We start from the raw sequence: 288,358 nt of genomic DNA, 5'->3' as shown, positions 1-288,358 counted from the left end.
AGAAAGAAGGATAAAATCACATAACTATGGCCAAGATGCAAAAATAAAATTATTTGACAAAATTCAACATCCTTTCATAATAAAAACTCAACAAATAGGAAAAAGAGAAAAAGCCCTTCAACAGAATAAAAGCCATATATGACAAGTCCACAATTAACATCATACTCAATGGTAAAAAGAAGAGAGAGTTTCCTCTAAGATCAGGAATAAGACAAGGACACACATACTAGGCACTTTTACTCAAAATAGTACTAGAAGTCATAGCCAAAGCAATTAGGCAAGATAAAGAAATCTAAATCAGGGACGTCTAGGTGGCTCAGTTGGTTAAGCAGCGGCCTTCAGCTCAGGTCATCATCCCAGCATCCTGGAATCAAGTCCCACATTGGGCTCCTTGCTCGGCAGGGACCCTGCTTCTCCCTCTGCCTCTGCCTGCCACTCTGTCTGCCTGTGCTCGCTCGTTCTCTGACAAATAAATAAACAAAATCTTTAAAAAAAAAAAAAAGGAAATCTAAATTAGAAAGGAATAAGTTAAATAAGTTAAATTATCTTTATGTGCAGATGAATTATTATATATAGAAAAATCTAAAGATACCACCAAAAAGTTGTTAGTAAAGTTGAAGTTGTAAGATACAAAACCAATGCAAAAAACTTAGCTCCATTCACTACACCAACAATTAACTAATGGAAAGATGAATTTTTAAAAATCCCATTTATAACTATCAAAAAAAATACATAGGAATAAAACTAATGAAGGAGGGAAAATATATATACACTGAAAACTATAAAACACTGATGAAAGAAATTGAAGAAGACACAAATAAATAAAGATATTCTGTGTTCATGGACAGGAAGAATTAATATTGTTAAAATGTCCACACTTTCCAAAGCCATCTATAGAGTCAATTCAGTCTTTATCAAAATTCCAATAACATTTTCCCCAGAAACAGTGAAATTGATTTAAAAAAAAGAAAAGAGCCAAAAAGCTGAAACAATACTGATAAGGAACAAAACAGGAGGCATAACACTTCTTGATTTCAAGCTATATTACAAAGCTATCATAACCATAACGTGATGGTAATGACATAAGAAAACAGACATATATATCAATAGAACAGAATAGACAACCCAGAAATAAACCCACACAAATATGATCAATTCATTTTTGACAAAGGAGCCAAGATTATACAATGGGGAATGGATAGTTTCTCCAATAAATGGTGTTAGCAAAACTGGATAGCTACTTGCAAAAAATGAAAACCGGGGGAGGAGTCAAGATGGCGGAGAAGTAGCAGGCTGAGACTACATCACCTAGCCGGAGATCAGCTAGATAGTTTATCTAAAGATTGCAAACACCCACAAATCCATTGGCAGATAGAAGAGAATAATAACAGCAATTCTGGAAACAGAAAAACAACCACTTTCTGAAAGGGAGGACTGGCGGAGACGTGAATCCAAAGCGACGGGAAGATAGACCCCGGGGGGAGGGGATGGATCCCGGCAAGCGGCAGAGCAACGGAGCACACAATCGGGACTTTTAAAAGTCTGTTCCACTGAAGGACATCGCTCCAGTGGCTAAGCCTGGACGAAGCCCACACGGGGTCAGCGTGGCCTCAGGTCCCGCAGGATTACAGAAGGATCGGGGGTGTCTGAGTGTCGCAGAGCTTGCGGGTATTAGAACGGGAAAGCTGGCTACAGAGACAGAGCCGACAGTAAGATCACAGGTCGGTGTTACCTTGAACCAGCCACAGGCTCGGTGAGTTCAGAGCACGGCCGGAATCAGGCAGACAGGAGTAACTGGGCGCTGTTCTCTGAGGGCGCACTGAGGAGTGGGGCCCCGGGCTCTCGGCTCCCCCGGGCCGGAGACCAGGAGGCCGCCATTTGTATACCCGTCCTCCAAGCCCTCAGGGAAAAAAAGCTCCTGAAAGCGAACCCAAGCGGATTACTCAGCCCGGCCTCTGGTAAGGGCAGTGCAATTCCACCTAGGGCAAAGACACTTGAGAATCACTACACCAGGCCCCTCCTCCAGAAGATCAACAAGAAATCTAGCCAAGAACAAGTTCACCTACCAAGGAGTGTGGTTTCAATACCAAGGAGAGCAGCAGAATTCCAGAGGAGAGAGCAAAGCACAGAACTCATGGCTATCTCCCTGTGATTTTTTTTTTAGTCTTGCAGTTAATTTAATTTTTTTCTTTTTCTTTTTCTTTTTTTCTTTTTTCTCACCTTTGGGTAAAATTTTTTTTTCCCGTTTCCTTTTTAACGTTTTTTAAATAGTTTATCTAATATATATATTTTTTGTTTTTTATATTTTTCTTTGCTTATTTTCTTTTTTTAAATTCTTTTCTTTTCTTTTCTTTTCTCTTTTTTTTTTTCTTTCTTCCTTTTTGAACCTCTTTTTATCCCCTTTCTCCCCCCCTCACGATTTGGGATCTCTTCTGATTTGGTTAAAGCATATTTTCCTGGGGTTGTTGCCATCCTTTTAGTATTTTACTTGCTCCTTCATATACACTTATCTGGGCAAAATGACAAGACGGAAAAATTCACCACAAAAAAAAGAACAAGAGGCAGTACTGAAGGCTAGGGACCTAATCAATACAGACATTGGTAATATGTCAGATCTAGAATTCAGAATGACAATTCTCAAGGTTCTAGCCGGGCTCAAAAAAGGCAAGGAAGATATTAGAAAAACCCTCTCGGGAGATATAAAAGCCCCTTCTGGAGAAATAAAAGAACTAAAATCTAACCAAGCTGAAATCAAAAAAGCTATTAATGAGGTGCAATCAAAAATGGAGGCTCTCACTGCTAGGATAAATGAGGCAGAAGAAAGAATTAGTGATATAGAAGACCAAATGACAGAGAATAAAGAAGCTGAGCAAAAGAGGGACAAACAGCTACTGGACCATGAGGGGAGAATTCGAGAGATAAGTGACACCATAACATGAAACAACATTAGAATAACTGGGATTCCAGAAGAAGAAGAAATAGAGAGGAGAGCAGAAGGTATACTGGAGAGAATTATTGGGGAGAATTTCCCCAATAAGGCAAAGGGAACGAGCATCAAAATTCAGGAGGTTCAGAGAACGCCCCTCAAAATCAATAAGAATAGGCCCACACCCCGTCACCTAATAGTAAAATTCACAAGTCTTAGTGACAAAGAGAAAATCCTGAAAGCAGCCTGGGAAAAGAAGTCTGTAACATACAATGTAAAAATATTAGATTGGCAGCATACTTATCCACAGAGACCTGGCAGGCCAGAAAGAGCTGGCATGATATATTCAGAGCACTAAACAAGAAAAACATGCAGCCAAGAATACTATATCCAGCTAGGTTATCATTGAAAATAGAAGGAGACATTAAAAGCTTCCAGGACAAACAAAAACTGAAAGAATTTGCAAACACCAAACCAGCTCTACAGGAAATCTTGAAAGGGGTCCTCTAAGCAAAGAGAGGGCCTACAAGTGGTAGATCAGAAAGGAACAGAGACCATATACAGTAACAGTCACCTTACAGGCAATACAATGGCATCAAATTCATATATCTCAATAGTTACCCTGAATGTTAATGGGCTAAATGCCCCTGTCAAAAGTCACAGGGTATCAGAATGGATAAAAAAACAAAACCCATCTATATGTTGCCTTCAAGAAACTCATTTTATGCCCGAAAACACCTCCAGATTTAAAGTGAGGGGTTGGAAAAGAATTTACCATGATAATGGACATCAGAAGAAAGCAGGAGTGGCAATCCTTATATCAGATCAATTGGATTTTAAGCCAAAGACTATAATGAGAGATGAGGAAGGACACTATATCATACTCAAAGGGTCTGTCCAACAGGAAGATCTAACAAATTTAAATATCTATGCCCCCAACGTGGGAGCAGCCAACTATATAAACCAATTAATAACAAAATCAAAGAAACACATCAACAATAATACAATAATAGTAGGGGACTTTAACACTCCCCTCACTGAAATGGACAGATCATCCAAGCAAAAGATCAGGAGGAAATAAAGGCCTTAAACGACACACTGGACCAGATGGACATCACAGATATATTCAGAACATTTCATCCCAAAGCAACAGAATACACATTCTTCTCTAGTGCTTAAGGAACTTTCTCCAGAATAGATCACATCCTCAGTCCTAAATCAGGACTCAACTGTTATCAAAAGATTTGGATCATTCCCTGCATATTTTCAGACCACAATGCTCTAAAGCTAGAACTCAACCACTAGAGGAACGTGGAAAGAATCATACATGGAGACTAAACAGCATTCTTCTAAAGAATGAATGGGTCAACCAGGAAATTAAAGAAGAATTGAAAAAAATCATGGAAACAAATGATAATGAAAACACAATGATTCAAAATCTGTGGGAAACAACAAAGGCAGTCCTGAGAGGAAAATATATAGCGGTACAAGCCTTTCTCAAGAAAGAAGAAAGGTCTCAGGTACACAACCTAACCCTACACCTAAAGGAGCTGGAGAAAGAACAAGAAAGAAACCCTAAACCCAGCAGGAGAAGAGAAATCATAAAGATCAGAGCAGAAATCAATGAAATAGAAACCAAAAAAACAATAGAACAAATCAACAAAACTAGGAGCTGGTTCTTTGAAAGAATTAATAAAATTGATAAACCCCTGACCAGACTTATCAAAAAGAAAAGAGAAAGGACCCAAATAAATAAAATCATGAATGAAAGAGGAGAGTTCACAACGAATACCAAAGAAATACAAACTATTATAAGAACATACTATGAGCAACTCTACGCCAACAAATGTGACAATCTGGAAGAAATGGATGCATTCCTAGAAACATATAAATTACTACAACTGAAATAGGAAGAAATAGAAAGCCTGAACAGACCCATAACCAGTAAGGAGATTGAAACAGTCATTAAAAATCTCCAAACAAACAAAAGCCCAGGGCCAGACGGCTTCCCGGGGGAATTTACCAAACATTTAAAGAAGAAATATTTCCTATTCTCCTGAAACTGTTCCAAAAATAGAAACGGAAAGAAAACTTCCAAACTCATTTTATGAGGCAGCATCACTTTGATCCTAAAACCAGACAAGTATCCCATCAAAAAAGAGAGCTATAGACCAATATCCTTGATGAACACAGATGCGAAAATTCTCACCAAAATACTAGCCAATAGGATTCAACAGTACATTAAAAGGATTATTCACCACGACCAAGTGGGATTTATTGCAGGGCTGCAAGGTTGGTTCAACATCCACAACTCAATCAATGTGGCACAACATCAAGAAAAGAAAGAACAAGAACCATATTATACTCTCAATAGAAGCTGAAAAAGAATTTGACAAAGTACAGCATCCCTTCCTGATCAAAACTCTTCAAAGTGTAGGGATAGAGGGCACATGCCTCAATATTATCAAAGCCATTTATGAAAAACCCACCGCAAATATCATTCTCAATGGAGAAAAACTGAAAGCTTTTCTGCTAAGGTCAGGAACATGGCAGGGATGTCCATTATCACCACTGCTATTCAACATAGTACTAGAGGTCCTAGCCTCAGCAATCAGACAACAAAAGGAAATTAAAGGCATCCAAATCGGCAAAGAAGAAGTCAAATTATCACTCTTCACAGATGATATGATACTATATGTGGAAAACCCAAAAGACTCCACTCCAAAACTGCTAGAACTTATACAGGAATTCAGTAAAGTGTCAGGATATAAAATCAATGCACAGAAATCAGTTGCATTTCTCTACACCAACAACAAGACAGAAGAAAGAGAAATTAAGGAGTCAATCCCATTTAGAATTGCACCCAAAACCATAAGATACCTAGGAATAAACCTAACCAAAGAGGCTAAGAATCCTTACTCAGAAAACTATAAAGTACTCATGAAAGAAATTGAGTAAGACACAAAGAAATGGAAAAATGTTCCATGCTCCTGGATTGGAAGAATAATTATTGTGAAAATGTCTATGCTACCTAAAGCAATCTACACATTTAATGCAATTCCTATCAAAGTACCATCCATCTTTTTCAAAGAAATGGAACAAATAATTCTAAAATTTATATGGAACCAGAAAAGACCTCGAATAGCCAAAGGGATATTGAAAAAGAAAGCCAACGTTGGTGGCATCACAATTCTGGACTTCAAGCTCTACTACAAAGCTGTTATCATCAAGACAGCATGGTACTGGCACAAAAACAGACACATAGATCAATGGAACAGAATAGAAAGCCCAGAAATAGACCCTCAAGTCTATGGTCAACTCATCTTCGACAAAGCAGGAAAGAATGTCCAATGGAAAAAAGACAGCCTCTTCAATAAATGGTGTTGGGAAAATTGGACAGCCACATGCAGAAAAATGAAATTGGACCATTTCCTTACACCACACACAAAAATAGACTCAAAATGGATGAAGGACCTCAATGTGAGAAAGGAATCCATCAAAATCCTTGAGGAGAACACAGGCAGCAACCTCTTTGACCTCAACTGCAGCAACATCTTCCTAGGAACATTGCTAAAGGCCAGGGAAGCAAGGGCAAAAATGAACTATTGGGATTTTATCAAGAACAAAAGCTTTTGCATAGCAAAGGAAACAGTTAACAAAATCAAAAGACAACTGACTGAATGGGAGAGGATTTGCAAATGACATATCAGATAAAGGGCTAGTATCCAAAATCTATAAAGAGCTTAGCAAACTCAACACCCAAAGAACAAATAATCCAATCAAGAAATGGGCAGAGGACATGAACAGACATTTCTGCAAAGTAGACATCCAGATGGCCACCAGACACATGAAAAAGTGCTCCATGTCACCCAGCATCAGGGAAATACAAATCAAAACCACAATGAGATATCACCTCACACCAGTCAGAATGGCTAAAATTAACAAGTCAGGAAATGACCGGTGCTGGCGAGGATGTGGAGAAAAGGGAACCCTCCTACACTGTTGGTGGGAAGGCAAGCTGGTGCAACCTCTCTGGAAAACAACTTGTAGGTTCCTCAAAATGTTGAAAATAGAACTACCCTATGACCCAGCAATAGCACTACTGGGTATCTACCCTAAAGATACAAATGTAGTGATCCAAAGGGGCACGTGCACCCGAATGTTTATAGCAGCAATGTCCACAATAGCCAAACTATGGAAAGAACCTAGATGTCCATCAATAGATGAATGGATCAAGAAGAAGTGGTATTATACACAATGCAATACTATGCAGCTATCAAAAGAAATGAAATCTTGCCATTTGCGACAACGTGGATGGAACTAGAGAGTATCATGCTTAGCAAAATAAGTCAAGCGGAAAAAGACAACTATCATATGATCTTCCTGATATGAGGAAGTGGTGATGCAATATGGGGGCTTAAGGGGGTAAGGGAAGAATAAATAAATGAAATAAGATGGGATTGAGAGGGAGACAAACCATAAGTGACTCTTAATCTCACAAAACAAACTGAGGGTTGCTGCGGGGAGGGGGTTTGAGAGAAGGGGGTGGGATTATGGACATTGGGAAGGGTATGTGCTTTGGGGAGTGCTGTGAAGTGTGTAAACCTTGTGATTCACAGACCTGTACCCCTGGGGATAAAAATATATGTTTATAAAAAATAAAAAATTTAAAAAAAAAGTATTTTCTTATGTTCTCACTTTAATTTTTTTTCTTATATTTACTTTCTCATTTATATCATGAACACAGCTGAGAACAATCCTTAAACAAGGCTTACGGACATTGGGGAGGGCATGTACTTTGGTGAGTGCTGTGAAGTTTGTAAACCGGGTGATTCACAGACCTGTACCCCTGGGGATAAAAATATATTACATGTTTATTAAAAATAAAAAATTAAAAAAAAAAGAAGGTGGCTTATCTTCCTGCAGATTTGATGCCAGGTATGCCTGGATTTGGAGACACCATACCACCTATTATGAAGAGTAATCTCCAGTTTTATGAAGTGTGACATATAACAAAGAATTGTTTTGTAAACAATGTTGCCTGCTGAAATCTTAAGAATTTTATTGGATAAAGTTTCAAAAACAGCCCTCTTGGTAGGAAGAAAATGATTTGTTCAGGGATAAGCTTTTCCGAGTATGTATATATAGCTTTTTCAATTATTTATCTCTAATTACAAAGTTGCCTCAAAACCTGTTTATTTTTTGAGGTGTCCTGGTGACAGGGTGCTTGCCTGCTCTTCAATGATGGACTCCAACCCCTATCCTACACTTCTGCATAATAAATTCTTTCCTGAAGCCTTCAAAAAAAAAATAAATAAATAAGAACCCGTCAAAAAAGAGAATTACAAACCGATAACCTTGATGAACACAGATGTGAAACATTTCACCAAAATAGTAGCCAATATGATCCAACAGTATATTAAAAGGATTATTCACCATGGCCAAATGGGATTTATTCCAGAGCTGCAAGGCTGGTTCAACATCCACAAATCAATCAATGTGATACAACACATTAATAAAAGAAAGAAATATAATAATCTCAATAGATGCTGAAAAAGTATTTGACAAGTACAGCAACCTTTCTCGATCAAAATTCATCAAAGTGAAGGCATCGAGGGTACATTCCTCAACATCATCAAAGCCATCTATGGAAAACCCATAGAGAAGATCATTCTCACTGGAGAAAAACTGAGAGCTTTTCCACTAAGGTCAGGAACATGGCAGGGATTGTCCATTATCACCACTGCTATTCAACATAGTACTAGAAGTCCTAGCCTCAGCAATCTGACAACAAAAAGAAATTAAAGTCATCCAAATTGGCAAAGAAGTAATCAAACTATCACTCTTTGCAGATGATATGATACTTTATGTTGAAAACCCAAAGACTCCACTCCAAATCTTCTAGAAGTGTCAGGATATAAAATCAATGCACAGGGGTGCCTGACTGGCTCAGTGGGTTAAAGCCTCTGTCTTTGGCTCTGGTCATGATCTTAGGGTCCTGGGATCAAGCCCCTCATCAGGCTCTCTGCTCAGCAGGGAGCCCGCTTCCCCCTCTCTCTCTCCCTGCCTCTCTGCCTGCCTGTGATCTCTGTCAAATAAATAAATAAAATCTTTAAAAATAAAAAAATAAATAAAATAAATGCACAGAAATCAGTTGCATTTCTATACACCAACAACAAGACAGAAGAAAGAGAAATTCAGGATTCAAACCCATTTACAACTGCACCCAAAACCATAAGGATAATCCTAACCGAAGAGGCAAAGAATCTTTACTCACAAAACTATAAAGTACTCATGAAAGAAATTGAGGAATACACAAAGAAATGAGAAAATGTTCCATACTCATGGGTTGAAAGAACAAATATGTGAAAATGTCTATGCTACCTAAAGCGATCTATATGTTTAATGCAATCCTTATCAAAATCCCAACCATTTGTTTCAAAGAAATGGAACAAATAATCCTAAAACTTATATGGAACCAGGAAAGACCTCAAATAGCCAGAGGAATCTTGAAAAAAAAAAAAAAAAAGCCAAAGTTTGTGACATCAAAATTCCAACTGCAAAGCTTTATTACAAGCTTTCATCCTCAAGACAGTATGGTACTGGCACAAAAACAGATACATAGATCAATAGACAGAATAGAGAGCCCAGAAGTAGACCCCCAACTCTATGGTCAACTAATCTTTGACAAAGCAGGAAAGAATGTCCAATGGAAAAAAGACAGCCTCTTCAACAAATGGTGTTGGAAAAATTGGATAGCCACATGTAGAAGAATAAAACTGGACCATTTCTTTATACCACACATTAAAATAGACTCAAAATTGATGAAAGACCCCAATGTGAGACAAGAATCCATCAAAATCCTTGAGGAGAACACAGGCAGCAACCTCTTCGACCTTAGCCACAGCAATTCTTCCTAGAAACATTGCCAAAGGCAAGGGAAGCAAGGACAAAAATGAACTATTGGGACTTTATCAAGATCAAAAGCTTCTGCACAGCAAAGGAAACAGTTAACAAAACCAAAAGACAACTGACAGAATGGGAGAGGATTTGCAAATGACATATCAGATAAAGGGCTAGTATCCAAAATCTATAAAGAGCTTATCAAACTCCAATCAAGAAGTGGTCAGAGGACATAAACAGACATTTCTGCAAAGAAGACATCCAAAAGGCCAACAGACATATGAAAAAATGTTCAACATCACTTGGTATCAGGGAAATACAAATCAAAACCACGATGAGATACCACCTCACACTAGTCAGAATAGCTAAAATTAACAAGTCAGGAAAGGACAGATGCTGGCAAGGATGCAGAGAAAGGGGAACCCTCTTACACTGTTGGTGGGAATGCAAGCTGGTGCAACCACTCTGGAAAACAGCATGGAGGTTCCTCAAAATGTTGAAAATAGAGCTACCCTACGACCCAGCAATTGCATTACTGGGTATTTACCCTAAAGGTACAAATGTAGTGATCCAAAAGGGCACGTGCACCCAAATGAACCTAGATGTCCATCAACAGATGAATGGATAAAGAAGATGTGGTGTGCATATATGTGTGTGTGTGTGTGTGTGTGTGTGTGTGTGTATACACACACAGACATGGAATACTATGCTGCCATCAAAAGAAATGAAATCCTGCCATTTGCAACGACGTGGAACTAGAGGGTATTATGCTAAGTGAAATAAGTCAATCAGAGAAAGACAATTATCATATGATCCCCATGATATGATGAATCTGAGAGGCAGAGTGGGGTGGGGGGTGGATAGGGAGGAAAAAAAATGAAACAAGATGCGATTGGGAGGGAGACAAACCATAAGAGACTCTTAATCTCACAAAACAAACTAAGGGTTGCCAGGTGGAGGGGGGCAGCATGTGAGGGTGGTTGGGTTATGGACATTGGGGAGGCTATGTGCTATGGTGAGTGCTGTGAAGTACGTAAGCCTAATGATTCACAGACCTGTACCCCTGGAACAAATAATACATCATATGTTAATTTTTAAAAAGTTAAATTATATACTGAGGGTTAAATGGATTATATATTTATTAAATAAAAATTCAAAACTCATAGCTTTCTAGTTGCTTTATACATTTTATCAGTCTGGTGGAATAGTTAACTACTACACATCTCTTCCCAAATTCCATGTTCAGTGACAACATATAGGTAGCTTGAAATCAGCCAGTGGGAATATTCACACTATGGAAGCAGGCAAATGTTACAAATTGGGGTGTTTTTGGTTAAAAAGCCTGTTGTTAAACATTTGCTGCACATTACCATTTATGTCATAGACTCACTCTTAGTTCTCTGCTTTATAAGTTAGAAATTAAACCATATGGGACAATATTTTTAAAACTCAAAGACAAAACATTCAGGGTTTTTTTTTAATTTATTTATTAATTTATTTATTTTCAGCATAACATTATTCATTGTTTTTGCACCACACCCAGTGCTCCATGCAATCCATGCTCTCTCTAATACTCACCGCCTGGTTCCCCCAACCTGCCACCCCTCACTGCTTCAAACCCCTCAGATTGTTTTTCAGAGTCCATAGTTCTCTCATGGCTCAGTTTTTATTACCTGAAGACATTCTTATTCTTGAAGAACTGATAGTCAATCTTTTCTCCTGGGACAATGAAAGAAAATAGCACATCTGGCTGAGACTGACTGGTAGTTCAACCAATCAGCCTTTTGAATTCAAAGAGAAAATCACTTTCATACTATTTCTTCTAAGTAATTGCCAAGAAATAAAATCATTTTAGAGTCTGGAATATTTGTAGAGTACAACTGCTATTCTAGACCAGATTTTTCTCTTCCAAGATTCTAGACAAGAAGTAAATACCTATTTTTTTCAGTAAAGAGTCAGATAGTAAGGATTTTAGGCTTTATAAGCCACACAATCTCTATTCTAATTAACTACCCAACTGTATCATTGAAGTGTGAAAGCAGCTATGGACAATACGTAAAGGAATGAACCTAGCTTTATTCCAATAAAACTTGAATTACAAAAACAGGCAGCAGGCCTAATTTTGCCCACAAGCTTTAGTTTGTTGACCACTGCCAAAAACAGTTTCTAGAACACTACAGATACTCAAAAAATATTTATTAAGAGAACTTGTATCAGTCTGCTTAGGCTACCATAACAAAATACCATAAACTCAATGGCTCAAACATCAGAAAATTATTTTCTCACAGTTCAGGAGGCTACAAGTCCAACATCAGTGAAATCTCTCTTTCTGGCTTACAGAGAGCTGCCTTCTCACATAGCTTCTCCTCAGTGAACTCAATCCTTATGATCTCCTTCAAACTTTACCACCTCTTCATAGGTCTTATCTCCAAATATAGTCTCATTGGAGGTTAGAGCTTCAACATACAAAGTTGAGGGAGAGACACAATTCAAAAACAGTATTCCACCTTAACCCTTCAAAATTCATGTCCTTCTTACATGCTACATTCATTCAATCCCAACAGCTCCAAAAGTCTTAACTTATTGCAACATCACCTCTAAAATCCAAAGTCTCATCTATGTATGACCTAAATCATAGGGGTAGGACTCTAACATGTGACCTAAATCACATATGGGTAAAATTCCAGCACAGACATAAGCCGGTGAAACCAGATAAGTTATTCACTTCCAAAATACAATCGTGCAATAAGCAAAGGGTAGATATCCCCATTCCAAAAGAAAAAAAAATTGGGAAGAAGGAAGGGGTGATGGATCCCAGCAAGTCCAAAATCCAGCAAGGCAAACACCATTGGACTTTGAAGGCTTGAGAATAATCCTCTTTGGTTCAAAACTCTACCCTCCTGGCCCACTGGAGTAACAGCATAAAATTCAGGGCTCCCTAGGAAAGGTCCACCCCTTTAGCTCTCTGCAAGGCACTGGGTAGAATATCCTGGTCTGCCAAAACTGAAGAGGAAACAAAAGGGAATCCAGCCCTACCCAATGGGCATAGTAGGAGCGGCAGCCCTGATAATCTCTGAATCACCTTCTAGGTCATTCTTCCCTTTTCTTGAGTGATAAAGTAGCAGAATAGCTCTATCATCCTGTCATGTAGAATCTAAGAGTCCCCTTTTTTTCATTTTGTTCCTTCTCTGCTCCCTTTTAGTTCAAATTGGCAAGGTTTCTGCTTGTATAATCTCATAATCTCTTTTTGAAATGATATTCTAGCTGAGTCCTTTGGACTCAGTTAGAGTTCTCTTCCAAACTCTTTTCAAAGCTTTGTAATAGAGACAAGCTAAGAATTTTCCAAAACTTTGAGTTCTGGTTCCTTTTATCTATTCCTTCTACAATTTATTTCTCTCCTCTCACATTTTACTACATGCAGTCAGAAAAAAAACATACCATAACTTCAATATTTTGCTTTGAAACACCCTCAGGTAAATAACCAATTTCATGGCTCAAAAGTTCTACTTTCCTTGAAATACTAGAACACAATTCAGCCAAGTAGTTTGCCACTTTGCAACAAGAATTGTCTTTCCCCCAGATTTCAATAATCTATTCATTTCTATCTGAGACCTCACCAGAATGGACTTTAATGGCCATATTTCTACTAACATTCTGTTCACAGCAATCTAGACTTTCTCCAGTATGCACCTCAAAACTCCTTGAACCCCTATCCATTACTAAAGCCACTTCCACATATTTAGGTATTTGTTAAGAACTGCACCCCATTTCTTTCTTGCACCAAATTATTTCTTAGTCAACTCAGGATGCCATAAATATATACCATAAGTATATACCAACTGACTTAAACAACAGAAATTATTTTTTCGTAGTCCTGGTGGCTACAAGTCTAAAATCAAGGTTCCAGTTTCTAGTGAGAGTTCTCTTCCTGGCTCGCAGATGGCTGCCTTCTCTATGTGTACTTAGATAGTCTGATTTTGGTGTGCACAGCTAGAGAGAGCGCTAGTGCTTCTTCCTCTTCTTACAAAGGCACCAGCCCTATTGGATTAGAGTTTACCCTTATGACCTCATTGAACCTTTATCACCTCCTTACAGGTGATTCCAAACACAGTCACACTGGGGGTCAGGTCTTTGACCTACGAATTTTACAGGGACACAGTGCAGTCCACAGCAGAACTGAGAATTCAGACACAAGAATTTGCTTTAATTATTGCTTTTTACTCCTAAATTATACTTGTAAAACACTTCATAGTACAAGCCTTTCTCTTTATCATACTTTATACAATGTATACAAAGACTTAGACCATTAAAAAAATATTTAGAACACTATAATAAAAGAAATCTCTTTCTACTCCATTCCCCTTCATGGACTTAGCTTTCTAATACAAGCATGAATAGGATAAAGAAGTGATTTATCTGATGGATTACTTTGTCTGTCCCATGCAACTGCTTCATTATAGTGTCTTAAACTTGTCAAAGAAAAGCCTAATACACTGCAGCAAGCACATTCTTTGCTGACAGTGAGGTAAAGTTTAACTCCACCGGTCTTGCTATTAATAACTGTGGTGTTGTTGCTATTAGATTAAAGTGCAAGAGATCTCTAAATTTCTCTTCATTAGCACAAAACTTGGCTAAGCTGATTTTTTTGTTTTTGCTTTTGTGTTTTTTGTTTGTTTGTTTTGTGGGTCACTGAGAGAGACTTAAAATTCCATTGTTTTATCAAACAGATCATTAGCAATGTTTTTGAATTGGGATTTTCTTTTCTTTTTGAACTATTTCAGTACAGATAGCCAGCTGGAATCTATTGATGGTTTCTGTGTATGTAAGTTAGAGAGGGAAAGAAGGGGGGCTTTGAAAGGAGGATGGAGCATCAGGGTCTCAACTTCCATATGTGTTCCACCAAATATAATTGTTTTATTCTGGAGTAACATTTGCAAATGAATGTAAAATTGCCTATAAGACAGAATGGGTCAAAAAAAGCAATTTCATTGTTTATTTTTATTGGCATCTATAAAAGGTTAAAAATTTTTATGATTTCATCCCAAATTTATTCTCATAACAAGGTTATTTTTTTCACTAGTTTTAAAGATAGACCTTAAGGCAATTAATGTTGCAGTATTCCACCTATCACAAAATTCATACTATGTATCAAGCAGTATCTATATCAACCTACACATCAGATAAAACTAATTATATATAAGAGTTTTGAAATACACACTTTGAAGAAGACAAAAAAATATTGTGACCTCAGTTATTACCTCCCTCAAAAGGAAATTCATCCATGTTGTTTTCCTCTTTGTTTAAAAACCGTTTAAATTATCACCTCATCCCATAGCCATGTAGGATCACACCAAGGCTTGTTGAAAAAGGTCCAAATAAATGACCAATGGTGGTGTATCATAGCAAATCAGTCTCAATCCAAGCCAGTATCTTTATACATTGGGGTCTAGTGTAGCAATTAGGCTATGAAAATAAGAATTTCCAGGCAGCGGCAATACTCTGGGTCAAGTGAATGGTTGGTAGGATTTTGACACCAGGTGATCCCTTTAGTTTCTAACAAGTCTTTAGCCTTCATTTGGTAGTCACGAGGGCTGGGAATTGGGGTTCAGGCTAAGGACTTTCAAGGCAGGGTTTCAGAATCTGAAAATAATTAAATTCCAATAATTAGGACTTGTATTTTATTTGTTAAAAGATTTCCTAACTACCCCAGCTCACAGTAAAGTCACCATTATATTTAAAAATTGGTTCCTTGGGGCACCTGTGTGGCTCAGTTGGTTAAGCATCTGCCTTCAGCTCAGGGTCCTGGAATTGAGCCCCATGTCAGGCTGCCTGCTTAGTGGGGAACCTGCTTCTCCTTCTCCCTCTCCCTCTGCCTGCCATTCTGCCTGCTTGTGTTCTCTCTCTCTACTAAATAATAAATAAAATCCTTAAAAAATCGGCTCCTTAACAATGTTCAACATGTACATAGAGCTTTGCAACTTTCAAAGAACTTGCACGTAAATTTATTCTTCACAGCACACCTGAAACAGGAGTGTAACATATTTTCACAACCACTTTATCAAAGAGGAGACTGAGAATTGTGCAGCAGCAGGGCCAAGACCCATGTGTCTCTCTAGTGCTTTTCTAGTGTGTTGTACCATGATGCCTTTAAGGAAGCAGATGATGTAAAACTCCTCCTTCTTGATCTTTTCCATATGTATATAAAAGAATGTGGATGGAAGCAACCCACTGTCTTGGCTGTACACTGGCCCTTGTCATCACCCAGTTCCTCCTTGAAAACCTTAAACATCAGTATTTTACTCAGAAGAAAATCTTCCATCTTCTGTTGCTTCACTCCCAGTAAATTCACCTGAAATTCACTGAGATCTCAGTCCCTTGAATCTTCTTTTTGTCTTCCCAATTTAATTCTCTTCAAATCTTACACCCTTTATTATTAGCATCCTCAATTTTTTTTCATCTTTTTGTCCTCCTGCCACAACTACTCAAGGCCTCTGTCTTGGATCGATCCACTTCTCTACCTCTAAGCCAAGTTTTAGAGAGGACTGTAGTTGGAAATATGGAAGTTGTTTTTTTTTTTTTTTCCTGCTACTTTCCCATCTTTGTAGCAAGTGTTCTAAACTTCATTATCATCCTAATGCCCTTACCCCACTTCTGCCGTTTATTTTCCTAAATGATGTTTTGTTTTGTTTTGTTTATCTCATCAAGGTCTTCAAATGCAAATTTCTCTTCTCCCAAACTTTATGGCATCATTTGTTCCTCTTTGCTTTCCTCTCTTCCTTTGCCTTGAATCTCATTCCCTAGTATATTCCCTTAGTTAGGCCCCTTTGCAGTCTCCTTCATTTCCACTGCCCTCAATCTAACCCTTAGTAGCAGCTGCTTCCTTAAACTTTAAAAAAAAAAAAAAAAGAGCAATTTTTCTGCCAACTAAAACCAAACTCTGGGTACTTAATCCCCAAAAAACTTCACAAAAAATTTTCTTGAAAAAGCATTCCACACTTTCCATCTCTACTTCATGTCTTTCCAGCCTATGTAGTCCATCTACTTCACATACATTTCTGAACTATCTATATTGTAATAGATCACAGAAGAGTTGCAAAAGTAAAATGTGCCCATCTGAATACTGTCTATTTTTGCTTTACTCTGCCAAGAATCATCTGTAATGTAAAACATGCTATTTTTCAAAGTTTTGTTACATATATGACCATGGGAGGGGGAAGACTTTGAAAAAATATATTACTTCCATATTTAATTTGGTCACTTGTAAATATAGTCTCCATTATTCCAATTACTCATGAAGTTATTATATTTTCAAAGAACAATCAATGAAATAGAACCATATGGATTAATCAGGCATTTTTACTGAAGTTTGCATTCTATTAAAATTTCACAAAAAGAAAATGTCTTTCATATCCAGAGTATCTTTCTCATGGTTAACTTTTTAACAACACAGTCAGCTTTTAATGGGAATATAGAGGAGTTTTTTTATGTGTGTGAATGTGCTTTTCCTTTCAAACCTAAAAAAATTAGCCCTTTACTCAAGCTTTTGATAATCCTTTCACTCAAGTCTCCAGTGCACACTGAATGACTATGAGCAGTTTCAATATTCGGATTTTACTCTTCCATGTCCTAAGTGCCTCTGTCTCTTACTTGCTTGGAGTCTGAGTTCATTTAGACATGGTCTAGCTTCTATCAGGCTGTAGGCCAAAGACCTGAGATAATTGCATGACTGCTTCAGGAATGTTTTTATAGTTCCTCACCCAGTTTAAGGCAGAGAAAAAAGGATGGTATGTCAGAAGGTTCCATGGGGATATTATTGGTGTGTTCAGGCACGGATATATTATGCGGGAATGGGGCATTTACATTTAATTACAGAGCAATTGTTCGAGTGGGGAAAAAATGTTTATTTGAATGTACACAGATTATGCAGTACTGCCCTTAACCTTAAATGCAAAACATGGTTTTCTCTCTCTGTGGTATTTTGGAATTCCACCCTGTTTTGAGGCAAAAAACAATGTTTAACTGCCTTTATACATGCATAGGAAAGGTTCTCAGGCGCCAGTTGTTTTCCCGATAAGGAATCCCTTCAAAGGAAATTGGATCACTTATTCTCATTGTGGTGATAGTGGGGTATCAAAACTAAACCAAACCAGCCATGATGTGGGCTGTTAACACAGGAAGGTGTAGAACTCAAGTGCAGCAAACTCCAAAAAATAAGCTGCTATTCAGATTAACTATGATAACTACATAAGATCTATTTCTAGTTTTCCAACCCACTGGGATAGACAGAGTACGTTTCTATAATGTAAAGATTCTGAGGAGAGGGCAGATATTTTGTAACAATCAAGAATCACAAAAGAGCTCATTTCTCTCTTCCTAAGGGACACACAGTTAAAACTCCATATTATTCTGAGGCTGATTATCCAACTATGGACTCTACTCACCACCGATTTCTCATTGATTATCCCTCTGGTTCCTGGTCTTCGGAACAACACATTGCTCATTAGCAACCCCACCCAAACCTGGGAAGAAGAAATAAAATCTGCTGAAACACAAACCAGTCTATTCTGGTTCTTGTTAGTAGTTCTCATAGAAGAGGATATGGAAACTGTTTATTAAATGAAGGCTTTTGGATTATAAATAGATAATTATCTATGTCTGCAGCTCTCAGTACTAAGGATAATTGAGAGTTGGTCACACTATAAAACACTTAGACCACAACATTCTATTTCTTGCTTAGGTTTATTTCTCCTCTCTTCACTCCTTTACACTATTATACTACTGCCTAAATGTCAGATTTTGTGATCATCAAGTCTGAAAACTTCCTTAAAATCAAGTCTGAAAATATCCTTAAAAATATTTCAAGGTGGTGGTCATCTTCAGCAACTGAAGTAACAACAAAATACTACACATCTGCCCAAATAAATAAAATCCTTGAGCTCTGCGTTTAAAGTACACTCCATGTGTCCCTTACTTTCTTCACCCAAAACACAGTGAGTAATAGAGTCTAAGAGAAAAAAAAAAAATTTAAGCCTGTCAGATCTTTAGATGTTAATTGGCTTTCACCACTCCAAATTTGATGTGGGTGTTTTGAAACTATTAAATTTGGATTATTTTCTTCTTTTTACACATGAGATATATTGGATTTTAATTTTAATTTTAACATGAGGAACTCAAAGTAAATGAAATAAAACTGAAATATTATCGGTGGACTAGGCTGGATTTCAATACACATATATTAGACCATTATGCTTCATCATGATGTTCTCATTATGTAGAATAAAAGAAATCTGAGAAGAATCGAGAATGGTATATAAAGAAAGTTCAATTGAGGAAAAAAAAGAAAAGATGTTTATGTGAACATAAAAGGCATGGATCTAGAAAACTATTGTATTGCTAAGAGGCAATAGTACTGAACTGACATTGTAAGATTAGCATGACTCAGACTTAGAAGCAACCTCTATTGTCATCCTAGATAACACTGAAGGAAAAAGGACATAAGAATTAGACCAAAATAAAGAGCAAAATGATTATTTGTTCATTCATTCAACAATCATCAATTTAAAATCTAAACACTACAGGGCGCCTGGGTGGCTCAGTGGGTTAAAGCCTCTGCCTTCAGCTCAGGTCATGATCCCAGGGTCCTGGAATTGAGCCCCACATCAGGCTCTCTGCTTAGCAGGGAGCCTGCTTCCTCCTGTCTCTCTCCCTCTGCCTGTATCTCTGCCTACTTGTGATCTCTGTCTGTCAAATAAATAAATAAAATCTTTTAAAATAAATAAATAAATAAAACGTTAAAATTGAGTTCACATATTTCCATTTACTATTTTAATGAGTACTAGAAAATATAAAATACATATGTGACTTGTATTATTTTTCTATTGAACACCGCTAATTTAGAGGGGAAGAGGCAAAAGAACATGGATTCATCCTTTAAGAGATACCCAAGTATTACCCAAGTGATGGCAACAATTTTGACTTCGAAACTTAGAGTTACTTGCTATCACATATTTTTGATCCAAAATTCTTCCATTTATGGAAAATGTTATAAAAATGTAAACTTTTTTTGGAATATGCCCTAATTCATAGCATCAGCTATGCTATCCATTGCAGGAGAGAAAAATCTCTTAAGCCCCAGCACCCCTACATGAACATTAAAACTAGATAAACAGAATGAGGAACCTACTCTGATTTAACTCCATGGATTTAGGCAGATGGTCATTAGTAATTGTTTTAACACCTAATTTTTTACATATTATACAGTATAATAATAGCTCATATTGGCAGGAGAGGTTTAAGTTAACTCTTTCTTAAACCATATTCCAAGGGGACAGGTAGCAATGATTCAATCTTTTCTCTCAGATGTGAATTACATAGACTAAAAATACACAGTCAGCTCTTCCATAGGTTTCTAAGAGGTTCTAAATGTGTCTTCCTTGCTTTGACAATCTGAATTAAACAACATAAGATGATGATTATCTTTTCTCTATTAGATTATATCTTCTAAATCAAGTTACAATTTCAAAATAAAACTACAGAAAAGCTGGACCTATCCAAAATATATTGTCAGAGTATCTACACAATATCTAGACTTGGTGAGACTAGGTGAGACCAGAAGTGGCAAACAGCTAATTGTCTGGGCTAAGTTCCACAAAAGACCTGTACAGATATTTTTATAATTTGAAAATAGTTGCCAACATTTAGATATCACAAAATTTTACCCAAAAAAATTGCTTTCTCATTTCTTTAGGAAAACAAAATCAGAAATATTGCAAAAAAACCTCTCCTGCTCATCAGAGTCCCTACTATTTCCTATTGACTCATAATTCATTTTCCTTACTTGTCTGTTCTCTGTGTGCATTTGAGTTTTCAACCCCTGAACTAAGTAGTAAAATTTTGGTAAGTGTAAAGTTTATTTCAGTTATGAGAGGGTACCCAGATTACTCAGGGTTCATGGACACATGGACTCTGACCACCCATGCACACAAATGGAGTGGGGCATTTATATGCCAACTCTTGTCCATAATGAGTTAAGTTTGTCATGGGGATGTATGATTCCTTGCACTTCTTGTCCCATTCCCACTAGCATTACCCAATCACACACCCATGACCAAAGAAAGATTCAGGTACAGAGTTGGAGGTGCTTGCACCAGGAAACCATCTGGATGTATGGAAGTAGTGAGAAAATACAGGCAAGGGCACTACATCCTACCCTATTCTTTGACGTGGGGCAAACCAGTTTCTAAAAATAAAAAAATAAAAATGTGTAACTATTCTATTTTCCTTCTAGCTTGGCTAGAACTTTTGCTCATTTAATTTCCACTCTCCATGAAGTTACCTAGATCTTCACTTCCAAGAGGGAATTCCCTAGTTACCAGGCCCCAGTCAGACCATGACTGCAATTGCGTGAATTCATGGAAGTACCAAAAATAGCACAGTGAACCTTCTATGTTCTAGGCATACTTCTCTCTTCTCCTATTATTCAGTAGCAAACCTAGCTCCTCATGATAATCAGTCATTACTCCTGACAGTATAGTATCTCCCTTCTTTTCTTGAGGGTCTCCCAGCATGAGAAGCCCATAATTATCAGTCAACATTGCAACACTGGAGCTTTAGGTTTATGGAATCTTTACTGTGTCCCTTACTTGAAGCATACCTAATCTTGTACCAGATCCTCTAATTCAGCAAAGGCTAAAGTTACATAAAGTTACATAAAGCACATACTACAAATACTGAGTTCAGCATTCGTTGTTGACAGGTAGTCATTCAACAGCTGCAGCAGCAAGAAGAATCCTGGTGAGAGGAAGTGCAATGCTATTGGACTCTTGCATATCTTTTACGACTGGTCCTATAACTACTCCATTAATGAGTCCAATGCACAAGCAGCAGTGGGGTGACAGAACAGTCTGGCTGACTTTCACTACATACAGTCATTCTACACTGGTGAGCGCTGATGTGAAACACAAAGAGCCACACGTTTTGTGTCCCATCCTATAGTTCCATCTGAATGCCTATAATTTTTGGTATTCATTCTTCCATCTTGCGTCACCTAGGCCTCTTAACAATGAGATAATCAATTGGCCACTGCCCAAGAGTCAGTGCATATCCTTACTTTATGCTGTTTCTCCCTCCTCAAAAAGTTAATGACCAGGAGTACTGCTCTGAGATACACACTCTTGGAAGACTTTCCCTCTTCCCAGTCTTTCAGGACTATCCCTGGAAAGGCTGTCAGGTAACTCTAGTCCACTTTCAGGTGATATTAACATGTCAAATCAATCTAACCATGAAGTAAGCCCAGGGATAGGTATTGGTACAAGAGTAGGTGACATGAAATGTAGGTTACCTGCATGTGTAACCTACTTGTGCCCTCCAGATACCTGTAACCCTGTCCAATCTTGTGATTTTGTGGGTCTTATAATACCCAGTTCATGATGTGTAACTCACAATAATAACTTGGTGTCCCAAATTCAGGCATTTAGTTTCTTTTTTAAAAAGTGGTAATATCTGTTACAGGAATTATAGCTCTTTCAAGAACCCTAGGAGTCCGTACTAGAATTCTCCTATCCAATTTTCCAGATACTCTATGTAACATTTTAATTTATGTAACATTTTATCATTTAAACGTGATACCTCTAGCACTACTGAATCTGCTGTCATATAGTCCAAATTCAAGGCTGCTTATAACACACTGAATTTGCTTCAGAGTCCTCTTTCTCCAAGTACCAATCAAACCTGGTAGTCTACCAAAACAGCCAGGAATTAAATTGAGGCAGTATTTCTTATTATTATGATACACCATGCACTGAGCTTCTTTTTTAGTGTCACAAGTATAATAACTTTTTCAGGAGGTATAAGGTGTAATAACTTGCCTTTAACCTGGAAGGAATGTCCTAGTATGCCCAAGAACAATAAATGCATAAAAATTTAACTGATGTTGAAAGCCCCTGAATGTTTGTAGTATTGATCATCTACCACCTAGCACAAATATGTCATACCAGACCCTTCAGAGTATTTTCTACTTTGGGCTGTCCAAAACCAGGTCAGGGAACCAACAGGAAGATTACCAACTAGTAAGCTGATCTATTCTGATTATGTTCTCAGGGAATGGATAAATAACCACAGATTATTCTTTGGGCCTATTTGGGTAGTCAGATGAACTTGGGCCAAGATTCTATCACCCATCATCCATATGTCCTCATTCTAACAAGGGATTTAATAATCCTTTGGGCCTTTGGATATTAGTGTCAGCTTGGCCCTATTTCCAACAGTCTTTTAAAAATCTGATACTTTCTGTGCAGTGAACTATTTAACCTTGCCTAAAGAGAAATCTAGACTTTGCCTCCATTTTTTGAGAAATAATCTCTAAACCTTTGAAATATCATGCCTGATAAGACGTCTTAGTTTTCTAGGGGCCTTGGATCATAAGAGTCTAACAAAATGATTTACAATGAGTGGGGTCTAGAGTCACGCTGTATTGTCTCAACCTCCAGAGGGCCTGGAGACTGAAAGCAGTCATGTGGGTAGTTACTCATGAAACCCCAACAAAGAGTCTGTACCTCAGGCTCTGCTAAGCTTTGCTGGTTGACGATATTCCATGTGTATTGTTATACAACTTTGCCAAGAAGAGTTAATACTGTCCATAACTGTGGACATAAAGACAGGACACCTGGAACCTCTGTGTTTGGAATGCTCCTGGATTCTGCCCTATGCATGTCTTCCCTTGATTTATTTTTTTTTAATTTTTAATTTTTTATAAACATATAATATATTTTTATCCCCAGGGGTACAAGTCTGTGAATCGCCTGGTTTACACACTTCACAGCGCTCACCACAGCACATACCCTCCCCAATGTCCATAACCCCACCCCCCTCTCCCAACCCCCATCCCCCCAGCAACCCTCAGTTTGTTTTGTGAGATTAAGAGTCACTTATGGTTTGTCTCCCTCCCAATCCCATCTTGTTTCATTTATTCTTCTCCTACCCCCTTAACCCCCCATGTGGCATCACCACCCACTCTGGAAAACAGCATGGAGGTTCCTCAAAATGTTGAAAGTAGAACTACCCTATGACCCAGCAATTGCACTACTGGGTATTTACCCTAAAGATACAAATGTAGTGATCCAAAGGGGCAGTTGCACCCGAATGTTTATAGCAGCAATGTCCACAATAGCCAAACTATGGAAAGAACCTAGATGCCCTTGGTTGATTTTAATCTGTGTGTTTTCTTATAATAAACTAACTCTGTATTGAAACTCTGTATTTATTTCCCTGTAATAAAAACATAACTGTGAGTAAAACCACTTTCATTGACTCTGTGAGTTCTAGCAAATCACTGAAAGCAAAGGTGGTTTGTAGAACCCCTGAAATGGCAGTCAGTGTCAAAAGTAAGGGCCATCTTTGTGGACTGTGTTCTTTCTAAATCTGCATTCCCTTTTCCCTGGTGTACAATTAATCTAGTTAATGGACACATCTCTTTGAGGAAAAATGTGGATATATCTACTTTTTATTCTTACTCTTACTTTACAGGACATTTCATCAATGGGATTTACCACCTTCCTCAACCAAAGGCGCTGGGTCTGAAAACAGGGTCAAGTCTGGAACCTGGGTGAAGAACCCTACTTTTCCCACTGAAGTAGTTAACATTATGCTTGTGCTAACCTGCAGTTTGCTTGTCTGTTTTATTATACAAGTCAAGCAATGCCCTTGTTCACTTTCCATATACTTCACTCTTAGGAATAGTATAGCATATTTGCCATTTCCAGAGATCCCTGAGGGTCAATGTCCCCTAGCTATCATTCTGGCCTGTGGCCAATCCATCATGGTATTTATGTCTACTTCATCTCTGACAGTTAAATGTCAATACCTGGTCTTTGCCATTCTGGAATCATCCTCACTAACATTAGAGCTCAGTTCCTTAGCAGTATGTCTTACCACCAACCCTGGGCTAGAGAGGACAGCTCTACTGAGCTTCATGATGGTGCTGGTGCCCCACCTCACCCTCTACTAACACATCCCTCATCACTTCAATGAAGGAAGTAATCATTTACCCTCACAGAGATCAGTCAGCTATGGGACTCTAGTCTTGCATATTAAATCTATTCTAACATGTTCAGCTCTCTGGGCCTTTGTCCTATCCTTAATTCTCTGTTGAGATATCGGACATCTTCTCCATCTTACTGGCTATAAGTTATCATTGTTTTCAAGCTTCAAGGAACCATTCTAGAAGAGAATTAGAACCAGTTTCAGGTGTCCATGCCAGTATATTAAATCCTAAGTTATATGAGAGTTCTACTGTATCAATAAACTCCCCCCACTCAGCATTATATTCTCTTACTCTAGCTCCTTCAAGATTCATTTCCCAAGTATGTTCTCCTAGTTCCTGCAGATGCATGTAAGTTAGATACAGTAGTTTTGTTTTGTTTTGGGTTTTTTTTTTTTTTTGGGGGGGGGGGTGTTTGTTTGTTTTGGTGTGTTTTTTTTGGTGAATAATCCCATTCATCTCATGGCATTTCAAGTGTAGAGCTATTGCATGAGCCGATGCATCCCCTCTCCACCTACACTTTGTCTCAATCCAGCACGGGTAATACTAATTGTGGTATTATAAATCATCAAGAGTTCTTGCTAGTACTCTGATCCTCAGTAATGGATCCCTTGCCTCAAACTGGCAGGTTAGTGATCTAATTCCAGTTCCGCTTTCTAATACTTCATTTCCATCTAATGCTGGGTTCTTCCAGAAGCTGACCCTGAGGGAAAGGTCTGACTGCATCTAATTTATGTGGGAAACAATCCCTAGAAATAACAATTTGGGGAACGCAAACTAAAATAGCCATATCCGTGTGATGAATATTCTTGAGTCTGAGGTAGCCTGGGCCTGACTGTCTCTGTTAAGCCAATTTTGACTTGAGGACTAGGAGTAGTGCAGTATTATTATCCAATAAAAGCAGATTACACACCTCAGGACACCAGCAAGGTAGGGACACACAAAAATGTTCATCTTAAATAAATCCAACAAGAAAAGAAAAAAACTAAAGGAAAAATCATTTCTCTCCCAATTATCATATAAGTTTTATGTTTTATTATTTGCTAGTTATTTTTAATTTTAAATAACGAGTATAGGAAGCACAAATCTTTCCAGTGCTTTTCAATGCTAAGATCTAAATACACCTAATAGCTACCCTCTGATGGCACATTCTGCCTACTGATTGGAGACAGCCAGTTCCTACTGGGTTCCTGAATAATCTTCTTAACAATTTTAACACCAACTGTGAGTCAGTTCTTCAGCGGGACTTCAATAAGCTCTCCTCTGAACATCAAGTCAGCTCCTCCTAGCCTGCTCCTGAGTGCCAATCCTAGGTTCTGGTCCAATATACATGCCCTCCTCCTTCCTGACACCCCTTCTTCTGGCCTGACTTTATTTCCCCAAAATGGAAATTCTTGTCTCCTACCTTACTGTTGGTGAGGGAAACTCATTACCAGAAAAAGAGAAAGAGAGAGGATATACGTATTTCCCGGAAAAAATGTCAGTCAAAAGAATTGTCACATAACTAATTACTTTTCTTCTACCTGCTCCCAGTTAAGAAATCACTTCTAGAGGAAACCACACTTAAGACTAATAATAATAATTTCAGTTAATAAAGTAATTTATAGCTAACTATATTTCATCATAGGAAAAATAAATAGGTGACATAATTATTAAGCACTTTCTATCTACCAGGCACCATACTGAGAGCTAGAAATACTACTTTTATCCCCATTTTAGTGATGAAAAAACTGAGGCTTAAGAGATTGGATATTGGATCTGTCCAATGGGAATACTTGATCTTAACTACTATGCTGAATTCCACAGATTAAATAAACATTTGTTGAATAAAGTATGGAAGGAACATGATAAAATGAGAAGGAAAAAAAGTTGGAGGCATTCTCTAGAGTGGCTTGCACACATTCCATTCTCCACTTTGGAAAACTCTACTGTAACTTCCAAAAGAACTGCTAAATTATTCCCTTTTGCCATCTTGACTTCAAGTACTACTTGTGTACCTAGGGCTAGAAACAAATGTGCATAAAGAACATGCACACATTTCACACTTGTAAAAATTCCATCTGATTAAGTAAAACTCAGGATCTATGAAATAGACCTGAAGCCATCAATGCCTTGTTCCACCAGTTTCTTTGCTCTCTCAGTTTGGAGACAATGCACCTTCAAGCCTTACCTCTGAGCCCAAAGTCCCCGCCTCTTAGACTAAACATGCTGATTGCCAACCAAAACAAACATCTTCACTGACTACAATTTCTGCCTGGATAATTTTCATTAAAAACAAAAACAAAAACACTACAAAGCATGCTCTGTCCCCAAAGGAATTCTTTCCTACTCTGCTGTTTCTTCATGTCGAAGAAAGAATCTGATACGTGAAAATAGCTAGTTGTACTCTGACTCAAGTACTTCACAGGGATATCTGCATGGCTAAATTTAGAAGAAGGGAAATACTAAAACAAATACAATAATCAAAAGTTAAAATCCTGCTTTGACTCTATAGTCAGTCTTTCAGAAAACTGCTAGAGAACACGCATACTGTCGCTCTCCAGTAGTGTGACTCTGACACTACTAACACATAATTTGACAGCTGATCTCGTTTCTTGCCTGGCTTCAATGCTACATCCACGCTGAAGACTTAAGCTGCTTCGCCAGCGCACGACAAGCTCTTTTCAAAGATATGTCTCCCATCTTTCTGTTGCCTGTATTAATGAGGAGAATGGATTTCAAACCAAACTTCAAAAGAACAATTTCCTTGGAATATAATAATGGATTTCTAATACAACCTTCCTCATGGGTTTAATATCTCTATAGAAAGTAGTCAATCTAGTGAGAAGAAAATCTAGAGTCCTGGAAAAAAGAAGGTTAAGGGAGCTAAATTGGAACTAGATTTGGTATTTCCCTTATGCTGATTAGTGGAGGGAGAGCAAACTGAATCCTGGTCATATTAATACACATATGGGTCTGATTCCAAAGGCAGAAGTTTAAGCTAGCATCTTCAGACTTAGGATCCCTGATATATAAGGATATGACCCTGTTCAGAATGAACCCACATAACTCATGTTACATGAACCCCATGTAAATACTCCCAAACCACAATTGACTAGAATTCACAGGGAAGGAGATGTTCTAGGCTATTGGATTTTTTTGGTCAAGTCAGAAATGAATAGAAAAACCCTTCCTATTTCAACCCCTAGGATCAAAAATGTTTATAAATGCATTAGTCTAGTTTCACAATTTATTAAATACAGAAGGGGAATGTAATTCAATCTCTATTTCATTATTCAGATATTTATGGTCCCTAAGGTCATACTTCTGGGGATCAGTTACCTTGGTACTCTATGAAGTCACAGGTTAAGAAATAGAGGCAGAGCTGTTCTGACATTAGGTTGCAGTCTACAAGGGTTTAGTATAAAGTCATTATTGATAAACAATTATCACCCTTTTATGTATTTCTTATAAAATTACAGGGTTAAAAATTTTTGATTAATGGATGATTCTGAATAGTAAGCAATTTGAATGTTTACATGAGCTTCAGTGCAGCTTTACCTGGGGGCAGGGGGATTGTCCATCTTGATCTGAGAAAAAGCCCATTTCTACCTGGCTACAATAGTTCACATAGACTCTTAAAACTTACTGAAAAATAAAGTGACACAATATATATATTAAATTGAGGGGTGCCTGGGTGGCTCAGTTGGCTAGGCAGTTGCCTTTGGCTCAGGTTATGATCCCAGGGTCCTAGGATCAAGCCCCACATTGGGGTCTTTGCTCATCAGGGAGCTTGCTCCTCCCCTGCTTGCTGTTTCCCATGCTTGTACTTGCTCTCTCCCTCTGTGTGTCAAATAAATAAACAAGATCTTTTAAAAAAATTGAAAACAACTGAAACATACCTCCAGACCTAAGGTGATCTTGCTACTGTTGGGGTGATTGTTTTGCTAAAACAAAGCCAATTTATTCAGCAAGAGTACCTTTAAATTCAAACCCCATAAAAAAGTTATCTCTGCTTTAGTTCAAGAGGAATAGTCCTTTCAGTAATCTCAGGAGAACGTTTTTGTACTCAAATCCTCCTGAGCTGTGCAGCCCTGGAGAAATGACAGATAAACCAGGCCAAGGTCACGCGCACCAAGACCAAGAAGGAGCAGTTAAGACTAACCACAGCAATGGTTACTTCTAGTGCCAGCATGCACAGAAAAGACTTACACCAGCAGTTTCTTATGCCCCTGTTCTCCAAACGTTGTGTTTTTCCTGGCAAGAGAGGAGGAGAAAAGATGCATTTCCTAACTTGTCAATGGCCTTAAGCTTTCTGAGTAAGAAGAGCACTGGTGAACACACAGGATCTCTCTCCTTTCCATAAGCTCCCTATTTGCCAGCAAGACATGTTTATGAGAGTGACAGTATGCATGTTCTCTAGCAGTTTTAAGAAAGACTGATCACCCACTTTATAAAAAATAAAAAATTTTTAAAAAAAGAAAGACTGATCACTATAGAGTCAAAGCAGGATTTTAACTTTTGATTTTTGTGTTTATTTAGTATTTCCCTTCTAAATTTAGCCATGCAGATATCACTGTGAAGTACTTCAGTCAGAGTACAACTAACTATTTTCACATATCAGATTCTTTTCTCGACATAAAGAAGCAGCAGAGTAGGAAATAATTCCTTTGGGGACAGAGCATGCTTTGTAGTATTTCTGTTTTTGTTTTGTTCATGTTTGCTAACAAATATCCTCACCATCAGCAATTCTAACTTGACGTAGCCCTCATTGATCCATCGTGCCATGCAGAAGGGGAAAAGAGGGGGCATAAGAAATTGCAGGAAAAAGAAGGAAAGGAGAAAAAGACACTAGGCAAAGAGAAGCCTGTCATACACAATCAAACAACTGATTCATGTCAACAATATTAAACTTAAGCTCAATCATCTGCCTTTCCTACCTATTTTCAGCAAGTATAAAACCAAAAAGAAACTGTTTCCATTTGAGTCTTCCAATATGCTACCCATAAAGTCTTTACAAGTAATACCTGCCTTATTATCTGTATGACACTAACATGTGCATGTAAAAATTTTCCATTTAGGAGTAAGATGAACATTAAGTAAATTTCATTTTCAAACTAAGACTCTAACATGTTTCAGTGTGGACCCACCAAGACCTAAACTTTCATCAGGTCAACCAAATGATCTTTCTGTCAAAAAGTAGTCTTTCTAATTTCCATAAATCATCCAAGTAGTCAACTACTTAAAACTTCATAGAGAAAACCTTGGAAAGACAGGGAACAAAGAGATGAAGCCAGGAGAGGACTGTAGACTTTTCGACATGCTGTGTATACAAAGATTGATACTTAAACTACTAAGATTTCCGTTCCACTGATACTAATTTATTTCAGATTGTTCCATGGTGCTACTAATCAAAGCTAGCAAATATAACCCATGACAAGCTGAAGGGGGAAATGACCTCTGCATCAGTTGTCGAGGGTGGTAAACAGAATGAATAAACACACAGTTGCTGATGCATTAATTTCATAATTGGAAAAATATTCAGTTAAATACCAGACACCAAACATAAATTTGTAGAGTATTTGTTAAATACTATCCTAAAATCAGTTTCAGATAACAATAATCAGATCCCTGAATTCAGTGTACCACTGTTTGTGATCTTTTTTAAACATTTGCCTAGTCAGAAAGGGTTAAATGAAGGGTCTTATACAAAAGATTTCTTAGGAATAAGAGCAGCTGTTCTTCAGTGGAAAGTCTGAAATAAAGAAATGAGTGCAAACTCAGCACAACTGAAAAGAGAAAAGGGACTGATACTTTTCCAGGCTATTACAAACTTTAATGAAGTTTATAATTAAACTATGTTTAAACTACGTTTAAGGCAAAATAGATCCACACTTTTGTTCTTTGTGAAAAAAGTAGAGTAGTTGTAACTAAATGAAAAGAAACTTTTAAAAAATACTTTAAAAATAAGTTTGAAGGGCGCCTGGGTGGCTCAGTGGGTTAAGCCGCTGCCTTCGGCTCAGGTCATGATCTCAGGGTCCTGGGATCGAGTCCCACATTGGGCTCTCTGCTCGGCAGGGAGCCTGCTTCCTCCTCTCTCTCTCTCTGCCTGCCTCTCTGCCTACTTGTGATCTCTCTCTGTCAAATAAAAAAAATCTTTAAAAAAAAAAAATTAAGTTTGAAGGGATGCCTGGGTGGCTCAGTGGGTTAAGCATGTATTTTCAGCTCAGGGATGAAGTCCCACATCGGGCTCCTTGCTCAGCAGGGAGCCTGCTTCTTCCCCTGCCTGCTGTTCTTCCTGCTTGTGCTCTTACTCTCTCTCCCTCCCGCATTCTCTCTCTGTCAAGTAAGTAAATACAATTTTAAATAAATTACTTAAATAAAAATAAAATTTTAAACAATGAACTACATTTACTCACAACAGATAAATCTTAAAAACATAATCCTAAGTGAAATTTTTTTTAAGATTTTATTTATTTATTTGACACAGAGAGTGAGAGAGGGAATACAAGCGCGTGGAGTGGGAGAGGAAAAAGCAGGCTTCCCGCCCAGCAGGGAACCTGATGCAAGCTCCATCCCAAGCTCCATTTTGGAACCCTGGGATCAAGACCTGAACCTGAACTGAAGGCAAATGTTTAATTACTGAGCCACCCAGGTGTCCCCACAAGTGAAATTTTTAAATGTAAGAAACAAGAATAAGACCTACTAAATGCCTGGTTGGCTCAGTTGGTTGAGTGTCTGTCTTCAGCTCAAGTCATGATCCCAGAGTCCTGGGATAGAGTCCTTCATCAGAAACCTTGCTCAGCAGGGAACCTGCTTCCCCCTTCACCCACCTTCCCTCCTGTTTGAGTGAGCTCCCTCTCTCTCTCTGACAAATAAATAAAATCTTTTAAAACAGAAACAAGAGTAAGATCTGTAGCAGAATATCATTTATATAAATGTAAAATACATGTACACAAACCAATAATAAGCATTTAAAAAGAGTGTACATCAAAATAAGAAAATACACAATGAATGCATGAGAATTGCTATCTGTAGGAATGCGGGAGGCAAAGAGTGGAGAATGGAGATAGAATATATTTTTAAAAAATAAACTTTGCATGGGTCAATAATGACATTTTACTATGAGCTAAGAAATATCAACCTTATATAACACAGTCCAAAAAATTATAGTCACAATCAGTAAAGCCTGTATATAAATATGACAAGGCCAAACAACTTCAGGGATACTAAGACAGAAAATGGTTAATTAGTTCAATATAAAATTCACTCATTCAGGCTGATGATTACTATGCCTGTGGTTCAGTACCCTTAGAAATTTGTTTGGAAAAGTCCATAAGAAATGCTACCTCTAATCTGCTCCATTTTCCTTTCACTGATTTTAGTCCCAAAATGAGAGGCTAAAACCAAATCTGGGCTTTGACTTCCTCTAGTGCAAGACCATTTCCAGGTATATGGTGGAAGGAAGGGCAACGATTTGAAACAGTATGAACAAGAAACTAGAAAATGATATTTAATTAATATTCATCTTACTCCTGAATGGAAGACTGTTACATGCATATGTTGGTGATGAACAGGATGCTAAGGGTGAGGTTGAGGAAGACACACAAATTCTTAACTTTAAAAAGTGGTAGATAAGGACTGAGAAGAGAAACAGTGGTGAAAGAGAGGGTGGTGAGGATTAAACATCTCTGTGTCCAATATAGTAGTAGTTTTATATGGCCATTTCTCACAGCCTCCTCAAATGCATACCAGTGGTTTTAAAATCAAAGGTCAAGTGAGGTAAAGCATTTCCATAAGGACTCAAAGATTGTCCTGATGACCTGGTTTAATCCAGGGGAAAAGGGAAGGACTATTTTTTTTAATATCTTCCCTAAATGTTTTTTTTTTTTTCCCTCACACTACAGTTATGATGAGCACACAGCAGCAAAGAATTTGAGTCCGTATTATTTGACCTAACTATGAAAAGCTAGTCATCCATGTTAGACAACCGTTCAAGTACCAGGAAGCTTGGCAATTGTGGTATATTGTATTTTCCAAAAATATACCAATATGCATACCTACCTAATATTCTCTTTTACAGTGTTATGCTTGTACTTCTACACCAAAAAGTGGGATCTATGCTCCCTCACTTTGAACATGGCAGACTTATAACTGCTTCAATGAATTGATTATTCTGGAAGGAATACTGAATTCCCAGGCTTGGTCAGACAAGATATTAGGATCTTATCTCTCTCCCTCTTCCTCCCTACCTTCTCCCTCCTACCCTATCCACCATCACCACCAACTCTTGCCCCACCAATACAAACCTTAGGAGCCAACATCAGAAATATGAATACCCAACTTTTGTTTCAACATGGACAGGACTGGAAGAGATTATACTGAGTGAAATAAGTCAAGCAGAGAGAGTCAATTATCATATGTCTTCACTTACTTGTGGAACATAAGGAATAATAGGGAGGACACTGGGAGATGGAGAGGAGAATTGAGTTGGGAGAAATTGGAGGTGGAGAAAAACCATGAGAGACTGTGGACTCTGAGAAACAAACTGAGGGTTTTGGCGGGGGAGGGGGTGAGAGGTTGGGTGAGCCTGGTGGTGGGTATTATGGAGGGCACATATTAAATGGAGCACTGGGTGTGGTGCATAAACAATAAATTTTGGAACACTGAAAATAAAATAAAATTAAATTAAATTAAAGAAATAGATAACTGATATTGCAATCTTTCATAAAAACTGAAGAACTCGAGGGGCACCTGGGTGGTTCAGTGGGTTAAAGCCTCTGCCTTCGGCTCAGGTCATGATCCCAGGGTCCTGGGATCAAGCCCCGAGTTGGGCTCTCGATTCGGTGGGAGCCTGCTTCCTCCTCTCTCTCTGCCTGCCTCTCTGCCTTCTTGTGATCTGTCAAATAAATAAATAAATAAATAACTGAAGAACTTGACCATGATGTACCCCTGAATGGATGGATGGGTGCCTCACCTACCTGCAGTGAGAAAGTCTATGATTAAGCCTCAGAGCTGGTTGATTAAGATTCTCATTTACTTCTTTTTGTTGTTGTTGTTGTTTGCTAGCATTCACTTACTCTTTCTTCTGTACCAAGCACTGTTACTCTAAAAACCCATTGAAAATTTACAATTTTATTGCCATTTTAAATTTAAGGAAACTAAATTAAGTAACTGTTAAGATTCAAAAAACTATCCATTGAGGGAGCATCTTCCAATCTGTTCCCAGGCCCATGCTTCTAATTCTTCATGTTCTACTGCCTTTGGTACTTTTCATGATTGAGCTCAATTATAAATTTTGGGGGCAAAGCTGAAGTAGCACCATAAAAAAACAAACTTGACTAAGACTACTGAAAACTAGTACTGTAATAATGTTGCTTTGTGCTTTTTGTACGCAAGGAAAGCCATCTCTAATGCTCTAATCTTATAGACATATTCTAACAGTCCAGTTAGTGAGTGTAAAATGTTAAATATACAATGAATCTAAGCAGATTTATATATAATCAGAACAATTACCTGATTCATAGCTAAGGTTATTAAGGCCATTAAAAAGCATATGTACAAATTGGGATCAGGAGCCATATGACAAGTGTGTTAGATTTCCTTCTAATATAAGGTAATAAATACTGAGTGCTCAAGAAATGAGAACATTAACACTGTTATTCTACCTAATACAAAGGGAATGGAAGAAGAACCAACAAACAAAAACATTTGATTTTTGTCTCAATCCACAAAAAGCACTATATTTAAATCAACCATTTTAGAATAAAAGTGCTGGCAGGAATTCAACATAGTTCACTTTGTCTCCTGAGACATCATTGCAGTGTGTTATATTGAAAAAAAAAATTCACACTTAAACACATTCTCTCTTATAAACTGTTAAGAAGTGTCACTGTATTATTATTTCATGATGCTGATTACTATTTCATGGTCCCAGCACGTATGTGACTAGTTGTGGGTGGGACTAGTTGTGGGTGGGATTGCAGTGACTAAATGCAGTAAGAAATGCTTGCAGCATAATTTCCTTGAAGATAAAATTTAAATTACATTTCCCCAAGACTCATAAAATTGCATGCAACACTACTAGTTGAGTCCTGGAATCATCTTTTGAAGATATAATAGTGGAATCAAATTCCTGGCTATAGAACTCTGGCTGATGCCAATAGAAAAAAATGGACAGGATCATTCCCAGCAATGGTGGCATTTGAGAAGAAACAAGAAAGAAGAAAAACTAGACAGACATTAGCTATACTTCATGCCCACCACCTTGAAAAAATGATGAAAATTACAAACAGAGCAGGATTCCTAATAAAGTTACCCCTGAAATGGCTCTTTGAAATACCATGACCCCTGGGATGTGGTCATGCATCTCTTCCAATTAAAACTAACACTTCTGTGGGAAAAATTTCCCAAATACATGCTTCACAGCTCCTCCATAGCCCTTCTTAAAACCCCTACCCCAGTTCTACATCTTGCTCTTCTCCCTTGTCCGCACCTCACTGATAGTTTCTGCCTGTACCTTATTTCCAAAGTTCCTCTTCTATATGTTTACATGGTCACCTAAAATTTTTGTTGAATTGAAGCATGGTGTAAACATTACCATAAAAATATGCCTGGAACATAGTTGAATGCACTTCAAATTCAATATATCTAAAATAAATTCCATGTGTTTTCTTTCTCATTCTCTATCTCCAAAATATACCTCTTGAATGTTCTATTATTATTAATGGCACCACTCTTCTCTAGTCTCTCAAAGTAGAAAAATACAAGAAAATTTTCCTTCCATTCATATGAGGAACAAAAACAAAATAAAACCTATGTCATTAACTTTTCCTTGAAACTTCCTTTTGCATCCATCTTTTCCTTTGTAGTATCACCCCCATCCCACTGGTTCAGACATTTAACTTCATACCTGAACTATCTCAAGCACCACCAAAGTTGCTACCTTTCACATCCAAATCAACTCTGTACACACTATAAGAGACTTACCTTCCTTCCTCAATCTCTTCATACACCTTGTCCCTCTCTAAAACTTTTAATGTATCTGTGTTGCCTCAAGATTAAAGTCCAAATTTCTCAACTTAGCATATGAGTCTCCATCTGCCTTCCACTGATCCTTTCATTCACCAAATGTTGGGGATGGTTTGGCAAACTGGAATTCTCACACACTCCTGGTAGGAATGTAAAATTATACAACCACTTAGGAAAACAGTTTGGTAGTTTCTTTAAAAATTGAACATTCTCATACTATAATGATCCAGCCATTACATTTCTAATTACTTATCCCCACCCAATGAAAGTTATAGGTCCAAAACAAATATTCGTAAGTCAACATTCATAGTAGCCTTATTTGTAACAGTCCAAAACTGAAAGCAATCCAAATGCCCAATAAAAGGTCAATGGAAAAACAAATGGTGCTATATCCATCTGATGAAATACTGCTCAGCAAGAAAAATAATGAACTACAGATATACACAAAATAGAAAAAGCTCAGAATCATTATCCTGAGTGATAAAAGCTAGATAAAAACACTTCTATAAAGTTCTTAAAGATGCATAATAATGTACAGTAACAGAAATCATATCAGTGGTTGCCTAAGAATCCAGAGGTAGTAAGTTAGGAGGACTGGAAGGAAGGAATTGTAAAGGTGCTCTAAGAAACTTTAACGGTGATGGGTATGTTCATTATCTTGATTGTGGTGATGCTTTCACAGTTGTGTACTTATGCTTAAAACTCATCAAATTGTATAGGTTAAGCATTCACTACGTATTACATATCAGTTACACCTCAAAAAAGCTGATCACTCACCTTCCAAAAGACATCACTTGAGTCAAACTGGTCAACTAATTAATACAAAAATGCATTATGAAGCTTGATATATCTGTATTTACCTGCTACCATCCTTCCACCTTTAGTAACACAACTGATATCACTCACATCTCCTCTACTGAGACTTCCAGACCACTTCAGCTTGTAGCAGAGTCCTAATTCTCTTATTTATAACTCTGTGGTCCTGGTAATTTACGTAATCTCTCTAGCCTGTTTCTTCATTTCTTAAACATTTATAATAGTAGCACCCATTTGATAAAGTACAGAATATAAATTGGCTGGCCTAACACATAGTAAGCACCCAATATTTGTTGTCTTAGATTTACTATATATTTCACTATAATTTTTCTTATATGAAATGTTTTTAGAAGGGATGGTAGAGTCTTCCCAATGGTGCCTACCAGAAATAGTTCCATATAAGTCCTTTATGCAACAGACAATAATTAGTTGGTTTGATTTTCCTTTTCCTGATCATATCTTTTTCTCCAGTATAGGGGGAGAGGTAGGGAGAACAGAAAGTTATGGCAAATACTATCTTGATTATTCCAAATATTGTGGTTTTTTTCTGCTAGCATAAGCTTAAACTGAGTCCAGACATTATCTTTAAAAAATAAAATGTATTTAGCCATAGTCTTACAATTTGACTTTATTTAACTCCAAAAAATAAAATAATAAATACTAAGCATTTAATATCTATATGATGAAATATATAAGGAACTTTGTATAAAGCTCAGGGTCACAAACTACAGAGTGGCTAAGATATAACTTGAAGCAATACCTGCTGATTGTTTTTACTTACATCAGTTGTGTTTTGAATAACAAAATTCAGAGTATAGTTTCCTAATAGCCAACTATTCATTTATATTAATTGACTTAGACAATGCTACATCTTATTACAGGGTGCTTTCTTCTGGAAAGTGAATCTCAAGATGCTTTGACTTCTTAAAATATTTATTGTTCATTAGATTTGGTAAAATTTTCCCTTCAATGGGAATTTTTCTTTGGAGAAAGTGAGAGAGTACTGAGAGCTGCCATTTTATGATTTCCCTTTAAGAAAGAGTAACTAGTTTGGTAGCACTGACAATGCCCCTCATTGTTCACCTAATTCAATATCAGAACTATCTGACTTTTGGGGCACATGGATAGTTCAGCCAGTTAAGTGTCTGTATTTGCTCTGGTCATGATCTTTACTTGGATAGATTCTCTAGTTCTCAACACCATCTCAGGGTACCGGGATCAAGCCCCACATTGGGCTCCCTGCTCAGCAGAGAGTATGTTTCTCCTTCTCCCTCTGCCCTGCTTGTGCTCTGTCTCTCTCTCTCTCAAATAAATAAATAAATTCCTTAAAAAAAAAAAAAAGAACTATGACTTTTGTTCCAATGGGGCCATGTATATTTAATTAAGAGAGATGGGCACCTCCATTTAAGCAATAGGAAGGTAGATAAAGTAGACAATATCACCAACAGATACCTAATTAATGTTTTGGAAGGTTATGTAAGGCAAAGCTTCACCTCTAGAAAATCCAGTACTGGGTGAAATCCAGAACACCAAGGCCAGTTTAACTACAAATACAGTTACAAGTAGAAATGCCAATATGCATAAACTATATATTGGTAATCTCATCATATAGTTGGACCAATCACAGATGATCTTTTCTAAACACTATTTAAATAATAAGCATGGGATCCTCTGAAAGCAATCATTGATGTTTTCAGCAATTAATTCAGAGGTTTATCACATACTTGACCAATGGCGTTTGTAACATTACCCCTATATTGTTATTTTCTGTAATAATAATAGCACTGATCAAGCATTAGTTATGTAACAAGCACTATTCTAAACACTCTGCTTGGGTTAGCTCATTTTATACAAGTCTATGAGACAGGTGCCAATGGGAGATAAGCCATAAAATCAATATCATTATTAGTATTGTTAATAATATGCTCAAATATGGACTTTGATCTCACAATAAAATTTTAAGATTGAATTTCAAACAACTGTGTCACTTGCCACTCAAGAATCTAGCCAAGTAAAATTCCCCACCATGTCTTTAATATGTAGATGCTTAGTGTTTTGGGCAAAATAAGAAAAGATTTTCATGAATTCAAAACATAGCTTCCTTCTTAAGAAAGTACATAATTCAAACTTTGGAGCAGTCAAGATGCACATGTCCCTTGCACTATGTAAATAGGAGTATAGTTTTACTCTTAGAAAATATAAGAAACAAGGGTACCTAACCCTAGAAAGCTTTAGAACAATCCACAAAGAAGAATAAAGTTTGGACTACTATGGATTTTTGTATGTTCTAAAGGATATTTGTACTTCAAATACTTTTAAAATCATTTTAGTTTTATAAAACTCTATTTTCTCCACCCCCAAATCTTCCTTTCCCCACTCTAAACCAATCAACTCAAGGTCTTTGGGGACTGCCAATTTGGAACATCCTCTGGCCTTGACAATTGGCAGCTGGGATCAATCAGTTCAGAAAATCCAACCTGTCAGCTAAAACCAGTCATATTTTTTAAGCAAGACAATCTGTTAAACAGCTTAGGTTGTAAATCCATGAAAAACATTTGCAAAAACACATTTTGTGCTTGCTCTTCCTAAGTTCTGAGGCTACAGATGTTACAGAAACCGCCGTTCTGGAAACTCTCCCAACCATCTATTATCCTTCCCCGAAAATTTCAAGGTATCTTCTGGGCTCCACAGCTAGCAACAGATCAGCTTCTGATAGCCATGGGTAGGAATAGATATCCTCAGTGTGGAAGGAATCCTTGCTTCACCTTGGACAGTTACATAGTAGTTTCTATCTGACGTGCAATTGATCCAGTTTATCATACGCCAATGTCATCACTGTGCAGTTAGGCTGGCTTCCAGTACTGGCTCTGTCCTAAGAGGAAAAATTTATTGTATAGATTTCAAAGCAACTGCAGAGCTTCTAAAGCTAAGTGATCTTAGGCAAGGCACATCTTCTCAAGCTTCACTTCTTCTCAGTAAAATAAGAGGGCTGGAATAACCAAACTCCAAATTTCTTTCCAATTCTATAATTCTATGACTCTACTTCTTTCCATCACTTTTACCTAGCAGAAAGTCAAAGACACACCCTCACCATAGCCAGCTCCTTCGGGTCCAGGATCATAATGGGTCCATCCCCACAGAACAACATGCCACAAATAATGACTGCTTAAATGAAAAATTTTTTTCTGGCTTTATTTTACTCAACAAAGTGTGGGCAGGTTTTAAAAGAGATAAAGATTATCAGTACCTCTCAATGACATAACATCTTGACAGTGCCTACCATTACTATCTAAGTGAGTGGCCAAATAGACATCAGGCAACTCTTCGCTCTCCTTGGCCTTACTCCAGGTAAACATCAATCATTGATGATGCCTCTTCCCCCAATTAAGCCAAGACCACTCTCAGAATCCTCAACTCAGTCTTCCAGACAGTCACCACCAATTATTCAGAATTAGCATGCATGAAGAGCACATTTAAAATTGGGACTTATACACTAATTAGTACCAATCTAAACCCAAATCCTGTTTATACCTCTCTAACTGGATAGGTCCTGAGACATAAACCCATTCTCTTCCAACAAATCATCTCCTTTTCTCTCTACATTCTTATTTTTATAAATGGCAAAATCAGTAATCCAATCTTCCAAATGAGGTAGTATTTGCCCAATACTTACATCTAAACAACCAAGTCCTGCAAATTTTTCTTCCTAGATAGTAGTTTTCACTTTTATTCTCTCCATTCCAAATAACACTTTCCTTCCCCCATGTAAACCAATAAAATAAATCTCTTCATATGCTGATTCTTTCTCTATGGAGAACCATACAATCCCCCCTCCCCTCCCTGGAAAATCCCTCCTCATTCTCCTGATATCACCAAAATACTACTTCCCCTGTAAGAGCTACACAGACATCAAGCATCAAGTGATGGAGAACTCCCTCCATGCTCCAGTAAGATCTTACCTCCTAGACCACTGCTTTTCAAATAAAGAGATGACCCAGGATCTTAATAAGATTCAGACTGACTCAGTCAGTGTAGGATGGAGCCAAATATTCTGTATTTCTTACAAATTCCAGGTGATATCCATGTTGCTATACCAACCACACTTTGAGTAGACAGAGGCCCCTCAAAGAGTTTACCCAAATTGCCAGCACAGGGTAGAGTGCTCCATCCTGGGAAAGGACTGTGGTACAAGGGCAGGCTACAAAGCATGCATCCAAGAGAGATGCCGAGTAGAATGGGAAAAGTTGCTGCAGGCATACACAAACAGGCAGATTGTTAAGAGGCAGGCAAGAGGAAAATTTAGGGTACAAGTCAAAGGAGGAAAGCAGAGAATGGGGTAAGCCCAGAGATAATGAAATGGGAATTCATAAAAGGTTTTTATTGATGAGAGGGGGGGGAGCTATTAGAGGACAAGGCTAAAAGTAACATTTCTAAAATATTTGTCTATCTCTCCATTGAGGCAACAGTATGCACACTGGCTTTTTTAAATCTGCATATCTATATCTAAACATTTCACTTTCCCTCAAGCGTTTAACATATTGTCATGTACTTAAGGAAAAATTTTTCTTAGGACTTATACAAGGGGAAGGGGAATGAGAGACACTGAGTCCCCTCTATCTTTATTTTCATCTTCTGTTATATATTAAGCTTCCATGTTGTTTCACTTGCAAAATTCTTTCCACCACTAAAGAATAAAAATTATACTATATTTTCCATAACTATGTCTTCTCATACAAAACACAAGAGCATACAATGCACAGCATACAATGTCTGGTTGCATACATGCTAATGAGTGTAAATATCCAAACAATAAAAATTAAATAAAGGCAGCTATATCATCACACCATTCCTCATTCAACTACTGCCTGAGAGTCTAAGAATGGTATTGGCTGGGAAAAAATATGACACTGACCAGCCTGTAAGAATTAGCACAGTGCTACTGTAACAGCAAAAGAATTAATAAGAATAACAAGCCTAGTTCCAATACACATGGTGGAAAACTTCTTGCTGACAGAAAGATACAGGATAGGATTCATCATGGCATTCCACTGAACATTAAAAGTAAAAACCACAATTCAGCTGTACCCCAAAGAATCTGAGAATTTGGGAGACTTTTGATTACCTCATTTTACAATAATTGTCTGGACTAGAACCTGAGAAGGGTCACATCCTCTCCCAACTAGTGTTTGTTAAATAAATGTGTTTTGGGTGGTATGAGGATATCTTCCTTTGTTTCATATTTATGTTGTTAGACATGGGATAAATTCAAACACATTCTGTTTAATAAATTCATATAATCTTTCTTCTGTCTTCTATTGAATTTGGGAGTGTTACAAAATTTCAGATTCCAAGAGGGAAATTTTCTACAATTTGTTTCACATGCAATTCAGTTCTGTTCCTTCAGAGAATTAGCACCAGGCAGACACTCTAGACACTCCCTGAGGAGGTGTTATGCATATTCCCATGGCTACATTTTGCAGACATCTCCATCCTAACAGAGATCCTCCCCACTGTTTCCTCCTCTCCCCCATGGGTTCAGATACACAGTTTTCTTTATTTAGTAATGAACTCTATGGCCTATGCAGATGAAGATAACAGAAATCGAATGATGGGACCAGCCATATTCTGCAGATTACTGAGCAAGAGAAAATAATAATCACCAATAAATTTTAGTCCTATTTTCCCAAGTGATGATCCTGAAAAAATAAAAACCATCCACCTCACTCAGTAGTAGTTAAGGATCACTATTTTTACACACCAATAGATGAGTATATGTGGGTTACATTAAGAGATGGTAGTTGACAAAGGACTGTGGAATATCTCACTTTTGCCTTTCACCAGCCACCCCTTACCAAAAAGCCCTCAAAAACCATGACAAAGGCCAAGAAACCTTTAGTACTAACGGGCATTTGGGTCCCCAAATCCCATTATAGAATTCCAGTGAGATGACTGACATCTCATTGGAGAACCCAATCTCCTAGGAGGATCTAAGTAAACAACCTTCAACATAAAGCCCAGACCCAACCTTCAACATAAAGCCCAAACCCAAATCTCAAATCTACCCATCCAAGGCAAATAAAGGCCCGCCTTTGTGAAGAATCAAAGGCCAAGAAAAAGAAATGTCTAAGAATTTTCTCCTAATATCTAGGGTAGGCTTTTCCCTCTGGACTGAGGGAAGGGAAAAAATGCCAAGGAAGATGATTCCAGGCCTACGGAAAAGAGAAAACACACTTTTCCAACACAGGCTGTCATTTTGGTCAATCCAAAACCACACTCCCACCTCTTCAATGTAGAATGTGGTGTATTTGCAAATGAGGTAATCCTTGAAATGAGAAAAGAAAAGGGCTCTGAGCTCCCTCAGAGGTCAAAAGGGCTGACAAAAATCTATCTAATCAACTATTCCCAATTAAATATAAGGAAGAAGGAACAAGTTGTCTTTATAACCCAATAAAAACCTAATACCAGCTGCTAAAAATCATAGAGTTTGAATGAGAGATGTTACCAATACAAGTACACTATGCATTTGATATGAAAGCAAGAAAAAAATATAAACACTACCAAATTAATTTAAAAAAATGTGGATAAGAAGTGGAAATACATTTAGTACTCATATAATTATTTATAAATGCTTATTCAGTGAATAATAAGATAAGATCAATTTTCTCTCTTTTTAACTAAATTATTTTGGAGTTAAGGAATCAAAACCACAGTTATTCAATTAATTTTTCCTTCTGGACATACAATCCTAAAACAGGATCTAATACCTGGGTTCTAAACAAGCCAAAAGATAAGAACAAGGGCATAGACTCCTTCCTGCCCCAATCTTCCCACAGGTACTACTAGTTCAACCACAGACTGAGTCTGAGAATAGACTCATTTTCCACAAATTCCTGTAGAGCTGAGATGGCTCTTTTGAGTCAGATGTGTATTCTGGCAGACACAAAATGGAGCTATAGAGGAAATGTTGGGAATAGAAGAAAATATATATCCTAGGTCCTCACCCAGTGTGTCTGCCTTGGAATAAAATAAATGTTTCACAGGACAACATATCCTCCAAAGTTTCATACATTTTACTTACTATATTCCCTGTAGCCCCCAAATTATCTTTCTATGAAACTCGTTCTTATTGTGAGCAATTAATGGAATACTTCTCCTTATATATAATTCTCTCTCTCATTGGGTAAATGGAAATGTTGCAAATAGCTTATGAGGGTGGTCAGTATTACTCACCCATAAAGTGTAGTGGAGAGATTTTAGGTTCATGTTTTGTCAACACCGTTGTCAACACTGCGTTAAAATCCTTGCAACAACCAGCTCAGTGTATATACAGTACCACAATGAATTTCTTCAGAAAATTTAATGTGTGAGTTACAGGGCCCCAAAATTGGTCATTTAGGCCTCCTCTGTGGCAGAGAATACCCTAATTATAAATTCCATGAAAAACTACAACTAATTTTTCTGGAGTTCTTTCTATGTGCCATGCCTGTTAGAGACTTTATACACATTCTCTCACTGAATCCACACAATCCAGTGAATGAGATACCATTATATCCTCATTTTATAGATGAAAAACCTTAGAAAGATCTGAATTTAAACCAAAGAATGATGACTCCAGCTTGAGCATTTAACCATTATTTTATCCTGCACCCACGATAACTTAAAGTCTGGGAAAAAAAAAAAGGCAAAGGACATTGACTATGTAGGCTATTCATGCCCTTTGCAATCCAGTTCTCTTGGTTGCCTAATATAAAGTATTATATAATTTATTTTTACCCTCCTAGCTTTTTTGTCAGGGTGATGAGGGACACATAACCCTAGTTATGTGGGTCAAGTAGCACATCCCTGGATATTCCCTCCACCTGACCAGCAAGAGAAAGATATTTTGTACAGATTTATTTATTTCCTCTTTCAGTATAAAAACAATTTAAATTTCTCCTTGAAAGCCCAGTTGCATGGTTCATATGTTCCAATTGGCTCTTCTTCTGATTCATGGTGGCTGCAGAAGGGAGGTGAGGAAATGCACTTGCTGGGGAAAAACCAAGCAATGTTGTATTAATTAAGTTTACATCACTGTTGTAAATATGCCCAGGGGCCAGGGTGATGAGTGCATTTTATAAATCAAATAAATGAATAATAACTTCTAGAGGTTGCTAAATATAAAATGTTTGAAGAACAGAAACTGAATAAATCTAAACTGTGACTAAGGGATACCCTTGATAATTAAAACATACACTGAAAACCTTAACTTGATTCATAATCTAAATTAAACTCCATTTCTAGATGGAATTCCATCTTTATAAAATTCTTTATTACAACAGAAGGTAACCACATGAAAGTCATCCTTAATGAACTCAACATTTTTTAACTTTCAGAAATAAAGACCAAAAAATAAAGAGAAACATAAAAACTGCCATATTTATAGTGATTCCCCTGTATGTACCACCTCTCAAATGTTAAGTCTTTGCTCTTGTTTTCAGGGATGGGCTTTAAAATTCAGAAATTCTTTCTCTAAGGAAGAAAGAAAAAAAAAGGAGGAAGGAAAGAATATCGGAAGAGATTGAGGAAACTAATGGAGTAAAGAAAGAAATGAAAAAAATAAAAGGGAGGATTTCAAATATCTATAAGAACCAACACATTGGATTTAGTATATTAAAATGCAAGATTAAATGCCACCTAGACAAGAATGAATTGTTTATGTTTATGATTCAAAATACCAAGAAATAAAGCATCAATTAAAATTGAGTCAAATGAAGCTGAAATTTACTGCGAACCTTCCAGTGCGTTTTTTTCATTTCCAACTTTTACTTTAACTTGTTTCTATAATATTATGTTCCTATAATATTATTATCATTATATTATTATAATATTCTATAATATTATTATTAATCAAATCAGCCCAATGGTATTCTGTTATATACCATGGGCTCACCAGAACACAGTTAGACTTGTTTTAAAGAAATAAGATCTATTTATTTTCAAACTAACAGAAAGCCTTTTAATTGAAACACAAGGTCTGAAAGTGAGAATAATTTGCCCTGAATTTATACCCCTTGAAATCCAAAAAGAAAATGCATATCTCCTTTTCCTACTGACCTGAAACAAATGACAGTAAGGAAAGAAAAGGGAAGGGGAAAGGAAAGAAAGAAATGCACAATCTAAAGACACACACAGCTATCAATTCCCTCACCTTTTAGGACAAACAAAGAGCATTTCACCCCCGTCTTTGATCTCAATAGCTTTGTCTTTTTACTCTAGTGTGGCATAGAGATAGTATCATTTTATGTGGATGGCATTACACGAAAAATTTAAGGAAACACTGATGCAAGGACTTAGAAGTTTTGCTGGGTAGATTAGTGCCTCAAACTTAATCATCTTGTGAATCCCCCAAAACTTCTTAAAAATTTACCTAGATTTTTAAGATATTTATTCTCTATTATAATTAAATTTTATGTGCATCACCCTTTTTAGCCACAATGCGATTAAATCCCTACAGAAACATTTGTCATTTGCTCTGATTTCTTATTAGTAAAAATGAATTATTAAGCATTTGGGAAAATATTGTATGTTAGCTGATGTCAATCATTCTGAAGTCATTTTCCAAATTAAAAATGCCTTTTTCTTGGCTTAAAAAGACCTTTCTTAAATAATATGTCCTGGAGTATGAGCTGGGGAATAAGGTCTCAGCCTTCTTTGCATAACATAATACGGCCAGCTGACACAAATGTGTCTCATGAACAAAGGCTCATGACATCTGCTATTCTGGCACCAGTCATGAAGGCACCACGCCCACCTTCTTCCACATAATTGTCAGCATGCCATTAAACTCTAGCTTCTACATTACTGTTAGAAAGTTTCCCACAGCACCTCCCTAAAGCACAGAGCACTAATATTAGAGACAGGACTTCCATGGAGAATTGCAGATTTACTGGAATTCTACAAGAACATTACATAAAAAATAAATACAACCCCCAAAACAGAAGATTTTTAGTTTTCATGATGAGAACTATAAAATTCAGGAAAAAAAATTCTTAAAAATTTTGAATTGTTTTGGCACAGCCACATTATCTAATAAGAGTTTATAACACAAAACAGAGAAAACAGAATCACTGATTTTTATATAAACACAAAACATATATTTCAGTTCCTAGTACTTACTATTAATAGATTTTTTTTCTCTTAGGGAAATAATTTAGTAGGGTGTTGTTTAGGAGTACATTTGTACATAAAAGAAGATTTTAACAATATCCAGAGTGATCAATCATGGATAAACTTTTAAAACTCATGCTGAGCCAAGTGACCACTAGAGAATTTGGTGTGTGTTTACTTGTAACTAGTTTTTATTGAATATACCAAGGCCACAGATTCACAAATGATGCCCACTAAACTAAAGTAAATATAGAGACCAGAAAAACTTTTTCACTGAAAATTCACAAATTTGTTCAGACAGATCTGGGAAATTATAATGTAAATAAACTAAATGCATGTGACTGATAATAGAGCCTGGCTTATGTGTACAAGATTTGTGGTTTTGCCATGCAGAAGACTACAATGAAATCTTTTTACTTTGTAATTTTTTATCTCATCTATTTAGTACTCAGTTTGCTCCCCTAAAACCTCTCAGCCTTAGCCTACGGTTTGATTTTCAAATCTAGCAATAAGTTAGTATGAGCCAAGCCCAAATATATCTCAAATAATAGACCAACATTTCATGGGGTTTCCTTTGATGTTGTATTGCACTGTGCACGTCTTCTGGCTGAATGGATGAAGGCTATTGATATAAGGTATCCAGTCAAAGACATGTGTTTACAATTATGACCTTCAAAATAAAGAGAGGATACAGAACCATATCCCTGGGGGTATGGAAATTACACCATTAGAGAAGCATGGCCAGAGGCCAATGGTTTGTACTGGTATACCTAATGAACAGTGTATTTCCATCTCCCAATGTGCATTCTATTTATAATAACATAAAGCTATTTTTTAGATGAACAGAAAAATTAGACATACCTGGCACAGCCACATAACTAAAGGCTTGAAAATATTAAATTGATAGAGCATAATAGTGTCTGGCACAAGGAAAAGCATACTTAGATGAGGGCATGCTGGGAAAAGGTGCTTGCATATACCACAAGCAAAACTACACCCTGCTGTGTAGGAGAGAGCACACAGCACAGTATTTGGAAGATGAGGTCTCTACACCACACTTTGAATTGTTACCAAATAGCAGCTTCAGAATCAATAAGCAAACCCTTCCAATGACCTGGATAATAGGCAATTTCCAAGTTTCAAGGGCAGAGTGGTAGTGTAAATTCTATGATGTGAAGGTCAGTGAGAGAAGGGTGGACTCCATATTAGACTCTGAGCTTATAAAATTTGGAAGAAACTTAAGGGCTGCCACATGTCCTGGCTCTCGCCCAAATTCCCTTGCCTGCACTGAGTCAGGAGAGAGAAATATGAAAACTCCTCGCCATGGGGGTCACCAGCCCAACACCTGATCTATTGGTGCCAATGTTGGTATCCATTGGTATGTCATTTCTACTTGTGAAACAGGATGAAGAATGTAAAAGTGACCATACAGGAGACAGACAAACATGAAAATCTGGCAAGTTACCTCAGCTGCACTGAAACACTGATATTTGCCATATGTTATTCATTATACCAGAAAGAGAATGAGAAAATGGTATGAGGAGCAATTCTATAGTCCAGGAAAAAAGGCAAAAAAGTAATGGGCAATGTAGTGGAAATAGGTATTTCACAGTGAAAACTGCCTGTTGTAGCTCTTTTTAGAGCTACACGTTTAGAACTTTTCAACGTTTCGCCTAACAAGTTCATCAAAAGTATATTGTCCTTAATTTCACAATAAAATCGCTATTTGTAATTCTTGTCAATATAAAGCAGGTTCATATGAATCAACAGAAGAATGCCATAGCCCTTCAGCCATAATTGCCAATGAATTTCTTCTCATATTTATTAATCTACCCATTCCTTAAAGCTGCCTTGGTTCTGAACCAAAATCTAACTTCACATTTTGTCAGGGATGTAGGAGTTCAAAAAGAGACCAAATAAGAAAACTAAAATTTTAAGAAATGAGGTAAAAAGTAAATATAGCTTCTAGTCACTTAGTAAATTATTATAAAATGTTAAGATTCAGAGGCTTAGGGATGCCTAGGTGGCTCAGTGGGTTAAAGCCTCTGCCTTCGGCCCAGGTCATGATCCCAGGGTCCTGGGATCGAGCTCCACATTGGGCTCTCTGCTCAGTGGGGAGCCTGTTTCCCTTCCTCTCTCTCTGCCTGCCTCTTTGCCTACTTGTGTTCTCTGTCAAATAAATAAATAAAATCTTTTTAAAAAAAAAGATTCAGAGGCTCAACATTATATTTCAATGTTATGAAGCAAACTGGTTATCTTAATATAGCATACACAAGAATAACAACAACAACAAAATGATTTTCTGCACTTTCTCAAATGGGCTTTGGGACTTCCAAAAAGTATAGATCACGGCAATACATCCAAAGGCACTTAACCTTGATGATAAAGATGAATTCCTTACCTTAATATTTATAAGGCACTGGAATATTGCAGGGAGATCCGTGAAGCCTCCACTGATACACAGCTTTATCAACAGGGCCTAACTCATGAGTCCAAGATTGTCTAGATAACAACATATCCCGGGCCAAAAAGAGATACTGGGAACAAAATTGACTCCAAGCTCTAAAATTCTACCAGTGTAAAATGATAACAGTGTAATTTGCACTACAGTTGTTTTACTTCTCTTAGTCCCTCAAAAGTTAAAGAAGTATGGGATAGTAATGCCTTAAACCAGGATCTTCAAAGATCCTTCTAGTCTTTCTCATTTTATTTTATTTTTTTTTCTTTTCAGCATAACAGTATTCATTGTTTTGCACCACACCCAGTGCTCCATGCAATCCGTGCCCTCTATAATACCCACCATCTGGCTTCCCCAACCTCCCACCCCCCGCCCTTCAAAACCTGAGATTGTTTTTCAGAGTCCATAGTCTCTCATGATTCACCTCCCCTTCCAATTTCCTGCAACTCCCTTCTCCTCTCCATCTCCCCTTGTCCTCCATGCTATTTGTTATGTTACACAAATAAGTGAAACCATATGATAATTGACTCTCTCTGCTTGACTTATTTCACTCAGCATAATCTCTTCCAGTCCCGTCCATGTTACTACAAAAGTTGGGTATTCATCCTTTCTGATGGAGGCATAATACTCCATAGTGTATACGGACCACATCTTCCTTATCCATTCATCCGTTGAAGGGCATCTTGGTTCTTTCCACAGTTTGGCGACCGTGGCCATTGCTGCTATAAACATTGGGGTACAGATGGCCCTTCTTTTCACTACATCTGTATCTTTGGGGTAAATACCCAGTCGTGCAATTGCAGAGTCATAGGGAAGTTCTATTTTTAATTTCTTGAGGAATCTCTACACTATTCTTCAAAGTGACTGCACCAACTTGCATCCCCACCAGCAGTGTAAGAGGATTCCCCTTTCTCCACATCCCCTCCAACACATGTTGTTTCCTGTCTTGCTAATTTGGGCCATTCTAAGTGGTATAAGGTGGTATCTCAATGTGGTTTTAATTTGAATCTCCTTGATGGCTAGTGATGATGAACATTTTTTCATATGTCTGATAGCCATTTGTATGTCTTCATTGGAGAAGTGTCTGTTCATATCTTCTGTCCATTTTTTTATATGATTGTCTGTTTTGTGTGTGTTGACTTTGAGGAGTTCTTTATAGATCTTGGATATCAACCTTTTGTCTCTACTGTCATTTGCAAATATCTTCTCCCATTCCGTGGGTTGCCTCTTTGTTTTGTTGACTGTTTCCTTTGCTGTGAAGAACCTTTTGATCTTGATGAAGTCCCAAAAGTTCATTTTTGCTTTTGTTTCCTTTGCCTTTGGAGACATGTCTTGAAAGAAGTTGCTGTGGTGTTATCGAAGAGGTTACTGCCTATGTTCTCCTCTAGGATTCTGATGGGTTCCTGTCTCATGTTGAGGTCTTTAATCCACTTTGAGTTTATCTTTGTGTATGGTGTAAGAGAATGGTCGAGTTTCATTCTTCTACATATAGCTGCCCAGTTTTCCCAGCACCATTTATTGAAGAGACTATCTTTTTTCCACTGTATATTTTTCCTGCTTTGTCGAAGATTATTTGACCATTGAGTTGAGGGTCCATATCTGGGCTCTCTACTCTGTTCCACTGGTCTATGTGTCTGTTTTTATGCCAGTACCATGCTGTCTTGGTGATCACAGCTTTGTAGTAAAGCTTGAAATCAGGTAGCATGATGCCCCAAGTTTTATTTTTGTTTTTCAACATTTCCTTAGCAATTCGGGGTCTCTTCTGATTCCATACAAATTTTTGGATTATTTGATCCAGCTCTTTGAAGAATACCGGTGGAATTTTTATCGGAATGGCATTAAAAGTATAGATTTCTCTAGGCAGTATAGACATTTTAACAATGTTTATTCTTCCGATCCAATAGCATGGAATGGTCTTCCATCTTTTTATGTCTTCTTCAATTTCTTTCATGAGTGTTCTGTAGTTCCTCGGATACAGATCCTTTACCTCTTTGGTTAGGTTTATTCCCAGGTATCTTATGGTTCTTGGTGCTATAGTAAATGGAATCAATTATCTAATTTCCCTTTCTGTATTTTCGTTGTTAGTGTATAAGAAAACCACTGATTTCTGTACATTGACTTTGTATCCTGCCACATTGCTGAATTGCTGTATGAGTTCTAGTAATTTGGGGGTGGAGTCTTTTGGGTTTTCCATATAAAGAATCATGTCATCTGCGAAGAGAGAGAGTTTGACTTCTTCATTGCCAATTTGGATACCTTTTATTTCTCCTTGTTGTCTGATTGCTGTTGCTAGGACTTCTAATACTATGTTGAACAAGAGTGGTGAGAGTGGGCATCCTTGTCGTATTTCTGATCTCAAGGGGAAGGAGCACTGAATGACACAATGGACCAGATGGACCTCATAGATACATACAGAACATTCCACCCTAAAACAACAGAATACTCATTCTTCTCAAATGAACATGGAACCTTCTCAAGAATAGACCACATACTGAGTCACAAATCAGGACTCAACTGATACCAAAAGACTAAGATTATTCCCTGCATATTCTCAGATCACAGTGCTTTGAAACTGAACAATCACAAGGAAAAGTTCGGAAGGAACTCAAACACCTGGAAGCTAAAGGCCACCTTGCTTAAGAATGCTTGGATCAACCAGGAGATCAAAGAAGAACTTAAACAATTCATGGAAACCAATGAGAATGAAGACACTTCGGTCCAAAACCTATAGGATACAGCAAAGGCAGTCCGAAGGGGGAAATACATAGCCATCAAAGCCTCCCTCAAAAAAAATTGAAAAATCCAGAATACACCAGCTCTCTGTACACCTTAAAGAACTGGAGAATCAACAACAAATCAAACCAAATCCACACACAAGAAGGGAAATAATCAAGATTAGAGCAGAGATCAATGAGGTAGAAACCAGAGATACAGTAGAACGTATGAATGAAGCTAGAAGTTGGTTTTTTGAAAGAATCAATAGGATCGATAAACCATTGGCCACACTAATCCAAAAGAAAAGAGAGAAAGCTCAAATTCATAAAATTATGAATGAAAATGGAGAGATCACAACAAATACCAAGAAAGTAGAAACAATCAGAAGTTATTATCAACAGATAGATGATATATGCCAATAAGCTAAGCAACCTAGATGAAATGGATACATTCCTGGAAAACTATAAACTCCCAAAATTGAACCAGGAAGAAATTGACAACCTGAATAGACCAATATCTAGTAACGAGATTGAAGCAGTGATAAAAACCTCCCAAAAAACAAGATCCCAGGACCTGATGGATTCCCTGGGGAATTCTACCAAACTTTCAAAGAAGAAATAACACCTATTCTTCTGAAGCTGTTTCAAAAAATTGAGGCAGAAAAAAAACTTCCAGACTCTTTCTTTTTTTTTTTTTTTTTTTTTTTTTCTGGGATTATTTTTTATTTTTTTATAAACATATATTTTTATCCCCAGGGGTACAGGTCTGTGAATCACCAGGTTTACACACTTCACAGCACTCACCAAATCACATACCCTCCCCAATGTCCATAATCCCACCTCCTTCTCCCAAACCCCCTCCCCCCGGCAACCCTCAGTTTGTTTTGTGAGATTAAGAGTCACTTATGGTTTGTCTCCCTCCCAATCCCATCTTGTTTCATTTATTCTTCTTCTACCCACTTAAGCCTCCATGTTGCATCACCACTTCCTCATATCAGGGAGATCATATGATAGTTGTCTTTCTCTGCTTGACTTATTTCGCTAAGCATGATACGCTCTAGTTCCATCCATGTTGTCGCAAATGGCAAGATTTCATTTCTTTTGATGGCTCCATAGTATTCCATTGTGTATATATACCACATCTTCTTGATCCATTCATCTGTTGATGGACATCTAGGTTCTTTCCATAGTTTGGCTATTGTGGACATTGCTGCTATAAACATTCGGGTGCATGTGTCCGTTTGGATCACTACATTTGTATCTTTAGGGTAAATACCCAATAGTGCAATTGCTGGGTCATAGGGCAGTTCTATTTTCAACATTTTGAGGAACCTCCATGCTGTTTTCCAGAGTGGCTGCACCAGCTTGCATTCCCACCAACAGTGTAGGAGGGTTCCCCTTTCTCCGCATCCTCGCCAGCATCTGTCATTTCCTGACTTGTTGATTTTAGCCATTCTGACTGGTGTGAGGTGATATCTCATTGTGGTTTTGATTTGTATTTCCCTGATGCCGAGTGATATGGAGCACTTTTTCATGTGTCTGTTGGCCATCTGGATGTCTTCTTTGCAGAAATGTCTGTTCATGTCTTCTGCCCATTTCTTGATTGGATTATTTGTTCTTTGGGTGTTGAGTTTGCTAAGTTCTTTATAGATTCTGGACACTAGTCCTTTATCTGATATGTCGTTTGCAAATATCTTCTCCCATTCTGTCAGTTGTCTTTTGATTTTGTTAACTGTTTCCTTTGCTGTGCAAAGGCTTTTGATCTTGATGAAATCCCAGTAGTTCATTTTTTCCCTTGCTTCCCTTGCCTTTTGCGTTGTTCCTAGGAAGATGTTGCTGTGGCAGAGGTCGAAGAGGTTGCTGCCCGTGTTCTCCTCAAGGATTTTGATGGATTCCTTTCGCACATTGAGGTCCTTCATCCATTTTGAGTCTATTTTTGTGTGTGGTGTAAGGAAATGGTCCAATTTCATTTTTCTGCATGTGGCTGTCCAATTTTCCCAGCACCATTTATTGAAAAGGCTGTCTTTTTTCCATTGGACATTCTTTCCTGCTTTGTCTATGAAGCATTACCTTGATCCCCAAACCAGGCAAAGACCCTACCAAAAAGGAGAATTTCAGACCCATATCACTGATGAATATGGATGCTAAGATTCTCAACAAGATCCTAGCAAACAGGATCCAACAGCACATTAAAAAGATTATCCACCATGACCAGGTGGGATTCATCCCTGGGCTACAAGGATGGTTCAACATTTGCAAATCAATCAATGTGATAGAAAAAACTAATAAGAGAAGAGAGAAGAACCACATGGTCCTCTCAATCGATGCAGAACAAGCATTTGACAAAATCCAGCATCCGTTCCTGATTAAAAACACTTCAAAGTAGAGGGATAGAGGGAACATTCCTGAACTTCATAAAATCTATCTATGAAAGACCCACAGCAAATATTATTCTCAATGGGAAAAAGCTTGCAGCCTTCCCTCATTTTAAAGATATCCAGTGCTACCTTATGCAATATGTAACTGAAATAAAAAGAAGCTGTGAGCAGAGAAATCTAAATTTACTCCCAACTTTTATATCCCAAGTTAAATTGATAGGCAGATCTTAAACCATCTTACATTTAAATTAAGTTTGACCCTGTCCCCATACTTTCATATTTGATCTGTTCTGACATTACTGTTGCACAAGACAGGGACACAGCATCACACAGATGTATTCCTTACCTGAATAGGTTTATTAATGTGCTTATTAATAAAATTTTTTAAAGTGGGGTCGGGCATCTGGGTGGCTCAGCTGGTTAAGCATCTGACTCTTGATTTCAGCTCAGGCCATGACCTCACAGTTGTGAGATCAAGCCCCATGTCCAGCTCCGTGCTGGGTACTGCTTAAGATTCTCTGTCTCCCTCTCCTTCTGCACCCTCTTCAAAAAAAATAGAATTCCATGCTTCCTACCAAAACAAAAATGAAGAAGTTAATTTTTTATTCTCTTATTTGAGCCATGACACTCATAAAAATAGATTTTGAGATCATTTTTCCTTGTGGTAATCATCCTAAAAATCCCCAATGTAAGTCCCATGAGAAAACAAAACAAAACAAAAATTTTTTTGAGGGAAAAAAAAAAAAACAACTCTTTTTGTTTACCTTAAAAGAAACAGTTTGGAGCTCCTGGATGGCTCAGTCATTAAGCATCTACCTTTGGCTGAGGTCATGTTCCCAGGGTCCTGGGATCGAGCCCCGCATCGGGTTCCCTGCTCAGTGGAGAGCCTGCTTCTCCCTCTCCTATTCCCTCTGTTTGTGTTCCCTCTCTCACTGTGTCACTCTCTGTCAAATAAATAAATAAAATCTTTTAAAAAAAAAAAGAAACGTATTGATTCAAATTGTTGAAAAATGGAATAAAGCAGCTTCTTACTTTTGCTCAGTCATGGAAATAGGTGTTTCTACCCGAAAAACAGGATCTTAGTAAGTATTTGACCCATTGGGTAGATAGGCAAGAATCACCCTCTGGTAGTCAGTAGTTGACCAACCTGAGATATATATATATAATATAAATATAATAATATATAAAAAGAATGGATTTTCATTTTCTAGATCTGTGTTAACCTCAACTATATCATCACACCCTGCTTGGTCTTTGAGTGTTGGCTTCTTATCCCTCTGTTTTCCTCCTGATATAAGTAGGTTACCCATTTCCTTAGGATGAGTGCTAGCATCATAATGTCATTCTTGCCATGGGCTCTAATTGTGATGTTTATGATATTCTCTGTCCTCCAAACTTGTGAACTTCTGAATCTCCTATTTGCCACAGAAAATTGTATTTCAGTTCCTTCACCTGCCTAAGCCCATCATACTGCCATTCCTGTTATACTACACCAATCCATGTGACATGAGGCCCTCTAGAGACTTCCTTTCTCCAGCGTTCAATACAAGAAGTGTTTAACTGGGGCACCTGGGTGGCTCAGTGGGTTAAAGCCTCTGCCTTCAGCTCAGGTCAGGATCCCAGGGTCCTGGGATGGAGCCCCGCATCAGGCTCTCTGCTTTGCAGGGAGCCTGCTTCCTCCTCTCTCTCTCTCTCTCTCTGCCTGCCTCTCTGCCTAATTGTGATCTCTGTCAAATAAATAAATAAAATCTTAAAAAAAAAAAAAAAAAGAAGTGTTTAACTATTCCCTCTGCTTTAGGATTCAAATATATATTTGCTGATCCCTGCCCAGCCTCTTGGGTTATAACATCAAGAGCGGTGAGGGCAGACTATCAGAGTGAGGGGAGTGCGAGGGCCTACAAGTCCTTACAACCCACCTCTTTTGCTCTCCTCCCCTTTCCATAATTCTTTTTCCCAGTTCAAGGAGGTCTTTCCTTATTCCTGGATAGTAGAAAAATGCCCTTGTATCATTTCCTGTGCTTTCCTCACCATGAGTTTACAGTACTCCAATCCTTGTTTTTCAGCTTTGGCTTCTTTTCTCTCAACACATTTTGGCCTTTTCAAATGAAATATTTAGGTTTCTCAATGTTTGTTCACTGGAATTGGCCTCAAAAATCCTATTTCAGATGCCGAAAGCTGAAAATTGACTCCTTTATCTTTTATGGGTGTTTCCTTCCCTCTAAAGCCCTGGCTATCTAGGCATTAGCAGGTAAAAGATGCATTAAGAAATACCAGGAATGAGAAATAGTTCATGTTAATCATCTTAGTTAGTGAAGGACGGTTTTATTTGGGCAGATATCTTATACCAAGCCATTTAATATGATTTGAGCAAAATAGAAATCAAAATGTTTTTAAATTGAATTAACTGCTATAAATGTAAACTTGTGAGACTTTTCCCACCATCTTCTTTTTCTAGAGTTGTCTGAAAAACATTAGGAATTATGGGAACACTTTATTTATTTATTTATTTACTTATTTACTTATTTTTATTAAGTTTTTATTTTAATTCCAGTATAGTTAACAGAATGTTATTGTAAGGACCTATTCAGCCAGAGAGATTCCATCTGGTTAAATAGTGATTTTGTTGTTTATGCAGTAAAACTTAAACTGAGCTTGCCCACCCCCACCCCGACCCCCAGCAACTTACTTAAAAGTAAGTCCAGGAAACCAGTCCCAGGTAACAAAGCCCAAATACAAGGGCGGGTCAGGCCAGGTGGAGACATCCAATCAGCGGGGCATGCATACTGTCTCCCTAGCTACCAAGGAGTGTGGGCCCTACCTTTTGGGCGCCAACTCTGACCAAGGTGATAGGCTAGTTCAAATAGCTACTATGGGGTGAACTGTAATTCAATTGGCCACCTGTGTGTGACCTAGCATGACTGTGCAGCTTTGTCTGTGTGTTACAATCTCACTGACCACCTGTGTGTGGCCAGGCTCAACCATATGGCCTTTGATCTGTAAGAGTCAGTCTGTAAGGCAGGGAGGTTTCCCCTTCTCTGTAAGAGGCAGCCCCGACCGGTCGGTTGGATTCTCCATGCTTGGCGCAAAATAAAGCTTTGCTTGACCTTTGCTTTGTATCAGTCTCACTCCTTTGATTACGGATCCATCAGTTATGTTAGTTTCAGGTGTATGATATAGTGATTCAACAATTCTGTATACTACTCAGTGCTCATCACAATAAGTGTATGCTTTAATCCTCATCACTTATTTCATCCATCACGTGGCAACCATCAGTTTGTTCTCTTAAGAGTCTATTTCTTGGTTTGCCTCTTTCTCTCCCTCTCTCTCTTTTTCCTTTTGTTCATTTGTTTTGTTTCTCAAATTCCACATATGAGTTAAATCATATGGTATTTGTCTTTCTCTAACTGAGGAAGTCTTTCTCCTGATACAAAAATCACTGAATAGACAGGATTTAGTGAACTACGATTTAAACAGGAATCATCTGTTAAGATTTATGAATCTGAATATTTAATATTCATTCAATATTAGTAACTCATTTATCCACTCAATAGACATTTATCACACAGGTGCTATGTACCAAGGCCTGTGCTAGGGTTGAATATACAGGAGTCAATAAAATAGATAAGAACACTGCTATCATGGAGGGTTCAGTATGTCAGAGGAATGACATTGAATAAACAGCATCATTAGGATTTTTCCCTGAGGATGAGATTTACCCTGCTGGAAGCAAGGAGCAGTGGGAAGTTAGCTTTCCAGTATGAAATGACACAGGTAAAGACCAGAAATGAGAAGGCAGTTTGTGAGTGTAAGCCCTCAAGGCCCTGAAAGAAACCTCTCTATCATAGAGAGGGAAGAGGAGCACTGTAGAAGACCAAAGTGGAGAGATAACTAGTGACTAAACTCTCCATGGACTTATGGATTATGTTAAGGATTTTACACATGCTCTAGGAGTACTGGGAAGCCCATTGATAATGTTAGTCCATACAATGAGGTTATAAGGACTGAGTCTGAGAAATTTTACCATTATCTGGCAGTGCAAAAAATGACAGAAGTGGGGTTAAGAATGGGTACAACAAGGGATGCCTGGCTGGCTCAGTTGGTAGAGCACACAACTCTTGATCTTTGGGGTCATGAGTTCAATCCTCACATTGAGTGCAGAGCTTACTTAAAAAAAAAAAAAAAAAAGAATGGGAACAACAAAAATAGCTTTATGGGGATGGTGTGGAAGTTGCCAGATAATGGTGACTTGGACTAGGGTAGTGGTAGTTGAGATGAAGAGAAGTGGGGTTATTTGAAGAATGCCTTCTAGTAGAATGGTATAATGTGGTAATAGGTTAGGTATGGGGGGTACAAGATAAGGAAAAGACTTGAAAAATCAGTGAGGGCAGCAACCATGACCTTAATATTCATTATTACATTCTTGATATCTATCACACTTCCTGACACATTAAAGCACACAGTAGATACTTGTTGAATGAATAGGTGTGCAAATGGATTGAGGTGCTATACCTTTACTGACCTGCAGAACACTGGAGAAGGAACAGATTTAAAGCTTAATACATGAATTCAGTTTTGACAGTTTGAGATGCTGTCTCATTTGGGATAGAGGACTATAGAAACTGAATATAAAGGTCTGCAACTTAAAAGAGACATCTGGCCTAGAGACACTCATTTGGGCATTGGTAGCATATGAAAGGTAATGGAGACAGAGGAATAGAGAATATAATTTAGGAAAAACATTAGAATGAGAAAGGAAGAAGGTCTAGAAACCCAGCTCTGAATGTCACTAACATTTAAAACTCAGGGAGAAATCTATCTCCTATTTCCAGCAAATGTTTCTAATAGTATTTTAGTGTGTCATACTGAGCACATCAAAAACTTAAAACTGAAGAACATTTCTGCATGAATAAACATTTTTTTGAAAATCTTTCTTCTCTCAAATCATCTCTAAGAGCTTAGTGACCTAACTGGCCATGTAATTGTATTCTGAATTGATCTACATCCTATGATACCTAAGAGGAAGTGGCCAAGATTAAACATTTTCTGTGTTCATCATAAAGAGTGCTCTTGGCACAGCTACAGAAAAATAAAGTTATATTTCTGTACATCTGAGTCATAGTTTATACATTTTAAATCTGCTTTTTAGGTAATGACTAATTTAAAACATTATATGCTCTTTTAGAGATACAGAGAAAGAGACATACCAAAGTGATACAGAAAGAGGATTGGACGAAAAATGAGAGACCAGATCTGCAAAAGCAATTTCCTGAATGAGTCGCTCAAACAATGAATTGCTTTGTGTAAAACGCCTCACAAATCTCTCCCCCTCTGAGAGAAGTTAGCCTGAGCCAGATATGATGTACTCAGAGCAGGTCTCTGGGACTCTTACAACTTCTCCCTATTTGAGAAGAAACTAATTGAGGCTTCTGGGTCCACAAAACTGATTCCTAAAAAAGCATAGTGTTTAGGCTTAGGAAGAGAACCTTCACCCAAGCTCTTAAGTGAATTACCCTTCAGACTACAATTTCCAAAAAAGTAATAATAAAATATATGTGTGTAGATATAGATATATGCCCTTTCCCATTATATCTCATGTGATCCCGGACACACCACTGTTTGGAGTAATCCAAAGTTCTGCATGCTGGGCTAGGTTCTGATAGTGGCTGTGCCCAGGGGTCCTTTAGGAGAGATTAAGCATCTCCCATAATCTCCATCAGTGCATCCCAAACAAACATACAACCTACGTAAAAATAAATGTGCCTGCTCCATCAGTGCAGTCCCAAGAAAAGCCCCAGAGGCCCCTCCTGCAACCAAATTTTGATCCCTGGTCTCTTCACATTTAGAAATTCTAGGGCTGCCATTATTAGGAACTAAGAGGACAAGAAGGAGTCATGGAGATATGAAGTAATTTGCTCATATTAGGAAGACAGTAAATGATATACTGAGTCCTTAAACCCATATCTGCTAATTCTAAAATCATTTCCTTATTTCCTGTTGCCAACCAAACCACTATGTTAAACAAGTCTAAACAGTAGGCATAAAAATTGGGGAGAATAAAGGTGGAGAGAACATTTTTATCTGAAACCTTCTAACTCTAATGATTTTATGCTTTGTTCACCACTATATACTTAGCTCCCAGCACAGCACTAAGTGATCAACACTCAGCATGTAACTGTTGAACAAAAATGAGTTAAATAACTAATTAATCAATGAGGTGATAATCATTCTCAATGATAGGATCTACACTGCTACGTAGTACATTTTAATGTTGGTTCTACAGAATGTCTGACATTTTAGGCTAAGTTTTAAAACTATATTACAAAAATTGTTTAAGATACACGGAATCTGCCAAATTGCATTCTACTTGAAACACCCTTAACTGCAGTGTTCCATGGCTTTAGAGTGATAACACATGTCACTTTTCTAGAGCAGTATAATGTTTGTTCCAGCTGATTTGTAAAAGTGTTATCTTCTTTAAAAAAAAAAAAAAAAAACAGATGAGGCAAAAACAATTCCCCCAGAAAAATATAGTTATCCACTTCTTCAAAAAGAAATGCAACAAAAAGTCACAGATAAATATCAAATAATGTCACGTGTTTTTAAAACTCTATAGTCATTAAAAGTTATACAGGTCTAGTCATATGAAGTTATCACGTATTCTACAAAAAAATAAGATACATTTTTACTGTCTTATAACACATTTACCCTTAGAAGTTACCCAGAAAAAAATTTCCCTTGATGAGGTTCAATCACCTAGAAAGCTCTAAACCCTAAAATAAAGTTCTTTTTGGTATGATATACAAAGAGCAACAGAAAAAAGTATTTTTGATTGCTTTAAAAATGAAAAATGTGTATTCTTTCCACATTCATAAAACTCAAAACCAAGTAAATATTTTTTCAAGCATTTTCTCAAAAAGTTGCCAAAGTGAGACTATGCATCGATCATGAATCTAATCATTTTTCAATTATACCTAAATAACCAGATAACAGCTTCTATAACCTTATCTTCACAATGCAGTTTTCTTCCAAGGAATGCAAGGAGATATCACAACATCATCCATTCTTCACAATGCAGTTTTCTTCCAAGGAATGCAAGGAGATATCACATCAGTCACTCATCTATTTATTTTCACTAAAGTCATATCAAAGTCCACTATATAAAAATTAAAAATAACAAAAGCAAATACTTATTTTAAAATAAATGTCCCAAATTCAGTTTCTGTTTGTCAAATCCAAAGCAACAGTTGACTGATGTCAAAGAAACAAAAACCACCCATAAAACATAACTAATAACTATTATAATACTATCTTTAAAATCTGGATTCATGTCTCTTTTTATCTAATATTATCAAAACCAGCAAAGAACCTTGTTTAGGTTTTCATTTTTTCTTCATTAGCTGGCCATAACCTTTCTTCACCCTATTTTTTTTTTCCTTTTTGGATGTCTTGTACCTTCTAATATGTCATTTAAATTATCTATTCCATTATCCACGAGACAATAATTTTCAGACAATCTGAAACTTATTCTAAGATAGTAATTTATAACGTTGCATTTTAGATATTTTTGCATACTTCTGATTCCCTATATAATGCAAATCCTTTCCTGCATGCTGATTTCTTTTAGGGAAAAAAGAAAAAATTATTACCTCACACAAATTAAAGATTTCTTTGTTTCTAGAGGAAATGTTGCATGTATACTCTTTAGCTCTTCTCAGCATACTAGGACTTTTAACAATAATTTACCAGGCTATACCATCCATGATGTATCATTATATATTACATAATAGTCTCTTTGGAGGAAGAGATACAAAGTGGTTGTTCCCATAAGAAGAGAGAACAGATCTCTATCACAGACAGACAGGATATTAAAGTTCCAAGAGCTCTGCAAGATGGAGGTTAATCTGCCCTCTGGGTATGACTGTCCACTCAGTACCAACAACAGACAGCCCTTTCAATTCAACAATCAAAGACATGAAAAAAGTAAATTTAAAAACCTCTTTGAAGTTTCCAATCTCAAAGCCTACATGCTATATAGGAGTATCCTTGATATTCTGAGGTAGAAACCATAAAGTAAAATAACAACTTACTCTTTTCTAGGCAAATTGCTCATGTCCTCATGGTACCACAAAACAGTATAGCTTAGGCCTATAATTGACATTTTTAAGTAATAAGAATGCAAAATGGGTAACAATTATTCTATAACTCAAAATATGCAAAACTTTTTTTTGGATACACATAACTCAAAACCACTAGAGCTATAAAGCACATTCTTGGAATTATCAACCTTTATCAACCCTAATTTAAGTAGTATTTTTTCCAAGTAAAGGTTGTTTAAAATTATGTGTCTGTGTAAGAGTAGTAACAAATGTATCTGTTTTGTTATTTTTTTCATTTACTTTAAATTTGTTTGCAGATGTTGCCATGAACGTTACCAAACATTTTTTTTAATTTATTTTTTATTTCTTTTCAGCATAACAGTGTTCATTGTTTTTGTACCACATCCAGTGCTCCATGCAACCCATGCCCTCTCTAATACCCACTACCTGGCTCCCCCAACCTCCCACCCCCCCCCACCACTTAAAACCCCTCAGATTGTTTTTCAGAGTCCATAGTCTCTCATGGTTCACCTCCCCTTCCAATTTCCCCCAACTCCCTTCTCCTAACTCCCCATGTTACCAAACATTTTATCCTCTGTGCTCTCATGCGCTAACCACTTCTTTTAAAAATTTGTTCTAACTTCCTAACATCAGAATTTTTTATATTTCACTCAAAAGTCAAGAAAGTCAAGACTAATATAAAGAATTCACTCAGCAAATCTATTATTTTCATTAGGAAGATGTTTCTTTTGGCCATGATTTTGTCTGCACTCCACCCTAATACTCTTCAGTTCAGTATCTGTCAAATAAGAAACAACCTAGGATTCTGTAAACTCTGGCTGCTCCATATGGCTTTATCCATTCCTTCAGGATTCACAAGAGAGATGATTTGCCTGGTGGTCTTCTGGCCCAGCCACTAAATAATAATCTCACACTTATAGAATTTCCAAGAAAACTATGGTATTTAGCACATAAATGGATAATATAAAATGTTAAAAGTTTGTGTATAATTAACCACAGCCCTTGCCCTAGAGATTCTACCCAACTTATGAGATCAACATAGAGTATGAAGGAAATAAAAGATGACTCACCTAAATATATGACTTCTGGCATGCTTCATTCTCCCATCATATTCCCCCAAATTGTGACCTTGGAGCCATTTTCTTGCCACCTGAAGAGAGAGAAAGGCAATACTTTTATCTTAAAAGCACCATGACCAACAGCCAATGGAGGTACCATGAACCCTGGTACTTGGGAATGGAATGAAAGTCCTCTTAGAGAAATATGGGGAGAGAAATATGTTCTCTCCCCCTTACAGAGGAGTAGGATAAATAGTAAGAAAGTACTTTAATTTTCTCCTGGTTGAAGAGTTTGATACCAATATCAATTTCATAATTAATTTTCTTCAGTAAATTTTGTTGCCCAAAAATCCAGTCTGTTCTATGCATAAATTTTCACTCAATATAGCTTTTACACAGTATGAAACATAACTAGATACTGACATCTATTATATATCTAGTATCTCCACATGGGTTTTGGTTTTTTTTTTTTAAATGGAAAAGTGACCTGGTTGCTGACATAGTGAGGAAATAATAAAGAACAACAAAATGACATTGGTTAGAAATCCAGTGAAAGGACCTAGTTGTATATATTAATTCTGGATCTTATTTACAAGTGACTAATCCTTTTTTATTAATTATTTTTATTAATATTATTAGCCCCAGGGGTGCAGGTCTGTAAATCGTCAGGCTTACACATTTCACAGCACTCAGCATATCACATACCCTCTCCAATGTCTTTAACCCAACCACCCTCTCCCTATCCCCCACCCCCAGCAACTCTCTGTTTGTTTTGTGAGACTAAGAATCTCTTATGGTTTGTCTCCCTCCTGATCCCATCTTGTTTCATTTTTTCCTTCCCTACCTCCCAAACCCCCTGCCCTGCCTCTCAAATTCCTCATATCAGAGAGATCATATGATAATTGTCTTTCTCTGATTGACCTATTTTGTTCAGCATAATACCCTCTAGTTCCATCCACATCATTGCAAATGGCATGATTTCATTTCTTTTCATGGCTGCACAGTATTCCAATATATATATATATATATATATATATATATATATATATATATATATATATATCACATCTTCTTTATCCATTCATCTGTTGATGGACATCTAGGTTCTTTCCATAGTTTGGCTATTGTGGACATTGCTGCTACAAACATTCAGGTTTTTTACCTTCCTTCCCCAGCACCACAAATATCCTAATATAGATGTTCTCCATCCCAATAAATCACAAGTCTATTCTTTGAATTAATTAGCATCTTCCCTTAAATGGTAAAATTATTCCTGACACTCCTCTTACTCTTAACATCACATCCAAATCCATTTTTTCAGCTCTGCCTTTGAGTATACACAAATCTGACCACTTCTTTCCACCTTCACAGCTACTCTGGACCAGTGTAGTATCTCTCTCCTACATTATTAAACAGCCTCCTACTAGTTTATCTACTTTTACTCTTGATTCCCCTGAAGACTTTACTCCACATAGCAGGCAAAGGAATCCTTTCATTCTGCAAGATAGAGTAAATGACTCCTGCTCAGAACTTTCCAATGGCTTCCACTCTAGGTTAATAACCAATTCTTGACTATAAGTCTCTAATTCATTCAGTCTGGCCTCTTGCTCTTCTTTGACTTCATCATCATTTTTCCTCTTACTGTACTCCAACCAGATGGCCCCATACCCAAATAAATTTTTCTTTATAACAATTATCATAATGTGGCATATTATATATTCACTTTTAACTTTTGCAGTCCTGTCAGCTGGAATGTAAACTCTTCGGAGTCAGAGATTTTTGTCCCTTTATGCATGGCTATATCCTCATTGATAATAATATTGTCCAGAAATAGTAAATCATCAATATGTCTTATAAAATAAATAAATACAATTACTTCTTTTTCACAAAGTATTGTGTTATGCACATCTATTGAAAAATTTAAAAAGACAAAAAAAGGAAAAATTTTGCAGCAAAGATATAAATTCTTAACATATCTATTATATAAAGATTTCCTAAAAATCAATAAAATAAACACAAAGACCAGAATAATAGCTAAGATGTTGTATTCACAGACACTTGCTCCCCATGTTTTATACACTTCTATGGACTTTTCAACTGTTAAACTTTCTGTTAGTAATATTCTTTCTCCCTTCTTATTAACCATCTTTCTAAATCTAGATTAAATAATATTGCTTTTGTGATATTCTGAACGAAAGAAACAATACAAGTCATAAGTGTACATGAACATGCTTGAAATTCCTATTAAGAAAAATGTGAAGGGCGCCTGGATGGCTCAGTGGCTTAAGCCACTGCCTTCGGTTCGGGTCATGGTCTCGGGGTCCTGGGATCGAGTCCTGCACTGGGCTCTCTGCTCAGCAGGGAGCCTGCTTTCCCCTGCTTTCCCCCTGCTTTCCCCTCTCTCTGTTTGCCTCTCTGCCTACTTGTGATCTCTGTCTGTCAAATAAATAAAATCTTTAAAAAAAAAAAAGAAAAATGTGAAATAAAATGACAATAATTTTCACTCAAAAATTAAAACTCAAAATATTATGTTGATAAGAATTATATTAAAATTGATAATCTCATATATTATTTGTTAGTGGAACTGAAAATTGTAAAACCTTTTGATAAGCAGTGAGTACTACATTTAAATATACTCAACAGATTTTTTTAAAGGACAAAATATTAGAAACAGTTAAACATGAAAATGGTATGCATTTATTAAATATTGTGGTATGTAAAAATTTATAAAATATGGTAATGCAGATAATGTAAAATGAAAACAAAATGTTAACAATATATTAAGCAGGAAAAAAAATCTCCTGGACCCAGATTCTATCTGGAGTTTGTAAATTATGTTGCCACTATCTTGGATGGCTTTGCAAGCCCCACCCATTGTCATTCCTACACAAAGTCTTGTTCTCACTGCAATAGGCCCCAGCAGCATTATAGACTAACAGAGCAATGGCAGCACAGCTGTGTCCTTCTCTAAAGGTAGATGACTGCAGCAGATACATCATGATGATCATCAATGTATGATGGTAGACATCCATCTTCAAGAAAGATGTATCCATATTTAATACCCTGGACTCTCAAGTCATAAAAACCACTGTTATTAGAGGTAGCATAGCATGGTAGAGGAAAACATGTCCCAGAAGATTACTGTAGATGATATCTAAAGTTTGGTTAGAAGCCAGAAAATTTTAGACTCAGTAAACCAATCAAAATTCCTATTGGTCTTAAGACCTGTCAATAGAGAATGATGAAAAAGAAATAATGAAAACCAATTTGCAGTTATTGACTCTGAAGCTCCTGCAGTCAAAAGATGATCAGGAAATTCTGAGTAGATATGAAACATCTTTTAGTTTCACATACTTTACACAATATTTCTGAATCATGGAGTAGAAAATGTAGGAAATCAAGCTGTTCTACAGTTCTGCTCCTTATTAAACCGTACTGCCCTTTGGAAAACACACTTTGAGTTATAGTTCCTGGGATGCTGAGGGGCCAAGGGGCCAGAGGACACCACATTAATTACACTGTATGATTATTAAATGCATTATTTCAGAACCACATCTGTAGACAGATCTGTTTACACTGGGAAGACATGCCCAAACCTGTTCTGCCTGATTCCTTTATAGCCTGTGGAGTCTCTTTCTCTTAATGTAAGTAAGCTGAAAAAAATCAATCATACCCTTTCTCAAAAGGAAAGTGTTAGCAGTTCTCTACTGAGGAAAAGAATCATGGAGCAATATACTTTTTCAAGATGTAGAAAGATCAGCTGGAAGAGTAAATGTGAAGTGATAGCCAAGAAATTTTTGAAAAAGAAGAATATTTTTTAAAAATTTGCTCTACCATAAATCAGAACTACAGTAATGTACATTAAAACAACATGATATTGGGTACAGAAACAGAAAACTAGAGCAATAAAACAAAACTGACAGCCTAAAAACAGAAATCCATGTACGTAGTGTGTGTGCATATAATGTATGATAGATACAGATATATTGGTATGGATATAAATGTTCAGATAGGGTAATAATTGAAATCAGAGGCAAAAGTAGTCAATAAATGGCAGGTGATAACTGCATATACATTTAGAAGAAATAAAGTTTTAGAGTCTCATATCACAATATGGACCACTATGATTTCCAGAAAGATTAAAGAGAAACATTTTTTTAAAACTGTGTAAGCAAAGACTTAATGAGACCTAATTTTCTTCTTATACTTCTGACAGTTTAAAAATATACATTTATCTCATATCAGTAAAGCAGAATAGGGAGTCCTGAAATGTACCTATCTTTCTCTGATCAATTTATTTTTGAGCAGTGCCAAGGCAATTAAAAGGAGAAATGAGTCTTTTCAACAAATGATACTGGCACACCTATCTATATACAAAAAATGCACTCAATCACCAATTACAAAAATTAACTTGAAGTAGAATATAATCTAAGTGCAACTGAAATTACAAAACTTAAAGAAGAAGAGAAGAGAAATCTTAATGACTTTGGGTTGATCAAAGATTTATCATATAGGACCAAAGAAGCACAAAGTACATAAGATTGATAGATTGGGCTTCACCAAAATTATAAATTTTATAGACACTATTAAAATATATTAAGAAAATGAAAAAAGCAAGCCATGGAGAAAGTATATGGAAATCATACATTTGTCAAAAGACTTGTAAATATAAAATATAAAAATCTTTTTTTTTTAATTTTTTATTTTTTATAAACATATATTTTTATCCCCAGGGGTACAGGTCTGTGAATCACCAGGTTTACACACTTCACAGCACTCACCAAAGCACATACCCTCCCCAATGTCCATAATCCCACCCCCTTCTCCCAACCCCCCTCCCCCCACCAACCCTCAGTTTGTTTTGTGAGATTAAGAGTCACTTATGGTTTGTCTCCCTCCCAATTCCATCTTGTTTCATTGATTCTTCTTCTACCCACTTTTATAATCCAATAATATGAATGCAAACACCATTTTTTAATGAGCTATATTTAAATACGTAATGTACCAAAGAAAATAAACACAGGACAAATAAACACTTGAAAAGACACTCAGCATCATCAGTCATTAGGGAAATGTAAATAAAACCACAATGAAATACCACTACATACACATTGGAATGGTTAAAATTCAAACTGACAGACCATATTTTGGCAAGGCTGTGGAACACCTGGAACTCAAACTGCTGGTGGAGATGGAGAACATACAACCATTTTGGAAAACCATTTAGTAATGTCTTGTAAAGTTAAACATACACTTACTATTTGATGAAGAAACCCTACTTTTACATATTTATTCAAGAGACAGGAGAGTATATGTCCACATGAAGATTTTAATTTGAATCATCATCAATGATTTGTTCATAATCACCAACTGGGAACAATTCAAAAGTAAATCTTACTAAACAAATTGTAGTATGCCCATATCAAGGAATATTAATTAGCAATAAAAAGGAAACATTTACTGATATACTCACTGACATGGGAATCTCAAAACACTATATTAAGTGAAATAAGCCAGACACAAAGACCACATAGTATATGTTCATTTATATGAAACTTCAGAAAATTTAAAACTTCAGTGTTAAAAAAAAGATCAGTGGTTACCAAGAACTAAGGGCAGAGGGAGGCAATTAATTACAAAGAGCGATGAAAGACCTTTTGAGGGTTATATAAATGTCCTATATCATGATTAGAGTGCTGATGACATAATATACACATATCAAAACTCATTAAAACTGAATAATTAAATATAAATCATATCTTAATTAAAGTGATTTTAAAAATAGAGCAGAATGGCGGGTGGCTGGGTGGCTTAGGTAGTTAAGCATCTGCTTTCAGCTCAGGTCACAATCTCCGGGTCCTGGGATGGAGCCTCATGTCAGGCTCCCAGCTCAGCAGGAAGTCTGCTTCCCTTTCTCCCACTGCCTCTCCCCCTGCTCGTGCTCCCTCTGTCTCTCTCTCTCTCAAATGAATGAATAAAATCTTTGAAAAAAAATATATTGCAGAATAGAAAATTTGAAATAGTCACTATGTGCTTATTACACGTTTGTTTATATAGAAACCCCAAGAGAATCTATCAAGAAGGTATTTTTAAAATGTCAGCTGTTGTTGACAATTCCACAAGATTATTGGACAAAAATATAAAACTTTATCATATTGGTACCTATATGAAAGTGAAATATAACAAAGGAATTCATGTGAAAAGACTTTAAAAGGAAACACAGACAAATATCTTCATAAATTTAAGGCTAGAATTTATCTGACAAAAGAATTCATAAATTAAATATTAATTTCTTCCCTCATACCAAAATTTAACATTTCTATGGCAGAAGATACTAGTTATCTATTGCAGCTTAACAAATGTTCCCCAAAACTTTGCAGGTTAAAACATAAACATTTATTACCTCATATAATTTCTCAGATTTAGGAATCTAGGATGGCTTAGCTCTGCAATGCTGGCTCAGCATTTCTCATAAGTTTGCAGTCTAGGTGTCAGCCAGGCCACGGTCTCTGAAAACTACTTGGACTACTTCCAAGTTCATTCACTTGGATGTTTAGCAAAAGGCTTCAGTTCCTCACAATACAGGTCCCTGCCTAGGACTACTTATAATATGATTTTTGCCAGAACAAGTAAAACATGCATGCATGAGATAGAGTGGAAGAACCCAAGATGGAAGTCACAGTTGCTTTTTGACCTACTCTCAGAAGTGGTCATTTTTCCCATGGTCTGTGTGTAAGAAGCGAACCATAAGTCCAGCCCATACCCAAGGAGAAGGGATTAAACAAGGTCTGAAATACCAGGAGGTACTGATCGTTGGGAGTCAACTCAGAGACTATCTCCAAAAGACATTATTAAAAAATTAAAATAGAAGACACTGACAAGAAGAAAATATTTGCAATTCATGTAGCAAACAAAGTAACTGCAGCCAGGACACATAAATCTCAGCAAAAAAGGGGAAAAAAAGGCAAAACAAACAAAAAAAAAACCCAAAGGCAAGATAAGCAAATTTAACTAGAGCCAAAATACACTAGCAAATATTTATCTGGAAAAGTGCTTGATGTTATAATAATTAGAAATAATGTAAAATGAAACATATATTATTTCATACCCATTACATTAGCAGAAACTTAAAAGCCAATCAATACTTGGCAAGGACTGTGGCCATAAAGTACATCATATATTTAGATAGGAATGTAAAATTACTTTGGAAAGCAATATTGCTATTTCTAGTAGAGTTGACAACAGAAATACCCTATGGCCATGGCATAATCAGATACATAGACTATAGAAACTCCTACACATATGTCCCAGATAACAGTCTTTTCCAGACAAGTAAAGAATGTTCACTGCACCTTTGTTTGCTCTTACAAAATTCTAGGAACATCCTAAATATTCATCAAGAGAGTAATAAATCAATTATAGAAATGAATACTATATAACCAATAAAATGAATGAATGAAATCTAGGTATATTTATACACACAGATCACAAAAACAACATTGAATCAAAAAGAAAACTGTGGAATAATATGTAAAGCATAGTCACATCCACAAAAATATTTCCAATATACACAAAGCACAATTATACTATTTACAGATGCATAAAAGAGTAAAAGTATAAAAACATGAGTTATAAGGATAAATTAATAACTTCATGACAGTAGTTGACTCTGGGGAAAAAAACAAAAGGCATTATCTTAATAACACAATTGGGGAAAAAATAACAATGTTTGTTAATTCCAGATGGCATTATATTGTCCTTGTAATTTCTTATATTTATTAAATTATCACACAATATGTTACTTGATTACCTGGGCACCTGACAACCTAAATTTGAGTAAGACATACTCCTTTTCGTAAAGGAGCTTATCAGTAAGCTCTTATTACATAAGGAACCACATTAAAACTCAGTGACTTTAGGGTGCCCTGGATGGCTCAGTCAGTTAAGTGTCTGACTTCAGCTCGGGTCATGACCCCAGGGTCCTGGGACTGAGCCTCACTCAGCAAGGAGTCTTTTCCCTCTGCCCCTCCGCCCTTTGTGCTCACTCTTGCATACACACTCTCTCTCTCAAATAAATAAAATCTTTTTTTTTTTTAAAGACCTCAGTGACTTTAAAGAATGATTATTTATTCTCCTGTACCTGAGCTCAGCTGAAAAGCTGCAAATTAAATTGTACTACTGGGGACAATCTACTGTGCTCCACAGTGATCTCAGGGGGTAGCCTAAGCATGTCTTGTTCATGATGTTGGCAGAGATCATATTAAAAAAAAATAAATAAATAAGGGCATCTTGAAATCTTGAAACCTAGACCTGTAACTGCCATGTAGTAACCCTATCAGATATTGTTGCACAAAGCAAGTCTCATGACCAAGTCTGGCTTCAAAGAGTGGGAAAGACGCGCCAGCACTATGATTTCCATACAGTCATTTCATAGCACTTCCACCTATTCCTTCTCTTTTGGTCTTAAACTTCTTATTGGTCTTAAAGCTTTTATTAACATATTTCTTCCTAATGCTTTCAGCATTAAAGTTTAGGCTTCTAAAAGTTAAAAAAAGATTCTTCAGATGGTAGTTAATAATGAATGAAACTCAAAAATAGCCACATTTTTTCCTAATTAGATACTTCCAGAGGAAAGTATATGAAAATGGCCTTATTTCCTTTCATCTTATCCATATTTAAGTGAAGCAAAATTAATTTTTTAAATTCCATTAGTTCTTTCAAAATTTCATGCCAACATAGAATAAACATAGTAACAAACATCACTCCACTAATTCTTGTTCTTGTTAGAAAATGTTTAAGGCAAACAAACAAGAAAAAAGTCCATAACAAAGAAAACAACATTATTACCTTACAATACAAGTTTGTATGGCTTGCCAGGTAGGCAGTTATTAATTTATTGCCATTTTACAGATGAGGGTGTAAGATACAAAGAAATTACAGGAAATTTTTAATGGAATTAAATTTTTAAAAAAATTTGTGTAAAAACACCAGGCTATGGATCAGGATGTATGGATCATGGATCAGTCCCTTCTAGGACTCTTTTTATAATATCAAGCTACAACAATAGATGAATATGCATTTTCCCCTGAGTTCAAGATAATTGTACAAGATGACAGCTAACTGTCTGAACAGGCATGACGGAAGAGACCATAGTTCACTCCTCATGTCTTACTAGCCCCACCTCTCAGGTTATAATTTTCCACAAGCCTTTGCTTAAGAAGAGTTATTTTAATCTCTATATAATTTTTTCTACTTTTTAAAATTTATTTTTACCAGAAATTGTCATTTTGCCCATGCCAGTCTCTGATTTTTATTTAATCCTCTTACTTCCATAAACATTCATGTTATCAGCTGCTGCTTTTCTTCTGAGCCATTCTGTTTCTGTTTTCTGGGGACATCCCCATGTTTTTTTAGTATAGTCTACAGTACTAAGATTTCTAATAACTCGGGAGAAAGAAAAACAAAATACAGTTGTAGTCAACTAAAGAAGTAGATCATTTTAAAAAAACTTCTAATTTTTCCTTACAGTTGAAACTGCCAGTCCTGCAATGGTTAATTTTATGTGTCAACAAGACCACAGGGTGCCCAGATATTTAGTTAAACATTTTGCCTGTGTCTTTGAGGGTGTTTCTAGATGAAATTAACAGGTGAATTTGTAGACTGAGAAAAGCAGATTGCCCTTCCCAATGTGGGTAAGCCTCATCTGATCCACTGAAGGCCTGAATAGTATAGTTCTCAGGCCTTCAGACTTCACTGGAACTTTATCATAGGCTTTCCTGGGTCTGGACTACTCAGCCTTCATAATCATGTAAGTCAATTCTATATATAGAATTAAGAGCTCACTACACACACACACACGCACGCACGCACACACACAAGCACACAGATATGGACAGAGATAGATATACACATTCATATGCATACACATATTGATTTCTCCTGTTGGTGGGGCACATGGGTGGCTCAATCAATTAAGTGCCTTCCATTCAGGTCATGATCCCAGGGTCCTAGGATTGAGCTCAGCAGGAAGTTTGCCCCTCCCTCTCCATCTGCTTGTCCCCCAGTTCATGCTCTCTCTCTCTCTCTCAAATAAATAAATAAAATCTTAAAAAAAAAAAAAAAAAAAAAGATTTCTCCTTTTGCTTCTGTTTATCTGGGGAACTCTGCTATAGAAGTACCAAAACAAAATCCTAAAAAAATCCCATAGCTGACGTCTTAAGGAACCAATCAACCAATATTCTGGGCTATTAAGTACTTATGTAAGGATCTTGGTATTTAAATAAATGGCAAGACGTCATGAGGCCAATTAAATAACAATTTGGTACCTAATACAGAATGATGGAATATTACAACTAGAAGGGAGTTTAGAGGTTATCTAAACTCAAACCTTCGCAGCACACATAAGAAAAAAAAATTATAGAGGTTAAATGACTTGCTATACCCAAAGCTAAAGACAAAAGTAGAAATCAAACATAGGTCTCCAAATTGTCTTTATCCAATCTTCTCTCTACTGCATTACATTGTTGTTTTTATAGTTGTGATTATAGTTTGACTTAAGGCCTCTGAACTTTCTCTGTGGTCTCTCATTATGAACATATGAACACTGGTTGGAATAAAATTTAACCCTAAATCCCACTAAACAGCAGTCAACCAGCAGCATATACCTACTAATCACTGATACTGACTGAATTAAATTCACAATGCAAAAGCTTTCCAATAGAAAATTATGGTAATTATAAGTAAAGAACAGAATATATTTTACTGTCTCTAAATTTACCTAATCTTAAAACATTTTTACAAATATCTAGTGGACAAAGGCCTTCTTGTTGAGACAATTTCATAGTATCGTAAGAGAAAACATCAAGAAATTTGATCAACTCCACAATTCAGAGCAAGAAGCAAAGCCTCAGGATGTGTGACTAAGAGCCAGGCATATGAGACAAACTCTCTGAAAGACAAAACAAGCAGAAACTGAAAAATACCAAGTAAACTCTTCATACACTAACCACCAAGGAGATTTAATGCTACTCATGGAGGGCATTTAGATCTGAGGATAGAACCCAGATTATCTAACACCAACTGGGTGCTGTTCACCTTAAAATCTAGGTTCAAATATGATATCGTCTACCTAAAATTTCCAGAATTTAAGTTATTCAAGATGATCAGATCTCCTGAGTTTAGATATCAACAATTTTAAAAATATGATCCTTCTCTAACAACTTTTGGATGCACTGTCTTGATTTCCATTTCATCAAATGGTTTAAGAAATTAATGCACAATTTAAAAAAATTAATGCACACACATACATATACACATGTATTTACACGATTATTGTTCATTACAGTCACTGGAATTATATCATCAGCACACACCCTGAATTGTACTTCAGTTATTACCATTATGAGCTGTCATTTAAAAATCCTTTTAGAGGGACGCCTGGGTGGCTCAGTTGGTTAAGCAGCTGCCTTCGGCTCAGGTCATGATCCCAGCGTCCTGGGATCGAGTCCCACATGGGGCTCCTTGCTCCTCAGGGAGCCTGCTTCTCCCTCTGCCTCTGCTGCCATTCTGTCTGCCTGTGCTTGCTCTCTCGCCCTCTCTCTCTGATAAATAAATAAAATCTTAAAAAAAAAAAATAAAAAAAAAAAATAAATAAATAAAAAAAAAAATAAAAATCCTTTTAGAACAATTCCTTTGTTTGCATGTTTCTGAAGTCTAGTGTCAGTAAAAAGAGAAAAGATCACATAACTTCTCCAATGTCTTTATAAAATAGTACTTTTTTCCTCCTGTAAATTTGTATTCATCATATAGTTTTTGTATAAAAGCACTGGCAATAACAATTGATCAAAGAGAAATGGAACTTTTGCTGGAGAAGTAGAATTAATATCTCTTTCTCTCTCTCTCTCTCTCCTATCCCTGTAATGTTCCAATTCCCTCCTAGGAATGCCAGGAATGAAAGGGAGCTCAGTTAGGTTTCTATGGCTTTTTCTTTTAGTAACTGAACCCAAACCTACCTGAATCACAGCAACCATAAATGAGTTAAACTAAAAGAATTTGCTGAAGGAGTCAATTTTCTGACAGTTCTAAGTATAAGTATTGCTGATCCCAGAAAAAGCCTTTGCATATTCTTCAACTTGTATAGTCTAGAAGGAACATGAGTATAAAGTACTGGTAGAAAACAGTTGCTCCAATGTAGTTTACAACATATTCTGACCAACAGAGTGTGGCTGGGAAGCATACTAAGCTCTGGGATCAATTACATCCAGAAGTGAAAAATGGTCAAAAAAATATCTGAGTGGGATAAACCACTGAGGAGCTATGGAAGAGCTAATTGTACTGATAATAATGTAGAGACAACTTGTTTGTTCCAGTTTAATAATCTTTGTATATAAAACCCAGCAGCAAAGGGAAACAAACATGTTGTGTACAACATGAACCATTCCATAAAAATGATTCCAACATTTTTTAATCTATCTTTAGTGTCCTATATTGATGCTAGTCAACATATTTCCCCTACCTTCAGATTATAATTGACTAGATGACCTTTAGATAACATGTAACCATCCCATTTAGACTGGCTGAGTACAATCATACTTTATGTGTATTAGGCAATTCCTCCTTATAAAACATGTCAAGTTCTCTTTTTGTCTCATATTAAAATTCTTCAGGTTTGATTCTAGTTGGGAAATATGCGTTAAACTGCTGTATTTATTTATTTTGACACTCAAAAATTATTTTACTTGCTATAGAGCAGAAGTATAATTTAAACATCTGCTGCTGAAACACCCATCTTTGATATAAGGCATGCCCATTGGCAAAGAAATAAGTATTCCTAAAAATAAATACATAATGCATACTCTAAACACATTTGTACCACACATTGAAAAATGAAAGGAACAGATTTCCTTTTGGATCATAGATAAATGTATCATTTCCCTGGAAAACAAGGCTCAGCCAATTTGTCAAAATTATTGGGCTCAAAATAGGAAGTCCTTTTTTTTTTTCAATCTACTAGATTTAAGATATTTGGACTTCATATAACAGAGGGGATTTAAAATAGCTTTTGTGTGCATGTTGTCATTCTGAAAACAAAAACTATAAGCACCTGCTTTTAAATTGCTCCCCATATGCTCCCAAACCAGAGAGATCTAAACCAGAAGAGCTCAATTCATGTCTTCTCTCTCATTCATAAATTTCTAGGGCTTCAACCAAAATGGAATGCAGTATATATCTGTAATAATTATAATGAGCTAGGTTTCATATTCAACCCACACCCCCCAAAATGTTAAAGGTTATGGAGGCATTGTGAAATTATAATACAGATAAATTCTGGCAGCTCTGTAACCTCCTTTCCAGGTGGAATTCTTAAGTTAACAAAGCTAAGAGTACTTGATCTTTACCATATTATAGATAACCAGATCCAAGCCCTAAAGTCTACCACTTCATCTATAGTTCTGTTATTCATCTTTGAAAATCAGCAAGCGATAAAAAATCCTTTCTTAACACTTAATAAACAGCAAGCATATATTCTCTTGATTTCTCATTTTTAAAAATTGACATGAAAGCACATGTAGAATAGTAAATCTTGTATTCCATTTAAAAGGACCAGTTTTCTACACATTATCCTGGAAAGTCTTTCTATCTTTCTAGAGAAAAGTAATTTCACAGATGTGTCTGAATAAATAAAAGAAAATTTCAGTTGTCTAAAAAAAAATTCTCTCTAGTCAATGAACCAGAAACAATGATTGCTTGAAGAAACATATAGCTTTTTTAGTTCAGTTAATTACTCCACTGAGCTCTGGTCTAGAATCAAAATCTTAAGTGTCTTTTCTTCCTGTCATATATTGAAGAGAAAAAAATACTAGTAAAAGCACTGTTTTTTTCTATGAAAGTATAAACTCATATGGGGTCCATATTTGCATTTAAACACACACTTTTTATCTAAATATTTGTTGTCATTTTAACTTTTATGTTAATCCACAGATTTATATATTTGCTTGTTATTACTGGCTTATATGTTCAGATTTTATATGGGTATCACATGACTTTTTTATTTACTATAAATTAGAGACATCCAGTACTCTTCACCACTATCAGTGGTTTTTTATTGTTGTTGTTGTTTTGTTTTTTTAAGATTTTATTTATTTATTTGACACAGAGAGAGCGCAAGTAGGCAGAGCAGCAGGCAGTGGGAGAGAGAGAAGCAGGCTCCTCACTGAGCAGGGAGCCTGATGTGGGGCTTGATCCCAGGACCCAGGGATCATGACCTGAGTTGAAGGCAGATGCTTAACCAACTGAGCCACCCAAGTGCCCCTATAAGTGTGTTTTTTACGTGGAATTCTCCACCTCTGCTATCAAACAACCAAGTCAAGTCAATAGGTATCAGCTTGAGAATCAGTCTTAGTCATCCCTTATCCCACACCCCTATTTTCTTGATGCTCATAGTTCTACTCTTGGTTTTTCTCCAATTACACTGTGACGCCTAGTCTTTCATCCCACTGTGTGGGTTTCATCACTGCCAAATAACTTAAAGATACTTTTTTTGGTCTATCTTCTCCTCACTCCTAAGTGATTTTAAATTCTCCTTTCACCCTTTCTGTTGGCCCACCTCATCTTTGTTCCTCCGTTTCTAATTTGAAGAGATCTTGTTATTTTATATGATTTTAGATAATGCTGATGTGTAATAGTTATTTTTGTTCTTATAACGATGGACTTATTTTTAGCAAGTTGCAAAAAGGTAAAACTTAAATTTTAGGGGCACCTGGGTAGTTTGGTCAGTTAAGCGTCTGCCTTCAGCTCAGGTCATGATCCAGGCTGTCTGCTTCTCCCTCTCCCTCATCCCGTCCACTCTCCTCCCATCCCCTCTCCTTGCTTCCTTGCTTGCATTCTCACTCTCTCACTCTCAAATATATAAATAAGATCTTTTTAAAAAATTAAATTTTATTAGGTTCAGCAAGCTCTCTATATACATATGTGGCTTTTTCTAAACCTAAATTAGTTGAGCTATAATTGCCTAGATTTCATATATAAACATACGGAAATGGTAAATAAAAATTTTTAATTATTTTCCTAAAATAACCTTTCTTACATGATTCAGCCTAAAGGGGCTTAAAAAAACAAAACAAACAAACAAACAAAAACGAAAGAAAACACATCTAGTATTACCCAGGACTTCAGGAAAAAAGTTATGGGACAGGTTTCTGGCTTCATAGCATGTATTAGCAAATTTTTTCAGCTCTTACTAATCATTTCCCCAAAATGTGGCTCTCAGTCTGACATTCTATTAGACAGTGCCCAGTTTAAATCTTAAACCCAAGGTTTATGTCAATCTTCACTGCTATTTTTAAACACATGGACTTACTTCAATAATGTGGTAATTACTTCCTAATGCATAAAACAACTAATTTATAAATTTAAATGTATTTATATGATTTTTTTCATCAATTTAGAGTTTAAGATCCAATGATACTAGTTTACTTAATGCTTTTCTTAAGGCTTTTATTTCCATATTTGGTTTTTTATTGCTATCTAAAAGCAAAAATCTTACACCACCATTGTTTGTTTTCTTAACTTTTAATTATTCTTTATTCTAAACCATACCCATGAGACACAACGTTGCTTCAGCATTTTACATAAATTTACCCTAGAGTTTCAGTCTTTTCTATTCTCTATTCTGACACATCCTGGTATACAGTCAATCTACTTTATTCCAGGGATCTAGCCAACCCTGGAAACTTTGCCATACGTAGCAAACAGACCAGCCCATCACATTATAGTCTAATTATAATCTGTTCTGTTGGCAGCTAGGGCCATCTCAGGAAACTGAAATCCTTGTGAAGCATGGATCTGTCCTATCCCCCCACACTACTGACACACACAAGACTCTCTTAAAGATTCTTGCCAAAATAAGCAACATGAGAATTCACTACCCTAAGGTCAGAGCAAGCTTCCCAAGAAGAATCCAGATAGGAATGAACTATGGGTCTAACTGAGTCAAGACTGAAACCCATAGCAGTGTCCAGAAATAGCCCAGGTTCTGGGTTTGTGGCTATAGGAACACTTCAATAATTATCTTTTGCCATATACAAGACCTATGGCTTCCAAACATAGCTCATCATGAGAACTGCCCAAGGAGGTATTTTAAAATGCAGAAGCCTGGGTTTTAGCTTCGGAAGTCCCAATTCTGAGGTGGGCCCAGAAATATCACCCTCTACCACTGTTTATTCTAATTAAAACAACTATTTTCATAACAGAATTAACTGTAAAGAAAAATCTAATCCCTTAGAATTGCCCTACAATAGTAGTATACTAGCATAGCTTCCAGCAATAAAAACAGCAGAAGAGCCTCCAACAATAAAAACAGCAAAAAAAGACCATATCTGCCTGTTGATAGACTGTTACAAACTTGCATGTACCAGGTGTCAATGGAGCTCTTCTAAGTGGAGGACAGTATAATATCAGTTATTATTTAAATCCTGGCATATATGGCACCTGTTACTTTATAATTTATGCCATATTACTTAGACAAAAGCAAGACATGTGACATTATTATTAAATTTATAGATCTGGAAGTTATTACTAAACTTTGAGGCATTAAGTACGATATTACAGTATAGTCTAACCTTATGAATATGTGGCAAGAACAGAAAAGAACTAATAAATCATCTATATATGAAGGGAAAAATATTCTTACTATTCAACTGCTAATGGAGAACAGAAAGATTCAAACAGGTTTTCTGGCAACAGATAAATCTTAAAAAGTAAAATCCTCTTCAAAATAACCAATATCATTTTTTAAAAATGAGCAACTATTCATTGTATGGATTTGAATTTGGCTATACTTGGTTGTTAGATGTCCTCAGTATTTGGATAAGATTAAATATTTTATAAACACATCAATACTGAAGTTCAAACAAACATTTCTACCTCCTTTGAAGATCCCCTTCAGTAGTCCTCTCAAGAGGCATAAATTTGTTCCAGTAATACAACTTAAATGAGTTCTGTTACTCATGTGGAATGACCTTTACAGTCTATAGAAATTTAAACATTATTACTTTAAAGTCACTCCTTGAAAATCTTACAGTCATAGAATTATAGAGATAAAATATATTTTTATATGTTCTGGCCACACTCTCATATTACAGTTGAAAAAGGAAAGCCTAAAGAAGAGAAGTAACTTCCTTAATATTGCAAAATGAGGACAATTACCTGGAACTAGTTACTAGATCCACAAATAAGCTGCAATCTTACCTGAAACTCTGTAAGATCTCCTATTTTTGCATTAAAAATATTTATTAGAGAAAACAATGCACATATGAAGTGAAATGAAATTCAGATAAAAAAAAAAAAATGCCTGTCCACAAAAGGAGAGAAAGGATATTAGTTTGAGCTCCTCAACACTTGTAAAGTTAAATTCCTAAATTTAAGCTCTGTGTGAAGTTATTCTAATTCTTACATGAAATGTGAACATAAGGCTCTTACTAACTCTTGATTAATACCTCAAATGTAAAGACAGTGATTCAACAAAATATTGTCAGATATATGCAAGGCTAAATAGCAATTTATATAAACTCTTCATTAAAACCTACCCAAATAGGGGCACCTGAGTGGCTCAGTGGGTTAAGGCCTCTGCTTTCGGCTCAGGTCAGGATCCCAGGGTCCTGGGATCGAGCCCCTCATCGGGCTCTCTGCTCGGCAGGGAGCCTGCTTCCTCCTCTCTCTCTGCCTGCCTCTCTGCATACTTGTGATCTCTGTCTGTCAAATGAATAAATAAAATCTTTAAAACCTACCCAAATAGTCCCTGGTGGAGGGTAGATGTTTTAAAAGGATTGAATTTAACCCCATGTCCAAAAACATTTTTATTTTGAGTATAATTAGTTAGTACTCTACGTGGCCTAAACAGTCACAAATTTGCTGAACCAACAGTTATACTTGATTTTGAAAAGAGAAATAATAAGATAATCTCATTATTCCACAAATCTTTAGAAGAATATTTAACAGTTCCCAATTACTTAAGGCACAAAATGCTCATCCTAGCATTTAAAGCCTTTCCCAATTTCAGTCACTGGGAAGTGGCATGCTACAAAATAAATTTAAAATGTATTTGTAATTAACACATCAATTAACATTGGTCAAAGTTTGAGCCTGAACATCTAGACACCAAGCCTGACTCTGAAGTGATACCACCAGGATTGTACTGCACTCAAACAACCAATATCCTGCCACAGTCTTTCATCCTACTTATTATTCCTTATCCTCTCTACCACAGACATCCAAACACCACCACCACAACCACAGCCACCACCAGTACCACCACTACCCTTACCACCACAAGTGATACAGAATGAAGAAGTGCTACCTTTTTTTTTTAATTTTTTATTTTTTATAAACATATATTTTTATCCCCAGGGGTACAGGTCTGTAAGCGCTACCTTTTGATAGGAACATCTGACAGAATACCTCTGGAGCCACTGGGATATTTCTACTGCAAATGGAAACCTAACCCTAAGAGCACCACCCCTCAGATTACATGGCTGCATCACTCCAGAAGTAAATTTTGCCATATATTTCACTATCCTATAGCCATTTGTGAAGATTCTACAAAACTGAGCCATCAAATTAACTTAACAAAAACCAATTGTTCTAAACCTTGATATAGATCAAAGCAAGCTATTCCTTTCTTTTACATTTCTGTACTTTTTTTGTTTCTTCTTTCTAGATCTTCTTTATCTGGTGAGAAATGAAGGAGAATAAAAAGTTTTATAAGGACTAATTTTAAATAAGTTGTATGAAGTCTTGGAGAAAATACATAATGTCAAATTGCTAGCCTCTGCTTATCCTCTCTTCCACCATGCCTAAGCTCTCTAGTCTGACATATCAAACTATGTATATTTTTAAATTTCCTCTTTGCTATATGACTCATTAATAAAAAGTTAGAGATAAAACATTGGTTACCATACATCTAGACAAGGAAGAACATAAAAGCTAACAGAAGCACTATAAGATGCTGTTTCAGAAAGTGAAGTTCACAAACTACCTGCATAAGGTGTTCATTAAAAACAAATAATTCTAAGTGCTACCTGAGATATATTGAAAAAGAATCTGTTAGGAACTGAGAATTAGCATTTTTAAAAGCTATCAACTGATTCTTAGGCACAATAAAATTTGAGAAACACTGCTCTAAGAGGTATCACCAAATAGCTTGTCAAACCCAAAAGCAATTTATCCTCCATGTTAATAAAAATAATTTTAGGGGTGCCTCGGTGGCTCAGTGGGTTAAAGCCTCAGCTCAGGTCATGATCTCAGGGTCCTGGGATCAAGCCCTGCATGGGTCTCTCTGCTCAGCAGGGAGCCTGCTTCCCCCTCTCTCTCTGCCTGCCTCTCTGCCTACTTGTGATCTCTTTCTATGTGTGAAATAAATTTTAAAATCTTTAAAAAATAATAATAATAATAATTTTTAAAAATATATGCATAGGCAACATCCTATAATGAAGTATCCAAAAGACAAAAAGCAGAAATTGCTTTAGACATTGATTTCTTCATAAGTCACTCTTTGATTTCTAATAAATCTTCAAATACTAAAAAAAAATCAAAATGATTTTCCTGTTTTTCCCTCTCAAGTGAGAGATAATTCAAATACATTCTCCTATCACATTCAATTTATCTAAATGACTGTTCCCAGTCATTGTGTATTACATTTCAGTGTACAAAATATATAATCCAAATTTGTTTTCTCAGATTCACTGATTTTAACAGGTAGTATAATCTGCCTTGTGACACACTATTTGTACACAAGTTTGCAGATACTAAGCCTTAAGACTGAATACCTCTTGAACTGGTATCAGAATGAGATTTGCTAACCCCTTTGAATATCAGATGAAGAAAATATATGTAATAATAAAATAACTGTTAAACGAGAAACAAGTGTTATAAAATTAGACTATCCCATTATAACCTCTTACTTTTTAATTACTTGATTATAGATGATGATTATTTTCATTTCATAATGTCCCAGAAATATAATCAATGACTTCAGAAAACAACACTGTCTATATATAGAAAGAGCACCAGGGGTGTCTGGGTGGCTCAGTGGGTTAAAGCCTCTGCCTTCAGCTCAGGTCATGATCCTGGAGTCCTGGGATCGAGCCCCTTGTCAGGCTCTCTGCTCAGCAGGGGGCCTGTTTCCTCCTCTCTCTGCCTGCCTCTGCCTACTTGTGATCTCTGTCTGTCAAATAAATAAATAAAATCTTTAAAAAAAATAAAAAAGAAAGAAAGAGCACCAAAAGTTAAAGTTAAGAAGTAGTTATTAAATGTGTAATGACAGTGACAGTGTGGAGAATATAAATGCATGAAATAGGGCTGCCTGGATGGCTCAGTCAATTAAGGGTCTGCCGTCGGCTCGGGTCATGATCATGATCCCAGGGTCCTGGGATTGAGCCCCACATCACATCAGGCTCCCTGCTCAGTGGGGAGTATGCGTCTCCCTCACCCTCTGCCTGCATCTCTGCCTACCTGTACTCTCTGTCTCTCTGCCAAATAAATAAATAAAATCTTTTTTTTTTAAATGCATGAAGTAGACTACTCTTTGATAACCATTCTTTATTTCATATTAAACTTGAGCAATTGAAAAGATTCCCCTTCCAAATCATGTAAGATGAAGGCATTATTTTTAAGATATCTTAAAATTTTTCAAATTCACTATTAATAATCAACAGCCCAAAGATTGCTATTAGTATTATTATTAAGGAATAATCTTAATGATTTTAGGGGTGTGTGTGTGTGTGTGTGTGTGTGTATACGTAGATGTCCTTGTCTTGTTCCTGATCGCAGAGGAAAAGCTTTCAGCTTTTCACTGTTGAGTATGATGTTAGCTGTGGGCTTGTCTTTTATGGCCATTACTTTACTTCTATTTTATAGAAGGATGATTCACTTGTATTAGAAAGTTATAGAGCATGAAATGATTTTTACTAATGTAAATTCAAGAATAAAACAAACTAAACATTATCATCTAGCACCTAATTATATTAGTCAACAAAAATTTAGTTTATGTCCCTGCCATATATAAGTATGTAGAGTAGCTCTTGACAAGTAACACAAATTTTTAAGTTTTAAGAAGTAATGCACAAATCATCTTCCTGTGTTATTCCAGTTGTATGCTCTAATAACTAATAATTTTTAAAAAAAAAATTTTTAAATTTTAAGAGAATTTAGCAATAGAATAAGTATGATCACATAATGTCACAAATAGTACTTTACAAGTGGTCTCAAGTAATTGGTTCAGTGCAGGTACACCAAAAATATTTGTTGAGTAAATGAAATGTGGAGTCCAAAAAAAAAGGAAAAAAAAAGAATCTTGCAAACTCAGAAACTTACCTAATCTTGCACTCACAGAAGTAATTCTCCAATAACCTACACCAGATCAGGAAAAGCCCTAACCTAATCCCAAGGATTCCTTAAAAAAAAAAAAAAATCACAAAATCAAAATAAAACTAAAGGGTTATTTCTAGCATAGCCTAAATTTTCTTATAGGTCCCAAGAATTACACAGCGGGAGGAAGATAGTTTATTCTGAGTTGAGAGGATGAGATATCTCCTTCATAAAAAAATATGAAATGTCTGGCTGTCAGCACAGACATTTCTAAATTTACTAATTAGGTAAGACATTTACTTCTCTTTATTCTCTTCTCTCACTCACACCTACTTCTCTGTCTTCTTAGTTGTTAAAAGAAAGCAAAATGGAGACAAGGCAGAATTCTGGTCTTATATCTAGAAAGAAATCCAACTGCCACATTCAAGCATAAAACAAGGCTACCAAAACTTTCGCTCACCTCACTTTATAACATTCAGCGTGCAAAGGTAGTTGGTTTACCACTAAACGACATCAGCAATACACAATAAGTATTCACAAAATCACAAATAGTATTCCCTCTACATTGATTTACTATACAAATGCTTAACTATATCTATAGAGTAGCTATTAAACATTACTTATTAAAATTTTCATGACCCACAATGAAATCTATACCAAAGGATCAATTAAGTAACAGAAAAAATATATGAGTCCTTTTATCAGAGTTCAGCATGAATAAAACATAATATTCTGTACTTGTTGTGTGTCAATATAGACAACAGTAAGGAAATGTTTCTTCTAATGGTAGCTTTGGGGGAGGAAAGTAATGTATGGCTGTGAGAGGGGTGGAATAGGGAATTTTTATTTTTTAAAATCACAAAATCAAATAGAAATAATTCCCTAAAATGGTCCAAAGTTTCTTTGGTTGATGATCTTTGATCTTGAGGGGTTTTTTTAAATTTTCATTTATTTTTTAAATTTATTTTTAATGTTCCAGAAATCATTGTTCATGTACCACACCCAGGGCTCCATACAATACATGCCCTCTACAATACCCACCACCAGGTTCACCCAATCTTCCACCTCCTTCCCCTCCAAAACTCAGAGTCCGCAGTGAGCTCCTCAGAGTCCACAATCTCTCATAGTTCAACTCCCCCTCCAATTTCCCCCAACTCCTTTCTCCTCTCCAGCTCTCCACATTCTCTGTGTTTTTCCTTATGTTCCACAAATAAATGAAACCATATGAAAATTGACTCTCTCTCTCTCTCTCTCTTTGACTTATTTCATTTAGCATAATCACTTCCAGTCCTGTCCATGTTGATACAAAAGTTGGGAATTCATCCTTTCTGATGGAGCCATAATACTCCATAGGATAATATGGACCACAATTTCTTTATCCATTCATCTGTTGAAGGGCAGCTTGGTTCTTTTCATGGTTTGGCGACTATGGCCAGTGCTGCTATAAACATTGGGGTACAGATGGCCCTTCTTTTCACTACATCTCTCTCTTTGCAGTAAATACCCAGTAGTGCAATTTCAGGGTCATAGGGAAGCTCTATTTTTTATTTCTTTTTTTTTAATTTTTTATTTTTTCAGCATAACAGTATTCATTATTTTTTTTAAATAGAGTTTATTTTTCAGAACATCTCCAGGTTGATAGCAAAATTCAGTGGAAAATAGGGTTTCCATTAACCCTTGTCTCCATATACACACAAATCCTGCCCCCACTATCAACACCCCACAACAGAGTATACATTTCTTAAAAGCTATTAACCGAAGTTCATAGTTTACATTACAGTTAGCCTAGCTTTTGTACATTTCTATGGGTTTTCACAAATGTATAATGACATCTATCTGCCATTATAGTGTCATACAGAATAGTTTCACTTCCCTAAAAAAACTCCTGTGCTCTGCCTGCTCATCTCTCCCTATTCCTCAATATCTAGAAAGCCCTGATCCTTTCATTTTCTCTCCATAGTTTTGCCTTTTCCAAAATGTCATAGAGTTGGAATCATACAATATACAGTCTTTTCAGATTGGTTTCTTTCACTTAGTAATATGCCTTTGAGGTTCTGCTACATTTTTTTTTTTTGCTTGATAGCTCATTTCCCTTTAGTACTAATTAATATTCCATTCTCTAGATAACATAGTTTATTTATCCACTCACCTGCAAAAGACATCTTGATTGCTTCCAAGTTTTTGGCAATAATGAATAAAGTTACGATAAACATCTGTGTGTAGGTTGGGTGTATATACAATTTTCAAATGATTGGATAAATACCAAGAAGCATGACTGCTGGACTGTATGGTAAGACTATGTTTACTTTTGTAAGAAATTTTCAAACTGTTTTCTGAAGTAGCTGTACTACTTTGCACTCTTACCAGCAAGGAATGAGAATGTCTATTGCTACACATCCTGACCAGCATTTGGTGTTATGAATGCCCTAGATCTCAGCAATTATTATTGGTATCCCACTGTTGTTTTAATTTGCATGTCCCTGATGACATATAATATGGAACATCATTTCATATGCTTGCTTGTCATCTTTATGTCTTCTTTACTAAGGTATTTGTTCAGAACTCTTGAGCATTTTTTAATAGCTTCATCTGCATAGATGTTCACGAGAGATGTTGGTCTTTTGTTTTCATGGAATTTTTCATCTGGTTTTTGGATTAGGATGATTCTGGAACAGCATTTTCTCAGGCTTCTAAATTCTAAACATTTTCTTCTGAACATGTCCTCTGAATATCTATCTTGAGCAACATTGTAAGCAAAACTATGGAAAACTTGTGTCTTCTAAGACATATAGTTTTTCATATGCATATATTCTATATATAATTTTATATACTTTATATTACATGCTTTATATTTATATATATATTATTACATATTATGTATTATATATGCTTATATGTTATATACTTTTTTATATATTTATACATATAAAACAAGCCTCAACTATATACAATATATGCAACTGATAAAGACTCATTTCAGATTTAAAGACACACACAGACCGCGAGTAATGGGATGGAAACAGCAAGCAAAAGAGAGCAGAGGTGCCTATATTTATATCAGAAAAAAAAGAGACTAAATCAATATGGTCACAACAGACAAAGGATGTTATAGAATGATAAAGTGGTCAATTCATTAAGATGATATAACAACTGCAGATACATCTGCACCCAATATCAAAGCACCTGAAACAGTAAGTATTAAATTTGTGGAGCATAACAAATAGCATGGAGGACATGGGGAGTTAGAGAAGAGAAGGGAGTTGGGTGAAATTGGAAGGGGAGGTGAACCATGAGAGACTATGGACTCTGAAAAACAATCTGAGGGGTTTGAAGTGGTGGGGGGGTGGGAGGTTGGGGTACCAGGTGGTGGGTATTATAGAGGGCACGGATTACATGGAGCACTGGGTGTGGTGAAAAAATAATGAATACTGCTATGCTGAAAATAAATAAAAAATAAATTTAAAAAAAAAGTTTAATATTAAAAATAAAGCAAATATATAAATATTGTGGCAGTGGTATCTTGGTGTGACAATAGTATGGGTCTATGTGTATGTCCAACCTCATCAAATTGTAGATATCAAAAATTTGCAGTTTTTTTGGTGAATACAATGATACCTCAATAAAGCCACTTTAAAAAAAAAAAAAGTAACAGCAGATCCAGCTCTGCCTGGTCCTGGAGAACCCAGTTCTTGGGATTCTTCTCCAATGCCTGAGATTTATCAGCCTGAAGAAAATTATGTGTCCCTGCAAATGTCATCTGCTGAGACACCCCACATGAAGAACATTTCTCTTCTTCCTTCCTCCATGAATCTGCTTATTCAGGACAGCCCCAAGTGCCCCACCAATCCCAGGGTGAAACTACCACGTACTTCTGCAGAGTAGAGAACAGTGAGGAAGGAAGATATGGCCCAGGGCAAGAAATGAAGATTGGGACCATGTTCTCTCCCCAACCCAACTCTATGTCCTCAATGATCAATTTCAGAGACAAAAATACCTGAGCCTCCAGTAGATGCAAGACCTTTCCAACATTCTGAACCTTAGCTATAAACAGGTGAAGACCTAGTTCCAGAACCAGAAAATGAAATGTAAAAGGTGGCAGGAAAAACCACTGGCCAAAGGAGAGCAAGAGTATGACTCAGAACAGCACAGTAACCACTGAATACCCAGGCTTCTATTCCTACAACCAGGGATACCTGATGAGCACTTCCAGAAACCTTCCAGTATGGAGCAACCAGACCTGGAATAATCCAAATTGGAACAACTAGACCTGGAACAGCCAATCTTGGAGCAACCACTTCTGGGACAGCCAGTCTTGGAGCAACCATTCCTGGACCAGTCAGACCTGGTGCCCTCACACCTGGAACAGCCAGCTCCACAGTGGTGGAGAGGAATCCCTGCAGCCCCAGATCCAGTTCCAGCAAAATTCCATCAGCGATTTGGAGTCCATCTTAGAAACTTCTGGGGAAAGTAGTAGTGTAATACAGCAATCCGCTAAGTATTTTAGTACCCAGCAAATAATGGATTTGTTTCCAAATTACTCTGTGAACATATAGCCTGAAGATGTGTGATGATGAGTGTATTATTCTATCTCAATTTGGGCAGTAGGCTGTATTACTTGTCCTAGGCTTTGTCTTTTAGGATCCTGTATCTCTGCCTCAATATTGTGTTTCCCATTATTTTTATTATATCTATTGAGGAGGTACAATTGGAGTCAAAGTTTCGGTAGCATCGGCTGTTATTAACATGATAGCAGGTGTTTCTGGCTATAGATAACTAGATAGAATACTACCTATCTTTAGGCTCTAGAATAAAGCCTCAAGAATAGGAAGTAAAGATACAAAGACATGTGATGAAGGACAATTTGTATTTTCTGAGATTTTGAGGCTTTTCTTGTTGATAAACTCAATTGTTAACAGTAAAGGTTTAAGCTATAATATGCTTCATTGATTTCCTCTGCCCCTTGTGAGGTTTTGCTAGAACTGTTACTTTGTTCAGTAATTCCAGTATTTTTAGAAAGATGTTTTGTATTTTAATTTATCATGATAATAGTACTAGTTTGGGTGGTTGGTTTATAGGTTTAAGTACAAATAAATAAAATGCCCACTTTACCCTTAAAAAATAAATATAAATAAATAATTAAAAAACAAGACAAACAACAAAAAAAGAGAGAAATTAAAAAACAGTGTTTAACTGTAGAGAACAAATTGATGGTTACCAAAGGGGAGATGAACAAGGGAGGATCGATGAAATAAGTGAAGGGAATTAAGAGTATACCTATCATGATGAGCACTGAGTATGGTATTGAATTATTGAATCACTGTATTATGTACCTGAAACTAATATAACACTGTATGTTAACTACACTGGAATTAAAATTTTTTAAATTAAAAATTAAAAAACAAGTTAAATGTCAATTGAAATTTAAAAAATATCTCTAACACTCAATAAAGTAAAAATTCACAATGGCTGGCATCCAATAAAAAATTAACAGGCATGACAAAATGTAGGACATTCTGTAACGGAAGAAAAAACAATCAACTAAAACCAAACCACTACTAAAAAAGATACTGGAATTAGCAGACAATAATATGGAAATAGTTATAACATCATTCTATGTGTTTAAAAACTTCACTGGAGGGGTGCCTGGGTAGCTCAGTTAGTTAAGCATCTGCCTTAGGCTCAAGTCATGATCTCAGGGTCCTGAGATCAAGCCCCATGTCGGGTCCCCTGTTCACCAGGGAGTCTGGTTCTTTGCTGACTCTCACCACCCCCAGCTCATGTTCTTCCTCTCTCTCTCTCTCAAATAAATAAATAAAATCTTTAAAAAAATTTTTTTCAGTGAAAACATGGAAGTTATTTTTTAAGACAGTGTAAATTGAACTTTTAGAGATGCCAACCACAGAGTCCAAGATGATAATACACCAAATGAGGTTAATTAAATATTAGATTTTGCCAAAGAAAAAATATAGTGAACTTCAAGACTTAGCAACAGAAACTATGCAAATAAAACACAGGGGAAAAAAATCAAGTAAATAAATAAAACACATCAGTGAGCTGTGGGACAACTTCAAGTAGCTTAATAGAGGTATACCCAGAGTCAGAGGACAGAAAATATATTTAAATAAAAAATGGCTGAATTTTTTCTAAATTTAAAGGAAAACAAACAAACTTGGCCTTGGAGCTGCAAATACATAGTCTTGCTCTAAGAGTTCACAATCTAATGAGAGAAATGTACATTTAAAATAAACTCAATAAAACTGATACCTGTAATAAGAAAAGTATATGCAAGGAGGTAAGATTTAACAAAAAAAGGCTACTGATAAGTAAGGATTTTTAAAGATAAACTGAAATTTGGCAGAAAAAGGAGTCATGGAGATAAGAGAATGGCCAAAGAGAGGACACTCCAATCAAAATAGGTGGTATCAGCAAAAGCACTAAAATGCAAAGCTCCAAAGTATCCAGGTATCCAAGGAAGGGCAAGTTCAGCACTCTTGGAACATGGACAGTGAATAAGGACAGTCATATGAACAGGAGAAATGGATAGGAGTTTATCACTAGAGTAAAAATGAAGTCTATGATGACTTCCGCTAAGGTGCTTATCCTGCTAAGGGGCTTATCCTGAAAGCCATCGGAAGTACTTCCAGGTTTTAATAGGAAGGGTGGCAGGTTAATAAGATTTGCATTTTGAAAGGTTAGTATAAGCATGCACAGAGGTACCAAGACAAGACAGAAACTGCTATAAATGGTATAAACTGGAAACTACGAAGGTTTGAACTAAGGCAGGACAATGGAGTCTAGAAGAAAGGTCAAGTGATGTTTCAGGACAAGTCCTGGTTGATACTCAGGAGCCAAAATCAGTAAACATGAATTATTTGTTGATTGTGGGAGATAAAGAAGGAATCAAAAAAAGACTTCTGGATGCCACTTATGTACTACTTGGATATACCGGGATAAACTGCAAACCTTCTGTTTGCCTTCTAGGCTAACGTTTCCTCCATTTTTTCCCTAATTGTCACTCCTCCATCTGCTTTTGCCTTTCAGATACATGTTAAAATATTTTATTTGTTCAAGAAACACCTTTCCACTCTTCTCATTGCGTTTATTTTGTTATCATTACCCAATTCTCATTTTAACATTTGTGTGGGAGGGAGAGGTGTTCAAATAAATGGACTTCATCTGCCATCTTGAACCAATGAACTTCATAGCAGATAATCAGGGAAAATTAAATTGTGCCTAATCCAGGACTGCACCCTGGTGAAGCAAATTTTTTAATGATGGAAAAATTATGTCTATTGTTTGGCAAGTATTTCAGGGTGTATTTTGTTCATGGTTTTAAATTTTAGTAGTATAGTCATCATGAATATTGTTGGTCAGATTAAATATGAACTTCTAGAAGTGGAATATTTCATCCAAATTTATTTTCTACCATTTATTTTGGTTTTACTTTTCTTCATTTAAGCAAAAACAGCAGCCTTCTCATTTCCACTTCAGTCCAATATCAATGTCCACTTCAGAGAACATCTCCTTTCCTCAGAACAAAGTCTTTGCTGAGCCCAGGGATCATGGCTAGTGATCACATGTTATGGAAAGGGCAAGAGAAGCAGCCAAAGGGATAAGAAACAGCTGGAAACCATTGAAGAAAGATAAAGAAAAATACAGAAATAAAAGCATGAAGAATAAAAGAATATGACTAGTGCTTAATATCCAGTGTCACAAAATATTTTGGAGATTCTAAGTTGTCTTTTCCTGAGTGACAACCTTAAAAATCTATGCCCACTGTCTACTTTAAATCTTTTCTGGAATGAAGAGGTCTCATGACTACATATGAACTAAATCAAAACAGAATAGCAGTCATCAGCAAAGACTAAAATCTTACTGTTCAAAGGACAAATGAAGGTTTTCTTTGACAACAAAATGGCTCTGATTTGATATTTTGTTGATTTAGTGTTTTGACTTTTGACATCCAGTTTGAGAACTATAGTGTAGACCAGTTGGAAAACATAATACCTTCTCCCAGATCCATGAGTTCAGGGATTCTTGAAGGTCAATTGCTCTTCAAATTCCCAACTATTTTATGAAATGGCCTCTCCAATTTCTTGGTACCTCCAACAACAACATAACTGTATTGGCCAAGACAGAGTAACTTCCTGTCAGATACCACCAAATGAAAATAATGGCACCACTAATATTCACATAGGAAAATATGAATTTTGCCTTCATGGATAATATTACCATTCCAAGCACATCAGAAACCACGTCCTGTTCCTAATACTTAATACCAACCACCCTAAGTATCCTGCTGGCATCACGAGGCTTCCATCAATATACTAGTAGAACATGACATGTCAGGTTGGACGAGAAGATAATGTTTTTCCACCAGATTTTTAGAGCCCCCACTTTAATGAGAAAAGAAAGGATACTTCAAGGTCCTAATATAACTTCTACTTGATTCAGTGACTCCTGAAGCAGAAAAAGGACTTCTGTGGATAGGATGAGAGTTTTGTACTATAATTACTTTGACCGAAAGGAAAATAGCACCTGCTGAATTTGTTTTCACCCTCCAATTATTAAACCAAAATGGTTTTTTAATTCATCCATGAAAAAGTACATATATCTCACAACTGAAATAATTGCAGATAAAACAAATCCATATGCATGTGTGCAACCTCTGTGACAGCAATGTTGAGATTCTAAGGCTGCTGACTAAGACCTATCTGTTAGCCGAGCTACCACCATCCCAACAGGTATTATTAGGGACAAGGGTGCTTTGTCCATGATTCTCTAATTGTATTAACTCATAGTCATTATAAAGACTCCAGAGTCTTTTTCTAAAATAAATTTAGCATTTCTCTATTTCTCTGGTGTTTGGGCTTGAATAATGATTTTAATATTTAATGAGTATCTACTATGTTCCCCAAAACTATGCATGCTGTTTTGTATATTTTTTCATTCAAATACTATGAGCCAAATGATATTATTCCCAATTAACAAAGGTGCAAAACTATGCTCAGACAGATTTGATAACTTACCAAGTCCAACAGCTAACAAATGGCAGAGCTAAGATTTGAATTCAGGTTGATTAATTACACAACATCACATTGTCTCCTCTGGGTTATAGTACACACTGTTCTTTTATTTTCTAGTTATTTCCTCCTGTTTTCACACATAGATCCTTGTATGTTCCCTAATAATTCTTACCTAGTTTCTTATTATCTCATATATTTGTTGGCTCCAATGTTTATTGTCATATCATCCATCAGATTGTAACCTGATGGCTGAAACCATGTCTGTGTTTTTCATCTTTGTATCCAAAGCACCTGACACAGAGCAAGCAGAACTCTGTAAATACTTGCTGAAATTAGTGAATAAGTACATACTCCCCTTGGTCAAACTACCAATCTAGCCACACTAATCTACTCATACCTTCCCTGATTATGCCATGCTCATTTTGCCTCTGCAGTTTGGCTCTTATCACTCCACATTCTTGGAAGAAAACCTCAAATCTTCTCTCCCCATCCAACCTTTACTGAGGTTGGTAAACACACAATATAAAGCCTCTCTCATTCCAAGAATCATTCCTGTCCGTGGTGAAATGCTGAGTCTCCTCTGTCTCTTTATTCGCATAACTTATTTTCTATCCCATTCATCTAATGCTACTTTGTAAACTCATTTTTTGTGTAATTTATCTTGAGTGTGTGGGGGTTTTTCCATGCCTAAGTTAAAAGATACATAAAGTATTTTGTTATAATTCTTTATTTCCTCCCCTCCAAAAAAAAATAGCACTTTAATGTAGAAAATAGGTCCTTAAGTATATGTTGAATGAATAAGTCAATGAACACGTACAAGGCATGAAAAGCCCCTGGTAGAAAAATTTCAAATGAACTATAAATATTATCTGTGGTAAAATAGACTGTGGGTATGAAATTAAGTCAGAGCAGTTATATATCAGAGAGACCTATCATTATTACTAGCCTTTGCGTTTAATCTAGAGAAAGTAGAAATATATGAGAAGAAAGTATATTAAATGAGAACACATGATACCTACATTCCTTTCTCATGGTGGAGTTTACACTCTTCCTACAGACCCATGCTCCTTGCAAGAGGAGAGGAATGCCGCCAATGAATAGAAGATACACCCTATGTTCTTTTTCTCTTCCTCCTTCCCCTCAAGTTTTCCATGTCTGCCTACAAATAAAGATAAAGAACATAAGCAAAAAGAAACTACCAATGGGATTTCCAGATCACTCTAGCTGTTACTGCACAAAGGACACACAAATAAATCATTATTTCATCATTTTCATCTGCCAACAGACAAAATTCAACATCTCTAACCTGTCTTGATTTAGGCTGCCAATAAACAAAAAATGAGCTAACAAACTGGACCTCAGAAAAAGAAACATGCTATTTCAAACCAAATAAAGCTTGAAATGTTTAGTTTGGTGAATATTCATACAATTGTCTATGGCTGAATATTCCATGAAGAAATAAACAGCCACTGAGATAGTTCTGTATTCATAGAGGTCTGCTTCAGCAGTCTGTGTTTTAGCCCCTTAGGTAAGTTCAGACTGACATTGTTTAGAAAGGTCCTTTGGTTCTTGTAGCAGCTGAAGTCTTCCCATGGTCCCAGCAGCTAGAGGGGAACCGGTCCTCCAGCACCAGATCCAGCCATACAGCTGAGCTTGTGTTGCTGACTTCCACTAAGAAAACAGAGTGAGGGGCACCCAAGACTCACAGACATAATATAAATTTTAAAAAATAATAATACATTCATGATTCCAACTGTCCACACACTCTCAGTTAGGGTTGCACCTATGTTATATTACTCAGCATGTGGTTTCAATTGTAACAACAATGCACATTTGTTCAAGAGAACGCTGGCTGTTAACTCAACTTCTCACTGTGTTTAAATATGCCATGGCCTGTGACTCCCTTTTAGGGGTCAAGTGTCTGGCATGTGCCTGCTATGTTATGGTCGGTATAATCTTATAGATTATCCAAGCTGCAGAACCAGAATCTTTGATGTCAAAGGCTTCTGTATATGTAAAAGGTATATAATGTATATATACTGAACAAAAAGAAAGGCATAAAGTAGAAAAAAAGACAAACAACTCACTGGCGTGAAACAGCCATTCCCTTCCTGTTTCTGGACTGACAGCAGCAGTAGTCTTAAGGCTTTGCTCCCTCGTCAAAATATAGAAGCTAAGTTGACCACCTTTAACTCTTGTTCACTTGAAGACCTCTTGCCTTAACACTAAAGGATTATATTACACTTTGGAATTTCACAGTGTAATTTGATACCACTTGGTATTTAATGAAACATTTGTGCTCACAGCTTTCAGTATTTCAATGTCCATGATTTATGGTTCCCTCACCTCCACACTTTCATCTATAGCCTCTTTAAGGAGACATAAAAAGTTAAAAGGAATTCATTGAACCTACCCCAAAGAGCATCCCTTTATTTTTTAGCTATTGGGGATTTTTATTCTATAACAGGAGCATTGTGATGTGATTCTCCTAACAAAAAATGCCCTAGAAATCATATCACAATTTTTGTTCTTCTTCTGAAAAACAAAACAAAACAAAACAACAAAAAAAAAACCTAATGATATTTTCTGACATTTCAAGAATCATTTGCTGGAACAGTATTTCCCTTCCACTATATCTTGTTCTTCTCCACCTTCACTTCCACCATGTATAAAGGTTATAGCAGTCAAGCCAAGGGTGCTATCTTCAAATCATAAGATCTGAATGCAGATTCCAGCTCTAGAACTCACTAGACATGAGAGCTAATTCAATTCATTAAAGACTTCTATGGTTTGGTTTTCTCAAATATTAAATAAAACTAATAACTCCTCCTCATACAGTGAGTCTGAAGAATAAATCAAAGAATGGAATGGTAAACACGCAGATGGGTTTGTTAAATCATGGATCAAAGATTCAAAAAGACCAAAGTCAGAGAAAATTAGTTTCTTGTGGCTACCAGATGAAAGAAGAAAAGAGTAACCAGATAAAAAATGCTAAGGAAGGAGAAAATTTGAGAACACTCACCACAACAACCACCAATGTTTATATTTAGAGATGTCCCTATTTTGCACCAGTAAAAAGTATGCCTTCCAGACCTCCCTCACTCCAAGGCATGGGAACCATGCTACAGCACTATGCTGCCTCACTGTGTCACCATCCCTTGAACTTTGCGGCATCAGAAGAGGCAGTTCATGGACTGGTCACAGACTGGCCAATCATCTCTTTTGAAATTTAATCCCAAATCAAAATTTGTCCAACGAAAGCTTCAAATAACAAAGGACACATTAAATGCTCACTCACAACACTTGCTCACTCTCCCAAATGTTCTCAGTCCCCAAATGACATTCTCTTTTAGTGATACATTTCTTCAAGTTATGCATTTGAGTGTTACAACACATCACGACTAACCCAGAAGAATCTGAGCCTAAATCCTATTTACTCTTCCTTTTTAACCTACCAAGCTAATTCATCAGGAAAACTAGCATTTATTCAGGAGTTTCCTCTGAGTTTCTATAAATTAAGTTCTATTTACATTTTGTAATTTAACTAGTATCTTAGATACTGAATGGATCATCCTCTCTCAAAAGATAAAAGGATGATGGCATTTATCTTTGTGTTCTCAGGGCCTATGACCCTGACAGGGGTCACATTTTTCAAGAAAAGTAAGCAGTTAGGACTTGTGGGATGATGCCAAAGTAGGAGAGTCCTGAGCTTAGCTCATCTGATGGACACATTGAGATAATAGACACATCAGCACAACTAACTCAGAAAATGACCCAAAGACTGGCAGAACAAACTTTCCACAATTAATCTAGGAAGGGGGCTACTGTGTGAAGGATAGTAAGGGGCAGAGACACAGCTGGGAAACTTTAGACCACTAATGAGGCTAACTACAACTGGGAGGGATACCATAAACACAGAGAAGCAAGAGTCTCAGATACTACACCAGGCAACCAAGCACAGGGGACTTGCACTGGAAAGATGAATCCCCACAGCATTCAACCTTGAAAAATATATTGTCTAACTATAGACCTCACCCACCCACAAAAGCTTCTCAGAGGAAAAGGAAGGGAAGATGTCCCACTACAGCCACAGACAGATGGGCTGAGGGCACATGTCTTGCCTAACTGTTGATACCATCCAACTACAAGCCCACAGTGGTCCTAGATTGGCCACTTAACAGCACAGGGACCAAACCCTACCCAGTGCATACACAACAGGCAAAGTGGGCCACTGCAACTGACTAAAGGCAAACATGGCTCAACCACAATAATAGGGCACATATGACCCACATAGGAGACACTCTTAAAGCTCCTGCTTCTGGTGAACAGAGAACATTATGTTACAGGCCACCACACAAACAGTTTTCATAAGGCCATACTTTCAGGATCAGAAGACTTAGCTAGCTTTCCTAATACATAGAAACAAACACAGAGAGTTAGACAAAAGGAAGAGACAACGGAATATGTCCCAAATGAAAGACTAGGACAAAACCACAACAAGAGAGCTAAATGAAACAAAGATATACAATATGCTTGATAAAGAATTCAAAGTAATAGTCATAAAGACACTCACTGGAATTAAGAAAAGAGTAGAGGATTTCAGTAAGGCTTTCAATAAGGGAGGGGAGGAATATATATTTAAATAGATATATTAAGTATATACTAAATACGTATAAATATATATTATATATAAAAATATTTAATATATGTGTATTAAAAACAGGGATAAAGAAATCAATAAGTAAAATTTAAAAATACACTAAAATCAATAGCAGATTAGAGGAGACAGAGGAACAAATAAGCAAACTGGAAGACAGAAAAAAGAAAAAAATAATAAAAAAGGAATAAAATGAGAATAGGTTAGGTGAACTCAGTAACATCACCAAGTTTAATACAATTCACATTATAGGGATCCCAGAAGGTAAAGAAAGCGAGAAGGTGTCAGATAATTTATTTGAAGGAATAAGAGCTCTTTATCTGGGGAAGAAAACAGACATCCATATTCAGAAAGCAAAGAGATCCCTTATAAAAATTAACCCAAGGAGATCCTCACCAAGACAACTAATAATTAAAATGGGACAAAGTAGTGATAAAGAGAGAATTTTAAAAGAAGCATGAGAAAACAGTCACATATAAGGGAAAACCCATAAGTCTATCAGCTGATTTTTCAGCAGAAACACTGTAGGCCAAAAAGAAGTAACATGATATATTCAAAGTACTGAAAGAAAAAAAATCCTACAATCAAAAATACCCAGAAAGTTATCATTCAGAATATAAGGAGAGAGAAAGAGTTTCCCAGACAAATAAAACTTAAAGGCAATCATCACCACTAAACCAGCTTTATAAAAAACATTAAAGGGAATTCTTTGGGTAAAAAGAAAAATCCTTATAAAACCAACATAGAGGTTAAAGCACAAAAGTAATAAATTCAATTATAGCTACAAAAACCACTTAAGGGATTCGTGACATAAAAAGATGTAATAACATCATATACATAAAATATGGGAAAGGGGAAGTAAAATTTAGTGCTTTTAGAGCAAGTCCAAACTCAAATAACCATCAACTTAATATAGAATGACATATGCTTAAGATGTTATATATGAACATAATGGTAACCACAAACCAAAAACCTATAATGGATACACAAAAAATAAAGAGAAAGGAATACAGACATATCCCAAGAGAAAGCCATCAAACCACAAAGAGGAAAAGAAGAAGAACAGAATAGAGAAGAACTATAAAAACAACTGCAAACCAAGTAATGGATTAGCAATAAGTACATACCTATCATTAATGTCTTTAAATGTAAATGGACTAAGTGCTCCAATCAAAAAACACAGAGTGACTGAATGGATTAAAACAAAGCAAGGCCCATCTATTCAATGCCTACAGGAGACTCCTTCAGACCTAAAGACCTAGGCAGATTGAAACTGAAAGGGTGGAAAAACACTTACTCTGCAAACAGAAGCAAAAGAAAGAAAGCAGGGCAGCAATACATTTATCAGACAAAGTAGACTTTAAAAACAAAGACAACACATTGGGAACAAAGGAAACTTACATAATGATAAAGGGAATAATCCAACAAGAGAATATAACAAATATAAATATTTATGCATCCAACCTGGGAGCACCTAAATACATAAGGCAAATATCAACAAACATAAAGAAGAAATTGAGACTGATACAGTAATAATTCGGAACATTAGCACCCAATTTAACATCAATGGCTAGGTCTTCCTCAGGGAACCAGAGTGGCTCAGTCAGTTAAACATATGCCTTCCTATCAGGTCATGATCCCAGGGTCCTGGGACCCAGACCTGCAATGGGCTCTCTGGTCAGCAGGAAGCCTGCTCCTTCCGCTCCATCTGTCTGCCACTCTGTCTACATGTTCTCTCTCTCTGTCAAATAAATAAATGAAATCTTAAAAAAAAAAAAATGGATAGATCTTCCAGATGGAAAAGCAACAAGGAAACAGTGACTTTAAATGATGTATCTAACATATATTCAAAACATTCCATTCAAAACCAGTAGAATACACATTCTTTCCATGTGCACATGAAACACCTTCTGGAATAGATCACATGTTAGGCCACAAAACAAGTTTCAATAAATACAAAATATTAGAATCATATCATGCAACTTTTCATATAACAATGGTATAAAACTAGAGACTGATCACAAGAAAGAAATCTAGAAAGAACACAAATACATAGAAGGTAAACAACATGCTACTAAATAATGAACACATTAACCAAGAAATCAAAGAGGATGTCTAAAATACATGGAGACAAATGAAAATGAAAACACAATGGCCAAAAATCTTTGGGAGGTAGTAACAGCTGTTCTAAAAGGAAAGATTATAGCAATACATACCTACTTCGAGAAGCTAGGAAAAGCTCAAATAAAAAACCTAACCTTATACCTACAGGAGCTAAAAAAGGAAGAACAAAGCCTAAAGCCAGTAGAGGGAAGGAAGTACTAAACATTAGAGCAGAAATAAATGAAATAGAGACTTAGCAAACAATAGAACAAATCAATGAAACCAGGAGCTGGCTCTTTAAAAAGATCAGCAACACTGAAAAACTTTCAACTGGACTAATCAAAAACAAAAAAAAAAGAGAGAGAGAGAAAGAGGACTCAAACAAAATCAGAAATGAAGGAAGAGAAATAACAACTGACACCACAGAAATATAAATAAAGTATATTACACTAGGTGTTATACACAACTAATGAATCATTGAACACTACATCAAAAACTAATGATGTAGTATATGTTAGCTAATTGAACATATTATAAAATAAAATAAAAATAACTCAGGTAATAACATCAAAAACAAAACAAACAAAAACAACAACAAAAAATTCTAATATGTGCGACACCTTTTCCTGAGGTGCCCAGAAGACAGTATCACATCAAACCCTGTTGTCAGGTTGTTGTCTATAGAGCACACAGACTTGATGATTTCTCCTAGCACCAGGTCTGAAGGAAGGGAGGAGCCTGTCAAACATCAGTAATGTAATATTATTTAAAATAAATATTTCATCGAAGAAAGAAAAAAAGAAAGAATATATTATGAAAATTACATGCCATCAAATTAGATGGTCTAGAAAAAATGGATACATTCCTAGAAACATATAACCTTCCAACACTAAATCAGGAAGAAATTGAAAATTTCAACACACAGATTAAAAACAATGAAACTGAATTAGTAACAACAACCAAAAAAAAACCTCCAAAAACCAAAAAAACTCCCAAAAAACAAAAGTCTAGGAGCAGATGGTTTCACAGGAAAATTCTACCAAACATTTAAAGAAGAGTCAATACCTATTTTTCTCAAACTATTCCAAAAAATAAAAAAGGAAGGGACTCTTCCAAATTTATTCTATGAGGCCAGCATCATCCTGATACCCAACCAGATAAAGGCACTACAAAAAAGAAAACTACAGGGAAATATCTCTGAAAATAAATACAAAAAATCCTGAACAAAATATTAGAAACCAGGAGGAGTCAAGATGGCAGAGAAGTAGCAGGGTGAGAGGACATCAGGTAGCAGGAGTTCAGATAGATAGCTTATCTAACCATTGCGAACACCTACAAATCCAATGGGAAATCAAAGAGAAGAAGAGCAACAATTCTAGAAACAGAAAATTGATCACTTTCTGAAAGGAAGGGCCGGCAGAAAAGTAAATCCAAAGCAACAGAAAGATACACCACGGGGGGAGGGGCCAGCTCCCAGCAAGCCGTGGAGCAACAGAACACAAAATCAGGACTTTTTAAAAGTCTGCCCCACTGAGGGACATTACTCCAGGGGCTAAACTGGGGTGAAGCCCATGCGGGGTCAGCATAGCCCCAGGTCCCACAGGGTCACAAAAGGACTGCGGGTGTCTGAGTGTTGGAGTACTTACAGGTAGGTATTAGAGCAGGGAAGCCGGATACAGTGACAAGGCCGAGGAGTGAGCTTTCAATTCAGGGTTACCTTGAACCAGGCACAGGCTGGGTGAGCTCTGAGTGAAGCAGAGCCCAGGGAGATGAAGTGATTGAGCATTTTTCTCCAAGCCAGCAGCTGGAAGCCAGGGAGATTGGAGTGACTGAGCACTTTTCTCCAAGCGCGACCAGCGGCCAGGGAGATGGGAGCGATTGAGCGCTTTTCTGTGAAGGCTCACTGAGGAGCAAGACCCCAAGCGCTCAACTCCTCCGGAGGCCACCATTATTATCCCATCCTCTGGAACTCTACAGAAAGCATTCAGGGAACAAAAACTCCCAAAAGCAAACCCAAACAGATTACTTAGACTGGACCCTGAAAAGGGCAGAGCAATTCCGCCATTGGACACTTGAGAATCACTACATCAGGCCCCTCCCCCCAGAAGATCAACAAGAACCCAGCCAAGACGAACTTCACTTACCAAGGAGAACAGTGGAATTCCAGAGGAGGAGAAAGCAAAGAAAGGAATTCATGGCTTTCTCCCCATGATTCTTTAGTCTTGCAGTTAATTTTTTTTTCTTTTTTCTTCCACTAAATTTTTTTTAACTTTTACCCTTTCCTCTTTTAACGTTTTTTTTAACTAGTTTATCTTAACAATACCTTACCCCCAAAAAATGATCTTTTTTTGAACATTATTAGAGTCATATTTTATCCTCCATTGTATCTAACTATATTTTTTGTATACTTATAGGGATTTTTCTTCTAAGAAATTTAGGGTACAACTTCTACTAATAGATCAAAATATACCCTATACCTAGCTCCGGGCTTGTTCTAGTCTCCAGCCCAAGCAAATTCTCTCAGGTTTCTTTTTCATTATTCTCCCAACCAACATACTTTATCAATTCATTTTTAAGAAATTTGAAAAAAAAATTTTCTCGTCTTTATACACTTATTCCATCTCTTCATCATGCCTAATCTTATATATGTTTTTTATCCTTTAAAATTTTGAGAGGTAGTTCCCACTAAGAGACCAAAATACTCCCAAAATTAAGCGAATGACCTTGTTCTAGTCACCAGTCTAAAATTTATATATGTATATATATATATATATATATATATATATATATAAATATTTTTCTTTACTTGTTTTCTTTTCTTCTTTTTTTCTGAAATTCTCTTTTATCCCCTTTCTCCCTCCCATGATTTGGGGTCTCTTCTCATTTGGTTAAAGCACATATCCCTGGGGTTTTTTCTACCCTTTTAAGATTTTATATGCTCCATTATATATTCTTATCTGGACAAAATGAAAAGTCAGAAAAACCCACCACACAAAAAAAAAAAAAAGAACAAGAGGCAGTACTGAAGACTAGGGACCTAATCAATATGGACATTGGTAATATGACAGATCTAGAGTTCAGAATGATGATTTTCAAGGATCTAGCCAGGCTCAAAAAAGACATGGACGTTATTAGAGAAACACTCTCTGTAGAGATAAAAGCCCCTTCTGGAGAAATAAAAGAATTAAAATCTAACTAAGTTGAAAGCAAAACAGCTATTAATGAGGTGCAGTAAAAAATGGAAGCTCTTACTGCTGAGATAAATGAGCCAGAAGAAAGAATTAGTGACATAGAATACCAAATCACAGAGAATAAAGAAGCTGAGCAAAAGAGAGACAAAAAAATACTGAATCATGAGGAGAGAATTCAAAAGATAAGTGACACCGTAGACGACACAACATTAGAATAATTGGGATCCAGAAGAAGAAGAAAGAGAGAGGGGAGCAGAAGGTATATTGGAGAGAATTATTGTAGAGAATTTCCCTAATATGGCAAAGGGAACAAATATCAAAATCCAGCAGATGCAAATAACACCCCTCAAAATCAATAAAAATAGGTCAACATCCCATCACCTGATAGTAAAATTTACAAGTCTTAGCGACAAAGAGAAAATCCTGAAAGCAGCCCAAGAAAAGAAGTCTGTAACATACGATGGTAAAAATATTAGATTGGCAGTGGTCTTATCCACAGAGACCTGGCAGGCCAGAAAGAACTGGCATAATATATTCAGAGCACTAAATGAGAAAAACGTGCAGCCAAGAATACTATATCCAGCTAGGCTATCATTGAAAATAGAAGGAGAGATTAAAAGCTTCCAGGACAAACAAAAACTGAAAGAATTTGCAAACACCAAACCAGCTCTACAGGAAATATTGAAAGGGGTCTTCTAAGCAAAGAGAGCCTAAAAGTAGTATATCAGAAAGGAACAGAGACAATATACAGTAACAGTAAATTTACAGGCAATACAGCGGCACTAAATTCTTATCTCTCCATAGTTACCGTGAATGTTAATAGGCTAAATGTCCCAATCAAAAGACACAGTGTATTAGAATAGATAAAAAACCAAAACCCATCAATATGCTGCCTACAAGAAACTCATCTTAGACCTGAAGACACCTCCAGATATATAGTGAGGGAGTGGAAAAGAATTTACCATGCTGGGACGCCTGGGTGGCTCAGTTGGTTGAGCGGCTACCTTCGGCTCAGGTCGTGATCCCAGCGTCTTGGGATCGAGTCCCACATCGGGCTCCTTGCTCGGCAGGGAGCCTGCTTATCCCTCTGCCTCTAGCCTGCCACTCTGTCTGCCTGTGCTTGCGCTCTGTATCTCTCTCTCTCTCTCTCTAATGAAAAAATAAAAATCTTTAAAAAAAAAAAAAAGAATTTACCATGCTAATGGGCATCAGAAGAAAGCAGGGGTGGCAATTCTATTATCAGATCAATTAGATTTTAAGCCAAAGACTATAATAAGAGATGAGGAAGGATACTATATCATATTCAAAGGGCCTGTCCAACAAGAAGATCCAACAATTTTAAATATCTATGTCCCTAACGTGGGAGCAGCCAACTATATAAACCAATTAATAACAAAATCAAAGGAACACATCAACAAGAATGCAATAATAGGAGGGGACTTTAACACTCCCCTCACTGATATGGACAGATCATCCAGGCAAAAGATCAACAAGGAAATAAAAGCCTTAATACACACACTGGGCCAAATGTACATCACAAATATATTCAGAATATCCCTTCCCAGAGCAGAAGAATACACATTCTTCTCTAGTGCACATGGAACATTCTCCAGAATAGATCACATCCTGGGTCCTAAATCAGGTCACAACTGGTATCAAAAGATTGGGATCATTCCCTGCATATTTTCAGACCACAATGTTCTGAAGCTAGAACTCAAACACAAGAGGAAATTTGGAAAGAACCCAAATACATGGAGACTAAACAGCATCCTTTTAAAAAATGACTGGATAAACCAGGAAATTAAAGAAGAATTGAAAAATTCATGGAAACAAATGATAATGAAAACACAATGGTTCAAAATCTTTGGGACACAGCAAAGGCAGTCCTGAAAATATACATAGGAAAATATATAGTGGTACAAGGCTTTCTCAAGAAACAGGAAAGGTGTCAAGTACACAACCTAACCCTACACCTAAAGGATCTGGAGAAAGAACAAGAAAGAAACCCTAAACCCAGCAGGAGAAGAGAAATCATAAAAATCAGAGCAGAAATCAATGAAATAGAAACCAAAAAAACAATAGAGCAAATCAACAAAACTAGGAGCTGGTTCTTTGAAAGAATTAATACGATTGATAAACCCCTGGCCAGACTTATCAAAAAGAAAAGAGAAAGGACCCAAATAAATAAAATCATGAATGAAAGAAGAGAGATCACAATTAACGCCAAAGAAATACAAACAATTATAAGAACATACTATGAGCAACTCTACGCAAACAAATTTGACAATCTCGAAGATGGATGCATTCCTAGAGACATATAAACTACCAGAACTGAACCAGGAAGAAATAGAAAACCTGAACAGACCCATAACCAGTAAGGAGATTGAAACAGTCATCAAAAATTTCCCAACAAACAAAAGCCCAGGGCCAGACCGCTTCCCAAGGGATTTCTACCAAACATCTAAAGAAGAGCTAATTCCTATTCTCCTGAAACTGTTCCAAAAAATAGAAATGGAAGGAAAACTTCCAAACTCATTTTATGAGGCCAGCATCACCTTGATCCCAAAACCAGACAAGGATCCCATCAAAAAGGAGAACTACAGACCAATATCCTTGATGAACACAGATGTGAAAATTCTCACCAAAATACGAGCCAATAGGATCCAACAGTACATTAAAAGGATTAATCACCACGACCAAGTGGGATTTATTCCAGAGCTGCAAGGTTGGTTCAACTCCGCAAATCAATCAATGTGATACAACACATCAATAAAAGAAAGAACAAGAACCATATGATACTCTCAATAGATGCTGAAAAAGAATTTGACAAAGTGCAGCATCCCTTCCTGATTAAAACTCTTCAAAGTGTAGGGATCATCAAAGCCATCTATGAAAAACCCACTGCGAATATCATTCTCAATGGAGAAAAACTGAAAGCTTTTCCACTAAGGTCAGGAACACAGCAGGGATGTCCGTTATCACCACTGCTATTCAACATAGTACTAGAAGTCCTAGCCTCAGCAATCAGACAACAAAAAGAAATTAAAGGCATCCAAATCAGGAAAGAAGAAGTCAAACTATCACTCTTTGCCGATGATATGATAGTATACGTGGAAAACCCAAAAGACTCCCCTCCAAAACTCCTAGAACTTGTACAGGAATTCAGTAAAGTGTCAGGATATAAAATCAATGCACAGAAATCAGTTGCGTTTCTATACACCAACAACAAGACAGAAGAAAGAGAAATTAAGCAGTCAATCCCATTTACAATTAAATCCAAAACTATAAGATACCTAGGAATAAACCTAACCAAAGAGGCACAGAATCTATACTCAGAAAACTATAAAGTACTCATGAAAGAAATTGAGGAAGACACAAAGAAATGGAAAAATGTTCCATGCTCCTGGATTGGAAGAACAAATATTGTGAAAATATCTATGCTACCTAAAGCAATCTACACATTTAATGCAATCCCTATCAAACTCCCACCCACTTTTTTTTTTCAAACAAATGGAACAAATAATCCTAAAATTTATATGGAACCAGAAAAGACCTCGAATAGCCAAGGGGATATTGAAAAAGAAAGTCTAAGTTGGTGGCATCACAATTCCGGACTTCAAGCTCTATTTCAAAGCTGTCATCATCAAGGCAGTATGTTACTGGCACGAAAACAGACACATAGATCAATGGAACAGAATAGAGAGCCGAGAAATAGACCCTAAACTCTATGGTCAACTAATCTTTGACAAAGCAGGAAGGAATGTCCAATGGAAAAAAAGCCTCTTTAACAAATGGGAAAAGTGGACAGTCACATGCAGAAAAATGAAATTGAACCATTTCCTTATACCACACGTGAAAATAGACTCAAAATGGATGAAGTACCTCAATGTGAGAAAGGAATCCATCAAAATCCTTGAGGAGGACACAGGCAGCAACCTCTTCGACCTCAGCCACAGCAACATCTTCCTAGGAACATCGCCAAAGGCAAGGGAAGCAAGGGCAAAAATGAACTATTGGGATTTCATCTAGATCAAAAGCTTCTGCACAGCAAAGGAAACAGGTAACAAAACCAAAAGACAACTGAAAGAATGGGAGAAGATATTTGCAAATGACATATCAGATAAAAGGCTAGTGTCCAAAATCTATAAAGAGCTTAGCAAACTCAACACCCAAAGAACAAATAATCCAATCAAGAAATGGGTAGAAGACATGAACAGACATTTCTGCAAAGAAGACATCCAGATGGTCAACAGACACATGAAAAAGTGCTCCATATCACTCGGCATCAGGGAACTACAAATCAAAACCACAATGAGATACCACCTCACACCCATCAGAATGGCTAAAATTAACAAGTCAGGAATTGACAGATGCTGGCAAGGATGAGGAGAAAGGGGAACCTTCCTACACTGTTGGTGGGAATGCAAGATGGTGCAACCACTCTGGAAAACAGCATGGAGGTTCCTCAAAATGTTGAAAATAGAACTACCCTATGACCCAGTAATTGCATTACTGGATATTTACCCTACAGAGACAAACGTAGTGATCCGAAGGGGCACGTGCACCCGAATGTTCATAGCAGCAATTTCTGCAATAACCAAACTATGGAAAGAACCTAGATGTCCATCAACAGATGAATGGATAAAGAAGATGTGGTATATATACACAATGGAATACTATGCAGCCATCAAAAGAAATGAAATCTTGCTATTTGTGATGACATGGATGGAACTAGAGGGTATCATGCCTTGTGAAATAAGTTAGTCAGAGAAAGACAACTATCATATGGTCTCCCTGATATGAGGAAGTGGAGATGCATCATGGGGGGTTTGGGGGATAGGAAGAGAAAAAATGAAATAAGATGGGATCATGAGGAAGACAAACCCTAAGTGACTCTTAATCTCACATAACAAACTGAGGGTTGCTGGGGGAGGGGGGTCAGGAGAGGGTGGTGGGGATATGTACATTGGGGAGGGTATATGCTATGGTGAGTGCTGTGAAATGTGTAAGCCTGGCAATTCACTGACCTGTACCCCGGGGATAAAAATACATTATATGATTATAAAAATTTTAAAAATTAATTTTAAAAATCAAATATTAGAAAGCAAATCCAATAATACATTTAAAAATTCATTCTCCAGTATTAAGCACGATTTATTCCAGGGACACATGAATGGTTTAATATCTGCAAATCAATCAACATGATATATCACATAACAAGTAAAAGGGTAAAAATCATATGATCATCTCAACCAATTCAAAAAAAATTTGACAAAGTTTAATATCCATCTACAAACTCAACAAAGTGGATTTAGCAGAAACATACCTCAACATAATATGGGCCATATATGAAAAATTCATACCTAATATCATACTCAATGGTAAAAACTGAGAGCTTTTTCTCAGAGATCATGAATAAACCAAGTATGTCCACTCTCATCACTTTTATTCAACATAATACTAGAAGTCCTAGCTACAGAAATCAGACAACAAAAAGAAATAAAAGGTATCCAAATTGGCAAGGAAGAATTCATACTTCCACTATGTGCAGATGACATGATACCGTACACAAAATTCTAAAGAGTTCACAAAAAAAAAAAAAAAGTAGAACTGACAAATGAATTCAGTAAAGTTGCAGGATACAGAATACGTGTACAGAAATTCGTTGCATTTATATACACTAATAATGAAATAGAAGAGAGAAAAATAATCTCATTTACAACTGCACCCAATAAAAAATACCTCAGAATAAACTTAACCAAGGAGGTGAAAGACCTATATTCTAAAAACTTTAAATTGCTGATGTAAGAAATTGAAAATAACACAAACAAATGGAAAGACAGTGCATGCTCATGTACTGGAAGAACCAATATTGTTAAAATGCCCCTACTATCCAAAGCAATTTAGATAACTTAATTTAATCTCTATCAAAATACCATCAACATTTGTCAAAGAACTAGAATAAATAATACTAAAATTTATATGGAACCACAAAAGATCCAATTGCCAAAGAAATATTGAGAAAGAAGAACAAAGCTGAAGGTATCACAACCCCAACTTTCAAGATATACTATAAAGCTGTAGTAGTCAAAACAATATGGTACTGGCACAAAAACAGACACATATATTGATACAACAGAATAGAAACCCCTGAAATAAACCCACATTTGTATAGTCAATTAATCTACGACAAAGGAGACAGGAATACACAGTGGGAAAAGAAAAATGGTTCTGAGAAATGTGGACAATAATACTCAAAAAAATGAAACTGGATCACTTTTTAACACCATACACAAAAATAAACTCAAAATGGATTAAAGACCTAATGTGAGACTGGAAACCACAGAACTCCTAGAAAAAAAATATAGGCAGTAATTTCCTTGATATCAACCCTAGAAACATTTTTCAAGATATGTCTCCTAAGGTAATGGAAACAAAAGTAAAATTAAATTATTGGAAATACATCAAAATAAAAAGTTTTTACACATCAAAGTAATGCAACAACAAAACAAAAGAGCAACCTACTCACTGCGGGAAGATTTTTGCAAATTTTGTATCTGATAAGGGGTTAATATCTGAAATTTATAAAAACATATACTACTCAACACCAAAGAAATAAATAATCCAATTTTAAAATAGGCAGAGAATATGATACATTTTTCCAAAGAAGACATCCAAATGGCCAGCAGACACATGAAAGGACTCTCAACATCACTAACCATCAGGGAAATGTAAATTAAGACCAAAATGAGATCTCACCTTACATGTGTCAGAATGGCTTAAATCAAAACTACAAAAAATAACAATTGTTACTGAGGATGTGGAGATAAAAAAGGAAGCCTTGTGCACTCTTGGTAGGAATGCAAGGTGGTGTGGCCATCGTGGAAAACAGTATGGAAGTGTCTCAAAAACTTAAAAATAGAATTAACATACAGTTCAGTAATTCCACTATGGTTATTTACCCAAAGAAAATGAAAATATTAATTCAAAGAGATACATACGCTCTTATGTTTATTGCAGCATTATTTACAATAGCCAAGATTTGGGGGCGCCCGGGTGGCTCAGTTGGTTAAGCGGCTGCCTTCAGCTCGGGTCATGATTCCGGGGTCCTGGGATTGAGCCCCGCATCAGGCTCTCAGCAGAGAGCCTGCTTCTCTCTCTTCCCATCTCCCTGCCACTCTGCTTACTTGTGCTCTCTCTCTAGCTGTCAAATAAACAAATAAAATATTAAAAGAAAAACAATAGCCAAGATTTGGAAGAAAACAAGTGTCCACTGATAAATGAAAGGATAAAGAAAAGTGGTATGTATATATTTACAATGAAATATTACTCAGCCACAAAAAGAATGTGATCTTGCCATTTGTAACAACATGAATGGATCTAGTAAAATAAGTTGGTCAGAGAAAGACAAATACCATATGATTTCACACATGTGTGGAATTGAAGAATCAAAACAAATGAACAAACCAAATAAAAAGACAAACTGAGAGACTCTTAAATCCAGAGAACAAGTTGGTGGTTGCTAGAGGGGAGGTAAGTAGGTGAATGGGTGAAATAGATAAAAGGATTAGAGGTATACCTATCTTGATAAACATTGAGAAATGTATAAAATTGTTGAGTCATTATATACCTGGTCAAATACCTTCAGGTCATTGTATACCTGAAGCTAATATAGTTGTATATGTTAATTATACTTCAATAATAACAGTAACAAAAATAGCAGTTAGGCTAGAAGCCTTATTTCCAACCATTCCAAGCCTTATTTCCAACCTCACCATCAACATATTCAAAAGTTCTCATAAGCATGCACACATCCAGTTCACACCTATCTCCTAGGCTCTAGAATAAGGTTTCCAACTCGATATTCTCGCTTAGATGTCCCACAGATAATTCAAATTCAGCATGCTTTAAACCAAACTTACAATTTCTACTCCTTACTTCTTGACCCTCAGACGTGTGTTGCTGCTTCTCCTGAATTTTCAGTTTGAAGAAAGACCTCAAATACAGAATCATTAGATGCTACATTGTAGTTTATAATAAAAAATGCATATTTGTTCTTTGCCTACTGTTACTGACACAGTGCTTTGAAAATCCTTGGAACTTCCTAAGTTGCAAGAAACAAAAAGTGTCTTGGATATATTAATGAGGTAACTTTTTGACTATACCTCCAGATGGTAGGTTGCCAGGAGAATTGACCATGTGATTAGAGGGAAAATTTCAGATCTCTCTGACCTTTGGGGAGGGTAGAGGGGCTAGAGTTTGATACCCCTATAACACCAACTGCCAATGATTTAATCAACCATACCCATGTAATAAAACCTCCATAGAAGCATGCGGTTTAGACGGCTTCCAGGTTGGTGAACATGTGGAGATTTGGGGAGAGTGGTACACTTGTAGTGGGCATGGAAGCTCTGGACATTTTCCATACCTTGCTCTACGCATCTCCTCTAACTGGCTATTTCTGAGTTGTATCCTTTTATAATAAATCAATAACCTAGTAAGTAAAATTTTTCTCTGAGTTTTGGGAGCTGCTCTAGCAGATTAATCAAACCGAAGGAGAGTGTGTGGGATCCTCCAATCAAAAGTCCATCAGAAGCACATGTATCAACCTAGACTTAAGACTAGTGTCTAAAGTAAAAAGGGATGGGAACAGTCTTGAAAATTGATCACTTAATCTGTGGAATCAGATGTTAACTCTGGGTTTACAGTGTCAAAACTGAGTTGTATTATACAAAAGTCAGCTCATACAGAGGAAATGGAAAAACTCCCAAAAATTGGAATTAGTACTGGAATTATTTAAGAATTATTTTTTATTCTTCCTTTTCTCTCATTTAAGTAGTAACTGTACACTATCAAGTCTACCTCTAAATAATTAAAACTCTAAATTATTAAAACTATTTCTTCGTCTCCAACAATTTTACCAATGCCTTGCCTCAGCTCCTCATCATCATTATTTGAACTATTACAGTTTTCCTGCCAAAGCTCTGACTTGCCACTAAAGTGAGAGTATCATTCTAAAACATATATCCAATCATTTGATCTCTCTTTTATTTAATTTTTAATTTTTTATAAACATATAATGTATTTTTATCCCCAGGAGTACAGGTCTATGTATCGCCAGGTATACACACTTCACAGCACTCACCATAGCACATACCCTACCCAATGTCCATATCCCCACCCCCCTCTCTCTACCCCACTCCACCAGCAACCCTCAGTTTGTTATGTGAGATTAAGAGTCACTTAGGGTTTGTCTCCCTCCCAATCCCATCTTATTTCATTTATTCTTCTCCTACCCCCTTAACCTCTCATGTTGAATCTCCACTTCCTCATATCAGGGAGACCATATGATAGTTGTCTTTCTCTGACTAACTTATTTCACAAGGCATGATACCCTCTAGTTCCATCCATGTCATCACAAATAGCAAGATTTCATTTCTTTTGATGGCTGCATAGTATTCCATTGTGTATATATACCACATCTTCTTTATCCATTCATCTGTTGATGGACATCTAGGTTCTTTCCATAGTTTGGTTATTGCAGAAATTGCTGCTATGAACATTCGGGTGCACGTGCCCCTTCGGATCACTACGTTTGTCTCTGTAGGGTAAATATCCAGTAATGCAATTACTGGGTCATAGGGTAGTTCTATTTTCAACATTTTGAGGAACCTCCATGCTGTTTTCCAGAGTGGTTGCACCATCTTGCATTCCCACCAACAGTGTAGGAAGGTTCCCCTTTCTCCTCATCCTTGCCAGCATCTGTCAATTCCTGACTTGTTAATTTTAGCCATTCTGATGGGTGTGAGGTGGTATCTCATTGTGGTTTTGATTTGTAGTTCCCTGATGCCGAGTGATATGGAGCACTTTTTCATGTGTCTGTTGACCATCTGGATGTCTTCTTTGCAGAAATGTCTGTTCATGTCTTCTACCCATTTCTTGATTGGATTATTTGTTCTTTGGGTGTTGAGTTTGCTAAGCTCTTTATAGATTTTGGACACTAGCCTTTTATCTGATATGTCATTTGCAAATATCTTCTCCCATTCTTTCAGTTGTCTTTTGGTTTTGTTACCTGTTTCCTTTGCTGTGCAGAAGCTTTTGATCTAGATGAAATCCCAATAGTTCATTTTTGCCCTTGCTTCCCTTGCCTTTGGCGATGTTCCTAGGAAGATGTTGCTGTGGCTGAGGTCGAAGAGGTTGCTGCCTGTGTCCTCCTCAAGGATTTTGATGGATTCCTTTCTCACATTGAGGTACTTCATCCATTTTGAGTCTATTTTCACGTGTGGTATAAGGAAATGGTTCAATTTCATTTTTCTGCATGTGACTGTCCACTTTTCCCATTTGTTAAAGAGGCTTTTTTTCCATTGGACATTCCTTCCTGCTTTGTCAAAGATTAGTTGACCATAGAGTTTAGGGTCTATTTCTCGGCTCTCTATTCTGTTCCATTGATCTATGTGTCTGTTTTCGTGCCAGTAACATACTGCCTTGATGATGACAGCTTTGAAATAGAGCTTGAAGTCCGGAATTGTGATGCCACCAACTTAGACTTTCTTTTTCAATATCCCCTTGGCTATTCGAGGTCTTTTCTGGTTCCATATAAATTTTAGGATTATTTGTTCCATTTGTTTGAAAAAAAAAAGTGGGTGGGAGTTTGATAGGGATTGCATTAAATGTGTAGATTGCTTTAGGTAGCATAGATATTTTCACAATATTTGTTCTTCCAATCCAGGAGCATGGAACATTTTTCCATTTCTTTGTGTCTTCCTCAATTTCTTTCATGAGTACTTTATAGTTTTCTGAGTATAGATTCTGTGCCTCTTTGGTTAGGTTTATTCCTAGGTATCTTATAGTTTTGGATTTAATTGTAAATGGGATTGACTGCTTAATTTCTCTTTCTTCTGTCTTGTTGTTGGTGTATAGAAACGCAACTGATTTCTGTGCATTGATTTTATATCCTGACACTTTACTGAATTCCTGTACAAGTTCTAGGAGTTTTGGAGGGGAGTCTTTTGGGTTTTCCACGTATACTATCATATCATCGGCAAAGAGTGATAGTTTGACTTCTTCTTTCCTGATTTGGATGCCTTTAATTTCTTTTTGTTGTCTGATTGCTGAGGCTAGGACTTCTAGTACTATGTTGAATAGCAGTGGTGATAACGGACATCCCTGCTGTGTTCCTGACCTTAGTGGAAAAGCTTTCAGTTTTTCTCCATTGAGAATGATATTCGCAGTGGGTTTTTCATAGATGGCTTTGATGATCCCTACACTTTGAAGAGTTTTAATCAGGAAGGGATGCTGCACTTTGTCAAATTCTTTTTCAGCATCTATTGAGAGTATCATATGGTTCTTGTTCTTTCTTTTATTGATGTGTTGTATCACATTGATTGATTTGCGGAGTTGAACCAACCTTGCAGCTCTGGAATAAATCCCACTTGGTCGTGGTGATTAATCCTTTTAATGTACTGTTGGATCCTATTGGCTCGTATTTTGGTGAGAATTTTCACATCTGTGTTCATCAAGGATATTGGTCTGTAGTTCTCCTTTTTGATGGGATCCTTGTCTGGTTTTGGGATCAAGGTGATGCTGGCCTCATAAAATGAGTTTGGAAGTTTTCCTTCCATTTCTATTTTTTGGAACAGTTTCAGGAGAATAGGAATTAGCTCTTCTTTAGATGTTTGGTAGAAATCCCTTGGGAAGCGGTCTGGCCCTGGGCTTTTGTTTGTTGGGAAATTTTTGATGACTGTTTCAATCTCCTTACTGGTTATGGGTCTGTTCAGGTTTTCTATTTCTTCCTGGTTCAGTTCTGGTAGTTTATATGTCTCTAGGAATGCATCCATCTTCGAGATTGTCAAATTTGTTTGCGTAGAGTTGCTCATAGTATGTTCTTATAATTGTTTGTATTTCTTTGGCGTTAATTGTGATCTCTCTTCTTTCATTCATGATTTTATTTATTTGGGTCCTTTCTCTTTTCTTTTTGATAAGTCTGGCCAGGGGTTTATCAATCGTATTAATTCTTTCAAAGAACCAGCTCCTAGTTTTGTTGATTTGCTCTATTGTTTTTTTGGTTTCTATTTCATTGATTTCTGCTCTGATTTTTATGATTTCTCTTCTCCTGCTGGGTTTAGGGTTTCTTTCTTGTTCTTTCTCCAGATCCTTTAGGTGTAGGGTTAGGTTGTGTACTTGACACCTTTCCTGTTTCTTGAGAAAGCCTTGTACCACTATATATTTTCCTATGTATATTTTCAGGACTGCCTTTGCTGTGTCCCACAGATTTTGAACCGTTGTGTTTTCATCATCATTTGTTTCCATGAATTTTTTCAAATCTTCTTTAATTTCCTGGTTGATCGAGTCATTTTTTAGAAGGATGCTGTTTAGTGCTCGCTTCAGCAACACATATACTAGAAGGATGCTGTTTAGTCTCCATGTATTTGGGTTCTTTTCAAATTTCCTCTTGTGATTAAGTTCTAGCTTCAGAGCATTGTGGTCTGAAAATATGCAGGGAATGATCCCAATCTTTTGATACCAGTTGCGACCTGATTTAGGACCCAGTATGTGACCTATTCTGGAGAATGTTCCATGTGCACTAGAGAAGAATGTGTATTTTTCTGCTCTGGGAAGGGATATTCTGAATATATTTGTGATGTACATTTGGCCCAGTGTGTGTATTAAGGCCTTTATTTCCTTGTTGATCTTTTGCTTGGATGATCTGTCCATATCAGTGAGGGGAGTGTTAAAGTCCCCTCCTATTATTGTATTATTGTTGATGTGTTTTTTTTATTTTATTATTAATTGCTTTATAGAGTTGACTGCTCCCATGTTAGGGGCATAGATATTTAAAATTGTTAGATCTTCTTGTTGGACAGATCCTTTGTGTATGATATAGTGTCCTTTCACATCTCTTCTTATACTCTTTGGCTTAAAATCTAATTGATCTGATAATAGAATTGCCACCCCTGCTTTCTTCTGATGCCCAATAGCATGGTAATTTCGTTTCCACCCCCTCACTTCATTTTATTTGGGGGGGGGGGGTATTTATTTATTTATTTATATTATTAATTTATTTATTTTAAGAAAAACGGTATTCATTATTGTTTTCCACCACACCCAGTGCTCCATGCAATCCGTGCCCTCTATAATACCCACCACCTGGTACCCCAACCTCCCACCCCCCGCCACTTCCAACCCCTCAGATTGTTTTTCAGAGTCCATAGTCTCTCATGATTCACCTCCCCTTCCAATTTCCCCCAACTCCCTTCTCCTCTCTAACACCCCTTGTCCTCCATGATATTTGTTATGCTCCACAAATAAGTGAAACCATATGATAATTGACTCTCTCTGCTTATTTCACTCAACATAATCTCTTCCAGTCCCGTCCATGTTGCTACAAAAGTTGGGTATTTGTCCTTTCTGATGGAGGCATAATACTCCATAGTGTATATGGACCACATCTTCCTTATCCATTCGTCCATTGAAGTGCATCTTGGTTCTTTCTACAGTTTGGCGACTGTGGCCATTGCTGCTATAAACATTGGGGTACAGATGGCCCTTCTTTTCACTACCTCTGTATCTTTGGGGTAAATACCCAGGAGTACAATTGCAGGCTCATAGGGATGTTCTATTTTTAATTTCTTGAGGAATCTCCACACTGTTCTCAAAAGAGGCTGCACCAACTTGCATTCCCACCAACAGTGGAAGAGGGTTTTCCTTTCTCCACATCCTCTCCAACACATGTTGTTTCCTGTTTTGTTAATTTTGGTCATTCTAACTGGTGTAAGGTGATATCTCAATGTCGTTTTAATTTGAATCTCCCTGAGGGCTATTGATGATGAACATTTTTTCATGTGTCTGATAGCCATTTGTATGTCTTGATTGGAGAAGTGTCTTTTCATATCTTCTTCCCATTTTTTGATACGTTTGCCTGTTTTGTGTGTGTTGAGTTTGAGGAGTTCATTATAGATCCTGGATATCAACCTTTTGTTTGTACTGTCATTTGCAAATATCTTCTCCCATTCCGTGGGTTGCCTCTTTGTTTTATTGACTGTTTCCTTTGCTGTGCAGAAACTTTTGATTTTGATGACGTCCCAAAAGTTTATTTTTGCTTTTTTTTCCTTTGCCTTTGGAGACATATCTTGAAAGAAGTTGCACCCCCTCACTTTAAATCTGGAGGTGTCTTCAGGTCTAAGATAAGTTTCTTGTAGGCAGCATATTGATGGGTTTTGGTTTTTTATCCATTCTGATACCCTGTGTCTTTTGATTTAGCCCACTAACATTCAGGGTAACCATAGAGAGATGTGAATTTAGTGCCATTGTATTGCCTGTAAGGTGACTGTTACTGTATATTATCTCTGTTCTTTTCTGACCTACTTCTTTTAGGCTCTCTCTTTGTTTAGAAGACCCCTTTCAATATTTCCTGTAGAGCCTGTTTGGTGTTTGCAAATTCTTTCAGTTTTTGTTTGTCCTGGAAGCTTTTAATCTCTCCTTCTATTTTCAATGATAGCCTAGCTGGATATAGTATTCTTGGCTGCATGTTTTTCTCGTTTAGTGCTCTGAAAATATCATGCCAGCTCTTTCTGGCCTGCCACGTCTCTGTGGATAAGTCTGCTGCCAATCTAATATTTTTACCATTGTATGTTACAGACTTCTTTTCCCAGGCTGCTTTTGGGATTTTCTCTTTGTCACTAAGACTTGAAAATTTTCTATTAGGTGGAGGGGTGTGGGCCTATTCTTGTTGATTTTGAGGGGGGTTCTTTGCATCTGCTGGATTTTGATATTTGTTCCCTTTGCCATATTAGAGAAATTCTGTCCAATAATTCTCTCCAATAAAGCTTCTGCTCCCCTCTCTCTTTCTTCTTCTTCTAGTATCCCAATTATTCTAATGTTGTGTCTTCTTATGGTGTCACTTACCTCTCGAATTCTCCCCTCGTGGTCCAGTAGCCTTTTGTCCCTCTTTTGCTCAGCTTCTTTATTCTCTGTCATTTGGTCTTCTATATCACTAATTCTTTCTTCTGCCTCATTTATCCTAGCAGTGAGAGCCTCCATTTGTGATTGCACCTCATTAATACCTTTTGTGATTTCAACTTGGTTAGATTTTAGTTCTTTTATTTCTCCAGAAAGGGCTTTTATATCTCCCAAGAGGGTTTCTCTAATATCTTCCATGCCTTTTTCAAGCCCAGCTAGAACCTTGAGAATCGTCATTCTGAACTCTAGATGTGACATATTACGAATGTCTGTATTGATTAGGTCCCTAGCCTTTGGTGCTGCCTCTTGTCCTTTGTTTGTGTGTTGAATTTTTCTGCCTTGTCATTTTGTCCAGATAAGAGTATATGAAGGAGCAAGTAAAATACTAAAAGGGTGGCAAAAATCCCAGGAAAATACGCTTTAACCAAATCAGAGGGGACCCCAAATCATGGGGAGGAGAAAGGGGATAAAAAGTGGTTCATAAAAAAAAGAAACAATTAAAAAAAGAAAAATAATAAATAAAAAATATAAAAAAGAAATATATATATATTAAACTAGTTTTAAAATGTTTTAAAAGGGGGGGGGGTAAAAGTTAAAAAAAAAAGTAGCAGAAGAAAAAAAATTGAAAAAATTTAAATTAACTGCAAGACTAAAGAATCATGGGGAGAAAGCCATGAGTTTTGTGCTTTGCTTTCTCCTCCTCTGGAATTCTGCTGCTCTCCTTGGTATTGAACCTGTACTCCTTGGTAGGTGAACTTGGTCCTGGCTGGATTTCTTGTTGATCTTCTGGGTAAGGGGCCTATTGTAGTGATTCTCAAGTGTCTTTGCCCGAGGCGGAGTTGCACCGCTCTTACCAGGGGCCAGGCTGAGTAATCCATTCAGTTTGCTTTCAGGAGCTTTTGTTCCCTGAACGCTTTCCATAGAGTTCTGGAGGATGGGTAGGAAAATGGCAGCCTCCCAGTCTTCAGCCTGGAGGAGCCCAGAACTTGGGGCCCCACTCCTCAGGGCGCCCTCAGAGAAAAGCACCCAATCACTCCCGTCTTCCTGGCCTCCGACCGTGCTCCGAGCTCACCAAGCCTGCGACTGGTTCAAGGTAACCCCGAGCTGAGAGTTCACTACTTGGCTCTGTCTCTGTAGCCGGCTTCCCTGTTCTAATACCTGCAAGCTCTGCGACACTGAGACACCCCCAATCCTTCTGTGACCCTGCGGGACCTGAGGCCACACTGACCCCGCATGGGCTTCACCCCGGTTTAGCCTCTGGAGTGATGTCCCTCAGTGGAGCAGACCTTTAAATGTCCTGATTTTGTGCTCCGTTGCTCTGCCACTTGCTGGGCACCAGCTTCTCCCCCCATGGTCTATCTTCCCATTGCTTTGGATTCACTTCCCCGCCAGTCCTACCTTTCAGAAAGTGGTTGATTTTTTGTTTCTAGAATTGCTGTTCTTCTTCTCTTCGATCTCCCATTGGGTTTGTAAGGTGTTTGCAATCTTTAGATAAGCTATCTAGCCAATCTCCTGCTACCTGATGTAGTCTCAGCCTGCTACTTCTCCACCATCTTGACTTCTCACCTCTCATTTGATCTTTCTAAGCCTAATTCTAACTATACTTGCAACCTAAGGCCATGTCAGAATCTATGGAATGGAGTTTAAGCAGTTATCAGAGAAAAAAATTATAGCATTATTGGGGTGCTTGGGTGGTTCAGTTGGTTGAACATCTGACTCTTAATTTCAGCTCACCTCATAGCCCAGGGTCCTGGATTCAGGCACTGCCTCAGGCCCTGTGCTCAGCACATGCATAGTCTGCTTATCCCTCTCCTCTGTTCTTCCCTCTTTCACACATGCATGCCCTCACTCTTGGTTTCTCAAATAAAAAAATAAAATCTTAAAAAAAAAACTTATAATATACAAAATTCAATTAAAAAGGAAAAATTAAAATAGTAGCTAACTCAAAATGCTTGCCTTAAAAATACAATAAAGGGACACCTTAATGGCTCAATCAGTTAAATAACCCACACTAGATTTCAGCTCAGGTCATGATCTCAGGGTCATGAGATGGAGCCCAGAGGCAGACTCCCCTATGGACACGTAGCCTGCTTATGATTCTCTCTCCCTCTTTCTCTCCCCCTCCTCCACTGCTCAGATGTACTCTTTCTCTCTAAAAAAAAAAAAAAATTTAAATTAAAAAAATAAATAAAACCCAATAACAAAGTAAACAAAAGTAAGGAAGAAGTAATTAATAATAAAAGTATACATTAAGGAATTAAAAACTGAGAATGACTGTAACTAAATAACAAATCAAAAATCTGGGTTTTTTTTGAAGAATAATTAAAATAGATAAAACACTACCTAACCTAATTAAGAAAAGAGAGAAAGCATAAATACAACAAATTAGAAATAAATAATAGGGAGAAGGAAATAACTACCAAAAAGATGAAAATTTTAAATTATAGGGAATGATTTTGCATGATCTGTGCAAATAAATTTAAAAACCTAAATGAAATGATTTTTTAAAAATGAAATGATTTTTTAATATAACCAAGCAAAAGTTACCCTCCTAGAGATAGATAATTTACATATAGCTAATACCAGCAAAGAAATATACAACGTAGTTCAGAGATTTCCCACCAAATAAAGCATTAGACCCAAATGGTTTCACAATGAAATTCTACCAAATCCTAAAAAGTCAATAATTTTAATGCTATTTAATTACTTCTAGAACATAAAAAAGGAAAACTTCAGACTATGTTTTGTGAATCAATTTTAATATTCCTCTCTAAACTTGATGTTTAGAGGGGACAAAAAGAAAACTACAAACTATTTTCACTTATGAAAAGATATAAAAATCTTAAACAGAATATTAACAAATATAAAAGACAACCATATGAAGTTCATTATGGAATGAAAAAATAGTTCAATATTAGAAAAACATTAATAAAATACGTCCCATTCCATTAATAGAGGTAAGCAGGAAAGTCATGTGATTGTCTTCATTGATTTATTTTTTTAATTTAAATTTTTTTCAATGTTCCAAAATTCAATGTTTATGCCAAATCCCAGTGCTCCATGCAATACATGCCCTCCACAATACCTGCCACCAGGCTCACCCCACCCTCCACCACCTCCTCTGCAAAATCCTGTTTGTTTCTCAGAATCCAGAGTCTCTCATGGTTTGTCTCCCCGCCTCTAATTTCCCCAAACTTACTTCTCCTATCTTCCAATGTCTTCCATGTTATTCCTTGTGCTCCACAAGTAAGTGAAGCCATATGATAACTGACTCTCTTTGCTCAACTTATTTCACTCAGTATAATCTCTTCCAGTCCTATCCATGTTGATACAAAAGTTGGGTATTCATCCTTTCTGATAGAGGCATAATACTCCATTGAATATATGGACCATATCTTCCTTATCCATTTGTCTATTGAAAGGCATCTTGGTTCTTTCCACAGTTTGGCAACAGTGGCCACTGCTCCTATGAACATTGAGGGACATGCAGCCCTTCTGTTCATTATATCTGTATCTTTGGGGTAAATACCCAGTAGTGCATTGGAGGGTCATAGGGCAGTTCTATTTCTAATTTTTAAGGAATCTTCACACTGTTTTCCAAAGTGGATGCACAAACTTGCATAAACTGAACAAACAGTGTAAGAGTGTTCCCCTTGCTGCACATCCTCGCCAGCAAGTGTTGTTTCATGCCCTGTTGATTTTGGCCATTCTTACTGGTGTAAGGTGGTATCTCAATGTGGTTTTTATATAAATCTCCCTGATGGCTAATGATGATGAAAATTTTTTCATGTGTCTGTTAGCCATTTGTATGTCTTCTTTGGAGAAGTGTCTGTTCCTGTCTTCTGCCCATTTTTTTGATGTGATTATCTGTTTTGTGTGTCTAGTTGGAGGAGTTCTTTATAGATCTTGGATATCAGCCCTTTGTCTATAGTGTCATTTGTGAATGTCTTCTCCCATTCCCTGGGTTGCCTCTTTGTTTTGTTGATTGTTTCCTTTGCTGTACAGAAACTTTTGATCTTGATGAAGTCCCAAAAGTTCATTTTCGCTTTTGTTTCCTTTGCCTTTGGGGACATGTCTTGATAGAACTGCTGATGTGGCATATGTCAAAGAGGTTACTGCCTATGTTCTTCTCTAGGATTTTGATAGATTCCTGCCTCACGTTGAGATCTTTTATTCATTTCGAGTTTATCTTTGTGTCAGAGAATGGTCAAGTTTCATTCTTCTACACATAGCTGTCCAATTTTCCAAGCACCATTTATTGAAGAGACTGTCTTTTTTACACTGGATATTTTTTCCTGCTTTGTTGAAGATTACTTGACCATAGAGTTGTGTGTCCATATTTGGGCTCTCTACTCTGTTCCACTGGTCTATGTGTCTGCTTTTCCACTGGTCTATGTGTCTGCTTTTGTGCCAGTACCATGCTGTCTTGGTGATCACAGCTTTCTAGTAAAGCTTGAAACCAGGCAACGTTTGTTTTTCTTTTTCAACATTTCCTTAACAATTTGGGGTCTCTTCTGGCTCCATATAAATTTTAGGAATGTTTTTTCCAGCTCTTTGAAAAATGCCGATGGAATATTGATTGTGATGGTTTTAAAAGCATAGATTGCTCTAGGGAATATAGACATTTCAACATTGTTTATTCTTCCAATCCATGAGCATGGAATGCTCATCCATCTTTTTGTGTCTTCAATTTCTTTCATGAGTGTTCTGTAGTCCCTCGAGTATGGATCCTTTAACTCTTCTGTTAGGTTTATTCCCAGGTATTTTATGGTTATTGGTGCTATAGTAAATGGAATTGGTTCTCTAATTTCCCTTTCTATTTTTTTCATTGTTAGTGTACAAGAAAGAAACTGATTTCTGTGCATTGATTTTATAGCCTGCCACATGACTGAATTTCTGTATGAGTTCTAGTAGTTTGGGTTTTCTGTATAAAGTATCATGTCATCTGCAAAAGACAAAGTTTGACTTCTTCTTTACCAATTTGAATACCTTTTATTTGTTTTTGTTGTCTGATTGCTATTGCTAGGACTTCTAGTACTATGTTGAACAACACTGGTGAGAGTGGGCATCCTTGTCATGTTCCTGATCTCAGTGGGAAGACTGTCAGTTTTTCCCCATTGAGGATGATATTTGCTGATGATAGATTTAATGAGTTTGAGGAACGTTCCCTCTATCCTTACACTTTGAAGAGTTTTAATCAGGAACAGATACTGTATCTTTTCCATCAATTGAGAGGACCATGTGCTTCTTCTCTCTTCTGTTATTGATTTCTTCATCACATTGATTGATTTGCAAATATTAAACCATCCTTGCATCCCAGGGATAAATCCCTCCTACTCATGGTGGTTAATCTTTTAAATGCTCTTTGGATCCTATTAGCTAGGATCTTGTTGAGAATCTTGGCGCCCATATTCATCAGGGATTTTGGTCTGAAATGCTCCTTTTTGGTGGGGTCATTGCCTGGTTTGGGGATCAGGGTATTGCTGGCTTCATAAGAAGAGTCTGAAAGTTTTCCTCTGTTTCTAACTTTTGAAACACCTTCGGGAGAATAGCTATTATTTCTTCTTTGACTATTTGGTATAATTCTCCAGGGAATCCATCACGTCCTGGGCTCTTGTTTTTTGGGAGGTTTTTGATCACTGCTTCAATTTCATTACTAGATATTGGTCTATTCAGGTTGTCGGTTTCTTCGTGATTCAGTTTAAAGGTTTATAGGTTTTTAGAAAGTTTCCAGGTTTCTAGGAATGCATCCATTTCATCTAGGTTGCTTAACTTATTGGCATATGACTGTTGATAATAATTTCTGATGATTGTTTCTATTTCCTTGGTGTTAGTCTTGATCTCTCCCTTTTCATTCATAATTTAATTAATTTGGTCCTCTTCTTTTCCTTTGGATTAGTTTGGTGAATGGTTTATCAATCTTATTGATTCTTTCAAAAAAAACAGCTTCTACTTTTGTTGATGTGTTCTACGGTATCCCTAGTTTCTATCTCATTGATCTCTGCTCTAATATTGATTATTTCCCTTCTTGTGTGGGGGGTTGGATTAATTTGTTGTTGTTTCTCCATTTCCTTAAGGTATAAAGAGAGCTGGTGTATTCTGGATTTTTCAATTTTTTTGAGGAAGGCTTGGATGGCTATGTATGTCCCTCTTAGGACCACCTTTATCATATCCCATAGGTTTTGGACCAAAGTATCTCCATTCTCTTTGGTTTCCAAGAATTGTTTAAGTTCTTCTTTGATTTCCTGGTTAATCCAAACATTCTTAAACAGGGTGATCTTTAGCTTCAAAGTGTTTGAAGGTCTTCCAAATTTTTCTTGTGGTTGAGTTCCAGTTTCAAAGCACTGTGGTCTGAGAATATGCAAGGAATAATCTCAATCATTTTGTATCAGTTGAGTCCTAGTTCCATGTGCACTCAAGAAAAATGAGTATTCTGTTGTTTTCGAGTGGAATGTTCTGGTTCTGTATATATCTATGAGGTCCATCTGGTCCAATGTGTCATTCAATGCTCTTGTTTCTTTATTGATTTTCTGCATGGGTGATCTGTCTATTACTGAGAGTGGTGGGTTAAGATCCCCTACTATTAGTGTATTCATATCAATATGACTCTTTATCTTAACAGTTTTCTTATGTAATTGGTTGCACCCATATTGGGGACATAAGTATTTATAATTGTAAAAACTTCTTGATGGATAGACACTTTAAGAATGATGTAGTGTCCTTCTTTATCTCTGACTACAGTCTTTAGTTTAAAATCTAATTTATCTGATATGAGAATTGCTACCCCAGCTTTCTTTTGAGGGCCACTGGCATGCAAGATACTTCTGCATCCCTTCACTTTCAGTCTGGATGTATCATTAGGTTCAAATTGGGTCTCTTATATAAAACATATGGATGGGTCCTGTCATTTTATCCAATTTACAGCCCTGTGTCTTTTTATGGGCATGTTTAGACCATTTACATTGAGAGTGATTTTTGAAAGATAAGTATTTATTGACATCATGTTGCCTCTGAAGTCCTTGTTTCTATACATTTTCTATGTAAATTTCTGTTCTATGACACTCTTGGTTTTTTTCTTCTTTTATAGAACCTCTTAAAACAAATTTTTCCCCTCTTAAAACAAATAAAATCTGTCTTCACAAATTTAATAAAGGCATTGACAAAAATCAATTCAATGACAAAAATTTTATTTTTTTAATAAGGATTCCTGTGTGGTACAGGAAGTTAAGCCCCTGGCTGTCAGTTTCAGCTCAGGTCGTGATCTCAGGGTCTTGAGATCAAGCCCCTGCACTGGGCTCCGTGCTCACTGTGGAATCTGCTTAAGATTCTCTATCTCTATCGCACTCTCTCTCTCTCAAATAAATAAATCTTTTTTAAAAATCAATAACAGACACTCCTCCACACAAAATCCAGAATCTTTCATAGTGAGAAAATACTAGAAGCTATTCCACTAAGATAGAGACTAATAACAATGCTAGTATCTCTACTAATGTTTAACATTGTGTTGGAGATGTTATCCATGCTATTAGATAAAAGAAAACAGTTAGAGGTATTTGAATTGGAAAGAAGAAAGCAACAAATGAAGCAACAAAAAAATTATGACAAAGAATAAGAAAAATGAGTAAATTAGCTAACCTATAGCCTTCATATAAACAAAGAAAATGCTAGAAGATAAAAAGACCATGAAAGAAAAGGAAATACCTAGAAGCTCAAAAACTGTATCTGAGGAAAACCAGAAGTACTGCAGAAGTACTGCAGAAGACTCGGAAGTTCCCTTCAACAAAGAGAAAGCCATACTTGGTTTTGGATAAGATGACTCAATACCATAAAGATATCCTCTCTAAGCTGATTTATAAATTGAATACATCCAAATTTCTATTTAAATGTCATCATGTGTTTCCCTGATTGATGGAAAATTCATTTTTAAAAAATAAACAAGCAAGCAAAGCTAGTTAAATATTAGAAAATAAGAGGGGTGCCTGAGTGGCTCAGTCAGTTAGGTGGCTGCCTTCAGCGCAGGTCATGATCCCTGGGACCCAGGATCAAGCCCCACTTCTGGCTCCTTGCCCAGTGGAGAGTCTGCTTCTCCTCTCCCTCTGCCTGCTGCTCTGCCTACTTGTGCTCTCTCTCTATCAAATAAGTAAACGAAATTATTTAAAGAAATTCAGAAAAGGGCTCACAGCTCAGTGAGGAGTCCACTTCTCCCTCCCCCTGCTGGTGCTCTCTCTCTCAAATAAATTTTTAAAAAATCTTTTCCAAAACGTACTATTAAACTTCTATAATTAAAACATTTTGATACTGGCCCAAAATCAGACAAACTAATGGAATAAAGCAGAAAAATACATTAAAAGATCACATTACATATAGACATTTAGTTTATAATAAAGCAGCATCTCCTATCATTGGGTATATGATAGGAGATCCAAGATCCAATCAATGAGGTGACAAACCACAGTTATTGGAACAAAGTAATTTTAATATAAAGAATCATTAACTAAATAAAGAAACAATAAATAAGACATAGGATGAGAAGTACAGCATAGGAAATCTGTCAATAATATTATAATTATTTCATATGGTGAGAGATACTAATTAAACATGTATCATGGTGAGCACCATAGAATGTACAGAACTGTCAAATTATTATGTTGTACACTTAAAACTAATATAACATTATATGTCAACTATACTTCAACTTAAAAAAAATGTTTAGCATCATCACCATAATTTTTGAACTTACCTAAGATTTAGCAAATTGAATTAATCATTCTTTTTTTATTTTATTTTTTATAAACATATATTTTTATCCCCAGGGGTACAGGTCTGTGAATCACCAGGTTTACACACTTCACAGCACTCACCAAAGCACACACCCTCCCCAATGTCCATAATCCCACCCCCTTCTCCCAAACCCCCTCCCCCCAGCAACCATCAGTTTGTTTTGTGAGATTAAGAGTCACTTATGGTTTGTCTCCCTCCCAATCCCATCTTGTTTCATTTAGTCTTCTCCTACCGACGTAAGCCCCCATGTTGCATCACCACTTCCTCATATCAAGATCATATGATAGTTGTCTTTCTCTGCTTGACTTATTTCGCTAAGCATGATACGCTCTAGACCCATCCATGTTGTCGCAAATGGCAAGATTTCATTTCTTTTGATGGCTGCATAGTATTCCATTGTGTATATATACCACATTGTCTTGATCCATTCATCTGTTGATGGACATCTAGGTTCTTTCCATAGTTTGGCTATTGTGGACATTGCTGCTATAAACATTCGGGTGCACGTGCCCCTTAGGATCACTACATTTGTTTCTTTAGAGAAATACCCAATAGTGCAATTGCTGGGTCATAGGGAAGTCCTATTTTCAACATTTTGAGGAACCTCCATGCTGTTTTCCAGAGTGGCTGCACCAGCTTGCATTCCCACCAAGAGTGTAGGAGGGTTCCCCTTTCTCCGCATCCTCGCCAGCATCTGTCATTTCCTGACTTGTTGATTTTAGCCATTCTGACTGGTGTGAGGTGATATCTCATTGTGGTTTTGATTTGTATTTCCCTGATGCCAAGTGATATGAAGCACTTTTTCATGTGTCTGTTGGCCATCTGGATGTCTTCTTTGCAGAAATGTCTGTTCATGTCCTCTGCCCATTTCTTGATTGGATTATTTGTTCTTAGGGTGTTGAGTTTGCTAAGTTCTTTATAGATTCTGGACACTAGTCCTTTATCTGATATGTCGTTTGCAAATATCTTCTCCCATTCTGTCAGTTGTCTTTTGATTTTGTTAACTGTTTCCTTTGCTGTGCAAAAGCTTTTGATCTTGATGAAATCCCAATAGTTCATTTTTTCCCTTGCTTCCCTTGCCTTTTGCGTTGTTCCTAGGAAGATGTTGCTGTGGCTGAGGTCGAAGAGGTTGCTGCCTGTGTTCTCCTCAAGGATTTTGATGGATTCCTTTCGCACATTGACGTCTTTCATCCATTTTGAGTCTTTTTTTGTGTGTGGTGTAAGGAAATGGTCCAAATTCATTTTTCTGCATGTGGCTGTCCAATTTTCCCAGCACCATTTATTGAAGAGGCTGTCTTTTTTCCATTGGACATTCTTTCCTGCTTTGTCAAAGATTAGTTGACCATAGAATTTAGGGTCTATTTCTGGGCTCTCTATTCTGTTCCATTGATCTATGTGTCTGTTTTTGTGCCAGTACCATGCTGTCTTGATGATGACAGCTTTGTAATAGAGCTTGAAGTCCGGAATTGTGATGAAACCAATGTTGGCTATCTTTTTAAATATCCCTTTGGCTATTCGAGGTCTTTTCTGGTTCAATATAAATTTTAGAATTATTTGATCCATTTCTTTGAAAAATATGGATGGTACTTTGATAGGAATTGCATTAAATGTGTAGATTTCTTTAGGTAGCATAGACATTTTCACAATATTTATTCTTCCAATCCAGGAGCATGGAACATTTTTCCATTTCTTTGTGTCTTCCTCAATTTTTTTCATGAGTACTTTATAGTTTTCTGAGTATAGATTCTGTGCCTCTTTGGTTAGGTTTATTCCTAGGTATCTTATGGTTTGGGGTGCAATTGTAAATGGGATGGACTCCTTAATTTCTCTTTCTTCTGTCTTGCTGTTGGTGTAGAGAAATGCAACTGATTTCTGTGCATTGATTTTATATCCTGACACTTTACTGAATTCCTGTATAAGTTCTAGCAGTTTTGGAGTGGAGTCTTTTGGGTTTTCCACATATAGTATCATATCATCTGCAAAGAGTGATAATTTGACTTCTTCTTTGCCGATTTGGATGCCTTGAATTTCCTTTTGTTGTCTGATTGCTGAGGCTAGGACCTCTAGTACTATGTTGAATAGCAGTGGTGATAATGGACATCCCTGCCGTGTTCCTGACCTTAGCGGAAAAGCTTTCAGTTTTTCTCCATTGAGAATGATATTCGCAGTGGGTTTTTCATAGATGGCTTTGATGATATTGAGGTATGTGCCCTCTATCCCTACACTTTGAAGAATTTTGATCAGGAAGGGATGCTGTATTTTGTCAAATTCTTTTTCAGCATCTATTGAGAGTATCATATGGTTCTTGTTCTTTCTTTTATTGATGTGTTGTATCACATTGACTGATTTGCGGATGTTGAACCAACCTTGCAGCCCTGGAAGAAATCCCACTTGGTCGTGGTGAATAATCTTTTTAATGTACTGTTGAATCCTATTAGCTCGTAATTTGTTGAGTATTTTCGCATCTGTGTTCATCAAGGATATTGGTCTATAGCTCTCTTTTTTGATGGGATCCTTGTCTGGTTTTGGGATCAAGGTGATGCTGGCCTCATAAAATGAGTTTGGAAGTTTTCCTTCAATTTCTATTTTGTGGAACAGTTTTAGAAGAATAGGAATTAGTTCTTCTTTAAATGTTTGGTAGAATTCCCCCGGGAAGCCGTCTGGCCCTGGGCTTTTGTTTGTTTGGAGATATTTAATGACTGTTTTAATCTCCTTACAGGTTATGGGTCTGTTCAGGCTTTCTATTTCTTCCTGGTTCAGTTGTGGTAGTTTATATGTTTCTAGGAATGCATCCATTTCTTCCAGATTGTCAAATTTATTGGCGTAGAGTTGCTCATAGTATGTTCTTATAATAGTTTGTATTTCTTTGGTGTTCGTTGTGATCTCTCCTCTTTCATTCATGATTTTATTTATTTGGGTCCTTTCTCTTTTCTTTTTGATAAGTCTGGCCAGGGGTTTATCAATCGTATTAATTCTTTCAAAGAACCAGCTCCTAGTTTCGTTGATTTGTTCTATTGGTTTTTTTGGTTTCTATTTCATTGATCTCTGCTCTGATCTTTATGATTTCTCTTCTCCTGCTGGGCTTGGGGTTTCTTTCTTGTTCTTTCTCCAGCTCCTTTAGGTGTAGGGTTAGGTTGTGTACCTGAGACTTTTCTTGTTTCTTGAGAAAGGCTTGTACCGCTATATATTTTCCTCTCAGGACTGCCTTTGTTGTGTCCCACAGATTTTGAACCGCTGTATTTTCATTATCATTTGTTTCCATGATTTTTTTTTCAATTCTTCTTTAATTTCCTGGTTGACCCATTCATTCTTTAGAAGGATGCTGTTTAGTCTCCATGTATTTGGGTTCTTTCCAAACTTCCTTTTGTGGTTGAGTTCTAGCTTTAGAGCATTGTAGTCTGAATATATGCAGGGAATGATCCCAATCTTTTGATACCGTTTGAGTCCTGATTTAGGACCGAGGATGTGATCTATTCTGGAGAATGTTCCATGTACACTAGAGAAGAATGTGTATTCTGTTGCTTTGGCATGAAATGTTCTGAATATATCTGTGATGTCCATCTGGTCCAGTGTGTCATTTAAGGCCTTTATTTCCTTGCTGATCTTTTGCTTGGATGATCTGTCCATTTCAGTAGGGGAGTGTTAAAGTCCCCTACTATTATTGTATTATTGTTGTGTTTCTTTGATTTTGTTATTACTTGGTTTATATAGTTGGCTGCTCCCACGTTGGGGGCATAGATATTTAAAATTGTTAGATCTTCTTGTTGGACAGACCCTTTGAGTATGATATAGTGTCCTTCCTCATCTCTTATTATAGTCTTTGGTTTAAAATCCAATTGATCTGATATAAGGATTGCCACTCCTGCTTTCTTCTGATGTCCATTAGCCTGGTAAATTCTTTTCCACCCCCTCACTTTAAATCTGGAGGTGTCTTTGGGCTTAAAATGAGTTTCTTGGAGGCAACATATAGATGGGTTTTGTTTTTTTATCCATTCTGATACTCTGTGTCTTTTGACAGGGGCATTTAGCCCATTAACATTCAGGGTAACTATTGAGAGATATGAATTTAGTGCCATTGTATTGCCTGTAAGGTGACTGTTACTGAATATGGTCTCTGTTCCTTTCTGATCTACCACTTGTAGGCTCTCTCTTTGCTTAGAGGACCCCTTTCAATATTTCCTGTAGAGCTGGTTTGGTGTTTGCAAATTCTTTCAGTTTTTGTTTGTCCTGGAAGCTTTTAATCTCTCCTTCTATTTTCAATGATAGCCTAGCTGGATATAGTATTCTTGGTTGCATGTTTTTCTCGTTTAGTGCTCTGAAAATATCATGCCAGCTCTTTCTGGCCTGCCAGGTCTCTGTGGATAAGTCAGCTGCCAATCTAATATTTTTACCATTGTATGTTACAGACTTCTTTTCCCGGGCTGCTTTCAGGATTTTCTCTTTGTCACTGAGACTTGTAAATTTTACTATTAGGTGACGGGGTGTGGGCCTATTCTTATTGATTTTGAGGGGCATTCTCTGAACCTCCTGAATTTTGATGCTCGTTCCCTTTGCCATATTGGGGAAATTCTCCCCAATAATTCTCTCCAGTATACCTCTGCTCCCCTCTCTCTTTCTTCTTCTTCTGGAATCCCAATTATTCTAATGTTGTTTCATCTTATGGTGTCACTTATCTCTCGAATTCTCCCCTCGTGGTCCAGTAGCTGTTTGTCCCTCTTTTGCTCAGCTTCTTTATTCTCTGTCATTTGGTCTTCTATATCACTAATTCTTTTTTCTGCCTCATTTATCCTAGCAGTGAGAGCTTCCATTTTTGATTGCACCTCATTAATAGCTTTTTTGATTTCAACTTGTTTAGATTTTAGTTCTTTTATTTCTCCAGAAAGGGCTTTTATATCTCTCGAGAGGGTTTCTCTAATATCTTCCATGCCTTTTTCGAGCCCGGCTAGAACCTTGAGAATTGTCATTCTGAACTCTAGATCTGACATATTACGAATGTCTGTATTGATTAGGTCCCTAGCCTTTGGTGCTGCCTCTTGTCCTTTGTTTGTGTGTTGAATTTTTCTGCCTTGTCATTTTGTCCAGATAAGAGTATATGAAGGAGCAAGTAAAATACTAAAAGTGTGGCAACAACCCCAGGAAAATATGCTTTAACCAAATTAGAAGAGATCCCAAATAGTGACTGGGGAGAAAGGGGATAAAAAGAGGTTCAAAAAGGAAGAAAGAAAAAAAAGAAAAAAGAAAAGAAAAGAATTTAAAAAAAAGAAAACACATAAGAAAAATATAAAAAAGAAAAAATATATATATATTAGATAAACTAGTTTAAAAACGTTAAAAAAGAAGAAGGGAAAAGTTTATAAAAAAATTTTACCCGAAGGTGAGAAAAAAAAATGAAAAAGAAAAAAATTTAATTAACTGCAAGACTAAAAAAAAGTTACAGGGAAAAAGCCATGAGTTCCGTGCTTGGCTTTCTCCTCCTCTGGAATTCTGCTGCTCTCCTTGGTATTGAAACCGCACTCCTTGGTAGGTGAATTTGGTCTTGTCTGGATTTCTTGTTGCTCTTCTGGGGGAGGGGCCTGTTGTAATGATTCTCAAGTGTCTTTGCCCCAGGCGGAATTACACCACCCTTACCCGGGGCCGGGGTGAATAATCCGCTCGGGTTTGCTTTCAGGAGCTTTTGTTCCCTGAGCGCTTTCCGTAGAGTTCCGGAGGATGGGAATACAAATGGCGGCCTCCTGGTCTCCGGCCCGGAGGAGTTGAGAGCCCAGGGCCGCACTCCTCAGTGCACCCTCAGAGAACAGCGCCCAGTCACTCCTGTGTGCCTGACCTCCGGCCGCGCTCCGAGCTCACGGAGCCTGCGACCGGTTCAAGGTAACACCGAGCTGTGAGCTTACTGTCGGCTCTGTCTCTGTAGCCGGTTTTCCCATTCCAATAACCGCAAGCTCTGTGACACTCAGACACCCCCGATCCTTCTGTGACCCTGCGGGACCTGAGGCCACGCTGACCCCACGTGGGCTTCGCCCTGGGTAGCCTCTGGAGCGATGTCCCTTGGCGGAACAGACTTTTAAAAGTCCTGATTTTGTGCGCTGTTGCTCCGCCGCTGCCCGGGATCCATCCCCTCCCCCCGGGTTCTATCTTCCCCTCGCTTTGGATTCACCTCTCCGCTGGTCCTACCTTTCAGAAAGTAGTTATTTTTCTGTTTCCAGAATTGCTGTTCTTCTTCTCTTCGATCTGCCGATGGATTTTCAGGTGTTTGCAATCTTTAGATAAGCTATCTAGCTGATCTCCGGCTAGCTGAAGTAGTCTCAGCCTGCTACTTCTCCGCCATCTTGACTCCTCCTCCTCGAATTAATCATTCTTATTCATTAAGGCTTATGTAATTTCAATATGATGCCCAAGAAATTTTTTATTTTTAAATTCTCTAAAGGTTTATATCGAAAAAATTAAAGAACATTTGGATTTTTCTAAGAAAAAAAATGAGTAAAAGAAGTGCCATTTTAGGGGCACCTGAGAGGCTCAGTCAGTTAAGTGTCTCCCTTGGGCTCATGTCATGATCTCAGGGTTCTGGAATCAAGTCCCACATTGGGCTCCCTGCATAGTAGGGAGTCTACTTCTCCCTCTCCCTCTGCCCCCCACCTCCTGTTCTCTCTCTCTCAAATAAAATCTTAAAAGAACATTTTAAAATATGTTTTAAAAAGAATTATGAACTATAACAAGAAATTACGAGTACAAGAGATTAGCTAGTAAAAAGTAAAGAGAACTCTATGGAATACAGGAGTAGCAGAAAAAAGGAGTGGTCACTAGCTCTAGTGCCAAGATAAGAGTACCCAAGAGGGGCACCTGGGTGGCCCAGTCAGTTAATCATCAGCTTTCAATTCGGGTTATGATCCTGGGGTCCTGGGATTGAGCCCCACATCAGGCTCTCTGCTCAGCAGGGAGCCTGCTTCTTCCTCTCCCTCTTCCTACTCTCTGCCTATTTATGATCCCTCTTTCTCTCTCTGTGTCAAATAAATAAATAAAGCCTTAATAAAAGAGCTAACTCATACACACACACTCCAGGTAGAGATCCAGACCTTGATGGAGAGGGCACAGCCATACAACATTGGGTGAAAGATAAATTTCTCTGCTAACACAGAAGCAAGACTCACTGAAATCCTTCCTCTGGGGCACTGAGGAAAGTCATCCTCAAAAAGGTTCCATGCTGCACATATGCTGTAAAAATGACAAAAGAGAGTTCCAGAGAAAGTTTCTTACCACCAGACACTAGTGGCCCCTGGTCACTGCAGGAGCTGGCTACTAGGGAGCTGTCTGTTGGATCCTTGCACAGGATCCAAGCCTCCAAGCCCTAGAAAAACCACTTTCTCATTCAGTGTCCTTCTAGTACCCTCTTCTAACAAAACTTTGCATCATTTTTAAAAATAAACAAGCAAGCAAAGCTAGTTAAGTATTAGAAAAGAATCGGGGTGCCTGGGTGGCTCACCTGGTCAGGTGGTAGCCTTCAGCTTAGGTCGTGATCAGCTGGCTAAGGAGAAAATTTTACAGCGCTCATCTCAATTATTACAGAGCAACCAGTGAAGGTTGTGGATTGGGGCTAAGCAGAAATAAATTGTCACAGCAGTGGGAAACACAGACTTTAAGTGGTGTTAGGGTAAAACTGGATCATTTTCTTGAACCATACACCAAGTAAATACCAACTGAATCAAGGTTTTAAATGTAAAAAATTAAAAAATAAATAAAATGAAGCTATACAAATACTATAAGGAAACAAGTCAGGAAACAACAGATGCTGGCGAGGATGTGGAGAACAGGGAACCCTCCTACACTGTTGTTGGGAAGGTGAGCTGGTGCAGCCACTCTGTAAAACAGCATGGAGTTTCCTCAAAAAACTGAAAATAGAGCTACCCTATGACCCAGCAATCACACTACTAGGTATTTACTCTAAAGATACAAATGGAGTGATCCAAAGGGGCATGTGCACCCAAATGATGATCTGTCCATCAACAGATGAATGGATAAAGAAGATGTGGTATATATATACAATGGAATACTATGCAGCCACCAAAAGAAATGAAATCTTGCCATTTGTAGCAATGTGAATGGAACTAGAGGGTATTATTCTGAGCAAAATAAGTCAATCAGAGAAAGACAATTATCATAGGATCTCCCTGATATGAGGAAGTTGAGAGGCAATGTGGGGAGTTTAGGAGGTAGGAAAGGAATAAATGAAACAAGATGGGATCGGGAGGGAGACAAACCATAAGAGACTCTTAATCTCACAAAACAAACTGAGGGTTGCCGGCGGGGAGGGAGGTAGGGAGAGGGTGGTTGGGTTATGGACATTGGGGAAGGTATGTGCTATGGTGAGTGCAGTGAAGTGTGTAAACCTGGCGATTCACAGACCTGTACCCCTGGGTCAAATAATACATTATATGTTAATAAAAAATAAAAATTTTATTTTAAAAATTGAAGATGAGAACAGGTCTTAACTCCCAGCCAAATCTTCTTATCACTAAATAATATGGTAGCAGCCACTTATGCCTACCTCCAAAACCACTGATAAATAGTGGAACAGAACCTATATAAATTTCATTATCCAAAACAAAACAAAATATAACAAAAAGCCACTATTTATCTTTCACAAAGTATCCAGTATGGTGCTTAAAGAAAAAAATTATATTCCCAAAAAAGATTTTATTTGTTCAGAGGGACCAAAACCAAATCACCAAACAAATCTTGGACAATAAATTATAAACATTGGGGGCAGGGGAGACATGGTGTTAGGAAACATGGAGAAAACCAAACTTTGCTCTTAAATAAACCTCACAGAACCTGTATAAAGATATGACTAAAGCCATATATTCAGAAACATTAAAGAACTTTCCACCTACACTATACCATGTTTCAAGAAACCAAATATAAAGCAATGTCATTCTTTAATAATAGAAATAAATCCAGTTACTGAAGACAATGCTTAAATGTATAAAATGTGCTACTGCAATGAAAGAGGTCTCTAAGCTCACAGGGAGACATTTCAGAGGGAGCACTTGGTGGGTGAGTTAGAGCTGCAGATTCAGGTTTTCCCTTCCAAGAGATGCCCTTCATAGTTTCCATGCTGAGTTTTCCATTCAGAATCTAGAACATATTGTTCTGTCCCAGACTTTCAAAGGTCCACTGCATCCTAGAGGAAATGAAGTTCTGAAATTAGGTAACATTTCATAACAGTTCTTTTGCTCTGCTATAAATCTATTAGACTAGAGAGGTTACAAAAGAAATGTAGCTGGCCAGGCAACCCCTCTCAAAGACTATGGATTCATATTTCAATATGATATCTTCAAGTACCTTGTAAATTTAGTTCTATTATTAATAATAATGATGTTCAACACATATCCACCAAGACAGTAGCTCTCTGAAAATACTAATACTGTCTTAAATAAAGCTACCTTTACAAATTTTATAGAAATTTCCAGCTATACTAAAAACAAATCCAGACCTTACTGTGTTGGATTATATTAGATCCAGAATTTCGGATTTTGCTGCAGTTTATATCAGATCACTCAATTGGCTCAACTTTCTGTAACCTCTCTCATGCTCACTTGCCCTTCTGTATTTAAAATATTTCAATCATGTCTACTGGTAAAGCAGAACATATGAGAAGGGGAGGAGACTAGGAAAGAAACCTTTTCACATTTTGTACTTAATTTTGTTTATTACCATACAAAGCTCTTTTTAACATTGTGGGTTTCTGGTCTCCTAAAAGGCTGAGAAGTCTCTGGACATTTACTGGCCTATCTCTGAATGACTCATCTTAGCTCTTTTTCACCTCCCTTTCTTTCCTGTTTTTTCTGTCCCTAATATCACAACACCTAGAAGTGGCTGAGTAAGCTGTATAGTTAACTATAATACATCAATTGGAGAGAATATTACATAACCTTAAAAGACTATCAGATTGCATGGAGCACTGGGTACGGTGAAAAAATAATGATACTGTTATGCTGAAAATAAATAAATGAAAAAAAAGTTGCAGATAAAGGAAAGACAGAGATGCCTCCACTGGGGGCTCTATAGTTTGTCTTGGGAATGAAAAAAAAAGACTATTGCAAATAAATTGCTGTACTAGGGAAAAGACTGGATGAACTAAATGAACTAAGTCAAAAAGGTAAAATACAAAATAGTATGTAAGATAATTATTTTTAAACTTATTCCTAGGCAAAATACAGTTATGTAAATGTGATTTCTGCATGACAATGAATGAATTATCCCTTGTCTTCTAAATATAAAATTTAACTGATTAATAGAAAAAAATATATATATATAGTAAGTTTGATTAAAAAAGAACACTGTCTTATTTAAGATTCATTAAATAGAATCATTAAAACAAAGCATAGGTCTCTTTAAAGGGATGAGGTGTTCACATAATATAAACACAAATGCAAATGTGAAAGTATACAAGCAACTTCATAAGAGCATTGTCACAGGAATTAGGATACTATGAGGATCTTCTGGAATTCATAAATAATGCCCTCCTGTAGGATGTCAACTCTATCTCCAGTCTGATTGATTGTTAAAGCATAAGGCTGAGCTAATCTAGAATATCTGAATTCCAAATATTTGACACTGGAATTAATCTTGAACTCACTGTGGATGTGCCTTTTAAATGCTTGGCTGAAAGACCTAATTTTTATGAAGGATTACATAAGAATATGCAGACTATACATTCCTCTGATATAACCTTTCCTTGGATTAAGCCAGAAAAATCAGAAAACTTCATAACTGGAGAACAATATATGATCCACTCTTTCAACTCCATTTACTCCTACATTCAATCTCTCCCCTCAGTCCCATTAGAACTGTGTTTACCAAATTGCTCTTGAATTAAATGTTCTGAAGCCATCAGCCTAAAATGAAAGACAGACTGTGTTTCTAGTAAGTATATATGGCATCATGCACAAGTACCTAAAAAGAACTTTATCTTAGTCTCAGTATCAGAAATTGTGTTTTTCCTCAACAACTAGTTCCTTTTTTCCTTCTGTACCCTGAATCCTCCCATTTCCCATCCCTGGTGAAAGGTACATGGAGATCTGTGATCAGTAATTTATTTCACAGCCTCACTCCCAGCTCTATATAATTTCTTCACCTTGTTTTTCCATTACCTCATATTCCCTATTTATTTTTAATTATTTTCTTGTGCCATATTATTTGAATCCTTTCAAGTTGCCTTGGGAATAAGTTAGCATATGATTGGTTCTTTAATTAATCAAAATGAAAAATTACATAAAATTTCCCACTTCTAAGACTCTAACAGGTCTTAGAACCTGTTAGACAAGAGTCCCTGACACACAGAAAGTGTCCAATTAATGTAAGTTGTTACCATTATCATTACACAATTCCACACTATAATATCATAGAAGTGTTCATAAGCCAAATAAATGCACACATATGTGCAAACACAAGCAAACAAAGAAGTATTTAATGCAGTAACTTTGACTATCCTCTTCATCATAGTATTTCTAATGCCTAAAACATTGTCTGGACAATACAGGCAACCCACAAATATTTTGTTAATAACTAAGTTACTGAACAGTGAATTCCTGGCATTATATTCCTGTTAGCACATATTTTTGAACTTACATGCTAATGAAAAGCTTGGCATAGTGAAAATAATAGGTACTTTTTAGACAGTTTGGATACTATGCAAATGGTGGTATACAACACCATGGTGTTGGTGGATACCAACACCAGATATCAGAAATATTTTATTTTCTGCAGAATGCTTTTCTCATTAGAATTTTCTGGTCTTAGAAAGATCAAACAAAACAGTCTAATAGAGCTCAGTACTTTTAAAAAAAAGTTCAAACAAATGCTAAGCCTCTTACTTTTCCTCTTCTCTCTGACAGTGTATATTCCTATAGCAGTATCACGAGTGTGTGTGTGTGTGTGTGTGTGTGTGTGTGTCAAAAGTTTAATTCACTCAAAGACATTACTACCAAAGGACTGTCTGCATTTTCATCTACAGCTCTCTTTACCAACCATGGATGATCCTTCTCTTTTTTCTTAGCTGCCATCCCAACTATCTGATTTTAAAAAGAGGTAGAGAGAGAAGAGAGGTAGGGTAGAGGGAAAAGAAGAAGGAAGAAAAAAATTAAGAACAGAAGGAAGGTAGGGAAGAAGGAAAGGGGAGAGGGACAGAGGAAGGAAGGAGAGCACAGGGAAGAATCTGGTTGTCTCACTAGAAAAGAGGAATGCACACAACTGTTAGATATGAACAGAATATCCATTCAGAGCACTGTACAATGTTAAAACATAGGTCACTATTCTTTCTTAGAAATCACTGATTTCAAGATTGCTAAATCTGAGTAAATAGCAACGTTTTAGGGATACACTGTGTTTTTAGGGATATCCTATGTGGAAAATAAGGCAGATGAACTCCCTCAGGCGGGGAGGAAACTTTAAGAAATCACTGGCTCCACGGCTAATAAAATAGATAATAACCTGCTTACAGACATCCAGGGTGCAGGAAGCTAAATAACATGACTACCAATCATTTGCAGATGACTCCTGAAGCCATGCATTCATTCTTTTATGTATGGTGCACTTCATGATGTAGACTTCACCGTGGAGAGGTTTTTTTCACATCTGATACCAAGTTTTTCAATCTGTGATGAATCTGCTCTTTTCTCTTCATTCATTCCTCCCCCTCCACTTTATGGGAGAATAAAAAAGGAAGTATCAACCTCTAAGACTTTTGTTCAAGGCAGTCTTTCCTTGAACTTCTCTATTCATTTCATTCTTTTCTTATACCACCTCGGCCAGATCCCCAGGTCTCTGTCCCTGATACAGGCAGCATGTTTTTGGGAAATGCTTGCTTTAGTATTTGCAGGCACTATGCTGGGATGAGGTATCAGATGGCAGGCTTTCATCTGGATATAATTTATTTATTATATCAGTACTTGATATTAAAGAAAGTGCACCAGTGTGAAAATTGAAGGGAAAACATATTTTGGCCAAGGGGTAACCTGGAAATTATTAAAGTTAAAGCTTATGGGTCAAAGGGTTCCAGCTTCATGTTATTAGAATAATATGTTAATGTTTAAGTCATGTAACCTCTATGGGTCTTTGAAACACCTGCAATGGAAATGGTTTTCACACTATGATAATAATAACAAATAGCCTGAGGCTCACTGCTTTACTTCTGAATCTACTCATGTGACTGAATTTTATGAGCCAATAAAACATATCCTAACATAAATATAATAAAGATTCAGCAAAATACCACCCTAAGTCAATTTTCTTCACAACTCTGCTTTCTCTCTCTTTTTACTGCTACTCCCACCTCAAGCTCCACCCTCTCCAACTCTTCCCTCCTTCTCTTTTCTTTTACTTAGGCTTCATTTGATAACAGCTGCTGCTGAGGAACTAGTGAATGAGGCTGCCACAGGGATAAATTAGAAAGCATGTTAGTTGCCCTATAACATATTTTCTGTTATTAAACAAAGATAATACCATGGACTAGATTCTGACCTTTGCCAAACAGTATTGCAAAAGGTATATATCACCCCTCAATAAACAATTAAGTATTTATGTCCACTTATTTCACTTTACTTATATTTTTAGCGTTAATATCTAAACATATGTATGCACACACATGTCCACACATCCACATGATTCTCAAGATACGAATCTCTCCCAGGTATCCCAGAAGTCATATAATGCCAAGAAGTTCTGTCAAGACAGGCATAAGGACCACTTTCATTAATGATTGGTGAAATTACCTCAAATGACATTTTGAGAGTTGAAGTAAATCGATTACGATAATTTTCATTTATTATTTTAAATACAGATGTCAAATCTTGGAATTTTTTATGCATACACAATATAGAGCTTGTTAGAGGAAAAATGAAATGGTTAATTTCAAACTGGAAACTCCCAAGAAACAAAGAAACAAAATGAAATAAGTCAGCCAGTTGATTATCAAAGAACCAAGGTATAGACTGAATAGTATCTCCCAAAGTTCATGTGTTAAAGCATTAACCACCAATGTGACTGTATTTAAAGAAAGGGCCTTTAAGTAATTAAAGCTAGTTAAATAAGGTCATAATGGTAGAGATCTAACCTCATAGGATATATGTCCTTACTATAACAGGAAGAGAGATCAGAGATCTTTCTCTCTCTCTACATCAAACAAAGGAAAGGCCATGTGAGAAGGCAGCTGTCTGCCAGGCAGGAAAAAAAGGCCTCACTAGAAACCAGCGCTCATGACACCTTGTTCTTAGACTTCTGTGCTCCAGAACCACAAGAAAATAAATTTATGTTCTTTAAGCCATCCAGTCTGTGATATTTTGTTATGGAAGCCTTAGTAAACTAATACAAACTAGAAGTCTCTTTTCTTCCAAAAATACAAGTGATAATTGTAGACACAGAAAGGATCTTAAGACCAGTGAGACCCAGTTGTTAACAAAAATATTCACTGGGGGCATCCTAATGCCCTCCACTAAAAACATTCTTCTAGAAAATGGTCTATATATTATTGTTGAGACAAATTAGATCAACAGAGGTATATATTCCGACATCATCATTTCGGTCCCTTTAGAGTTACAGCATTAATTTCTACTGAGGGATATGATAAATCACTATGAAAATTGTTTAATATATCTACTGTACACTTTTGAGAATATGGTCTTCTACACATCATTATGATATCCTAAAGGATAACGTTCTCTCAAGTTTCAGTAAAAAAAAATACTTTGTTTCACCTGAAACAACTATTTTCATTTTCCATATGTGACTCCTATAATGATCATGTTTCCCTCACCAAACTTGAGGTCTATTTCTACAGGTTATGTAGGTTCTCCAAGTATGTTTTTTGTGTGTGTGTGTGAACCATTTTTTCCTTATCTATTCTCCCCTTCTTGCATAGATTTCCTCAAATATTTATTTTGTGTTTCATTCATATTGCATGCCATCTCAAATTCTTTGTGGAAAGAGAAGGGAAATGCATGAGTAAGTACATTTCATCTCGTACAACTTTTTACTTTAAGGTGGAAAACAGACCCAGAATACCTTAGTGATTTGCTCCAGGTCAAATAGTCAGAGTGTGGTGCAGATAAGATTAGAATTCTCTCACTCACTCTAGTGTTCCTTCTCTTCCATCATAAAGTTACTTCTTCAAACAGTGAAGGAGGAAGAAAATTCACTTCAAAAGGAAAAATATCCCCTTAGCTACATGTGGCTGTGTTTTCCCAATGGGGTAAGACAAGCCATAGCTGTGCTATGCTAAATGTCCCCACATTGAAGAATGGTCAGCCATTTCGGATCTCTGCCCATTAATTCCATTAGGGCCCTCAGTCATTATATTAAAATAAAAAGTCTTCTTACATTTCCCAAAGCCCACTCCCACCACATTTTTCTTTTTTGTTTTTGTTTTGTTATTGTTTCAAAAGAGAAACAAAAGAAACTGAAAATAGTTCCCTAATCTAATAAAAAAAAAAAAAAAATGAGTCTGTAGAGGACAGTAAGGATCAGAGTTTAAAATACATGCATTTTATACCTGAAACTAATATAACCTTGTATGTTAATTATACTTCAATTAAAAAAAGATATTAAAAAAGCTGTTTGTTCTGATTATGATGTAATGTATAATATACATGTTATATGTATATTTACTGTAAAAAATTACAAAATGTTAAAAGTGATGAATGACAAAGTAAAAATAAATATAGTCTTCTGAAAAAACAAAATAAAATAAAATAAGATAAAATAAAACAATATATATGGATTTAATAGCTGACACTATAATTTCTCTCAGGAAGGCATGATAGAGAGAGCACAGTAAAAGTCAACCAAGCCAGACCTGACTTAAAACAGCCCTGCTGACCCACTGAATAGTGAACTGAATAAAACAGTTTTTCTTCTAAGCCACTCAATCTGGAGGTAATTTGTTATGCAGCAAAAACTAACCTATATAGAATGGAACTGACTTTGTTTAGGAAAATAGGTTGAAAACATCTAGGTGTGGGGACAACCCATAAATTAAAGTACTTTGGCACAAGCAAGAGCTCAAAGTTAGAGGTTATCGTGAGATTATAAACATCGCTCTGTTCCCACAAAAACTGCAAAAACATTGGAAAGTGGGATATAAAATGGAAATAGAAGTTTCAGCCAATATTATCTGGTTCTTAAGATGCAGTGAGTCTCTGGTTAACGTCACAGAGGAATAGAGATAGAGACAGATATAGATATAGGTAAAGACAAAGAGATATAAAGACAGAGCTAAATACAGATATATAAATATATAGAAAGAGTTATCTCTAAATAACTTGCTACAGTCAACATAAAATATTATTAAAAACCTCACATAAACTATTTATAAACAAGGCAACTCTTAGCAAATTCATTAGTCAGAATGAGCTTTTGTTCTTCTCCTATACATATAATTTATTGAAGTTAAGTTCATGACATTGAAGAATGGTCAGCCATTTCGGATCTCTGCCCATTAATTCCATTAGGGCCCTTAGTCATTATATTAAAATAAAAAGTCTTCTTACATTTCCCAAAGTCTTCTTACATTTACCAACTTGAGTGAGGCTTATATCCAATGTTGTTCTGCTGCATTAAGAATACACCTTCAAACTAACTCATGAGCCATGTTTATGAGACTAGTTCCTGGTGTGACTATTAACCCAATGCTTATTTGGGCATATTCTTCTTTTTGTTGTTGTTAGTCTCTAGGCCTTTCCTGACAAATTTTTCAGTCAGCATTCTTATCCTTCCCTTCTTTATATGTCTCACTTTGACTAGCATATTATACCCAACCCACCATGGGGGCCCTCTCCTCCTTAATACTTCTGAACTGTGCTCCTGGGAAGCTCTACTTAGAAACAAGCCAGGTCCTGATCATCTATTCTTAAATCATCTTTAGAGCATGAGACAAAATACTGGTCCCTACTACAACCTTCAAAACCCAGTGTGCAATTAATATACATTAGTGAACTTCAACTTAGCAAACTCAACATCCAAAGAACAAATAATCCAATCAAGAAATGGGCAGAGGACATGAACAGACATTTCTGCAAAGAAGACATCCAGATGGCCAACAGACACATGAAAAAGTGCTTCATGTCACTCAGCATCAGGGAAATACAAATCAAAACCACAATGAGATATCACCTCACACCAGTCAGAATGGCTAAAACTAACAAGTCAGGAATTGACAGATGCTGGCGAGGATGTGGAGAGAGGGGAACCCTCCTACACTGTTGGTGGGAATGAAAGTTGGTGCAACCACTCTGGAAAACAGCATGGAGGTTCCTCAAAATGTTGAAAATAGAACTGCCCTATGACCCAGCAATTGCACTACTGGGTATTTACCCTAAAGATACAAACGTAGTGATCCAAAGGGGCATGTGCACCCGAATGTTTATAGCAGCAGTGTCCACAATAGCCAAACTATGGAAAGAACCTAGATGTCCATCAACAGATGAATGGATCAAGAAGATGTGGTATATATACACAATGGAATACTATGCAGCCATTAGTGAACTTCAAATACATATCATCTCTTATTTAATCACTACCATCAATCACATTTAAATATCTAAATTATTAGAATGGACAATATGTGAATATAATCTATAACACTATACTACTACCCAAGCAAGAAGGCAAGTTTACTTTTATCCATGTTACATTCATATAGGTTGACTATAACTATACACAATGTTGTGGAAGTGATGCAGCATGACCTCTGGGGTAAGTAAGCCAGTGAGTCACAACTGGGTCAGTAAGTTAGAGAGTTACCCACCACAGAAGGAGTCCAACTGCCCTAAGGCTATCAGGCTGAGACAAAGCCCAAACCAGCCTATGCAAAGAAACAAAGAGACTCCTAAAGCTCATTATCCAGAGAATAATTACCCTATTAATCCTGATAAAGCATGCTTTCAACTAGAATCTGTACTGAAAGACAGGATCCAATCTCTAGAGAGGGAAACACCAAAATTACATAGATTCAAACACTACAGCCTGTCCTAAACTGAATGGCATTCATGGTACTGAAGCAAAAGAGTAGTCATACAGACCAGGCACCAGTAGTGCCTAAGAGTTCACCCTATTCAGATAAAAATCCCAAGCTTTGGGAAGTAGGAATAATTCTAAGTTCTACCTACCATGATGAACGATTTCACAACAAAGTTTCTGTATTTCGGTCCAGAGTGCTTCAGGCATTGAGTAGTAATGGGCTTTTAAGCTGAAGGTCTTCAGATGTTGTGTCAGAGAAGAAATAATAAAGATGTAGGTGACAGCAAAAGAGCATGGAGTAAAAGGAAAAGCAGCATGGGGTGGCAGAAGTCAAGAGCAGCTGAGCCTCTCTGGATATAGCCAACTCAAAAGGAGTTGTACATAATTCAAATAAAGAACATTCTAAGCAAGAAGAGCCTGTTAATATAAAGATAGATAAGAATTTAAGAATAAGGGGCACCTGGGTGGCTCAGTGGGTTAAAGCCTCTGCCTTCAACTCAGGTCATGGTCCCTAGATCCTGGGATGGAGCCCCACATTGGGCTCTCTGCTCCGCAGGGAGCTTGCTTCCTCCCCTCTCTCTGCCTACATCTCTGCCTACTTGCAATCTCTCTCTCTGTCAAATAAATAATTAAAATCTTAAAAAAAAAAAAAAAAAGAATCTAAGAGTAAGAATGTGTGGTAAGAACCCAAGTGGAAGAGTAGAGGCACACAAAAATAATGAGGGATGAGGATGACCAACTATTATATAGGAACAAATAGGGCAGCTGGTTGGCTCAGTAGGTTATATAGGAATAAATATTATAAAAATGAGTGACCTGCCAGATTCCCTGGGGAATTCTATCAAACATTCAAAGAAAAAATAATCCCTATTCTTCTGAAGCTGTTTCAAAAGATAGAAACAGAAGAAAACTTCCAGGCTCTTTTTATGAAGCCATCTTTACTCTGATCCCCAAACCAATAAAAGACTCCATCAAAAAGGAGGTTTTGAGAGCAATATCCTTGATGAATATGAAAGCCAAGATTCTCAACAAGACCCTAGCTAATAGGATCCAACAATATATTTAAAAGATTATCTACCATGACCAGGTGGGATTTATCCATGGGATGCAAGGATGGTTTGACATTCACAAATCAATCAGTGTGATAGAATAAATCAATAAGGGGAGGGAGAAGAAGCATATGGTCCTCTCAATTGATGCAGAAAAAGCATTTTACAAGATACAGTATCCATTCTGATTAAAACCCTTCAAAGTACAGGGATAGAGGGAACATTCCTCAACTTCATAAAATCTATCTATGAAAAGCCACAGCAAATATCATTCTCAATTGGGAAAACCTGACAGCCTTCCCACTGAGATTAGGATGCCCACGCGCATCACTGCTGTTCAACATAGTACTAGAAGTCCTAACAACAGTAATCAGACAACAAAAAGAAAAGTGAAATGTCTGTTCATGTCCTCTGCCCATTTCTTGATTGGATTATTTGTTCTTTGGGTGTTGGGGGGAGGGGGATTGGGAGAGGGGGGGTGGGGTTATGGACATTGGAGAGGGTATGTGCTTTGGTGAGTGCTGATTCACAGACCTGTACCCCTGGGGATAAAAATACATGTTTATAAAAAATTAAAAAAAATTTTTTTTAAAGTGAAAAATGAAATTTTGGGATTTCATCAAGATTAAAAGTTTCTGTACAGCAAAGTAAACAATCAACAAAACAAAGAGGCAACCCATGGAATTAGAGAAGATATTCACAAATGACACTGTAAACAAAGGGCTGATATCCAAGATCTATAAAGAACTCCTCCAACTAAACACACACAAAACAGATAATCATGTCAAAAAATGGGCAGAAGACATGAACAGACACTTCTCCAAAGAAGAAAAAAAAAGCCATACAAATGCCATACAAATGGCTAACAGACACATGAAAAAATGTTCATCATCATTAGCCATCAGGGAGATTCAAATAAAAACCACATTGAGATACCACCTTACACCAGTTAGAATGGCCAAAATCAACAGGGCAGGAAACAACATTTGTTGGCGAGGATGTGGAGCAAGGGGAACCCTCTTCCACTATTGGTGGGAATGCAAATTTGTGTGGCCACTTTGGAAAACAGTGTGGAGATTCCTTAAAAATTAAAAATAGAGCTACCCTATGACCCTGCAATTGCACTACTGAGTATTTACCCCAAAGATACAGATGTAATGAAAAGAAGGGCCATCTGTACCCCAATGTTCATAGCAGCAGTGGCCACAGTTACCAAACTGTGGAAAGAACCAAGATGCCCTTCAACAAATGAATGGATAAGGAAAACATGGTCCATACATACAATGGAGTATTATGCCTCTAACAGAATGGATGAATACCCAACTTTTGTATCAACATGGATGGGACTGGAAGATATTATATTGAGTAAAATAAGTTGAGCAGATAGAGTCAAATATTATATGGCTTCAGTTACTTGTGGAGCATAAGGAATAACATGGAGGACATTGGAAGATGGAGAGGAGAAGTAAGTTTGGGGAAATCGGAGGGGGAGACAAACCATGAGAGACTGTAGACTCTGAAAAACAAACAGGATTTTGGAGGGGAGGCGGTTGTGGGGGTTGGGTGAGCCTGGTGGCAGGTATTGTGGAGGGCACATATTGCATGGAGCACTGGGTGAGGTGCATAAACAATGAATTTTGGAACACTGAAAATAAAATAAAATAAAATTTAAAAAATAAAATAAAAATAAAAAGTACTTCCTAAATATTAAAAAAAAAAAAGGGGGTGACCAAGTATTACAGGAATGAGTCCATGGTGTATCAAAAACTTTGAATATCAATTGAGGAGTTTAGATTTTATCCAACAATTAGGGAGTAACAGAAGTTTCCTAGATCCACAGGAGCAGGTGGGAAGGGGTGAAGAGAATCTGAGCAGGCAATGTTCTAGGCCCCTTTCTTCCACTCCAACTTCAATGACTGTAATATAAACTATTTTACAATTACTCTTATAAGTAATCTTTCATTTGAAAGGTGTCTTTTAAAATACTGTAAGAATTACTATAATAGACAAAGCTTTTTCACTGTACACCATTGATTTTAAAAAGTAATGTGAGAAAAGCCTTGTTTAAGGATTGTTCTCAGCTTTGTTCATGATATAAATGAGAAAGTAAATATAAGAAAAAAATTAAAGTGAGAACATGAGAAAATACTTTTTTTTAAATTTTTTACTTTTTATAAACATATACTTTTATCCCCAGGGGTACAGGTCTGTGAATCACCAGGTTTACACACTTCACAGCACTCACTAAAGCACATACCCTCCCCAACGTCCATAATCCCACCCCCTTCTCTCAAACCCCCTCCCCCCAGCAACCCTCAGTTTGTTTTGTGAGATTAAGAGTCACTTATGGTTTGTCTCCCTCCCAATCCCATCTTGTTTCATTGATTCTTCTCCTACCCACTTAAGCCCCCATGTTGCATCACCACTTCCTCATATCAGGGAGATCATATGATAGTTGTCTTTCTTTGCTTGACTTATTTCGCTAAGCAAAATACTTTTTAAAATTAAGAATAGCTTGACTAAAGAAAGTTAGGCACTGAGAAGCCCAACCCCTACTTCCTTTGTTATTCCCTGCAATCTTTGACGCTCCCAGAATTTTTTTATTTCATTTGGCCATTTAATCCAGAACTTTATTTTCCTTTGCTCTGTCTCCTTCTGAGCCTTCCATGCAACCTTTTATTTCTCAGGTCCTAGGTATCCATCCATGATCACAGTGCTGCTTTTGACTGGCACTATAATTCTTTGTTATTCTCAGCTGGCTTTACATTACACATTTAAGTCTCGCCTGTTCAAAGTAATAACTTCTTCTAAAAATATTTTATTTTTGGTGCTTAGCCTTCTCAAAGTTTCTTACAGACATTATCTCATCTTTTTCTCTTGAAAGTAGGTACCCTGATGACAGAGGGGGCCCCAAAAGGTATTTGTGCAGATTTGGGGATATATGTGTGCCTGGGACCTCAAAGGTGTCAATCCTATTTGGGATGAAAGATGGATGTTCTCAATTATCAATAAGTGCCAAAACCTCTTTCATTCAAAGAAAAAGTTCCATCACCAGCATCAGGGGGAAAGAAGGTCTTAAATTTAAAAATAAATATTATTGTCCACATATATTATGCTTCTTTTTTCAAAAAAAAGAAACATATGTTACCATGTTTCTTTTAAACTCCAAATTTTTACTTCTAGAACTTCGTGGATTTTATCTCTGAGGGCATTATTGTATTCTAATGCATTCCTAAAAAATAAATACAGAGTCAGCTTGCTCTTACTCAAAAGTCTGCAATATCCTTTGATTCATAAACATACACACAGACACACACCATTTCCCCATACCACACAGCAATTTGTTTAACCTTCATCTATGTAATGAGTAAAGCAGACATTCTGGGGAGGAAACTCTTTAATTATGCAACTGGAACTGCCCAGCCCAATCCAATAGGAGAAAGTGAGAACAGCAGAGGTAAAAAGGAATCTTTGGGTGCCTCCCTTTCTTCCACACTCCTCACTCTACTGTTAGTGTTGTTTCACAGAGTTTTAGCCACTGTGACTTTAGGACACTAGAAATGTCTGAAGGCATAACATGGGAAAACATTAACATTTTATTAACTTAGTAGAGGATTCCAGCCTAAATATATTTTTTCTCTCTGCTGAACATATGTTTAAAAGATTATGGGGGGAAAAAAATCTAACTTGAGCTTCAGTTCCAATAAAGAATGACTCACTTGTGTATTTTCATAAGACGTAAAGATTATTTCACTTCAACTACGCTCAGCTTCTAAACGTTTACATGCCCCTGAGTAGGTACATGTAATTAATACTGCAGCCCAAAATAAAAAGGAGATACACACTAAAACTAAAATGAGGCAGAAAATTCTTAAGAAATAAGAAGTCCACTGAAAGTGCTATCTTGACTTAGACCAAAATAAAGACTAGAAGACCTTCCAAGGACAATTTATAGAAGTCAAATATCCCAGAGGACTGTGCCTCTTGTGAGGAGTAGGGTGCATTATCACTTAGATCTTGAAATCTATGGTTATAAGCAGTGGCTCCTGGCCCTTTCTTCCAACACAAGCTTTTGCTTTCTTTGTTAACAACAGTCCTTTAATCTTGACAAAACAAAATCTGCCCACTGATTAACTACGGCTTATGAAATACTTCCTTCTTAAAGCATAGAAAAAAATGGCTCCTATCTAAAGAGTAAATCTTACTGAAAACCCCCAAGCCATGGATTGGTTTAAACAGCTGATCAGTTTCCTAATGTACTTCAAAAGAAACTACAGTGAACACCATGATAGTAACACAACAGCAATCTTGATAAACTCTCCTTCTTCTCTTCCCTACCCCAATGAATATCTACAACAGGTCCATCAGGGACATATATATAGATCCCAGGAATTGCTCTGACAACATAATTGTACTCTTACTTAAATGTTTTGATTTTCTTATGACTGAACATATGTATAAGAGCCTTGTACAACAGATGATCATTTGACCAATAGAATAATATTTACCTAAAGTCTTTCCACCTAACCATAACAATCACCATGCTTTATTTAAATTTAGTTAAAGATTAAGAATTAAGAAGCTAGTGAGGAAAATGTTATTCTTCCTTTTTAAAAATTTTTTATTTACACTCAATTTAATTAACAGACACTGCATTATTTGTTCCAGGGGTAGAATTCAGTGATTCATCAGTTGCATATAACATTCTCATTACATCAAGTACCCTCTTTAATGCCCATCACTCAATTACCCCATGCCCCCACCCACCTCAAGCATCTACTACTCTCCCTTTCCTGCTACAACATTCCATTTGTTACCGATACCCACCAATGGTTTACCTACACATTTATAATGAAAGGGAAAATGTAGACTGCAATGCCACAAAGTGAAGAAAAACTGCTGGCTAGGAAATCTTGGCACTGAGAATGAATTTCATCCCTGAAATCACTTCTGGGACAGATAAGGGGCATCAGACATGTAGCTATTATGTCTGTTGCAACTTTAATGAATTAAGGCTTCCTAGAGTCTTATTAAGGTTTTTAGCTTAAGTAATTCATTCAGAAATCTTGAATCATGTCATTAGCTATCTGTTCACCATCATTTTCCCCCTAAATATGAAAACTATAGTTATTCCAGGTTGATGGGATGTTCCAGCCAGATGTTTCAGATATTATTCAAAGAGCCCAGATTCAAGCCACTAACAAAAAATAATGGAAGAAAAGCCCAATTCTATTAACCTTAAAAATACGTATGAATATAACATTGACGGGACATGCTAAATTTTAGGGGCTCTCAAGATCTCCTCTCTTCAATGACAGAATCAAGGGAAACAATGGAGCCTTTCAAACACATGAAGTTGAGGATTTAACTTTTAGATAGAGGAATAAAGCAATTAAAAATAAAATTGATCTGGAAGAAAGGCTTTCTTCTCCTTGAACTCTTATCTTTGTTCAAAAGTTCTTTCTTGGCTTACTTTATCTCAGGCAATTGGTACTGTGAAACAATCCTAGGGAAGACTGCCACTTAGAGGACTTAGAGGGAGCCCCTTGCATAGCCAAACAAAAACAAAGTAGGTCCTAGGAGGGGCAAAAAATCTAAGAGTCACATGATTGCCAAGCTAGTCTTGACTTTGCTAATAAGTCAAAAAGCATCCTGAGACTCTCTTAGAGTCCAGCTCATTTCACCAAAGACACCAGGCAGTGATTTGGGTCCATATCCCTCTTTTGTAATGGAAAGTTTATTGTTCTGGAGTGTCCTTTAACAGATATAGCTATCATTACAGAAGTAGTTAGAGATATACCTATAGATATATCTGTAAAAGTTCTTTTTATTTGCCTGATTGACACTCTCTCTCCCCTCTACAAAGGATAATGACCAATGTTCACTACTAACTGAAGTATTGGACCTAATATACCCCTCTAGGAAGCCTGAATACTTCTGCTCTCACCTATTAAGTCATATATATACCAAAGTCTGTTTCTCCACCCTATGTATATCCTGTGTAATAAATTTACTAAACATAATCTAAACAAAATGATTGCAAAAAGAGAAGATGTTTTGATACAAATTAAGATTAATTATTTGAAAAGTCTGAAGGTAAATCATTTAAAAAAATCATTGAATTAAACCGGCACAAAACAACTATGAAATACTGGTGGAAAATTCATGAAAATGAAAGCAAACTTATACTCAGATTGTATAATGTGTATAAAGTTTTTCTCTGCTTTAAGAAAACAAAGCTGCAAATCTAGATTATGTTTTACAGTACTCCCTATGCATGAAAGATAAAATGGATTTCTTTTTTTTTTTTTTTTAGATTTTACTTATTTGACACACACAGAGAGAGACAGAGAGAGAGAGAGAGCACAAGCATCTGGGAGTGTCAGGCAGAGGAAGAAGGAGAAGCAGGCTCCTCACAGAGCAGGGTTAGCCTGATATGATACCCAATCCCAGGACCCCAGGATCATAACCTGAGCCTAAGGCAGTCACTCAACCAACTGAGCCACCCAGGCACCTGATAAAATGGATTCTAAACAGAAGACTCGCACTCGAAGAAAAGGCTTTGTCTCTATCAAAAGACTGGCATATAAAATAACATTAAGTTAATGTATTTAAGATAGATACAAATTATTTTTAACATTTTATCATGTTCCCTTTTTATTTTTATTAATAAACTACTATAGAAAAGAAGGCTTTACTATCTACCTAAATCTACACATCTCTGTATATATTTATAGATATATCTCTGAGACTTCCACTGAAGTAAAGATGGCACAGTAAAAACCTGAAAGAAGATTTGCCTCTAGCATATAGCAGACATAGAGATGTACTACGTTGATCCTTCAAGAAAAACTCAGTGCTCAGGGGGAAAAATTGAAGTTGGCTGACAGCCTTTAGAAGTTAGCTCTTCAGGGTCTGCTTCAGCTTTAGAAAAAAGGCCACATTCTTCTCAAGGTGGCTCCAAGCTAATAACTGATTAAGGTGTGGTAAAAGGGCCTAGACATTTCAGCCAGACTCCAGATGATGGCTTTTGTGATAGAGCTTCCCAAAGGACTGGCAGAAACTTTAATAAGTCTATACCACAGTCTGATGACTTGCCCTGCCTAATCCCATTTCCTTGCTTTTCCCTTCACAGGTATGAGACCCAAATAAACCTTTTTTTACTCCTAACTCCATCTCAAAATATACTTCCTGGAACACCAAACAGGCACACTATATAATGGCACAACTGATACAGAACATTCCACACAAATACTTATTGGCTTATTTCATGCCAGGTAATTTTCACCACTTACTGAACCCATCAATGATATAAGGCACTAAGTGACAATGAGCACATGATAATAAAGAACAAAGTAACTGGCTTTCCACAAAAACAGAGTTCGGTTCTAGCAATATATCTTGTATGCCTACCTCAATAGATTTCCAAGGGTCCAGAGCTAATATTCAAACTATTGAATATTGTATACCATATTCTGCCAGAAGATTTGCAGGAAACCAGCCAGATTCTCTATCCAAGTACAAAGGATCAATTTCATATACTCCATGAGAATGACCTTCAACAATTTCTTCCAAATTGAGTTGAGACATGCTGGTAGTTATAGTTTGAACTTACTGAGATCCTGATCAGTACTTAATACCACAAGTTTAGCCAAACTGTGCCAACCAATCTGATACATATTTAAGCTATTATGTGATATAAACAATACATGGTACCTGCTCCATAGTACTCTCCTCTCTTTCTCTGTCAATTCTGGATATTAATGTTTCAATACAAGTTTAAATATATGCATCACAACCCCCAGAACAGAAAGAAGTAAGAAGCAATCATGGGAAAGGGGGTGCTTCAGCTCTGCCAATGATTAAGTCAGATATGGTTATTAAGAAGAAAAGACAGTATATACATTCTGATTTGCTTTCCTCTCTCTCCTGGGCCTCTTCACACCTTGGCCAGGAAAGAGCCAAAAAGCAGAACTCAACAATTTATGTAGCACTATGGAATTGATGGAAGGCAAGTATGATATATTAGTATAGTATAGGGCCTCCAGACTGAAGGAGAATCTGGCTTCTCCATACAACGAATAGCTTGGATTGCCAAAGAAATTAAATTTGAAGCTTAAAGAATGTACATGTAAACTATACACCAAAGATACTAAACTCCTTAAGTGGTAAATCTCCTACTCTGTGAGAACTTGGGTGCATGGATTATGCCCAAGAGATGGCTTTGGAAAATGTCCTTTGGAACCAGGTAATCAGTTATTGCCATTCAAGTATTTTACTTTAAAACCTCATACTGAGATTAAAATTTAAACAAAAATTGAGACAAGGACTTCCTACTGTTACGGTAATCATTAAAAGGAAGATATTTAAGAAATTGGATAAGGGTGTTTCATGATTTATGATTTTACTTGGTAACTGTATGACATTTTTAAAGTCCTAAAACAAATGGTCCTCTGCACATAATTGGAGTCAGTCACTGTAAAATCTATTTAAAAGAAACTAAAATCAGGTAGAGCCTAATATTTACAACAAAGCTAAAACACAAGAGCAATAATTTGGGGGAGTACCCCAGACTCTGCCAGAATAATTTATAACAAAGTCCCTCCAACTTCTGCTTACTGCCTAATTCCAAAGCCATATCCATATTTTTAGGTATTCATTATAATAGCACCCCAAATTCAGCACCAAAATCTACATTAGTTATCTATTACTGTGGAAGAAATTACTCCACTGTGCAGCAGTTAAAACAACAAACATTTATTATCTCATAGTCTCTATGCAGGAACAGCTTAGCTGGGTGGAGGGGCTCAGGTGGATCTGTCTCTCATGAGGTTACACTCCAGATGTCGGCTGGGGATGCAACAATCTGAAGGTTTGACTGAAGCTGGAAGATCAACTTCCAGGATGGCTTATTCATGAGACACAAGAGGCTTCAATTCCATACTGGTTCTCAGAAATAGCCTCAGTTCCTCTATACAAAAAACCTCTCCATCAGGTTTCTTGAGTGTCTTCACAACATGGCAGTTTATTGGCTCTCCCCAGAGGGAGTAATCCCAGAAGGAAGAAGGAAGTCTTTTAGTCTTTAAAATTAATACATCATCAATTTCATTATATGCTATTCATTAAAAGTGGATCACTAATGCCAGTTAACCTACTCTATGGGGAGTAGGGGGAATAAGCTTTACCTATTGAAGGGAAACATATCAAGTAGTTTGTGAACATACTTTAAAACCACTCCATGGGTGTGTTAGGTTCAAAACAACAACTTATAGATCATAACCTAGTGATTTCATCATTATCTTAACCAAGGACCAATATCGGATATAAAGATAACTAAGAAAATAAGAGCTCTTCCAAATCAGCTGCAAGTTATCATACCCTTACTCAAAACCACAATATACAGTAAGATATTACTATACCCCAATTGTGAAAGACTAATTTTTTTGAGAGAGAGAGAAAGGGCATGGGTGTAGGCAGAGAGAGGGAGAGAGAGGGAGAGATAATATTAAGCAAGCTCCATGTTCAGCATGGAGTGAAATGTGAGGCTTTATCTCACAACCCTGAGATCATGACCTAAGCCAAAATCAGGAGTCAGATGCTTAACTGACTGAGCCACCTATGAACCCCAAATGACAAAAATTTTTTAAGTGAAATGCTGACATCAAATGTTGGAAAGGATGAAGAGCAAAGGTAACTCTCATATATTGTTGCTTGGAATGCAAAAAATTATAGCCCCTTACAAAAAGTCTATCAAGTTTCATATAAAGTTAAATATGCATTACCATATCATTACCATATGACCCAGCAATGCTACTGCTAGGTACTTACCCAAGTGAGAAGAAAAGTTATGGTCACACAAAAACTTGTATATGGGTTATATTAAGGTTCTCCAGAGAAACAGAACAAATAGAATTTATGTATATAATAGGGAGAGATTTATTATAAGGAATTGGTTCACACAATTATATAGAAACTAGCCGGCTTGGAGACTCAGGAGAGTTAATGTTCCAATTCTACATCATCTAACGTAGAACCAGGACAAGCCAATGTTGCAGATGAAATCCAAAGGTACTCTGCTGGATAATTCTGCATTGGTAGGGGGTTGGGGTTTGTGTAGGAGGCCAGCCTTTTTGTTTTACTCAGGCCTTCAAGTGTTTAGATGAGGCCCATCTATATTATGGAGAATTACCTGTTTTATTCAAAAATCCACCAATTTTAGAGTTTATCTCATCCAAACGACCCTCACAGTAATACCCAAAATAATGTCTGGCCAAATATCTGGGCATTCTGTGGCCCAGCCAAGTTACACCTAAAACTAACCACCACACAGGTATTTATAGCAACCTATTCATAAACCCCAAGATCTAAAACAATGCAAATATCCTCCAACTAGTGAATAAATAAATTGTGGTACATCTATATAATGAAATATCATTCACCAATATAAATGCATTCACCATACACAATATGAAGTCAAATGCATTATGCTAACTTAAAGAAGCCAACTAAAAAATCCATATACTATGTGATTGAATTTATATGACATTCTAGAAAAGGCAAGACTATAGGGACAAAAATATGAAAGAGTTGCCAATAAAGAATAAGAGAATTTGTGGAGGTGATGAAATGGTTCTGTACTTGTAACGGCGGCACTTACCATGACTGTCAAAACTCAGACTGCACATTCACTAAAAGGATGAATTTTACTGTATGTAAACTGTACCTAAAATAAATGAAAAATCTAATCAGCCACTTTCCTACTTACAAGGAATGGTGTCATGTACTTTCTTTTTTTTTTTTTTTTAAAGATTTTATTTATTTATTTGACAGACAGAGATCACAAGTGGGGAGAGAGGCAGGCAGAGAGAGAGGAGGAAAGCAGGCTTCCCACTGAGCTGAGAGCCCGATGTGGGGCTCGATCCCAGGACCCTGGGATCATGACCTGAGCCGAAGGCAGAGGCTTTAACCACTGAGCCACCCAGGCGCCTCAACTTTCTAAAACCCATATCCAGAGCTATGGTAAATGACATCTCTGGACAAATACTAACCATCAACCAATCATTATCTATTCTTGTCTCTGCATCTCACCTAAATGGCCTCTTCCCCACCATTAATGTGAGAATCCTCACTGGTTACATGAAATGTCAGAAAATATCATTTAGGCCTCTCCTTAGCTTATACAAAGTCCTAGCATATCATGTCTAATCTGTTCTCAATTAAGGAAATTTTTTTAAAAAGTATACACCACAGCAACCAAAGAGTCAAAAACTTCTTTCACCATTCAAAGAAAGGGAAAGATTTGCCTCCAAAATGGCTACTCCTGGCTTCTGAAAATTAACCACAGCTGTTGATGAAAACTAGTCCAACTCCACAGGAAAGCCACAAAATTGGCAACCTAAAAACAGCAATATGTCTCCCTGAACAACTTTTAATCATGATCCCTCAAGAACTCAAGGCCAAAGCTAACATACCATCCACCCTCAACTAAAACCTCATCGTGGTTTACGTACACCACACTGGCATCTTCCAGATGCAGTGGCCACACTTCTCCCTAACAAACCAATAAACCACTAAGCAGTTCACATTGAGGGATAGAATCTAATAATCTAAAACTCAAAAATGCCAATGGAAAGGGAAAAATGTATCCACACAAAAACTTATAAGTAATTATACATCAGCAAAGAAAAATGAAGTTGCCAGCAGTTGTTTTAGCCTGAGAGTGTGTGGCTGGAAACTTGGATATAGCTAGCTGGTGGTGTGAAATAAAGAAAGATGAGGGTTCTCTCTGTCATGACAGCCTTCTCTCCAGCTTCCTCACTAAGATTTTTAAACTAAAGCTTGGTGTCATATTTCCTTGTCAATCCATCTCAGGAATTTCCTCCTAACACCAGATGACCCACCCATATTGGGGGTTTCATATCTTTTAGAGATTTGATGACCCTAGTCCATGCTTGTCTCTCCTAGTATTTCACTGGGGTTTGGCACAGATATTTTAAAAAATATGTTTCTGATTATACATACAAGAATTTTTTTTAGTATTCATATCTAAATATTAACCTATTGCCTCTCATTTGAGCTAATTCATAAAATGTCTTCATTCTGTCACAAGTTTCTTCAAGTTTTCTCTGGCCTGTACCTCTGTGCTGCCTAAATAAAAGAATCTAGTTATTTAGACGTCATTGAGTTACAGTCATACAGTCTTTACAGAAACCATATCACTGTCTTAATGCAAATAAATATATTTCTTAAATCAATATAGTAATATTCCAACCTTCATACAAATGCATTTTAATACTCCAAAACATGTTTTCAAAAATAGTGTCTCAAAGAAGCATACTACAGAAATACCTTCTACCCTGTATTTTTAATCAATTTTATTGAAATTAAATTACATGCTATAAAATTCACCAATTTTAGGGATAAAATTCAATATTTTGACAAATGTATATAGTCATGTAATAGCCACCAAAATCAAGATACAGAATATTTCCATAACCTGAAAAATATTCCCTCATTCCTTTTTGCACTCAGATCCCCTTCTCACAGGCTAGCAATACCCAAACTTCTCTATGTCACTGTAGTTTTGCCTTTCTAAAATGTCATATAAATAAAAACACACATTGCCTACTCTTCTGTATCTATCTTCTTTCACATAGGAGAAAGTTTTTGATATTAGTATTATTGCGTGTATCACTGATTTTGTTTCATTTTATTGTTGAGTGGTATTCCACTATAGGGATATACCACGATTTGCATGTCCATTCACCAGGTGATATTGAGATTAATTTCAGGTTAGAGCTATTATACATAAAGAAGCTACACATGTTCACAAAGAGCTTTTGCATTGACATATATTTTCATCCCTCTTGGGTAAATATCTAGCAAAGGAATTAGCAAGTCATGATAACTACAGCCACTCAAAATTTCTACCAGGTAGATATGGCATTTAATTTTATTCTCATATTTCTCTTATAACAAATTATGTCAATCAACAATTTCCATTATTTACTTGCCACTGATACAGCTTTTTGGTAAAATGTCTGTCCAAATATTTGACCATTCATTTATCAAAGTTTCTGTCTTCTTGAATTGCAAAAGATTTTATGTATTATGCTTCAAGTCCTTTCTTTGATATATATATACCATGAATATTTTCTTCCAATTCTACGGCTTCCAATCTCATTTTTTATAAATATTTTATTTATTTATTTGACAGAAAGAAATCACAAGTAGGCAGAGAGGCAGACAGAGAGAGAGGAGGAAGCAGACTCCCTGTGGAGCAGAGAGCCTGATGGGGGGCTCAATCCCAAGGTCCTGGGATTGTGACCTGAGCCAAAGGCAGAGGCTTTAACCCACTGAGCCACTCAGGCACCCCTGGCTTCCAATCTCATTTTAAAGTGTCTTTTAAATAAGCAGCCTTTTATTTTAATGAAGCACGACTTACCAAAGTGTTCTTTTATGTTTCTTGTATTTTGCACCTTCTCAAAAAAAAAGTTTCTGCCTAACACAACATCAACAAAGACTTTCTCTCATTATTTTCTTCTAGAAAGTTTATGATTCATTTCTTGTATTGAGATTGGTGATCTAATTTGAGTACAAATTTTTATATAATTTGAGATAAGGGACATATAAAGGTCATGCCAAGGTTTGTTTTTTTACAAATACATATCAAATCATTAATTAACACCATTTGTTGCCTAGAACATCCTTTCTCCCTTTAAATCACCTTTGCATTTTTGTTGGAAAATAGCTGGTCGTATATACGTGGGTCTATTTCTGGCAATTTATCTGTTACATTTTCCACAGATCTGTCCTTACACCAATAACACAGTTTAAACTACTACAGCTTTATAGTCAGTCTTTAAATTAGGTAGCATAAGTCCTCTAACTTTCATCTTCTTTTCCATATTGTTTGGTTACTCAAGATCCTTTGCATTTCCATATATATTTTAGAATCAGGATGCCAGGTGCTATATTAAAATAATAAAGTTCCTAGAATTTTTATTGGGATTACACCAAATAACATACCAATTTGAGAAAAAAATGACACATTATCTTCCAATACATTAGCAGAGTATATATCACTTATATGATATACTCTAACTGGCATCAGTAATATTTTTTAATCTTCAGTACACACACATGTACATATTTTTATATATTAAATCGTAATTATTTCATACTTTTATCATACCATTGTGAATGGTTTTATTGTTTAATTTCTAATTGTTCGTTGCTAATATAGAAATACAACTGATATTTTATATTGACATTTTAACTTGGGACACATCAGTTCTAGAAATTTCTTTATAAATTCCTTATGTGTTCTCCATAGACAGCCAAATTTTCTCCAAAGAAATACAGTTTTATTTATTCCTTTCCAAGACATAAGCCATTTAATTTCAGTAACAGTGTGGATATTCAGTAACAATGCGGTAAGAGAGGATATACTTGACTTCTTCTTAATCTTAAAGAAATGCATTGGCCTTTCAAAATCATGTATGAAAATAGCTGTAATTTCTTGTATAAGACCTTTATGAAGTTGAATATGTTTCCTTCTATTCTTACTTTATTTAGAGTTCTTTTTATGAATGGATGGGTGTTAAGTTTACCGAATACTTTTTCAGCAGCTATTAAGATCATACTTTTATTCTATTAATAAGAATTGTATTTATTGATTCACCATGATAAACCACAATTGTTTTCCTGGAGTAAAACTATCTTAGTCATGATGTACTGTGCTTTTTATATTTTGTTGGACTTAATTTATTAAAAATTAGTCATGGATTTTTACATCTGTCTTCATAAAGCATGTTCATCTATCATTTTATTTTTTTGTAATATCTTGGTCTGGTATTGTTACTAGAGTAATATTGTTTTCATAAAATAAATTGGAAGTCCCTTCCTTTCTTCCACTGAAAGATTTTCTATAGATTAAATTTTAATAGAATTCACCAGAGAAGCCATCTGAGTAAAGGGAGATTTTCTCTACAAATTCATATATATATATGTATATATTCACATTATCTATTTTCTTTATTGAGTAAATTTGGTAGTTTATATCTTTCAAGAAGACTTCCTATTTATCTCCGAATTGTGGAATGTATGGCATAAAGTTATTTGTTCATAGTATCACCTTATTATCCATTTAATGACTGTAACATAAGTAAGGATTCCTCCTCTTACATTCCTGATATTGGTAATTTGTCTCTTTCTTTTTAACTAATAACTTTGACTAGAGGACTATAAATCTTATTAACACTTCCTCAAAAAAGCATTTTATTTATTTTTTTTAAGTTTTTTTTTTTTTTTTGAGAAGACAGCACAAGCAGAAGGAGAGAGAGAAGCAGACTCCCCACTGAGCAGGGAGCCTGACACAGAGCTCAATCCCAGGATCCTGGGATCATGACCTGAGCCAAGGGCAGACACTCAACCTACTGAGCCACTCAGGTGCCTAGCATTTGGTTTTAACATTCCTTAGAATTTGTTTTATATTTCAGTTTTGTTCTTTTTATAATTATTTCATTATCACTTTGTCTTTAATTTGTTCTTACCTTTCCATATGTTTTAAGGTATAAGTTTAGATCATCCATTTTGAGGACCTTTTTTTTCCCTTTTTTAAATTAATATATATTATTTGTTTTAGGGGTACAGGTCTGTGATTCACCAGTCTTACACAATTCACAGCACTTATCATAGCAGATACCATCCCCAGTGTGCATCAGTTATGGTATTTATATATGTCTAGGAACGCATTTCTTCCAGATTGTCTAATTTGCTGGTATATAGTTACTCATAATATGTTCTTATAATTGATTGTATTTCTTTAATGTTAGTTGTGATCACTCCTCTTTCATTCGTGATTTTATTAACTTGGATCCTTTCTGTTTTCTCTTTGATAAGTCTCGCCAGGGGTTTATCAATCTTATTAATTCTTTCAAAGAACCAGCTCCTAGTTTCGTTGATTTGTTCTACTGCTCTTTTGGTTTCTATTTCATTGATTTCTGCTCTGATCTTTATTATTTCTCTACTCCTGCGGGGGTTAGGCTTTCTTTGCTGTTCTTTCTCCAGTTCCTTTAAGTGTAGGGTTAGGTTGTATTCTTGAGACTTTTCTTGTTTCCTGAGAAAGCTTGGATTGTTATATACTTTCCTCTTAGAACCGCCTTTGCTGCATCCCAAAGATTTTGAACAGTTGTGTTTTTATCTTCATTTGCTTCAATGAATTTTTTAAATTCTTCTTTAATTTCCTGGTTGACCCATTCATTCTTTAGTCAGATGCTCTTTAGCCTTCTATAGTCTTTAGAACATAAGTGTTCTAGTATTTGAGTTCTTTCCAACTTTCCTCTTGTAACTGAGTTCTAGCTTCAGAGCATTTTGGTCTGAAACATGCAGGGAATGATCCCAGTCTTTTGGTACTGGTTGAGACCTGATTTGTGACCCAGGATGTGATCTATTCTGGCGAATGTTCCATGTGCACTAGAGAAGAATGTGTATTCTGTTGCTTTGGGATGGAATGTTCTGAATATTTCTGTGATGTCCATCTGGTCCAGTGTGTCATTTAAGACCTTATTTCCTCGTTGATCTTTTGCTTGGATGATCTGTCCATTTCAGTGAGGGGGTGTTGAAGTCCCCTACTATTATTGTATTATTGTCGACGTGTTTCTTTGATTTTGCTCCTAATTGGTTTATATAGTTGGCTGCTCCCATGTTAGGGGTATAGATATTTAAAATTCTTAGATCTTCTTGTTGGACAGACCCTTTCAGGATGATATATCATATATGATATGATATATATATATATACATATATGATATGAAGTATCCTTCTTCATCTCTTATTATAGTCTTTGGCTTAAAATCTAATTTGTCTGATAAGGATAATCCTGATAAGGACTGCTACCCAGCTTTTCTTGATGTCCATTAGCACTTTAAGTGGTTTTCCACCTCCTCACTTTGAATCTGAAGGTGTCTTTGGGTTTAAAATGAGTCTGTTGTAGACAGCATATCAATGAGTCTTGTTTTTGTTTTTGTTTTTTTTAATCCAGTCTGATAAGCTGTGTCTTTTGATAGGGGCATTTAGCCCATATATGTTAAGGGTAACTACTGAAAGCTATGAAGTTAATGCCATTGTATTGCTTGTAAGGTGACTGTTACTGTATATTGTCTCTGTTCCTTTCTTGTCTACTACTTTGTGCCTCTCTATTTGCCTAGAGGACACCTTTCAATATGGGCTATTTTGGTGTTCGCAAATTCTTTTAATTTTTGTTTGTCCTGGAAGCTTTCTATCTCTCCTATTTTCAATAACAGCCTAGCAGATTATAGTATTATTCATTGCATGTTTTTCTCGTTTAGTGCTCTGAATATATCATGCCAGTCCTTTCTGGCCTGCTAAGTCTCTGTGGACAGGACTGCTGCCAATCTAATGTTTCTACCATTGTAGGTTACAGACCTCTTGAGGATCTCTTTTTCTAATAAAAGTATTTAAAACTATAAATTTCCCTCTAAGCCATGCTTCCCCAAAATTTTGGGAAGTTGTAATAATTAATCCAGTCCAAAAAATTTTCTAATATGTTTCTTTTCTTTCTGAGCTCCTGAGTTATTTAGCTCTGTGTTATTTGATTAATAAACACCTGAGAGATAGTCCAGGTATCTTTCTGATACTCGTTTCTAGTTTAATTCTGTTATAGTGTGAAAACATATTTAAAAGTTACTGAGACTTCCTTTATAGTATAGAATGTGATCTATTTTCATAAATTTTCTATGTATATTGAAGAGCTTTTATATTCTGTTCTCATTTGGTGGGACTTTTATAATGTCAATGCTGTAAAGTTGATTTTTAGTATTTTCCAAGTTTTCTATATACTTATTGATTTTCTGTCTATGTGTTCTATACATTAATGAAGGAGAATTAATAACATATGTGACTATAATTGTGTATTTATCTATTTCCTTTTTTAATCACTTATTTATCTGTTTTTTTTCCCTCATGTAGTTTCAGCCTTTATAATGTGGTGCATACACATATATTCTGAATTGTATTGTCCCTTGATCAGTTTATCCTTTTGCTATTACAGAATATTCTACATTATCTCCTCGCTTTAAGTCTATTTTAATAAATATGACTACTCCACTGTTTCCTTTAATTTTTAATATATCTATGTCTTTATGTCTAAAGTGGGTTTCTTGTACATAGCAAAAGAGTTGAGTATTGCTTTTTTAATCCATTTTGATCATCTCTGCCCTTACTTGTCATGTTTAGACCATTTACATCTAATGTAATTATTAATCTAGTTGGATTAAAATCTACCATTTCATTATTTGGTTTTGTCTTACTGTTAACTATTCTTCCTTTCCTGCTTTATTTTAAATAAATTAGTGGTTCTTCAAGATTACATTTTATTTTTGATTTATAGCTAATTAGCTATACCTCTTCAATTTATGATTGTTCTTAGTTGTTGTTCTAGGTTTTAAAATACACTTTTTGTTACCACAGTCTACATTTAAATAATATTGGAATTGTTTAAATAACAAATTCCATTTAAAAGTTTAAGAATCTTATAATACTATCCTTCCATAGTCTTTCTCTTTTCTTTTTATTTCTACATTTCTACATTTTATTTCTACAGATGTTATAAATTCCATAATACATTTTTATCTATTTTGCTTTAAATAATAAATTACTGGGGCACCTGGGTGGTTCAGTTAGTGAAGCATCTACCTTCAGCTCAGGTCATGATCCCAGGGTCCTGGGAAAGAGCCCTGCATCAGACTCCCTGTTCAGCAGAGAGTCTGCTTCTCTTTCTCCCTCTGCCTGCTGTTCTGCCTACTTGTTTTCTCTCTCTTTGTCAAATAAATAAAATCTTTAAAAATACATTAAGAAAAATAAAAAATAAATTATCTTTTAAAGAGACTTAAAAAGAAGAAAACATATTTTTATACAAACTTATTTTTCATCCATTTTGGAGCTCACCATTCCTTCATGTAGAGCCAATTTTCCATCTGATTTAATTTTGCTTTTTGCCTGAAAAACTCCTCTTAACACTTCCAAAATTCAGGCCTACTGAAAAAAAAAATTCTCTCCACTTTTCTTTCTCCATAAAAGTCTTTAATGAACTTTCATATTTGAAAATTTTTTTTAATTTTTTTTTTTTGAAAAATAATTTGAACTGAATACAGACTTTTAGGTTGATAGCGTCTTTCTTTCAGGAGAAGCAGTTGTTATTTTAAGTAAAAACAACAAAATAAAGAGACATGTATGGCTAATTAGCCAAGAATGAAGATAAAGTGGAATTCTTTTAAAAAGTCATTTTATACAAAATAAAGCAGGAAAAGAGAAAAATAAATAAATAAGATATCCATAGCAAACATGCATCAAAATGGTAGATTTCAACCCAATCATACTGATAATTACATTTAGTTGTCTAAAAATGATTATTTAAGGGCACAGATTATCAGTTTAAACTTTAAAAAGCAAAACTCAATTGCACCTTGCCCATAAGAAACTCATTTTGAATATAAAGATACAGCTATATCCCTAGAAATGGATGGTAAAAGATATACCATGCAAGAACTGAGGTATTTAGTACTTTAAAACTATGGCTCCATTGTATTCTAGCTTGATAGCTTTTATTGAAATGGTTCCATTATTTTTATCTTTGTCCTTCTGTACATATGTACCTTTTTCTCTGGATGTTTTAAAATCTTCTGTTTATCACTAGCTTTTTATCCATTTAATTATAATGTGGCTTGATGTGGCTTAATGTTTCTTCTGTTCAGGATTTGTAAGTCTTCAATCTGTGAATTTATACTTTTCATCATATTAAGAACTTTTAGGTCATTTTTCTTAAAATCTTCTTTGTGGTTCCCAACCCTCTTCTCTTTCTGGGACTCTAATTCTACACATATCAATCTCTAGGGTATTTTCCACAACTCACTGAAGTTCTGTATATTTTATCTCTCTGGTCTTCATTTTAGATCATTTTTACCGTTATATATACACACTCACTGATCTTTATTCTCAAGAGCAGATAATTTAATTTAATCGTTAAAGAAATTACTGAGTAGGAAAGTAACTCTGAGAAGGCATTTCTGTAAATGATTAACATAACCAGAATATGTAGCACATTTTATGAAAGAGTGATTCAAGAAAGACTCAAAAGAGATTAAACACTAAACTGGGATTGTAGCACAGAAAATTGAAAGTAACCAAAGTGTGAAGTAGGTATTTTAAAGGAAAATGTATAAACTTTAGAGTATATAAAGATATAAAAAAGAGATAAATCGAGATGAAGTTGTTTCAAGTTTTAGTGACCAAGAAAATGATGGTATAATTAGGAGATATATACTTTAGGTGAGGAGTGATGAAATTATTTTTAGACTGATTATAGATTATATGAATATAATAAGAATCATGGAAGAAATCAGATATAAATAACTGAAGATCAAGTGAAAAGTCAACCCTAGAGATATGTATATATTTAGCCAAAATTAGCATATTTGAACCAAAAATAAAAGAATCGATCAATTCTCTATGCAAAAAAACATCTGTACTAAGAAAAAGCACAGTAAGTCAGGGGTCTAGATCTTTATAAATAAGCTTAGGAATAAAAGGAGAGTGAGAAGTCTAAAAAGCAACAGAAATGAAGGAATGGTTCAAAAAATAAAAAGGAATGCAGAATAGCTAATAGTCATAAAAGCTGATAGAAAAGTTATTAGAGAATGAGACCCAGAGTTTCAATATTACAAACTTCTGCAGAAACTTAAAGAATAAGTAAGAACCAAAAAAATGACATCTTAATGATACTTAAGGACAGCCAAATTAACAGTAGAAATATTCACTCATTAGACAAGAAGTCAGGCTGGAAGAAATTTACTCACAGGACTCTAAAGTGCCCCAACATTCTCTGACAACCAAGGAAAAGGGGTAAAGTGAATTGCCATAAAAGGTATGCTTTAAATTAAACTGCTTTAACGTGAACATTTCTGCAAAACAAGTCCACGTCAAAACATCATCACTGAGTATAATAAAACTGACCCTAGTCTCAGCTTGGGTCTCCACAAAAAAAAAAAAAAAAAAATTAAAAATTAAAAATTAAAAAATTTTTTAAAAATTAAGTTAAAAAAACATAAAACTAAAGTTATAATTAAAATATAACTACAGACAGTCTCTGAATTTTAAAATAAAAATAATAATGTATCCAAAAAGTAGAATTCACATTTGTCCTTCAACCATTTGTAAATGCATTTCAAATAAATCTAACTCCATAATTCTATTCAGATCTCTCTATGGTCTATTAAATCAAGCATGTTGAGCAACAGGAAGCAAGGTAAGTTCTTTCATAACTAGTATCTACACCACCATACTTCCTAAAGTTTTCTTCAACCATCCTCCCTTTAGTATTATTGGCAAACATACACTTTAAGAATATCTGCATTTTAAGAATCTAAAAAATGTATCCCCATATCATTTGTTCAGGAGCTTGGGGAATATTCTCTTTTAAAACACATGCACAATAATTGAGTTAACTAATGTACTGATTTTTTATTTAAAAGCAGATATTTTTAGTGATAAACTGTTAATGAATGTCACAAACATTTGAAATTATAGAACTATTTTCACTGCTGGAATCTGTTGTATGTTTACATAGGAACAATGACAAAACTCAAAAACCTTTATAATCTTGCATGAAATTAATTCCAGTTAGAAAAAAGTCAGTCAGCCTTAATGTGTCCAAGCCAAAGAAAGAGAAAAACCATTTCAGTTTGTACTTCTTGGTGTCTTGTCCTGGCTATTCCTATAAACACCGCCATACTTCATAATATATGGTATAATTTAAAAATTTAAAAATTCAAGAGAACTGAAACTTACTGGAAATAATAAGTAAATAAATAATAAATAAAAATTAAGAGGATTGCTAAAAACAAGATAAGAAAAGAGTAATTAATTTGCTTCTTAACAACAAACAACGCAAACATTTAGTAAAAAACAGCCACTATATCAGAATTGGTTTGTTCTGAAAGAAATGGAAAACAAAATTACAGTGACTTAAACAAATTAAGGTTAATTTTTCTCACATGTCAAAAAATCTGCACGTGATTCAGTTATTCTACAATGTCAGCAAGTACCTGAGGGCTTTTTCCATCTGTCAGACTGCCATGTTTTTATATGTATGTTTTGTCATTTATTATTCACAGGATAGGTGAAGTATCTCTAAGCACCATGACTTCATACCTGCATCACAAACAGGAAGAAAAGGAAAAGGATACCAGCAGTAACATACCTTTTTCCAGAAAACAAAAAAAATCTGCCTAATAATCTCTCCATTGGACTTAAGTGCCATTGACCAGAACTAGGTCATATGGATAACTCAAGCTGCAGGACTAAGAATTGCTACTAAGAGGAGAGGAGTCAAGAAGGCAGAGGAGTAGCAAACGGAGATGACATCAGGTCACAGGAGTTCACCTAGATAGTTATCAAACCATTCCGAACACCCACAAAAACCAACAGGATTTTGGTTTTTGGTAGAAGAGAAGCAATTCTAAAAACAGAAAATCAACCACTTTCTGAAAGGTAGGATGTGTAGAAAAGTGAATCCAAAGCAACCAGAAGACAGACCACAGTGGGGAGAGGCCAGCTCCCAGCAAGCGGTGGAGCAATGACGCATAAAATCAGAACTTTTAATAGTCTGCTCCACTGAGGGACATTGCTCCAGAGGCTAACCAGGATGGAGCCCTCATGTGGACAGTGTGGTCTCAGGTCCCACAAGGTCACAGAAGGATCAGGGGTATCTGACTGTAGCAGAGCTCACAGGTATCAGAGCGTGGAAGCTGGCTACAGAGAAGGAGCCGAGGAGTGAGCTCTCAACTTGAGGTTACCTTAAACTATGATCCATAGCACAGTCAGACCACGGCTCTTTGAGCAGGAACCCCACAAGTGGCAGATCCAGAGAGACTCACCTTCCTTCTCTGGAGACAGGAATCTGCTGGGTTTGGAGATTCCAAACAGGATTGTGTGCCAAAGACAGAAACAGTTACAAGCCAGGTGAGCTCAGAGCATGGCCAGAGACCAGGGAGATGGGAGTGATTGAGCGTTTTTCTCAAAGGACGCACTGAGGAGTGGGGCCATCAGCTCTCAGCTCCTCCAGGACAGAGACTGAGAGGCCGCCATGTTCATTCCCATCCTGCAGAGCTCTATGGAAAGTATTCAGGGAACAAAAGCTCCCAAGAATGAATCAGAACAGATTACTTAGTTGGGCCCATAGCAAAGACAGCAAAATTCAGCCTTGGGCAAAGACATTTGAGAATCACTACAACAGGCACCTCACCCAAGAAATCACCAAGAACATCCAGCCAAGACCAAGCTCACTGATCAAGAACAGCAGAATTCCAGAAGAGGGGAAAGCAAAGCATGGAATTCATGGCTTTCTTCCCATGATTCCTTAGTCTTGCAAAGTTAATTAATTTTTTAAATTTTACTTTTTTCTTATTCTAATTGTTTTAACTTTTCCTCTTTCCTCTTTTAATGCTCTTTAACTAGTTTATCTTAACAATACCTTTCTTGGGGCGCCTGGGTGGCTCAGTGGATTAAGCCACTGCCTTCGGCTCAGGTCATGATCTCAGGATCCTGGGATGGAGTCCCGCATCGGGCTCTCTGCTTGGCAGGGAGCCTGCCTCTCTCTCTCTCTCTCTCTCTCTCTCTCTGCCAGCCTCTCTACCTACCTGTGATCTCTGTCAAATAAATAAATAAAATCTTTAAAAAAAAAAAATACCTTTCTTAAAAAAAAAAAAAACTTTTTAAACCTTTATTATTATAATCATATCTTATCCTTCATTGTATCTAACTTCAATTTTTTGTATACATATAGAGTTTTTCCCACTAAAAAATTTTTGGGATACAATTTCTTCTAATCAAAATAAACCCTAAATCTAGCACAGAGCTTTGTTCTAGTCTCCAGCCTGAGGAAATTCAAATCAACTTATCCATTCCTTTTATTAGAATTTTTAAAATTTTAATCCTTACAATCATATTAGATCCTTTCATCATGTTTATATATATATATATATATATATATATATATATATATATATATTTTCTTTCTTTCTTTAAAAAATTTTGGGAGGTAGTTTCTTCTATGAGACCAAAATAAACCCAAAATCAAATGGTTGTCTCTGTTCTATTCACCAGTCTAATATATATATTTTTTTTAATTTTAATTTTTTTAAACTTTTTTTTACCCCCTTTCTTCTCCTTCCAATTTGGTGTCTCTTCTAATTTGGTTAGCATACATTTTTCTGTGGTCTTTGCCATCCTTTTAGTATGGCATCTCTCATTCATATGCCATTTCTCATGCATATATTCTTATCTGGATAAAATGACAAGGCAGAAAAACTCACCACACACACACACACACACACACACAAAGAAAAGAAAAGAAAAAGAAAAAGAAAGAACAAGATGCAATACCGAAGGCTAGGGACCTAATCAATATGGACATTGGTAATATGTCAGATCTAGAGTTCAGAATGACAATTCTCAAGGTGCTAGCTGGTCTCAAAAAAAGCATGAAGGGCATTAAAGAAAAGCTGTCAGGAGAAATAAAAGCCCTTCTGGAGATATAGAAGACTAAAATCTAACCAAGCCGAAATCAAAAAAGCTATTAATGAGGTGCAATCAAGAATGAGGGTGTATGGGGCGCCTGGGTGGCTCAGTGGGTAAAGCCTCTGCCTTCGGCTCAGGTCATGATCCCAGGGTCCTGGGATCGAGCCCCACATTGGGCTCTCTGCTCAGCAGGGAGCCTGCTTCCTCCTCTCTCTGCCTGCCTCTGCCTACTTGTGATCTCTGTCTGTCAAATAAATAAAAATATTTAAAAAAAAAAAAAAAGAATGAGGGTGTAACTGCTAGGAAAAATGAGGTAGAAGAGAGAATTAGTGATACAGAAGACCAAATGATGGAGAATAAAGAAGCTGAGCAAAACAGAGACAAACAACTAATGGACCACAGGTGGAGAATTCAAGATACATGATACCATAAGATGAAACAATATTAGAATAATTGGGGTTCCAGAAGAAGAAGAAAGAGAGACGGGTGCAGAAGGTATATTAAAGCGAATTATTGTAGAGAATTTCCTTAATATGGCAAAAAGAACAAACATCAAAATCTAGGAGGCACAGAACCCCTCTCAAAATCAATAAAAATAGGTCCACACCCCGTCATCTAATAGTGAAACTTACAAGTCTTAGTAACAAAGGGAAATTGCTGATGACAGCCTGGGACAAGAAATCTGTAACATACAATGGGGAAAATATTACATTGGCAACAGACGTATCCACAGAGAACTGGCAGGCCAGAAAGAACTGGCATGATATATTCAGAGCACTAAACGAGAAAAACATGCAGCCAAGAATACTATAGCCAGCTAGGCTATCATTGAAAATAGAAGGAGAGATAAAAAGCTTCCAGGACAAACACAATCTAAAAGAATAAGTAAACACCAAACCAGCTCTACAGGAAATATTGAAAGGTGTCCTCTAGGCAAATAGAGAGGCACAAAGTAGTAGACAAGAAAGGAACAGAGACAATATACAGTAACAGTCACCTTACAAGCAATACAATGGCATTAACTTCATAGCTTTCAGTAGTTACCCTTAACATATATGGGCTAAATGCCCCTATCAAAAGACACAGCTTATCAGACTGGATTAAAAAAAACAAAAACAAAAACAAGACTCATTGATATGCTGTCTACAACAGACTCATTTTAAACCCAAAGACACCTTCAGATTCAAAGTGAGGAGGTGGAAAACCACTTAAAGTGCTAATGGACATCAAGAAAAGCTGGGTAGCAGTCCTTATCAGGATTATCCTTATCAGACAAATTAGATTTTAAGCCAAAGACTATAATAAGAGATGAAGAAGGATACTTCATATCATATATGTATATATATATATATATCATATCATATATGATATATCATCCTGAAAGGGTCTGTCCAACAAGAAGATCTAAGAATTTTAAATATCTATACCCCTAACATGGGAGCAGCCAACTATATAAACCAATTAGGAGCAAAATCAAAGAAACACGTCGACAATAATACAATAATAGTAGGGGACTTCAACACCCCCTCACTGAAATGGACAGATCATCCAAGCAAAAGATCAACGAGGAAATAAGGTCTTAAATGACACACTGGACCAGATGGACATCACAGAAATATTCAGAACATTCCATCCCAAAGCAACAGAATACACATTCTTCTCTAGTGCACATGGAACATTCGCCAGAATAGATCACATCCTGGGTCACAAATCAGGTCTCAACCAGTACCAAAAGACTGGGATCATTCCCTGCATGTTTCAGACCAAAATGCTCTGAAGCTAGAACTCAGTTACAAGAGGAAAGTTGGAAAGAACTCAAATACTAGAACACTTATGTTCTAAAGACTATAGAAGGCTAAAGAGCATCTGACTAAAGAATGAATGGGTCAACCAGGAAATTAAAGAAGAATTTAAAAAATTCATTGAAGCAAATGAAGATAAAAACACAACTGTTCAAAATCTTTGGGATGCAGCAAAGGCGGTTCTAAGAGGAAAGTATATAACAATCCAAGCTTTCTCAGGAAACAAGAAAAGTCTCAAGAATACAACCTAACCCTACACTTAAAGGAACTGGAGAAAGAACAGCAAAGAAAGCCTAACCCCCGCAGGAGTAGAGAAATAATAAAGATCAGAGCAGAAATCAATGAAATAGAAACCAAAAGAGCAGTAGAACAAATCAACGAAACTAGGAGCTGGTTCTTTGAAAGAATTAATAAGATTGATAAACCCCTGGCGAGACTTATCAAAGAGAAAACAGAAAGGATCCAAGTTAATAAAATCACGAATGAAAGAGGAGTGATCACAACTAACATTAAAGAAATACAATCAATTATAAGAACATATTATGAGTAACTATATACCAGCAAATTAGACAATCTGGAAGAAATGGATGCATTCCTAGAGACATATAAACTACCAAAACTGAACCAGGAAGACATAGAAACCCTGAACAGACCCATAACCAGTAAGATCGAAACAGTCATCAAAAATCTCCCAACAAATAAGAGCCCAGGGCCAGACGGTTTCCCAGGGGAATTCTACCAAACATTTAAAGAATTAATTCCTATTCTCCTGAAACTGTTCCAAAAAATAGAAATGGAAGGAAAACTGCCAAACTCATTTTCTGAGGCCAGCATTATCTTGATCCCAAAACCATATAAAGAGGCCATCAAAAAAGAGAATCCAATAGGATCCAACAGTACATTAAAAGGATTATTTACCATGACCAAGTGGGATTCATTCCAGGGCTGAAAGGTTGGTCAACACCCACAAATCGATCAATGTGATACAATACATTAATAAAAGAAAGAACAAGAACCATATGATACTCTCAATAGATGCTGAAAAAGCATTTGATAAAGTACAGCATCCTTTCTTGATCAAAACTTTTCAGTGTAGGCATAGAGCGTACATACCCCAATGTCATCAAAGCCATCTATGAAAAACCCATAGTGAATGTCATTCTCAATGAAGAAAAACTGAGAGCTTTTCCACTAAGGTCAGGAACATGGCAGGGATGTCTATTATAACCTCTACTATTCAACATAGTACTAGAAGGCCTAGCCTCAGTAATCAGAAAACAAAAAGAAATTAAAGGCATCCAAATAGGCAAAGAAGAAGTCAAACTATCACTCTTTGCAGATGTTATGATACTTTATGTTGAAAACCCAAAAGACTCCACTCCAAGTTTTCTACAACTTATACAGTAAAGTGTCAGAATATAAAAGCAATGCAAAGAAATCAGTTCAATTCAATTCTCCAACAATAAAACAGAAGAAAGAGAAATTAAGGAGTCGATCCCATTTACAACTGCACCCAAAACCATAAGATACCTAGGAATAAACCTAACCAAAGAGGCAAAGAATCTGTACTCAGAAAACTATAAAGTACTCATGAAATAAATTGAGGAAGACACAAAGAAATGGAAAAATGTTCCATGCTCATGGATTGGACAAAGAAATATTGTGAAAATGTCTATGCTACCTAAAGCAATCTACACGTTTCATGCAATCCTTATAAAAATACCATCAATTTTTTTCAACGATATGGAACAAATCCTAAATGGAACAAATCCTAAAATGCAACAAATAATCCTAAATAAAAATTTATATGGAACCAGAAAATACCCAATAGTCATAGGAATGTTGAAAAAGAAAGCCAAAGTTGGTGGCATCGCAATTCCAGACTGCAAGCTCTATTATAAAGCTGTCATCTTCAAGACAATATGGTACTGGCACAAAAACAGACATACAGTTCAATGGAACAGAATATAGAGTCCAGAAATAGACCTCCCAACTCTATGGTCAACTAATCTTTGACAAAGCAGGAAAGAATGTCCAATGGGGGGAAAAAAAAAAACAGTCTCTTCAACAAATGGTGTTGGGAAAATTGGATAGCCACATGCAGAAAAATGAAACTGGACCATTTCCTTACACCACTCACGAAAATAGACTCAAAATGGATGAAAGACCTCAATATGAGACAGGAATCCATCAAAATCCTTGAGCAGAACACAGGCAGCAACCTCTTCAACCTTAGCACAGCAATTCTTCCTAGAAACATTGCCAAAGGCAAGGAAAGCAAGGGCAAAAATGAACTATTGGGGTTTCATCAAGATCAAAAGCTTTTGCACAGCAAAGGAAACAGTTAACAAAACCAAAAGACAACTGACACATTGGGAGAAGTTATTTTCAAAAGACATATCAGATAAAGGGCTAATATTCAAAATCTATAAAGAACTTAACAAACTCAACACTGAAAGAACAAATAATCCAATCAAGAAATGGGCAGAGGACATGAACAGACATTTCTGCAAAGAAGACATCCAGATGGCCAACAGACACATGAAAAAGTGCTTCATGTCACTCAGCATCAGGGAAATACAAATCAAAACCACAATGAGATATCACCTCACACCAGTCAGAATGGCTAAAACTAACAAGTCAGGAATTGACAGATGCTGGCGAGGATGTGGAGAGAGGGGAACCCTCCTACACTGTTGGTGGGAATGAAAGTTGGTGCAACCACTCTGGAAAACAGCATGGAGGTTCCTCAAAATGTTGAAAATAGAACTGCCCTATGACCCAGCAATTGCACTACTGGGTATTTACCCTAAAGATACAAACGTAGTGATTGAAAGGGGCATGTGCACCCGAATGTTTATAGTAACAATGTCCACAATACCCAAACTATGAAAAGAACCTAGATGTCCATCAACAGATGAAGGGATAAAGAAGATGTGAGATAGATAGATAGATACACACACACACACACACACACACACACACACACACAGGAATTCCACCAAAAGGAATGAAATCTTGCCATTTGCGATGACATGGATGGACCTAGAGGGTATTACGCTGAGCAAAATAAGTCAATCAGAGAAAAACAACTATCATATGATCTCCCTAATATGAGGAATTTGAGAGGCATAGTGTGGGATTTGGGGGGTAGAAAAGGAAAAAATGAAACAAGATGGGATTGGGAGAGAGACAAACCATAAAAGACTCTTAATCTCACAAAACAAACTGAGAGTTGCTGGGGGTAGGGGTGTAGGAGAGGGTGGTTGGGTTATGGACACTGGGGAGGGTATATGCTATGATGAGTGTGGTGAAGTGTGTAAGCCTGTCGATTCACATATATGTACCCCTGGAGCTAACAATACACTATATGTTAATTTAAAAAAAAAAAATTTTTTAATATAATTTTTTATTTTTTATAAACATATATTTTTATCCCCAGGGGTACAGGTCTGTGAATCACCAGGTTTACACACTTCACAGCACTCACCAAAGCACATACCCTCCCCAATGTCCATAATACCACCCCCTTCTCACAAACCCCCTCCCCCCAGCAACCCTCAGTTTGTTTTGTGAGATTAAGAGTCACTTATGGTTTGTCTCCCTCCCAATCCCATCTTCTTTCATTTATTCTTCTCCTACCCACTTAAGCCCCCATGTTGCATCACCACTTCCTCATATCAGGGAGATCTTATGATAGTTGTCTTTCTCCGCTTGACTTATTTCGCTAAGCATGATACGCTCTAGTTCCATCCATGTTGTCGCAAATGGCAAGATTTCATTTCTTTTGATGGCTGCATAGTATTCCATTGTGTATATATACCACATCTTCTTGATCCATTCATCTGTTGATGGACATCTAGGTTCTTTCCATAGTTTGGCTATTGTGGACATTGCTGCTATAAACATTCGAGTACACATGCCCCTTTGGATCACTACGTTTGTATCTTTAGGGTAAATACCCAATAGTGCAATTGCTGGGTCATAGGGCAGTTCTATTTTCAACATTTTGAGGAACCTCCATGCTGTTTTCCAGAGTGGTTGCACCAACTTTCATTCCCACCAACAGTGTAGGAGGGTACCCCTTTCTCCGCATCCTCGCCAGCATCTGTTATTTCCTGACTTGTTGATTTTAGCCATTCTGACTGGTGTGAGGTGATATCTCATTGTGGTTTTGATTTGTATTTCCCTGATGCCGAGTGATATGGAGCACTTTTTCATGTGTCTGTTGGCCATCTGGATGTCTTCTTTGCAGAAATGTCTGTTCATGTCCTCTGCCCATTTCTTGATTGGGTTATTTGTTCTTTGGGTGTTGAGTTTGCTAAGTTCTTTATAGATTCTGGACACTAGTCCTTTATCTGATATGTCGTTTGCAAATATCTTCTCCCATTCTGTCATGGCTTTTTCCCTGTGATTTTTTTTTTTAGTCTTGCGGTTAATTTAATTTTTTTCTTTTTCATTTTTTTGTTTTTTTTTTTCTCGCCTTCGGGTAAATTTTTTTCTTAACTGTTACCTTTTTCTTTTTTAACGATTTTTTACTAGTTTATCTAATACATATATTTTTTCTTTTTTATATTTTTCTTAGGTGTTTTCTTTTTTTTTAATTCTTTTCTTTTTTATTTTCCTTCTTTTTTCTTTTTCTTTTTTTTTTTCTTTTTTTTCTTTCTTCCTTTTTGAACCTCTTTTTATCCCCTTCTTCCCCATCACGATTTGGGATCTCTTCTAATTTGGTTAAAGCATATTTTCCTGGGGTTGTTGCCACCCTTTTAGTATTTTACTTGCCCCTTCATATACTCTTCTCTGGACAAAATGACAAGACGGAAAAATTCAACACAAAAAAAAGAACAAGAGGCAGTACCAAAGGCTAGGGACCTAATCAATACAGACATTGGTAATATGTCAGATCTAGAGTTCAGAATGACAATTCTCAAGGTAATTTAAAAAATTTTTTAAATTAAAAGAATTGCTACTAGATTAACCAATACACAAAGCCTGCCCAGACTCTTCTTAAAACTCATCAAAAATATATAAGGTAACTAAAAATACAATTTAATAAATTACATGCAAAAATGCAATGGTTAAATTAATAATTTATTCAAAGACATAAAAGAAGACTTAAAAACCTGGAGAGCTATATTTAGGAATAGAAAGAATCAGTAACAGTAGCAATTATCCCCTCTTAAAGTATAAATTATTGGAATCCTAACCAAAATCACAATTTTTGTAGAAATTCAAAGTTATCATAAATTTTACCAACTTTAGTTATATCTGGTCACCTATAGAAATAGATGTAAAGAGAAAGGGGTAGAAAACGTGTCTTTGTTTATATCTATAATATTTCATTTTGTTAAGAGAACTACTTTTGAACATTTAGCCATAAGTGAGAAATAAATCTGTATTGTGTTAAATCATGTGATTTGGGAGCACTTTGTTAATGCAACACAATTGGTGTATATGACTAATGTGGAAGGACATAAACAGTGAAGGCAAATAAATTATGAATTAAAATTAAAATGTGTAAGAATGTTAGCCCAACTTTTATATGAAATAAAATAAATATGAATCCATGTATAAAATGGAAAACAAAGTAACAAGCACATTATACATTAAACTTTATCCAAATATTACCATTTTATCCATTAATTAAATCTTTATTAAAAGGAATTTCCTGCTATACAGTTATTAACTCTGATAAGTTATGAATTGGTAAAAAAAAAAAAAAAGAAAGAAAGAAAGAAAAAGAAAAAAGGCATCATGCAATCACCACATGAGATTAGATTGCATTCATGACTAATAAGCCAAGGATATAAGATCTTATTGGAAGCAACATGGCCACAGAAAGCAGGACCCAAGACAGCATAATGGAGTTCAAATTTCACCTTTGCTCAGGGTGAGATGGAGAAACAGCAGTAATAGCTGTTAGCAATAGTATATGCACAGATTCTGAGACACTGAATGCTTGCTATATGCCATCAGTATTTTACCCCTCCAAAAGAACTTACACTAATCATTATTAAACTAATAATGTAGTTTAATCATTATTAAACTAATAATGATTAGTGTAAGTTCCTCCAACCCTCATCCATTAAAAAAATAGGATCTTTTTGTTCTAACATTAAACAGCTTTGTCAAGACCATATCCACATCTAAGGAGGAAAAGAGCCAGTACACAGGGGTCCTTGATCAGTATCCTTGCCTCTACCTTTCCAGTAAAGTTCATTTGTCCTTGATTCACCCAATGACTCAGAACCTTAAGTGAGTGGTTTTTATGTGAATTATGAGATGCATTTTAGACCTAAAAATACCTGCATATCAAAAGTGACAGGGTGAAGAAACATTTATGATCAAAATGGATGTCAAAAGAGAGGTGGAATAACAATATTTATGTTGGACAGACTAGACATTTTTGTTCTTGTATTGTTTTTATCCTTCTTTGATATCAGGGTAACACTGGCCTCATAGAATGATTTTGAATATGTTTCCTTTATTCCATTATTTGTAAGATTTTGATAAAGACTGTCCATTTTTTTTAAGGTTTGGTAGAATTCATCAATGAAACCATGTAGTCTTAGGCTTTTCTGTGCTGGGAGATTTCTGATTCCTAATTCAACTTTCATTCTTGTTATTGGTCTAAGAAAATTTCCTGTTTATTTTTTTTCTTTTTTTTTTTAAGATTTTATTTATTTATGTGACAGACAGAGATTACAAGCAGGCAGAAAGGCAGGCAGAGAGAGGGGAGGAAGCAGGCTCCCCGCTGAGCAGAGAGCCCGATGCGGGGCTCTATCCCAGGACTCTGAGATCATGACCTGAGCTGAAGGCAGTGACTTAACCCACTGAGCCACTCAGGCGCCCCAGATTTCCTGTTTCTTAGATTCAAAATTCATGATTCAATCTTGGTAACTTGTGCATTTTTAGGAATTACCTAAGGATTTTTCTAAGTTTTCTCATTTGTTAGTGTATAATTGCTTATAGTAATCTGTTATCACACTATGTATTTCTGTGATATCTATTGTATTGTTTTCTCTTCCATTTCTCATTTTTCAGCATTTTTTTCCTTAGTTAATGTAGTTAAAGCACTGCCAATTTTGGTTTGGGTTTTTTGTTTTGTTTTGTTTTGCAAAACTGGTCATTACTTTCAATGTTATATTACTGTTTATTCTATTTTATTTATTTCTGATTTTTGTTATTTCCTTCCACTACTAAATTTCAGATAAGTTTCTTCTTTTCTAGTTCCTTGTAGTATAATGCTAAGTTGCTTATTTGAACTTTTTTTAATATAAGCATTTATAACATAAAAATCAAAAATAGAATTTCCATATGATCTAGTAATTTCACTACTGGGTATATACACAAAGAAAATGAAAGCACTAATTCAAAAAGATATGTGCACCCCTACATTTAATGCAGCATTATTTACAATGGCCAAGATATGGAAGGAACCCATGTTCATCAATAGACAAATAGATAAAGAAGAAGTAGTTATACATATACAATGGACTATTACTTGGCCATAAAGTATGAAATCTTATCTTTTGCAATGACATGGAGGGATATAGAGGGTATAATGCTAAGTGCAATCAGTTAGTTAGAGAAAGACAAACATATTATTTTGCCCATATGTGAAATTAAAGAAATAAAACAAATGAACAAAGGAAAAGAGACAAAAAACAGACTTTTAAATACAGAGAACAAAGTGGTGGTTACCAGAAGGGAGATGAGGGGGAGGTGAAATAGGTGAAGGGGACTAAGAGTACATTTACCATGATGAGCACAGAGCAATGTATAGAATTGTTATAGATATACAGATATATGCACACCTGAAACTAATAATACACTGTATGCTAATTACACTAGAATTAAAAAATAAATCAATTTGAAAAAATTCATCTTGCTCATGTTATTTTGGGAACAGTATTTAAGCTTTAGTTGATACAGCTGACTAGTAAAGCTGGTAAGAAAAATAACCTTAGTATGAAAAAAAAAACTATGGAATAAAATAAGTAAGCAAAAGGAAAAACCAGTATAGAATAAGATCACAAGTCACCATTCCTCCTATCTAACACAGTAATCAAGAAAGAGGTATACATACTGTAGGTGAGAGTGCAGAGGATGGACATTCTCACATGCTGTGAGAGCATTCTTTGGTGTAATAACTCAGGAATCAATTTCATTTTATGGATAAAACTTTGAATATTTACATTTTCAGCTAGAAATTCTACTTATACTGGTTTATCTTAAGGAAATAATAAAGTACAGATTCACTGCAAAATAATTTGTAACAAGAAAAAAAACTGTATACAGCCTAAACAAGCCAACAAGATGACATATTAAGTAAATCATGAAATATCCATACAGTACAATTCTTGAAACAACTTAAAAGTATGTAATAAAAGACTACTGAAGAAAGAATTATAATAAAAATGATGTTTTTATTAAGTAAAAAGTCAGGTTATAAACAGTATAGCTGATATAATCTCAGATTTATAAAACATACATATGTATATACACATTCATACCTAAACACTAAGACATACATTCATAAAGACTAAATAATATACACTTTTTTCAAAAGTCAGCTACCTCTGGACCATAAGCACCTCAGCAGTTTTATTTAGGCTTTTCTTTGAGTAGGACATACCAAATTTCCCAAAAAACATGCTAGAAAAGTTCTTTGTCACTAGTTCTTATTTTGCTGAGTGAAGTACTCCAGCTGAGGGGAAAGATCCCAGTACTAATGGCAATAAAAGGATACTCCATAGGGGAGTTTATAGGTGTGGCTTGTGGAGAAAGAAAAGAGGACAAAAGATATCAGGAGAAAAAAGGGAAAGAAGAAAAAGTTATTTTAGGAAGTTTTGCATTGTGGTATGCAATTGAACTTTTCTGCTATTATCTCAACAATTTCAGTAAATGCTGCAGCATTTGACAATACTTTTAGAGTTGGCTTTGTGGTAGGGCTTGAGGAAAATGTTGCTTATTGGATTTGTTGATTTGTTTTAATGGAAGATTTTGGAGATGCAACAAAATGATGATCCTGGCCTCTAGAGGAATATTTTTATTTCATATAGAAGATCAGGCCAGGCCCACATAGCAAAGCAAAGTTGTGGGCATCAATTCAAGAGAAAAAGGAATGGGTGGGGTATAAATATCACTAAGCAAAATACTCATCTTGATATCCAAGCCATGGTGGATCGGTAAGTAAAAACTCACACAAAAGGTGAAAGACACTCAAATAGGAAAGTCAGTTGACACTGGTGATAGCCAACAACAGATGTCAAGAACAAAGTTACTGACAGACTCTGGTTCAAGGTAAGAAATTCAACCCACTTCAGCGAAAGGTAAGAACTTAACACCATATAACTACAGTACTAAGCAGCAGCCCATCTGAAGGTACAGAATATACGACAGAAGCCAAATAATTTTGGTATAATTTTTAAAAGAAAATGAAATCATTTAAAGGCCAGGGTGCCAAAAATAGAGGGCAACATGTATTTAAACTTAGCCAATTAGTTATTTTTACAGTTTTTATAAAGATCCTCTGACTTATGAAAGAAAGTACTGTACCTAGAATATAAACTAGGGCTAAGCCTAAACCTGAACAGGAAGTAGAGTAGTAGCAGATTTCTTTAAATGTGAGTCTTGAAAGCCAGGCAAACTATTACATTCTCATATATCATTAATTTCTTTTTTTTTTTAATTTTTTCTTTTCAGCGTAACAGTATTCATTGTTTTTGCACCACACCCAGTGCTCCATGCAATCCATGCCCTCTATAATACCCACCACCTTGTTTCCCCAACCTCCCACCCCCCGCTCCTCAAAACCCTCAGATTGTTTTTCAGAGTCCATAGTCTCTCATGGTTCACCACCCCTTCCAATTTCCCTCAATTCCCTTCTCCTCTCTTTCTCCCCTTGTCCTCCATGCTATTTGTTATGCTCCACAAATAAGTGAAACCATATGATAATTGACTCTCTCTGCTTGACTTATTTCACTCAGCATAATCTCCTCCAGTCCCGTCCATGTTACTACAAAAGTTAGGTATTCATCCTTTCTGATGGAGGCATAATACTCGATAGTGTATATGGACCACATCTTCCTTATCCATTCGTCCCTTGAAGGCCATCTTGGTTCTTTCCACAGTTTGGCGACCGTGGCCATTGCTGCTATAAACATTGGGGTACAGATGGCCCTTCTTTTCACTATATCTGTATCTTTGGGGTAAATACCCAGCAGTGCAATTGCAGGGAAGCTCTATTTTTAATTTCTTGAGGAATCTCCACACTGTTTTCCAAATTTCTAAAACCAAAAAACTTAAAGGTCAAACTTCATCTCAAAAATACTGAAATACTGAAAACAAATAAACTGCCAATTATCTCAAGATTGTGGATGCTCTTCTAATTTATGCTAACCAGAATAGCATTTACATCTATAAAAGTAACAAGACTTTGCTGTGTGCCCCATCCTCAGCAATAGAGATACATGAAATATAGGATCTGAGGAGTTAAACTGAGCCTCATACAAGACTTCAGATACAGTTAAAAAAACACAAGAACTTTCTTGATGGAAAACAGAAAAAAATAAGGATTGGTCTAGCTATCAGCAAGGTTCAAAGAGAACACCTCACCAATAATCTTATCCCTGTTCTATCTTAAAAGCATACCAATTAAAACATGGAAGAAAGAAAAAAACTACCATGTTGTGTTGACATTAATTCAAAACGTACTTATGACCCATATTCTGCAACTTTAAGTTTGAGCTCTGATTCTTGGGAAACCTAGAACTGAAAAAATGCATCTAAATTTACTATGAAGACCTTCCAGTTTTATGCCATGTAGCCTGTGCACCAAAAGAGAATAAAGAAGCTCATAGGTCTTAGATTTCCCATATTTGAATAACGGGATGGTTTTATATGTGATACTCTAATAAAATATAAAGCTCTATATTCTGTGACTAAAATCAATGACACAAGAAACAACAGACGCTGGCAATGATGAGGAGAAAGGGGAACCCTCTTGCACTCTTGGTAGGAATGCAAACTGTACAGCCACTCTGGAAAACAGTATGGAGGCTCCTCAAAAAGTTAAAAATAGAACTACCCTACAAGCCAGCAATCACACTACTAGATAATTACCCAAAAGATGCAAAAGTACTAATTCAAAGGGATACAGGCAGCTCAATCCTTATAGCAGCATTACATACAACAGCAAAATTATAGAAATAGCCCAAGTGTCTATTGACTGACAAGTGGATAAAAAGAGATGTGATATATATACATATATATGTATATATATATTTTTATGGATGAATAATGTTGTTTATATATATATAAACAACATTATTCAGCCATTTGCAATGATATGGATGGAGCTAGAAGGGTATTATGCTAAGCAAAATAAGTCAGTCAAAGAAAGATAAATACCACGTGATTTTACTCAGATGTGGAATTTAAGAAACAAAACAAATGAACAAAGGGAAAAAAGCAGGGGCAGGGGAGCAAATCAAGAAACAGACTTCTTAACTATAGAGAACCACCTGATGGTTGTTTAACAGAGGGAGGTGGGTGGGATGGGTGAAATAGGTGATGCAGATTAGGGAGTGCACTTTTGATGAGCACCAGGTAATGTATGGAAGTGCTGAATCACTATATTGTACACCTGAAACTGAATCACTATATTGCACACTATATGCTAAGTAAAAATAAAATAAAATAATAAAATGAAATGAAAGCAACACATACTTCAAAAAAAAACTCTATACTCTACAATGGGATACTGGCTCTATAAGAAAATGCACTACTTACAAGTGCATTTTCAGTGCACAAATGCACTTATAAGTGCAAACTATGCAAGCTTATGAGTCAAATCATCTGAATTCATAGAGATTTTAACTGATAATAAAAAATGACTATGAGAGGGACGCCTGGGTGGCTCAGTTGGTTGAGCGGCTGCCTTCGGCTCAGGTCATGATCCCGGCATCCTGGGATCGAATCCCACATCGGGCTCCTTGCTCGGCAGGGAGCCTGCTTCTCCCTCTGCCTCTAGCCTGCCACTCTGTCTGCCTGTGCTTGCGCTCTGTATCTCTCTCTCTCTCTAACAAATAAATAAAAATCTTTTTAAAAAAAATGACCATGATAAAAAAGGCATGAAAAAGAAACTAAGATGTCAATGACCAATGCCTTAAGAAAGTAAGTAACACTGGCACGAGCCAAAGAGGTCACCAGTTGCTGTGTAGGTACATCTGTGATATAATTAATTCAACAAAGCCATATGCAATAGTTCCCACCCTTAGCTGTGGAAGATACATTCCAAGACCCCTAGTGGATGCCTGAAACTGTAAATAATATCAAACCCTATATTTACTATTTTTTCATATACATATATGTCTATTATAAGTTTAATTTATAATTTAGACATAGAGATTAACAACTATAACTAATAATGAAAAAACATTGTAATAATATACTATAATAAAAGTTGTATATCATCTATTTCTCTCTCAAAATACCTTAATGTACTGTTCTCACAGTTTTTGTGATGAAGTATGATGATGAAATGCCTACATGATGAGATGAAATGAGGTGGATGATGTTGACATTGTGACAAAGTGTTAGGCTACTACTGATCTTCTGACAGTACATCAGAAGGAGGATCATCTGCTTCCAAACTGTTAATGAACTCAGGTAACTGACACAGTGAAAAGCAAAACCATGGATAAGAAGGGACTACCATATGACCTCCATATTACCCAAAAGAGAATTTTAGCAAGGCTATCCTGCAAGTCACTTGAAGCGTACCCATTCAGACACCAATATCTCCACTATCAGAAAAGCATATCCTTCTGCCCAGAATGTCCAGCAGCACACACCTTATCCAGTCCGATTCAGATTCCAGAAGAGCAGTGCCATTTATTTGGTCTGAGCCAGACACTGGTAGGAGATCCATGAAACTAGAATCAACCCAAGAAAACAGTGAGAATAGCTATGATTTAATGAATGCTTACCAAATGCCAGGTACTATACTAATCACTTTCCAGGCTTTAGTCACTTATTCTTCACAAAATACTTTAAGGTGTGTATTACTAGTCTTATTTTACAGATGAGGAAGCTGAAATCCATAGAACTGAGGCTACATATCTGACATGATATAGCTAATAAAAAAAAGAAACTATGATTTTAATGAGGTCTGTCTAACGACAGTCATCTTTCTATTACGACATTGTCTGGATTCATAGAGTAGCTCCTAGTTTCCAGAGGCACCAAGAAACTAATTATATTCAATCCCTTCAAGATGATCCCAACGCTCAAAACCAATGTGCTATGCAGCATGATGGACACCCTGGAACAGAATCCCCTGTGAAATATCCAGACTTCATGACCAAACACGTTTCACATGAGTAGGATGATTTTTATAGCTAACTGACATCTTCTGTAATCAGGAGAAAAACTGAATAGGAGAAAAGAAAGAAAGGTGAGAGGTAGGGGAATAGGTGGGGAAGGGAACTAAAAAAAAAATAACAAGAGGGCAAGGATGAAAAGGGAAAGGGAGAACCAGAAGCTGAGACAGACACATAATTAGTATTTGAAAGCTGTTAGTCTGCTAAATGAAACCTGGGACTCCAGGGTCTTTGAAAAGTAAGTGTGAAGAAATGAGAGACTTTTGCCAACAGACCCAGCAAAAATAAGCAGCTACAACAGTATAGCCCATTGTTTTGAACCTTCTTTTAGCCTACTAACTAAATTTAAACATGACAGCCAGTTTCATAAATTCCTTCCACTGCTTTTTTATTTCTGTTTTTTTTTTAATACAGATTGAAATCAGAACTTTCTCTCTGTTCCTTTCCTCCATCTTTAAAATAAGTCCTAACAGCAAATTTTCGTGGGCGCCAGCATCACCAATACTCAAAATACATGTCCATCTATGTTTCTAAGGGTCTTTGGGCTATATTATTTTTCTGGTGATCTCTTTGTGACCTTATTTTGCTTCATTATTACTACTTTTTACCTTCAGCAAGCTATATTTAAGCAGTTTATCTAGTAGTACATATATTTTCTCCAGTAAAATTAAAAAACTATGCCATGAACTTTAAAGCCAAGCCTTCAATATCACATTACTTTGATGTAGTTTTACTTTTGACTTCCAAATCACTTTAATAAACTGCTTCCCTATTTATTCTACTTGGACAAAGTAGTTAGTCATATTAGTATTACTCTGGCTGGCATGCTAGATTTCCTCACCATCCATCCTCTGGCATACCCACTGTATCACACCGTACAGCACCAAATTTGTTTACCATTCACTAAGAGCCAAGCACTGGGAGAGGTGCCACTCCATAATCACTGAGTCTGATGTACCCAGGTTAAAGAATATTCTCTGAAAGACCTATGATATTGGGTCAATATTTTCCACCATACATTCATACTATCCAATCTGAGCTAGGCTCTTCAGTTTTTTCAGAAATTCATCCCTTCATTCATACATATCAATATCTGTGCCAAACCTAATCCTAGGTACTAGAAATATAAGAGTAAATGAATCAGACAAAATCCCCACTGTTGAGCTTACAATTTATGAGAAAAAAGACAAAATAAAAGTATATAATATCAAGTGATGATAAGTGTTATGACAAAGCAGGAATCCATCTAAATTTAGTTCTCTAACATAATCCCTTCAGTGGCTCTCAGAATTCCTTTTCACTTTGCCAATATTTGCAATCCTATACACAATAGTAAAAACTGTAGTTTGTCTTATTATATAATCACTAAACCTCTGTAGATTACCTCTCTTTCAGTTTTTTACAGATAAGAGAGAGGCTAATCATCATTTATACTTTGGGCTCCTCTACAGCTCAAATTATCTGTACCTTCACCCACTGTCTTAGCAAAAACGTAAAAATAAACTCAACCCAAGTAAAGTTCTAAGTAAAAATAAATTAAACCCAAGCTGGTTTATCCAATAAAGGAAATGTATTGGTTATATAACTGAAAACTCTGTAAGTAATCAGGCTTTGGGTTCATGGCAAAATTTCCAGTTCTTTTGATTTTCTCTCCCCCCTCCCTTTTTTAAAATAAATTTTATTTATTTATTTGACAGAGAGAGAGACAGAAAGAGAGGGAACACAAGCAGAGTGTAGTGAGAGAAGGAGAAGCAGGCTCTCCATTGAGCAGGAAGACTGAGGAGGGGCTCTATCCCAGGACCTGAGGATCATGACTGAGCCATCCAGGCACCCCTGGTTTTTCTCTATTCTCCCCTTTTGCATGTTTAAGCTTCATTCTCAAGCTGGCTTCCTTCAGTTGAAAGACAGCTGCCAATAGCATGCTTCCTCATTCATATCCTGAGAGTAAGAATGAATCACTTGTATAATATCATAAAAAAATACTAAAAATCCTAAACTCTGTTTAACTATCACTGAAATAATTACCAGGAAATATCTTGAATGTGAACATTTCAGTGGAGCAAAATGGAGGCTCAATAGTATAATATGGGAGCTAAATATCACTGGAGAGTACATGTAGCTCTATATCATATAAAATTTACATAAAACTTCAGTTGAAGTCCAACTCCCAGAATTTGAGTTGCTTGCTCAGTTATGTTTCTTATACTTCCAATAAGCTCTTTTACCAAAAACAGGCATGGAATATGGAATTTTTAATTAGTTGCTCTGTTTAATAGACATTTACCATCTATTTTCCACATGAAATAATAATAATCAAGAATTAGAACATAATAACTACTTAATTATACTTAACTCTAATAGTATGATATACAATTCAATCATTATAGACCTTTAATATTTTACTGACTCTGATCATCACAATGGATAAAGAAGATGTTGTGTATATATACACAATGGAATACTATGCAGCCATCAAAAGAAATGAAATCTTGCCATTTGCAATGATGCGGATGGAACTAGAGGATATTATGCTGAGCAAAATAAGTCAATTAGAGAAAGACAATTATCACATGATCTCCCTGATATGAGGAATTTGAGAGGCAGAGTGGGGGGGGGGGGTTGGTGGTTAGGGAAGGAAAAAATGAAAGAAGATGGGATCAGGAGGGAGACAAACCATAAGAGACTTTTAATCTCACAAAACAAACTGAGGGTTGCTGGAGGGAGACAGGGTATGAAGAGGGTGTTTGGGTTATGGACATTAGGGAGGGTATGTGCTATGGTGAGTGCTGTAAAGTGTGTAAGTTGACAATTCACAGACCTGTAACTCTGGGGCAAATAATACATTACATGTTAATAAAAATAATAAATTAAAAAAAGAAAAGAATTAGAATTTATTTTTTCATTTAAATTGGAATGAAAATTAGTTTGTTAGAAAAATCACTGACTCTTCATGGTATTATCCCAAATGTCCAACAACAGTATTAATATTTTAAGAAAAACATTTATTCTTCTACCCACTTAAGCCTCCATGTTGCATCATCATAAAAAATATATGTTTATAAAAAAAATAAAAAATTAAAAAAAAAAAATATTTTAAGAAAAACAGTGACTAGAAGATGTAAAACAAAAATCAAAACTGCCATTAAAAAACAGCTGAAAAAAAATTTGTTTCTAGCAAAAGAATATTTAAGAATGTATGATGTTTAGGGGCGCCTGGGTGGCTCAGTGGGTTAGGGCCTCTGCCTTCGGCTCAGGTCATGATCCCAGGGTCCTGGGATCAAGCCCCGCATCGGGCTCTCTGCTCAGTGGGGAGCCTGCTTCCTCCTCTCTCTCACTCTCTGCCTACCTCTCTGCCTACTTGTGATCTCTATCTGTCAAATAAATAAATAAAATCTTTAAAAAAAAAAAAAGAATGTATGATGTTTATCTTTAAATAGGTAAAAATTTATATATATATATATATATATATATATATATATATATATATATAAAATCATGTAGAAAGATTAAAACTTAGAGTAAAAGGTAAATTCAAGAGGTGCCATATTTAGTCTACTGTGAAAAATACCTTTCAACTACAATTTCCCAAAAAGGGAATTAGCCACAGGATTAGAAAATTTTCCACCTCTGGAAATGTTTAAGAGTCATAAATGACATTTGTGTAGAGAACCAGTAATTTCAATTCTCAAATTCTGTATTTCTATGTACCTCAAACTAAAATTTCAGTTACTCTGCTTTATATTCACAAAATAGGGTTACCTAAAATCTATCACAACTAAAATGGTTCATGCGGAGGGTAATCATGTATAAAAAGAAACAAAGGAATCCCTAAAGGTTACACCCAAATGCTGTGCAGTTTGCCTTTTGATTTCCTTTCTAGAACAGTACTCCTTGGATTCATGACTTGCATGTTAGATATAATCAAGTTTTTCATGTATTATTTACAAAGTAAGTTACCATTTTCAAACTGGATAAAGTCATCTAGGACAAACCAGTAGCAGATGTACTTCACTTATACTTTGGGTTGGCAAATTCAAGATGGATTAGCAGGAATTCTTCTTCTTAGAGGAATAGCAACTGTTTATCAGCTACAGTTTTTATATTAATCTGAACCAAATTTTTCTACCATCATTTCCATCATGAAAGCTTTTAGTTCTGTATTTACATTATTTAAGAAAACTGGTAGGCACAGGTTCTATGCAGGTTTTCTAAGAAAGGGCTTCCAGATCAGTGGTTAATGAAGTAATGTCTCTACATTCCATGGGCAGGATAGGCACAGTAACAATTTGTTTTATAACAACTGCTTAACTTGTTACACTGTCATAATATTTTTCATTCCATACCACAAATGGCCCTGATGGTGTGATATATGTATAGAATCACATTACTATGGCAAAGGAGGCATAGACTGGCAACTGTAAGCATCCATACTTAATAATAGTGACTTCTAAACTAACCATGCTGTTTCCTTGCCTTTTCTTACCAATTTTAACATTTTCAAAACTGAAAATATACCTCACAATCAACTAACGATTAAGAAATTTTAGCATTGTACCTACATATATACCAAATATGTCCCTGACATAAATGGATGGTCAATTTTACACAAAGTAAATTGAAAAAAAAAATCATGACTAATATGCAAGAAAAATTTGCCTCCATGTTGTCTCTTTGAAGGGTCATATCCACAACTAACTTGGGGAATTTAACTCATTAGCTTAAACAATTAGAAATTAATTGATGTGGGGAGATGAAGATAGCCCAAAAGCATGAATATTATACATCCTATCTTACATCAAGGACATTCAGACTCAATATTCAGTATTCCAGCATGGGACCAACCAGCCATTTAACATTATTTTACAATTAAACACAGAAACCAGTACACGGATATCATTCCTTTTCTTTGTCTTTATGCAGTATTGTTAATTGGTCACTTGAAAATATATAAAATGTACATTTACTAAGAAATCCTTCACTAATTTACCTTTAAGTTTCTTAAAATATGTCTCTTGTTATGCCACCTATATGCCTTAGACTTTCAAAGAACTTGACAAAGAAAAGAATGATAAAGTTGGAAAGTCATTTAGCCTACTAAATGCTTCATTGCCTTTCAAAATGGTAAATTGTGAATAGACTAGAAGAAAAAGGAATTCAGTTTTCACTGCATTAAAAATAAATGACAGGGGGCGCCTGGGTGGCTCAGTGGTTTAAAGCCTCTGCCTTCGGCTCAGGTCATGATCCCAGAGTCCTAGAATCGAGCCCCGCATCGGCTCTCTGCTCAGCAGGGAGCCTGCTTCCTCTCTCTCTCTCTCTCTCTCTCTCTGCCTGCCTCTCTGCCTACTTGTAATTTCTGTCTGTCAAATAAATAAATAAATAGATTCTTTAAATAAATAAATAAATAGATAGATAGATAGATAAATGACAGAGACTTCTTTTCCTCTTCCAGGTTTCAAATCCACAACCTTGAAGGAGAAAAAAAATATGAGGAAGAGATTGAACAGACCCTACCAAGACTACTGGAACTCCAAGAAGCCACTTTGCAAACTGTTTTAACCTGAAAATAGACAGCTAAGGAAATTATGGAAGAATTCCCTGTCAGACTGCTTCTGGACTGCTATGTTGAGTTCTTAAATACTGCTTGGTATTTAACAATTATGTTATATTCTTCTTAAATAAAAAACAATATTTAAGGACATCAATAAACCAGAATATATTCTGAGGTAAGTGGTTAGGTAGAAAGTCATTTGAAACTATGTCAAGAAGAACAGTTAAAAAAAATAAGACTGTTTAGTTTGGAGTAAGAAAAATCAGCGGAATAAGAAAGAGCCATAATAAATATTTTCAATTCTGAAGGCTTTTTATGGGTAAGAAGGTTTAGAAGTTTTGGTATATTAAGAAGTTACAGGGATACAAATTTATTTAGTTCAACAAGGGGAAAAGATTGAAAAGATGAAGCTGACACTGTGTACCACACAAGACTAGGAGGCTTTCTATTGCTGGATCTTTCTGGTATAAGCCAGATAATTACCTGGAGGAAATGTTGTGGAGGGAATTCAAGTAATTGGCTGATGAACACCTAAACTATATGAGTTTCAAAGTATTTTTCCCATTTTAAGATTCTGAACTCTAAAATAGAAATATAGTACTCTCAGTGGTTTCACCATCTTCCCTAAAAGAAGATTCCCACTGCTCCTTTTGAGTAACTATTGCAAGCCTGGAGGAAAAGAGGATTTGACTTAAAGACAGTGAAAGGTCATGGAAAAATAAAAAATGAAAGAGTGAAAGAGTGTTCCATAAAGATCAATGTGTGCGTGCACATGGACATACACAATGTGTGTGCACATGGACACATGCGCTTACATGCATACTCTCTCTCTCATACACACACACACACACACACACCCCAAATCAATTCCAGGCCTACACTAGGATTAACAAAAACACTGAAAGGAAACATAAAGAATTAACATACTAAATCTCAAATATAAATATCTTCTTTATAAAACACAAATGTGTGGTTGGCGTACTCAAGTTTGCATTAAAGGTAGACATGACCAGACAGATGACTAGACACAGGATAGTGTTACTAAGCAGACTGAGTGTTTTTCCAAACTTCTTATCAAATGGGTCCCAGAAGTTTTCTATATTGTTTGGCCTTTACTATAATGAAAATAAACGTCGGGATGCCTAGTAACACAGTTAGTAAAGCCCTGACTCTTGGTTTCAGCTCAGGTCACAATCTCAGGGTTTTGATCTCAAGGTCCTGAGATAGAGCCCTGAATCAAGCTCCACACCAGCATGCAGAGTCTACTTGGGATTCTCTATGCCCCTCTGCCAGCACTTGCTCACTCACTCACCTTCTCTCTTTTGTTCAAATAAATAAATCTTTTAAATAAGTAGATGAATGAATGAATGGGTGAATCAATGAATCAATGAACAAATATCACAATAAAAACAAGGTTATTTTCACTGAAGAAACACGTAGCAGTTTTAAAACATTCCTTCAAATTACTTGATACCCTCCTATCCTCAGGTGGAGTAAATGTTCTTCCTCTCCTCAAATCTGGACTCTGACTGATGGACCAACAGAATACATCAAAAGTAATGCAGGAGGAGTCAAGATGGCAGAGAAGTAGCAGGCTGAGACTACTTCAGCTAGCAGGAGATCAGCTAGATAGCTTATCTAAAGATTGCAAACACCTGCAAATCCATTGGCAGATGGAAGAGAAGAAGAACAGCAATTCTAGAAACAGAAAAACAACCACTTTCGGAAAGGTAGGACTGGCGGAGAAGTGAATCCAAAGCCACGGGAAGATAGACCCCGGTGGGAGGGGCCGGCTCCCGGCAAGCGTCGAAGCAACAGAGCACAAAATCAGGACTTTTAAAAGTCTGTCCCACTGAGGGACATCGCTCCAGAAGCTAAACCGGGGAGAAGCCCACACAGGGTCAGCGTGGCCTCAGGTCCCGCAGGGTCACAGAAGGATCGGGGGTGTCTGAGTGTCGCAGAGCTTGCGGGTATTGGAACGGGAAAGCCAGCTACAGAGACAGAGCTGACAGTGAGCTCACAGCTCGAGGTTACCTTGAACCGGTCGCAGGTTCGGTTAGCTCGGAGCACGGCTGGAGGCCAGGCAGACGGGAGTTACTGGGCACTGTTCTCTGAGGGTGCACTGAGGAGTGGGGCCCCAGGCTCTAGGCTCCTCCAGGCCAGAGGACCAGGAGGCCGCCATTTGTATTCCCGTCCTCCGGAACTCTACGGAAAGCACTCAGGGAACAAAAGCTCCTGAAAGCAAACCCGAGCAGATTACTCAGCCCGGCCCCTGGTAAGGGCGGTGAAATTCCGAGTGGGGCAAAGACACTTGAGAATCACCACACCAACCCCTCCCCAGAAGAGCAACAGGAAATCCAGCCAAGACCAAGTTCACCTACCAAGGAGTGAGGTTTCAATACCAAGGAGAGCAGCAGAATTCCAGAGAAAAAGAAAGCAAAGCACGGACTCATGGCTTTCTCCCTGTGATTTTTTAGTCTTGTAGTTAATTTAATTTTTTTCTTTTTCATTTTTTTTCTCTTCTTCTGCTAAAATTTTTTGTAACTTTTACCCTTTTCTTTTTTAACGTTTTTTAAATAGTTTATCTAATATATATATTTTTTCTTTTTTATACTTTTCTTTATTCGTTTTCTTTTTTTAATTCTTTTCTTTTTTTTTTTTTTTTCATTCTTTCTTTTTGAACCTCTTTTTAACCCCTTTCTCCCTCCTCATGATTTCGGATCTATTCTGATTTGGTTAAAGCATATTTTCCTGGAGCTGTTGCCACCCCTTTAGTATTTTACTTGCTCCTTCATATACTCTTATCTGGATAAAATGAAAGATGGAAAAATTCACCACAAAAAAAAGAACAAGAGGCAGTACCAAAAGCAGGGACCTAATCAATAGAGACATTGGTAATATGTCATATCTAGAGTTCAGAATGACGATTCTCAAGGTTCTAGCCAGGCTTGAAAAAGGCATGGAAGATATTAGAGAAACCCTCTCAGGAGATATAAAAGCCCTTTCTGGAGAAATAAAAGAACTAAAATCTAACCAAGTTGAAATCAAAAAAGCTATTAATGAGATGCAATCAAAAATGGAGACTCTCACTGCTAGGATAAGTGAGGCAGAAGAAAGAATTAGCAATATAGAAAACCAAATGACAGAGAATAAAAAAGCTGAGCAAAAGAGGGACAAGCAGCTACTGGACGACAAGGGGAGAATTCAAGAGATAAGTGACACCATAAGACGAAACAACATTAGAATAATTGGGATTCCAGAAGAAGAAGAAAGAGAGAGGGGAGCAGAGGTATACTGGAGAGAATTATTGGAGAGAATTTCCCCAATATGGCAAAGGGAACGAGCATCAAAATTCAGGAGGTTCAGAGAATACCCCTCAAAATCAATAAGAATAGGCCCACACCCCGTCACCTAATAGTAAAATTTACAAGTCCCAGTGACAAAGAGAAAATCCTGAAAGCATACCGGGAAAAGAAGTCTGTAACATACAATGATAAAAATATTAGATTGGCAGCTGACGTATCCACAGAGACCTGGCAGGCCAGAAAGAGCTGGCATGATATTTTCAGAGCACTAAACGAGAAAAACATGCAGCCAAGAATACTATATCCAGCTAGGCTATCATTGAAAATAGAAGGAGAGATTAAAAGCTTCCAGGACAAACAAAAACAGAAAGAATTTGCAAACAACAAACCAGCTCTACAGGAAATATTGAAAGGGGTCCTCTAAGCAAAGAGAGAGCCTACAAGTGGTAGATCAGAAAGGAACAGAGACCATGTACAGTAACAGTCACCTTACAGGCAATACAATGGCACTTAATTCATATCTCTCAATGGTTACCCTGAATGTTAATGGGCTAAATGCCCCTGTCAAAAGACACAGGGTATCAGAATGGATATAAAAACAAAACCCATCTATATGTTGCCTCCAAGAAACTCATTTTAAGCCTGAAGACACCTCCATATTTAAAGTAAGGGGGTGGAAAAGAATTTACCGTGCTAATGGACATCAGAAGAAAGCAGGAGTGGCAATCCTTATATCAGATCAATTAGATTTTAAGCCAAAGACTATAGAAAGAAATGAGGAAGGAAACTATATCATACTCAAAGGGTCTGTCCAACAAGAAAATCTAACAATTTTAAATATCTATGCCCCCAACGTGGGAGCAGCCAACTATATAAGCCAATTAATAACAAAATCAAAGAAATACATTAACAATAATACAATAATAGTAGGGGACTTTAACACTCCCCTCACTGAAATGGACAGATCATCCAAGCAAAAGATCAACAAGGAAATAAAGGCCTTAAACGACACACTGGACCAGATGGACATCACAGATATATTCAGAACATTTTATCCCAAAGTAACAGAATACACATTCTTCTCTAGTGCACATGGAACATTCTCCAGAATAGATCACATCCTCGGTCGTAAATCAGAACTCAACTGGTATCAAAAGATTGGGATCATTCCCTGCATATTTTCAGACCACAATGCTCTGAAGCTAGAACTCAAATACAAGAGGAAGTTTGGAAAGAACCCAAATACGTGGAGACTAAACAGCATCCTTCTAAAGAATGAATGGGTCAACCGGAAAATTAAAGAAGAATTGAAAAAAAAAAACATGGAAACAAATGATAATGAAAATACAATGGTTCGGGGCTCCTGAGTGGCTCAGTGGGTTAAGACACTGCCTTCGGCTCAGGTCATGATCCCAGGGTCCTGGGATCGAGTCACGCATCGGGCTCTCTGCTCAGCAGGGAGCCTGCTTCCTCCTCTCTCTCTCTGCCTGCCTCTCTGCCTACTTGTGATCTCTCTCTGTCAAAATAATAAATAAATTCTTAAAAAAAAAAAAAAAAAAGAAAAGAAAATACAACGGTTCAAAATCTGTGGGACACAACAAAGGCAGTCCTGAGAGGAAAATATATAGCGGTACAAGCCTTTCTCAAGAAACAAGAAATGTCTCAGGTACACAACCTAACACTACACCTAAAGGACCTGGAGAAAGAACAAGAAAGAAACCCTAAGCACAGCAGGAAAAGAGAAATCATAAAGATCAGAGCAGAAATCAATGAAATAGAAACCAAAAAAACAATAGAACAAATCAACGAAACTAGGAGCTGGTTCTTTGAAAGAATTAATAAATTGATAAACCCCTGGCCAGACTTACCAAAAAGAAAAGAGAAAGGACCCAAATAAATAAAATCATGAATGAAAGAGGAGAGATCACAACGAACACCAAAGAAATACAAACTATTATAAGAACATACTATGAGCAACTCTACGCCAACAAATTTGACAATCTGGAAGAAATGGATGCATTCCTAGAAACATATAATCTACCACAACTGAACCAGGAAGAAATAGAAAGCCTGAACAGACCCATAACCAGTAAGGAGATTAAAACAGTCATTAAAATCTCCAAACAAACAAAAGCCCAGGGCCAGACGGCTTCCCGGGGGAATTCTACCAAACATTTAAAGAAGAACTAATTCCTATTCTCCTGAAACTGTTCCAAAAAATAGAAATGGAAGGAAAACTTCCAAACTCATTTTATGAGGCCAGCATCACCTTGATCCCAAAACCAGACAAGGATCCCATCAAAAAAGAGAGCTATAGACCAATATCCTTGATGAACACAGATGTGAAAATTCTCACCAAATTACTAGCCAATAGGATTCAACAGCACCTTAAAAGGATTATTCACCACGACCAAGTGGGATTTATTCCAGGGCGGCAAGGTTGGTTCAACATCCGCAAATCAGTCAACGTGATACAACACATCAATTAAAGAAAGAACAAGAACCATACGATACTCTCAATAGATGCTGAAAAAGCATTTGACAAAGTACAGCATCCCTTCCTGATCAAAACTCTTCAAAGTGTAGGGATAGAGGGCACATACCTCAATATCATCAAAGCCATCTATGAAAAACCCACCGCAAATATCATTCTCAATGGAGAAAACCTGAAAGCTTTTCCGCTAAGGTCAGGAACACGGCAGGGATGTCCATTATCACCACTGCTATTCAACATAGTACTAGAGGTCCTAGCCTCAGCAATCAGACAACAAAAGGAAATTAAAGGCATCCAAATCGGCAAAGAAGAAGTCAAATTATCACTCTTCACAGATGATATGATACTATATGTGGAAAACCCAAAAGACTCCACTCCAAAACTGCTAGAACTTATAAAGGAATTCAGTAAAGTGTCAGGATATAAAATCAATGCACAGAAATCAGTTGCATTTCTCTACACTAACAACAAGACAGAAGAAAGAGAAATTAAGGAGTCAATCCCATTTACAATTGCACCCCAAACCGTAAGATACCTAGGAATAAACCTAACCAAAGAGGCACAGAATCTATACTCAGAAAACTATAAAGTACTCATGAAAGAAATTGAGGAAGACACAAAGAAATGGAAAAATATTCCATGCTCCTGGATTGGAAGAGTAAATATTGTGAAAATGTCTATGCTACCTAAAGCAATCTACACATTTAATGCAATTCCTATCAAAGTACCATCCATCTTTTTCAAAGAAATGGAACAAATAATTCTAAAATTTATATGGAACTTAGACCTCAAATAGCCAAAGGGATATTGAAAAAGAAAGCCAACGTTGGTGGCATCACAATTCCAGACTTCAAGCTCTATTTCAAAGCTGTCATCATCAAGACAGCATGGTACTGGCACAGAAACAGACACATAGATCAATGGAACAGAATAGAGAGCCCAGAAATAGACCCTCAACTCTATGGTCAACTAATCTTCGACAAAGCAGGAAAGAATGTCCAATGGAAAAAAGACAGCCTCTTCAATAAATGGTGTTGGGAAAATTGGACAGCCACATGCAGAAAAATGAAATTGGACCATTTCCTTACACCACACACAAAAATAGACTCAAAATGGATGAAAGACGTCAATGTGCAAAAGGAATCCATCAAAATCCTTGAGGAGAACACAGGAGCAACCTCTTCGACCTCAGCCGCAGTAACATCTTCCTAGGAACATCACCAAAGGCAAGGGAAGCAAGAGCAAAAATGAACTATTGGGACTTCATCAAGATCAATAGCTTTTGCACAGCAAAGGAAAAAGTTAACAAAATCAAAAGACAACTGACAGAATGGGAGAAGATATTTGCAAACGACATATCAGATAAAGGACTAGTGTCCAAAATCTATAAAGAACTTAGCAAACGCAACACCCAAAGAACAAATAATCCAATCAAGAAATGGGCAGAGGACATGAACTGACATTTCTGCAAAGAAGACATCCATATGGCCAACAGACACATGAAAAGGTGCTCCATATCTCTTGGCATCAGGGAAATACAAATCAAAACCACAATGAGATATCACCTCACACCAGTCAGAATGGCTAAAATCAACAAGTCAGGAATGACAGATGCTGGCAAGGATGCGGAGAAAGGGGTACCCTCCTACACTGTTGGTGGGAATGCAAGCTGGTGCAACCACTCTGGAAAACAGCATGGAGGTTCCTCAAAATGTTGAAAATAGAACTGCCCTATGACCCAGCCATTGCACTACTGGGTATTTACCCTAAAGATACAAATGTACTGATCCAAAGGGGCACATGTACCTGAATGTTTATAGCAGCAATGTCCACAATAGCCAAACTATGGAAAGAACCTAGATATCCATCAACAGATGAATGGATAAAGAAGATGTAGTATATATACACAATGGAATACTATGCATCAATCAAAAGAAATGAAATCTTACCATTTGCGACAACATGGATGGAACTAGAGTGTATCATGCTTAGCGAAATAAGTCAAGCGGAGAAAGACAACTATCATATGATCTCCCTGATATGAGGAAGTGGTGATGCAACATGGGGGCTTAAGTGGGTAGGAGAAGAATCAATGAAACAAGATGGGATTGGGAGGGAGACAAACCATAAGTGACTCTTAATCTCCCAAACAAACTGAGGGTTGCTGAGGGGAGGGGGTTTGGGAGAAGGGGGGTGGGGTTATGGACATTGGGGAGGGTATGTGCTTTAGTGAGTGCTGTGAAGTGTGTAAACCTGTCAATTCACAGACCTGTTCCCCTGGGGATAAAAATATATGTTTATAATAAATTTTAAAAAATTTTAAAAAAAAGTAATGCAGTGCTAGTTTCCACACTGAAGTTTGAAAAAAAAAAAAAAACTGGCAACTTTCACTGTCTGACTCTTGAGCCCCCATTCTGTAATGAATTTGAAGTACCCAGTAGAGAGGCCAACATGGAGAGGAATCCAGATGCCTGGTCTTGGGACCCAGCTAAGCTCCCCTCCAACCTCAGTCAAAGCCATATATTTGAGTCATCTTGAAAGTGATCCTCCAGTGCTCTATCAAGCCACCCAGATGACTCTGTGGAACAAACATATGCCTTTCCAGTGGTCTCTGCAAATATGAAGGCTAAATAAATAACATTTGTTCATTTTTAAGTATCTAAGTTTGGGGTGGGTTTTTATATAATAATAGATAACCAGAATCAAAACCAGAATGGGCACTGACCACATACATCTTACTTTGAAATTTTCTTCTTTAAGTATATACTGCTCTCTTATACCTAGAATACTAATTTCCCAACTCTCCTTGTAACTTTGCCTAGTAAATCGCTTTTCTGGATTTTATGTAGTGTATACTATTGAGCATACCTTCCAAAGGTCTAAATGAATTAATTCTAGTTTTTATTTGAGAATATTATAGTACTCTTTAAGATCATTACAGATATTGAAAAATCAATCAGTGATTTATTGATGGTGAAACCACAATATATAGTGTATATAGGAATCATCATCATACCTGGTGGGAGATGGGTATGGGAGTTTGGAAGCAGAGAATATAACCATGTGCCCCCATCATCCAGGGTTCTCCTCCCCCTACTCCAGAAGAATATTTTGAACTAGATGGGATTCTATATATCACTTGGTCCATTCCATGACATTTAATTGTATATGTAATACAATAAATGAGCAGCAGAAATAGGTCTCAAATACAGGCATCATGACTTTTCCCTATGCATGTTTTCTTATAACACAAATGCCCTTGAAAATCAAACTAAATAAGGATTAATACAGAGGTAAAATTTATAAAAATTTACTTAGAGCTACAAAAGCAGATCTTGAGAATTTATACATTTCCTACAGCTAATTGCTCTTTGCTGAGTACTATAAATGATAGGAATAAAAAGTACATAGTCTCTGCTTCACAGAGACCATAAAGCATAAACAATTAGGAAACTACAGTGGGCAGGGACCAGGGGAGAGGGGTCCAAAGTAAGAGGAGAACCAAAATAGCATTAGACTTGTCAAGAAAGTCCCCGGCCACATGTGAAATACATTAAGGAGACCATGTCCTTAAAGCTAAGGGACCTCAGTAGAAAACGCACAGAATCAATAATGGATATACACTTACTAGGGCTATAGAACACAATATTTTTACATGCCTTATTGAAATATCTAGATTTGCTCCAATAAACAAGGAGTCACTGCAGCAATTTTAGATTTTTCAGCTCCTTCTACTACAATTTCTTTTTATCATGAAAACATCACCCCTTGATAAATCCAAGCTTATAAGCAAGCTACTCTCTCTGCATGAAATAATCTTTCTCTTTTTTTGCCTTGACAAATGCCTATTCATCCTTCAATATCCAACTCAAAGACATCTTCTCTTGAAGACTTCAACTCCTGGTCTTATCCACCTATCTACAGGTTATTTTTTATAATAATTTTCTAGGATTTGTCATTTTATGTTATAATTAATTTGCTTAACATTCTCTTCATATTCTCTGGTGTATTAATTCTTTTTTTTAAGATTTTATTTATTTATTTGACAGATAGATCACAAGTAGCCAGAGAGGCAGGCAGAGAGAGGAAGGAAAGCAGGCTCCCCGCTGAGCAGAGAGCCTGATGCTGGGTTCGATCCCAGGACCCCGGGACCATAACCTGAGCCAAAAGCAGAGGCTTTAACCCACTGAGCCATCCAGGTGCCCCTCTGGTATATTAATTCTTTAGGGTCATGTGCTCTTTCTTACACCCACCACGATGCCTAGAATAGGTCAGACACATAGTAAAATTTAGGGTTAATAAATGTCAAATTAAAGAGCAAGTCTGTCTTATTGTCATCTATTCTCAGAGCCAGTATCAAATTTTATGCAACATAAAAGAGAAAATTAATCCAATAAAACTACCTTCCAAACACTCAGGATGTTTGAATAATTGTCTCCTTCCTCAAGGGAAATTTACTACTTATTATAAGCCTGGCAGTTTCCAAATATTCAGGAATTAAGCAATAAAATTATTATATTATTATTTCTTCATAGGCATAAAATGTCCCGAACTTGAACACTAGAAAAAATATAGACTGTAGTTAATCAAAGGATGGAAATTGGCATCTTAGAATAATTCCTAAGTATGCATAGCATATTCATTACTTTTCATCCTATCTTGCCATGAAGGGTTAAGTTACAGTTCTTGTTGTCAGTACCAGGCCCCCTCTTTACAACCCACTTCCATTTCAATGCTAAATGTAAGGCAGATGACTCAAGATTTCCATGGGCCCACAAGACTCATTGAGCTTCAGATATAATGGGATCATAGGGGACTCATTCAGAAATCATGATCAGTGCTAAGTCAAGAAACAAAAGTAAAGAATTGCTTTAAATGATGCTTATAAATTGCACAAAGGGAAAAGTCGTGAAACTACCCATATATAATATCTGAGGCAGAATTTCATCTCATGGTGGGTTTCTGAAAACATTAGTAAATTTTATATAGCTCTAAAGATTTTTTCTTTGGTCAGCTTGTGTCTTATTTTAAACTGTGTAGATTTTATCACATTAAAAAAGAAAAAGAAAGAAAATCCAAACCCCATGTCATTAAGAGAAAAAAAAAAAATCCAGCTAGACCACATTCTTTGGACAGAAACCTGTCTATTCCCAGGTATCTTATGGTTCTTGGTGCTATAGTAAATGGAATCGATTCTCTAATTTCCCTTTCTGTATTTTCATTGTTAGTGTATAAGAAAGCCAGTGATTTCTGTACATTGACTTTGTATCCTGCCACATTGCTGAATTATTGTATGAGTTCTAGTAGTTTGGGGGTGGAGTCTTTTGGGCTTTCCATATAAATAATCATGTCATCTGCAAAGAGAGAGAGTTTGACTTCTTCATTGCCAATTTGGATACCTTTTATTTCTCTTTGTTGTCTGATTGATGTTGCTAGGACTACTAATACTATGTTGAACATGAGTGGTGAGAGTGGGCATCCTTGTCGTGTTCCTGATCTCAACGGGAAGGCTGTGAGCTTTTTCCCATTTGCTGTGGGTCTTTCATAGATTTTATGAAGTTCAGGAATGTTCCCTCTGTCCCTATACTTTGAAGCGTTTTAATCAGGAACAGATGCTGATTTTGTCAAATGCTTTTTCTGCATCGATTGAGAGGACCATGTGGTTCTCCTCTCTTCTCTTATTAATTTGTTCTATCACATTGCTTGATTTGCGAATGTTGAACCATCCTTGTAGCCCAGGGATGAATCCCACCTGGTCATGGTGGATAATCTTTTTAATGTGCTGTTGGATCCTGTTTGCTAGGACCTTGTTGAGAGTCTTAGCATCCATATTCATCAATGATATTGGTCTGAAATTCTCCTATTTGGCAGGGTCTTTGCCTGGTTTGGGGGTCAGGGTAATGCTGGCTTCACAGAAAGAGTCTGGAAGTTTTCCTTCTGCTTCAATTTTTTGAAACAGCTTCAGAAGAATAGGTGTTATTTCTTCTTTGAAAGTTTGGTAGAATTCCCCAGGGAATCCATCAGGTCCTGGGCTCTTGTTTTTTGGGAGGTTTTTTATCACTGCTTCAATCTCGTTACTAGATAGCACTCTATTCAGGTTGTCAATTTCTTCCTGGTTCAATTTTGGGAGTTTATAGATTTCCAGGAATGCATCCATTTCATCTAGGTTGCTTAGCTTATTGGCATATAATTGTTGATAATAACTTCTGATGAATGTTTCTACTTCCTTGGTGCTAGTTGTGATCTCTCCCTTTTCATTCATAATGTTATGAATTTGGGCTTTCTCTCTTTTCTTTTGGATTAGTGTGGCCAATGGTTTATAGATCTTATTGATTCTTTCAAAAAAACCAGCTTCTAGTTTCATTGATACATTCTACTGTGTCTCTGGTTTCTACCTCAATGATCTCAGCTCTAATCTTGATTATTTCCCTTCTTATGTGTGGAGTTGGTTTGATTTGTTGTTGATCCTCAGAATAAACCTAACCAAAGAGGTAATGGATCTATACTTGAGGAACTACAGAACACTCATGAAAGAAACTGAAGAAGACACAAAAAGATGGAAGACCATTCCATGCTCTTGGATTGGAAGAATAAACATTGTTAAAATGTCTATAATGCCTAGAGCAATCTATATTTTTAATGCCATTCCAATCAAAATTCCACTGGTATTTTTCAAAGAGCTGGAACAAATAATCCTAAAATTTTTATGGAATCAGAAGAGACCCCGAATCATAAGGAAATGTTGAAAAACAAAAATAAAACTGGGGGCATCACGTTACCAGATTTCAAGCCTTACTACAAAGCTGTGATCACCAAGACAGCATGGTACTGGCATAAAAACAGACACTTAGACCAGTGGAACAGAGTAGAGAGCCCAAGTATGGACCCACAACTCTATGGGCAAATAATCTTTGACAAAACAGAAAAATATATACAGTGGAAAAAAGACAGTCTCTTCAATAAATGGTGCTGGGAAAATTGGGCAGCTATATGTAGAAGAATGAAACTCGACCATTCTCTTACACTGTACACAAATATAAACTCAAAATGGATAAAAGACTGCAATGTGAGACAGGAATCCATCAGAATCCTAGAGGAGAACATAGGCAGTAACCTCTTCGATATCAGCCAGCAACTTCTTTCAAGATATGTCTCCAAAGGCAAAGGAAACAAAAGCGAAAATGAACTTTTGGGACTTCATCAAGATCAAAAGCTTCTGCACAGCAAAAGAAACAGTCAATAAAACAAAGAGGCAACCCACGGAATGGGAGAAGATATTTGCAAATGACACTACAGACAAAAGGTTGATATCCATAATCTATAAAGAACTCCTCAAACTCAACACACACAAAACAGACAATCATATAAAAAAATAGGCAGAAGATATGAACAGACACTTCTCCAGTGAAGACATACAAATGGCTATCAGACACATGAAAAAATGTTCATCATCACTAGCCAGTTAGAATGGCCAAAATTAACAAGACAGGAAACAACATGTGTTGGAGAGGATATGGAGAAAGGGGAACCCTCCTACACTGTTGGTGAGAATGCAAGTTGGTGCAGCCACTTTGGAGAACAGTGTGGAGATTCCTTAAGAAATTAAAAATAGAGCTTCCCTATGACCCTGCAATTGCACTACTGGGTATTTACCCCAAAGATACAGATGTAGTGAAAAGAAGGGCCATCTGTACCCCAATGTTTATAGCAGTAATGGCCATGGTCACCAAACTGTGGAAAGAACCAAGATGCCCTTCAACGGATGAATGGATAAGGAAGATGTGGTTCATATACACTATGGAGTATTATGCCTCCATCAGAAAGGATGAATACCCAACTTTTGTAGTAACATGGACGGGACTGGAAGAGATTATGCTGAGTGAAATAAGTCAAGTAGAGAGAGTCAATTATCATATGGTTTCACTTATTTGTGGAGCATAACAAATAGCATGGAGGACAAGGGGAGATAGAGAGGAGAAGGGAGTTAAGGGAAATTGGAAGGGGAGGTGAACCGTGAGAGACTATGGACTCTGATAAACAATCTGAGGGTTTTGAAGGGGTGGGGGTTGGGAGGTTGGGAGATTGGAGGAACCAGGTGGTGGGTATTGGAGAGGGCACGGATTGCATGGAGCACTGGGTGTGGTGCAAAAAACAATGAATACTGTTACACTGAAAAGAAATAAAAAATTTAAAAAAAAAAGAAACCTATCTCTTAAATTGTCACTCCCTGGAATCTGTATTTTCATTAATTTTCCATGAAATGTGTGAGATAAAAATAATAGTTCTCTCAAAAACAATAGAAAAATAACAAAGAATTAATCATTCACTCAATAATAAAATGAATCATTATTGACCATATATTTGAATAATAGGTCCTGATACAAAACCGATATATGCCCTACCCTTTAGTAATGATCAAACAATTATTATTAAATGAGGTAAGTGCCATAACAGTAGTAGGCAAATGCACAAAGAGAGAGAACAATTAATTGCCTAGGAAAGGTGGACAAAACATTAGAGGAAGTGACACTTCATCTCAAAGGATTCAAAGCAATTTAGATAGCAGGAATAGCATGTGTTTTAAAAAAAAGTGGAAACACAAAAGAAAATTTATTCCAAAAATTAATAATAGCTTAATAAAGCCAGAGGCTATAGATTAGGGATGAAAGTGGCAGGAAATGGGCTGGATAGGTAAGTAGAGGCCTTGACTGCCTAGCGCTTTGCACACTGCAAAGAGATTTGAACTTTACCTTCTAGGCAGTAAGAACCCATGAAGGTTTAGAATGTTTGTGAGAAGGGATAATATTATAAGATTTATGTTAAGAAAAATAAGTGGGCTCAGCATAAAGAATATGTTGGAAGAAGTAAAACTAGGACCAGAAAAAATTAGGTGTATACCATACACCTTGCCATACCAAGGCAAATCAAAGTTGAAAATGATCAAGTTATAACTAAGACAGAAGATGAACAGTAGGGATGAAATATTAGAATCCTAAGACAGAATCTACAGAACTTGATGACTAGGAGTAATATAGAGAGCAGCCTACAATGCTAGGATTTCCAACTAAGGAATATATACAGTGATGATATTATTTAAACTGGGAATTCAAGAGATGGAGCAGGTTTTCAGGAAAAGAGATACAAGTTCAGTTTTATTTGTATTGAGCTTCATTTCAACCCTTGACATCAAGAAAATATGGGTCTGGGGCTCAGTCTGGACTGAAATGACAGATTTGGGAGCTAGCACAGAAATCAGGAAGTGAAATGGAATTGTGTGCATAGTAAGAAAGGAGCCAAGGTAAATAAACTGAGAATGAAAGACTACAGAGCCAGGAGAAAAAAAGATCAGTGTACAAGAGTGGTACAGGGGGCGAGGGACAACAATGTCTTTAACCAAGAAGTGTCTGGAAGTGTTTGTTGCCAAGTTAATATAAAAATCTGAGTACCAGGAGAACTTACTGGGTAGACTGATCAGAAGTCTTATTTCGAAGAGGAGCTGAGAAGCCTCTATGGTAGGAATACCCTCATCCTTAAGAAAGAGATTATAGGTACAAAAAAAAAATTGGTTTAAGAATAATGGATTGGTGATTTTCAATAAAGACAAAACATTTCAAAGGGTGATGAATAATCTTTTCAATGAATGATACTAGAACAATTGGATATATACATATATATATGCAAAAGAAAAAATTTGATATAACTCCTTATGCCATACACAAAAACTAACTCAAAATGTATCATAGACCTAAACATAAGAACTAAAACTATGAAACTCTTGGAAGAAAATATAGGAGTAAATCTTTGTGACACTGGGTTAGACAAAGCCTTCTTGCATGACAACAAAACACAAGCAACAAAAAAAAAATTATATAAGTTGGACACTATAAAAAATTTTTAAACTCTTGTGCTTTGAAAGATATCACCAAGAAAATGACAAGGCAACCCACATGCAGGGAAAAAATATCTTCAAACCATATATACGATAAGGGATTTGCATTTAGAATATATAAAGAGCACTTATAACTCAATAATAAAAAGACAACCCAAGTAATAATTGAAGAAAGTTTCTGAATAGATATTTCCTCAAAAAAGATATAAAAATGGCCAAAAAACACACAAAAAGATGCTCAAAATCATTTGCCATCAGTGAAATGTAAATCAAATCCACAGCAAGATACCACTTCATATCCACTTTTAAAAAGACAATAAGTATTGATAAGAATGTGGAGAAAGCAAAACCTTCATTCATTGTTAGTGGGATTGGAAAATCATGGAGCTACTTTGTAAAACCATCTGGCAATTCCTTAAAATGTTAAGCATAGATCTACCATGCAACCCAGTAAGTCCATCTCTAGGAATATTTCTAGAGGAATTTAAAACATATGCCCCCATAGAAACTTATACACAAATGTTTACAGCAACATTATTCATAATAACCAAAAGATGAAAAGAACCAAAATGTTCAGCAATTTATGGTTGAATAAATGAACTGTAGTATATCCATACAATGGAGTATTATTCAGCAATAAAAAGGGGTGAAGTACTAATCCATGTTATAACACAGATAAACCTTGAGAACATTGTTCTAAATTTTAAAAAAATCATAATAGAACATATTGTATGATACCATTTATATGAAATATAAACAGGCAAAAATTGTTGAAATGAAATGAAATGTTGAAAACGACAAAAATTAAATTATTAGTTGCATAGGGCTGAGAATTGAGGAGAAATGGGAATTAATGGCTAATAGTAAAGGGCTTCATTTTGGCATGCTGAAATGATTTAAAATTCATTGTGGTAATGGTTGTATAACTCTGAATATGCTAAAAACCACTGAATGGTACATTTTAAATGAAAGAAATGTGTGGTATGTGAATTATATCTCAATAAAGCAGTTGGTTGGTTATTTTTTTTTAATGATTCAGGATTGTTCCTAAATTCAGTCCCTAAGGAATCATGCCCAGTTTCACAGTGGCTTTCATAAATATTTGAAAGTCTAAATAATCAAATAACACCAAAAATAATAATAAGCCACTTTGGCAACAACAGTTACCAGCATCAAGTCACCAGAATGTCAATGATATTGGGCCCTGGGAAACAGCAGGCTGACGCTGTGGCCTCTTTGACAAGCAGCAAGGGTGTTTCTACCCTCCTCAACACCTGTAACATAACTGTCAGCTTCTGAGCTTTAGCAGGAAAGGAGAAAAGTGGCAGATATCACAGGTCATCATGAATTGTTCAACAGAACACATAGGAAGCACTACTCCTAAAATTATTTTGATGAAATTTTAGATGTTCTTGGGTTCCATAAAAGTAGACAGAAAGACTCATTTGTGCCTTTCATTTTGACATTATTCTAACTCCCACATCTACACACTCCTAGGCCAAATTAGTTACCACATGTTACAAAGAAAGCAGGTAAGAGGAGAATGAGGAGAAACACTTCAGGTTCAGAGATTAAGAATTCATTGTTAAACACAGCAAACAGCACTTTTAAATGAATGGTGATGTTCCTAGGAAGATGTTGCTGCGGCAGAGGTAGAAGAGGTTGCTGCCTGTGTTCTCCTCAAGGATTTTGATGGATTCCTTTCGCACATTGAGGTCCTTCATCCATTTTGAGTCTATTTTTGTGTGTGGTGTAAGGAAATGGTCCAATTTCATTTTTCTGCATGTGGCTGTCCAATTTTCCCAGCACCATTTATTGAAGAGGCTGTCTTTTTTCCATTGGACATTCTTTCCTGCTTTGTCGAAGATTAGTTGACCATAGCGTTGAGGGTCTATTTCTGGGCTCTCTATTCCATTCCATTGATCTATGTATCTGTTTCTGTGCCAGTACCATGCTGTCTTGATGATGACAGCTTTGAAATAGAGCTTGAAGTCCGGAATTGTGATGCCACCAACGTTGGCTTTCTTTTTCAATATCCCTTTGGCTATTCAAGGTCTTTTCTGGTTCCATATAAATTTTAGAATTATTTGTTCCATTTCATTGAAAAAGATGGATGGTACTTTGATAGGAATTGCATTAAATGTGTAGATTGCTTTAGGTAGCATAGACATTTTCACAATATTTATTCTTCCAATCCAGGAGCATGGAACATTTTTCCATTTCTTTGTCTTCCTCAATTTTTTTCAGGAGTGCTTTATAGTTTTCTGAGTATAGATTCTGTGCCTCTTTGGTTAGGTTTATTCCTAGGTATCTTAGGGTTTGGGGTGCAATTGTAAATGGGATGGACTCCTTAATTTCTCTTTCTTCTGTCTTGCTGTTGGTGTAGAGAAATGCAACTGATTTCTGTGCATTGACTTTATATCCTGACACTTTACTGAATTCCTGTATAAGTTCTAGCAGTTTTGGAGTGGAGTCTTTTGGGTTTTCCACATATAGTATCATATCATCTGTGAAGAGTGATAATTTGACTTCTTCTTTGCCGATTTGGATGCCTTTAATTTCCTTTTGTTGTCTGATTGCTGAGGCTAGGACCTCTAGTACTATGTTGAATAGCAGTGGTGATAATGGACATCCCTGCCGTGTTCCTGACCTTAGCGGAAAAGCTTTCAGTTTTTCTCCATTGAGAATGATATTTGCGGTGGGTTTTTCATAGATGGCTTTGATGATATTGAGGTATGTGCCCTCTATCCCTACACTTTGAAGAGTTTTGATCAGGAAGGGATGCTGTATTTTGTCAAATGCTTTTTCAGCATCTATTGAGAGTATCATATGGTTCTTGTTCTTTCTTTTATTGATGTGTTGTATCACATTGACTGATTTACGGATGTTGAACCAACCTTGCAGCCCTGGAAGAAATCCCACTTGGTCGTGGTGAATAATCTTTTTAATGTACTGTTGAATCCTATTGGCTAGTATTTTGTTGAGTATTTTCGCATCTGTGTTCATCAAGGATATCGGTCTATAGCTCTCTTTTTTGGTGGGATCCTTGTCTGGTTTTGGGATCAAGGTGATGCTGGCCTCATAAAATGAGTTTGGAAGTTTTCCTTCCATTTCTATTTTTTGGAACAGTTTCAGGAGAATAGGAATTAGTTCTTCTTTAAATGTTTGGTAGAATTCCCCCGGGAAGCCGTCTGGCCCTGGGCTTTTGTTTGTTTGGAGATTTTAATGACTGTTTCAATCTCCTTACTGGTTATGGGTCTGTTCAGGCTTTCTATTTCTTCCTGGTTCAGTTGTGGTAGTTTATATGTTTCTAGGAATGCATCCATTTCTTCCAGATTGTCAAATTTATTGGCGTAGAGTTGCTCATAGTATGTTCTTATAATAGTTTGTATTTCTTTGGTGTTCGTTGTGATCTCTCCTCTTTCATTCATGATTTTATTTATTTGGGTCCTTTTTCTTTTCTTTTTGATAAGTCGGGCCAGGGGTTTATCAATTTTATTAATTCTTTCAAAGAACCAGCTCCTAGTTTTGTTGATTTGTTCTATTGTTTTTTTGGTTTCTATTTCATTGATTTCTGCTCTAATCTTTATGATTTCTCTTCTCCTGCTGGGCTTAGGGTTTCTTTCTTGTTCTTTCTCCAGGTCCTTTAGGTGTAGTGTTAGGTTGTGTACCTGAGACCTTTCTTGTTTCTTGAGAAAGGCTTGTACCGCTATATATTTTCCTCTCAGGACTGCCTTTGTTGTGTCCCACAGATTTTGAACCGTTGTATTTTCATTATCATTTGTTTCCATGATTTTTTTTTCAATTCTTCTTTAATTTCCTGGTTGACCCATTCATTCTTTAGAAGGATGCTGTTTAGTCTCCACGTATTTGGGTTCTTTCCAAACTTCCTTTTGTGGTTGAGTTCTAGTTTTAGAGCATAAGGCAAGGGAAGCAAGGGAAATAATGAACTATTGGGATTTCATCAAGATCAAAAGCTTTTGCACAGCAAAGGAAACAGTTAACAAAATCAAAAGACAACTGACAGAATGGGAGAAGATATTTGCAAACGACATATCAGATAAAGGACTAGTGTCCAGAATCTATAAAGAACTTAGCAAACTCAACACCCAAAGAACAAATAATCCAATCAAGAAATGGGCAGAGGACATGAACAGACATTTCTGCAAAGAAGACATCCAGATGGCCAACAGACACATGAAAAAGTGATCCATATCACTCGGCATCAGGGAAATACAAATCAAAACCACAATGAGATATCACCTCACATCAGTCAGAATGGCTAAAATCAACAAGTCAGGAAATGACAGATGCTGGCGAGGATGCGGAGAAAGGGGAACCCTCCTACACTGTTGGTGGGAATGCAAGCTGGTGCAACCACTCTGGAAAACAGCATGGAGGTTCCTCAAAATGTTGAAAATAGAACTGCCCTATGACCCAGCAATTGCACTATTGGGTATTTACCCTAAAGATACAAACGTAGTGATCCAAAGGGGCACATGCACCCGAATGTTTATAGCAGCAATGTCCACAATAGCCAAACTATGGAAAGAACCTAGATGTCCATCAACAGATGAATGGATCAAGAAGATGTGGTATATATACACAATGGAATACTATGCAGCCATCAAAAGAAATGAAATCTTGCCATTTGCAACAACATGGATGGAACTAGAGCGTATCATGCTTAGCGAAATAAGTCAAGCAGAGAAAGACAACTATCATATGATCTCCCTGATATGAGGAAGTGGTGATGCAACATGGAGGCTTAAGTGGGTAGAAGAATAAATGAAACAAGATGGGATTGGGAGGGAGACAAACCATAAGTGACTCTTAATCTCACAAAACAAACTGAGGGTTGCCGGGGGGAGGGGGTTGGGGAGAAGGGGGTGGGATTATGGACATTGGGGAGGGTATGTGATTTGGTGAGTGCTGTGAAGTGTGTAAACCTGGTGATTCACAGACCTGGGGATAAAAATATATGTATATAAAAAATATATGTTTATAAAAAATAAAAAATTAAAAAAAATAAAATAAAATAAAAAATAAAAAAAATTAAAAAAAAAGAAGATGTGGTATATATACACAATGGAATACTATGCAGCCATCAAAAGAAATGAAATCTTGGGACGCCTGGATGGCTCAGTTGGTTAAGCCGCTGCCTTCGGCTCAGGTCATGATTCCAAGGTCCTGGGATCGAGTCCCACATCGGGTTCCTTGCTGGGCGGGGAGCCTGCTTCTCTCGTCGCTGCCTCTTCCTGCCTCTCTGCCTGCTTATGTGTACTCTCTCTCTCTATCTCTGGCAAATAAATAAAATCTTAAAAAAAAAAAAAAAAAAAAAAAAAGAAATGAAATCTTGCCATTTGCGACAACATGGAAGGAACTAGAGCGTATCATGCTTAGCGAAATAAGTCAAGCAGAGAAAGACAACTCTCATATGATCTCCCTGATATGAGGAAGTGGTGATGCAACATGGGGGCTTAAGTGGGTAGGAGAAGAATAAATGAAAGAAGATGGGATTGGGAGGGAGACAAACCATAAGTGACTCTTAATCTCACAAAACAAACTGAGGGTTGCTGGGGGGAGGGGGTTTGTGAGAAGGGGGTGGTATTATGGACATTGGGGAGGGTATGTGCTTTGGTGAGTGCTGTGAAGTGTGTAAACCTGGTGATTCACAGACCTGTACCCCTGGGGATAAAAATATATGTTTATAAAAAATAAAAAATTAATTAAAAAAAAATAAATGAATGGTGAACATTTCAAAGCCACCAATTCTGTAGAGCAAATATTGGGTAAAAACATAGAGATAATAATTACAGACAGTTTTTCTCTCTTTTTTTTTAAATTTTATTTATTTATTTGACAGAAAGAGAGAACACAAGTAGGTAGAGAGGCACGCAGAGTGGGGGGGCTCAGCAGGCTCCCTGCTCAGCAGAAAGCCCAATGAAGGACTCAATCCCAGGACCCTGAGATCATGACCTGAGCTGAAGGCAGAGGCTTAACCCACTGAGCCACCCAGATGCCCACAGACAGGTTTTCTCAATGGGTTTGGCAGTATCCCACTCTCCACTGTTCAGTGCACCTACTTAATTGTCATTTTCTGACTGGCCTTACTGTATAGGGGATGCCAAATGGGTTCATTTAGTACATGCTCAAATGTGACTTGAATTTTCAACTGTCTTTTTAATCCCTTTAAAAACTGACTCATAGTTGGCTCAGTGGGTTAAAGCCTCTGCCTTTGGCTCAGGTCATGATCCCAGGGTCCTGGGATCGGATCGAGCCCCGCATCAGGCTCTCTGCTCAGCAGGGAGCCTGCTTCCTCCTCTCTCTCTGCCTGCCTCTCTGCCTCCTTGTGATTTCTGTCAAATAAAGAAATAAATCTTAAAAAAAAAAAAAAAAAACCCTGACTCATAGTTACAGGCCACAGAATTAATAGGCTAGATAATGAACAGGAATAAAGATAAATACATATTATTTTTATAAAGATATTAGACAAATAGTACATATTTATAAATTTTGGTTCTCTTCTACTGTTTCTTCAGGTCTATACTTATCTATAAGTGTGTAGTACTCATCTGTCAGTGTCTGAGAACTTCCACCTCTCTTTTGATATTTAGCATATTTTTCCTATGCATCATTCTTTTCATCTATTTTCTATCCTAGTTGCAAGTATGGAATATGTGTGCCTTGATCAGTCTAATTTTACAGACTATCACATTAGAACATTAACTTATTTGAGATTATCCAAGCTGTTATCCTAATGAAAAGGGCCTCTTAGCTTGAGAAGTTCTGAAAGATCTCTCTCTAGTTAGGCTTAACTACTATTGGTATTGATTTTAACTTTACTATTAGATAACAATGTAATATGTCAGATGCCGACTTTCAAAATGGCTTAGGCCAAGTTTTATATCAAAAGATACTTTTAAATTAATTTTAAGTGAAAGATGGCAAGAGGACTGATTTATCATAGATATTTGTCATAGATGGGGAACTGAAGAGAGAAGTTAAGAAGATAAAGACATGAGCATTTCTTTGGATAGAAAAAAAGCATAAACAATAGGATCTTCAAGAATGAATCCTGAAATTGGTCTATCTTACAAATAACCTCAAAAGAGTGTACACAAAGGAATCTCTAAGATTTCAGATGCCACTGAACTACTCTGAAAATTACAAAAATAAGAAGCCAAATCTAAACTACATTTAAAAGATGGCAAAAATAAAATAAAATAAAAAATAAAAGATGGCACACTCTGAGATAAAAGTTCAGTCCCAGGAAAGAATCTGAGAGAAAACCCAATATTTCTTTTTATTAAAAAAAAAAAGACATCAAAGTTCAATATAGAATCAAAGAGGAGCATTTGAAATAAAACAGAACACATCATGCTCTCCTGTACAAAAAACCCAAATAAAATGTGCTGTGCACGTCTATTGATGCCATACTTCAAAAAACAGCAACATGGAGAAAGTCCAACTAAAGGTAAGTGAAGGGACTGAAGAGATGATGAAGCTGATAAAAGATTGAAAACTGAATTCCACTAAGGAAAGAGAACATCTGAAGAGGGATTTGAATAAATGCGCTCTCAGGATGAAGGAAATTATCTCAGCAAGAGGAAAGGGTGTAACTTCACTGCATCTTGAGAGAAGAGTTAGTATTACTGTGCTGAGATGAAAGGATTTATTTCTGAGGTTGTCAGAAACACATTTTAGGCAAATCTGAGCCTGACTTTTCCATGACTCCTTCCTTATCTACCTAATCTGCCATGATTTCTCTCTTCCTGTATTCATTACAGTAATTCTCTGTATCGTTGATTTGTTCTCAGTACACAATACCTTGCTAGCATTTCATTACTAATGTTATCTCCCCCATTGTAATAGCAGCCTCCTAACTGAGGATTCCATGTTTTTGTTGTTGTCCACATATCAATAAGCATAATACTTCATCAGTTTGATAATATTACCAACCAATATAGTGAAGTTGAATGTAGATCCTTTACAGTGAACACTAAAACCAAGAAGTATTATTTTGGCACAAAACTAAGTAATTTGGGGATAAATACGATAAAATTTTACTTGATAAGATAAGTAATAAACATCACAGGAGTTGATAAAGACCAAAAACACAATTAATTTCAATGAAGGTTTAAGCCAATTAATGAATGACAACTTTAAAACTGAAAATTTGGAGCATCTCGGTGTCTAAGGCATAAAGCATGCACAGGTCATGATCCCAGGGTCCTGGGATTGAGCCCTGCATCGGGCTCTCTGCTCAGCGGGAAGCCTGCTTCTCTCTCTCTCAATCCCCCTGCTCCCGTTCCCTCCCTCTCTCTCTCTCTCTCTGTCAATTAAATAAATATCTTTTTAAAAAATAAAAATATTATAGATGTTTAGAATGTATCTTTACCCTTTAAAAAATGATGCTAGAAAAACTCAGTGCCACACTGTCTGACATACACTAATGGAACTATTCCATACAAGATATATAATAGAGAAAAATTAATGAATAATTAGCCTGAGACAAACTCATGATTAAGGCAGTTTGTCATTGTTCCTTGTCTATATCCCTCATCTTTGGTGACTACAATACCTATCAGTGCCTTAACCTGTCTCCAGCTATAGACATCCCACCTGCATCAGCCAACCCTCTGTGTCTTTCTTTTTTCAACAAGCTTCATGTTCTTGAACTATTCCAATGAATAATTCCAAATAAATGTAGCAAATATCCATTCTCGTGAAAACACTACAATACTCCAAAGTGGTCTGAGACCAAAATAACTGTCTCAAGAGTAGTCTTTCTTAGATGGAGTAATGCTAATGGTCAAAATTTGCAGTTCTATGGTAAAGTTGGAGTAGCAGCTTTACTCTTTGAATGGGTACATAGCACATTTTACTATATACATCTGCCCATTTTAATAAACCCTGATAGTGAAGCAAATGATAAAACTTAAATTCTAACAAAAAATAGTTTAACTCTTTCTTTTACCTTCCCTCCATTCTTTAATATTCTTTCACCTCAGTCTCACAGACATTTAGAAATTCACACATCTCCTTCCTACAAACATCACCATTTTACTTCCAGGGATTTTATGTGGTTTTGGTTGCTTTCATTTATAACTGTATTCATAATGAGCCAGAAAAATTATATTTAAAGTAGGATTCAGAACATTAAGGACAAAAGAGGAATAATGGCATCAGCATCACAAATCATTGTCTTACACATGTATGACAAAAAAAATCCGCTGAACAAAATAAAAACATGCCATCTCTATAAACACTGACTCATTACCCTAAAAAAAAATACAAATAGTGGTAAGAAAGAAGACTATAAATATGAATCTTTATTTTTGTCCTTCCCCTTCTCTCAAAATAATTTGCATAAAATAAAATAAAAGACAATGAATCAAAACAAAACAGACTAAAAAGATGAGGAGCTTTCAAACAGTTCCATATTAGAGTACTCAGAGATATTAAAAAATGAATAATGAATGTGGACACTTCACAGATTTGAGCGTCTGGGCAAGAGAATGGGAGCTATTATAAAAGCATTTTTGCTAAGAATTCAGCATTTGGAACAAGCCTGGTGGCCAAGTTTGGCGACATGACATTAGTATCATAAAATTGTAGAATACTTGGAAAGCACTATGTTACGCTGGAGATCACTACATTGGTTTGGCAGACTTTTAATGTTTTTGTTAGGAAATATTTCCCTCGCAACAGCAAATAGGATATTAAAGAGATCAGATCCAATTTTTAGGATGTTTGTGATTAATATGTTGCATGACATTTCCTGTGACAGGGAATCGTAAACCATGTCTCTGTGTGCAATGTGTCTACATGGATATGTGAAATAAAGTACCTAAAGTATATTTCTGCTAGCCAAGTGCCCATCTGTATGCACAGTACCAGCTCTGTCGAACTGTAGAACAGCATGAAGAAGGACAAAGCCAAAAGCTCATTAAGCCTAACAGTGGTGATGATCACATCAATTCTTCATATTTACTCACTAAATTTCTTCCAGAAGGATGGTTGGAAGACAGAGTGAGAATAGAAAGACATGGAAGAGGAGGAGGGGGCAATGAAATACTGAGAATATTATGTAATCAATTTTTTCAGTTCACATTTATATACACATATATACACATAAAAATGCACATGTGGACAGACCTAGAGACTGAGAGAAAATGCCCAAAAGAGACCAGCCCAACAACTGTATAATACATTAATTTTCACATATACATGTCTAAGGTCATGGTAAATCAAGGAGAGACATGCAAGGGAGACACAGAATTTATTTGGAGTCACTGCTAAGCAAGCTAGCTGACATGTTAAATAGAATAAAAATACCTGGGGTTCCTGGGTGGCTTAGTGGGTTAAGCCTCTGCCTTCAGCCCAGGTCATGATCTCAGGGTCCTGGGATCAAGACCCACATCAGGTTCTCTGCTTGACGGGGAGCCTGCTTCCCGCTCTCTCTCTGCCTGCTGCTCTGCCTACTTGCGATCTCTCTCCCTCTGTCAAATAAATAAATAAAATCTAAAATTAAAAAAAAAGAATAAAAATAACTTAATGACTCCAAATCTTAACAAGTAAAAGTCCTAATATTATTTAATTGGTTTATTTGGTATTAGTCATTATAAGAGAAACCTCATATATCACAAAGGTTTATCATAAACTAGATATTTTAAAAGACTATTTGAAGCCTTTATATCTATTATATTGGCCTTCCTACTTTTAGACATTACCATGTGGGTTTATGTTTAAACACAGGCTTAGTTTCTTAGTACATACACCTTTCCTGCTTGGTAAAGAAATGGAGTCAGAATGCCAAATCTGTGACTCTGAATTTATTTCCATGGCAACAGAAGATGTTGCCTTAAATAGAGTATAGTGAGGTAATATTATGATGAGACAAAAACAGCATTGCAAGGAAGAAAATTTAACCTGGATACAAATCTTTCAACAAGACACCTAGAATAAAGGGAAAAAAGAATTGAACCAGAAAATTGTTTCTCAGTCTTCATTTTCCTGGAACTATCTTTATTGTACCTTGACAGGAAAAAAAAAAAATAGTTCAAATTCCACTAATAAAATAACTAAGAATGGCTCCGGAGAATATAAATGAATAAAACTACTACTATAATATGAAATGTAAAGAAAATGAAAAATCTTTCAGGAAACATAAGTATGCTGAATTGTTCATCACAATATATAATTTTATTTGTTTAAAAGTATACAAGTCATTATATGTAACCATTTGTCACTCCTGAGTGTGAAGAAAGGTGTTACTGAACAAAGCCTCCTCTCTTCAGAAAAAAAAAAGAGATCGGGTCAGTATCATAGGCCACTTGGAAATCTGTAAGTCAAACATCCTCACAAAGGAGAGAATCCATCAGAACCAGTCAAGATGCTTTGTCTAATTAACTCAAACTTAAACTAAGCATATTAAATCAATGCACACATTTTAGATATCTTGAGTTTGGGAAATTATGCTTCAATTAAAGAGGCAAATGAATTTTTCCCTCTTGGGAAGGACATATTTGCTTTGCCTGGTTTACATCAAAGCTTATTGGCATAATTATAAATGTCAGTAAATGTACTTATAGTTCTAGTGCATTTTTACTAGAAATTTCTCAAATAATTGTGTTTATGCAATTTGGCAGGTTGGCACATTTCCCTTTCCAACCCTCTTCTACCCCTATTATGTTGAAAAGATCTGAAATATAAAGACCAAATACTTTAAGCACACAGTTCCATTAATTCAGTGCTTTCACTGTATATAGAACTGGAAAATATTTTTCCCTTCATGCAACTAAGTATCTGACATAAGTGCCAGTCCCAGCTTTGGACTAGCATACAGAGGTGCCTTTCCTTCATACTCCCTCAATTCAGGGACATACCCTGCTTGCCAACCTTCTAAACTACAAAATTTATATCTTAGTCAAAAGTAGACTCAGATGAAGCAGAACCTGCTCAATACAGAACACTGAAATTCCTATGAGAGGTGGGAGAGAATATGGAGGAAAGATCTGTTTCCTCTATCACTATGGTTCTCTCAATGACCTTTTCTTTTTTGAGGTAAATATTACACACAATGAAATGCTTAGATCCCAAGTTCTCAGTTCAAAAAAAAACTTTTTTAATTATATAGACCATGAACCAACACCCAATCAAACTTTAGAAGTTGTCCATCAACTCCAGATATTTCCCAAGGAACCATTCTAGTCAATACCCATGCCCCTATAGGCCACCATTGTTCTGATTTCTAACACTGAATATAATTCTGCCCATTAACAAACTCCATGTAAGTAAAATCATAGTTTTTAGTTTTGTGTGTGTCTAGCTTCTTTTGCTCAAAACAATGTCTTTGAGATTCATCCATACAATTTTAGGTAATCACAGTTTGTTCCACTACTGGTAGACATTCCACATTTGCTTGGTATTCTGCAGTTGTTAGGTAGAAAGAAAATACCCACAGAGAAATAAATTAAAGAAGGTGGGAAAGAGAGAGAAAAAAAGAAGAAAAAAGAGCAGAGACTGACATACTAATGTCAAAGTAGTAAAGAATAAGAGAAAGTTTATAAGCAGAATATGGCAGTATTCAGAGAAATAGAGAAGAATCTAAAAATAGGAAAGAATTTTAAGGAATTATCAAAGTTGTAATATGCTATAAATAGACCAAGGAAGATAAAAACTGACAAGTATCCATTATATTTGATAATTCAGCAGGTACTAGAAACTTGGTATGAGCAATTTGAATGGTCAAATGAAGGTAAAAGCCAATCATTGGCCCAAGCAGTAATAAATGAGATGTAACAAAGTTTAGATAACCTTCTCAATAAGCTAGAATATGAAGAAAACATCACTGGAACAATTGTTAAATGAAAAACCAGGGTAGAGAGAAGCTTCTAATATGAAAGAATGAGTGCGTAGGTGAGAGGAGGGACCCTAAGTTCTAGGATTGATGGAACAAGATCCCTGAAGAGATAGGACTCTGAGGTGAGAGGATTGAGAAATGAAGTTGACATTTGTTGATTTTCTGCTAGATTCCAAGCACTTGAGTATATAAATACATTCCTATTTAATCATGACCATTAAACTAGTGTTACTCCCAATTTGCACATAAAGACACTTCAGACGACGAAGAATTCATCCATGGTTCCTCCACTAGGGAACTGCAGGGCCATGTTTCAAATTTTGTCTGCATATTGCCAAAATACAATGTCTATACTGCACTGACCCTTTCTCTGAGACAGGTGAAAAGCATCAAGACAGATGCATGTAAACGTGTGACTATACATAAAAAGCAGCAGTGGTGAATATAGAGGGTGAGCCTCTGATTATCACAATTTTCTATGAGAAAATTCTGACAGAGGTTGATGTAGTGATGGAATGGGCCCTTTAGGGGATTCCTGAAAGCTGGGACTGTACCTCTAGCTATCTGAGTTCAGACCAGAGGCATGGCAGTTTAGAATGTAGCTAAGGAAAGAAAGGGAATTTGTAGTGATCCCAAACCTTATCACTTCAAGGTATTTTCCACTTGCATTAAGAAACTAAGATGGAGGGGTGAAAAGGGAAAATAACATGTACTAAAAACCTCAATAAAATTGAAAATAAGTTGGCTATATTAAATAGAAAATATTTGAAAGGAGACTGTTGTAGGCAAAGAAAGGCCTAGTCATAATCATAAAATGTTCTTTTAGCAACATCCAATAGGTAAATCAGAGACTTAGCTAGGTACTGAAGGAACCTGAAAGAGCCCCAGAGCTACTTAAGAATGAATAGCCCACCGAGAAACAGAGATTAATTTTTGTGAGATAATCCTAGTGATTCCCCTCTCTTATACCAGCAGAAGGAATCTGGAGATGGCCAGGGGAGCTAAGTAACTATTTATTAGAGTCTGGCCTCCACACTCATATTGCTAGCCTGGTACAGACTGAGGGATACAGACTGGCACACCCTAAGTGATGGGAAGCCTACACAGATTAAGAGAATATGAGTTTTTGGAAGAAGATTAAATATTTATACTCAACAATATCTGTATCTTGGACCTTTGTACATGAATGCAACAAGGGTCAGACTATTTCAAGTGTGAGGGATCTCAGAGTGTACATGGGGAAGGACAAAGGAGTAAGGGGTAAAAGGAGAAGAAGGTGCTGCCAATTCAGAGGAATTAGTAAAGAGAGAATACATATCCTAAGAATGTGAAAGAACTGAAGAAGTTTACCAGTATAGTTCTATATCAAAGTTCTCAAGCTTTTCTAAATGCTATTTGACTTTTTTAATACCCTATTCCTACTCTTTCAGAGTTTCCAGCTCCCTAGGGTCTTCAGATCCCCAATATTAAAAACATACTCCAGTTTTCCCTTACATACCCTTTTCCAAAACTTCTTAAGACATAAATGTAACAGATACGATAGCAGTCAAGAAAAATGAAATAGAAAAAAGGAGTATTCCCCCAGATGAAGAAGTATAGTCTTTGATAAGAGAATGGAAGAAAGTTATTGTGAGGACTATAAGGAGAGGAAACTGAATGTGTTTCTATATTATATAACAAATTTAAGTTGATGAACATGTGCCCCAGGGCCTCGGTTAAAAAGTTAAAAACTTAAAAAGCTTAAAAACAGAATAAAGAAGAAACCATAAGCTATATACAAAGGGGTTATGAGTGATAGGAAGCCTACACAGATTAAGAGAATTTGGGTTACAGGAAGAAGATTAAATATATATACTCAACAATCTCTGTATCTTGGACTTTGGTGCATGAATATAGCTCTGCTTTCATCAAATGACAAACTATGGAAAATAGAATAATAACTGCCATTAGATTCTAGCAAGCTTGGTACTGAAACTGTGGGCTCAGGATGTCAGAATAGCTATAGAAAGTCTTGCTTTAAATGGGAAGACTAATAACCAATTTGGGTTGCATAAATGCTCTATAGGCAGAAAATGCTCTATAATCACCACCAACCCAGTGTGCATTCATAATGACAATATAGAAGAAAAAGGCCAGATCCCACATGGATAAATGCAGATGCCAAAACCCAACAAGCAGCAAAGTCTGAGCTATGTTAATCTGAAACTATGTTAATACCTAATACCAACAAGCAAGTGATTGGACTAGAAGAGACAGCCTGAGATTTTTATATACAAGGGGATTAAAAGACTCAATCCAGAATCTTGTAGTGGACTTAATAAGCACCTTGTACTTAAGTGATAATGTTATGTGTGGGTGACACTGAGGGATAATTGGAATTAAGATGACATATAGCCTCTTTCCAAACCATTTTTGATACAACCACAGAAACGGAGAAGTATTAGCAAAATACTATTATCTGGTAAACATCCACTTTCCCTACTCAACAAAGGTTTCAGGCCTCAAGTCCCAAATACTTGCTGGCTTCATCACTTTTCTGAGATAGGATCTGGAAGATGCTTACATTATTGAGTACTAAATGGCCCATTGGCTAATATGCTTGAAACATTAGAACTACAAATAATATGAGCAATCTATGCAAATGGCTAATTGTCAAGCCTCCAGGGAAAGAGACTGCCACACAGAGCTCCATGAGACTGTCTCAGTGACACTACTAGAAAGAACAATTATTTTGTAATCCCCATGTTTAACAGCAAATACATTTTTTTCTGTGATGTTGCCTGAAACCTATTAACTGTCAGTGACACCACTAGAGTTAATTCATCAGTGGCACTGAATTAAGAAGCATCTGTAACCAGTGTTTCGCTAACATCTTGTTACTCCACATGACTCCAGCAACAGTAACTGTTAATAGAAACCTGTATAACATGAAATTCAAAGACCCACATAATCAATGGTAGTTGCCAGAGCCCAAGTGAGTTAATGCTCCAGGGCCAGCATCAAATCACAGATGCTAACCGTTCTTGAAGATTGGTGTGGTAGCCAGTACCCAAGAGGACTCCAATAACCCTCACCTCCTGGTATTCACACTGTGTTTAGTCCCCTCTTGTGATACCAACGGAATACTAGAGAAGTGTATTACTGCCTCGGCTATCATAAAAAATACTAGATTTTCAGCCTTGGTCTCTGTTGGATCATTCTCTCTTGGGGAAGCCAGCCTCTATGTCATGGAAACATTCAAGCAGTCCTACAAGCAGGCCTCCACAGGAAGGAACTGAGGTCTCCCACCAACAAATACCTCAGATTTATATGCCATGTGAGTGAACCACCTAGAAAGCTTGTCCTTTAGCTCCTGCCAAGTCTTCAAATGATAGCATCCTGGGCTGGCATCTCAACTACTAGCTCATGAGAGACACCTGAGCAAAAACTGCCCAGCTAAATGCTCCCAAATTCCTGATTCAGACAGAAAAAAATGCTCAGGGTAGTTTTAAGCCATTTGTTTTATGGCAATTTGTTACACAGTAATGGTTAACTAATAAAAGTGGGTTTTATCCTCTCCATCTTAATGATCTTACAAGTCTGAGTTAGTGATCCTCTTCTGTATTTCTTCAATATCCAGTGTTTATATCTGTTATGCCATTTATCATTCTCTGTCATAAATGATTACTTATCTTACCCTTCTTTAGATTGCAGGGCCTTGAAGCTAGGCCCTGGGCTTCCCCAGGGCCAAGCATTTCAGGTGCAAAATAAATGCCTGAAGAATGTCTGTTGTCTACAATAAGATGACTCTGTTGGTTAGAGTATGGAAAAAAAAAAGTGAAGAATACATGGTTCTAAATCACCTATCAGATGCCAGGGAAGATATAAATAAACTAGCAAGAACAGGGTGATGAGTATTAAGGAGGGCATGTGTTGTGATGAGCACTGGGTGTTACACACAACTAATGAATCACTGAACACTACATCAAAAACTAATGATGTACTATACAGTGACTAACTAAACATAATAATTAATAATCCCCACTGGGGATACAAACTGGTTGTAATACCACATAAGGGATTCTTTTTCACTTTAACTGGAAGACTTCTTCTTTTTTTTAAGATTTTATTTATTTATTTGACACAGAGAGAGAGAGAGAGATCATAAGTAGGCAGAGCAGCACACAGAGAGAGAGGGAAGCAGGCTCCCCACTGAGCAGAAAGCCCAGTGCAATGCTCGATCCCAGGACACTAAGACCATGACCCAAGCTGAAGGCAGAGGCTTAACCCACTGAGCCACCCAGGTGCCCCTAATTGGAAGGCTTATTCATTTCTCTCTATGGCACTTAGTCTCTCCAGCACTCAAAAAAATGTTTTTCCATCATTCAGAGCTGCTGCAATGTTGAGAACCATAAATACCAAACATGCTTAGTTCCAATATCCATAATACTACTATTGTGCCAAAATCTCATTCTATGTAATGCTTTCAAAATTTCCCCTGAGTATTGTATAAAATAAGAACCTAGTCTATACTCTGTTTTAAACATGGGGACTTCTATCTAGGCATTTTAAAGCGTGTTGTAACTGAGGTTAAGTGAATTGTTAAAGGCTACTCAACAAATCAGCAGGTTGGTCCAAATTACCTAGCTCTAAATTCTACTTTTTTCCAAAGACAGTTCTCTGGAGTTTGTTATATCAGCACTAGAAGAAGTGTACGATGTATACGCACCAGTGAAAGATTCATTCTTATCCATTCTTATTTAAAAGAATGACCAAACCCTATCTCAACACCTTTGCCAAAAACAAATCAATCTTTCTTTCTAGCAAAAAGGCAACAGAATTAGTCTTCATCTACTATAGAGCAAATATTACCTTGTTTCTTACAAAACTTACAGGAACATGTTACAATAGAAAAAAATAAGTCTTTAACATGAAATCAGATCTAAGTGGACCTGCCTCCTTCATGCCCAAAGAGTTCCTATATGTGAGTCCATTATACCCATTAAGTATGGCTGTTTGGTCCTCTCAGTTGCCTAGATATACAACAAAAAGATTTAATTTGAAGTTACTATTAATAAAATCTGAACCCATATTTTAAATATATGAAATTTTATGTTTTTGTATTTCTCATTTCTGTCAAAGGGTTCTCTACTTCTCGCACTCCATATTATTTTTCCCGAAATAATGACTTTTAGCATGCATTACACTTGGTCTTTGGAAATGTAAAGTTGTTACTAATCTGGATGGGTAACTCTTCCAGATTTAAATGGCAATTTCAAAACTGATTCTCTAACAAAGAGCATTATAGAGCCAATTGGTTACAAAGATCTGGATCATCTGGTAAAAGTTGTATCCAAAAGAACAGATTGCAGCTCTGAACATCTTGGACTTAAAAAAAAATAATAAAATAAAGTCACCCTGGCCATCCCTGAAATATGAGCTTTAAAATGAACCTATTCAAGGGGCGCCTGGGTGGCTCAGTGGGTTAAGCCGCTACCTTCAGCTCAGGTCATGATCCCAGAGTTCTGGGATCGAGTCCCACATCGGGCTCTCTGCTCAGCAGGGAGCTTGCTTCCTCCTCTCTCTCTCTGCCTGCCTCTCTGCCTACATGTAATCTCTCTCTGTCAAATAAATAAATAAAATCTTTAAATAAATAAATAAATAAATAAATAAAATGAACCTATTCAAAAAGAACCAAATCCATGTACTTGATCAAAATTGCAAAACAAATTTGCATCAATAGGTAATAAAGCCACAGAATACGATGAAAAAGATGAATAACATATTCATAAGGTGAATAATGATATTTCTAAGCACTCCAATTTCTTGAATTTTCCAACAGTCTCACATTCAGTCAACAACCTATGTCAATTAGCTGTAAAAATAGAGAGCATTTATACAAATATAAATGAAGTTTTGTTATCAGGTTATTCTTCAGTAGATGGAAGGAAAATGTACTCTATACACACACCTGAGATGTAATTCTTATTGACAGTAAATACAGCAAAATTCTTTCTTGGACAGCTTTGAGGGTTTGTTACAAATTCCAATGGAATGTGAAAATGTGTTAATGTTAATATTGCTTACATCTATAATGTGTCACATCAAATTAGCAATAGCTAATATATTTGGTTCCTAAAAGTTCTCAAATATACATTTTTATAATGGTATATAAACATAATGATAAAACTGAAATGAAGAGACATAGAAAATGTGATGATATCCTGACAAATCATTGCAACCAATCCTTAAAAAGCTAACTAAAGCACCTAGGAATTCAAGAGAAATGCACAGTTTTGAACTAGAATGACTTAAGTCATTGAATCTGTGTAGAGTGGTCTACCCAAGCTACAGTGAGTTCATGAAACTTAAAACTAAGTTTTCCATTGAAGAACCTTTCTCAAAAATAAATTTATGTGCAACAACAACAAAATATTTAGGATAGCTTACATCTAACAAGAAATGGTCCATTTTTATACTTTTATCAATTACCTTTTTCTTGCATACAAAATTTATTTATTATGATTCTGTGAGCTGGCTGAGTAGATCCTCTGGTCTACACTAGCATGGCTGGCAATGAATAATCTATGATGGCTTACTCACATGTCTGAGGGCTGGCAGGCTTGTGGTCTAAGGAGATCAGAGCTAGGATGGCTTGTCTCTGGCTCCACAAGTATTTCATCCTCTAGTAGGAAATTCAGGATTTCTTTACACAGCAATCTCAGAGTTAAAAAAAAAAAATAGCAAGATGGGGTAAGCTCCAACATACAATGTTCTTCAAACCTCTGCTTGAATCAAATTTCTCAGTGTTCTCTTAACACTACCAAGGTAAATCATATTATCAAGCCTAGATTCAAGAATAGAGAAAGTAGATACCATCTATGATATATCTGTGACTTGTTTTTTCAACTAACTATGAAGTCTTCAACTTAGTATCAATAGCCTTGTTTAGGATTTGAGATATAAGGACTTTTTTTTTATTCCAATGTTAAGGTTGCTTTTCCACTTCTGAATTGAACTAATGCTGTTATCTTTTCTCTTGTTATATAGTCTTCATTTCTTTTCATTCTCTCCCAACATTCCCCAGAATATAGATGCACTTTAAGAGAATAGAGAAGCTAATGAGGTAATGGGAAATATCAAGAATAATGAAAGAAAAGACAGCACCATCATGTATCCCTCTATTGATATCTCAAGTCAAAAGAAAACATGATCTAGAAATTTCTGATATGCTTTATGTTCTATGGATGTGATCTAAGCACAGGTCTGATATTCAGGGGAAAAAACTCATACCAATAGTTGCAATTAATAAACATTTTGGGATCTGGGATGGGCAATTGATTTTTATCTCAAAAAATGAAAAGCGATGTTTTTTTATTAATATTATAAAAAAAACATATATTACATTTAATATGGAAAACTCAGCTAATCCAATTTTTTAAAAATATACTATCCAAAGGCAGTCATTCAAGAGCTAATACCAAACATAATGCAGATTCCTCTGCTAAAGTTATTAGAGTAATGAAAACCTCGTTTTCAGAAAGAATGTCTAACATGATGGCAGCCATTTTGTTGAGCCCAATCTGATCAAGAACACTTCATCATGGGTAAGTGACAAAGAGCTTCATTGCCATCTTAATGGCAATTAAATAACCACTGACATCATTGGTAGGAAATGTCTTTCATCACCATTTCATATTTCTTGAAATAGCAGGAGACATGATTTTGTCATCGTAGTGTTAATTCAGTTAGGTTGAGTAATAGTCTCATAAAAGTAAAAATAGAGCTTAAGATTTAATGACAATCACTGTCACTTTTTTAAGACAAACTATATGCATTTGATCAAGCCCCCAAACAGACTCGTAAGGTATCTTTTTCTTGTCAGTGAAACCATTTCTATTCCATCACAGAATTAATTATTCCAACCTAATAAGAAAGGCAGTCAACAGTAGAATTTAAAGTAGAACTGTGCATGTGGAAGTAAAAATAATCCATATATTTTTCCACTGGTATCTGAAGGCATCACATTTCTTACATTTGCCTTTAAACCACTCCTAACCTTTTTCTTTTATTTGGTCAATATATAATAGAATCTTCATGAAAATCTCTTACCTTAAGAACTCAAAATTCAAAATAACATATAATTTTGTGATATTTCATTTAATTCAATAATTGTTTCCATATTTTTTGGCTCTTTCTGACTAGCGTCAAACTGTTTTGATTATTAGCTGGTGAAAATAAGGAAATTTTTTTCGCCTGTACACTGCTGTTCAGCTTTCACTTAATAGCAGTTATTTCCTCTGATATCATGGCTTGCAAGCACTGCTTAACCATTTAAATCATGTGCTTCAGATTTCTGACTTTACTTCAGAGTAATTCTATGTGGAAGCCTATCTCTACTCCCAGAAGAAATTTTACCACTGGCAGCTACAGTATCCTTCAGAATTTAAAGAGAAAGAGACCACCACGATTGCAAAAAATACTGTAGTGCTCTCATTCTCTTAAAAATGTGAAAATCCATGGACAAAGGAGTGAATAGTATATTGTAGTTACTCTTCTTAAACTATGGCAAGGTAAAACAATATTTGCCAGTCTTAAAAAAAAAAAAAAAGAAAGCCCTTACCCAAAGAATCAAGTAAGTTAAATATGACCAGAAATATTTTATACTTTTGTTTTCTTATTAATTCATATTTGGTTTTGTTCAAAAATTTACAGTGCAGTACCTGCCTGGCTCAGTCTATGCAGCCCGCAACTTTTGATCTTGGAGTTGTGAGTCCAACCCCCAGGGCATAGAGATTAAAAATTTTATGTTTAAAGTAATAAGCACAGAAAATTTTATACTATCTCAGGCAGCCTTCAAACATCTTTGGTGAGGTTAATCAGAGTTGGGAATTTTTTCAAACTTCTACCAAAACAAGATCTAGACTATAACTTAAAAAGGTTCTCAATGCAAAAAAGGAAAATGGCCAAAAAGATACCTCAACTCTCATCTGCATCTAAATTTGACTCTCACGTGTCCTGTGACAATACTGCCTTTGAATGTATCTACTCCCAGCAATTAACCTTTTACTCCGTGTCTTCCTCCCCTTTCCTCAAAAGCTCATCACATTTAAAATCAATTTGAAATGAAGACTCAAAGGAAATTACTACTACAATCCTAGCTTCTTGATTAAGTCTTTCCTCTCACAAATATACACATACTTTACTGAGAGTTGGGGCCACTATAGCTCAACTCTTAGAAAACTCCATTCCTATCATTCAAAACTGATGGTATGAAGGTATAGCTGGACAATATGTGCCTGCTCTGGTCTTAATCTAGAAGACACAGTATTTATGCTCATGCTGGCTTGCTTCCAAAGTGATCACCATTTTTGACAAATCATTACTCCTGGTTTTTTTGTTTTGTTTTGTTTTCTTTCCTCAAAGCAAATCTAGAATTCTGGAGTCAGTACTGCCACCACCTGAACTGTAGAGTGTCCTTTGAATGGGAATGTCCCACGGTTAGTGTAGTCAGCAAGAGCAAATGGAAGTCAAAAATCTGCTCACAAATCTAAAGTTTGTGAAGAGTCACAAATATTAGCACAAATTTCATGAAGCATCCACCCTGGGGGCATATTACTTCAAGAGAAACCGAGGAAAAAAGGCTAGAGGAGGTTCTTAGTTTTATTCTAACACTAACCTACCTACCTACGGTTTCTAAGTGTCAATGTATATCAGTTGGATATATGTGGCATGTCTTAATTCCACTTTGAGCAGTGGAATCATAAAAATTTTCCTCCCTTTCCATTATCTTATTTTCATACAAAGGGGAAATAAATATCACTATAAGGAAAGAAATGATGAGAAAGAAAAACAAAATTTCTTTGATATGTGAAGAATAAAGTACACACTAAAGCACCGAATGACCCTTTAAAAACACTTGTCTAAAAGTAAAATCCACAAAGTCTGAGAAAAACCAAGCTTTAATTGTTATTCAAACATGGAACTTCTAAAATAATTTTTAACTGAGGATATCTTCATTCTTTCCTAATGTTTATGTGTACTCAAAAGGAAAGTTAAATATTGTGATTTTTCAGAGTTGTTTTGTTAGTGTTTTGATCCAAAGAGTTCAATTTACTGAACTTCCCCTGAAAAGAATGTTTTGTCCTTACTTTCTTCAGCATAATTTGGTGTGTGTGAGGAACTGGAAGGGATTATAAGAAAACCACAAGACATAGTTCTCTTCTGGCTATTATTATTATTTGGCACCAGAACTTGAGCCTGAAAGGTTTATTTCCGTAAAGTTCAAAACACATCTTGTGTGCACTATGTAATTATCATATTATATGTTATATTTTTTACCTCCTTGAGGGAAATTTGCTCTTCTAGTTTGGTTCCCAGATGGCATAATTTCATAAGTCCGTAGGTCTAGTGTGTGTGTGAGTGTGTGTGTGTGTGTGTGTGTGTGTGTGTGTGTGTGTGTGTGTGTTTGCGCGCATGCGCACACATACACGCGCTTGCGCTTAAAAATACATCTCAAAGCATATTTTGACAGATGTCACAGTCCTCCAGACCAGCGCTCAGCTGGTTCTAAAGTTGGTAAGTCAAAAGTTCTATTGCTTGGCCCTCAGCAGTTTTAGTATTCATGTCCAAACTTCTGTCTTTAATAGTCACAGAATCTTTAGCCAGTTTCTTGCTACTTGCCTTGTTGGGCCACATGGCAATGCTACCACCTAGTGGAGCCTGATTATCCTTTGGTGAAAATGTTGCAATCTAACCCTATCGAGAAAGTCCCACTTACGGATGGGTAAGTAGCCTTCTTCCAAGAATGCTCTTCCCCAAAATATTCCTTCCTACAGCAACTGCCAAACACTGATCTGTTCAGAAATTGCCATAAGATTCACTTTTGGGAAAGCTAGCCTTTGAAGAATGTATCATTGCTTCCAACAGGATGTGCGCTTAAATGTATGTGAGAGCTAGGAGGGAAAACTGTAATTCCTCTATTTTTTTTCAAATTAACAGATTTTTTAATCTAATTATCAACTAAGAAGTAATTTCAATGCCAAAGTATAGTATGCTCAGAATATAACCTGAAGAACATGTACCAAAATATTGGCAGTGATTACCTCTGAAGGGTGCAGATGAAAGTAAATGGAGCAAGATGTAATGTTTTCTTGGCTTTTCAGACTTTCTGCAATGAGCAAGTATTTCGAAATTAAACAAATAAATGTAAATTTTTATTTGTATACCAGCCATGCAGAATGAATCAGTAACCAAGTTTTCAAACTGCTCAGTAGTAATATCCTTTTATTATAGACAAGGTAGCCACGGCTTAGAGAATTTAAGGAACTTATCTGAATTAACAGTGATGCTTAATTTTATGTGTCAACTTGACTGAGCCACAGAATGAACAGCTGGTTAAACCTTATTTCTGAATGTGTCCATGAAAGTGTTTCTAGAAGAGATTAGTATTTGAATCAGTGGTTTATGTAAAACAGCTGCCCCACTGCAAACTTGGTGGTCACCATCCAATCCAAGAGCCTTGATAGAACAAAAAGGCAGAGAATGCTTGGTTTTGCTTCCTGCCTGTTGAGGCTGGGACATGGATCTTCTCCTGCCCTCAGTGCCCCTGGTTCTCGGGCTTTCACCCCAGACTGGAACCAACACCATAAGCTCTCTAGCTCTCGGGCCTTCAAATAGCGCTACCCCTTCTTTTCCCTGTACCCAACCCCCACCCCCTGCCATCTTCCCTGAGTCTCCAGCTAGCAGACAGCAGACCCTGGGGCTTAGCCTTCACAATGATCTAAACTTATGAGCTTAGATAGATAATAGATAACTTTCTAGATATAGATATCTTTCTAGATGTATAGATATATACTTTTCTGTTTCTGTTTTTATATTATCTATATATAGAGAGAGATATATATATACTCTTCTGTTTCTGTTTCTGGTTCTGTTTCTCTAGAGAATTCTGACTAATACAGTATCACAGCTAATCACTGGCAGAATCCCAGCTTTTCCGCTTCATTTCCAGTATTTATGCCACTATACCATGACACCTTTCCTCCATCTCCCCTCTGGTTGGATTTCTTACATAACTTCTTTCCACAGTGCTCATCTCACACTTACTGTAAATTTTCCTATGAACAAAAATTTAGTCATGTATTCTTGTATGCAAGCGGAACAATAAGACTAGTGGTAATGAATGTCACATAAGTGACAGGAACAGAGTACAGTCTCACTGTGCATCAAATAATGTGCAGCATCCAATTATCTCAATTGATCAAAATACTTCCAATAGGCTAGTAACACTGGAATGCTGACAAAAGTTTTCAGACTTCCTTATCAAAATATTCTTAAGGATAACATATAAGAAAAAATATCAACACTCTAACAAAAGCCTAAAAATCTTTTTGAAATAGTGAGTAAGGAATAATCCTACCCTAACACCGACTTGGTAAAACCCATGAGATGTTCTGTTTTTCACACCATCCCTCCTTGGCCAACGTGCAAGTAAGCAGGATATAAGGATACTGCCCAAGTATCCTTGGCTGCCCAAGTATCCTTACTGCCCAAGTAAATATACTAATTATATCTAATCATTTTCAGTTTAAAAGAACATTCTAATCTAGCTTTTATCAGTACTCCTTGTTATCATTTGTTAAGGTGCTACATTCTAGGTGCTTTGTAAATGTCACTAATTCTTAGAATAAACCCACAAGGTTGGTGGTGTTACCATTTGCTTTACTCATAAAGAAAATGAGGTTCTAAGAGCTTCTTGCCCAGTAATTCACACAGAGACACTACCAGTTCTCCCCTCATGAAGATTAAATATTTATGTCTAGAGTTGTATTTAATACTTTGTGTGCTAGGTGCTAACAAGTTATATCAGGATCTTGTTTACAATTATCCTGGTCACAAACCATTTCAGCAGTTGACCAAGTTGCCCGCTTGACAAGCATCTTCTTTTGCAGACAAAAGTATAGACATGAAATTAATTAACTGTTCCTTCTTAAAAAGGCCAAGTCTATTCAAGGATGAAGCAGAAAGGCTATATAAGAGACTCCTCAGAAAAAGAAAACACTATAACTAGTTCTTTCATTGAATTTCCTGAGGGGGAAGTAAACTGCCCAGTCTCCCAGAACATCAAAACTTTAGTTGAAAATGAGCTAATCTTTCAATCAGCTCCATTGGGCTCTTTGGCAAGAGGCAGAAGAACCTTGGACAGTTACAGTCTGTTGTAAGACTACAAGATTTTCTTCCTCAGTGCTATTATTTTGGCACTTTTCACAAGCAATAAATCCTTTAAAGCCTAACAAGTAATTGTAGAGATTGAAACTAAAGCTGCCATAGTGCAAAAGCTTTTAATGTATCACAGGAGTAAACCATCATGTTCACTGTTCTGAACAGAAATGTCCTTCAATACTATGGGGTTATTTTTTACCATCTGCTATATATCTGGCACTGTGTTAGGAACTACAAGGACTACAAAAACACATGTGTATCCAAACCAGTAATTCCTGTCACAAGAAATTTAATGTAACAATGAAGAGGCAAAACATTTATAAGTAATAATCATAATTTCTTAGTGAAACTTTCCCAGCACATTAAGAACAGATTCATAGCTGGGACATTCCAAAATTGTTAAATCCAAATATGAAGTTTAAGAATCTTGTACAGGTCCCATCAGAAAACAGAATTCTCCCTGAGATGGTTCAAATTAAAACATGCTAATGAAGGGACCAATAACAAAGGTGTGGGAAGAACTAAGCTAACAAAGAAGGGATGATAAGGCATCCAGAGACCCAATCATGGGAAGGCATTACAGCCCTAAGGCTAAAGGGGTAAAAGGAGAAAATAATGTTAAAGGAGCCCAGTAAGAGCTAAACCTATGTAAGGGTCTACCCAAGGAGAGCTAAATCATGGAAAAGGACATCTATTATAGGAGAAAATGCTACGTGGAATCTGTGGCTCTCTTTTCCTCTACCCATCCATGTCCTTCCTCCTAAAGCCTCCTCTGGCTAAACCCAAATGGAAATCAGCTAGAAAGGGGAACTAGGTAATACTGTTCACAATCAGCAGTCAACTCTCAGGCTATGAAGTAAGGGGGGAAGGAGGACAAATACAGAATATCTACATATATGCTGTTGAATTCTTATTATTATAAATACCAATAAGTAGTAAACATAACAGATTTATAATGCCAAACACTGGTCTCAGTATTTTACATATATTGAATAATTTAATCCTCACCATGATCTTATGAGTTAGAATTTGTATTAACCCATTTACAGATGAAGAAACTGAGGCACGGGGAGGTTAAGTATCTTGCCCATGGTCACAAAGCTAGTAAGTGGTAAAGCCCAGATTGGAACCCAATTGATCTTGCTCCAAAGATCATGACTTTAAACATTATGTTCCACTGCCTATCCTAAGCCTACAAACCCTCTCTCCATGACAGCACCCCAGAGCAGCATCTCTGGATATGAATCAACAAAATAAAATCAAATTTGATGCCTCATGATTTCACCTAATATTTCTGTTAATTAACATGAAGAATGAGGTACATTCCTCTACCACACATGGAAAGAAAATTAGATATCATTTTGATTTTAACTTTAATTCCCACAGATGCAAGAATTCTTGGAGGGGTAGTGGGAAAATAATCAGCAAATACTCTATTGCAAAGGAGAAAAACAGTGGCGGAAAGGAAAAAGACATGATTTAAAGCCCAAAGAGAGAAGTTATTTTAACAAAGAGCAACTACTGCCATTGCTTGGCCTCTCCAGACTTGAACCTGGAGAAATGTTGATATTCTCAAACTAGTAAAACTGTAAAGCTCCTCAGAGACATTTCTTCTTGGAGGCAGAAGAAAACTGATTAGCCATTTAACCTGAGGTAGGTACTCAACTTGAGTTTAAAAGAAAGCAGGCATAAAGGACGACTTATTCAAACAAGTCTGCAATAGTCACCAGATTGTTGTTGCAACTCATCACATCCTTCCTGAAAAAATATGGAAGAAATGCTAAGCTTTCCCTGGCCCATAATAAATCACTCAGGAGCTGCCACTCCCAGGCTAAATCTTCCGGTCTGCTCCCTACCTCTCCCTTTTTTTCCCTTCATATTTTTCCTCTCTCATATTTCTAGTCTCCGTTGAAGGGAATGAGAAAAGAATGGAAATAAAAGTAGACCATTTTCCTGCTTCTCCTTAAAATTTCTGCATCAGAAATCATAGCTGACAAGGGTCCACCACGAGGACTTATCATTTTGGCTTCATACTTAAAAAGAGTGGGTGATCCGCTCACCTAAAAAGATGCAAGTTTTAAGATGGATCAGAAGATTTTTCCAGAGTTTCTCTCCCACTATCCTGTATCAAGTCATCAAATTTCTTGAAGTTTTATTTTTTTGAACTATCAGTAAAAATAATTGGCTTATGTGCTGAACACATTTCAAAGCACATTAGAAGTGTTACCTATTTGATCTTCATAACAATCCTATGATTTATCCAACTTGCTCATCTCTGTTCTTATCACCACCATTGCTTATGGGGATTCATAAGGTAGGGACTCTAACAATTTGAAGACTAAGTGAGGCAGTATAGAAATGGGAAAAAGGGAGTCATTTTAAAGTGGAGAAACCTGACAAACACTATTTAAACCAGGTTAGAAAGTTTAACATCAAGAGTGATGAGACATGTTAGTAGTGTGCACTCTTGATGTTCTGGAAATGGCACTTTATCTCTGTGATTTTCCTCCCCAAAACACATAAACCCAGTCTAAGTATGAGAAAAATATAAGACAAATCCCAAGTGAGAGACGCCTATGAAATCCCTGACAAGTACTCCTCAAAACTATCAAAGTCTTCAAAAAGAACGAAAGTCTACCATAGCCGAGAGAAATTAAGATGTAATGATAAAATGTACTGTGGTGTCCTAGAAGAGAAAAAGGACATTTAAGTAAAAAATAATAAAAATCAGAATAATTTTAGTATAGTTAATAATATATTAATATTGCTTTATTAATTGCAACAAACTGTATACTGCATTAATATGTTATTAATAGGGGAAAGTATGTGTAGACTATATGGGAACTCTCTGTACTATCTTCATAACTTTTCTGTAAATCCAAAACTGTTCTAAAAAGTAAAGCTTAGGGGCGCCTGGGTGGCTCAGTGGGTTGAAGCCTCTGCCTTCCACTTTGGTCATGGTCTCAGGGTCCTGGGATCGAGTCCCGCATCGGGTTCTCTGCGCCTGCTTCCCCCTCTCTCTCTGCCTGCCTCTCTGCCTACTTGTGATCTCTGCCTGTCAAATAAATAAATAAAATCTTAAAAAAATAAATAAATGAAGCTTACTATAAAAATGAAATGAGATAATATATATGAAGTTTTTTTAAAGCGACAGTATATTCTTAGTGTGATGATGTTGGTAATGATTAGAGCTGTGTTTTGGTGACAATCTGGCAGTAACTGGAAGGTAGATTAGTGCAGTATTCACAAAGGATTTTCCTTGGCTCAAATGCATACTACAATAGTCACAATTTCATTTTCTTGGAAAACACAAATTTGCAGATACATAATTTCTGAAAGTAGTCCTAATAATCATCAGATAGATCCCAGAAATTATTTAATAGTTTATGAATCATTCTGAAAGTCATTTCCTTTAGTATTCTCCATGTTGTGGTTACTGTCTTAAGCACTGGGAGCACACAAAGACTCACATAGTTGATCTGCACTCCCAACTCCCAAGGAATGAATCCATAAAAGAAAAAAGTTAAAGAAACTAATGTTTATTGAGGTCCTATGGTTTAACAAGAACTTTACCTACATTGCCTCATGTAATCCTCATGATTTAGAAAACTTCTAAGGAATCTATCATTGTTTCCCAATAGTGTATCCAGTTCTTATCCCTCTTCTGGCACTTATGACACAGTAGCAATAGTCAACATACTGTCCATACCCACAACTAAACTGTCAAGTCCTTGAGGACAAAAACCTGTTAAATGTTGTAGTTCAAGCATAGTAAAGCATAAAACCGGCCTGTAATTGGTGAAGTGGGTGAATGAGATTTCGTTAAGCCTCTGAAAGCTTCCACCAATAAATTTCATCACCCTTACATAGGATCTAGCTGAATAAGTAGTATAAACTCTAAAGAAGATTCCAGATCATATTGGTTAGAGATAACTTACTGGATGACTTATCATTTAATATGCTACTCTGTACTCTACAGTTAAGAATCATTCCTGCTGGCTCTCTGCTCAGCAAGGAGCCTGCTTCCTCCTCTCTCTCTCTGCCTGCCTCTCTGCCTACTTGTGATCTCTCTCTGTCAAATAAATAAATAAAATCTTTAAAAAAAAAAAAAAAAAGAATCATTCCTGCTGAACAACTAATGAAGCAACATCTCACTGCTTTTCTAGACCAGCTCTTTTCTACTTTAATGGAAGTCATCTAAGACAAACTGGATCATATCTGGAAGGCTGCTTGACATGCACTAGATCCCTGCTTTTATTTCCCACCTTGATTGTTAATACTTGCTGGGAACTCTATGAGATGTGTCAAAAATAAAAAATATAATTTTTTTCTGAAATTCAAATTACTCTGTACTTCATTTGGCAGCAGCAAACTAAAACCCACTAATGCAGGTTAAACTCAGTTAATTTGGGTACTCTCTCAATCAAATCAAAGTAAACTCAGTTTAGGGTTTTCTCCCCTCCTTCTTTAAGTTCTAGCTGGCTTAGTGTCATGGCATCAGGGAAAGGCACCCACTCCTCAATCCATGCTGACCTCTGCTGATATGCACCTCATTCCATCTGACTCATGAAAGGCATCATATCTCCATTCTGGCATCTGCTGAGGACATCTATCTGTGCTACTTTCCAGTGATGGTCCTTGTTACAAATGCAAGGGCACTCCACAAATGCCTGCTATCAGGTACACGTCCACACCACATTCACACCACTCTATACTGGAACAGATTAGGCTGTTCCTCACACTACATAGGAGCAGAAGGAGATTCTCTCTAAGACCATTCTCCAGCAACCCTGTGCTGTCTTCAGCTACTCTGCTGCCCCATGGATAAGGATTGCAGCACCCTTAAAAAACCAGGAAGGGAGTAGAACACATAGCTTCTCTGAGTTCACCCAGATGTGGGCCAAAACTACTGCTGGGCCAGGTGTAGGGAAAAGCACAGGGCCCCTTGCCAAAGACCTCCAAGAGTGTCTAATGCCATTCCTCTCCAATTCTTTCTCCATAGCCCAAGGAATCGTTATCAAGTCTGGGAAAGAAAACAGCATTATCTTATATTATCATGAATTCTTGCCAACCCTCCAATCCTTTCTTTTAACCACTGCTTCTACTAGGAGTTTTAAACTCTGAAGCTGGGATCAACTAGTTTGTTTTCAATTGTTCTTCCAGGCCTTCCTTCTCTGAAACATGTCGCTCAGGCCATCTGAAATGGAGAAAAAGGTCATTCAGAAAAATTCTTTAAAAAAAGGATTACTAAAAATGTTAATGTCAAAATTCTCCCCATGATATAATCTGACCAAACTGAATTTCTGTATTTGAGGCACTGAGACCTGGGCCACAAAAGTGTAGAATGCAGATAGAAAAATAGAGCTGTTTCAAGCTAAACAGACTATGAATACTTGCTTTCAGAGTGACTTGACAAACTTCTTCACAAGAATTTTATACTAGTTTTAAGGCTATCCTAAGAAATGATCAGAGCAACCACCTGAAAAGATCTATGTAGTTTTCTTTGGCTAAGCCCTTAAGTAAATGATAACCAAGACAAGACAAGAGGACAAACTTCATGTTTAGCATTCAGACTTTTGTAATGAACATCATAACTTTATCATGGACACAAACCATGACAAGTATCCAGAGGGCACTATGTGGACAGAGGTTTACAAATCCTCCCTACCCCACCCCAATCACCATGAAATCACTCTCACACTCCATCCTGAAGAAAAGCAAGGAAAAGGGATACAAACCTAAAGCACCATGCATTTAACACAAAGACACCGAGCCATCAAAAAGACATCTAATAAAGGTTTTAGTACCCAAAATATATAAAGAACTTATAAAACTCAACACTCAAAAAACAAATAATCCAATTAAAAATGGGCAGAAGACATGGACAGACATTTTTCCGAAGAAGACCTATAGATGGCCAACAAACACATGAAAAGATACTCCATATCACTCATCATCAGGGAAATGCAAATCAAAAATCATAATGAGATATCACTTCACATCTGTCAGAATGGCTAAAATCAATAACAACACAAGAAAAATTGTTGATCAACAAATGTTGATGAAGACATAGAGAAGTGAACCCTCTTGCACTTTTGGTGGGAACACAAACTGGTATAACCACTCTGGAAAACAATTATGGAGATTCCTCAAAAACTTAAAAATAGAACCTTATGATCCAGTAATTGCACTACTAGGTATTTACCCAAAGAATACAAAAAAACATAATTCAAAGGGATCCATGTACCCCAATGTTTATAGCAGCTTTATCTATAACAGGCAAACTATGGAAACAGTTCAAGCATCTACCAACTGATGAGTGAATAAAAAGATGTGGTGTACTATCATATGATCTCCTTGATATGAGGAAGTGGAGATGCAATGTGGGGGGTTTAGGGGGTAGGAAAAGAATAAATGAAACAAGTTGGGATCAGGAAGGCGACAAAGCATAAGAGACTCTTAATGTCACAAAACAAACTGAGGGTGGCCGGAGGGAGGAAGGGAGGGAGAAGGTGGTGGGGTTATGGACATTGGGGAGGGTATGTTCTGTGGTGAGTGCTGTGAAGTGTGTATACCTGGCGATTCACAGACCTGTACCCCTGGGGCTAATAATACATTATATGTTTATTTAAAAAATTAAAAAATAAAAAAAGATGTGTTGTGTATACACACACACACACATATATATACATGCACTAGAATATTACTCAGTCATAAAAAATGAATGAAATCTTGCCATTTGCAATGACATGGAGCTAGCGAGTATTCTGCTATGCAAAGTAAGTCAGAAAAGGATAAATACCATATAATTTCATTCATATGTGGAATTTAAGAAACAAAACAAGTGAGCATAGGGGGAAAAAAAGAGAGAGAGAGAAGCAAACCAAAAAACAGACTCTAAACTATGGAAAACAAACTGATGGTTACCACAGGGGAGGTGGATGAGGGGATGGGTGAAATAGGTGATGGGGATTAAGGAGTGTACCTGTTGTGATGAGCACTGGGTATTGTATGGAAGTGTTGAATCATTATACTGTACACCAGAAATTAATATTACACTGTAAATTAATTGGAATTTAAATAAAAACTTTTTTTAAAGAGCCTAAGCTAGAAGAGTGTAAAAGATTATAAATTGCATATCACACTTTATTTTTTCCCTAACTACACAGTGAGACTGTCAGCAATAGGGAAAGAAAAAAAAAAGATGCTCAATTTTCCTTGCACTTCCAAGTGTAATGAGAGTGACTGCTGCTCTGCTAGCCAGTCCTCCAAAATCAATCATGCCAACAGTAGTATTTAGCAAAATGGAATGAGGCAAGACAGTACTAACTGCTCCCAGGTAACAAATTACAATATTCCAAATCAAATGTCACAAAAGTTTGTAGTCTGCTTAGTACTTTGGCTGAGTTGTGAACACTGAGGTGGTTAAAGAAAAAGGCAAACACATGGAAGGAAGAAAGAAGAGAGGGAGGGAGGGAAAAAGAGAAGAAAGGGGGAAGAGCCAGAAGGAAGGAAAGAAAAGGAGGAGGAAAAGAGCAACAAAAACGACTTGTGTTATACATAATAACTCTACAGTAAAATCATTTCCTCAACAAGTCCTGAGTCAAATGAAAGCCAGTGACTGTGCCAGATTATTCAAATAAATAATGATTCAGAAAGCTCTTCAGTAAATCCCCAGAGAATTCAGAGCAACAATAACAACATTTAAGATTTCTCATCTTTATCCTCCTGGTCTGAGTCTCTTCTCCAAAAGGACTTGATAACTCTCTATGCACCAACTGTAATATTACCAATTTATTAAATGTTATAAAATGCTGCTTTTTAAAATGAATGAAATAAAGAAGAAAGGAAGAAAAGAAGCATAAGGCAACCTAAAGGCTTTGAACATGTACACTTTAATGATTTTTATTAACATCTCCATAGAACTTACAGGTAAGTTCTAAAACCCATATCCATTTACTGATTTTCTGTGCTATTGCTTATAGTTGAAAAAGATCTAATCCTCTCAGCAGAGTTGTAACCCATTTACCAGACTACACTGTAAATGAGCCTTCTTTCCTCCCAGGCTCCCCAGAAAGGGTGTAATTGCAACTCCAGTCACCATAATTGTTCCACAAATGCCTTCCAGGAGATCTGAGAAGACCCAAAAGCCCACAAAGCTTACTGACTTACACAGAATACACAAAGGAATTTTATTTTCAATTCCAATTTCTTAATTTTTTTTATTGTTTTCCCCAGCACAAAGCAGTCTTTGTGCCTGTGGATTTCCCTAAATGTTGATGTCCCAAAGGAAACAAGGGTGTGAAAAATGTGACTCATGTTCTTGATAAATTCACATTATAAGACATGGCCTTGAAAATGAAAAGAAATGAAATCGTTCTCTCCTTTAAATTTTCTTTCAGGTCAAAGGTTAGTCTTGCTTATTCAACAACTTGGACCCAGCACTTGAAAAATAATGAGTCTATCCAAGCAGTATCAACAACTAGGATTTTAGAAACATGAACAGAAAGCCTTTAGCAAAATAGGAAGGGTTAGCAGTTAGAGAAGAGTTCACAGTTTTACTAGTCTAGAAATAAATTATTGCAAACTGAGTGACTGATACAATGTATTCATTTCCTAACTTCTCCATAACCCACCAGGAAAATTTAAGAATGAGAACATTTGACATTAACTGCCTAACTCACTCTTAGAGAATCCTAAAATCTTGAATATTCATCCTATAAAATAAAACTGTTAAGAATGTAACAATCAAAAAACAAATTCTTCTCTTTTCTAGGAAAAGTATAACATTTAGACCTACATTTTAAGCCAACAACAAATCCTAACCAGATTATCCACTGAACACGACACAAATTTTTGCAAAAAATTTATTATTTGTTTTTTCTCTCCCACTGTTTGCAGGTTAATGAGAGCAAACCTCTGGCAGGCCACCAAAGAATTTAGCTTTAAATAGCACATAAGATAGTTGGACATCAGTCATTCCCCTTTCTGTTAAGGACTGGGACTTCTCTTTGCGTTTAGTTTACACAAGGAACCATTATGAAGTTATGAGTGAAAATATGATGGTCGCAAAATTTACCTGACAAAATGCCCTTAAACTGTCTGTTAACATGAACTGTTTGTCTACTCTATAATTTCTTAGTCTGTATTAAGGTAAAAATAACAGCCAACATGTAAGTGTGTGCTTACTATGTGCCAATACTATTTAAAGCACTGACAAGGGTGCCTGGGTGGCTCAGTGGGTTAAGCCTCTGCCTTCACTCAGGTCATGATCTCAGGGTCCAGAACCAAGTCCCACATCTCATCGGGTTCTCTGCTCAGCAGGGAGCCTGGTTCCCCCTCCGCCTCTGCCTGCCTCACTGCCTACTTGTGATCTCTCTTTCTCTTGCAAATAAATAAATAAAATCTTTAAAAAATCAAAATAAAAAAATAAAGCACTGACAAAAATTAACTCAAATAATATTCATAACACTTTCTGCATTCCTTGGAAGACACACTAAAACCAATTAATATGAGAAAATGAAAACAGTCCAAATTGTTTCGATGGCTAGATCATGAACTAATTTTTTCTTTCATTTTGATTGCCATTAACATTGCCACTGCTGTTGTTATTTTCACACAGTAAATACACATGTGAAGTTTTTTTAAAACTTCTATTTCCACCCTGAAAACTGGAGATAATAGTAGTACCTTCCTGATAGCGCTGCTCTATCCATTTTACACACTGCAAAAATCTTTCCAAAACACCACTTCTATTCATACAGCATTCAATTATTTGCTGGATCTAATCAAACTTCTTAGCTGGTCGTGCAAGTCACTCTTGTTTATCTCGCTACTTCTCCACACAACCTGTCATTCCAGTCAGTCCTACATTCACATCTAAATCATTTCATCTATTTGAACTCACCTTCCCTTCCCACCTCCTTATAAATATACTCATCACCCCTCTGCTAATCACGCCTCCCCCATCCTTCATTTTCCAAGTCACATTTTCCCTATCTCCTTTAAGTCTTCCCCATCTGACATGGATCTGACATGTACAGAGGGCCAATAATGTGCTTGGCACATTTTGTGTTATTTAATCCTTATAACAATTTTAGAGATAGTAAATAGTATCCCTATTAGATACATGAGGATTAGAGAGCTTGTGATTTTTTCAGGGTGGTGGACTCAGGGTTTTCTCTCAGTTATGCTGAACCGTCCTGCACTTAAGAGCTTGTAGCACAGAGTGCCTGGGTGGCTCAGTTGGTAAAGCATCTGACTTTTGATTGCAGCTCAGGTCATGATTTAGGGTTATGAGATGGAGCAGTGCCTCGGGCTCTGTGTTTGGCAGAGGAGTCTGCTTGGGATTCTCCCTCTCCTGCTTCCCCTGCACTCTCCTCTCTCTCTCCCTTAAAAAACAAAAAAACAAACAAACAACAACAACAAAAAAAAAAACTTGTGCCATACAACTCCTTAAGTTTATATTGTCTTGTAATGTTCTCTAATTGCTTAATATGCTAAATCCATGTAATCCCATAAGTTCCTTGAGGTCCACATATCATGCAGTTCACACTGTATGTGCTTAGTTAATACTGCTGACTTGAATTAGCAAACAAGGAAAGCCTCAAAAGTGATAAGGGCTCCTAGCAGGCAAAGTTAGTTAGACGCTGCATTCTTCATTCCAGCTCATGTCTTGATCTCAAGGTCTTTAGATCATTGAGCCCCACATCTGGCTCTGAGCTCAGTGAGGGTTTTTTCTCTCTGTCTCCCTCTGCCCCTCCCTGTACTCACTCTCTTTCTCTCCTTATCTCTAGAATAAATAAATAAATCTTTTTTTTAAGTGATATGAAATTCCCATAAAAGGGTTACTCTTCAAATATTAAATCATCCCAAAATTCCCTAAAAGGACTACAAACTACCAGATGCTTCAGACAACCTGGTAGAAGCTTCATGAAAGCACCATCATATAGAAACACTCAGTAGGTACTTGAAGATGTTGATGAGAAACTCTTGAGGGAATTGGACCTTTGACAGACTGGAGTAGAAGTGTTCGAGGAAAATCAGAGTTGCCCTGCTAAATGTTAAGCACCCAAACGTTTAACTTCCAAAGAGTTTATGTCTTAAGAAGAAATAGGAAAGATAAATAGGGTGTTTCCTTCTATCACTTTCATATTTCAAGGCATTTCTTTTTCTTTTTTGACCCTAGAGGTTCACGTCAACTGAAGCAGATTTAGAAGACAACTAAATTGGGTTGTTTCACTACCACTAAGAAAAATCTGACATAATTCTTTATCTTCCATCCAGAGGCCTGGATCCAAACGGAAAGGAGGGAGAGCAGTTCCTGAACGTATCTCAGCAACCAACCACTCACGCAGCTCTTACTCCGGTATCACCAGGAAATACCTAGCCAAGCAGCCTGAGTTGCTGTCTTGTATCCCTTCTACACCAGGCACAGCAACTGTATAACAGAACATCCAGCCCTGAAGAGGTGCCCTGGGGATGGAGCTAATGCCAATAAATCCACAAAGATCTATCTGGGAAAAGCAAAACTTTGATAGCTTTGGGTTTCAACCTTAGCTGATGGCTAATGGCCACGCCTTTAAAAGAAAACTCCTATCCAACACCTTTTCAAGCAGTCTTCTTAGTAATTTTTAAATACTAATTATTTCTATCACTATGGTCCTTAAGTGCTTCTTAAAAATTCGTCCTTTGGAAACAGTGAACAAACCAGCAGTTAAAATCCCCTAGCTCCTCATTGCAATCCTGCTCAGCGATGTGTATGAGTCTCTTTGTGACTTTTATTCAGGGCATGTGGCAGCTGGAGCACAATCAACCCCATCCTTCAACAGCCTCATTTGCCTGGCTTTCAGGGGTCAGAGACAACACTCCAGCTGCCAGTTCCATGCCCAATGACAGGATGAAGGATCTTTTCCACAAAAAGGTAATGTTAATAAACAGCCCAAATCACTGACTTACTCTTTTTACTCTCCTTCCTTCTCATGTGCCAAGGGACCCCCCTCAGCTTTATAACGCCTTCTGTCACTAATACAATTAAGCCTACTACCATGCACCCACCCCAACACCCTGACTTGTAGAGAATACTAATGCAACAAGACTTGGGCCAGCAGAGGAAAGAAGTAAAATATCTTACTGGGAAGATCTGTTCACTAAACCACTCATCTTTTAAGAACTTATTTCTATACTCCTAAAAAAATTAATAAAGCATTATTACCTCCCTCAAACTTCTAGGCACATTACATAAATCAGCCAAGAATGTATTTTCTTTTTTTTTTTTTTAAGGACTTGCTGGACTATCATATGAAACATTTTTACCATATGAAACATCCTCAAAATATAAATATATATATATTATATATAATGTATATAAATGTATAAGCACAAATACATAGAAATACATAGAGAGCTGTATATTATTTATGTTTTGAATTTTATCTATTATTTATATTTATATATCTATATATGAATACATATATAAACATATATATGTATTTTAATATAGAGATATTAATTTTGTTAACATGAAATACATTAACATAAGTATTTCAAGTAACATACAGAAAATTTATCTTATATGTAAATACAAATACTTCCCAAAAGACCTTGTGAGAGTCATTAGGTCCACAGTGAAATTTTTCTCACCTCTTGTTTTATCTTTTCATGTTTGTTTATGTTATAAATGCGGAGGGGGTAACAACTACAGAATCACCACTTCTAATGAAGCCTGGCTCTACTATCAGGTCATGTAAAAACATCAATGGTTCTACAACCTTGAGGTGTCCTCATTGTTTAAAAAAACACTCTCATATTCAAGAGGAAGATAAAGGCATTATAAATAAAAGTTTTACCCCTAAATATCAACTAAAATAACTATTATAACTATTTTTTATGGACTTCATAGGTCAATATAACGATTCCAAAGTCAAGACTAAAAGTGGAGAGAATAGAAACTTTTAAATAATGCTAAGACAAGGATAATATTTATTCCCAGATACACAGATAACTTAAATAATATAACATAATAATATAACAATAAAACCATCAAATAATATAGTCTCAATCTTCAGAAAAAGGTTGTTTAGGGCGCCTGGGTGGCTCAGTGGGTTAAGCTGCTGCCTTCGGCTCAGGTCATGATCTCAGGATCCTGGGATCGAGTCCCGCATCAGGCTCTCTGCTCAGCAGGGAGCCTGCTTCCTCCTCTCTCTCTCTCTGCCTGCCTCTCTGCCTACTTGTGATCTCTCTCTGTCAAATAAATAAATAAAATCTTTAAAAAAAAAAAAAAGAATATTAAAAAAAAAAAAAAGAAAAAGGTTGTTTATTGGTTTCAAAATGTGTATGTGCCTATCTAAGTCACAAAAAATTTAAATCAAGGAAGATATAAACATACAGTTCTTATTAACTTATTTTTTATTTATCTACTTATCACTCAACAAATTTCAAAAAAGCATTTGAGGCAGAATTCCTTTCTAAACCATCAAAGATTTTACTAGTCAAAGGGTGTGGGGAGCAGTGGAAGTAGTGTTAACATGGCTGCTGCTTTTCCTGTCCTTCCCCAGACAAGGCTCTTTTACACCAGGTCAGCACTGTCGTCTCCCACTCCCTTGATTCAAACAAAAATAAATAAATAAACATTTTACTATCTGGCACTATGTCTGACTTTTTAAAAGCCATTCAATCAAACATTAAAAGTAAATAATTGTACAGTTTATGTATACAACTTGCATTGTTTACGGCAATTACGAAGGAAGAAAGGCAAAGAGGAAATATTTTCTTCTGGCACTTCAAAGCAGCTTCTGACATAACAAGTTACTGCATTTTAAAAATATAAACTGCCTCAATAAATTATATTCCCCTCAGGAACTGCTAAAATTGCACTCTACAAACATTGAAAAAGAAGAACAATAATACTTCTGCCAAATACCAAGATGGTATCTAACAGTGAAAGAGTTAAGAAAATGATAGAGCTCTGTAATAGATTTTGTTTTCATTCTAAATATGTTGAAAATGTTTTAGCAGCTCAGATGGATATATTTAGCACCTACACCTTGAAAGAAATTATTAATTTCACTTAAAAAGTTTACTATCAATGCTGTAACTTTTCCCAAACATTTTTTACCACAAAATTGTTTCATCACATACATATTAACATCTTGTCAGATACTAATATTCTCAGACCATAGCACAGAAATCAATTATACAAAATTTAATATCTGTTATCCAGTGGTATGGATAACAGAAGTACAGACAGGTGCTGAAGAGGGGGATATAGGTATTTATAGGTAGAAAATGCTCCTCAAATACTACACTCAACAGTCCTGAGTCCCACTTCTCCCTTCCATCCAGTCTTATTCAGTTTCCATACCTTTTAGATAATTCCTATTTTCCTAATTTAAGTTCTCAAACTAGCTTGTTTCTATCTGAATCAATTTTAATCAGATTTTTATTTAGATTTTTTAATATTTTATTTATTTATTTATTTAACAGAGAGAGATCACAAGTAGGCAGAGAGGCAGGCAGAGAAAGGGAGGAAGCAGGTTCCCGCTAAGCAGAGAACCCAATGTGGGGCTCGATCCCAGGACCCCAAGATCAAGACCTGAGCCGAAGGCAAAGGCTTTACCCACTGAGCCACTCAGGTGCCCCTTATTTAGTTTTTTTAATAAGTCAAGCAGAGAAAGACAACTATCATATGATCTCCCTGATATGAGGAAGTGGTGATGCAACATGGGGACTTAAGTGGGTAGGAGAAGAATAAATGAAACAAGATGGGATTGGGAGGGAGACAAACCATAAGTGACTCTTAATCTCACAAAACAAACTGAGGGTTGCTGGGGGGAGGGGGGTTGGGAGAAGGGGGGGTGGGGTTATGGACATTGGGGAGGGTATGTGCTTTGGTGAGTGCTGTGAAGTGTGTAAACCTGGCGATTCACAGACCTGTACCCCTGGGGATAAAAATACAGGTTTATAAAAAAAAAAAAAATTTTTTTTAATTTAAAAAAAAAGAAGCCAAATTAACTAGCCAAAGCCACATTAAGCCTGTATAAATTATATTAATAAACATAGTATTGAAATGGCAAAAAATAAATGAATTAAAAGATATTCCCCTTTTCAAGAACACTATAAAATAGGATAGAGAAATGCTAGAGTATATGTAAAATAACTCTGAAAGGATACACAAAACTGATAATAATTGTTGTCTCTAGTTATTTTTTACTGTGTATTCTTTTGTAGTGTTGGAATTTTTCAACATATATATTGCTTTTGCAAACAATAAAAATATACATTAAATTTAAAAATTTAAAACAGCAGAATATATAAAATCTAAAAAAATAAAAATTTAGAATACACACAGCAAACATAATATTGTAGGATTTGCCATCTACCTCATACATGAGATTTCATATTTAGTGAAAAGTTAAGACTATGATAATCATTTGATTAAACATTACAATTAACAAGAAATATTAGGATCTCCAGAGAAAAAATAAATAGCTATCCAAAACAAAAAATAAGGCTGATGCTAATGGGTTATAGCTGACTCCTGATTCAACATTAGTATTCAAATAAATATCTAAAAATTTTAAATTATTGAATCCACAGTTAGAAGCTATTAAAAAAGCATTTCAGAATGTAAAAGACTTGGAAGAAGGAACATTAACCTTTCTAAGCAGTGACACCATGACACAAACAGAAAATTCTTAGGAAAAGAGAAAAATGATTCAGACTTAAAACTTTTTATTTGAATACTGTTGATAAACAATGTTACATTAATTTTAGGTGTACAACTCTGTGATTTGACAAGTTTATACATTTCTATGTTCACCACAAATGTAGCAATCATCTGTTCCATTACAAGGCTATTACAATATCACTGACTGTATTCTTTATGCTGTGCCTTTTATTCCACTGACATTCATTCCATGACTAGAAGGCTGTATTTCCCTCTCCCATTCACCCATTTTGCCCAACTGTCCAACTCCAGCAACCATCAGTTTGTTCTCTGTATTTATAGCTCTGATTCTGCTTTTTGTTTATTCATTTGGATTTTTTTTAGATTCCCCTCATGAATGGAATTATATGGTAGCTATCTTTCTCAGCCTCACTTATTTCACTTAGTTTTAATACTCTCTAGGTCCATCCATGTTTTCTCAGATGACATAATCCCTTCCTTTTATATGGCTGTATAATATTGCATGGTATATATACCACATTTTCCTAAACCACTTGTCTATTGATGGACACTTAGTTGCTTCCATGTCTTGGCTATTTTAAATAATGCTGCAATAAACATAGGGGTGCATATATCTTTTTGAAGTAGTATTTTCACTTTCTTTGGATAAATACCCAACTGTAAAATTACTAAATCATATACTATTTCTATTTTTAATTTTTTGAGGAACCCCCTACATTGTTTTCCATAGTGGTTGTACTAATTTACACTCCCACCAACAGTGCATGAGGGTTCCTTTTTCTCCACATACTTGCCAACACGTTGTTTCTTGTCTTTTTTATTTTAGCCATTCTAACTGGTGTAAGGTAGAGACTCATCATGGTTTTTACAATTTTTTACATTTTACATTCTTGAGCATCTTTCCATGTAACTGTTGGCAATCTGCATGTCTGGAAAAACACCTTTTCAGGTCCTCTCCCCATTTTTTAATTGGATTTTTTGGCTTTTTGGTGCTGAGTTGTATAAGTTCTTTATGTATTTTGGATATTAACCGCTTACTAGATACATTATTTACAAATCTCTTCTCCCATTCAGTATGTTGTCTTTTTGTTTTGTTGGTTTCCTTTACTGCGCAAATGTTTTTAAATTAGGTATAGTCCCAACAGTTTATATTTGCTTTTATTTCCCCTGCCTTAAGACATATCTAGAAAAATGCTGTGATGGTCAATGTTAAGAGAAATTATTGCCTGTCTTCTCTTCTAGGATTTTTATGGTTTCATGTCTTACATTTAGGTCTTTTACCCATTTTGAATTTTTTTTTTTGGCGGGGGGGGGCGGACGTTAGAAAGTGGTCCAGTTTCATTTTCTTACATACAGCTCTCCAGCTTTCCCAACACCATTTGTGGAAGTGGGAAAAAAATAAATTAAAAATAAAGTCTTTTCTCCATTGTGAATTCTTGCCTCCCTTGTCATATTAATTAACCATACAATTATGAGTTTATCTCTGGGTTTTCTATTCTGCTCCACTGATCTATGTGTCTATTTTTGTGCCAGTACCATAATGTTTTGAGTATTACAGCTTTGTAGTATATTTTGAAATCTAGTATTGTGATACCTCCAGCTTTGTTCCTTCTCAGGATTCCTTTGGCTACTCAGGTTCTTCTGTGGGTCCATACAAATTTTAGTATTATTTATTCTACTGTTGTGCAAAATGTTGTTGATATTTTCATAGGGATTGCACTGAATCTGTAGACTGCTTTGGATAGTATGAAGACCTTAACAATATCAATTCTTCCAACCTATGAGCATGGACTATCTTTCCATTTATTTGTGTCATCTTCAATTTCTTCCATCAGTGTTTTATAACTTTTCCAGAGTATAGGTCTTTCACCTCTTTGGTTAAGTTTATTCCTAGATATTTTATTCTTTTTGGTGCAATTGTTAATCATGGTTTTTTTTAGGGACATATGGTTATATAAGTACTGAAAAATAAGCCATAAGAAGAAAAACATTATATATTAAGACATTCATTACAGTTTAATTTTAAAATAGGAAAAGATGGAAGTAACCTATATGCACATTAATAGAGGAATTATTCAAAATTATAGAGTATCTCCTCAATTGAATTTTCATTGATTTTCATCATAAAACCTGTGGGAAAAAATGAAAATTATTTTTACCTAATGAAATTATAATATAAAACTGCATATATTCCATCATCAAAATATGTTTCTGTGCCATATTGGTGGTAATTCACTACTGCAGCTACAAGACCATAGAGAGAAAAAAAGCTAAAAGCCAAGATTCCTATGTTCAATCACACACATACACACACACCCCTTCCATCTCTTTAGGGTTGGCATGAGAATGGACACACATATCTGCCTCATGAAGAACACTTCCCAAAATACTGTCCCCTTTCCCAACCTTGAGGAAATTCCCCCAAATAACCCATATCTGTCCAGGATTAGAGAACTATCCTATCCATCTCAACACAAGCCAGTCTTCTACCTCCTCCCTTTTTTGAAGCATATTTCTAAGTTTCATCCTCTTAACTGGACCTAAGACCCTGAAACACAAAAGATTTTGACGGCCTCTCTGCCAGTTAAGTGATAATGTCAACTCTTAATGTCACAAAACAAACTGAGGGTGGCCACGGGGAAGGGAGTAGGGAGAGGGTGGTAGGATCATTGACATTAGGGAGGGTATGTGCTATGGTGAGTGCCGTGAAGTGTGTAAACCTGGCGATTCACAGATGTACCCCTGCGACTAACAATACATTATATGTTTATTTAAATTTTTTTTAAATTATTTTTTTTTAAATGATAATGTCAAGAAGAAAAAGGATGTTAGGGAAAGCTGCCAGGATAGTTGAGGAAAACAGAACTCATTTGCTCCATCATCCAACAAAAATTTATTTCATGCACAGTATATACTGGCATGGAGAACAAAGCTGTAAACAAAATAAACACAGTTCCCATTCTCATTTGGGATAATTAATAATGAGTTATATCTGGACACACTAAATTTGAGTTACTGTCAGGATAACCTAATGGATAAGTCTGCAGACTGATAGAAACATGGCTTTCAAGAAAGTGTAGGCATGACTCCACAGGATTAGATGCTGAGCAGAAGAAATTGAATAAAGAGGCTTTAAAGGGGTTGAGTAATTGAGTGTTTCATTGAGACTACAACCCAGGCTTGGTAGAATGGGCAATAAACAAGATATCAATTCCACAAATTTTGGAGATGGAAGTCTACTTATAATGAATGATGAGGTCTAGAGTCTAGAGTATAATCACACCAGAACAGGATTAAAGTGGCGTGAAGACAAGAATTGGAGACCTCAAGGACAGCCAGGCCCACTAAGCTGAAGAAATGGAATAGGATTGTTTTCATTAGCCAAAGATTTTTCAACATATGAGCAATTTCAATCAACACAACAGAGCTTGAGATAAATTTCAATAATAACTCCATAAATGATTCTGAAAGAGAAGGAAAGCCTAAAAGAGGGTGACACACCTTAAAAGACCTGAGAAGGGAAATTTTCCTTGAATACAAACAGTAAAATGGCCTGGAGATGAGCTGAAAGACAAGGATAAATTTACAACTGTGTACGTTTTTATACGTACATATGTATTTTTTAAGTATATGACTCACAGAAAATACATTTAAAATATATTTTACGGAAAAAAAACAGTAAGAAAAATGTTGAAAATATATATATACAGCCTCAAAGATCACTGGAAAACTTGGAAAGAAAAAAAAAATGGAGGTGAGGAAGAGAGAAAAGAGCTAATAACCATTTCCAATTTGGCTCAAATGATGTCAAAATTTTTTACTAAACTAATAAATAATATCAAGATATGAATACTTTGTAGCCACTAGTGACCTAAAATTCCCGTCTCTCATTCATACTGTAACCATAAACAATAAACTACACATTTGGAGACCATGAAATAATCAAAATAAAAGTTGCCTTTGGGGAGGTAACATTGGATAATACTGCTTTATCTGCAGTAATGAATGAGAATAAGCCACTGCAAAGAATAAAGAACTCCAAATTTTCTATATTGATAGAGAAAATGTTTGGTTAATGTCACCATGGTACTTAGAGTAGCATAATTGGTGTGCTTTTCAGTAAATCTGATGTTTTTAATAGTATTTCAACATTTCTTCCCTGGCATCAGTTTTTAAAATTAGAAAATTCCGAAGTCAGTCAGAGAGAATTTAATCATTATGTAATTTATTAACTTGGGGGGCAGGTAGTTTAGTGTTTCATTTCAAAACTTACCTTTTTTTTTTTTTTTTAGCTGCAATGGATTGAATCTGGTGAAGTTTTCCATATTTTTATGAAGACAAAATGCTATTAAGACCTATAAACAAAATGTATTTTTATTAAAAATGACTAATGCTTAGTGAAAAGTTCAAAGGCTGGAAAAGAAGCACTGAAAAGAGTTTTTAAAAGCAATAGTTCAGCTCATTCAGTTACTGGAAAAGTCATTTTCATAGTTAACCTTCAGGGCTATGCAGCAGCTGGAAAAGCAACCTATTTTATTTTATAGTTAATAAACGTCATGCACTTTTCCTGAAAGAGTCAAAATATGTTACCTTTAAATAATGCAAACAACTCCATAAAAGCAAACAAGATACACAATAGATTTAAGACACAATGCATACCACGATAAAAGAAATCTATCATTTGGATGCAGTGTATAGTCATTGACTGGTTTTTTTATCTAAAAATATAAATAAATCAAAGGCCATAAAAAATGTTAAAATTGAATAAATTTGAATACAGAGTCTATATTAAACTACTCTTACTGAGTTTAAGTTCAATTTTTTCAGTTTAACAATGTTTTAAACTTAGAGAATGTCTTTGTTAACACCTTAAAGACTCATGCTGTAGTATTTGGGGTTTAAATGTCTGTAACTTACTTTCATATGCATTTATTATGTGAGTGTATCACAGAGAGATAAAACACATGTTCCAAAAAATAAAAAATTGGTAAATCTAAATGTGATGTTATGTACATCTACTGCATTATCATTCCAATTGTTCTATAGGTTTTTAATTTTTATAAATAAAAATCTGGGGTGGGGAGAAAGTTATCTCAATCCAACATTAGAAAACAGACTCTCTACAGACAGGAAAATATCACTACAAAAGCAAATTTATTTAGCATCTAAATACACACGGTACACTGTACTAGGTAGGTATTCTAAGAAAAAACTAACATCATATCTGGCTTTTAAAAACATACAATCTAAGGTAAACACTGTTGATAAAAATTACTTAAATAGAAATAAGAACACGTATATAAATCTACACAATAAATCAAGCACTTGTCCTAACAATCACCACTTTTCTGATCAAAGAAAAGCTGCCCAGATTTAACAAAGCTCATTCCAAACATTAAGACTGTAGATACATACTACCACTTCATTTGGCCTCATGGGATACAGGAAGTTTGACCAGTGTCACCCTTTGTTTCAAGACAGCAGACTTAAGTGAGCATTAACGAGGGACTTGATTTTGTAAGACAAACTGGTTCATTTATGTTTAGACACTATAACAGAGTATTTTTCTGTTTAATTACAAATCCGCCCTCTTCCCAACCCCTGCTTTCCTTCATGAGTCAATACAAATGTTCTTTCTTAGAAGCATTTTCTGTGGGCGCCTGGAGACTCCGTCAGTTAAGTAGCCGACTCATGATTTTGGCTCAGATCACGATCTCTGCGTCCTGGGATCAAGCCTGCATTGGGCTCCATCCAAAGAGTGGAGTCTGCTTGAGGATTCTTTCTTTTCTTTTTTCTTTCTTTTTTTTTTTTTTTTTTTTTTTTTTTTTTTTTTTTTTTTTTTTACCTTGTCTGGCTTACTTTATTTAGCAGAGTGTTTTCAAAGTTCATCCACATGGTACCTTGTATCAGTACTCTATTTTTCTTTTTTTTTTATATTTCTTTTCAATGTTCCAGAATTCATTGTTTATGCACCACACCCAGTGCTCCATGCAATATGTACCCTCCTTAATAATCACCACCAGACTCACCCAACCTCCCACAAACCCCCCTCCAAAACCCTCAGTTTGTTTCTCAGGATCCACAGTCTCTCATGGTTTGTCTACCCCTCCGATTTCCCCCAACTCACTTCTCTTCATCTCCCTATGTCCTCCGTGTTATTCCTTATGCTCCACAAATGAGGATTCTTTGTCTCCCTCTGCCCCTCCCCCTGCACTCACTCAAACGATCTCTCTCTAAAATAAATAAATAATCTTAAAAGAAGAAGCAGCATTTTCTAATTGTTCCAAGTTACATGTCTTTTCATGTTCTCTTATTTATCCCCTAGTATTATCACTGATACTTTCGTCCACACTAATTCAGTATTTGCTAGGTTCTTGAAATTCAAGAATGAATAAGATATTTTTAACGATATCAACAAGCTCTTAGCCTGGTGAAGACACCAACCATGCAAAGAAATAATGATATCTACCATCTATTATCATGCCATCTACCAAGTTGTCAAAAACCTCAGATTCTTTTCTTGATTCCTCTCTTTTCTCAACTGACATCTAGGCCATTAGCAGGTTGACTTTATTACCAGATATATCCTGAATGCATCCATTTATCTTTATCTACACCATCACCATGGTCCAGACACTACCTTCTCTCACATGGACTGCTACTATGAGATACAACTGGCCCTCCCCTCTTAACTCCCTACAATCTATCTTCCACACAAGATCCAGAATAATCTTTTTTTTTAGTAATTTTTATTTTTTATAAACATATAATATATTTTTATCCCCCGGGGTACAGGTATGTGAATTGCCAGGTTTACACACTTCACAGCACTCACCAAAGCACATACCCTCCCCAATGTCCATAACCCCACCCCCTTTCCCCCAACCCCCCTCCCCCCAGCAACCCTCAGTTTGTTTTGTGAGATTAAGAGTCACTTATGGTTTGTCTCCCTCCCAATCCCATCTTCTTTCATTTATTCTTCTCCTACCCCCTAAATCCCCCCTGTTGCATCTCCACTTCCTCGTATCAGGGAGATCGTATGATAGTTGTCTTTCTCTGATTGACTTATTTCACTAAGCATGATACCCTCTAGTTCCATCCACGTTGTTGCAAATGGCAAGATTTCATTTCTTTTGATGGCTGCATAGTATTCCATTGTGTATATATACCACATCTTCTTGATCCATTCATCTGTTGATGGACATCTAGGTTCTTTCCATAGTTTGGCTATTGTGGACATTGCTGCTATAAACATTCGGGTGCACGTTCCCCTTCGGATCACTACGTTTGTATCTTTAGGGTAAATACCCAGTAGTGCAATTGCTGGGTCATAGGGAAGTCCTATTTTCAACATTTTGAGGAACCTCCATGCTGTTTTCAAGAGTGGCTGCACCAGCTTGCATTCCCACCAACAGTGTAGGAGGGTTCCCCTCTCTCCACATCGGTTCTCTGCTTCAACCTTTCTCACTGTTTGCAATTGGAATAAAATCCAATTCCTTACCATGACTGCCTATGAGGTTCTACATAATCTGGACCTGTCTAGCTCTGGCCTCATCTCCATCTAGTCTCCCTTTCACAGAGGACACTTCAGGCACACTGGCCTTCTTTCTGTTCCTCAAATATACCAAACTGTTCTTTCTTACACTTTTGTACTAGTGATTTCTTCTACATAAAATGCTATGGATATTTGTGTGGCTGGTTCATTACTGCCATGCAGATCTCAATTAAATGTTATAACAAACATAGCCTAAAGCCAGCAGAAGGAAAGAAATAATAAAAATCAGAGAAGAAATAAATAACATGGGAACTAAAAAAAACAATAAAACAAATCAATGAAACCATGAGCTGATTCTCTAAAAAAATTAATAAAAGTGATAAATCTCTAACTAGACTTAACAAAAAGAGAAAGAATCCAAATAAATAAAACCACAAATGAGAGAGGAGAAATAACAATCAATACCACAGAAAAACAAACACTTATAAGAGAATATTATGAAAAACTATATGCAAACAAATTGGACAACCTGGAAGAAACAGATAAATTTCCTAGAAACATAAACTACCACAACTGAAAAAGGAAGAAATAGAAAACTTGAGCAGACCAATAACTAGCAAAGAAATTAAATCACTAATCAAAAAACTCCCAACAAACAAAGCCCAGGACCAGATGGCTTCACAGGTGAATACTACCAAATATTTTCTTTTAAGATTTTATTTTTTTTTAATAAATCTCTATATCTGACATAAGGCTCAAACTCACAGCCCTGAGATCAAGAGTTGCATGCTCTACCAACTCAGCTAGCCAGGTATCCCGAAATATTTAAAGTGTCTCCATTACCAAATATTTAAAGAAGAGTTAACTTCTATTCTTCTAAAACCATTCCAAAAAATAGAAAAGGAACAAAAACTTCCAGATTCATTCTATGAGGCCGGCATTACCCTGATACCAAAATCAGATAAAGACTCCACTAAAAAATAGAACTACAGGCCAGTATTTTTGATGAACATAGATTTAAACTCATCCATTAAACACCAGCAAACCAAATCCAATAATTTATTCAAAAAATCATCCACTACAATCTAGTGGGATTTATTCTTGGGTTGCAAGGGGCATTCAATACTCACAAATCAATCATGTGACACGTCACATTAATAAAAGAAAGGATAAGAAGAACTATTTGGATCATTTCAATAGACCCAGAAAAAGTATTTGACAAAGTACAACATCCATTCATGGTAAGAACCCTCAACAAAGTGGGTTTAGAGAGAATATACCTGAACATAATAACAGTACATACATGAAAAACATACAGCTAATATCCTTAATGGAAAAAAACTGAGAACTTTCCATTCATTGTAAGGAACAAGACAGGAATGTCCACTCCCACTACTTTATTTAACATACTACTGGAAGTCCTAACCTCATAATCAGACAACAAAAAGAAATGAAAGGCATTCAAATTGACAAGGAAAAAGTCAAACTTTAACTATTTGCAAATGACATGATACTCTGTATAGAAAATCCAAAAGATTCTGCCAAAAACTGCAGGAACTGATAAACAAATTCAGTAAAGTTACAAGATACAAAAATCAATATACAGAAATCTATTGCATTTCTCTACACCAATAATGAAGCAGCAGAAAGACAAATCAAGGAATAAATCCCATTTACAACTACACCAGAAACAATAAAATATCTAGGAATAAACCTAACCAAAGAAGTGAAAGATCTATTCTCTACAAACTATAAAATACTGATTGAAAAAATTGAAGAAGACACAAAAAATGAAAAAGTATTCCATGCTCATAGATTGGAAGAACAAATAATATTAAAATGTCTATACTAGCCAATGCAATCTATACACCACCTCATCAAGATACCAACAGCGGTTTTTGCAGAGCTAGAACAAACAATCCTAAAATTTGTATGAAACCACAAAAGACCCAGAATAGCCAAAGCAACGTTGAAAAAGAAAAACAAAGCTGGAGGCATCACAATTCCAGATTTCAGGTTATATTACAAAGCAGTAGTAATCAAAACAATATGGTACTGGCAAAAAAATAGACACAGGAAGTGGTGATGCAACATGGGGGCTTAAGTGGGTAGGAGAAGAATCAATGAAACAAGATAGGATTGGGAGGGAGACAAACCATAAGTGACTCTTAATCTCACAAAACAAACTGAGGGTTGCTGGGGGGAGGGGGTTTGGGAGAAGGGGGTGGGATTATGGACATTGGGGAGGGTATGTGCTTTGGTGAGTGCTGTGAAGTGTGTAAACCTGGTGATTCACAGACCTGTACCCCTGGGGATAAAAATATATGTTTATAAAAAATAAAAAATTTTAAAAAAATAGACACAGGGAATAGACATGGGAAAAGACAGGGAAATGTAAGTCAAAATCATAGGGGGGTTTTTTGAGTAATTTTAAGACACCACTTCATAGCCACTAGGATGACTAAAATCAAAAAGAGACATTAACAGGTGCTGATGAAGTTTTTTATACTGACAATCCCATCTGCAGGACAGCTTACTATTAAAGCTTTATACTTGAATAAAATTATAAAATAGATATGAATGAGGCATTTTTCAGGAAATATATTTTGAAATTTATGGCTGTGTCATATCTAAAGCAAACTCACTAAAGAGAAAAGGTATCTACAGAGAAATGGCTGCAGAAAATGTCAGTAATCCGTTATTCTTCACTATGCCAAGCTTTTACCTAAAACCAAAGGAATCAGAAATTTAGGAGTTGGGCTTAGCATCTGTGTTTTTCAAAAGCATGCAGTGGTTCTAATTTGTAGCCAGGGTTTAAAAATACCCTTTTCTAAAATTTCTAAATTCTAAATTTCTAAAACTTACCCCTGAATTAAACAAGGCGATCATAAAACTGAGCATCCAAATGTGTTATATTAGACTCTACAATAGACATACACACCATAGAATTTATTTTCTTGAATAGTGATTTGAATTAATGTCAGGCTACACTGATGGATTTTATTTAAACCCCCATAAAGTTTCTCACTATATTTATCATAAATATGATGCTAAAGGGGCACCTGGATAGCTCTGCTGGTTGAGCATCTGACTCCTGGTTTCAGCTCATGTCGTCGTGTCATATCATCAGTCATTCAACTGATCCCCATATCAAGCTCCATGCTCAGTGCAGAGTTACCTTGATGATTCTCTCTCCCTTTGCCCTTCCTTGCACTCACACACACACTCAATCTCTCTCTCCAAAATAATGAATGAATGAATGAATGAATGAAATGCACTGCCAAAGACACTAGTTTTTACCCTATCTCATAGTGCCCTCTTTATGAAGTCTCACGGGAGATGTTTTATTCTGATCTCACTACCAAAAAATAAATAAACTCTCCTGAACTACTTTTATGTCATGAATACTATGAATTGTGTAACTGATCTTATTCTCTACCCTGGTTGGCTACTGTATAGCTTGAAACGAAATTATGGTTTTGAACCTAGTAAAAGTACAGGACCTCCCAGCATAAGTTCCATATACTAATCTTACCCTTGACCTTACTTTATTTTTCCATCAAGCATCACAGAAATGACTCTGAATCTGTTCCAGTATCCCAGGTGCTGTAAAATACAGTTTCTATGTTCACCATGATATAAGAAATGTTGGGAAGCTCTGCTTTATGGTGTTAATGATACATAATTGTCTGTAATAAATTGTGAGAAAATACTTCTCTCTTAGTTTATAAGAAAATGGGATCTTAGTCTCGCTAATATCTATGTGTCACAGTTTCCTATAAAGCTACTCTTTTTCTATCTATGTCATCCCTCTCTATCTACTTTCTATTTTATGTAGTTATGAAATACTGGTCCAGAAGAAAAACCAAACTGGAAGATGCCACTCAAAAATTAAGATTTCCAGGGGCACCTGGGTGGCTCAGTGGGTTAAGTCTCTCCCTTCTGCTCAGGTCATGGTCTCAGGGTCCTGGGATCGAGCCCTGCATCAGGCTCTCTGCTCAGCAGGGAGCCTGCTTCCTTCTCTCTCTCTCTCTCTCTCTCTCTCTGCCTGTCTCTCTGCCTACTTGTAATCTCTGTCAAATAAATAAATAAATAAATAAATTTTTAATTAGGATTTCCATTTATTCAAATAATCAAAAAGATGTTTACCAAGAGGCTTTTTGGTGTCTTTGTGAATAAACTTCTTTTAATCCTTCTGAATCAGCTCAAAGGGCATGTCTAGAGCCCAGTCAGCTTGGGTTGGGACCCATGCTACCTTAGCTTCCATGTGTTATACACTCGGACACTACAAGCAGACGGATCTCATTTACTCCCTACAACAACCCCCTATTCAGAAGGCATTATCATCCCATTTTGTACATTAGGAAACGATTTCAGAAGAGCAGCAAAGTCTTATCAGACACTTAAACTTGAAAACAAAGCAATAGGCATGTTCTGTCTGACTTTAAATCACATACTCTTTGAATCTGAGATGCTCTAAGGTTTTGCAGTCATGACTTTAACCCCATTGCATACCACTGCCACCCTAGCACACCCAACACACAACTCCCAAATCTATTGCACCAACAAGGACTCTAAGTTTGATTCATTTCTAAGATTTTTGAGTGCCCTGAATTTATAGAATTAATGGTTTCATTATCTTAAGACTACAGATTCCCAACACCAAACCACCGACACAAAATCAAAAAGTCTAATTCTGGACCATCAAGTAAACTCTTTCAAAAAAGGACCTTATTACCTTTGTATGTTGTTTCCCTGGAGAATCCCAAAATAGCATCCAACAAGATAAGCAATTAATCTGTGAAAGACCTGATATTTAGTTCTTTTAATAGCATTCAGGTTCTTAGAGAAGGGTGGATACCATTACTGCTGTTCAAACATTAAGAGTCTAACAAGAGGAAATTGGACAGGAATGGGATGATGAGGGGGTATACAGGAACTCTCTGTACTTTCTACTCACCTAAAACTGCTCTAAATAAATAAAGTCTAGTAATTGATAGATAAGCTTTTAGTAGGACCAGGGGTTTTAGTAAGTGGAAGAACATTTTGATCTTGGTAACATATAATAGCATATATTTGGCTACTGACCTGGATTAGTTTCTATCAGCTATACAATTGGCTTTTAACTACCGTGACTGTTGTGAGAGAAACAGCACCCATGTGCTGCCACATGGGTTCCCGCTGCAGCCCATGGTGCCTTACCCATACTAAATGGCTGTTCAGCAAACCAGTACTATAGCGATGAGAGACTTTAGTCAAAGAGGCCATACACCAACGGTGGAGACTAGGAGAATGGGATGTTGCAGCTTGATTTTGAACTACACAGGTATGGCTTGAATATGCCAGAGTAAACAAAAACTTCTTAGAAATTTCCATATCCCCCTTGGGTGGACTTTTGCTGCACTTAACTGCAAGTGTTCCTATTTGAAACAGCAGTGAGTTCTAGCTATACAGTCTTAGAAACTTGTTATAAAAGCAAGTATCTGGGGTCACCTGTGTGGCTCAGTCAACTAGGCTTCTGCCTTCAACTGAGGTCATGATCTCAGGGTCCTGGGATTGACCCTGCTTCAGGCAACCTGCTCAGCAGGGAGTCTGCTTCTCCCTCTCTTCTATCCCCCATCTTACATGTGCACTCTCTCTCAAATACTCTTTAAAAAATAAAAAATAAAAATAAAAGCAAGCACCTGTCCCAGATACCTGACCAACACCAACATATGCCTACTAGTAGACCCCCTCCTAGAAGACACAGTTCACAGCCCTAAACAATTCCACAACACTGAAAATACCCCCTTTCAGGCACCCTAGAAGCTCTTTCAGTGTACAGAGACTGCACAAGATTCACCATCAGGAACATGGGGCTCAAAGGGGATATGGAAACAAAAAGGTTTTGATAGTATATTAACGGGTTTTCACTAAGGTGGGGTAAAAATACCTCAGGTGAGACTTGGTAATTAAAATTAGGGTTGCCAATATTGCAATGTTTAAACTTAGCAAGAAAACAAACAAAAAAAAAGTCTCTATAACCACTTTCTGAGGGTGAGAAATTATTCATAGGCATTTCCTTCCTCCAGATATAGTTAATTCATGTTGCCAAAATTAATCTCTTGATAAGGGATTTCTTTCAATCAAGTTTAAACCCCTTAGTTACAGATGCTGGATGTCTGGCTCCACTGGCATCCAGATGAAAGTGAAACAAGATTTTCTCTTTCTTCCTTTCACTCTTTTGTTTTTCAATTACAACACCAGGTATCTTCACGTTGTGCCTCCATTAATGGGCTCCTGTGGCCTCTGGCTTCTGGAAAGTTCAGTCATTTGGAAGCAACAGCAGGAGACTGGAGAAAGGAAAGAGAGTGACACTGGACTATATACTCCCCAGGTTCTCTCACTGCTATGGTCGAATATCCTATCCCACAATTTTCTTCCTTTCAGGGTTCCAATAATCTCTCATTTCCCCCTTTAGATCTAGGGGTGGTAATAGCCTTCCAATTACAAGCCCCAATTATAGCCTTTCTAATGTACACTATAACCTGTGTCTTCTCAATGCCCACAATCTTATTAAATTCCCCTTAGATTATCTGAAGTAGAATGTGCCACCTATTTCCTACAGGGTCCCTGGCTAATGAAGATACCCTTGAGTTTCTGGCATGGACCTTCAAAAACACTAAGTATAAGGTTTTAGAAAAAATAAGTTGGCCTGGGATAGCTGTTTTTAGGACTTAAGACCCACTTGAGTAAGGAATCAGTAATGTGATAATGTTAGATGGTCTGTTAGCCCTAGAGAATTTTTTTAAAAAATCAAGTTTATCAGAGATTTGATTCTGAATCAATAAAACCTCTGGGACCTTAAAGAAACTTCATCAATGCCAATGAAAAACAGTATAGGCTATAACTGTGGAAAGAAAAACAACTCAACTCAAGACATCAAGAATCCTCTAGCTAAAACTAAGCATAAAAATTTGAGGTCAATTCAAAACATCAGTTCTTAGAATTTTAATTCAAAGTTTAAAAAGAATTTCATATTTAACCTTAATTCCCCTGGACTCTTCACTTGAAAAGAGATGAATATTTGAACATCCATTTTTTTCCCCAAGAAATTTATAATGGGAAAATGTTCTTATTCAAATTCTGGGCATTTATTTTTACATTTCATTTTAGGTACAATCTAATCTAGTTTCATTTTAGTTTATAATTTGATTTCATTTTATTACTTCTAAGCTTTGTTGGACAATATGGGCATCATGATTTTTATGCAAAATGGGTGTCAAGTTTCTATCTTGTGTACAGAGGAATTTTAGAGTCCACTTAAATAATGTGCTATTTTATTTTATTTTATAGGTTTTTTTCTGCTATTTTATTTTATTTTATTTTTTAACATCTTAATTGTATTTTTTTCAGTGCTCCAAGATTCATTGTTTATGCACCACACCTATGTTCCATGCCACAGATGCCCTTCACAATACCCACCACCAGGTTCACCCATCCCTCCACACCCCCTTCCAAAATGCTGTTTGTTTCTCAGAATCCGCAGTCTCTCGTGCTTCATCTCTCCCTCTAATTTCCCCCAATTTGCTTTTCCTTCCTTCTCCTAGTGCCCTCCATGTTATTCCTTATGCTCTACAAGTAAGTGAAACCATATGATAATTGACTCTCTCTGCTTAACTTACTTCACTCAACATAATCTATTCCAGTCCTGTCCATGTTGATACAAAAGTTGGGTATTCATCCTTTCTAATGGCTGATAATATTCCATTGTATATATGGACCACATCTTTATCCATTCTTCTGTTGAAAGGCATCTTGGCTCTTTCCATAGTTTGGAGATTATGGATGTTGCTGCTAGGAACATTGGGGTGCACATGGCCCTTCTTTTCACTACATCTGTATCTTTGGAGTAAATACCCAGTAGTGCAATTGCGGGGTCATAGGGTAGCTTTATTTTCAATTTTTTGTGGAATCTCCACACTGTTTTCTAAAGTGTCTGCAATGACTTGCATTCCCACCAACAGTATAAGAAGGTTCCCCTTTCTCCACATCCTCTCCAACACGTGTTGTTTCCTGCCCTGTTGATTTTGGCCATTCTGTCTGGTGTAAGGTGGTATCTCAATGTGGTTTTTATTTGAATCTCCCTGATGGCTAATGATGATGAACATTTTTTCATGTGTCTGTTGGCCATTTGTATGTCTTCTTTGGAGAAGTGTTTGTTCATGTTTTCTGTCCATTTTTTTTTAAAGATTTTATTTATTTATTTGACAGAGAGAGATCACAAGTAGGCAGAGAGGCAGGCAGAGAGAGAGAGAGAGGAGAAAGCAGGCTCCTGCTGAGCAGAGAGCCTGATGCGGGACTTGATCCCAGGACCCTGAGATCATGACCTGAGCCAAAGGCAGCGGCTTTACCCACTGAGCCACCCAGGCGCCCTCTGCCCATTTTTTCATGTGATTATCCATCTTGTGTGTGTTGAGTTGGTGGAGTCCTTTATAGATCCTTTATAGATCTTACAGCCCTTTGTAGTGGCATTTGCAAAGATTCTCCCATTCCCTGGGTTGCCTCTTTGTTTTGTTGACTGTTTCCTTTGCTGTGCAGAAGCTTTTGATCTTGATGAAGTCCCAAAAGTTCATTTTCGCTTTTGTTTCCTTTGCCTTTAGAGACATGTCTTGAAAGAAGCTGCCATGGCCAATGTCAAAGAGGTTACTGCCTATGTTCTCCTCTAGGATTTTGATAGATTCCTGCCTCATGGTGAGGTCTTTCATCCATTTCAAGTTTATCTGTTTGTATGGTGTGAGGGAATGATCAAGTTTCATTCTTCTATACATAGCTGTCTAATTTTCCCAGCATCATTTATTGAAGAGACTGTCTTTTTTCCACTGGATACTTTTTCCTGCTTTGTCAAAGACTATCTGACCATAGAGTTGAGAGTCCATATCTGGACTCTCTACTCTGTTCCATTGGTCTATGTGTCTGTTTTTGTGCCAGTACCATGCTGTCTTGGTGATCACAGCTTTATAGTAAAGCTTGAAATCAGGCAACATGATGCCCCCAGTTTTGTTTTTCTTTTTCAACATTTCCTTAGCAATTCAGGGTCTTTTCCGGTCCCATACAAATTTTAGAATTGTTTGTTTCAGCATTCTGAAGAATGGCAGTGGAATTTTGATCAGGACGGCACTGAAAGTATAGATTACTCTGGGCACTACAGACATTTTAACAACGTTTATTCTTCCAATCCATGAGCATGGAATGTTTTTCCATCTTTTTGTGTCTTCAATTTCTTCCATAAGTGTTCTGTAGTTCCTCAAGTATAAACCCTTTAGCTCCTTGGTTAGGTTTATTCCAAGGTACCTTATGGTTCCTGGTGCTATAGTAAATGGAATCAATTCTCTAATTTCCCTTTCTCTATTTTCATTGCTAGTGTATAAGAAAGCAACTGATTTCTGTGCATTGACTTTGTATCCTGCCACATTATTGAATTGCTATATGTGTTCTAGTAGTTTGGGGGGTGGAGTCTTTTGGGTTTTCCATATAAAGTGTCATGTCATCTGCAAAGAGAGAGAGTTTGACTTCTTCATTGCCAATTTGAGTACCTTTTATTTTTGTTTGCTGTCGGTAGGACTTCTAGTATTATGTTGAACAATAGTGACGAGAGTGGGAATCCTTGTGTTCCTGATCTCAGTGGAAAGGCTGTCAGTTTTTTCCCATTCAGAATGATATTCGCTGTGGGTTTTTCATAGATAGATTTTATGAGTTTGAGGAATGTTCCCTCTATGCCTATACTTTGACGAGTTTTAATCAGGAACGAATGTTTTATCTTGGTCAAATTCTTCTTCTGCATCAATTGAGAGGACCACGTGGTTCTTCTCTCTTCTCTTATTGATTAGTTCTATCATATTGATTGATTTGCAAATGTTGAACCATCCTTGCGTCCCAGGGATAAATCCCACCTGGTCATGGTAGATAATCTTTTTAATACACTGCTGAATCCTATCAGCTAGGATCTTGTTGAGTATCTTAGCATCCATATTCTGAAATTCTTTTTGATGGGGTCTTTGCCTGGTTTGGGGATCAAGGTAATGCTGGCTTCATAGAAAGAGTATAGAAGTTTTCCCTCTATTTCTATTTTTTGAAACAGCTTCAGGAGAATAAGTATTATTTATTCTTTGAATGTTTAAGAATTCTCCCAGGAAATCTGTCAGATCCTGGACTCTTGTTTTTTGAGAGGTTTTTGATCACTGCTTCAATCTTGTTACTAGACATTGGTCTATTTGGGTTGTCAATTTCTTCTTTTTCAGTCTTGAAAGTTTATGTTGATCCAAACATTCTTGAAAAGGATGGTCTTTAGCTTCCAAGTGTTTGGATTCCTTCCAAACTTTTTCTTGTGGTTGAGTTCCAGTTTCAAAGCATTGTGGTCTGAGAATACACAGGTAATAATCTCAATCTTTTAGTATCAGTTGAGCCCTGATTTGTGACCCAGTATGTGGTCTATTCTGGAGAAAGCTCCATGTGTGCTTGAGAAGAATGAGTATTCTGTTGTTTTAAGATAGAATGTTCTATAATATATCTATGAGGTCCATCTAATCAAATGTGTCATTCAAAGTTCTTGTTTCTTTGTAGATTTTCTGCTTAGATGATCTGTCTACTACTTAGAATGGCATGCTCAGATCCCCTACAATTAGTGTATTCATATTAATATGACTCTTTATTTTATTAAAAGTTGGTTTAATGTAGTTGGCTGCTCCCATGTTGGGGACATAAATATTTACAATTGTTAGATCTTCTTGGTGGATAGACCCTTTAAGGATGATGTAGTGTCCATCTGTATCTCTAAGTCTTTAGCTTAAAATCTAATTTATCTGATATGAGAATTGCTACCCCAGCTTTCTTCTGAGGCCCACTGGCATGGAAGATGCTTCTCCATCACTTCACTTTCAGTCTGGATGTATCTCTAGGCTCAAAATGTGTCTCTTATAGAGAGCATATGGACGGGCCCTGTCATTTTATCCAGTCTGCAACCATATGCCTTTTTATGGGAGCATTATGCCATTCATGTCAAGAGTGATTATTGAAAGATAAGTTTTTATTGACATCATGTTGCCTGTGAAGTCCTTGTTTCTATACATTGTCTCTGTAACTTTCTGTTCTGTGTCACTCCTGGGTTCTTCTTTTTTTTTAAATAATTTTTTATTTTTTATAAACATATATTTTTATCCCCAGGGGTACAGGTCTGTGAATCACCAGGTTTACACACTTCACAGCACTCACCAAAGCACATACCCTCCCCAATGTCCATAATCCCACCCCCTTCTCCCAAACCCCCTCCCCCCAGCAACCCTCAGTTTGTTTTGTGAGATTAAGAGTCACTTATGGTTTGTCTCCCTCCCAATCCCATCTTCTTTCATTTATTCTTCTCGTACCCACTTAAGCCCCCATGTTGCATCACCACTTCCTCATATCAGGGAGATCATATGATAGCGTTCTTTCTTCTTTTATAGAATCCCCATGAATGTTTCTTGTAGTGCTGGCTTGGTGGTCACATAATCTTTTAGACTTTGCCAGTCTTGGAAGCTTTTTATCTCTCCATCCATTCTGAATGTCAGCCTAGCTGGATAAAGTACTCTTGGCTGCATGTTCTTCTCATTTAGTTCCCTAAATATGTCTTGCCAGCCCTTTCTGGCTTTCCAGATTTCTGTGGACAGGTCTGACGTATCCTGATGGTCCTTCCTCTGTACATAAGGAAACTCTTTGCCCTAGCTGCCCCTAAGACATCTTGTCTGAAATTATGATTCATGAATTTCCCAATTAAGTATCTGGATATCTTTCTAGAATCCTTGATCTTGGGGGTATCCTTTCTGCCTCTAGGACACGAACACTTGTTCCATTCTCCAGATTAGGGAAATTTTCCTCCAGTATTTGTTAAACTATATCTTCTAGTCTTTTCTCTTTCTCCACCTGCTCAGGGATCCCAGTAATTCTGACACTGGAACGTTTCATGACCTCATTTATTTCCCTAATTCTGTTTTCATGCTTCTATCTTCTTTGTTCCAGGCCTCCTCCTGATCCTGCTTTCCTATCAGTTTGTCTTCTAGATCACTAATTTGATCTTCTGTCTCAGTTACCCTAGCTGTTAGAGTATTTAGATTAGATTGAATCTCATAAATGCATTTTTTAGTTCTTCCAGATCAGCTCTCACTTCCGCCCCTAGAGATTCTATGTTGCCACTAATGGTTGTCTCCAACCTAACTATTACCTGGACAATTTTTACCCTGAATTCCATTTGCGGCATATAGTTTATGTCCATATCTAGTAGTTCTGTGACAGAGTTCACAGGCTCTGAATTTTTCCTCTGTTAGGTGTTCCTCCTCCTAGCCATTTTGGTGAGGGGTGGTTGAGGGGATGTATAGCTGAATGTATCAACCATGATCCAATCAAGGTGCCCCTCTCTCTGGGCCTCTGTTTGCCTCGTGACTATGTGGCTCTGGAGGTCACCGGCCACTTCCTCCAGCATGGACTGAGGAGAAGCCGGAGGCCTCCTAGCTCTCGTAGCTCTCCCAAAATGCAAAACCAGCTCAGAAACCATGCCCTCTTCCCAGGCCTGCACATGCTGTCCCAAAACAAGTGGTAAAACCCAGGATGCCCCGCAGCCACCAGAGTCCTGGACAAGAACCTGCCCCAGGTGCTGGTGACCTACATGCCCTGGGTTCCGCCCAGGCCGCAGACCCCATCTCTTAATAATGTGCAGTTCTGACCCATTTCAGAGCCTGCAAAGAACAAAACCTATGTTGCCATCAATAGTTCAAAAGGGATCCAAAAGAAGCAATGAGTTGCACTGAGGGACCCGTCTCAGTAAAATGTAGCAGGAATGCTCCTGACACAGTACTCATCACTACTCCCATGAAGCAGACACAACCCAGTAAGTTCAGTTCAGAGTGTCTCTAGGGGACATTTTTAGGAAAATTCTTCATTATAAAGGACTGTTCAGTGCATCGCTGCATATTTAGCATCCTTGCCCCCCACCCCTGACCACCCCACTACATACCATCAGTATTCCATAATCATTGTTACAACAAAAACTTCCCTAGGGGAAGATAATCCCGGTTTAGAACCACTAGGTTAAAAGATTAAGAATTTCAAAAAGTAACTCCTTTCTTGCTCTTGAGGTTTCCTTTCAATGTGAAGGGAGCCCCATTAAAGTAACATTCTTGGGCTCTTGCCAAAACTTTACTCCCTCCTCCCCAAGAGAGGCACACAGATTTACTGATTGCAAATTTTTTAAAAATACAATGTCATGTTCAACCCTTTCCCCTTCCTTTTCTCTTTGAAATAATCTGACTGCAACAAGCAAACATTCAGTGTTAACTTCCACAGGCTGAAGGTTGTATAGGGCAGCTGTGACCCTGTGGGGCAGCCTGCCTAGTCCTGTGCTTTTTGGACCTGGGAAGGGAAGACTGCCTAGCTCTGGAGTCCGTTTTGAGGAAGTTCATTGTCCCTACAGCTAAACCACAACCACCAACATCAGCTTCATGAAAAATAAAGGTGGTGCTTTGATCTGCCATCCTTTCTATATCATTTCTCAGTTCATTCAAAACATTAAAAAAGGGCGCCTGGGTGGCTCAGTGGGTTAAGCCTCTACCTTCCGCTCAGGGCATAGTCTCAGTGTCCTGAGATCACGAGCTGCATCAGGCTCTCTGCTCAGCAGGGAGCCTGCTTCCCCCTCTCTCTGTGCCTGCCTCTCTGCCTACTTGTGATCTCTCTCTCTCCCTCTCTCTCTGTGTCAAATAAACAAATAAAATCTTTAAAAAAAATTAAAAGAAATGGAAGATATTATTTACCTAATCTTCTCAAACCCAAATACCTACCATACTTCTGCCTATCTAATAACTTAAATTTTCTACTATTCTAGATTTCTTTCCCCATCAGACACATCCTTCTTCAAAAAAACTTTTCACCATCCAAATCAAGCCCACATTTTTAAAAATCTAGTCTTTTCTCCCTCTCCTAGTCATATGCAAAATCTGTGGTAGCTAAGAAAATCCAGACACTTAGAAATAATTTGGTATTAAAAGCTTAGGAAAGCATAACAACAGCAAGTGCCATCAAGGAAAACCTTAATTCACAACCATTTTTCCCTAAATATCTAATTTTTTTTCTATTCCTGAAATTCCTGAATAAGGTTGACCTTCTTCTAAAAGATCTCCAATAAAATACTTCTACCACTGAGATTGATCTTTAGAAACCATACAGATTAAAAACTCACTGTTAAAGTTTATTATCTCTCATTGTTTTATTAGCAGTACTTTCATTGCCAAAAATATTTTCCACAAAGATATCCCAATTCAAGTCTTTTGAGCTACTCAATTGTTCAACTATTTGGGGTTTTGAAGAAAAATAACAGACAGCATTTTTTCAGCCACTTTTTCCTCTTACTCGCTAAACATGTATACTTTAAGAGAAATTTAATACAACTTCTTCTGATTGCTTCCATTTAAATCATTAAAATGTTATTTTTTAAAAGTCATTTGTTGTCCAAAAGACTTTTAAATTCGTATCTTTGCTTGAAAGTCCAAATTGGCCATCAGAACACAAGCTCTGAAGCCAAAACGATCAGGTTTGGAACAAAAGTGTCAGCCCCAAGTTGGAAATCAGTTTTAAATGCAGGCTGTGACATAAAGGGACCATATGCTCCTCCCCCAACTCACTGAGACTTCTGTGGAAGCAAACATTACAGCTGAGGTTACCAAAAGGTCTTCAAAATAAATCCTACAATCAGTAATCAGTCAGAGCTTCTGAAAATTCTAATTTATTACCTTAATTGTCTCACATTTGTGCTAATCTCATGTGACTTCTCCTTTACATTATTCAAGGGGAAAAAGCTTTCGACTAACATTTAACTCAAAAATAATAAAATGCATTCTCCTTTTTTTTTTATGTTTAACTCTTTCCTATTCCCTCAAAATTAAGGAAATCCCTTCAATCAGAGGAGAAACTAATATCATTATTGGAGCTCATTTTACGTATTTCTATCCACTAGAAAACTCTTTATGTTCCCCAAAAGTACCATTACCACTAGTGGTAGATTTTCGTACAATTCTGTTCCGTCATAAACACAGAGAAAGCAAATACTTCCAAATATAAAGCAAGGTACCAAACTACCATGTTAACAGTGAGGGAGGTAAAAGAAACTGGAAACAGTTGTTTGCTTTGCTTATTAGTAAAAGAAAAATTAAAGCTGAACTTCCTTTCTGCACAAGTTTCTCAGTCTTCCTAATAGGAAGAATCGACTTAAACTTTACTAACTTCTTTATTACCGACTTTGTGCACTAGAAAGATATCATCATTTGAACTTGCCTACTTCTTTAAAACAAGCAATCTGAAAATATATTTCTATGAGCTATAAAGATTAATGAAATAAAAGCAACAATTTTCAAATATATTAAGAGTATTTTCTTGTTCACGTCTTAACATACAGGCAATTGGAAGAAATGGCTCAAAGAAATAAAAGATGGAGAAGGAAGAGCACAAGTTGAGACCAAAGATACAGTTTAACTAAGGGACGCACTGCTAATTTTCCGAATGCTGGTTTCTCAGGAAAGCATTCAAGAATACATTTAATTTCTCACTGTGATTAGCATTTAACCAATCTAGTTCTGGCTTCCCAATTTAAAATATGATGTCAAGGGGCACCTGGGTGGCTCAGTGGGTTAAAACCTCTGCCTTCGACTCATGTCATGATCCCAGGGTCCTGGGATCAAGCCCCGCATCAAGCTCTCTGCTCAGAAGGGAGCCTGCTTCCCTTCCTCTCTCTGCCTGCCTCTCTGCCTACTTGTGATCCCTATCTATCAATTAATTAACTAATTAATTAAATAAAATATGATGTCAAGGGGCGCCTGGGTGGCTCAGTGGGTTAAAGCCTCTGCCTTCAACTCAGGTCGTGATCCCAGGGTCCTGGGATGGAGCCCCGCATCAGGCTCTCTGCTCAGCGGGGAGCCTGCTTCCCTTCCTCTCTCTCTCTCTGTCTCTCTGCCTACCTGTGATCTCTGTCTGTCAAATAAACAAATAAAATCTCTAAAAATAAATAAATAAATAATAAAATATGATGTTGAAATGTCTTTGAGTATGCTTAAATGACTTTTATGCACACTCATCTATCTACTTCCCTGAGGTACTACTATTCCAAAAGTCACCAAACAATTCTGTATCACTTTGTAGTACCTTTATTGGTCCATTAAACCAATGCATTAAACTGCCACCTTATAAACCATTATTTATCAGATGATAATTTATGTTTCAATTACTCACTAGAGGTTAATTTATAATGGTATCTTAATGAATTATGGTCAGTGATGGCCCCAAATATAAAAGATGAATAAACTTGCCTAATTAAAAATTGAATAGTAGCTTTACTTTGAAATTCTCATAATTCATTATTGTTAAGCTTTTAAGCAGGACAAAGTTACCCTTATTTATTGCTATAATTTAAATTATCTTTTGTTACTTCTCTTTAATTCTCTAAGGCTCTACAATGATAAAGATAAGTAACACATGATATAGGAAGACAATTATGGATTAATAATAACAAAAAGTAATAATTTTCAGGGTTTCTCAAGTATTAAGCTGTTTGCATAGCCCAATGCTGACATCTGTAGAAACATAACACACTGTTCAATAAAAAAACAGTAAGTTTTTTCTTCTTTTACATTACCAGTTTTAAAGGTAGGCAGAGTATGTTAATGAGCTTACTTCATAAATCTGCTATAAGGCAAATAATCTGACAACTCCAAACAAGGGACACTGTATATTCTAAAAAAAAAAAAAATAGTAAGTCACATAAAAAAAGAATTAAGCTACATATCACTTATGCAATGGTTAATACATTTTTTTTTAATTTTTTATAAACATATATTTTTATCCCCAGGGGTACAGGTCTGTGAATCACCAGGTTTACACACTTCACAGCACTCACCAAATCACATACCCTCCCCAATGTCCATAATCCCACCCCCTTCTCCCAAACCCCCTCCCCCCGGCAACCCTCAGTTTGTTTTGTGAGATTAAGAGTCACTTATGGTTTGTCTCCCTCCCAATCCCAGCTTGTTTCATTTATTCTTCTTCTACTTATTTGAGAAAGGACCCAAATAAATAAAATCATGAATGAAAGAGGTTAATACATTTTTAAGGCTTATATTTTAATATGATGGCCTATAATCTGAAAGGTATCATTTTAATCTGAGAGGTCCTGGAATGTTAAACACTGGAATTTTAGAGAGGATGAATATAATTGTACATTCATAACACATCCTCACAAACCAAGTAAAAGGAAACAAAACCACTGGTAAAGAGTCTGACACATCATAGGAGTATCATGTCTCAGCTATTCAATTTACTATAAAGCATAAATAATATTACTTACTTGCCTCACTTAAGTTAATGTTTTCTTGACAGTAAAATCTGTTATTTTTTTAGAAGTCTCTGTTGCTTTTAGATTTCAACCCTTTGCTTCATGAAAGAACCCAGAAAAAGATGATTATTTTCCCACTTGCATTTCTGTTCTTTTCTTACCAACACTTGTTTTCTCACAACCAAAATACACAGAAATTTCACATTGTGTTTGTACGGTAAATCCCACTCAACATTTGGCATAGCTCACCCAAACCTATCTTTAATAAGGCAGTAATCCCTTTCCTCAGAGGTGCTGCATCATTCTGACAATCATGGCACTCGTGTAATTTCCTTTGCCAACATAACAAAACAGAGAACGTTGTACAATGCCTCACGAGCACCAGCCCAGTGAGACGATGAGCTCAGCTCTCTCATGACAGAACACCATTGTGAGAAAATAAAAAGGTCCATGTAATAATTTTTAGGTTTTATAAATGCTCTATAAATTTTAATACCAACAATATCATTCAAAAGAAAATAAAAATTAATCCAAAAGAACAATTACCTTTTCCTATTAGGTTCTTCATTTCACAACAGGCTACTCTAGAAAAACTTCTTGGTTGATTCCCAAAATCAGGATAAAAGTGACATCCACTGACAGGTCCAGTGGATGCCAAGAAGAAGCCAAGTTAAAAGAAATAAAGAGTATTCACCTTTTTTTTTTCCACTGGATGCAACTACGACAAGAAAGGCTGGTTACAGCAACACTAAACTTGGCTCAATCATGCAATGGTCACAGTTTGGGATAGAATTGAATTTATAATGTATGACAGAAGCAAAGTTGTAATGTACAATTATATAATTTACTTGAACAGTTGCTTTCCATATGGGAAGTAACAGATTGCCCAGTTGCATTTTGGCTAAGACTAAACCTACCATTATTCAGGGTAAAACAATTTTGTTGAAATTTGGAAATCCTGCAGAAAGCATCTCTAAATCTCTCTGATGACTCCTGACATTGTTTCTTTTTTCATAGGAATAGTATACAGCTGTATCCTCCTTTCTAAATGCTCCTGACCCATATTTAGCACATAGTAGTTTCTGGAAAACATAACCATAACTATGTCCAACAGATTTTATAAATGAGATAACCACTCAAGCCATTCATCCAAATTTCCATGATGAAATCAAAATAAATTCAGAGACGAAAGGATAAAAAAAAACTTTGTGTGCATTTTCTTTTCTAAGCATTTAATATTGTAAGGAAAACATACTTCGAAAGAAGTGGGTCTTTTTCTTTCTCATTTTATATCTCAGTTGAATACTAAAGTAGAACTCCTACATACTTAATAATATTCCCCCTGCTTAAGTTATACTCCAAGAAAAGTATTTTATGGGCTGTGGAACATTCTTATTCATGACCTTAACATTTTGAAACAGGTTGATGGATAAGCAATGCATTTTCTATACTGGTGCATAAATGATCTGGATCCCAGAATTTATCTTCAAAGTTTGAAACCTTACATTGTCCAGTAAAAATATGTCATTATCACCCTTTGAAAGGGTCTTGAAATTGCAACTATCTATGGCCAAATATTATTTTCTGAAATATGTCCCCCTGTGCATGGATTTATGAGTCCCGTGATTGAACAAAGGGAAATTATCCAAGGCAAAGTTGTCCAAATAGGCAATTATCCAGCACACTAGAGCCAAAACAATCCCCTGGAGGTAACTGCACAGGTTCAACTGCAGCTGTGTGGGAAGTATGAACACCAATCAGCTCTCTGAAGAGTTTGGGTGTCTCCAGGAAGAATAAACTGGGAAGACTGCTTTGTGTCCTAGGCTATTGGTTTACTTGTTTTTGGTTTTTTTTTTTTAAGTAGAGAGGAGGCTTAAATCATTTGCATACCTATAGTACAACTACCTCTAAATACCTATGTTACTCTGCAGTATTTCTACTTCGAAATAATTACTTTGCATTATATTATATAATGTTACAATTATACTATAACATAATAAACTTTTTTGCGGCTCTGGAGTATTCAAAGAACAAACAAAAGGGTGTAAACCTAAGACTGGAAAACACAAGGCAACAGTATTAGACACTTTCATGTACTGCTTGCAGAGAATAATAGTCTTTCATGTGCAAACTAGCTGCACATCGTCAATCTCATTTGATCCTCTGGATAACCCAAGAGATTCACAGGGAAGGTCTTATGATCCTTTTACAGATGAGGAATTTAAAGCTCAGAAAGTCTGGGATATTTTCAAAGGCACCCACCTAGTAAGTGAGGAGTAAGGATTCAAAACAGATGTTATTTGAGAACTAGGGGTCTCTCCACACATGACTTTTAGGGCAAGCTCTGTATTTGAGAGTACAGAGCCCCTGTACTACCATCTCCACTACCACTACTTCCACCCTACTGATAAGTGAGCTCTGCATTCTAGTAAGTCTTCTTTTATGATGAAAGCATCTCTGGGAGTTTTTAACATTTTAAGTCAACACCATTTAATATGACTTACCTATTTTTATCAGATTTTTTAAATCTTCAGAATAAGACACAGAACTAGTAATGTCTACAAACCAAAAAAAGCAAAGAAACTGGGTAGTAAAAAACACAGAGGAGTCAGGGATGCTAAAACTGAAAATAGTCACTAAGGTTGACCCACTTTAAAATGATACAATAGGAAATACCTAACTATATTCCATTTTCCAGATGTCTTTGAAATCCAAGCATGATTTAGAAGAAAAATTTTATAGAATAAAGAGAAATCAGCTATTTATGCCAATGTCATCATACATTTTGAGTCCATCACTTAACCAGAGCAATGCCTTTAACACTGGTTTATCAAATTCTACTGGTGTCAAATACTGAGCTAAATTCTGGGATTAAAAGCACAAATAAGACAGTATCTCTGCATCCAAGAAACCTGTAGTGAAGCAAGGTAGACATATATCACCTGACATTACATCCTTTCTAGGAACTCAATTTGTTAAATGACAAAAAACTAATTAATCTGACACTGTCAATTATCTCTCCATTTCCTTTGCTTACATGACAGCAAGTGGGGTGCTTTCCCATAACCTGTCAACCTTCCTCTCAGATGCCTTTGTGGGTTCTCTGTTGTTCTGCTCACTTCATAAATGCCAATGTTCCTAAGTAATCTATCAATTTGCTCTTTTCTCCCACTATACAGCCTCTCCCTGGGCTATCTCATACTCATAGGATAATGACTTCCAATCAATGTATCTAGCACACTTTCCTCTCCTGAAACCAGTCCTATAAATTCAGCAGCTCACCAGACAGCTCCACAAAAATGCTTCAGCTATCTCACTTCCAAAATGGCTCTGCTTTCTGGATTCCTTTCCCCAATGATTGGCAACATCAGCCAATTCGAATCTCAAACTCACATATTAGGGTTTTGGGTCCCAAACGTTCACTCAGTCTATACATTCAATCGGTTAAAAGTCACCCACTCACTGATTTATTTATTCAGTCATGTGTTAAGTCTCTATTTATTACCATATAATGTGCCAGACCCTAGGGTGCAATGCTGGGCTAGTCACTGCTCCTACAGAACTCATAGTCTATTCCATGATACAGACAAATACACTAGTAAATACATTTTTATTAATGCCATGATGAAATACATACAGGGTGCCGTAGAACCTATCCAGACTTGAAGTGGGGATGTGAAAAGAGAAAAGGCTTTCTAGGGGCATCCAGGTGGCTCAGTCAGTTAAGCATCTGCCTTCCACTCAGGTCTTGATCCCAGGGTCCTGGAACTGAGGCTCAAGTGGGGCTCCCTGCTCAGCTTCTCCCTCTCCCTCTGCCCCTCTCCACCAACCCCTCCACTTATTCTCTCACTCCCTAATAAATAAAGTCCTAAAGAAAAAAAGAAAAAGAAAAAATGCTGTCTAAAGGAAGTGATACCTACGATAAAATCTAGAAAATGAGCAAGAGTTAAACGAATAAAGTAGGAAGAAGAGGGCATGGGCCAATGAGAAAATAAAGAGAATATGAGTGAAAAATGCATGGAAAGAACTTTCCTATATCTAGTGCTTAGAATAAAAAAGGTTAAATGGTTAGTGGAGAGTGTAAAGTAGAACCTTATAAGACATGCTTAAAAGTTTAGGTCAGAAGAGGAACTAGAAGTTCCTGGAGGATTTTAGCCAGGTGGATAATAATATGTGCATTTGAATAGATTTACAAAAGGAAATATTATAGCACAGAGATGAAATAGAAGGGTCTTGTGTTTATCCAGATGACAGCTAAATGTCACCTTGAACTAGGAAAACAGCACAGGAAGAGAGAAATGTTGGCCTATCAGAGAAATATTTAGAAGGCAGAACAAATAGGATCCAACCATCTTTAGATACGGAACATAAAGGAGAAAGATGAGTCAAAGATCATTGTCAAGTTACTCCTTTGAATAACTAGATGAAGACACTTAATGAGATTAGAAACAACAAAAGATAAGCAAGCTTGTGGGAAAAGATAAGATGTGTTGTTTTGAAATACCTACATGATAGCCTAGTGAAAACATCTAGTAGGCAATTATATATATAGGTTTGGAGTTAAAAACTGCTGAGAAGGAATCAACCACTTGGAAATCAACAGCATATGGTTGGTATTTTAAGTCATGGGAACAGATGGTCTAGTGAAAAGAACTATAGAATGAAAAGAGAAGGCCGTAGGAGAGACTCCTCAGGGAAAGAATCCTGGAAAGATGAATACGAAAGAACAGCCAGAAAAGTAAAAGGAAACTTTTACCTAAAATATCAGGAGGTCAAAGGAAGAAAGTGTGTCAGGATCAAAAATGTCAGACAAGAAAGACATCAAATAACATAAGGATTGAGCCATGCCTCTTGGCATTAGCAAGATTACTAGTGACTCTGGAGAGACAAGTTTCACCCAAGCCAAGGAACCAGTGTAGTGAATGAATAGAACTAATCAAGGAAGTTAGGAGGTGAGAGTGGAAGCACAAAGTATAAGCAATTCTTTCAAAATGTGTAACTGGGAGGGAATGGAAAGAGAGCAAAAGAATCCAGAAAGGGAAGAAAGATCTAAGTATGATCCGTTTACAAGATGGGAGCAACTTATGCCATATTTAAATTCTGACAGAATATAACAGAAGGAGAAAGGACAAGGTCCCTGTGATGATGGCAGTTTATGAGACTCAGAGCTCACCTAGAGAGATTATATTTAAACAAAAAAAAAAAAGGATCCTCTCTGAATTATAACAGGAGGGAATGAGTAAAAGATGGGTACAGTATAGATTTTCTTTATGGCAAAATACATTTATCTGTTAAGAAAGGAGTGGTTGGGGGAGGGCATAAGTAGCTGGAGTCAAAGGACAAGTTTTTTCATTTTTGTTTTTGGTTTTTTAAGATTTTATTTATTTATTAGAGAGAGAGAGCGTATACATGCACAAGTAGCCACAGGGAGCGGGAGAAGCCAACTCCTCACTGAGCAGGGAGCCTGACTTTGGGCTGGGTCCCAGACCATGGGATTATGACCTGAGCTGAAGGCAGATGTTTAATCAACTGAACCACCCAGACATCCCAAGAATGGATAAGTTTTTAAAGAACTTCTAAGTAAAATGAAAAAATAACATTAAAAAAATGACCAAGATATGTAAAACATAAGGAAGTTTAGGGAATTGCTCAAGCGTGGTTGAAATGATGAACCATGGAAATTAAACCAGATAAGACAGAAAGACAGGGAGTATCAATAGAGAGAATCCTGCAGAGTCAAGGACGAGAGGTCCCCATGCACAAAAAAAAAGAAGAGGAAGAAGAAGAAGGCAGCAGCAAAAAAGAAAGCAAGCCTAGTGAAAAAGACCAATGCAACAACAGAAAGGATGGTTTATTATTTCTAAGAAAGAAGTATTAGGTATGTCAATGTCTAGGGTATAGCCATAGAAAAGGGTGAAGAAACAGAATGGAAATAAAGCTGTCCAGAGCCAAGTAAATGAGCAGGTGACATGTTTAACTGTCTACAGACATGAACATGATAGTCCCCTAAAATGATGTCACAACTAAAAGGACACAATGAACCAGAAATGTGAGTCTAAAGGAATGCTATCCTCAAGCAAGGATTATATCCAATGTTTTAATTTGTTCTAGATTGACACACACTGTATTAGATACCAAGTATGACAGAGTTCATAATTCAAAATAAAACCATTCTTCCTCCCAAAAATCTATTCAAAACAAACTTGTAGTTGCCAGAGGGGATGGAGGTGGGGAGATGGGAACAATGGGTGAAGGGAATTAAGAGACGCAATCTTCCAGGCGTGAAATGAAGGAGTCATAGGGATGAAAGGTACAGCATCCGAATATAATCATAATATTGTGATAACTTTGTATGGTGACCCATGGTAACATCATAGTGAGCATTTTGTATTGTACAGGATTAAAAAATAAATTACAAGGAGATAAAGAAGACACCACTGGTACTAAAATTCAGGCCCTCAGTCTTTCTATTCCACTACTCTTGGCACACTGGCTTGTTGCAAAATGAATTCTACAGCTTTGCTCTAGTCCCTCATTCAGGGCAGGAAGAAGAAAGAGAGGAACATCAGCAGCTATATCCATTCTTTCAATTAAGAAAATGAGGGGCACGTGGGTGGCTCAGTGTGTTAAGCCACTGCTCAGGTCAGGATCTCAGGGTCCTGGGATCAAGCCCTGAACCAGGCTCTCTGCTCAGCGTGGAGCCTGCTTCCCTCTCTCTCTCTCTCTGCCTGCCTCTCTGCCTACTTGTGATCTCTCTGTCAAGTAAATAAATAAAATCTTTAAAAAAAAAAAAAAAAAGAAAGAAAAGAAAGAAAATGAAAAGCTTCCCTAAAGATCCTATAGCTGACTTCCCTTAGGTATCAGGGCCCCTAAGGGTATAACATGGCTACATTTAGCTAGGAGGGAATCTGAGAATAGGGGGAAGGAATACCGTGATTAACTTACACCTGTGGTTCTCCCTTAAACCGAAAGGAATGCTTTAACATGTGTGAAGACATTTTGATCATTGCAGTGAGGGAGAGAACCCAATGGCATGACTAGCTACCCATGCCAAGAGGCCAGAGATGCTAAAAACACTGAAATGTGGAAAACAATCCCCCACAGTGGAGATTTGTACTGTTTAAAACACCAAAACACCTCCATCAAGAGACACTGGCTTAAGACCAATTGCAACCACCCACTGGAGTGGGCGGGCCCATTGCTACCACACTGCAAACAAAATCTGTGTTCTGTTAGCAAACAACCTGTGGAGGGGGACAGTAGGAGAGTGAGATGAATATTGGAAGAGAAGTTTGTGCCCTGTCACGTAGTTAATGAGAAGCCATAGAAGGTTTTTTAATTAACAAGGAACATGATCAGATCTTAGATTTATCTGGTAGCAGTACTGAAGATGAAATGGAAACATATGAACCAATATAAACCAGTTAAAGCAATCCAGGCCAAGATAATGATGGACTCAACTACACTTGGAGCAGTGAGACTGGAGAAGAGGGAGATTTATATCCATGATGTTAACAAAGGAAAATCAGCTTGGAGTCTTAGTTACTACATTTGACCTTAGTTCAGACCTGCTTCTCCCACCCAGTAGCTATATGACCTTAAGTCATAAGTTACAGAATTCTCAACTCAAATTTCTCCTTGACTTTATTTTTTTTTAAGATTTTATTTATTTATTTGAGAGAACAAGTAAGCAGAGCGGCAGGCAAAGGGAGAGAGAGAGAAGCAGGCTCTCCGCTTAACCAACTGAGACACCCAAGTGCCCCTCTCCTTGACTTTAAAATAATAGTTCCTAACTCACAAAACTGTTATAAGAATTCAATGAGTTAATGAGGTATGTTAAATGCCTTTCATAGTATTTGACCAGTTATTTTTATCACCATCATCAAAGGAATGAGGGGAAAATCAGTCCCTAGGTGTCTATGTTTGTTATCTGGATATAAGAAAATAGAAATGAAATGAATAGTTTTCAACATGTTAAGTGCCAGCACATAATAGGCCCTTGAAAAAAATGCATTGAGAAACAAATGCACTTAAGCAAAACAAACAAATGAACAAAATAAAAAAAGAAACAAGCAAAAAAATAGAATCTTAAATACAGAGAAGAAGCTGGTGGTTGCCAAATGGGAGGGAGGTGAGCAGATGGGTGATGCAGAAAAAAGAGATTGAGAGTATGCTATCACTAAAAAAAAAAAAAATGAATACCCTTATCATGATGAGCACTGAGTAATGTGTAGAACAGTTGACTCATTATATTGCACAGCTGAAACCAATATAACCCTGTATGTTAATGGTACTTCAAGAAATGAAAGAAATAAAAATTTTTTCATGCACTAGACATTAAGGAGGGCATGGGATATAATGAACAGTGGGTATTAGATAAGACTGATGAGTCACAGGCCTGTACCTCTAAAACCAATCATACATTATATGTTAATTAATTAGATTTAAATAAACAAATATTTAAAAATAGTAAAATAAAATAAAATGCAGTAAATAAATGAATGCTTAAAATTAAAATGTCTGTAGGAAAACTGAAAGATTTCTGCCTGTATGTATCAGAAATTTAGAATCTGAGAAATACAGATCTGGAAGTTATGTATGACCGACTAAAATCAAGTGACATGAACACTATGGAGGACAGAAAGGAGCAAAGGTAGACTAAGAAATGGCAACATTTTTTAAAACCAGGCAGAAATAAATAAGATTATTATTTCCCATTTGCCATACTTCCTATCTGACAAAGGAGACTTATTTGTAATTTATGATATTTATAACAAATCACAAGACTTTTGTTAACATTATCATACCCTTCAGAAAACAGTATTGGCCAAGATTATAAGGGGGAAAAGAACATAACCTATATGAGGAAGTTTGTCTTTTCTACTCCTTTTATTAATTTTCATGAAAATATTTCTTAACGAAGAAGCTCTAAGGGGATATGTCAGACTCTTAAATAAAATTGACACATATAATGAGTGAGGGAGGAAAGACAGTATTTCTTTCCTATGATCAAAAATTAGAAAGGGAGAATGTGAGTAAAAAACAAACATATATTTGGTCTTTGCCCAAAGTTCCTTCAACAGATCTCCTAAGACCTCTATAATTTCCTGAATGACACAGTTGATAGGAGCATCTTCTGGTCTAATATTTGGTCTTTATCCCTGGTTCCTGACACAGAACTCCTATGTCCCTGGCAATTTCCTGGGTAATAGGAGCATCTTTTCTTCAATTGAAGCCATTTTTTTGGTGGGCCCTTAGATAGTTCCAGGATGTATACTGGTCACCAGAAAGACCAGGGCAAGATTAAAGTACTGGAATTTTTAGCCCGGCCCCCTCACATCTAGAGAGGGGAGAGGGGATAGAGATTGAGTTCATCACCAACAGTCAATGATTTATTTAATCAACCAGTGAAACCTCCAAAGAAACTCCTAATAAGATTCAGAAAGCTTCTGGGTTAGTGAACACACCACGGTGCTAGGAGGGGTGACATGCAAGTTCCATGTGCCCCTCACCTATAACTTGCCCTATTCATTTTCCCATTTGGCTAGTCCTGAATTGTATCTTTTATAAGAAATCAGTAAGAGTAAGTAAACTTAACTCAGTTCCATGAGCCGTTCTAGTAAATTATCTAACCTGAGGAGGAAGTCATGGAAATCCTCAATATATAGTTGGGTGGTCATAAATATAGGTAACAACCTGGAACTTGTTACTAGCATTTGAAGTAGGGCAGTCTTGGGGAGCCTGGGTGGCTCAGTTGGTTAAGAATCTGCCTTCGGCTCAGGTCATGATTCCAGGATCCTGGGATTCAGCCCTGCATCAGGCTCCCTTCTCCTTGGAGAGCCTGCTTCTCCCTCTCCCAATCCCCCTGTTTGTGTTCCCCCTTTCACTGTGTCTCTCAAATAAATAAATAAAATCTTTAGAAATAATAATAATAAAATAAAATAATTTTTTTTTTTTTTAAGAAGTGGGGCAGTCATGAAACTGAGCCCTTAGCCTATGAGGTCTGTGCTAACTATGGTAGTTAGTGTCATAACTGAACTGATTTGTAGTTCAAGCAGTCGATGTCACACAATGGGAGAAATGGTTGTTACTCAAAATTGTTGTGAGGTAAAAAAAGGTTTAGAAGAGATTGATGAATGCAAATGCCAAGTACTAAATAAAAGTTTTAGAGCCTTAGGGTATTTTCTATTCGCACAGCTAATCTATTATTAATCCCCAATAGCCAAATGTTCTTCAGATGATATATTCCACAAATATGCTTCCTTTCACTCAATTTTTTTTTCAATCTTAACAGTATAAATAATAAAGAGAAAATGCTGTCTATTGACTAGCTCTTGCTCTGCTGAACAGACTTTCAGTACGCTGATGGGGTAACTACCTTCCACAGAGTGACAGAGAAAGAGAGTGAGAGCGAGCCTAAAAGATAATTAAATAATAAAATATTTGTACCATTTTTCCTCAGGCAAAACTTACACAAGCTAAGCCCCATTATTATTTCCTTTTCTTCCCAATTTGCATCAAACTTATATTTAAAGTAGGCTCTGCTTATCAGCAAGGTTAATATGGAAAAATTGCACTAGCTGAAGCATGGCTCTAGGCAGCAGAGCGTTTGAGAACAATTCTTTTTATGGAGAAGCTGACAGGAAATCTCCAAAGATGCAACACAATATTCTGGAGCAAAGAACAATGGATTATGTAACCTAGGTCCAAACATCTCTCTTCAAACACTTGCACAGAAACCCAATAGTATAGAAAAAAAGGGATTGTGCTGGCTCACGGTGAAAGTTACTATTAACCTTCACTGCCCCATTTAATCTTAACTTCCCTTCTCACATTATTGTAGTATAATATTTTGTGGAGTTTTCCTACATATGGTTTCTTTACATTTGCAATATACTGCAGAATTTTTTCCATTTAATCCTGTATCAATATTATTTATAGAACAGCCTCTTTTTCTTCCAATTTCTTCTCAGAACCCAGTTAGCATCATAAAGTAAAAATTGTACCTTTGTATGGGAGAGCCCCCAGATGAAGCACACTTTTATTCCATGTTTGACAGATGTGGCATTATATCTACTCTTTAAGCAACCATGTATAGCACTGAATTCAGATAAAACACATGTACTTTCCCCCTAATGTATAAAACTTAAACTAGCATATCCAGAGGCTGTTTATCCTAAGAGTCTTCTCTGCCTAAACTTAATTAGCACTCTTCCAGTGAGTACTATGGTTCTAAATTCCTAATTGCTATAAACTAATTTTCTTTCCTCAATCTAAGCCTGGTAATATAGCTCCAACAGATGACCTCCATAATATAACTTGTTCTACTTAAGGCCCCAGTCTGAGAATAATGTTACATATTTTAATTGAACCTAACAGAAACCACAACAGCATCTCTACCTTTGCCAAGAGAGTAAAAAGGCAACAATAATATACACTATATTACATAATATGCCTAACATTATGATTATAATACAACATAATACACATTATGTATATCATATATATTAGTATGCCTAAGCTTAATATGTTTCTAAAATAAACCTTTCCTTCTAGTTATTCTTTTATTTTTATATAGGCTCAGCAAGTAATCATTATTCAAGATTTCAAACTCAAAATTATGTCCCCTTAATTTTACAGAAATTGACAAATTTGGATTCTGCTGGGTTTGTAATAGGAAGGGTATACTTTGACATGGTGGGGGGGGCGGGGGGCATGAACAATGTTTCCTTTGTCAATGCTTAATTCATCAAAAATAATCTCAAAATCTTCTTAGAAATTCTTTAGTTTACTTAAATAATCAAATCAAACCTAAAACCAGGTATCTTTACATTTTAAAATATAAAAATAACTTGCTGAAGCAGTTCTTAAATAACTGCACTACAAGTGCCTAGTCATTCATTCATTCTAGATGCATTTCCTCATATAGATTAAGGTCAAGGTAGAAACTAAAGTTACCTTGGTAAAAAAAATAATAATAATAATTCCAAGATTAGAAAATACTAACTATAGATATATATGCCAGTTATAGCTAAAGAGAATAAAATTGCAGGTGTCTTAAAGAAGGACAGAAAATGAAAATACACCCACATTTTCCAAAACTATCGTAATAATAAACTCCCCACACATAAAGAGAACTGCCTTCTGTATACAGGTGGGAAAAAAATAATACTCACAGGTGCATGTTCCCACCATTGTGATAGCATTTTTCATTGTCATGATTTTTTAATCCCAACTAAACAACCCTTCCTATCAAGTATTTATGACTTGCTGGAAGCCCAGAGAATACAGTTTGTGATGGTTATGGACATTTTCTCTGGTAAGACTCCTCACATTAGTTCTCAAATATATTTCCGATATATGGAACTAGCGGGTCAGTCGGCCCATTGTTCCCTAATTTCAAATCCATTTGTGGGTGAGGCACTAATTCACAAATGGAGCAGAGTGTGCGCAACACAACAAAGTCACTGAGTTCTTCATGGCGGCTGCATTATCTAAAAAGCTCCCCAATATACAGGCATGACTGAAAATGAGGAAGCCTGATGCACCCAGGAGAGGTATAAAGGAGACAGTTGTGGCAGTAAAAGGGGCCAGGAGAAACATTTGAGAAAACGGGAAGAGGAAGGTGAAGAGTGCAGTCAAGTTATAACCATTAAATATTTGAAGAATTGGGAAAACACTCAAACCATGAAGCATTAAAAATTGGGGCAGGCAATTGTACATACAGAATGGCCCCAGTTTTCTGGTAAAATTGTGTCTTTTCTTGAAGAAAACCAAATATTAAGGGTTTTTTTTTTTTCCCTTAAACTTTTAATTTTTTCCATTCTACTTTCCTATCTTTAACACAATCTGTGCCTGGTAAGACTGAAAAAGGGCACGCTACACCAGCGTTCCGTGAAAATGTGGCATTCTTTTCCATTGAACTGATAGAACGTGGCGTTCAGGTTCCCACTCTCAGTGGCGTGAGGAAGTAAACCTGTTGACCAAGGTTACTCCTTTATTCCTGATTGTAAGACAGTGTGTTTTGGGTAGAACAGCAACTTCCCGGTAGTCTCGGCCTCTTTGGGGTAATGGCCGATTGTTCAAGGTTCCTGTCCTCTCCTGCTCTCCAAAATGGAGGCGGAGGAGCTCAGCAAGCTACGACTCTCCCGCTTGCCATCTCCAAGCCATGGTCTCCGTCCTCGGGAACCCACCGAGGAAGTGCTTCCTCACCTGGCATGTGGGCCCCACCCGAGGCCCCAAGGTGTGCCGGACGACCACCGGGGCGCAGTCCACCCAGACAAGGCTCGCCAGCAGCTAACCGCGCGGCTCCCAGGCTCTCCCTGGGCACTGCGCACCTCAGCCGCGCAGCTCTGCCTCTACCATAGGCCTACGCGGACCCGCCTTCCCTGTATTTCCTGCTCTCTTGTTGGGGCGGGGGGAGGGCCGCTTGTGGCCCACGCCTGCGCAGTGCTGCCCTGGTTCCTGAGCCTAGGCACACACAGCCTGTGCGGCCGTCACTCCCTTTAAGGCACAATGAGGGGCTTTTTGGTTCCCACGGCCACCCTCAAGTTTTCTGGGAGTGAAAGCCAAGCTTCCTTGCTTTTTATCACACCCTCCCACCGCGGAATAAACTCCGACACGCATGTCTGACCATTCGCTTCCTCAGGCCCGCCTGATTTTGTGTTTACTTGGCCTGACTTAGACTTCCTTTCCATCCGTCTTCCTCTTCCCAAGGCAGCAATTCTCCCCTACTCAACAACTGTACTGGTGAAGTGGTTGCAGAGAAACATTAATTTAGGGAGGGTTGAAAAAAAGAGTTTAATATGTATAAGATTCTTCATTGCATCGTTTCTACTTATATAATCTTTTCCCAAAATATTATTTTTAAAGTGTAATTATGGGAGTCCTCGGGTCATTCTAAAAGTCACAGACAGCCAGGTAATTCTCACTTACTGCCAACAAGATAACCTTTCTGGAAATATGTTCTATTTTGAATTCCAAAAGAGCACATTGCCAATC

The 288,358-nt window shown here is 36.6% G+C and overlaps 1 long non-coding RNA gene and 1 pseudogene across 2 annotated transcripts; one reads left to right on the top strand and one right to left on the bottom strand.

The window, feature by feature from the left end:
* The first annotated feature begins 88,625 nt into the window (after window positions 1-88,625).
* On the top strand, window positions 88,626-89,494 carry LOC131828044 (homeobox protein NANOG-like; annotated as a pseudogene).
* Window positions 89,495-136,556: 47,062 nt separating this feature from the next.
* LOC131828055 (uncharacterized) lies at window positions 136,557-287,720 on the bottom strand. Of its 2 annotated transcripts, XR_009352211.1 has the most exons (5): window positions 287,570-287,720; window positions 227,171-227,287; window positions 218,062-218,225; window positions 168,822-168,927; window positions 136,557-136,817 (listed from the first exon to the last, which is right to left on the bottom strand). It is a non-coding gene; the product is annotated as an uncharacterized LOC131828055 (long non-coding RNA). The 2 variants fall into 2 exon arrangements; XR_009352215.1 differs by lacking the exon at window positions 227,171-227,287.
* Between the last annotated feature and the right edge of the window lie 638 nt (window positions 287,721-288,358).

The sequence above is a fragment of the Mustela lutreola genome, chromosome 1 (assembly GCF_030435805.1).
Source record: "Mustela lutreola isolate mMusLut2 chromosome 1, mMusLut2.pri, whole genome shotgun sequence".
NCBI lineage: Eukaryota > Metazoa > Chordata > Mammalia > Carnivora > Mustelidae > Mustela > Mustela lutreola.
Note: the sequence above shows the minus strand (reverse complement) of the source record. Positions and strands in the feature narration are given on the sequence as shown.